At 35.7% G+C, this 261671-nt stretch overlaps 13 protein-coding genes and 3 long non-coding RNA genes across 50 annotated transcripts in view; 8 read left to right on the forward strand and 8 right to left on the reverse strand.

The window, feature by feature from the left end:
- Positions 1-5780: 5780 nt before the first annotated feature.
- Positions 5781-8258, reverse strand: Eth (ecdysis triggering hormone). The gene is made up of 6 exons (XM_077415349.1): positions 8248-8258; positions 7218-7293; positions 6885-7072; positions 6665-6746; positions 6489-6582; positions 5781-6211 (listed from the first exon to the last, which is right to left on the reverse strand). The coding sequence occupies exons 2-6, from the start codon at positions 7267-7269 to the stop codon at positions 6142-6144; spliced, it is 486 nt and encodes a 161-aa protein (XP_077271475.1). The 5' UTR covers positions 7270-7293; positions 8248-8258; the 3' UTR covers positions 5781-6141.
- Positions 8259-9093: 835 nt separating this feature from the next.
- Sifa (neuropeptide SIFamide) lies at positions 9094-10774 on the reverse strand. 2 transcript variants are annotated; one of them, XM_077415202.1, is made up of 3 exons: positions 10719-10774; positions 9904-10057; positions 9094-9465 (listed from the first exon to the last, which is right to left on the reverse strand). In XM_077415202.1, exons 2-3 carry the CDS (start codon positions 10031-10033, stop codon positions 9374-9376), a joined length of 222 nt encoding a protein of 73 aa, XP_077271328.1. In that variant the 5' UTR covers positions 10034-10057; positions 10719-10774; the 3' UTR covers positions 9094-9373. The 2 variants fall into 2 exon arrangements, with proteins under 2 accessions (XP_077271328.1, XP_077271329.1); XM_077415203.1 differs by lacking the exon at positions 10719-10774 and adding an exon at positions 10257-10350.
- Positions 10775-12449: 1675 nt separating this feature from the next.
- On the reverse strand, positions 12450-15902 carry LOC143902270 (uncharacterized). Its single transcript, XM_077415012.1, has 3 exons — positions 15696-15902; positions 14305-15282; positions 12450-13684 (listed from the first exon to the last, which is right to left on the reverse strand). The coding sequence occupies exon 2, from the start codon at positions 15280-15282 to the stop codon at positions 14320-14322; it is 963 nt and encodes a 320-aa protein (XP_077271138.1). The 5' UTR covers positions 15696-15902; the 3' UTR covers positions 12450-13684; positions 14305-14319.
- A 2944-nt stretch (positions 15903-18846) lies between these two features.
- Positions 18847-21362, reverse strand: LOC143902272 (uncharacterized). Its single transcript, XR_013258318.1, has 3 exons — positions 21018-21362; positions 19871-20471; positions 18847-19428 (listed from the first exon to the last, which is right to left on the reverse strand). It is a non-coding gene; the product is annotated as an uncharacterized LOC143902272 (long non-coding RNA).
- A 136-nt stretch (positions 21363-21498) lies between these two features.
- Gad1 (glutamate decarboxylase) lies at positions 21499-46579 on the forward strand. Of its 3 annotated transcripts, XM_077415006.1 has the most exons (11): positions 21499-21715; positions 24136-24224; positions 24857-24947; positions 27903-28139; positions 34373-34689; positions 34990-35241; positions 35918-35985; positions 39721-39799; positions 41071-41220; positions 41373-41567; positions 41710-46579. In XM_077415006.1, exons 2-11 carry the CDS (start codon positions 24168-24170, stop codon positions 41881-41883), a joined length of 1620 nt encoding a protein of 539 aa, XP_077271132.1. In that variant the 5' UTR covers positions 21499-21715; positions 24136-24167; the 3' UTR covers positions 41884-46579. The 3 variants fall into 3 exon arrangements, with proteins under 3 accessions (XP_077271132.1, XP_077271136.1, XP_077271135.1); XM_077415010.1 differs by lacking the exon at positions 24136-24224; XM_077415009.1 differs by lacking the exons at positions 21499-21715; positions 24136-24224 and adding an exon at positions 24672-24690.
- Positions 46580-46863: 284 nt separating this feature from the next.
- Positions 46864-49664, forward strand: Faa (fumarylacetoacetate hydrolase). The gene is made up of 8 exons (XM_077415011.1): positions 46864-47169; positions 47786-48015; positions 48101-48241; positions 48316-48569; positions 48661-48867; positions 48969-49114; positions 49279-49396; positions 49477-49664. The coding sequence occupies exons 1-8, from the start codon at positions 47086-47088 to the stop codon at positions 49551-49553; spliced, it is 1257 nt and encodes a 418-aa protein (XP_077271137.1). The 5' UTR covers positions 46864-47085; the 3' UTR covers positions 49554-49664.
- Positions 49665-49989: 325 nt separating this feature from the next.
- On the forward strand, positions 49990-51740 carry LOC143902271 (fas apoptotic inhibitory molecule 1). The gene is made up of 5 exons (XM_077415013.1): positions 49990-50141; positions 50672-50904; positions 50973-51098; positions 51162-51211; positions 51332-51740. Exons 1-5 carry the CDS (start codon positions 50122-50124, stop codon positions 51491-51493), a joined length of 591 nt encoding a protein of 196 aa, XP_077271139.1. The 5' UTR covers positions 49990-50121; the 3' UTR covers positions 51494-51740.
- A 3163-nt stretch (positions 51741-54903) lies between these two features.
- On the forward strand, positions 54904-59860 carry LOC143902267 (angiotensin-converting enzyme). Of its 2 annotated transcripts, none has more exons than XM_077415004.1 (13): positions 54904-55607; positions 56067-56204; positions 56309-56467; positions 56650-56749; positions 56867-57010; positions 57132-57435; positions 57518-57670; positions 57818-57942; positions 58025-58200; positions 58490-58650; positions 58730-58852; positions 58944-59128; positions 59208-59860. In XM_077415004.1, the coding sequence occupies exons 1-13, from the start codon at positions 55467-55469 to the stop codon at positions 59324-59326; spliced, it is 2028 nt and encodes a 675-aa protein (XP_077271130.1). In that variant the 5' UTR covers positions 54904-55466; the 3' UTR covers positions 59327-59860. The 2 variants fall into 2 exon arrangements, with proteins under 2 accessions (XP_077271130.1, XP_077271131.1); XM_077415005.1 differs by having other exon boundaries at positions 59229-59860.
- Positions 59861-76548: 16688 nt separating this feature from the next.
- Rau (RA domain-containing protein rau) lies at positions 76549-139258 on the forward strand. Of its 2 annotated transcripts, none has more exons than XM_077415641.1 (6): positions 76549-76701; positions 111427-111646; positions 136679-136935; positions 137650-137713; positions 138132-138380; positions 138754-139258. In XM_077415641.1, the coding sequence occupies exons 2-6, from the start codon at positions 111443-111445 to the stop codon at positions 139144-139146; spliced, it is 1167 nt and encodes a 388-aa protein (XP_077271767.1). In that variant the 5' UTR covers positions 76549-76701; positions 111427-111442; the 3' UTR covers positions 139147-139258. The 2 variants fall into 2 exon arrangements, with proteins under 2 accessions (XP_077271767.1, XP_077271766.1); XM_077415640.1 differs by lacking the exon at positions 76549-76701 and adding an exon at positions 109050-109785.
- On the forward strand, positions 78847-80742 carry LOC143902373 (protein FAM210A-like). 7 transcript variants are annotated; one of them, XM_077415215.1, is made up of 7 exons: positions 78847-78988; positions 79162-79324; positions 79398-79692; positions 79897-80042; positions 80116-80204; positions 80330-80348; positions 80521-80742. In XM_077415215.1, the coding sequence occupies exons 2-7, from the start codon at positions 79186-79188 to the stop codon at positions 80577-80579; spliced, it is 747 nt and encodes a 248-aa protein (XP_077271341.1). In that variant the 5' UTR covers positions 78847-78988; positions 79162-79185; the 3' UTR covers positions 80580-80742. The 7 variants fall into 7 exon arrangements, with proteins under 7 accessions (XP_077271341.1, XP_077271342.1, XP_077271335.1 ...); XM_077415216.1 differs by having other exon boundaries at positions 80116-80195; XM_077415209.1 differs by having other exon boundaries at positions 80330-80742.
- Jub (LIM domain-containing protein jub) lies at positions 80806-89351 on the reverse strand. The gene is made up of 6 exons (XM_077415208.1): positions 86937-89351; positions 85809-85899; positions 83579-83748; positions 83429-83491; positions 83168-83350; positions 80806-83060 (listed from the first exon to the last, which is right to left on the reverse strand). Exons 1-6 carry the CDS (start codon positions 88848-88850, stop codon positions 82839-82841), a joined length of 2643 nt encoding a protein of 880 aa, XP_077271334.1. The 5' UTR covers positions 88851-89351; the 3' UTR covers positions 80806-82838.
- On the reverse strand, positions 121318-124896 carry LOC143902595 (uncharacterized). Of its 2 annotated transcripts, XM_077415642.1 has the most exons (3): positions 124602-124896; positions 123940-124218; positions 121318-123566 (listed from the first exon to the last, which is right to left on the reverse strand). In XM_077415642.1, exons 1-3 carry the CDS (start codon positions 124628-124630, stop codon positions 123518-123520), a joined length of 357 nt encoding a protein of 118 aa, XP_077271768.1. In that variant the 5' UTR covers positions 124631-124896; the 3' UTR covers positions 121318-123517. The 2 variants fall into 2 exon arrangements, 1 of the variants encoding a protein (XP_077271768.1); XR_013258422.1 differs by having other exon boundaries at positions 121318-124218; positions 124556-124896.
- A 1997-nt stretch (positions 139259-141255) lies between the features above and the next one.
- On the reverse strand, positions 141256-238144 carry Ca-beta (Calcium channel protein beta subunit). Of its 13 annotated transcripts, none has more exons than XM_077415630.1 (12): positions 237844-238144; positions 228598-229325; positions 194113-194202; positions 160635-160751; positions 158917-159036; positions 158648-158822; positions 157715-157812; positions 155942-156078; positions 155439-155604; positions 154905-155274; positions 154082-154114; positions 141256-150457 (listed from the first exon to the last, which is right to left on the reverse strand). In XM_077415630.1, the coding sequence occupies exons 2-12, from the start codon at positions 228847-228849 to the stop codon at positions 150294-150296; spliced, it is 1722 nt and encodes a 573-aa protein (XP_077271756.1). In that variant the 5' UTR covers positions 228850-229325; positions 237844-238144; the 3' UTR covers positions 141256-150293. The 13 variants fall into 13 exon arrangements, 12 of the variants coding, with proteins under 12 accessions (XP_077271756.1, XP_077271754.1, XP_077271761.1 ...); XM_077415628.1 differs by having other exon boundaries at positions 158612-158822; XM_077415635.1 differs by lacking the exon at positions 237844-238144 and adding an exon at positions 213051-213171 and having other exon boundaries at positions 158612-158822; positions 228598-228738.
- Positions 172890-173892, reverse strand: LOC143902597 (uncharacterized). The gene is made up of 2 exons (XR_013258427.1): positions 173137-173892; positions 172890-173060 (listed from the first exon to the last, which is right to left on the reverse strand). It is a non-coding gene; the product is annotated as an uncharacterized LOC143902597 (long non-coding RNA).
- A 171-nt stretch (positions 238145-238315) lies between the features above and the next one.
- On the forward strand, positions 238316-243497 carry LOC143902596 (uncharacterized). Of its 4 annotated transcripts, none has more exons than XR_013258424.1 (5): positions 238316-239540; positions 240074-240282; positions 240369-240668; positions 241977-242982; positions 243069-243494. It is a non-coding gene; the product is annotated as an uncharacterized LOC143902596 (long non-coding RNA). The 4 variants fall into 4 exon arrangements; XR_013258426.1 differs by having other exon boundaries at positions 238347-238515; positions 239525-239540; positions 241977-243497; XR_013258423.1 differs by having other exon boundaries at positions 238349-239540; positions 241977-243495.
- A 601-nt stretch (positions 243498-244098) lies between these two features.
- Positions 244099-261671, forward strand: part of LOC143902619 (protein abrupt) — a 90916-nt gene continuing 73343 nt past the window's right edge. For 3 of the 8 annotated variants that reach the window (XM_077415689.1, XM_077415688.1, XM_077415690.1), the window contains exon 1: positions 244099-244766. The gene's annotated coding sequence lies outside the window, so the exon portion shown is untranslated. The remainder of the gene's footprint in view (positions 244767-261671) is intronic. The other 5 variants (XM_077415694.1, XM_077415695.1, XM_077415691.1 and 2 more) reach the window with 4 other exon arrangements.

Genomic DNA, 261671 nt, shown 5'->3' on the forward strand with positions numbered 1-261671 from the left:
AAGTCTATATCCGAGAGGAAGTCGGCACGGCAGGTCCTGCACAGGTTTACTAGGTCCACACTTGTGCACTAATTGATCCGCGGCTGCCCGTCTGTTCTACCTGCGTGGATGAGAGGGCGGCACGCGGACGAAGGGACGGACAAACGGATACACGCAGGAGTGGAAGCCCGAGTCTACGGCCGAAGCCAAGTACCAGGAACTGGGTCCTGGCTGGCTGGCTGGCTGGCTGGCAACATACGACCACGTAGAGCGATTATGTGCTTTAGAAGAGGCGCCAGTTTCTCTCCCATCCTTTTCCCCCCCTCCCCTTTTTTTGTAGTTTTCTCGTATTCTCCAGGATTTCTGCGGAAATAAAATCGCTTTCATTCAAAGACGATCGAGACTGATTAAGTTTCAAATTGACGTTTGGTACTTGATCTAACAATCAATAGATCTGGAAATCTTTCTGTCCGTTCGTGTACGTTAGGTATATTAAAAATTGCAAAAAACTTAGTATCTTTTTATAATTAGATCTTTCATCACTTTGTCAAATTAGATTACATAATAATAAATCGACATCCAGTCTTTTAGTAGATACAGCAAATGGTTGCTGAAAGTGCTACGATCAAAAGTTACTGCAAGCAGAACGTTTCCGCCGCGTCGACGTCGCCGCGGTTTCTACGCGTGGCAGCCAGCTTTCTTCTTTGTTTTTCCATCGGCACCCGGAGGAACAGGTGAGATGGAAGAAACGGGAAGGAAATAGAGAATAAGGGAAAATACTGAGACAAAGAGAAAGAGAGACGGAAACCCGCGAGTCGGCAAACGCCAACAAGTTGGCTGTAATGTGGTCTCTCTCTCTCTCTCTCTCTCTCTCTCTCTCTCTCTCTCTCTCTCTCTCTCTCTCTCTCTCTCTCTCTCTCTCTCTCTCTTCTCTCTCTCTTCTCTCCTCTTTTTCTCTTTCTCGTGAAGCCACGGGTCGAGGAGAGCGAATCCGTTGCATGCCACAAATTGGCTCAAATATTTACGCAATTGGCATGATAACCGCATTACGTGATTATGTACGGTTGTTGCGCGCGATCCCGATGCTCACCCTCTCGTCCCATCATCAGCACCCTCCGCCACCTCTCTCCTCTTCTCCGTGTCTCTCGCGGCCCACCTCCACCTCCTCCATGACCTCCCGTATAAACGGCAAATCAGGGTTATTAAACGACCGCTCGCGGGATACGCATTGTTCGCGCTGGCCATGCAACTTCCGCCTCGAAGACCTTCCTGCTAGCTTCGCCCCTTGCTCCGCACCGTTTTTCCGCCAGCGCGGCAGCGCTCGGCTTCTGGCAAACACTATTTTTTTCTGCACACGTAGACCGCCCGTGCTGCAATGTTCTTTTCGAAGACGCAGTCGATTGTCGGGGTCATGTTTGGAATTTACGTCATTACAACAACGCAGACAGGGAGAGGATATAATTCTTTGAGTATCAAGTTAAAGCGTAAATTTGAAAGTTTATATTAAAGTACTGATGATCTATAGTCGTTTATTTAAAAAAAAAATAATATTCTAATTATTGATAAAAGTTAATTTACTGCTTACTATGAACAATTAATAAATAATTCTTAGTAAATACATTTTATTATAATACGTAAATTAACTTCTTATTGATTAATAATATACTGTTTTTTGCTAAAAATTAACATTTTACACTTTGCAACAATAGATTGTCTCTACAAATGCGATTATGTGACGGGATGAAAGAGTAGCTGCAACATTCGCTCGCCACCTATAACGATTGTGCTTTTAACGTGTCATTTTCATTCCCGAACGGTGCAAAACATCAAGGCCGAAATGTAATAATCGTTCATTTGAATAGATTACTAAATACGACTGGGAAAATACCTAATACTCACGCAAACATTGTACAGACTGCTGATCGGGCTCAACGATGACTTGTATTAAAATTATGACGTGGCATTTTTTATTTCGCAAAAAAGTACGATCAAATAGTGCACATATTAACGATGCGTTCACATTATATTATAATTATGAAAATATACGTAAATACCGGTTGTAAAACCAGATCTAAAGTATATTCAATGGTACTGAAAAAAATATAGCTAAAATTATGGTATTAATAACCAAGACAAAAAATACAAATTTGTAATTTAACGAAATACAATTATTAATAGGAATAAATTGCTTGATTGCAATTTGTCGAAAACATTTATTTGCAGCGAGGTCCAAGTTGTAACCGGCAGATTTTTACGAAAACCTTTGCGAGAGAACTCCACGAAAGATACCGATACCTCACATCCCTATCATCCCCGCCAAGCATGGCGGCTGCCCCTAGGCTAAGTTTTGCTCGGCGATTTCGCTTCGGCGGTCGCTTCTTCGAAAATACAGTTACTTCGGCCGTCGATCTAGCGTCGATCCGTTACGTAACACTCCGTGGAAACGTTCGCTCGTGTTGGCTCGGGTCGGCACGGAGCGCGCGTTACGTGCGGTTTCCGTAAATTGCTATGTGCGAACCCGGGCTGATTCGCGCCGCGCACGATGTACATACTCGTGTCGACGTGACGGCGTTGATATCTTCGAGATGCGATTCCGCGAAAAAAAGCATCCCTCGCGCTCATCAAGTCAGCACGCCGCGCCGCGTCGCGCCGCGGGGGAAAGCGATTGCGGAAAATCGGCGTACGGAAACCGCACGTGGCCGAGGAAAGCGGCGGCAGAGAAAACGACGTTTCGTTCACGTGCGACATATGCATCGCGCACGATTATTATATGCAAAAAGTGCCGGGGAAAAATTGGGAACGCGTGAGGATGTTCCGTCGAAGGGATCGTGCTCGCGGTCTCGCGAACAGGTATACACTCGCTGCGCAGTAAGTAATTAAATAATGCGCATAATAATTATTTGGAAAGTTCGCGTCGATATGTGGTAGCAGTTTTAAGAGATATCGATGCGCACAGCTTTTAATTGCAATCTGGCCGAGAGGGATTATTTTGAGAATTATATATCCATTATATATAATAAGCTAATTATTGCTATATTGAGTAATGCTTCATCGTGTTGCGAGAAATATCAATGCAAAGGTCATCGCGTTCAGGAATTTATTTTTCCATCTTTTATTAATTTTTGTTGTCTTCGTGGAAAATGAAATAATTCTGATATGTGCAAGTTGTATAAATTGATAAAATTTTCTTCAGAAAGAAGCTATATACGCTAAAGATAAACTGCATCTTTTTACAACTATAAGTAACTACTACTTGTAGATAATCGAACCTGTACTTGTATCAAATCACAAAACTACTGACTAAGAGCTATACTTATCTTAAAAAGTAAATAACAGAGCTATATATATTCAGTATATATTTAACTAAAAAAGCGAAGCTATAAGATATACTTATATCTCTTACATTCGAAACTTTTTTTAGTTCATTGATCTATATATATAGAAGTTGATTTATATAACACAAAGAAAAATCTATGAATGTTAATACACATTTTAATAATTGAGAAAATGTACAGAAAAAATAAGTTATAAAAAATATGTGGCGGATTAAGAAGAAAGATTCTTTCTTCTCGATAATCATGTTGAGATTTAGGTCACCATGGTAAGAGAGTAACACTTCGCGGTTACCGCATAATGAATTAAAATTACTGGTTGCGGCGGCGGGACTTAAACACAAAGCATCGTTTTAAAGGTAAGAATTATTGTAATTACAACAATTTATTGTTACGGGGTATAGTCAATGGCGCAGAATTCATGCGTCCAATGGATCGATGGCGCTACCTAGCGATGTCTTCCTCAGATGTCAAAGTCGAATGGTCTAACTGGCGACATCTTGGGCTTCAACGTGGGACACTCTACGTTTGCATCTCTACATCGATATTTTATTTTAAAGAAAAATATATATTTTATTTCATAAATTATAAACAAATAATTGCAATAATTAATACATTTACGTTTTACGCGAAATTATTATCTAGTTCATTTTAAATAAAACAAAAATGTCAAAATAAAAAGACTAATTTAGTCTTGACTAATTTAAATTAAAAATTGAAAATAGAAATATATAGATATAAAAATTTTACAAATGTGCGATAAATTTAAATAACCCCTTCCAAAGTAAAATAACTTTTTTTTAAACAAATTAAATTAAAAAATGTATTTCAATATCAAATTATAAACAAATAATTGCATTTACATTTACGTCTTATGTGATATAGGCTACGGTCAACGTGACGCTACAGATGCTTCGGAGCGTTCTTCTTCTCTTTTTTTCTTCATTGAAAGAAAAGAGAAGAGGAATGCTTCGAAGCATTTGTAGCGTCACGTTGACCGTAGCCATTATCATCTAGTTTATTTTAAATAAAACAAAAAAATGTCGAAATGTGAAAGACTAATTGCCAAGATTTAAATGTAAAAGTTAAAAAGATATAGACATTAAATTTTATAAATTATTTGCAATAAATTTAAACAACTTCTTCTAAAGCAAAATAACTTTGTTTTTAATAAATAGAATGCGTTAAAAATGATGAACGTTTTTAAAAGAGTTTTTCTGGTCTGAGGCTGAAGCTATTACTCTTCACATGATACAAGAATCGTAAGAATAAGTTTTATCGACGGCGGAACGTTTATCTAGTGCGAGCTGATACACAAGACAATCCTTATCGTAATCCAGTCCACCCACGCTCGAATATCTTATGTACAAGAAATAATTTTACATGTCCATAAGATTTTGTTCTCTTATTATGATAAGTGCTTTTACCTCATACAAGGCCTGAGCTGTCTTTAATAAGAAACGATCGTGATGACCGGAGGCGACCACGTGTTCATTACGTACTAACTATATATTTTGTCTATAGATCGCCTACCACTTTCCTATTCATCTGTATCTGTCGTTGCGTATCGCTCGTCAGCATCTCATATACATTAAATAATGCCTCGCGGCGTTACGTGCTGTGTCTCAAAGCTGTTTATCGGGAAATACGGAATTGGGCATTTACTTACGTCTTGCACATACAGCTGTCGATCTCCGTGCTTTCCTTTACCAAACGTTACTACATCGATCTTCAGTTGCTACATACGCATTTTCGCTAATGTTATCTGGTATTGTTATTTGTCGCCTAACGACTGACGTAAAGGTGAGAGATTGCGGCGTATGTAATTTTATAGCGAACAACTGTCGCACGAGTCACACGAGAATCGAAAAAGCTGGTTTCTATAAGTATCGGTTTGATTATACCGGCAATTTTCCACAAGTCGTCAAAATTACAGATGCCCGTTTAAACACAGTGTATTGGATTAAGCGAAATATACAGAAGAAGGGAACGGCGAAAAGTTATTTTCTCTGCAATTTTGGAACCTGTTTCTATTGTTAGTCTTTAATTTTGAAGTAAGTATATATCATTGTATTAGCGCGCATTATGGAAGGATTTTATTTCTTTTTAGAATTAATTTATTTTACTTAATTTTTTAATTAATAATCCTTCATTTATAATTAATTATAATAAATAAAAAGTGCATGTAGAAGCAATAGTTGCAATTTTATAAAAGTCTCAATCTTAACGCGGTGTAAAAATTTTATTGTTTAAGCAATTAATAAAAATATTAATTATGTACGAAAATGTTTCTTTGCATGCAATAGGTTAATAATATGCATAAATAAATAGTGCATAAGATACTACATAAAACATGATTTACATATGCTAGAAATTAATCATAGTAAAAAATTATTAAAAAGTCTCATATGAGACTTTTTAACTCAGGAATAGTAGGAATAAGAGTAGAAAAATTTTTTTTTTTCAGATTTTATTGTCTTCGGATAAATATTTGAACATTGATGAACAGTCAGTAAAATTGTTTGATTATGTACATTATTAAGAATCTGCATTCTAACAATGACTGTATTTCCTACGAATTGTCAAATTTTGCTAATACATTGTACATTGTACACTGTTAAGAAATATATAATAACTTAGTTTAAAAAATTTTGATTAATTATTTATTGGGATCTCCAAATTTGACGCGAAAAAATTGAAGAAAGATGAAAGCGAAACCACTTTATATTTGTATATTTATTATTTTTAATTACTTCTCCCGTCACCATATATAACAGCAAAAGCCGTATAACATTTAGTGTTTCCAAAGAGGTAAAGAACTTCTAAGTTCTTATTTTGCTTGCTTGGTTGCTGGTTCAGCTTCGGTTCTTTTCTTTCTCTGCCACACTTCATTCTCGATACTTAAATTAATTGAGTAATTATTAATTGTTTACATATAAACAGATGTTATTAAAAACATGTTAAAATAATTATATAAAACAATAATTTGTAAGACTGGTGTTTCTAATAATTATCTCAATCTCATATAAATAAAAGTGTATAAATATGTTTTAATATATATATATGAAGAAATATTTTATACATTTTAATAAATTGTAGTATTTTTTTAAGTGTTTTTTAAGTTATATTAATTAAAAAAATTAAACTTTTTTTACAATACGGCTTCGTAAAACTTACTCATCACCATCCCTCGAATATCCAGCTAATGTCCGCCACAATTCTTTTGGACCTTCAATCGCTAGAGGAAAGTTCTGCCAGGTAAATTCCTCAACTGACAATAAAAACAAGACTAGGTTAATCGTAGGATTGTTTGATTACACATATATGAAAAAAAATATTAACGAATTTCTAACCTTTCGGAGAATAATCTATACGCCTTTTAGTTAAACCGGAGTAAGTTTCCTGTTCGTCTTGTAGCGATAGAGGATTAATTGACTTGAAAAATGCAATTCAGAAATTATTTAAAATAATTATTACAAAATTAATTATAAACAAAATCTCCAAAATATATATCTACAATAATACAAGAGAAGGCTTGTAATAATTATGTTAATTCAAATAATTAGATTATACCTGTTGATTGCTTCTACCAATTCGAGGTATATGCTTCTCAGCTTTGTAAAAGAAATCTTCGAATCGTCCGCTTCTGCCGACTCTAGGCAGAGTTGGTATCTTTGCGATTTTTAAGAAGAATGCTGGTACTTCCTCCGCCATTGTGATATTTTGACAGATCAACAATGTGGCAGCTCCAACAAGAAAAGCTGAGCAAGCGTTGCATAAAAAATAATGTTGAACATTTAAATAGACAATAAGGCATTACTCCTATGATACATTAAATATAAGCATTAAACATACATCGTCATTGTAAATTTATACAACAATACGCAATGATGGTAATTAGCTTACCATTACAGAAAACACCTCGGATACGTCGAGCACAAGCCCTCTGCGGCATCATTTCGAGAGTGTCGCGGTTAAGTACCTGTAACGAGTTAAGCGCAATTCAGTCTTCGAGAGCAACTTCACTCTTTGAGCAGCACATCACACCGGCTATACGTCGTCAGAATCAATCGCGACAATTATTTCCGTGAGTGAATATGCGCCAATCGACGTGGCATTCTCGATCGCGGCCGACGCGCAAGTGACTGTCATAGAAACCTCTGCCGATTCCCGCGGGAAGGATGCGAGTCTCGCGGGTGTTCGGCGAGCACTGAGCGAATTTTCGCGTACATACGGCTTCTTCCATTATCGCGAAGAGTGGACCGGAGTGCTCGAGGATTGTGGGCGAAGGAGAATCGACGGAAAAGTTTGCACGTCGTGAAACCACATCGCATTTGAATCACGCCGACTGTTTGTCCTCGTCCGCGTAACGCGCGCAAGAATATTCAGCCGCGCATCCGCGCGAATAAAATGCATTTCGTAGAATTGATGTGTCGTAGGACGTTACGGGAAATGTTTGACGTACCGTTACGCTATTGCATGGGTAAAAGTAAATAAAGAATCTCCGAAATCACAAGTGCGTGATCGATAACGCCTTCGGTGCGGAATTGAGAGTTTTATATACGTGGATATAAATTAAATCTTTTCGAAGCAACTGAAAATTGAACTATGAAACAATCCCGATCTAGAATATAATTCCTTAAAAATAATTTTAATTAATATGTAATAATAGTTGTTTTAGTTACGAATTACAAATAAGAATGTTTATTTTAACCGCAGCTGCCGAACTATTTGCTTCAAAATTCCATAAAGAACACATATTATATTATATTCAAAGATTTGGCATTTGCTCTTCTATCTCAAAACCACAAGAAAGATATTGGTTATTCTGATTTAATGTCACGGAGATTAGTTGAAAACTGCGGATTTATTGTAAAAGCCAGAATTCAATAAAAGATAGACTCTGATAAAAAAATAACGAGTAATATATTCTTACCTGAAGGTAAACTGAAGGCAATGAGGTTAATTCGATCAGGCTTAGCGTATTTATACTCGATTAAAGAGCAATTAAATATTTAGTTCATGTACACCATGTTAACTAACACCAATCTTTGTCTTTAACTGTATCGAGAATAAATTTCTCGGTTGGCCTTTGTCGACGGAAGATTTATCGTCCTCAATAAAGTGCTTTACTTAATCTGACATAAATTCTTGATACATTTTCTACACTGCGTTTTTAATATACAATGTATATCGATTTACCGATGCAGAGAATATGATTATTTATTACTTTTATATTACCACAAAATAAAATATAATATTGTAAGAGCAAAATTATTATATTAACACGATTTTATTACTATACAGTGGAATGTTTGCAAATAAAATATTTATGTTTAAATATAAAGTATCTTACATGCATATAAAATGATAAAATTAAATATATATGACAATACTTTTGCGGTTGCTCCGTATTGCACGTTTTTTCGGCCGTAGACAATAGACTGTAACCCTTATCCCGGCAGGTGAATGGCACGTGCTTTCCATATCAAATTGCTTCTAATCTACATGTACTGAGTTTCAATGAACTTTCATAATTATTTAAATTATTTAAATTATTTAAATTAAACGTTCTGTCTCAAATACACGCTTTAATATTTTAAACATTCTAGTCGGTAATTTCTTTATTACATAATAATTGTTTAAAAAATTGTCTTATACTAGTATTATTATGTAATAATTAAAGTAAAAATTAAAACGGATAATATTAGTCAACACTCTTATGTAATAAACGTGTGAGATGTATATATATAGAAGGAGAGAATAATTAAAATAATATAAATTAGCTCCTGAAATCATAATACTTTATTTGAGATATTTCTGTTAAACAAAGCTTAGATCGCGGAAGCTTAAATCATTTTAATTACAATATTGATTAGATATAAATTACGATTAGATATGACACATAATATAATAATTATTGATAGGGAACAATGTGTGACGAATTTTCAAGCGCATGATTGCGAGTTTACTTTACAGGAGTTCAGTTATTTAATTACATTGTTTCATGGATCGCGATCAGTCGGCGAGAATCGTAGTTTATCTCGGTCGGTTTTTCATCTTCAGTTGGATTCTTGATGATTCAGCCAAGCGGTGCAGGTTTCGCTGGCGACCTCGCAAATAGCCGACAGAGCGCGGCTGGTAACTTCGTAGTCTGAAAAGAAATACAATTTATTGATTACTTTGAGAAATAATGAAAAATGAATCTGACAAGAATTGATTATGGCGCAAAGAAGTTTTATAAATTGCAGTCATTTCTAAACAAAAGATATTCTAAGAATTGCAAAATTCTTCAAATAAATTTTAGCGTCAAAGATTATACAGTATATCAAATAAAAGTTTGAGAAACGAGAACTGCAGATACGATGGGTTTCAGATAATTTTTACAAAATAATATATTATATAATAAAATTATATTTAGTTAATTTTTTTTTTTTTATTCTGATATAAGATAATAATCCATATCTAACATGGAGTTAATTTTATCTATTTGTATAAATATACATAAGCTTTAAAATTAATTTTTACTCTTTATAAAATTAAATCTTTTTTGATAAGTATTCCACAAAGATAACGTAAAACTTGTACTTACCAGTCACAGTGTTAGATCGTTTGCCGAATATACTACCGTTGAAGGGTGGTTTTTTGTAGGCGGCATTTGCGCTGATGACAAAAGCTACCATGATAACAGCGAGAGCCAAGATAAGGCGAATAGAAACCATGTCGGCGCGTTGATCTATTTTCGTCTAAAACAGAAAGTACAGAATTTGTTGATTATTTGATTATAACGCGCGATATAAACTTTTATAATTATTGTCTCATTTTGTTTACTGTCATAAAATAAATTATTATCAATCTTGTAATAATTGTAGATATGCGATAATAAATTTTAAAAAAGTTTGCAGCAAATAAATTTTAATATAAAACGATGAATTTAAAGCTTACTCTCTTTTGCGCGAACGAAAAGAACGTGCTTGATTCTTAGAAGATTGTTGGTCACCGAATGTTACGAGCGGCGCAAAAGCTGCGAGCTTTTATACTCGGGGAAACGATTCGAAGACAAATGTCTCTATCAAACGCAGTCGACCTACATTATTTGCAAGTAACGTCACGGGTTCGTCCAAGGGTATTGATTTGTCGTGAAATATCAAAATTCGTAATAACTGGCGATGACCAGCTTTGTGTTTAAGAATATATCACATAAAGCCGCTGTATAAAATTGAGATGTTATTGGAATTAGAAATATTTTGGTATGTGACAGGCTAAATGATTCATGCAAAAGTTTACGAAATTTTATATACAGAAAAAAGTACATAATGTGGGCATAAGGAACACATATTATATATATATACATGTACATACATATTTTTTTAAATTATTGCAATTAAAAGTATGTGATGTTTTTACCTGAATAAACGGGGTGCGTCCGAGAGATAGATGGTACTCGACTGATGCTTCTTCGGTGGTTGAATCGGCTTTTATATAAGAGTAGCCTATGCTATAGGGATGTAGTGTGTAAAGAAGATAATAAGCTATCAGAAAGTGTGTAATGTAATTGAAGACCATCCTGATTGACATTTACTTCAGGGAAATAAAGATTGCTTCGATCGCATTACGTAGAGATATAGACCGTGTATCGAAAATCGTAATAAAATTACAGTTTAATAGATATAATCTATTATTAATCTAGTATTTTAATCTTAATCGCAGTTTAAAATTAATATCTATTTAATTTTTATTTAATTTTTTATCAAAACGCTTGACTATAAAGTACACATTACTAAACAGATCCAAATTTTATTATTTTATTGTAAAGCATTAAAAATGTAAAAAATATGTTAAGCTAAAGGAATAAGGAAGTATAAAGAGTATTTTTTATTGTGTACTGTTTAAACAATTATTTGAAAATTATCTATTATGTATATAATTTTGATACAAACATTTAAAAAAAATTATTGATAAGTAGAGTAGACAGGTAGTTAGATAAATACCTGTTTTTCCTTTAAATTTTTTATTTTTTTTAAATATTACTATTGAGGAAAATTAAAATAGTTATATCAACAACAGAGAGAGGTCTATCTATTGTTGATATATCTTTTCTCAGGGTTTAATCCGAAATTTCTAAAATCCGACTTACCCTTATTCGTCACCGACAAAGACCCTTGACCCTTCGTTATCGACTATTACTTTCCCTGAGTACTTCCATCACTGTAGTCGATAAAAGACTTCGCTATACTTTCAGCCTATGATACATCAATCAATGCTTTCAAAACATTTCTCAAATGTTAATAACATTGCAAATTGTTACGTTATCATTATTTACAAATCACTTAAATTTTTATTTAAAAAGTAATAATACTAAAATAATAACAACATTTTTAGAATTTTTGTTGCTATATAAATATTGTTTTATTATATTAATTTATTATTATGTGACTGAGCATATAATACACATCAAACTTTTGCAATATTTTTATACATAATTTTATACACAATTTTGGCACAAGTAGTATAAATATAATTGAAAAAGATTAGAATTTAAAAGGAGCATATTTGGATACATGATAAGGCTCTTTAAGTAATCAATTTATTTAGTTTGCACAAATCTTTTAAGATAATAGCGTTTTGCTTGTATATTGTTATATTACATGTTATATATATATATATATATATAGAGTTACAATGAGCGATTGGTGTATATAGACTATATATAATTAATAAATAGATAAATACACATGAAATTCGATTAATGTTATATCTCTTATGTTATTATCATGCATATGTAATAGAATAATATGAATATTTATATTAATATAATTAATGTACATACAACCAAGGAATTATATAAATAATTACATATACATTAATGTAAAAGGTAATAAATTATTAGAGCCAATTAATCACGCTCTCGACGATCGATCGATTTCCAAGTACATTTACACATATTACATGTATGTACATAATTAAATTACAATTCTTTCTCTAGGCACTCAACAAGTAACTCACTGTTTCATCATTATTCTTGCTCTCTTATGAATGCAGATGTAATATATTAAAAAATTTACAGAGTATCGCGAAGAACGTGCGTATGTTTAATCGATTGATAACCGAGAGCGTGATACGATTGAAAATACATCGTACAGGCATACTAGAGTCTACGTTTTATTGTCGCGCGTCACAACTTTTTCTTCTTAATTCGGCATGGTAAACAAACACGCCACCGATTGCTCGCTGTACGATCGATACAACAGTTATTTCACAAGATTACTGAGTTTTTCGATCGGAAGCGATCGATGACGTATTGATGCCGGACAAGACTTATCGCACTAAACGAGTAAACTATTTGCGTTTTATCATTATACATTTATCACTTATCGTAATATCATATAAAGCGGTCGCTATATATCGCCGAAGAATAATAATTCGAGTACAAAGTGGAAGACATGGATTTTGTTTCGTTATATAGCTTATTTACTTATTTAACATACTATGTCGTATAAAAATTATTAGTTCGCTTTAGGTAAACTATAATTAGCGCGAGAATGCACGTGCATATATCGTGCGCGCATATAAATAGAATTTATTGCATAATACACATATCACACATCGATGTCCTGTTCACACGTCGCAAGTTTTTTGATTTTCGAATATTTATTATGTCTCAAGATACATAATATAATTAATTTACCTTAATAAAAAATATCAATTTTACAATAAAGTTTTACCGAATATTTATTTCTTACTATTTAGCAAAGATTATCTATTGGTGAACAATTATCTATTTTTTATTTATGATTATTGATTAGTGAAAGATTACCAGTTAGGATACTTTTAAAACAAAAGTATGTGCGAGACATAAAATATATACCGAAACATATTTTTGTTTAAGTTATATATATTAAACTCAATAAAAGGTCAATGTCTCGATCATAGGATGTAATATTGTGAAAGAGTAATAATATTTCTTTTAAATGTATTATTATTTTCATTTTTAATTAATGTTTCTTAACATGTTATAAAAGCAAATAAATCGAATAAAACGTTTAATTATACATATATTCATTATGATCATGTTTTGTCGCATAACCAGATTCCTTTCTTTTTTCGGAAAATTACATATTATCTGAAATACTATTGAAGAATTGTGTAAAATTCCGTCGTTGTGCTATCTCAACCGAAAAAGAACATATAACGCAACCGTGTGAACTGGACTTGTGTAGAACTCTCTTAAGCCTAAAGCGATTACAATGTTAAACGTTAAGTGGAAAAGCTTATCATTATATTATAATCATTAACTTAATATTTTGTAATTATATTACTGTAATTATATTAATATACATCAAGTTTTGCCATTGATTTTCCCAGAATGTTTCCTGTAATAATTTATTTTGTTTTTATATATTCCTTTAAACGTTTTATTCCAATTTTATCTACTATAACTGATTATACGGAAATGAGAATAAAAATAGATAAATATACATAAATACATATAAAAATATAAATACACATAAAAAAAAGAAGAATACAAATCGGATTTATAAAATGTACAAGTATATATTAAAAATAGGAAAATACAAATCTGTTTATAAATCTGTTTATAAATGGCACAATGTGTGGAATAGCAAACTGATATTTTTCTAACAATTTTCTAACATTTTTCTAATTCAATCTAACAATAATATTATGTAATTAAAATTGTCGCGTATCATAAAGTATTACAATAGATAACAATTTGTTATACAGTTACCAAATAATAATTTGTTAATTTCTCTTACGTATTAGAATTATTATTATACATTGAATTGCCGAGACAAAAATCAATTTGAACAACAAAAGTAGAAAAGAGAATCATACATGCTTCAGATTATTTTTCTTTTACGGTCTCTTTGATTACGGTGAGAAATGCTTTTAGCACAACGGATCGATCATGTATTATCGATTAATCCATGAGATATATAAATTCATGCTCTTCCCTTCGCGAATTCTTTCCTACCTGTTATTATTTTATTCACGCATCTGTTTCATGTAACTCTGGATATAACTTTGGATCATTACACATTGGATTCCAAGCACATCTTTTGTCTTCTTTGTTTATTTTGCATATGCTTTTGCAAAGACTGTCCAAGGCTTGGTAGACCCCCGGGTCTACTTCTTTATCCACAGTAGGGAGCTTTTCTTCTTTCTCTGGGGGGCGTAATTTCTCTTCTTCAGCCTTTTTCGAGGAATCATCTTCTAAGTCGTTTATTTCCAATGGTTTTTCTTGTTCTTCTGTATCTGGGAGAATAGAATCGTCCTTTTTCAGTTCTCGTGTCAGTTCTGACCACGACTGTGGCATATTCGAAGAGGTGTCCTCCTCAGTTATGTCAGCTTGATCATCTGGCTTAATAATCTTTTTAACTTCTCGTTTATCTCGTTCTGATTCCGCTGTGGTAGCGTTTGCTTCATCTTTCTTACACTTATTGTACAGCAATCCTGCCGTCACATGAACATCTTTGAACAGCTCGTTATGGATTTCGCATAGGACGAGGGTATCGAGAGGTGAAGAGAGAATTACACTCAAGATATCGCTCGCCAGCTCCTTCACCAAAAAGTTGAGCCTCCAACTTTCGTGAAGCCGCATAGTGTTCGGACTCAAAGGTGATAAAGCTTCACAATAACATCCTAAATTCGCTTGAAGAGACCCTCTCAGAGCAAAGCAGTTGACTTCCGACTGAATTGACACGTCTGGATTGCACAGTTTCAAGCAGTGACTGGCAATAATCCACGCCTGGTGATCGTCGGCTTGGGACTGGAGCTTGCAGTTTACCTTGGGATATCGGGGAAATAGCACCGGATCCCGCTCTCGCTCGGATTCAGTCTCTGCCCCGGGATTGCAGAGCAGGGCGCAAGCGTCAACCACGAGAGGCCTTGGCACGCTCGTGGCGCGGCCCACCAACGCCAACAGGAACACCCAACAGAGCGTAGGCGTCATCTGAAAATGATGGCTAATCAATATTCTGAAGGGGATGCGGAGCCCCGCGTTCCGATGCCGGCTTATTGGGAGGGATGTATGGCTAAGGAGGAATTCCTGGAGTCTGACCGCGCTCCCGCACAGTATGTATCCGAGAGAGTCAGAATGGGATTCGGTAGCCGCTGTATGTATAGGATAAACGAGACTGGACATGGTCGGAACTATTGTGCAGAGATCTTAAATGATGTAATAAATGTTTGCGGAATATTGAACGCGTGCGATTTCAGTATCGCATTAATTTAAGAATTGCTTATCTCGATCTCGAAAATCCGACAAATCGTGACGAAAGATTTATTTTATTTGTTGAAAATCTCAAATTGTTATATAAAAATATCTTTGAAACGGAATAAAATTTAATAGCGCCTTCTACTCACTTTTAATTGTGAAAAAAAAAAACGATCGATCCAATTTACGCACTCTTTCTCACAGTAGAATTTTATTAGAAAGTTTAGAAACAAATATCTGGTGTTAAGATGAATATCGATATCCTTTTCGGCTTGAGAAATTCGTTGAAAGTGACTTCGGTCCACCAGGAGAGACACACGTACATCGACGTCCAAAATACAAATATCTATTTTGGTACAGAACTGATGGCTTTTATAGCTTTAGTGCGAAGCAGGGCCGATCTTAGCATTGGTAGTGCCTAGCGCACATTGATATCCCCCGCTCTTTCCTCATATCAAATGATGCTAATATTCTTTAATTAGCAAGAATTTCAAGTATGATGTTAGAAAAGAATAATCTTGACATTTATAAAGTAATAAAGGTATCATTACTTCGAGATATATTTTATATCACACTAAGAGCTTTTTTCATTTTTATGTACATCTTTATATAAGTAATAAAGTTGAGTTCGTATATTTAAAATGGCATTATTTTGAACGATTTTGTTTGAGATTTTAATAATGAACGAAGTACATTCTTCCGAAACTATGTCGTAAATATTTTCAATAATAAAATTTATTGAAAACTGAAAGAATCTTCATGAAAATTTGGATTATGAACAGTTCTTAGATTATGCGATAAAGCTTTGTGTAACTATAGGCTTAATAATATTTTCTGAAGTAATACAATAACTAGTTTCTTTTCTTTCAGTTGGGAAAAATTTCAATTTGGCATTCCGAGCTTGGCGCCCCGAATTCGACTCCCAGTACAGAAGTATTATTCGCACAGACCTAAAACCGTTGCCATAAGTCACCTTACTTAATCATAACAAGCTGTTCATAGCTCGCCAAACGAAAGAAACGTCGATAGGTTGTGCCGAGCCAAATAGAGCCAGAGAATCGTTAGTACATGAATATTTCAACGACAATTTAAATTATAATCGTAAGAACAACGAAATTATTTGTGACATTAATGATTTTTGAGATAATAATTGCAAGAGTACCGAATATTTTAATCCATTTTATATATTCTTTTCAGTAATTAAATTATAAAATTGCAGAAATATGTTTTAAAGAAAATTTTATTATACTCGTATTATTATTTTTAGAAAATATAATTCTAAATGAGTCTTTTGAAGAAGAAAATTATCATACAAAGAAATATTTAGTCAATAACAGTTGGTTCAGGCTGTAAATAGGTTCTTCTGTAATTACAGAGATTTGATAACGGTTCGAAGAAGTCGTTGTAAATCCTCTATATAAAGGAAATAATAATAATCTTTCAAATGGTGCTAAAAACAGAACTCTTCGATGTAGACAAAAGTATTTATAACTTTATAAGAAACTCACTCAAAAAGAAAGTTAAATTAGTAAATTAATTAAATTAATCAGTAAATAATAAAAATTATCAACAACTATTTGAACTAAATAAGTTGTTGCTAATCACTGCTTATAATACATTCATAACTTTGCCGCCGTATATCTCATTCTATTATAAATTGAGTATAAATCAAATAATGTCTAAATCAATAAATTAAATTATTTGAAATATATTTTACACCAAAATACACATACATCTGCGAGACTTCAAATAATCTTAAAGGCAATTTTATATCTTATCTCGTTAATTGTATTGTTATATTATATAATAAATTCTCAAACGTACAATAAATTGCGAAACTAACTTATTTTAATTTAAATACGTTATTCACAAAAAGAGAACACGTTCGCTTTGATTTAATCATTTAAAAATTAAACAAGAAACTTATGCTGATTTGAGACACCGGGGTTTGTCGGTTAAATTACTTGGAGATCGCACACAAAGACTATACATATTATAATAATGATATGTATAGTCTGATGCGATCAAATAATACAGTTTATCAAATAATACAATTAACTTATATAAAGTTTTATCACTTGCATTTAATTATTTTGAATTAGTATAAATTGGTTTAAAACCCAACCGAAATTATAATAAATAATAATTATAATAAAAAAAATTTTTTATATTAATATATACAGATCTCTATATAAGAAATTAAAGATCTGTAATTTTGTAAGAAATTTGATTTATTAATTTCTGTATATTCTCTTATATTTAACTTTATCTCAAATTTATATATATATATATATATATATATATATATATATATACTTTTTAAATACAATGAAGAGACCCAGAAGAGACATTCATAACATGCGAAATTCTAAATATTTACAAGTTGCTCGGCATTGTGCCTTAGAGGAAACGTTAGAGAAACGTTTGAATTCAATGAGATTTAATTTTCATTACTTTCTATAAATTAATATAATTCTCATTATTTTTTAAATTTTAAATTGTGTAACTGTTTGATTAAGTTTTCAAAATGTAATAGAGAAAATATTTTATAAGTTTAGTATCAATTTTCGAGAAAGTTGTTAAAGAGAGATTGGATAACTTAACAGATAATACGCACGAATTAATTAAAACTGCAGATTTAAAAGCAAAGACACAAGCGATCTAAATATTTTACTAGAAATAAAAGTATTTTGATAAAATTTAAAAAAATTATGTTTCTTTAATCGCGCGCATAGGTGCGTATTTTATATTATATAAAATTTTCTACGATACATCAGAGAGTAACACCGTATTGTAGAAAATTTGTTTTTTACAGGAGAAATAGATAAAAAATTCATTAGAATAAATTACCAATAAACAAACAATCTTTGTATTTAAATCACGTAAATTAAATAAAGTAAATTTCACGTAAATTTTTTAATAAGAATTAAGAGAAGAATATTTAATTTTATTGCACAATTCAAAAATCTTAATTTATTATGTTGCCAGTTATTCTTTGTTTTATTTCTTGTTTCTCATATTTAATATGTTTATATAAATTCTTATCTTTTAATAATAAAATAATTAGTTTGCAAATTTATAAGGAAATAATTATAAAATTAAATGCGTGACATGCAATTGTGTTATACATCCTAAAATTTATATATAAAAAATGCAAAAAGTTATGTAAGCGGTAATTAATCATAAAATAACAATTTAATTTTTGACAGAAAATAAATCCTGGTACTTGTATAAAACACCGATAATTAATTATCAAGTAAATACTGGAAAATATTTTCTAAAATCTAATAAAAATACCTACCAAAATTTATTTACTCTGAAATATCAAAAATATATTAATAATAAAAATATATTATTACAATTAATATCGCTTTACAGAAGAAATAAAAAGAAAATAACGTATAGAAATACCATAGTAAAATAATGTCGACAAGTTTTTAATGGTATAATAGGTATGTGTTTAGACAAATCCTTTTCCGAACGCTACACGGAATGTCAATATTCAATTTAAAGTTTTCCAAAAGATGAAGAACGGAAAGGAAGATCGTCTGTATCTTCGTGGCTTGAGTTGCTCGTGGCTGCTCTTTTCTAAGAGCGGATGGTGGATGCTGGGATCGATGCTGTCCGACTGCGTGGTTCCATTAAATCGGCGACCTACTCCTCTCCCTGCCAACCATGGTAAAATAACTTGGATCCTCTCTTAAAACAGTCACCTTGAGTTGATAGTTGCTGCTCGTAGAAACTTTGTGCTAAAGCTTTTCACGCAACGATAATGCCCGTTCTTGCTGATACGTAATGACAACCGAGTCGATGAGCAACAGCCTTGTTTCAGGACATAAGCACTGTCTTCCATCAACGGCTGATGAGAATTCATATACACGGCTATTTAATTGAAATCCGATTTAATAACGATAATGTCACAGTTCAGTAGGATTAATTTTATAAGTATTACAATCGGACGCGGTAATGCAATCTGTTAAATTGGACATATTGGACTTTAGTTGAATTATTTATTTTTTAAAGAGTTTAGAAGATTAAAAAATTTCGCATTTTAATAAACGTAAATTATAAAGACTAATGGAGTAAATTCATTATTATAATTATTATTAGAATTAATTTAGGAGAAGCCATCATTTAATTACGTTACTTAATTCAAATTTATAGTAATTACATTTAATGGTAATACGTGTTTTATCGTTATTCCTACATTCATAGCGTATTATTTCAAAGGAAAAGAATTATCAGCACAGTGCAATTATTACAAAACGATCAAAATAAAATATTAATATAAAATTTTACATGTAACAATGGATTTTTCGCATACATTTTACATATTCTCCAATAGAAAAATGTTACACGAACAATTTGTTTCGATACTCGTACAAGTCTCGATTTCAATTTTGTCCGTCGTTCAGAACTCGAAACATTGACACGGCATAGCAGGAATAGTAAGTTCTCGTGGGTCGTGTTACATCAGTTGCGCACATTGAGGATTTTATACACGCCTACACGCAAAATATACCGACGTCAATGAGAGAGGTACGCGAGGTGTACTAGCTACGATTCTGGCTCTTTCTGGGTCTCGTCCTGTCCTCCACCTACAACGAAGGACGGAGGACGGTATTGATTAAATTCACCGACGGCCATTTTGTCCCGGCGTTCTATTGGTTGACGTCCATTTTGTCCTTTCCACCCCCAGCCCCTTCGGTGTAACCATAATCGTTTCTTCCTCTTCTAGTATAGTTGTCTCTGTTTACCTACCTGTTCACGTTCTTCAGCCCCGATCCACCCTCGTTGTCGATGGAAGACGACGCAGGCGTCGCGACATTTTCCACGGAAGAAATCGGACCATCAGCAATTAGATTCTTCTATAGTAACTCGTTTCGCATTCTCTAATGAGCGTTCCGTTTCTGTTCTAGATGTACCTTGCAGATATAAACTTAACATTTCAACATTGTCTTCTGATTGGTGAATCGATGACACGCGTTGATCACTATTTTAGTTTAGAAGAAAACTATAAAGTGACCCATTTATTGTCTGATTTTACTTGTAGTTAATCCCTAGTTGATATAAAAAAAATTTTAAAAGACTGAAAGAAAAGAGACAACTGCTTCTCTGATAAAACTATTTTATATTGTTTGGTAATATTATTATTTTTCTTTAGTTTTATCTTTTTTTGATTTTCCTGATGATTATCTTTTTTTTGCTTTTTCTCATAAAAGCTGCAAGTAGTACTATTATTTTATGCAATAGATTGTTTAATGAGTTTAATTATTTGTGTATATAATTTTATTTTTAAGATCATAAATGAGCTAAAGTTTAAACACTATTTGAACACTGGAAACTATATGTTTTCTACATTTAATATTTTATCGAGCATCTCTCTCTCTCTCTCTCTCTCTCTCTCTCTCTCTCTCTCTCTCTCTCTTCAAGAGCAAATATGTAAAAGGCATATGACATAATTGACTTACATCTGTTGGAGGCCTTGGAAATTTATGAACGTACTATCATCTTTCAGAACCGTCTTGAACTTCAATCTACCTCCTCTATCACCGGAGGTCTCGAGAAATTGAGATTCTTGTTTTCTGAGCGCCACTTCGTCTCAACGGCCTAAGGTAACGAATTGAATAATATATAAAAGTGTTGGTAGCGGATAGTTCCGCGACGGAAACCGCACGCGGCAAGGATAAACAAAAAGGAGTCTGGAAATATAAAAAAAAAGCGAGCAAGAAGAGAAATTGGCATACTTGCTTTCCTTTACTCTCTTCTTTCCCGCTGACGTCAAAAGTGACGTTCGCTTCGGGATTGGTGGGATGGCGACACGCCCTGGCACCCACCACTATGTTTCACCCTTCAACTCCCACCAGTCGCGACTGGACACGGCCACGCCTACGCAAAAGCACCCCCGATCGGGGAGGGTGGCTGCGTAGGTTGCGCGAGACGAAACTGGGTCAGGCAGACTCGAGGCAGGCCGAGTCAGGCCGAAGCTCGAGAGTCGTCCAGGCGTTTTCGGTACGAAGCAGTCCCTTGGAAACCACCCTGAAGCCCGTCGCTTCGCCACTCCGTCGGCATTCCACCCTTAAAACCTACGCTCGTTCTGAGGCAAAATCTAGTCCCCGTTGAGACTAACAAGCCATCCGGCCACATCCGACGAAGAAAAAGGGATTAGGTGAGTACGAGATAAAGATTGTATCAGAAGGTAGATAATTTCTTCTTGCTAGATGAAAATTAATTTTTGGTACAATGTATGTTATAAAATAATCGAGGAATGTTTGAAAATTTGACAATGTATATTGTTCTATGTGTGTGTTTTTTAATAAAAATATAACAATAAGTTGAAATTTAAAGGTATAAAAAGTGTTTAAACAGTACATGTTTTAAAGATCAGTACATTTCTTAAAGAAATGATTGAAATAGCAACAAGTTAGTCAGTTGTCAATAAAATTTAAATATAATTTTAATAAGTTTATCATTAATAAAAGAAATTTTTTAATAATAAACAATCTAATAAAAAAGTAGAAGAAAAAATAGAATTTTTTATTTTAAAATAAAAACATTTTTATGTTTAGATATGAAGCTAAATTATTAGTACAGTTTTAAAATTATGTTAAATTACTGTGTTATAAGTTTATAATGCAATTTTTATAGATATGATATTATCAAAGTTGAATCTCTCAATATTTAATACAGACATGATTTTTATTTTTCTTAATTTTCAATTAGCTTATTTTTAATACATAGTTTAAAATGTTTAACAGTACAGTTCTATTTAATTTTTTTAATAACAACTCACGGCTTTTTATAATTTATAATCTCTCAAATACTTAGTATGGTGCGATGACCTTTTTTCTGTGTAAGAACATATTTTTCGCTACTGGATTTATAAAAAATCTTACAAATTTCAAAAAATGAAAACCAAATTAAATTTAGAAATGCCATAAAAAGGATTGCAAAAAAAAATTAAAATGCGAAATAGCATAATATTGATAAAATAATAATATAACCTTTTAAAAATTGATCTTGACAAGAAAACTGAAGGAGAAGTTAAAATTCGAAATAAAGTACCGTCAACTACAATATGATAATTTTAAAATTATTAACTTAAAACTCTGCTTTATAACAAAAGAGATTTATCTATTTCTTAAATTTTTCGAAAATTTAATATAAATTATGCACGCGTGTTCCTTTATTTTAATGTAAAAAAGATTCAACATATTGATGCAAAAAAATAAATAATTACAACATATCTTAATATTTTACATGACATGTTCTTTCTTATAATACATTCATTAATCATGCATGTTTCATAGACATTCTAATCTTTTCTTTACATTTTTTTCTATTGCACGTTTTAATGTTTTATAAAGGAATCGGTGAATGTTTTTCGGATCTTTTTCAGCTTATTTCTCACGCTTCCAGGACCGCTCTATTGATTCAGAGAGCAAAGCGATCTGATTGCTTGAGAAATTCAAGAAGGTTGTCTTATAAGTAAACTTAGAACACAAAGTGCGATTGATGATCCGAGTTCGTCCATTCTACGATTATATATATTTTTATAATAGTTAATAATAATAAACTCAATAAACTCTGTTTGCAATTCTACACATTTCGCGAGTTTATCTTACTTACTTTAACTCTATCTGCGATAGCACATGATTGAGCATGATGATCCTGTGCCCTCTCAGTATCGCGTATCTTTACTTATTAAAATTTCTTTTTTTAGACAATTATTTTCCTCTAAAATTTATTTTCGTAGACGATACGTCAAAGCACGACTCTTAGCGTGTTCAAAGATAGTTTTTTTATAGCTATTTTCTACACATGCTTTAATGAAACTGCTTATTCTATATTATAATGTGTGTAAGTTATTCTTATGCCTTATTATTTTATTTTATTATTTGTTATTTCTTTTTTTCTATATATTATATTAATTTTATTCTTTATTTTAACAATAAATTTCTAACCAAAAGTACATTCGTAATTCGCCAACAATATAATAAACAATTACTTGACGATTAATCGGACCAAAACCAATGGTCGAATCGTCACGATGATTATTTGCCAATTGTAGTCGATGAAATAAAAGTCTAATTGTTTAATAAATTTATAACTTTTATTTTTTTATAATTTTTTATATATTACTTTTTTCTTAATTGTCTTTTTTTTCTATTAGCTTTTTTGCATCAATTATTTAAATTTTCTAATATTGGTTTCTATATGTGTTACTTATATACAGCTTCAGAGACCCAATCTTAAGCTATCAATAAATGTTACTATTACTTTCGCTTTGCAAACATATATGTTCCATTGAGAAAAAAATAAATAAATAAATTGTGGATTGGTTAGCTTGGAACTTGCAATATGTTCTTCGCCATGGTCATGAAAGTGCTAAAGCTTTGTGTTCTAGGAAATAATTTAAAAAAAAAGACCACAAATTGCTCTCTGTCCATGTTTCTTCGGTCGCTCAGCCTAATCGCGGTTACCACGGCGATTCTCGCTTAACGAGTTCGCAATCACGCTGAGACTCGCCGATGACTCGACGCCGCAGTACGTCGTGACTGAAGCGAAACCTATTGTTGATTGTTGTAGGAACTGTTGAGGCGAGGGACACAAGCAGAGACATGGACAATGTGCAAATGATCGGCACTAAAATCACAGCGATCAAGGAATACTTATATGTAAGGCATCCACATTGCACATCATTCATTTTACGTCTACTCATTTAGTGAGATCGACGTCGACAGTGTCTCTTTAAATATTTCTATTTAATTAATATAATAATATAAGTATATAATGCTTCTCTCGGTAACATACTGACTGTGTTCCTGTTTTATATTTAATTGGTCAAGTCGATTTGAGTTTACAAAGAAATAATTCCTCATCTTATTGCGAATACGTTACATTCAAATCGCAAACCGAAACTTTCCATAATAGTACGCGGAAGTCGTATACCTAATGTTTACATCGATGAACGGCTGTATAAAAAACCGGTCACCGATCGACGAGCATAGTATTGGTGGACATTGTCGACACGATCTGTCTCGCTGATTTCAATCGTAACTACAACTGGGGATTCTTAGGCTAACGCGTGTTAATTTCTTGGTTTCCAGCAAGCGATTGCCGATACTTGTAATAATTAATATGGTTAGTTTATATAAGCAGATTAAATTTAAGTTGGTTTGATTAATAAAAATTCTAACTAAAAAATTCACTTTTAATATTTTCTGAAAATTAATCCAATTAAATGAACATCACGTAAGTGCAAAGTGTATTTTAAGAAGAGAGATCTTCGTTGTGCTTTGAATTTCAGAATTTCGCACGAACGCATTCGCCTACCAGACTAATGAACTCCGAAAACACTTATTCGCTCTCTAAAGAGCATTGCAACCTGAAGTACTCCGGTAAGTGGCAATTGCCAGAAAGCGTTTTCAGTTAATATTTATTAGAACATTGCATGCGATGAGTTTGGTATAAAGATGAATATCGCGAACAACTAACAAACGTATATGGTGCATGATCGCCGCTTTACTCATTCATGCTCTCGATTAAACTATACGATTCTAATAACGATAGTAATTCTAATTCAGCATTATTCGGACACTTAAAAAATTGGCGTGAAAAAATTGGTTTAGAGAGAATAAATCACATCGATATATATTTTATATTACACAAGCGCAGACTTGGCTTTTTGAAAGCAAAATCCGAGAGTCACAATATTGTCCTGATTTCGTGAGGCACGTCGGTCGGAAGGGTGCATAATAATAGAGGATTTAGAATTATTCCAAAGAGGTTGGTAGGTGCCGAGTGGCTGAGGACAGATTACACGCCGCAGGGAGACGGAAGGGTTTGTCATCCTCGTCGTTCGGGAAGTGTTAGCGGGCGATAACGACACGCGCGTGCCGCTCGTAGAATTGTGAATATTTGAATGGGTTCTTGCTTCAGAGAAGGATTTTTATTTTGAACGACTAGTAAATCTCGCGCAAAAACGAGAATTCCCCCTAGAGGACGTAAGTGAATTACGTCGTAACGCGAAATCTGTAGTATTGCTATAAATTAAAGCCGTAATCCGGCTTATAAATCGGCGTGACTAATTGCCACGTGTAACAACCCTCAGAAGGCGTTTTGATTAAAGTCGAAACGCGAGGGTCTAAACACATCTGGTACCAAATGACTATGCACACGATGGATATATCGACTACCGAACTTAATGATACACTTGAGGAAATCAACGAGATATCACGTATAAGAATTAGAATACGAATGAAATAATCTCGCAAAAATAATATCGCATTTATTTAAATGGAAATATTTATGCGCGTAGTATCTACTCTATTATTACGAAAAATACTAATTAATAAGTAGAACAGACGCCAATTAGATGGTACTTATAATGTAACGAAATCTTGAGAGACTGCTACTGGCTTATTTGTATCTCGAAAAGTGCTATAAACCTCGAGAAAAAGGCGGAGGTCTTTGGACATTAGATTGATGGAGCTGGATTAGCTGGATCCGACCGCTGGAAGCCGGGGATTTCCCTTGTCTAACCATAGGCTCAAGGCAATTCACCATAAGTTTTCGTTGCGCCCTCCTTTCTTTAGTCGGCTTCTATTCAACATTCTTGATTATTGAAAAAAATATTCTTATCGATCGAAGAGCGAAGCATTTCAAAAAAATTATTATCGGTCAAGGAGCTAAAATTTTCATCTCCAGTAAATATTTTTGTTCAAATATTAGCCCGAGCTCAGATTAATTTTTATTATTGTAAAGATTTAATAAAATTATTATTTATATTTATGTTAAACTAATGAAGCACAGTAGCGTGTTATAAAACTTGTAAAATTCTGACAATTCTTCTGTATGGTGTTATCAATATGTAGTTAAAAATAATAAAATATATTATATTTTTACAATATTAAGAGAATTGAAAATAAGGATAATGTTATATCTTCTTAAGAAATTTCATTCGTACACATCACTGTCTTAAAATGCTAAATAATAATTTGAAAGCAAAGTCCCATAGTAGCTTGGCTGTTTATCCATGGGATCACCTTAATGCAATGGAAAACGAGGGGATGGTTTACTTCATGGGATATTTTATGGTTGCGCCACGATAGAAGGACAGTTCAATTTACTCAGGATTTACCACGAGCGCATTGAAATGTTCCACTGCAACGACTTCGTTCTGTCTTCATTGAATCTGTACGATTCAATGATCTAACTAGCATATATGTATATGTATATTAATAGGGTACATTGTAATATGTCTTATCGTGCTTTGCTCGCAATTGCGAAAACAGTTCTGATATTTTATATAAATAGCGCATGTAAAATTTTATGCGAAAACTACAATTTTGATATTAATATAACTTTTATTATTTACTCATAAACTTAGTAGTAAATTCAGTATAAAGACAATTTTTAGAGTTTTATCGTTTATTTTATTATTTATTTTTAATATTAATTATGTAAAGCTCAAGTTGAAAATTATGTTCATTGCTTATGGAATAATTGCATTTTGCATGGTTCTTATAGCGTAATGATAATTGCACGCTATTGTAAAGACGGACATAGTGTTAAGATATCAGAAAGGATTCGCTATGAACAGAAAGGAAGAGAAAGAAGAATGTGCATAAGATGGTGTCATCCCACCAAACAAGTGAGAGTGTGTCAATATAGGTTTATACTTTCAATTGTTTGATGAGGTGAAATCATTCTAATCGCGCGTTATCTGCGAGGATGCTATCAAAGTCATGATGGTAGGTCGAACAATGAAGTGACAGCCGAGAAGAATCTTGTCAGTGCGGTATTAATCGCTATGGTAGAAGAGATTTCACTTGATCCCAACAATTAGAGAGTTATCGTAGTCATTGCATTGTACTGCACACAAATTATTATTATTATCCGATTTTATTTTTATAAATTTATGACAAAGATGCAAGTTTAATAAAAAAAATATGGTACTTATTCATTATACAGGCGCTACTTAAAAAAAAATATATATATAACAGTAAATTTAATTATTTTTCAATAAATAGTGTAAATGTGGGTTAAGTCGCTGTATTTTCAAGCAAAAAGAAATTAGAAGTGATTACTCGTATAATGAATAAATACTAAAATTAGTATTGTATATAATATAATATTATATGATAATATATATATAATTTGTTTCGAAAACATTGGGAAAATTATTTATGATGCCTTTTAAATAAAACCTATGCATGATCGTGTTGTATTAATGCTCATTACATTGATGTTTCTACATTGATGGTCGTCGTAAATCACTTAACTGTTATTTAACATAATAAACGAGAACAAAGAATCCGCGCTTGCATTGCAATCTTTTATTTTGTTCACAGATATTCTGCCGCAAAATGCGGAAGGCTATCCGGCAACTAGAGAGTTCTTGATGAAGGTGGTGGACATGCTGCTGGACTTCGTCAAATCAACGAATGATAGAAATGCGAAGATCCTTGATTTTCATCATCCTGACGATATGATGCGTTTGCTCGATCTAGAAATTCCTGATACCGGATTAACTCTTCAACAGCTTTTACTGGATTGCTCCACAACCTTGAAGTATCAAGTAAAGACCGGTAAGAATACTCAAACTTTTTCCATTTTCTCAATATATTAGAACAACTGATAAAGTTTTAATCAAACAACTTTTAATCAGTCAATCATATCTCTGTAAACGTGGCTGTTAGTAAAATTTGTATGATTTTGTAAATAATTGCAAATGTATAATATATAATCTTAAAAGTTACATAATAACACAAATATATAATTAACAATTAAGTTAAATATATAATTTTTTTAATAATAGAAAATGAGCTAATAAAAATCAGATTATGGATAAATATATGAATTACTTCTATTCCAATTTGTGTTAGATTCTTAATAGAAAATCAAGTAAATTATCAGCGGGATGTATACATACTCCAAAGAGAACACCCGTTACAATTATTGTGGAAAATCTAATTATTAATTTTTGGAAAAGACAACAGAAAAACAGAAAGTTTAAATTTTTGAGAATTGAGAAATATCGTTATCGAAAAATAAGCATTCTCGTATTCCTTTGCAAACTCAAGTTATACTTTTGTCATATAATACATAATATTTTGCACACGGTTTGTCAAATGTTTGTATCGGAAAGGTTCTTCATCTAATCGAAACGTCTCAAAATGTTTCGAAACCAAAACATTTAGCGATTGTTACAGAAAAACAGATATGTACCGGACAGACATTCGTTACAGAAAAACAGACATAAATATATGTCTGTTCTGGTAAGGATAAATATTTATGTATCAAATAGCCGTTCGTTTCTTCGTGACTCTTATTACCGAAAAGCCTTTTCATTTTTTTTTACTTTTATAACTTTCAAAATAATTTCATTATTATTTCATTTATACTCCAAGAAGCTTATATATTCTGATTATTTAATTCCGCATAATTTTAAACGTTTTAGAAATAATAGAAAATTGAATTAAAGTAACTCTGCTTTTTTGATTGCCTTTACAATAAAATTCGTGTTTCAAAATTATTAAAGCTCGTGTCAACGCAAAATCCACAACGTTGCTGAGATAGTAGACAAAAAATACCGCAAAAGTGCAAGCACCTCTATCAAGATGAGCATTTTAACACCGTTGCTATCGCACGTCCCTATCCCCTAGAGCGATAAGCCACATAATTTCATATTCAATTTAGCATACGCTCGCAGGGGCGAAGATAAGGTAGCGACAGACACCGGCAATGAAACCCGACGGCTATCGGCCAACCCTCGAAATAGACACATTGACGTCGTGTTTGTAATAAATAGACACAGAGACACACGTGATAACTATAGATAATTCCGTACACTTTTTGTGCCACATTTTATATTATCGCAAATGATAAGATATTTTTTAGAAAAAGCTGCTTTTCTTACACTTCTGTATAAATTATTTTCAAAAAATATATCAGTACGTGAAGTAAGATCTTTTCTTTTACATTTGATTATTAGTTATCAACTAGATTTTGTCACACAAAAATGCTTTAATAAAATTTTAATAAATATATAAAACAGCAAATCTCGTTAACAAAAAAAAAGTATACATATATAATTATGAATTTTTGTATATATTATTTTTCTGTATGAGAACACATCAAATTCTCTTTAGTTCTTCCGGTTTAAATTTTCTTGTTAATTTCGCTAATTCTTTATATATATATATATATATAAATTCTTCAAGATATAAGTAAATTATCCTTCGAGTTCTTTAAGAGTATCAGTTTGCAGAAATTTTGTATTAATAATGTCGACTTATCGAAGTGACTGGTTATCAATATAGAGGCTCGGTTAAATACCAAAAGTCAACCGCAAATCTCCCACGGCGTGCGAAAGTTCGCTATCTCGGTAGGATTCGATTACCAGCTTGAATGGATGGTAATGCACAATGGAGCAGACCTAACTAAACTTAGGCCAGGAATCCCGTTTGTCTGTAGTCCATGTAAAAGGAAGCGAGGGCCGCGTGATCATCCCTTCGATATCGAAGGGCGCGTGCACGATATGTGCTGACAAAAACTCGTTATTAGATTATATGCCGCAAGATTCGGGTACCCTTCGCATATCGGGTTAGGGAAGGGAGAGGATATCTACACTTGGCTACAGGAAAACGTCCTATCGACTGATGTGTATCGATGCAAAAGTCGTTTTTTTTTTAGAAGATCAAATATATCAAAAATATGTTGAAGGGTGACGATAACAGCAACGGAAACGATGATCGCGAAAAAAAGTTAATAAAATTCCACAATAGAAGTATGACTGATAAAACAATGCGATCTAGATATTCAAATAAACATATATTAAGAATAAAAATGCTTTGCAGCGACAATAATAGTTCTGAAATATTCTGAAATAAAAGAAATATGATATATATATATATATATATATATATATATATATATATATATATATATAGAAGTAGAGACTTTAAATATATAAATTGATTTAAACAATACAAATGTTATATATTTAATTTTTTATTAAGGATATTTTTTATTAGTCATAAAGTTGCACATATATACCGATAATGACAGGATATAATTAATCGATTCGTATTTGTTAGCAATAGGTTAAATGACAAATTTCTATGATAATCGCATCTGTACAAATATATTCAAATCACATATCCGATATTGAAACATTGCAATAACTCAATTCTGTTCGAAAACTTATAACTCCATTTACTACGACTCACAAAACTTGTACAAGCACGAAGAATCTGTGACAAATCGAAATTCCAGATGTTTGAAAAGAAACTGAAGAGCTATGCGCTTGAATGTAACTCTTTCTAGGTCACATAGCCATATACGTGCCGAATATTGTCCGCAGGATTTCGCGTAATCTGTTTCTGTCCTCTGGTATTTTTATCGTTACGTAACTGGATATTAGATTGGATGATTTTCTCTTTGTTCATAGATTACAATTGTTTATAGTTTATACAGCAAAATTCATTATATGAAATAACAAATGATACAATAATTCTGGAAATAACTTATGCAATAGGTATAATTTTCTACATAACTGTAATTAAAAAGGAATCTTCCAAATTCGTATTATTGGCTATTAGTATAAAAAGACTGCGACGTTAGACGTTATTGCTCGCATAAGTTTGCACGTGGCACTCGAGGTGGCGAATTTCAATGGGATTGGTGTAATTAAGAGCCATTTCTACACGATTTTTCCTTAGTAGGGTAGAGGGGAAACAGTAAATAGGGAGCGGAACCCAGCTGCGGAGGGTGGGTATACACTGTGCGATATAGGGGTGGCGATATTTCGCGAAGCTTTGGCGCGGCAGCATCGGGCTGCAGCATCACGCGGAGGAATTTAAATTGATATCGATAGTTCGTCGTGGAATGCGTAAATCGGTTCGTCACGGAATGCGAAAAACGCCGTATCATGGGAAGTATTCGAGCGATGATAGTTTCCGACGAAAAAGATCAAACATACCATCAGACATTTAAAATACGTGTAACGCATTTGTTCGCTTGGCAAGGCAAAAGAGCATTAAACTCGATTCTATTTTCTGTAAATTATCCAATTAAAAAGTAATAGTTTTATAAAATTTGCCGTTATAAGATACATTTCTGAAAACGTAAAATAACAGATTTTTATAGTTTTTTTCTAGCATTAATATTTATATGCTCCAATAGTGAAATGAGAATCATAATTTTTCATAATACAATGAACAAAGTGATGTAAAGAAGCGTATTATGACTAAATATATTGCAAAATGCTTTATAGACGTAATATAACAGCAATGCCAAGCACAATGTTACCTGCCTTATGAGCGGTATGATTGATCGCGCAGCATTAATGTTAAGCCCGAGTTACACACTTCGCTCCATACAAATCCCGAGTCCTGTAATATATCACCGTAGTCTGCTCGAAGCAGGTTCTCCTTGCGTACTATCTTTTTTCCGACTATGCGAGGGCAGGAGCAAATTAGTCGGAAAATGATTCCCTGGGATAGCATAATCGCTATACAAAGAATCGGCCGCGTTTGAGACAAATCGTTCATTGTATTGCAAATCGAAATCTTAGATACGCAGCTAATTATAATTAAATGCAAACATATATATGCAAAAAGAAAAAATAATCAAAAATAGTCTCTTTGAATCTGTAATCGTTGATCAGCTTATTTCAGATAATATTATATTGATCTTTGCTTGATATTTGTTCGTATTTATCTGTAGTAAAAAATTACATACGATATAAAAATTACAAATAGAAAACGGAAACACATCGGCTAATAACATGAGGTTAGAGTCGTTAATTTAACGTAGCCGCTGCGAGAAGATGCCAAGATGACTGTTCGCGCGATCCTGAATTCGCGGCAGAAATCTGCATAACGCAAAGCGGCTTATCTTGCACCAGTTGGTCGCACGTGTTTGTTTTTCGTGGGCGGTATACGCGTTTGAGAGCCTCTGCAAACAATCTAGTCGAGCAGCGACGCGTGTGACGCGCAAAATGCGGGCGCTTCGGACCATCGAACCCTGCTCCACCCTTGGCCAGGACGCGATTCTGTCGCTCCTGCTAGACGGAAAGAGGAGAGAAGGTCGGTCGTCTTCTCGCAGACCCCCTCGACCGGACGCGTGCCACGAGCCACGGACCGAGATAATTGCGAATAACAGTACGACAAACGGCTCAAATACCACTATCTGATATCGTGTCTGAAGCGATTTTCGTGTCGGATCGTTGATATTTGCTTCCATCGATCGGTCTATGTCTAGCTATTTACAAAGATTATTGAAATAGTGGAGATTTCTTTCAAGATTAGATGAGAAAGTAAAATCCGTCAGGTGTTTGCAATCAATATAAATTTTCAGAGCAGATGGAATATATAAACTGCGTATTACTGATAGTATAAAGAATATATAGCAGATTATAAGTCATATTTGATAAGTAGAAGAATATCGTTTGTTCCGATTTATAGCCGTAATTATCGTGATAATAAAATTTCTTTTTCAAGAATATATCGACTATCATTTTATGCATAATCGTTTTCCACTAATAGAATTCCTTTAATGGAAATACGTGGTCCGCGTTCGTGAGGAGAATCCTCCGACAAGAATCGGAGATTATCCTTCTAGACCTTTAACGTCGGTTCGACTTTACCACGCGTCGAATCCCAGGCTGTTGCCGTCGGTGAAGGGGAATGTCCGTAGTTCGTATGATGCCGTGTGTCAATCATTCCGTAAAACCAGAAGATTAAAGTGTATATGTATGTACTACCGAATAGATCAATAGCGTGTACTTAATACAATTTGCCGTAAACTCGAATTAATATCGTTAGTGTAAAAAATTCCGTTAGGTCGTATGAACATACGTTCTGTCTAAATAAATTTTAGATGTTAGACTTTTGATATAAATTTGAGATATTTAAGCCTCTCTTTATTTTTATGCGATGCATACCTTTGATATATCAGCATCCGCGCGTCGTGCGGTAAAGCATAAGATAATCGATCACACAAAGGTCAAAGTCTTTTCGATACCGCGGATATTCAACGAAGTAAATCCATCATATTTCAAGGATCAAGGGATTTATGCTATCCCAAAAAGGTGATAGTGCTCGCAGGGTTCTTTTATAGGGTCCTATGATGTTTGTACGTTCCATTGATTGTTTCCGGATGAAACATGGGAGAAAACACGAGAAAAAACGTTTTTAAAAATTTTGATCAGTCATCTTTTTCTTCTTTATACAATAATTTATAGCTTCTTCGCACTTTCTTTCTTTTTACAAATGTCTTTTTCTAATATTGATTTAAACTAAGTGGGCTGAACGCGGAACGCAAATAGCGGATTAGAAGGCTGAAATGCTTAGGCATTTATGAAAGAGAAGAGAAATTTAGAAAGAGAGAGAAAATTAAGTACTCGCTCCCCTAGTTGCATCAGAAGGCTGCGCTCCCATCGAACAGAAGCATTAGGCCTGATCCTCGCGCGATGTTCAGCCGAGCGGATGACAACGTACTCGGGAAGAGCTTAAATCTCTCTCTTGCCGCGCCTTTTCTCTTGCGTGCCTTTAACTTTACGCGACATTACAAGGCCGCGTGTAAATGTAATAGTACTCGGACACGTGCCACGTCAACGTTATTAATTACTTTCCTGTTAAGAGCCACTTGTCAACAATCACTGCAGTGTGATTTATCGCCAACGTGCGGTAATTAATTTTTCCACCACCTTTGCATAATTTTCGACAAGGATACGCACTTTAGCGAAATTTTAGTCGAATTATATGGGATTAGATTGCGATTTTTCTCTGAGAAAATTCCTTCCTCTTGTTTTTAGGACACCCACGTTTCTTCAATCAACTATCATGCGGTCTCGATTTAGTGTCTATGGCCGGCGAGTGGCTAACTGCGACGGCAAACACGAACATGTTTACCTACGAGATCGCGCCCGTATTCATTCTAATGGAGCATGTTGTTCTACAAAAAATGCGCGAGCTTATAGGCTGGAACTGCGGCGATTCCATTCTCGCACCAGGAGGATCTATTAGCAATCTTTACGCCTTTCTCGCGGCCAGGCACAAGATGTTCCCGTACTACAAAGAAAAAGGACTCGCTGCCTGCGGAGGACAGCTGGTTATGTTTACGTCCGATCAGGTTCGCGTTTGAATTTAATTAAACTCTACTCACTATTTCTATATTTTTAAAACTTTTCTTCTATTTGACAAAATTTAACTTTTAAAAACCGTTAGCGGAAAATTCCAGAAAAATTGAATAGTTATAACGAAATTATAATATATCATGTAAAAAAATATTAAGCAATAAAATTATAAATATTTTAACATAATTAAAGTAAATTACATAAGTTTCAAATAGATTGATTAAAGTTTCATACGCATTCATGAGAGGAAATTGATTAGGTTGTTTATCATTAGCGTGGATTATTAATGCCCGCAGTGCCATTATTCTGTGAAATCATGCGCGTCCGTTTGCGGCCTCGGTACGGATAATTGCGTGATGGTGCCTAGCGACGAGCGCGGTCGCATTATTCCCTCGAAACTGGAGGAATTGATCCTGGAGCGCAAGGCCAAAGGTCACATACCGTTCTTCGTGAATGCCACTGCGGGAACAACGGTTATTGGTGCATTCGATCCGATCCCGGAAGTCGCTGATATCTGTAAAAAGTACAATCTGTGGCTGCATGTCGACGTAAGTAATACACACACACTTCTCGAGAAAAAATTAAATATATACATTATAAATAATATATTGTATTTATAAACGTCTGTGTTCAAGTGTATATCAAATACATAAATTTAAATAACATTTGTTGGAACATTTTAATATTTATACTACGTAAAATAAAATAATAATTATTCTCAATCAAATAAATTTTTCTCGATATTGATAAAAAAAAAGATATATATTAATTATCGATTAATTTTGCATATTATACATATTATATCCACTTAATAATAACTATATGTAAAGTAAAAAATATATAGTATATAATAAAAGAGAGAAGATATTAATTTAATCGAATAGCTTCAAAGGCCTATTTAAGCAGTATATACCGTTTCAAACTAGATGCGCTTATGCAATCAAGCCCATCCAAATACGATTTAAGCTGTAAATGCCAAACACGTAAGAACCTTAACGTAAATAATAAATGTGGGAAGCGGCAGAGGTTCCACCAGTACTACATTCGCGAGCGAATAGTAGGGCGAATTCAGAAAATACCGGATCTATAAGTCAGATTAAGAAGTGCTTAAAGAAATTCCACATTTTGATCGCATGTCTCTCATGTTAATTTTTTGCATTCCATCATCGTGTATATATTCGAAAGAGAGATCCATCATCGAATAATCATTTATTTCTGTTATAGGCGGCTTGGGGTGGTGGACTGCTTCTGTCGAAAAAGTACAGGCATCCGAGACTGACCGGCATCGAACGGTAAGTGCTAAATAAAATATTAAAAATGTATACCTATACACAAAAGTTGAACCGTGCATGGTAAAAAAGAACATATAAAATCAATAAGTTTTTAATTAAACTATTTTATAATTTGTCGCCATATTTTGAGATCAAATACTGTTATCTTTTTCTATGTCTCTTTATTTTTATAATGTTTTATTTGTTTATTGCATTATTTAAAATTCTATTTACTTCCGCAACTATAAAGCTGAATATAGCGCGTATACCGTTGAATGTGTAGGGGAGATCCAATCCACACATTTTATAGTTTATTGAGGCTTAGTTGGGCTTAGTTATAATGGACTTCTTTGAAAAAACGCCTCGAACCCGATGCACATCGCATATGTGGGGTAAAATCGATACACGTTCCTTTTGACGTAGTTGTGATTCGAACGTCGGGCGCTGCAAATAATTTTACATGAGAATGGTCGAAGGCAGTCAGCCCGTAATGTATCGCTCGCATAAACCGCGATTAGGATGCTACGAGGGGCTGGCGTCAGATTGCCCTAAAATTTCTTGCATTAGAAATACATATATAAAATCATATCAAAAATTATAATATATATTTTTACATTATAAATGGATGAAAATATTTTTCACTAAAATTTAAATTTAGATTTATTGTTAACTATAATATTAAAAATAGTGGAAAAGAAAGAATACGACGCCCAATTGGATTTTTCAATATACAATATCAAATGCAAATTATATCTACAAAAAGCGCAGAGAATATGCGCAATTTCTGATTGTATATTTGTGGACACGAACTCAACGGAACCCTTCGAGCTGTGTGATAGGGGTCAGGGGTACGGACGAGACATGCATGGGGTTGGCGAGATTAATCCACGATTTGCATCCAGACGCATCTGCTCCCTAGATTCAGACAATCCCTGACCTGAAAATCGGTGCGAGAAGTCTCTCGGGGATGATTTATGTACAAAAAAAAATAGCAATCCGTCTATCAGAGTATACCATCAATATTTTTCAATAATGTTGATAAAATAATGTATCTTATATGTGTTAAGGTATAATAACATTATAATGAAAATGATATTTTTTAATTAACATTTACGTAATCAAAACGATTTTTTATATTTACAAAACTTTTCACCGTGTATATTTTACTACAAATATCTACGATTTAGAGACAAATCACAATTACGAATTACCTTTTCTTCGCCATGTCGAATCCGAGCTGTTTCGCAAATGCACGAATCCGCGATTTTTCTGTGTGGACTGTACCGCGACGGGAACTTCCTTCCTGGAAGTCTTGATTAAAATGGCAAACGAAAGGCGCGCATAGAAAGATCCGACGCATGAGCAACAGCTGGATCAGTTCCCTGGAGCACATTTGCAGAACAGAATTCTCCTCTTATATCGACGCGCCGCGGCGCCGTGCCACCACCGTGTCTTCCTCCGCGAGCCTGAAATAAAAGCCCGTGCCTTGACAATGCCGGATTAAACTCGTACAAAGAGAACTGCCTCCCTCGTTCTCCGGTCGGTTCTCATTCCTCCCCCACTGTCCCCTTCGCACCCGCGTCCTAGATTACGTAGAATTGAGAAAGAACCATGATTTCACCTTCACGATAAAGTTGATATGATCGGACTTAAAGAGGCAGGTCGGAGAGAGAGAAAGTTGTGGGTGTACGTAAAGCTCAAAGTTCGAGATTTACGTTTCAAGCCATTGGTTAAGAATATAAATCGGACCACCTGCTCAACTTCCTTCAAGTCAGCTCCAAGTTCTTAATTATACAAGTTCCTATAGTTTCTCATTAATCTCTCGAGGAAGTTTAATTATTATTTAATCCTCGTCATTACAGAAATATCTTATGATCTTTACTTTTTGAAATTGTTACTTTCTGAAGAAAATGTCTGACTTGTATTTTCATAAAACTTGTATTTTCGTCTTCGTTCTCGCGTTACATGAATATACTGTGGTGCCGATAGAAATTAACTTCTGTTGACATCTTCCTTTGATCATTACCGAGTCGGAAGCGTAATTCTCGCGCTATCGAACATAGAACTTCCTCACATATAGTGCACGCACATTACGCTAAGGGTGCGGGTAATTAACATCCCTTGTAATATATATCGAGCGGCTTTTGGGGTTGGCACCTTGGATGAATTTAAAAGCGAATAGAAGGGTGGGCCGTGTGCGCCAGCTTCAGCTGCGAATCGCATTAATCACTCGAGCTTTATACACACTTCTCAAGTGATCTGTGTGTCTTATGCGAAGAAAAAATTTTTTATCTGACATTTCTCTTCCACTAAATTGATACTCGTAAATTTATTGTAAAAAGTTTATAGTGATTTTCATGTAAAAAAGTGCAACGCCAGTTGCTGTTCTAATTTTAATTTATTACTAGTATATTATATAATTATAAGTAATAATTAATTACAAAATAATTCAAACCAATACGTGCAATTATTTTTTAAAATTAATGTTTTACTTGTAGAAAAATCTTAAAAATTTAAACGTTAACGTTTATTCAAGTTTAAAATAAATAAAATTTTATAATATTCATTTTGCTTACCAAATTTGATATAATAATAAAAATATAAATAATTATAAATTTGCTTTAGAGAGTAACGAAAGATAAAGACAAGTAATTAAGAAACGAACGTTAACGTAAATTATTGTGTAAGAAAAAATATTACACACGAGATCGAATATTTGTTAGAATTAAACAAATAGATATGTCGATCTGTAACATGAAGAAGGATGCATACGAGTGAATAATGGACAGTGTCTGCTAACGACACGAATCGCGCTTCGAGGGTGCTTCAAGAGTACCCTCGTATCATCCGCAGGATGTTCAGCCAACACGCGGGACCGGCGGCGTCGTGATAAACATGTCACTTGCCAAGTATCAAATATTTATCATAAAGCACGCAACTTACGCGCTTAAAGCTGTTTTATAAAAAGTTTTATAAAAAATGACGCGTACTATTTTTCATTTGTTCTAAATCCTATAATTTTATCTATGCCGAATATTTGTAACAAATACTATTTGTTGCAACACTTTGTTTTATTATTTACTGTATTTTATCAGATTTACTTCTTTTTGCTCCAATAATTTTGTGCACCATTAACCGCTAAAATACCCTAAAACAAATTTGGGTCGAGGAATGTGAATGTAGATTCTCACGTATCACAATGCTTTTTCAAGGATTAAGAAGGGTTAGAGGTTTTTACCGCCGGAGTGGGTCTCCGAGGACCAGGGGGTTAAATCCGGTCCCGTGGCTGTATTAATAGCTCTCCTCTCGATATGATAGACCCCCTTCCGTGGGCACGGCGGGAAGATAACTCATATTTTATCCCCTATTGGTTCCCGTGGGAGTGGATAAGAGTTTGACGACCAGCTGAGGTCGGCTGGCTTTTTCAACCAGCTCGGCGAAGACTCGCTTCGACAGGTTGCTGATAAGGCGAAAAAAGAATAATTGTCTATACTATTCGTAAAATGTACGGCTTATTTGATATACTTTGTTATCACAGAGACCTTTCCTATTAATGAGATAAAATTGAAGTAAGTTCTTCTTACAATTAGCATAGAATTAAACTTGCTATATTTACAACAAATCTGATAGTACTTCTAATTCTGGAGTAAATTTCATTATCTCAACAAATCGCGCAAATTTCATTATCTCTCAGAATAATAAAAAATTATCTATCGAAGAAAAGTTTTTATGAAATTCCAATGTATGATTTTTCAGAGCTGATTCAGTAACATGGAACCCGCATAAACTTATGGGAGCCCTGCTTCAATGTTCCAGTATTCACTTTAAGGAAGACGTAAGTTATGAAATTAGACGTTATTAATTAGATAGTATTTCCACTAATATGTGAAAAAATCTTTTAAATTACAAAAATAATTATTATCAGCCATATAATTTAACAGGAAATATTATATCAAAAAATATTATCACTATATTTTATCTTCTTGTTCAAAGCGTTTATATTTTCGATTTCTATTATCTTATACCTTTCTCCTTTAATTTTTTATTCTGACACGATCCACAAAACGTTGAAAAATAAAATAATAACTCCCCACGAATAACTATCGACGTTGCATCCACGACGCGTTCAAGACGTTGCACTCTTAGAAATCCTCCCTGTTTCCGAGCGTACTGAAATTCCTGCATCGCGCAAGGGCAACGAGACAACACTAGTCGCATTCCGAGGGGTAGACCTACGTGCCGGGGTGCTCGGCACTACAGGAATTTAATTAAACTAAGAGATAACATATGTTGCCGTCCGTCTACAGCGCGCCGCCGGGGAGGGTCTATCCCCCCACGCGCGACTCAGTTATTGCTAACTCCGAACTTCCCCTTCGGATATTAAAATTCCGTGCACCGGCTGCCGCGAGATATCCGGGGGAGAACGCGCCGCGCGCCGCGCGCCGCGCCATGCTTTTGTCGGATGCCGTTGACGTTGAAGCGCGGTGTCCACAAGGGATGCTTCGTTGACATTGACAATCATGTTGCTTTATCTAATAATACAGATCTACAAGTCGCGGACATGTGAAAGTATTAATTTTTTAAATGTATCTATGTGTGGTTACAACAATTTAATACTCATTTTCCACTGATTGTCAGTATTATCAACGTTGAAAGACAGTGATAATAACAAAAATGCATAAACGTGGAACTACAGAATCCCTTCTCTAGCTTGAAAATACAAAAGTATTCGCTAGTTATGTAAATCAACGTTACGTAAAGTTCTCTACACGATGTAGAACATTGTTTAAATATATAGTAAACTTCGGAAAAGCGACTAAGAGAAATAATAATCAGGTCTAAAACAATGGTGGCCAATAATGGAGTAACACATCGGTGCGGCATATCCGCCATTTTGTAAATTCAATATCCTGAGTATTCCTCCTCTCACGCGCATGTGTTGGAGCGTCGTATCGATCCAGACGGATTCGCCCTCTTCCTCCTCCGGCGGCCTGTCAATCGTAAACCATGCGAAACAATTCCAGAAACGCTCCGTTATCGGAAAAATGTTGCAGGCACCCTCGTCTCTCGTCTGTTTTGAAAGCGAGAGCTGTTTCCATTTTGCAGGGGCTACTGATCAGCTGCAACCAAATGTCCGCGGAATACCTGTTTATGACGGACAAGCTGTACGACGTGAGGTACGACACTGGCGATAAGGTCATTCAATGCGGCCGTCACAACGACATTTTTAAGCTTTGGCTGCAATGGCGCGCCAAGGTACAAAATCCATTGGCATTGTTACAGAAAGCCGATTTTACGCTTTCTCATTACACGCGTCCGCGTCGACTCGGCATTCTCTTCAGCCACGCATATAGGCTGCGCTACCACAGTGATTTAAACTGAAAAGATGAATTTCATTTTATTATTAGGGAACGGAAGGTTTTGAGAAGCACATGGATCGGCTGATGGAGCTGGCGGAGTACATGGTTAGGAGGATTAAACAAATGCCCGACAAGTATTACTTGATTCTCGAACCTGAATTGGTCAACGTCTGTTTTTGGTATCTGCCTACGCGCGTGCGGAACATGCCACATACCGCGGAGAGAATAAAAATCTTAGCCGAGGTGCGTTTGATGAATTTAAGGACATATACGAAATACACAAACAACTAATTTAGTCAATTTCATTAACATTATGGAAAAGCTTTAGAAATCTCTTTCGAAGAAGAAGTTTTAGAATAAGAGAAAACACTGTTCATGCTTCTAGATATGTCCAATTCTGAAAGGTCGCATGATGCAATCCGGCACGCTGATGGTTGGTTACCAGCCGGACGATCGACGGCCCAACTTCTTCAGGAATATCATTTCCAGTGCCGCTGTAACGGAGGCCGACGTCGATTTTCTCCTGGCTGAGATGGATCGACTCGGCCATGACTTGTAAGAAATCTGTCCACACACATAGGCATTAATTGATACGATGTGCAGCGATTAGCTGACTGGCACAATCATCATTGACAAAACCGCGTGATTCGTGATATTATCTCAGTGCATTTTTCGCGACACGTTTTAGAAAAAATTATAAATTTGAGACTCAGGTCACAAAATTCAGAACCACCAATACGAACGTAAGACAATACGATAAAATAGGCGGTTTTAATGTTACGATTGAAGATACAACACAAATATCGATTTTATCTCCGGTTATATATTCTCTAATTTTCCGCCAAAAAATGACGTCACACTTTAATAACGTAAATTTATTTATTTTACTTGAGTAAGATTTTACTTACTGAGATTACAGTACAATACAATATCGTATAATTTTACAAACATTATTTTACACGTAGTGTAAAGCTATATCACAATTTCTAATTAATTTTTAATTAATTTAGTATTTAAATTTTTATTAGACTGAGCAAAGGAAACATTTCCCATGGTATACTTTAGACTATTACGCATTTGTGCCCGTAACCATTCATTCGTCGTTCCATAACATGTTTTATAAAATCTGGATGAATCGATATACTATATAATTTATTGGTACACCAGAAAAATAATTTGAACTTACTTCTCATTATCGAACGGAAATGATATTAGTGAAGGGTCGATGTGTAGTTAAATGCTTCTTTATCTCGCGACCAGTTTGCAGCAGCGACCTGCACGTCGAAAAATATATGTAGTATATAAGTTTTCTAGATTTAACGAAATACACGGCATATCCAAGAAACGAAGTTATGAAATCAAGTTACAAAGTTAATGATGCTTCCGGCCGTAAGCTGTGCAGATTTGTTATTTTTTGCTGCTTGATGCACGCACGATAATATTTATGCAAGTGATAAAATGATCAATCATTAATCGAAGCAATAATAGTGTACATCCGCTTTTCAAATAAAACATCTAAAAATTTTTTTTCATTCTCGAAACGCGGATTAGGTTGTCGTTGTTCAAAATTTATATTGAAAACTTGTTTTTAATGTATATACTACTTTTGCGAGTAATATATCAAATTGGTTTTGAAAGATTTAAGTATATGAAGTTACAAATGGTTCTTTGAATTTATAAAAGAATGTTTTTTTCTTGCAAATATTTTATATTTATAAACACGTTAAATTAAATATATTTAATTTGTTAACAATTTTTGTACAATTTATTTAAAGATTCTATGCACCATTTACTGCGTCTTACGCTCTTAATTAGCCTTCCTTTTTGTCCACTGATTATCAGACATTTCAAATATTTCTGAGATTCTTTTAATAGTTTTAATTATTTAATTATATAATTAATTAAATAGTTACATATATATATATATAGTTAAAATTATTTGACAAATTTGTTAAAAATTATGCAAAATTAATTAAAGTCATGCAAAAATTAATTCCCAGCACGCATTCAAATAAAAATCGTAATTTATCGTAATTTAATCAGATTTTATCAGAATCTGCAATTTGTCCATAATACGCTGGAACGAAAGCAACTCTGTTTTCGGGCAGTGTAAAAATCCATTTAGAATGTAAATTGTAAGCGCTACGGCTAATCTGTCGGAGCTAAAGTGGTGCTCTGTCCCCATTGTACGATTTGCAACGAATCGTCAGCCATTAGCTACGGGAATAGAAAATTTCTATCGCCGTAGCTTTAGGGATATATATATATAGATAGCACAAATGCGACATCACTTTTCATAGAAAATAGATTTAACACCGAGCGTTATTCTGTTGGAATATTAACAAAGTTTATAATTTATCGATTGTTTGCGAAGATAATGTTACGAGATGGACTTCATCTATTATATACAAAATTATATTATAATTTACTGTTAAACAGTTCTAATCGAAAGGAGAGTACTAATATATATTTAATATAGATATATAAAAAAAAGTATAAATATATAAATATATCAAAGCATATATTATATATATTTAGTGTTGAAATTTTAAAAATACAAAACACAAACCCATGAAAGTACATGCTTTTTCGAATATTCATGCGAACGGTTGCCACTTATAATAATTAGTTCGTCAATTCTGTTAGAAATCTATTGATCGTTTTATTCAAACGCCATAACGCACTATTGAAAGTAATGATTGCACGCCACAAAGAATTGTGTGATGCAATAATCATTTTCAATATTCTAGATTTTATATTAATTCTTGAGAAAGTATACTTCTGTAATTTCCTGATATTCATATTACGTATTAATTTATTAACTCATTTTCTCTAATTCCTCTTATATGTTTTTGTGATCATTATTTCACATTATATAAATAATTGCATAATATTCATTACAAACACAGTAAACTTATTATTACGAATGACGACAAGTGTTTCGATTTGTTCGACACTTGCAATAGAACAATTCTATAGATTTCAATTCACTCGCCAATATGGAGTAACAGAAAAAGGTATTTAAAGTAAGTAATATGGAATATCTAGATATAATTATACAAGAATTATAAGTGTATTTATGTACACAACACACATACATCTTTGGATTATCCCGTGATTATATACCGCGTTTCTTTTTCTGCCGACGACGATTGCTGTGCCGTGACAATTAGCTTAAGTTTAAACGAATATATTTAGATGGGGAACCGCAATTAGTGCCGGGATTAAATTAATACAGGATTAATCGAAGCAGAAAGCAATCGATATGTCCTGATACCTGTAATTTAATGCCAAAGATGTTAATTCTACATACTTAAATGGAAACTCTTGGCTGATGGATTATAGCGGGTGGTGTCAATTCAATTTGAAACGTTTGTAATGTGTAAAATATGAAGCGCATTATATATATGCTGAACTCTGCTTCAATGAGACAAATAAAGGCAAAATTCATTAAGAAAAATAATTCATTAAAGTATGTTCACAGTTTTAAGGTAAGAGGAAAAATAAAAAAATCTATTTTTCTCTTTAGAATATATTTTCCTTTATCTGCATTTTTACATAAGAGACCATTTTATTAAGAATTCTCATAGTAATTAATTTAAAATAAAGATATAAACATTATAAACATTTTTTTAAGACAATAAATTTATTATTGCATATAAAAATATCAAAGTTTTTATAAAACAGTTTTTAAAGCAGTTACAGTTAATATTGCCACACAATTTGAGATACCGTTTACGAGATTAGATTGTATTTGTATTTTGATTCAGAGTTCAGGCAATTCATTTGCAATCATTGTGCGCCAAAGAAAAGGGACAAAATGTATTTTTTGAGAAGAAAATGAATTAAACTATTCATCTGACCAGCAAACCGATACCTGTAAAGAAGAACTCTATCGAATCACTGTTAACTATTATTCATAATTCTATCAGCGTTGCGAGTTTTTTTAGACATAGTCGTTGGCACTGCCGACATAGTAATCAATGCTACTCATAAACGAATCTCTCTCTTTCTCTCTCTCTCTCGTGATTACACACGTCTCTTAATTCCCGTGTAAATGATCGTTTTTTAAGCAAAAGAGTGATATATTTGTACGGAAAGTATACTCGTCCCTGTAGACTGCCCGATTATTTTATTAGCTTATATATAATTAGCAGATATATTAATGTGTTTGGTGCTGTACATTTTTCTTCAAGATGTGTAAAAAACATCTTAGCACATTTATGCGGCCAATATGTAATGAATATTAGTAAATAGTATTAATATAGTAAAGTATTAAAGTACCGATTTATTAGATAAATTATACAACTTGTACAATCACAATTTAGAATTGCAAGTATTATATTGATTTTTTTGTAGCTAATTAGAGCGAATGTTATAAAGTTTGTATATAAAGCCATTTTAATGCGTGCGAATATTTTGCATATTGTTGGCGCGATATAAAATTTTAAATCTAAATTTTTCTTTTAAACTAAACTTTTTTTAAAATAAACTATACTTAATTTTCTTGTATAATGTTATGCACAATTTGCACTGCACAATTTTGTATAATGCACACTCTTATCATATATGCCATTTTTTGCACTCTGCTCTTATAATATATGTTGTATTGCATATGTTAGATTTTAATCGTTATATTACGTTTATAAAATATTGGACTAATAGTATTTATTAGTCCGTTTGTCTATCTTCGACAGTCTACATCGACGAGAAATACGTATATATGTAATCGAATAAATCTTTTACGATTACACGATTTTGTGTTAACGAGGTAGAATATCATGTCATTCTGATAATCATTATTAAATGTAACTAAGTTCCTTTGCTGGCGATTTATCGCGCCGACTTTAGAAGTCGTTGATCTCATTAATTATTAGTCTAATTATTAGTCTAAGTTGGTAACGAAGTAAAGCAACAACAAAGTCCCACGTCTTCCAAACGATGAGAGTATTGATTAGTGTTTAGCGAGGAAACCTCGAAGTACTTTCGAGGAGAAAGCTGTCCTTGTATACTGTAATGAGAAATACATTTATATATACAAATATATATATCTATATATAGAAAAAATATCTATGTACATGCGTGTGTAAGATGTGTCGTTGATATGTGAACGAGAAGCGAAAGTCAAGAGTATGTGCGACGATGTAGAGATGTTTGCTGGCACATAACTATGTTGTTCGAATACCGCCTACACCTAATTGCCCTTATTATCCACTGTATATCAATGTCTAATAAACTGCTGTTATCCCAAATTATCAACACGTAACTCGTATAAATTTCTCTCTCGTTTCTATTTTCTTCTTTTTTAAAAAACGATTTTTTTTTACGTAAAGATTAAATGCAAAATATATTGGCACTATGTAAATTTTGTGTAAAAACTCTTTATAATTTAAAAAATAATTAGACGTTAAACAGTTTACTCCAATTTGATATCGAAGATTTTATCAATCAAAGAAAATGAGAGTGAGGCTGGGGCATACATGTTACGTAACAATAACTGTTTTGCCTCTATATGTACATAACAAGTTCAACTGATCAACATTCAAGGCAAAATAAAACAGCCGATAGAATGATTTTCGTTGCATTAATGTACGGAACCAGTTAAACCAGAGGCTCGCCGGCGTCGAGCGTCGTAAACAGGTGTATAAATTACTTCCCAGTCGAGTTCGGTGGGATCTCGAACGCTAGTTATCAGATCGTCGTTACTAGCACACGCGACAGAAACCGACCGGGCAGGCAGTCGTTCGTAGCAACTGTAACCATGAAATCTTTCATCAATTACTCGGCATCTAGTGAATTCCCGATCGAAAATTTGCCGTATGGAATCTTCTCTACCAAAGATAAGGTAAGGAAAATCAAATTACATTTGTAGATCGTGTACAAATCATATGCCACGTCATGTGCCATGATTTCAAGGCAATTAAATACAGATATATAACTACGCATTTTCAACTCCATTGGCATTTAGGAAATCGTATGATTTATCTGGTGATAAAATATAATAATCTTTTGTGGATTTTTGTAATATTTTTGAAAGTATTGGAAAAATTGCGTAATATTAAGCATAAATTGTATATTTCTTCGTAACATGATATGTGTAAAGAATGGAATGTTATCATTCCATTCTTGCTCACATTCAACGCCGTCTAGTAGCGATTTTATTTCAGTATCATCGGTTGGTACATTACTGTCGTTCGATAATATAATTTTCACTTTGTCTTCTTAAATTCTAATAAAAGAGTTACAGCAATGTTTTATTAATTTGTTTATATAATAGCTATAGTATTTATATAAAATAGACATAATATAGATATAATATTTTTTAAAAATATAATTTATTAGATCTGCCTAAAAAATACAAGAGTTCTAGCAATATTTTACTAATTTAAATTGTTTATATATAATAGCTCTATACTATATTATATATAATATATAGATAATATTTATTTAAAATGTTTTAGCCAGAGAAAAGAATAGGAGTGGCAATTGGTGATGAAATTTTAAATTTAAATGCTATTGCAAATTATTTCGATGGTCCACTGTTGCAAAGTGAACAGGATGTATTTCGTCGTGCGTGCCTGAACGATTTTATGTCACTCGGAAGACCAGCATGGCTAGAAGCAAGATCGAAACTTCAAGAGCTACTTTCTGCCAGTAATCATACTTTGCAAGATCCGGAAGTCCGCTCTAAGTGAGAAATCAATAAACAAAAATTAGTATTATAAATTCATAAATCTTTAAAAATCTTATTATAATTTTTGTAACATCTTTCATAGAACTTTCGTCGCCCAGAAAGATGCTATAATGCATTTACCAGCAAAGATTGGTGATTACACAGATTTTTATTCATCTATCAATCATGCTACAAACGTCGGCATCATGTTTCGTGGGAAAGAAAATCCGCTGATGCCGAATTGGTAAAGTTCCTAATAAATTATTATATCCGTGTACTTTAGAAACAGTAGAAATAAAATGTTTCTATATAAAATAGGAAATATTTGCCGGTCGGCTATCACGGAAGAGCAAGTTCCGTTGTTGTGTCAGGCACACCCATAAGACGACCGTGTGGTCAAACACTTCCGGTTGAAGGTGCAGCACCTGTTTTTGGGCCATGCAGATTAATGGATTTCGAGCTTGAAGTTGCTTTCTTCGTCGGTGGACCATCCACAAATCTTGGTGATACTGTTCCAGCCTCGAAGGCACATGATCATATCTTTGGGATGGTCTTGATGAATGATTGGAGCGGTACGATATAATTGAAAAAATTTACGCTTTAATTAATTTAAATGTGTATTATTATGGTTCTGACTTTTTTAATTTTTTTTTTATTTTGTAGCACGAGATATCCAAAAGTGGGAATACGTCCCATTAGGGCCATTCGGCTCAAAGAATTTGGGAACAACAATTTCTCCATGGATCGTTACGATGGAAGCTTTAGAGCCCTTCAAAATACCAAATATGACTCAAGATCCAGAACCATTCCCGTATTTGCAACATGATGAGTCTTGTAACTTTGATATTAAATTGGAAGTTGATCTTAAACGTGAGTTGACATTTTTTAATACTTTTTTCATAATAGTCATTTATATACTTGTACATATTGTTTTTACAGTTTTTTAATCGTATATGATTATCTTTTTACAGCTCCAAGTGGTGTAGTCACAACGATATGCCGGAGTAATTTCAAATACATGTATTGGACGCCACGACAGCAATTGGCACATCATACTGTCACTGGATGCAACATTAATCCTGGTGATTTAATGGGTTCCGGCACTATAAGTGGCACCGTGCGTTTGAAATTTGATCATTATTATTTTAATTAACATTGTTAGCACAGTTGATATATTAAATTAATTTTTGTCATATCTCATCCTTTTTGTGACATTTATTTCTTTCAAATTACGTAAATTATGATTTTACCATGCAACTTTGATATAAAATATTTATTTAGACTTCGGATTCTTATGGGTCTATGTTGGAATTATGTTGGAAAGGCACACATACCATTCCGTTAAAAGATGGTACTACAAGAAAATTCCTTCAAGATGGTGATGAAGTGATCATTCGCGGTAAATAAATAAATTTAACACATAGCTCAAATTATATAACAATTTACTAACGCAATTACATACGATTAATTTATTTCCAGGTCATTGTGTTGGCGATGGCTATAAGGTCGGTTTTGGATCATGTACGGGTAAATTGTTGCCGGCTAACACAAAGTGAAACTGGTGGTAAAATAAAAATAAGGCAAACATTATTTAGCCATATTTTACTATCTTTTACATGTTTTATATTTGATTTTTAGTACATAATAAACTTTTTGTTATGCACTTATTTTTAATCGTTTAAATTTATTTTTAAAGATCCATCATTAAAAACAGATTTGAAAAAAAACAATGACATTTTTTTAGTTTTAACTTAAAATTAAATAAAATTTAATTACATATGCTTTTACATATTAATTAGACGACAAGTTATTTTATCAAGATGCTATATAAAGATTTGCTAACTATAGTTTTCATTTTCATTATTAATTATAAAGCAATTAGTTATTTACTGTAAAATAATTAATTATCTATAATATTTCGCGTGTGTTTTGTATTTATTGTCAATAAATACAATTTATATAATCAAAACAATAAAATTAAACGGCTTACTACAATGTGCTTAAAGGAGTAATATATATTATGTGGTATGACGTATAAAATGAGACTCGATTATCGATTGCGAGAATAGTGGTAGTAAGGCCGATCAATAAAGAGACTAGTAACCAGGTGCAGCCAGGAGAAACATGGCAGGCGTCCTACTTCGGTAAGTAAATTACACGAATCTTAACTATAAAGGTGTTGTGAGAGATTCTTCAAAGTTTATTTAATATATAAATCATTTTAATATATTGCAATAGTTACCAATATTTTTATTTCTATAAATATGAGCTGTATAATGTCAAGGTCTAACATTGCACTTGTATCTATGATGGCACTATTGATTGTCATTATAGCAATGAAGAATATGCAATTACTTTTTTAACCTAAGAAATGTACATTCCATTTGTTTTTAACACATACACATGCACCCACAGACTTTTTATTACTTATATAAATATATCTATATATTTTAATCACATATTACCCGCGCGAATATTATTAAACAGTCTCTAAAGTTGTACTCTGTAATTATTGTCAAAAGTTTCAAAAGTAATATATTGATCGCTATAAACACTATTTGTTTGATGATACTTTATGTTTAACATCAATTTATATTAACTTTCAACATTTACGTAGTGCCCTTTGATACATTAATTAATACTATACACAGCGTTTATTTTAATATCTATTTAGAAGTCTTCACAATTTGGAAACTTTAGCTAACGAACCTACTGCCAAATGGACTGTTCCTTTAAGCGACGGGAATCACGTGGTGGAGTTTGAACATGGAACGGCAACAGGCCGACGCGTGGTAAAAGTCGATGGCAATAATATAGCTCACAGAGAATGGATGTTTCGTCTGGTCGGTGATGAAGTATTTATGTTCAATAACACCAAGTTCGTGATCAGAGTCGATCCAATGCCAGGTAGAACCCCATTATCTCATTCATGAAATATAATAAATACTCTATTATTTTGTTATAAAATTAAATAGGTCTGAAATATTCTTACTCGTTGTGGGTGAACGGAAAGAGCTACAAGCAATTTGTCCAATCGCAATCAAAAATACTGGAGACTTGGTTGGCCAAAGTTGGGAACGAAGAATATAGAGTCGTGTTAGGTAATTAATTAAAGTAGTATTATATAGCTGAAATACTTGACTTCTATTTCATGACATTTGCAGATAAACACGCTCACAGCGTTTGGGTGAATGGACAAGAAGTGGAAGTTGAGGTAATTACACAAGAGTAGAAATTTTTTTACTATTACTTTACTACCGAAGTTTAACTAGTAAAAGATCTATCCTCTTATAATTATTTTATACTAAATATACAAATTAAATAATTTATATAGAGCGAATTTATGGACGGTGGTGCGGAAATTCTCTTCTCCGTTGGCGGCTTACCGGCCGCTATCAGATCTTATAGTTCGGAACAAAAAGAGATTGGTATAGCGTATGCTTTATATATCAATGACGTTGAAATACAGCAAGAAGGTTTGTTGGAAGAATCTTAAACATCTTAACTTGTCTATTTAGATTTTTCGTGTTTGATACTAATTGATATATAAGTATATGCACATCATCGATAAAATCATAAATTATATGCATCAATAAATGACTACACAAGTGTAAAACACAATATTTTTAAAATGTTATTATTGTTTAAAATTATATTTAATCACGCACTACTATCAAATGTGCCATGTAACTTTGTGTACATTTTTTAAACTATGAGTGTAAAATAAAAATCCCTGAATTCAATGTATTGTAAATTTAATTACTTTAATTTGCACAAAAATGTATTCTACTATTAAAGAACATCACCTGAAGATAGCTGGAGTTTATATCCCTATATTTGGGTGACATAAAAGCTATGGTCCGATTCACGGTCACAGCGCTGTAAGCATCTTTTGTCTTCGTTGCATATCGAATATCAAACGAAGATAGAACGATGCTTTTAGCGCTGTGAGCGTGAAACTAACCGCAGGCATAGTTGAATCGTTTAAATACATGTATTATGTAACGTTAGATACTTTTAATAAAATGTCAAATTTTAAATAATCTAAAGAGATTACTATATCTAAAGATTAAATTTGAAGACCAAATATGTCACGGCAACAAAGCAGTGCCTTCAGCATCGGATCTCTAGTTTTAACTCCTAAACAAGATGATTTCTGTTATTATGAAGGTAAAAAAGGCAATCTATGTAATTTAATTATATCTTAAAAATCACACAAAAGCTTTCCATTAATCTCTAGATATGACAGAAACGGAATTACGACAAGCACTTGAAGATATTGTTTATTCGAATCTATTCCTGAGGTTAGAAAATGACATTTTTGAACGATATCTCGCGCGTCGAGATCCTGAAAGTCTTCAAAGTATTCTTTTTATTTAATTTATATTCAAAGTTTTTCTGAAATTCTCATATTCCCATTTTAGATTGCTCTTCTCGCAGATTAACATTATATATAACTTTTAATATATCTTATCTAGCAATAGCACAAATCTTAGAAACCGCTAAGCGCGTGCAAAAAATCGCGCCTCAACACTCTCGCACATCACCCGTTATAAGTGTAACCGGAAGTCTTGTGAATGTTCGCGACAGAGATTCACTGAGCGTCGCCAGCGTGCGATCCGGAAGTCGACACGTCACGCCAAGTCTTTTAACAGCCAGAGCACCAACAGGAGGAACAAAGTCCGTCCGCTAAAAGCTATAACTTCTTTTACAGTTTCTTTAGTTACAATTACAATATTTCTTGCTAAATAGTAGAATCACGTATGTGCAGCGTATCGAAATGGCAAATACCGAAATTCGGGAATTACAGAAGGGATTAGAAAAATTCGAACAGACATCGGCGAAGAAAAAGATATTTCTGCGAGCGCGAATGGAGGAAAATCAAATTAGCACTTGCGAAACTTGTAGAACTAGGGAAGAATTTGAAGAAAACGTTGTACAAAAAGGCATAGATAGCATTACAGGGAAAATACCGGCTGAAAAGTTTGTCAGGTGTTGTGTAATAATCATTCACAATTAGATCTGATATAGACACGAAAGACTCATTTTTATCGTGTAGATTTGTAGAAGAACGGTTAAAAGTAGTTGACATCATGGTGGAACAAATCAGATTGAAGATGACTACCATAAAGTGTCAGATAAGAAAAGTCAAGTTGCAGTTGAAGCAGAGAAAAGAACTGGGCGAGGCTTTACGCGCCATAGATTTCGAACAATTGAACATAGAAAATGAGGTTTGCATACGAAAAATTGACGAGAAAACTCAGTATCTCCTCGAAATGAAGAGAATCGTGGGTAAGGAATAGATACTCGATTATATATTTTTTCAGTATATATATATAAATTGAATTGAATGTTGAAAATTTGATACAGGCCACTATAGCATTGCATTGAGCAAACATAAGGAAAAAGTGGAAGGCTTGATGTTGATTATGAATGAAATAAAAAACAAAATTGTTTCCAAAAGACAGGAGATCATAAACTTGCAATCAGAACAAATTGCTACAAAGATTGAAATACAGAAAGCGGAAAAACAGCTTAAGTCAATGATGGAGTTAATAGAGAACTTTGAAGTATAATATTTTTTCATATTTTTTATTTGCAACTTAATGTATTGAGTTTGAATACGTTACTTAGGAAAACTTTCTTTTCCTAGAACAATATTTAATTTTTTACACAAAAAGATTAAAGGTATAAGATTTAAAAAAAATTTGTAATCTCGTTATTTACGCAAAATGTCATAAATGCAGGTCCCGAGTGTCATAGATTCTATTAAAATGCGTATGAAACTACAGAAATTACAAAGAATCCACAAGCAATTAAGCAGGCAAAGAGAGATTCAGCGAATAATGCTCAAGTCTCGAAAACAATTACAAGATATATCTTAAGCATAATAGTAATATATTTATGTAATTAATTAAGTAAATGTTTAATAAATTAAGATAATATTCTAGCTTATTTGACAAATGTAGTTTTGCTAATCTTTGTGTTCTTAGAATCTTTTCTGTTTTCAGGAAAGAGTCAAATTATTATCTATACGCTATTGTATTGAGACAATCCAAATTGCATAGAATAGTGGACACAATTATATAAAATGAAGAAGATACAATGTGTCTTTTTACTCTTTTCTACCGTAGAAAATAGATTTATACCGTTATAGGAAATACTCCGAGCAGTTGCTTGCGAGCAGTATATAAGTCAAACTCTTTTCAACGAACTTACACTTAAAAGATCGCAGTATATCTTCCAATTTTATTTAATAGATTTAAATTTATAATAAATATAAAATATTAGAAATATATTTAACAGCTAAAGTTAACATTTATCCACCTGCATTTGAATTTTATAAGAATTTAAAATTGAAGACATTTGTCTGCATCGATTTTCATTTAGAAAAAAAAATTTTATTCAACAATATAATATTTAAGATTTATATAGATCCAGTTATTCGTAATATATTTATTGAAAATATTTTATCTAATTTTTTGTTAAAATTTGTGTCATTAAAAAAATCATAAATATACACAATATGCAACAAAAAGTTTTTACATAAGAATCTTCTGCAATGTCATGTTGCGTCATTAAAATGTCATCTTATAAAAACATAGAAGTACATATGGTTATACGTACATAGAAAGTGATTAATTTCATTAATTAATTAACTTTATCGTGTTGTGTACTTCTATCGTTTGTATCGTTTTAATGAACATTTTAATGAATTTTAATGAATTCTTTGTAAAGATAAAGGTATAGTGATATTAAAACTAGCAATATTTTTATGCGGCAGATATATAGCTAGATATATATACAAAAACATTGAAGATATTTATTAATTATTGTGACACACATTTAACCGAGCAATTACGAAGTTAAAGCGATGTAGAAAGATTTTGGCGTGTGCTACGATGCGTTAGGTAGTTACGCTTCACGCACCGATAGTGCCTGTCCCTTCCTCTTTTTACCTGTAGAATATTATCCAACCCGGAAAGACCCATCTCTCTTTCTGCCACGATTCAGTTTTACCGCGACAACAGCACCGAACCTTGGTTCTTTAATTCAGTTGTCGAACGACTGATCGATTGTCGTACTAAAGTCTATAAATTTAAAAAAACATTGCATTGCACAGTAAAATGTCGCTTATAACAGTTCAACTTTTTTCGAATTTTTGAAACGTGATATTAACTGACAATGAATTTGACTAAGGACAGCGTAAACTTTTGTATTATGTAACTTATATTACGAGAATTTTATTGTTCTTTTGTTATGTAACTTAAATGTGAAGCGATTAGTGTCAGAATATTGATGCAATTAAAAACTTCAAATAATAATATAAATAATATATCTATAAATAATACATCTAATAAGTATGTAATTGTTCACGCATACTTTTTTAAATCGTTATTGTGCTTATTTGTTTGAATTGTGACAAATTATATAAGACTTTTCTTATTGAGTATGAAAAACATCTTAAAATGTGCACAACGAGGATTGTTACGTCAATTATTGGTGCATTGATGAATTTACCACGAAGAATGACGATAGTAGGAATTCGTAATCTCATTGCTTTCTTCATCATTCTTTTGCATGGAGAGACATATGGAAAATATTTGGAGGTAAGGCTGTAAATCAATTCACAATTTCTTCGTCGTTAGATTTTCGATCATGCTCGGAAAATCAGAGTTCTCATTCCGAGACATATTAGTTAACATTATACATACATTGGTGTATTTGATATTATTATTGGCACTGCATATTACACTATAGGCCGGTTGTTCCAACCTATTGGTAAGCTAACAAATAGTTAAATCATATGTCTATTTTTGTCTAATTAAAAAAAAAAACAAAGACATATAGATAATTTAACTATTGGTTAATTTACCAACAGGTTAAAAAAAAATTGGCCTTATATATTTAATACATAGATTAATAGGCTTTATTTATTTAACTGTTCTTAATTTTTGTATATTAAATAAAATACATGCTTTGTGTTCGATTATCTGATATTACTAATAATTCTAGCAAATCTCCAGGCAATGATTTTTAAATATTCTTTATTCATGTATTGTTTAAAGGGCCTCAACATGAATTTAGGAGATGCTCTTTTATTCCTCCGAGAATATGATAGCGCAGCTTCATTAATGTGCACAAGGGTGACGATAGCCCAGTGGAACTTTGCAACCAACGTTACTGATGCAAACCACCAGAAAATGGTGTAACAAACTTTTTTAATTAATAGAAAATAAAATGCAATATAAATAGCTTAAATATATAATACTTAAGAAATCTTTTATATAATCTTTGATGTGATTACCAGATAGACGAACAAACATTAAAATTAAAATTTGAAAGATCTTCTTGGCGGAAAGCAATCACATTTGCTTGGAGTCGGATACCAGATCCTTTAGCAAGAAGAGAACTTAAAATGATTGCTACGAAAGGTCGAAGTTCTTTGACTGATGATAAGTTTAATGAGGTAGATAAATGTCTCATAACACAAACTTAATATTAATTTGTAATCCTTTAATCATTACATAAACATAATTGAAATTGTTTAAGTATTATTAAATATTTAAAAGATAAATGTTATTAAATAAATGCAATTAGTGATCCAATTATTACATTCATTTACGTACGATAGTTATATCTAAATTTCAGATACACCGTTTAATAGCGGAAATGAAAGAGACTTATGTTAAAGCCAGAGTATGTTCGTACAAACAAATTGATGGCGAATGTAATTTTAGTCTGGATCACGGTTAGTCAATTAATTTAATTTATTAAATACAAAAATAAATGCATACAAAAAAATTGTGTATATACGTGTCTTCATATATATGTGTGTGTGTGTGTGTGTATAAATTATTATTTTTAGATATAAATAAAATAATGGCACAGTCAAAAGACTACGACGAATTATTGCATTATTGGCATGCTTGGCACGAAGCCATTGGTCCACAACTTCAAAATAAATATTTGAGATATGTTCAATTGGCAAATCGAGCAGCTAAATTAAACGGTACGAAAAGCTTTGATTCTCTCTCTCTAATGTGGCATTCTATTTTGCTACATAAAAATATTTAAAACATAATATTTTTTTCAATATAATTGAAGCTAATAAAACGGATTTCTTGTAAAAGGTTTCGCCGATGCTGGCGACCAGATGAGAGAACTGTTTGAAGACGAATATTTCCAGCAAAATATAGCGGAGATAATGTCAGCCATAACTCCGCTCTACAAGAATCTTTTTACTTACGTGCGATTAAAACTGATTGAAAGATACGGTGACAGAATACGGGAGGATGGACCTTTACCGGCGCATGTTTTAGGGGACATGTGGGCTCAAAATTGGGAAAATCTCTATGAATTAGTGCAACCATTTCCCGCAAGCAGAAAGCTCGATGTAACTTTGGATATGATGATTCAGGGTATAACTCCAATGAGGTATATTCCTGATTGTACAATATAGTTATGTGTAAATTTATAAAATAATTTTTTAAAAAGATGTTTTTGTTAATGTAAAAAGGATGTTTCAAATAGCGGAAGAATTTTTCACTTCGCTTGGAATGAAACCGATGCCACCGGAATTCTGGAAATTCTCCATATTTGAAAAACCCATTGATAGAGAAATTAAGTGCACTCCTAGTGCATGGGATTTTTGTAATAAAATTGATTACAGGTGACTTTATTTATTATTGTCTCATGGCCAAAAAATCAATTTTTAATTTTTATTCAATTTTCTACACAATATATTCTTTTCTATATTATATCTAATGGCAGAGTTCTCCCCCCGCCAAATTGTATTTTTTAAATAATGTAATTGCAGAATAAAACAATGTACCAGAGTTACGATGGAAGATCTACTATCTACGCATTATGAAATTGCGCATTTGCAATATTATTTACAATACAAAGATCATCCATTGCTATTCCGAAACGAGGCGATTCCAGGTATATCTTGTTTATATATATTCAAGTGTTCACGCATGTTTTACGGAATTGTATATTCTATTAATAATAATTTTTTAATTAGGATTCCATGAAGCTGTTAGCGATGCAATTGGTTTATCCATTTTTACTCATCAACACTTACATAAAATTGGACTGCATAATAATTTAACGAACAATTACGATAGTAGTATAAATTTTCTTATGCTAATGGCTCTTCGCAAAGTGGCTTATATGCCGTTTGCTTATATAGTCGATCAGGTAAATAATGACAAACAATAAAATAATTAATAAATAAATAATATAAGTGATAAGTGTCTATTATACGCGGAAATTACCTATTATAATAAATAATTTCAACGTATAATGGACATATTATACGCGGAAATTACCTATTATAATAAATAATTTCAACGTATAATAGAAACTTTACTTATATTATATTCATTAATAAAATATCTTTTTAAGATATAAAAATATTATCGTTATATATATAAAACTAAATAATTAAATAGTCATAAATTACGCACATATTTATTTTTTCAAAAAGTGGAGGTGGCGCGTCTTCAGCGATGGCGTAGAAGATATGACAGCACGTTGGTGGGAATTAAGGTTGCAATATCAAGGCATTATTCCACCCGTACTCAGATCAGAAAGAAATTTCGATCCAGCAGCAAAATATCATATTCCAGCAGATAGTCCCTATGCCAAGTAGAAACATATTAATATATGTTATTATAGAGACAGTACTTATATAAAAGTATATTACTTTTATGTATCTTTTTTTTAGGTATTTTGTAAGCACTGTATTACAGTTTCAATTGTTCCAGTCCCTGTGTGAAATTTCTGGTCACACTGGCGAATTGCACACTTGTGATCTTTACAGATCACGAGAAGCAGGCCGACTATTATCGTATGTAAAGCTTACAAAAACACCAATAAAGTATCAATTACTAATAATACCTCAATGTCTCATTAGTAAAATGAGATTTCCATATTTACAGAGATGTTCTGTCGACGGGAGCTTCTAGACCGTGGCAAGATGTTGTCAGACAAATGACAAGAGGTAGAACGAATAGAATAGACGCTGGTGCCATGCTCAAATATTTTGAGCCTTTGAATGCATGGCTGAAACGACAAAATGAGATGCAGCCTGTAATTGGCTGGATCACGAGTCGCAACGACAGAGGTTAGTTTAAAATAAATATTTATTAAATAATTTCAAATATTATTCAATAAAAAGTGCAAAGTGTATCTTGTGAGAATAGGAATTTTTTGTTTTGTTTCAGCATTATTCGCTCAATGGTATCAAAACAATGCACGAAGAATTGAACTGTGGAATTTATTCCTTCTACTGATGATTTTGATTTGTAAAATTTTCACTTAATAATGACTACATATTACATCTGACAACTTAACTTCAAGTATTTACATATACAATTCTTCTTACATATCATATAAAGAAAAACCAAGATTACGTTAATTTAACTTATATATATATTATATGTATTGTGTGTATAAAAGATAGTTTGTTTGTAAAAAAAATTCTTGTGTTATAGCTAAATTACTAAATTTACGGCGATAGAAACGGCTTATTAATTACTTAACAGGTATATCCTTTCGCGTCGCAGACTTATCACCGTATTAAATGGATGCGTTTCATCCCTACTGAAAAAAATCATGTGAGAACACACATGAGACCTCATATGTGCTCCCATATGAGGTCTTATACACTAACACATATAAATTCTCTTATGAGATCTCATAGGATGTATCGTGCTAAAATCACAAATGAGATCTGAAATGTGATCTCATATGAGATCTCATATGTGATCTCATATATCATATAGGTTCTACGTTTTATAATTTCATAATTTGTGTGTGTGCGTGCGTGCATGCGTGTGTACGATCTTTACAGAAACTATCAGATATAATAGTTAACAAAATAGTATTGTAGAATTTTTATCCTGAAATATTTGGTGAAAAGGTGCAAAAATAATAAAAGTTGTTGATATTAAAAATTAAATATTTTTAATATTATTAAAAAAGGATATAATTTTATTTAATACAATTAATATAAATGATATAATGGATAACTGAGGGCGGCAGTGTGGTCTAGTGGTAGAGCGCCAGACTCGTAATCTGAGGAACCAGGTTCGAGTCCACTAGAGCCATGTAAACATGGAATGTTTTTCCGAAAGCTGCGCCCCTCCGTGCAAGATAGGCTCTTGTGCGGAGCAAACTGGGCTCCGTCTTTCAGAAAGAGACGTTAGCGAGTCAGAATATGCCTCTCCTATTGTGTTGGTACGAAAAAAAAAACAGGCGATTTGCGATTATGTATAGACTTTCGTGAGTTAAACAAACTGTTAATGGGAGATAATTATCCAATGGCAAATATAGAGGACTTAAGAGGTAACTTAAGTGTAACTTAAGGGGTAGACGTAATGCCACTCTAGCGCCCGAAAAAATAGCCTAATTTTGACAATGTTTTATGGGAATATAGTGAATGGAATACAAAATCTGTTTAAAGGTCTTTATTGTACATACTTTAAAGTGTGTTCACAATTTTTTTTTACAAAATGGCGGCGCCAGAGCTTAGCAAAAAAAGCCGAAACAATAAAACGTTTTGTTCAAACATGCACCATTTTTACAAAAAATGATATTTTTTAATGTCCGTACGTACTTTTCGAGCTAATCTTATATAAAACTCAAAAATTTTTGGTTCTTTATTCCAGGTAAAAAATTGGAGAAGGAATCTTTCCGGCGCAGAACACTCTCCGTGAAAAGAGGCTTCCTTTGCTGAGGTCTGGCGCCGCCTTTGTAAAAAAAAATTGTGAACACACTTTAAAGTATGTACAATAAAGACCTTTAAACAGATTTTGTATTCCATTCACTATATTCCCATAAAAAATTGTCAAAATTAGGCTGTTTTTCCGGGCGCTATAAAGTGGCATTACCCCTTAATTAATTTGTTGCGTGGAAAAAAATATTTTACACAGCTAGATCTAAAGAATGGATTTTATCATATAAAATTGTCCGAAGAGTCGATTAAGTATACGGCCTTTACAACGCCGTTTGGTCAATTCGAATTTATTGTCATGCCGTTTAGTTTAAAGATAGGACCGATTAAATTTCAGCGATATATTAGGAGCGTGCTAGGCTTGAACACTAAAACACAAAGAATAAATACACTTAAAGCAAGCCAGTCTTATGTATGTCCTAAATCTTACAGAATAGGGGTTGCAGAAAAAATGATAAAAGTTGGAGAAAATGCAATTTTAACACCAGTAGAGTTGACAGGTCAATACATTCCAATAAAATAAGTTTTAAAAAATGTTCTCGAGTTGCCTGGTGTCTTTGATGCTATTTTAGCTAATATAACAAATCTTAATAATACAGACAAGTTAACTAATATAATTCAAACCCCCCTATAGAAAAATATTAAAGAATCTTATTTCAAAGACCGTCTTGTATTGCCTGTATTCTTATATTTTGATGACGTGGAGCCTGATAATTGCACAGGCTCACATGCAGGTGATCATATAGCCTTAGAGTATTATTATCAAATTTCCTGCATTCCTCAACACCTTATCTACTGACTAGTCTTGAGAATATTTTTGTATCGATCCTGTATATTTTTATCAGATGACAGACATCTTAACAATGGAAATACCTTCCGTCCTATCATAAATGAACTCAAAGAACTTGAAGCCAATGGCATATTGGTGCATACAACAACTGGAAATAAGCAAATGTATTTTTTTTTGTGCTTGCTTCTTGGTGATAACTTAGAATTTTATTCTATTACTGGATTTACTGATTTCTTTAATGCAAATTTTTATTGTCGTTTTTGCAAAGAACATAAACAAGTAATGAAGAGACAAGTTAAGGAAAACCTGTTATCTTTACGTAATACAGAAAATTATGAAGCTGATATTTTCATCAATAATTTATCATTGACAGGTATTAAGGAACGATGTATTTGGAATGAGCTTCAAAGCTATCATGTGATTACTAATCTTATTGCAGACTTAATGCACGATGTTCTGGAAGGTGTTTGTCATTATAATTTATGTGCTATTTTGGAAGAACTAATTTCTGCCAAAAGTCATTTTACTATTCAAAATCTTAGTGATCGGATACAAAATTTTGATTATGATTTTGATATACATAATAACCCTTTTATTATCACATTTGATCACATTCGCAGAGAAAAACTGAAAATGTCTGCATCAAAAATGTTATTTTTTGTACGACATTTTGGTCTTATCATTGGAGATTTGGTGCCTGAGACAGAGGAAGTATGGCAGCTATACATCCGTCTTATTCATATATTAGATACCCGAAAAAAAATTATATATAACTATATAGAATTTTTCTGAATAAATACATCCTAAAAAAATATATAGATTTATTTTATATAATTATATATAATTATATATAATTTTATCGGTCAAAAATATAGAAATAATCAGTTTTATCGTTTAAACTTATTCGTGTAGATTATATTTAATTATATATAATCAAATAATCATATATAAACTTTAAATTTGGATTATCCAATAGATGGCATTCGATAGGATTCGTTTCTCGTATTTAAAATTTGACGAACAGTGGTATGAAAACGATATCAAGAGACACGGCACTGTCTCACGTCAAGCAGTGCCAAGTTATAGTATATACCTATATATATAAAATAATTTATTTCACTTTTTATTTATTTATTATATATTATTATATATAATTATATATAATTTTATATAATAATATATAATCCTTTAAAAGTAAACCTTAATATAAAGTTATATATAATTATATGAAATTATATAAAAATTTGTAAAATTATATATTATTATATATAATTAGATAAAATTATATCGTGCCAATTTTGAGATATAATTATACATAATTATATATGATTATTTATATATAATTAATATATATGATTATATATAATTTTTTTCTCGGGTATTATTATCGTTCCACTTGTAAATACAAATTTAACCATTTATCTCGCAACTTTGATTGCTGAACACTGAATTATATTGTCAACTGTTGTTCAAAACATTAAAATCAAAACATCATTTTATGGTCTATTATCTTAGAATTTTAAATTTAATTGGTCCTCTTATTCTCTCATGTGTGGTCAATGCAAATGGAAGGCAAACATCGGCCAGTAGTAAAGCAAGTAGCTAAGGTTACAAACTCTCGAAAAAATCTACCTTTAACAATTGCTAAGAAATATTCACTCATCATTGTGAAAATTGGTTAGAGAATTATATTTATTATATTTGCCCGAATATATATAGAATTAAATGACAAGTCTCAGCAAACTACAGAGATGAACAGATATCAAACGAACATTAAATCATAACCATCGGCTAATGTTTCGCAGAATCAATTGGTATAGTAATTGCAAGATCCATTGATCAAGATGCATCGTTGAGCTCTTCAAATGGATACATAATGCGTAGCTGTCGACTGCCAATGGTAGCAGGTCGTAAACTCATCGTATGAAAACGCGTCGAAGTAACGGAGCACTGAGGCGTTTAAAGTGCGCTGAAAGTTATGAAACGAAACGTAAAAGGAACGCACCGTGTTTACAGCGATGTAATCATCAGTACTGATGCGTGAACGTTATCGCGAATTAAATTCGGTCTTTTGTACTGTTACGTTACGGAAATTTTATCCTAAAATTTCGGACGATGCACGTTAGAATTTTTGAACGGTTTAGACGACGCACACACTATCTCAGAATTCCGAGCAAAAGCTCAGGTCAATACAAATGTTTGGTTTATCCTACGGTTATCAGACGGCTGTGTTGATAGGCTGAGGCCCAGATGGGGCCCAAAACTACGTTTCTAGAAACTTCTAGAAAACCTCCCCCTTTAAGACGCGTATAGGAAGCGGTAAGAATCTCGCGCGGGAGGTTCTGGCTTCGGGTGTAAAAAGGGCGAAAAACGTCGCGGAGCGACACATAGTTTTCGGCTTCGGGTCTGTTACTTCATTCTCGATTTTAATCGTTTTTCTAACTTTTATTCAACTCCAGATAGTTAGTGACACTGAAGAATCGCGTTAGTCTCATCAAGTGAAACTGTAAGAGCAACACGATGTTTTCGCATCAAAGATTAGTGAGTAAACTTTTCTGATATATATATTTTACATTTTATTTATTTAATACTAGACACCACAGAGAGAGAGAGAGAGAGAGAGAGAGAGAGAGAGAGAGAGAGAGAAAGAGAAAGAGAGAGAGAGAGAGACGCGCGCTTCGCGCGCGCTATTTAGCTTTAACATTATGCTATTACTATTACACTATTAACTCCTTGATACACACAACTGTCAAAATATACAATGACAGCTGCAAATGAAGTAAGCGCAGCGAGAGAACCAATCGGCATCGCGGAAAAGCGACAGCAATAAACTTCGATAGATTCGAGAGTATCGACTTTACATCTCTTTTTTAGATATGGATGGATAGTGGATGGATGGACTAAACATCACAGACGCGCACTTCGCGCGCGCTATTTAGCTCTAACATTCACTATAAGTAAGAACAATAGGTTCACTCCCCTAAGAAGTTGGTAAATGAATAAGGCGATTCGCGCAATCAATAACATGCATGGCGGCTGTCATCTGACAGTTCATTTGGTTAGATACATCCGGCGCATCAGTTGTATTGTATTTGTATTTATTTAAAAAAAATTTTTAAATAAAATTATAATGAGTAATAAAAGTGATTATCTCGATGTGTATATTTAAAGATTGTGGTATCAAAGAAAACTTTATTCTGATTTCCGAAAGATTCAGAAAGGTATATATGTATTCATTATGACAAATACATGAATACATAAATACGTTAACTACACATAAATACATAACGATATTAACACATTAATACATAAATAAATATGCTATTCGTATATTATGTAATAAGATACATAATCAATAAATACATTTAAAAAAATTAATACATAAAATATATTAATGTATTTATATGTATTTAACGTATTTATGTATTTGTTATAATGAATATACCTTTCTGAATCTTTCGGAAATTAGAATAGTTTCCTTTAATCCCACAATCTTTAAATACATATCGATAACCACTTTTATTACTCATTATGATTTTATTTTAAAAAAATTTTTAAATAAATACAAATACAATACGTGCCGATACATAAAATACTGTAATAAAAATATGCTATTTGAATATTATGTAATAAGACAATAAATAAATAAATACATAAAAAAATTAATACATTAATACATAAATAAAATGAATAAAATATACATGAATAAAATGTGTCGTGACATTTTTGCTTCAAATATTTAATTAATATGTATAATATATTTTTTTCTTATATTTTTTTCACTTCTTATATAATTATATCACAAGCAGTTTCTATTATTCAAATAAAATGCGCATGTATTTTTATTTATGTGCATGTGTTGTGACATTTTTGCTTCGAATATTTAATTAATATATATTTTTTATATTTTTTTACATCTTATACAATTATCAAGCGGTTTTCTAGTAAGCGGTTGAAATAACACACGCTCGCGCAATCAACATCATGGCGGACGTTTGCTACGAAGAATAAAGGCTTCGACACGGAGTGAATCTACTGTTCTTACTTATACTGCGATTATACCATACTATTACACTATTAACTCTTTGATACACACAACAGTCAAAATATACGTTGACAGCTGCTCGTGAATTGTAGCAAGCGTAGAGAGAATCAATCGACATATCGCGCGGAAAAGCGACAACGATAAACTTCGATAGATTCGAGTATCAATTTTACATGCCTTTTTTAGATATGGATTTTTATGAGTCTTTAACTTCTGGAATTAGAACTGCTCAATAATTAAGCTATGTGTCATTAGGTAGCAATTTTGTAGAAATTAATACAATAAAACATTAATTTTTCTTTTGTATTTTACTTTCCCTCTAAATCGATTTTTATATTAACAAAATAATATTCCCCGTAGTGTGTGTAAATCCATAAATATATAATTTTTTTCTCTCTCTCTCACACACACACACACACACACACACACACACACACACACACACACACACACACACACACACACACACAATAATTTTAAACTGTTAAATAAATAATACAATTAAATTTCTGCCATATCGAACATCTGTTCGAGAACAATCTACTAAAAAGTTTCCTTAATTATTTCAGTTCTTAGCAGTGACAATCTCGTTAGCAAGTATCGCACTTACCGGTGTTCTCGCTCAACCCGCCCATGAACATCAATACGATAGCAATCCACGCCATTTGCAACATCAGTCTGTTTCGCAGCAACAGTTACCGGACCAGGAATCGACGCGATATCTACCGGGAGTTGAAACAAAAAAAAATGAAGATCCAAAAGAGGCTAGGCGTAAAAGAATGGAAGAATATGCGCGTAAAATGGATTTTATCCGACATATGGACGGAGGCCGTTCTCTTCAACCTTTGGTAAATGCTCATTATCCTATTACTTGATCTGATGAAATGATATATGTTTCATTAACTTAGCATTCACAATATTTTATTTATATTACTATCATTTCATTAAAAATTCAAATTTTATTTAATTTGATATTTTTAAATGTAATATTTAATTCGAAACACCTATATAGATATGTAACACCTAGCAATTTGTCTTATGCGACAAATATGTACATCACTGTATTATTGACAAACAGCTTTTCTTGGAGTTAATTATATAACACAAACGCTGATATTTGTCGTGTTTTTTGTACACAAATTGATCGTGTGAGTTGCTGAATATTTCATAAGAATGATATTTCTCCAGATGGTACACAACCGAAGAAAAAGATCGGATCCTGCAAAGATATCTAATCCTGAGCTAGAGTATTTCTTAAGCTCCGTTATCGATAGGTTTCTGATAGCAATAAATCTGCCATCAAATATAACAAACGCAATGCGACACTCTTATGAATACCTGATTGCACGAGTGGGAAACATTACAGTGTTTCAAGCAATTGTTAACATATTGTTAAATTATATGTACTTTTATACAGTCGGAAGTTTTTATTAAAGTACACAAACTGGAATCGTCATTTACTCTTTATTGCACACAATATAACCCTAGGGAACACATGAAGGGTAATACGTTACCCCACGCGAAATTCAAATTACGCCCCTGACTTAGGAAGCTTAGTTTTCATTCCGAGACCCGAGACCCTAACTATAATTCAGTTTAGTCATCCGGCAGTCGACCTCCGTCATTCAGCGAGTGCGTTAGATCCGTGCAGCAGCTGTGACCGAAAAAGAAAATCGTTTGGGCTAACGTATTACCCCTACTTGGTCGTTTACGCTCGACTTTTACCACAGTAAAGTATATTTCAGATTTTTTGTGAAAATCGGTAACGAAAAATTATACATTTTATAGCACTCCCCGGAAAATTCTACCCCTGTTTCATATATAATTCTTTAAGATTCGGTCAATTATTTCATTTTTGCTGTTCTTGCACAGCAACTGATTAAAACTTTGTAAAGTTTTTGTGGAGTTAATTTTACTGTTTCCATATACTTTTATAACTTTTGACTACTTTTCAAATAAATAATAATCGACAGAATCTGTTTTACTTTTTATTTCTTGCGATTTTTCCCATCCGACAGTTTTTCGTCATTTCCTCTACTTCAGACGTTCAAAGAAATATGTTTTTTTTAAGAAACGAAAAAGTCGCTTACATGCCCTTGAAGGTTGTCTATTCGTCTTTCGAAATTCGTTGGATATTTTAAAATCGGTGAATTTCATGAAAAACTACAGCATTTTTTATAAAAAAAGTCAATTTAGCCAAATTTTTGGTCTTTTGTTTTGTTTTTCAAAATTTTTTTACTGTTTTTTTTTACTACCAGAAACTGATAATACTATCATCTTCCCTATTAAAGAGCAAATAAAATTATCTATTACAAACTTTTTTAACAACAAATAGAAACATTATACACACGATACAAGTTTGGGGTAATTTATTACCCCGCTTGGGCTTTCACGTATGAGAAAATTCATATGTGTTCTCTAGGGTTAAAAAAACTCTTTTCTTCATACCTCGGTCGAAAGTACGTACTTTCGTCCCTAATAGCAAGGACGAAAGTTTAACATTTACTCCCTGTGAAAAGTACACGCGCGCTCTCTATAACTTTAAACCTTAACGCCCTTTAACCTTAAAAATAGTCATCAATATTGTTCTGTCAATATGTCATCTGATGAATCCGTAGACGAGGAAGAAGTTATACGAAATTTCGATGCAGAAGCGCGATTGATAATAAATACAGATACGTTGCCAAAGAAGTCTGTTGATCGATACAATCTTGTTTACGACACGTATAAAAAGTGGCAGATAGAACACAAAACTTCACTGTCAAACTGTGAAGAAAATAATTTGGTTGTGTATTTTAAGGACCTATCTAAAAAATTAAAGCCGTCAACTTTATGGAGTGTTTGGTCAATTTTGAAAAGCACATTAAATTCAAGAGACAATGTTAACATAGGTAATTTTCTTAACTTGAAAGCTAATAGAATTAATTTATTTTTACAAAATATGACAAGACGACTCTTGGAATGTATTTGATGCCTGCCCCCCCGACCAGCAGCACTCGCTTCGCTCGTGCCGCAAATGTCGGGGGCAGGCATCAAAAACATGCTTATTAACATTTAAAGTTAAAAAAAGTAAAATTAATAACGTACTTTCGACCGGCTATGAAGAAAAATCGTATACACTACGCGGGCCAAAAGTTGAAATCTCGGTCCGGCTCGCCTTCGGTCTCGGTCTCGGTCTCGGCTTCGCCTCGGGGCATCATGACGCGCAGAGCCGAAAATTCAACTTTCGGCCCTTGTAGTGTAATATACTATACTTTGAGAATACATGACCCTTCCATATTAGCGAAGAAGGTGGACGCGCAGAAACAATAACGGAAACGAACATGGGAACGGAAACATTACACTAGCGCCTCGATTATTGCGACATCTTTACGTTTATATGTATATACGTGCGCATCATATAGGCTAACTGTAGCTCGGACAGTTGGTGCCAAACTCAAATTATAAAGTTGAATAACTATTTTCTACACCTTCCTTTAATTGTGAAACAATTTCTAATAAACTTAGCTTACATTTAACCTGAACTTGCTAACTCATATAACTAAAATTAAAATACTTATAATTAAAATTATAGTCTTATATTCTTAACTTAGCTTACTAATTTGCTTTTGTGAATCTCGAACTAATTATGCCCTAGTGCTTTAATAAATATATCCGCTAGTTGTTTATCAGTCGTATAATACTTTATGTTTATCAATCCTTCCGTGAACTTTTCATTTATGAACCGATATCTAACATCAATATGTTTACTTCTTTTATTGCCTATGTCGTTTTTAATCAATTGAATGATGTATGATTGTCAATATTTAATTGCTACAACTGATTTGCCTGTTAATTCTTCAATTAAAGATTTCAAATATAAGATTTCCTTGCAACATTCGGTTGCTGCAATGTACTCGGTTTCAGTACTAGATAATGCCTAGACTGCTTTTAATTCCAACTTATAAACCCGCCGCAGTACATAATAACAAAACCAGATGTACTTTTTTGAGTTTCTATATCGCCTGCATAATCTGAATCTGTATAACCTAGGGTAATATTGCACGCTAATTGTAATCCGATTAATTGAAAATTCAACTAGCAGAAATTACTGAATAGCGAAATTTCAAACTGTATAATTCGTCCTTAATCTCTAATCTCCTTTCCCACGTATGATATAACGAGATTAATATTTCTATCCATTAACAAAATAGTACAATGTATTGATATATTAATTTCCGATTAAAGATGTATGTCACTTTATGTCAGAATAACAGGATAAAGCTGAAATTTACAGAGATTGTGCACTTATATATCCCAAACACCTGTGTTAAATTTGCGATCGATTGTCCGACCCGTTTCTGAGATATTTACTTTAAAAGTTACAGAAATTGTACATATATAGATGTACATACTTCCCATGTAAATATCATAATATGTATCTCTGCTCATGTACGGTAAAAATGAATGAAATGTTTATGGTACACTTCTATGACATCGAGAATTGCAATTACGGTTTTTTAAGATTTTCTGGTTATATTTTTTTTTCAATTTTTTAATGATTTATTTAAGCAATATCAAGTACAAAAAGGAGACAAAATTGCGATTTTTACGCTTTTTCCGTCCCAATAATACCATGTTGTTCATGAATAATTTCTGAGATTAGCTCTACACTTTAATCAAGAAAACAAAATTATACTACATATAGCTATCTGACATACATCTTTAAGTCAATGTTTGATCGAATATAACATAGAGAAATGCAATATAATATTATATATAATAATCACAAAACTTCAATTCAACCGACAGAAATTGCTTATAGCGATATTTCTACATAACTCATCGCAAGCTCTCATTTCTCTCTTCACATATGTCAACTAATAAAAGAAAATATATCTATCTGTTTACAAAATATTATTATTTAATAATTCAATTGCCGAATTTATCGTGAAAATGCAGTACGATAGTGCGATTGATTTTGCAAGGCTAAAGCTAGGACATTTCAGCTTCAATCTTTTTTGTCTCTACTACATTCCTAGTCAACGCAGAATATTCTAATAATATTATAGCAATAGTATAACATCTAGTTATATTGCAAGAATTTTATACACTATTGCTGTTCTGTGTTGTCAGAATTTCAAGTATACTGTAATCTCGTCTAACACTAATTCTAATTTTATTGTAGTCAACGATAGTGGAAGTCTCGCGATGCGAAATAAAACGATCCGTTTGATTCTTCGCTATTTAATGTTTTCTTATACATTTTTAGAACGTAAATAACAACAACTGATGCGCGTAACATGCATGTATCACGTCGGTTCGTTTGAGAGGGGATTATTGGTGAAACGCAAAATAGCGAGGTTTCTAAGTTCTGTGTACGATAATAATAAATAAATAGTATAAATCTCGGAACGTATCGGTAAAATGACACTCGCAATTGTCATTTGATTCTTACAAGCTTAAAGCTTGAAATATTATTTGAAATATAGGAATAATATTAAATGTGTGTACATATACATACACACGCGACTGTTGAAAAAATACAAAAACAAATTAAAATCGCAAAATGCAATTATTAGAGTAATTTCAGTTGACTTGTCAGCTGCTTTATCGAGATGGATCCAGACATAAAGAATTTTATAGTAAATATGCAGTATAGCGCCAACCTCTCCAATTTTGTTGAAACTTTTTTATTTTGTGTCCAAAAAAAGATTCTGAGAAGAAAAATCGTCGCTCATGTTCCGTTTGTTTATAATTAATATTTATAATATTTCAATGTCGGTAAGTAAGGAATTGACAATTTATGTATATATTTTTACTTTTTTATTAATATATTTTGTTGCATCGTGTGCGCGAATGGTCGAAGAAGTTACGAGCAAAAAAAACGTCGAATGAATGATAATGTTTATTTGAATGTATTCAACAGTCTATAATTAAAATGATAATTATGTACAATATTTACACGTCTTTCTTATTTTTCCGCGGAGCTACGGAATGAGAATCTCCGCGAACGCCGGATATTACTGCGTTGTCAAGGTATTTATGATATATGTGTAACAATGTATAGCATGTACAATTTATTTATTATTACTACTAGACTAGAGTCTTATTATTACTATTAAACTAGACTACTAGACTAGCGCTTCGCGCGCGCCTTATGTTTTTCATTTGTTATTATTATCTATGCAAAAAAAATTTGTACACTCGATCAATCAACTGAATCGAGACGACCAATCACGTTCGCAATAACACAGCAACAAATGCAAACGCAATTCGGCTAACTTTGGGGTTTTATACCGCTTTTATAAAGCTTTTATAAATCAACTTGCAGCTCTTACAGAAAAGTAGCAGTTTCATTGGCTTAAACCGAAACTTGGACACAGTTCTTGCATCGTGGACACCGGGCTTTTTGAGGATGTAACTTTAATCCCTCCAACCATTCCCTTTCGTATCTCACGCGTTTCTAACGGTCGACGGTGGTTCGTTCCGGGAAACCAACGGCCGTGGGATAATCCCCCCCTTCCCTAAAAAAAGTTGTTATAGTAGGGAACTAAGGGAACATCAGGTAGAGGAGAAACTTCATCAGAGCCCTAGCTTATTTACTCTCGAAACGACATACAGTCAAAATCGCGTTGGGATACGAAAGTGATGCATGGTTGGAGAATTACGTCAGTGTTGTGTGTAGGTAGGTAAGTGAGAATTTTTTTTTCGATAAAAGTGTATTGTGTACAATTTAAGGTAAATCTGAATCTTCTTCAGCTCTCCGCTCACTCCTCTCCGATTTCGACGAAATTAAGCGGCCACGGAGCATGCGCATGTGGTTGCGGGACATGTTCAGTGTTGCTATACATCTTGTCGGCATGACAGGAATCATAAACCTGATTCCTGTCAACTTTAACGTTTAATATTTCGCGTCGCGGGGTAGAGCGACACTTTTTTCTGCCAGATTCGGTCGTTTTGAGCAAAAACGCGTCGATTGAGCCTAATTTCATCAAAATCGGAGAGGAGTGAGCTCTCCTTCAGATTTATCCAATTTAAGCGTATTTAAAATATTTTTGTTGTTAAAAAAAATTTCACATTCCACAGAGGACTATTATGGCTCAGAGGCAAGCGGAAGAGGTGAGAAGGAGCTTGTGTCTCCGCGAGCCGGTTTCGTATTTCGGCGATAGGGACAGCGACGAGGAACTCGATTCTTTAGAAGAACAAGAAGACTCGAATACTGAAGAGGAAGCTGACAAGTTCGAATTCGAAGAAAGAGAAGACTCGGAACAGGACTCGGAGGAGGAGACAACGGAGCCTGAAGGATCAACTTCCACGACGAGAAAGTGTCGAATTGTTTACGGTAAAGATAAATATCCATGGTTTTTATCTCTACCTGAAACGCGCAATCGGTCAAGACAGGTGTATCTACCTGGTGCGATAAATCATGCAAAAGTTGCCAATTCTCCATTAGAATGTTGGTCAACGTTGTTTAGCGACAACCTTTTAGAGGTAATACTGAAGTATACAAATATCGAGATTGAGAAGTATCATACAGAACACGATACCGCTAACGAACCATATCAAAAACATTTGGGTATGGTGGAATTAAAAGCATTTTTCGGTCTGTTATATTTCGCCGGTTTGAAGAATGATAATCGCATCAACATTGCTGAGTTGTGGTCATACGAGTTTGGTAGCTCTATTTATAGAGCAACAATGAATGTAAGAAGATTCGAATTTATAGCGGATCGTATACGCTTTGACGATAAGACTACTCGTGCGGAAAGAAAACAAACCGATGGTTTAGCAGCTGTTCGAGAAATTTGGGATATATTCATCAATAATTGCCAAACGAATTATACTCCTTCAGAATTTTTGACCGTTGACGAACAATTATTGGGATATCGTGGTAGATTTTCTTCTAAAGTCTACATAAAGAGTAAACCAGATCGCTACGGTATCAAAATTATAACCCTAAATGATGCAAAAACTCACTATTTATATAATGCGATTCCATATGCAGGGAGAGTAAATCTTCCTGCCAATGAAAAAATTCCGAGTTATTATATTCGAAAGATATGTGAGCCTATTTATCACAGTAATAGAAATATAACATGCGACAACTGGTTCAGTTCCGTCGAAATTTTCAATCAAATGTATAAAGATTATAATCTTACAATGGTTGGAACCATCAGAAAAAATAAGAGGCAAATCCCAAAAAGCTTTAAACGCACAGCATCGGTTGGAACCGTCCGTTGCGGTTACGATGGTACTAATGTTCTCATGTCTTGGTGTCCAAAGAAGAATAAAGTTGTGTTAATATTATCATCATTGCACAAATCATGCAAAATCAATAAAGATTCCGGAAAACCTGAATTAGTTGATTTTTATAACAGTACGAAAGCAGGTACGAATGTCTTCAACCAATGTTGTGCGTTGCATACTTGTGCAAGAAAAACAAATAGATGGACAATGAGATTCTTTCTGGGTATGCTGGACCAAGCATCTGTCAATAGTCATATTCTTTATAACTTTAATGTACTCCATAAAATCGAAAACAGAAGACCTTTTCTGAAAAAACTATCATTGTCATTGATAACTCCACACTTACACAATCGAAAAAACACAAATGGGTTGCATATCACAGTTATCAGAGATATTAACAATATTTTATCAGAAACAGACATTCCCGTTGATAAAAATGATAAACTACAGATACGTAAAAGATGTTCTGTCTGCGAATATAATAGAAATAAAAAAACTTTGTACTGCTGCTCAAAATGTAAAAAACCATTATGCGAAGACCACAGGGTTCGATATTGCTACGATTGCGCGATGTAAATCACGCGATATAAAAACATAAAAATAAACGGTTATAAAAAATATATAATTTTTTTACACAAAAAATATCTTTTACACTCCAAATTCGTCTTTTCTTATTCAGACATTCTCTTTCTGGCATCCTAAAAGTCCTTCCGTACCATTTAAAAATTACCAAATTTGGGGCGACAAAATTAAGTATTCCTATTTAATTAATAATTATTTCATATTTTTTTCTTATTCGCACTACTTTTAGCTTTAATTTGCGCGTTGAAACATTAAATTTCGTCAATTTATTCGTAAGTTATGATTTTTTAAATAAAACAAGTCGTAACGAGCGTTTTTCAACATATATAATTGTAAAAAAATATTTAAATAAATAATTTCCAAATTTTCTTTACATTGATTAGTCAAAGGTATAAAGATATAATAATTTTTGGGGAATTTTTCAAAGCTGTTAACATACTGAAAAACGCGTAGGACACGAAAGTGCATAGTTGGAGAAATTAAGTGGCGGAACAAACGTTGGAAGGATTAGGGTTAAAATTCACAATTTGTTTTACATCGAGAAAAGTAGGAAAGCATTCAGAATTGTAAAATATATTACAAAGGATATTAGAGTTGAAATATTTACGTATATATATCTATATATTTATATTATAAATACATATATTTGAGAGAGTTTACTGATGCCAGATTACACGAAAGCGCTCAAAATAAGTATATTAATATTAAAATTTACTATTTTTTTCAAATCATAGATTTGACTATTACAGATATTTCAAAAAATAATGATCAATTTTTTATTATTAATCTTTCTTATTATAGAAAAAAATATGAGAAATTTCGTTTCGAGATGCAAGGTCAACGATCAAATAATCGCTGTGAATTAATCAATCAATATTTCGCGTAATTTCTCGCATGATGTAACGCATGGTGTAACGCGAATTGTTCATAATTATTTTTACACAATGAAAAATTAAGCTTATATTTTAAGTCTTAAAAAATCACCTTAATTTAGGGAAGAGATAACTATATATATATATATATATATATATATATATATATATATATATATATATAGTTAGCTATTAACGATTCAATCAGAACAAAATCCCTCCCGCTAAGTTGGTTTATAAAGGTGCCTTTTCATGCTGACGCTCGACGCTCATTTTCAGCGGCAAGAAGGTCGCATGACCACACGTGACGTCGGCGTCAATTGAAATTCATGAAAAGGAAAACAGCGTCAAAATTTCGGCGTCTTCGCGCTGCTTTGGCTTTGACGCTAAAGCTGAGAAAATCCAGCTTTCTTTGCTTGACGCTAGCGTCAGCGCGAAATCACGTGATTTCGCGATACGCTGAAACGAGCGTCCCATGAATTCGCACCTTAATAGCCGTAACCGTTGATTTAAGCCGTAATCTTTAAATTGACCAATCACAGTCGATTATTCTTCTCACATTCGACTGTGATTGGTCAATTTCTTAAAGATTACGGCTTAAATCAACGGTTACGGCTATTATAAACCAACCCTAATAACACGCCCGTCAGTTGCCGACGTAGAAAAGAACGATTCTCAAATTCTCATTTCTCAGGATGGAAAGTGAGCTCTATATATACCCTAGAGTGAACTCACCCAAAAACCGTAATAGGCCCCCTGGAGCAGGAATGCCAACTGCAAGAACGAGCGCGTTCCGAATAAACACAGCACGGAGCACGGCGACGAGGCGCGCGGAGCACGAAGCACGAACACTTCACACTCGTGCGAGATTCATCGAGAGAACGAAAGCTGAATGACTTTCGCAGGCAACGGTATACGCCCCGAGCGTCGACGAAAATAAGTGGCGGCCGTTCGCCGACAAAAACGATCGTCCACGCGCCGACTTCGAACGTTATTTCGTCGAAATTGCGAGAATTTATTCTACGGTCGCACTCTCTCAGTAGGACGTCCGTCCGGTTTGGTGGTATATAAGATATATAAGTGTATGTACATATGTACATACGGCCGCGGTCGCTCGCCGCGCCGGCTCGAACGTGATTGGCCGGACTCGGGGGCTCGACTCGCGAGCCAATCGCGTTCGACGGCGCACCTGACTGATGTGCGGCCGGCGGCGCGACGGCCGCGACGCGCGCACGGCGCGCAAGTGCAAGTACTACGCCGTCACTACGCGACGCGTTTACGTCGGTGCGGCGCGAGACGTTGTCGCGATCGCGTGTAGTGTATAATTCCTCTTTCTCGTGAACGAAAAGAGATCCGGGTGCGGAGTGTTGCGAGCAGAATGTACGCCGAGAATACTACGTTCCTTCTCGTGTCGACTGCAGCGAGTGGGATGCCGGTGATGTCGGTGAGTAAGTCGTGCATGAGAACCGAATGATTCGAAGCGAGATATATCCGAATCTAAATAGAATCGTCGTCCCGCGTGCGTCGCGGTGGAGACCACAACCCTCTGAATTCGCGTCTCCTGCCTTCCGTTTCGATTTCTACTCCGAATTGGTGAATCGCGCGGGAAGACGCGATCAATAAATAATATAGGAACCTCTCATTAAACGCGAGAATTAATAATCAGCTGTTTAATTGAAGAGAACGATCGCGTTTGGCGTTCTCACTTTGCTTCGATAAACTTATGCGTATATATTGATGAGAGAGTGCGAACAAGCTCGAATATGCGTCAACGAATAAATATCATATTTCGTTAAAGAACGGGCACGTTTCAGATAGCAAAACGTGAGTGTGCAAAATCATGCAAATGTAACGCAGCTTTACATGTTAAGTTGCGATCGTGACGTGCGATGTGCGCCAGGCTTTAAGCCCGTGTCACACTACGTATCGCGGACATGGATCGGATTGGGATTACAGATCGCGGATCGGATGTCAGCCATCACAGATGAGCTGCTCGTCTATGATTGGCTAGATTACGATCCGCAATCTCAATCCGATCCGTGTCCGCGATACGTAGTGTGACACGGGCTTTAGTGAGCCGAAGATCCGAGTTTCAAATCCGGCCGAGAATCGTCAAATTTTTATTCGATCGCCACCTCTCGGAAGGCAAACCATTGAAGAGTATCTTGTTATACAGCGCTAAAAAATTGGCGAAATTTGATACGGTCATCAATATGATATGATCATACCTTAAAGACTTCTGGTTTTGTCTACTCATCATTAGTCAAATAATATTTGCAAGCTTTACCTACACCTTTGAGAGCAAGCGTGGCGTAGCAAACAGCGCACTGCAGGTCTGCTGAATCAAAGATCTCAGGTTCGAATCCAGTCCAACCAAAATAAATAAAATTATATCGCTTGTCTCTCCTCCTCGACGGAGTGGCAGCCCGTCAGGAGTATCCCTTGCCTAGAGAAACCCTCTTCTCTACCTTGCCGTTCGGATTCGGCGTTAAAAACTGTAGATCCCCATGTGCTCTTGCGTACAACCGTTGCGCCATTGGATTGGAGTACCTATACCAAATTTAACGTTAATTTTCTGCAAAGTGGAAATTATGAGAAATAAAGAAGAATTTACGACGAATTACGTGAATGAGCGAATTTATCCCAGCAAAATACCTCTGTTTACGAAATATATATGTAAACTCATGACGAGCGTTTGTCCGTTATGAGTTTACAGTTTACATATAAATTTCGTAAATAGAGATATTTTGCTGGGGTAAATTCGCTCATTCACGTAATTCGTCGTAAATTCAGTTTCAAATTTATTCGTAGGTGTGCTTCTTTATTTCTCATAATTTCTACTTCGCAAAAAATTAACGTTAAATTATATTTATAAAAATTTCTTCGCGATTATATATACTTTCGCAACGCGATGATCGCGCATACCATGAAAAACGATAAACCGTCGATGCCCAGTATACTTAAAAATTATAAAACTTTTTCCATTACTTGTTCTCCAAATATTATTCATTTTGCTTACAAATTTTTTTATAAACGAGCTTATTGCCGTGCGTTTCGCGCTCTTGTCAGATTTATTGAAGCAAAGAAAAAGAAAGAACGTTATTGTCAATTCGATCGAGGGCAATTTAAAAATGGTATTAGTACTACGGAATTTTTATCTGATAACTAATACACTTAATTGACAGTACGTTATAAGATCATAGCTCTGATAATACAATTTAATTTTCTGTAAAGTAGAGATTAATGAGGAATAAAGAAGCGTACGTGGATTTATTAGCAAAAAAAGAAAGAACGACATTAATTCAACCGAGGGTGTTTTGAAATAAAAATAGTGCTACGAAAACTTTTTTTTTTTTTTAGAGAAAATATAAAATACAGCCAGCAGGAACAAACCTGTTTGGCACATTTTTACATATAGTTGAGCTTTTTTGTCCCGCGACTTTTGTCCCACGATTCGGCGATTATTTAGTTCTCTTCCAAAATACGTGAACGTAGCACGGAAGAGAACCACAAAATCGTGAATATTACCTACGGTATTCATGGACGTTGATTACGTAGTTTAATGTTTACATTTTACGGACATAAGAGGCGCTTCAAAATAAAGTAAATTGTAAAGCGCCATATGGGCCCATGGCCGCTCTCTCAGGTTTCTCTCTGCGTCTCTGCTCCTAGTTTCGTTGCAAGTTGCAATTTTTAATGCTAAAGCGGAATATAAAGTGTGATACGTCAAGGTATGTAAGTTTTGTGATGAGTATAATTATTTGAGTGTTACGTGATTGAAATCGTGAATGAGGAGTGACGATTGAAAAACTTCTTCGTAAATTCTCGATATATACAAATTTTTCGAATTTCTGTTACACGACAATTCACGAGAGCAATAAGGGATATCGTAATTCTTGGTTAGGAAAAGAAGCGGCGTTTTTCGAACATGGATGTAATCTTCGCCCGTGGACTGAGATTTAGCGTCGAATTAGGCAACGCCTCTATATTGTTAACAAGGTATCTTCCGTTGTCGGCATGCTACACATGTCGTGTCAACGCGACACGCTGGAAGTCAGCATTCCCTGGTAAGCTCTGACATAAACATGGTGAGAATGTCAATGGGTTCAGTATGTATTATCAGGCTCATTTCATTTGCAGAAAGATATCGCCGTTGTAAGGCTGCGTCATGTAATTCTTTAGGTCTCGCAAATAATATACTCGTGTATCAAAAGCCACTGAAACAGGACATTAGCAAAAATGGTATTATCCTGGCCTACTATTCGGACCTTAAGCCAAGTTCCGAGGGTGATTGCCAGAAACCTCAGACAGATCAGAAACTGTCAGTATTTCAAAAAATGAAACAAATGACTAAAGATTATTGGCATGTATTGCTACCTGTGCACGTGATTACTTCGATAGGATGGGTAGCTATATTCTATACTGCTGTTAGGAAGTACGTACAAGAGCAATTGGCATGGGGTTCTTTCCGTTTACCGACGCAAGTCGACACAAGTGTTGTTTTGTCTTTTTTTACTCATTGAACGCAACGAACGGTAGAACGACGTTTGTGTCGACTTGCGTTAATAAATGGAAAGCACCCATATATTGATGTCGTTTGAACTCGACAATTGATTAACGTAAAATTATGTACTTTTAGTGGTGTGGATATAGTCCAGCTATTGGAATATATGAATTTTAGTGAGAAATATATAGATTTAATACGTAACTCGAGTGCCGGTAATTGGGCCATTACTTATGCACTTTATAAGATATTTACCCCACTCAGATACACCGTTACCGTTGGTTTGTAATTTTAATACTTTATGTAATAGATAATTTGCGCTGTGTGTCAAATATTAATACTGAAACGTAACAGGAGGAACGACAATGGCCATTAGGTATTTGAGCAAACTAGGGTACGTGAAGGCATTGTCATTCAAGCGTCAATCAACGCAGGTGAGTAATGTACGTTAAATGCAATGTCACCTGGTGAAATTGAAAAAATAAAATATTGAACACATAACTATATCTGTGTTTGCATTTGAAACATCTGTCTTGTCTGTTTTCTTACACGCACACACGTGGTGCAGCCTGCGGGCAAAGCTATGAGTAGGTTACCGATTACGTTTCGTCTCAAATATATCGTGCTCATCTCTCTTGTTTTTGTTTTTGGCGAAATATTCTTGTCGCGTGAATAATATAATTGTAATAATATATCGTAAATTTTGTTCTTCGACGGCAGCATGTGTACTCCTCGTAATCGTCTTTAATCGTGTTGTAGCCAGCACAGTCAAACAAATCTACAGTAGAACACGAGACAAAATCCAAGACAGAGTGTGAAACAGACCGACATACGAAGCCGCCAAAACCATAAATATCTCTCCCGCTATGTCGGACCTGCGAACTAGGCTCGGCGTAGCTCGGGGACTTATTGTAACGCGATGTCGATGTATATTTCTCTTTATGAATGTATATTATATTATGATAAATATCTTGCATTAAATATTTCTTGACTTATTTATCCCCATTCGTCGTTCTCCACGTGCAGTCCAAGTACACCAATGTGAAAACTTAATTGCAGTTTGTCTTTATTAAAGAGTAGTCATTTATACATACTGCATATTACGATTTAAATAAGATCGTACTATTTATCTACAATATGCGCGCGAACTTAAAATTATTTATATGTAACGTAGAAACAATTTACGCTTATTAATCTTGAAGAATAACAATAGTTATTTGGCAGCTCGAGTTGTGCGTCTTTCAATGCTACAATATTGTCGTATATTTATCGTTATATAGCACGCCTGCATACTTTCCCAGTCTCCACACTTTGTGCGAAAACACTAAAGGCGTTATTATAGTTTTCGAAGTATACCGATAACCTTCAATATTACGTGAGTACTCGCAGCGAGACGATACATCTGTCTTAATAAATATTATTAATGAATGCTATATGAAGTACAATGAAACTTGACCGACGGAGGAAATTCGCAGAAATATTCCCGGGATTCATATTTTCACCATAAAATTGCGTTATAATAAACATACCTGATAAAAATATATATACACACGATAAAAAGTATGAAGTTTTTGCTTAAAAACGCATAATTATTATGCTACTATATCACAGTTGCCTGCGCAACTCATTTATCCTTATGAACCACTGCATTTGCAGAGTTGCTAAATAAATAAGAATCGCATATATTAAATGTACCACTTATCTAGATAATTGATTATCTTCGATTTAAAAAAAAGACCTTGTACTCACATAATCATGCAACGTGCACTGATACATCAAATTGATCCCAGAAGACAATATAATAATATTTCAATTTCCTAATATCAGTTTTGTAATCATTTTGTTTTGTTTAAGTTTAAAAAATTCGTATTTCGCTTAAAGACCAGAATAAATAAAATCGCATTTTTTGCGGTAAAACCTGCCTAAAATGTAGCTAATACGCGATAGATAATTGATTATTATTTTTACATTGATTAACAGCCGTTTGTCATGTATTGATTCGATAATTGTTCTTCATAAGATATATTTTAATAATTATATTAGCGTATATATCGCGATAGATTAACAGTGACAATTATTACAACAAGAATCCTGTGTAATAGGTAAAACTTATGCATTGCAAATCTAAGTGTGTTATTTTAGCCGAAGATTTTTTTTACACATTTCTTGCTTTTTTAAATCACGTTATTTAACACGATTGAATGTATTAACTTTTAATTTAATAAGATTTAACGTGCTAAGAAACGTAATTTAACACATAAAGAAACACGTAAGAAGAGCTTCTGTCTAATTGTATTATTTTTGCACGTTTTACGCGTGTAAAAATAACGCACTTGAATTTGCAGTATGGCCGGAGCGACGATCAATTTTTAAATGCGAAGGAATAATTTGCAAAGATTGATTCGTACACATGCATAATACATATTTGTCACGAATTCTTATTATTTTTTGAAACATTATCCTATTTCTGTGACGCCGATCTTGCACTATGTAGCAAACATAGTGTCATTCTGCTTGATTTCTGTCATTATTCTAGCATTATATTTTAACGAATTTTGAAATCTTTGCGAGCATTTTTCCAACAGCATACAACCAGATTCTATATGAAATTTGTAATTTTTTTGTCGAAAAAATTTAGTGGCAGACATTTTACAGAATCTCGATAAATTCTCGATAAATATGGTTGCTGGGAGTATTCGAGTTTACTGTGATAGCAGATCGCACAACATATCGGTCTCGCAAAGCTCAAACTTTTAGCTCATTCTGGTGCATTGTCGTAAGATTAAAGCTGAAAAATTCTTATCTTGATCAAATTAAAAGACATTAAAAAATATCACATCGTCGCCCCTTTCCATTTCCTAATTCAATTTTTCCGAGAAAGTCTATCTTGAAGACTAGGACTTAGTGTGTATTATGACATATGTGTGCACGTACACACGTCCTGAATCTATAAAATTCGGGAATGTTAACGTCGATTTCTTTCACTTTACTCAATTGATTTTCGTAATACTCATTATTGGATGATCGTTACGTGCGCAGTTTCAAAAGTTCCGGCAGAAGCTTAAATATCAATACACTTAGCCCATAAACTGATAGCTAGCGGACACCGGTTGCGGTGCTCTCGGTTGCGTATGCGATATGCGTTGGATGTGACACGCACGACACATAAGTCTGCCGTCAAGTGGGTAGCACCGCTTATCCGGCTCGTCGGTCAATTGCATGCCGCAATCCTCACAAACGTAGCAATCCACATGAAAGTCTTTGTCCATCGAGACTACCCTGACCGTTTCCTCAGTTCCCTAAAATAGAAAGGGAACACGGCTCGTGTAAAAAGAAGTTTCATCGGGAACGCTAGAATTGTCGCGCGCCTCGATGACGTAAGCGAGTTAATTTCTAGTGCGCATACCTCAACTGGCGTGATTCCCTTTCCACAAGACGCGCACTTAGGCGCAAACATTCTGTGGTAATCGTTTACACAATAGATCTTATTGTCGACGTCGACCGTGAAGGGTACACCATCGAGGCACTCGTTGCACACGCAACATCTGAAGCAGCCCGGGTGATACGACTTGCCCATGGCTTGCAATATCTGTGGAAAGCAAAGGGTGACGTTATACTTGAATTACAATGGCGACTTAACGGATGATAATCGTGTCTCGTCGTTTACCATTTCCATGATAAGGTGGCCGCAAATCGCGCATTTCTCGGCCGTCTGTTGGAAACCAGAATACTACGAACACAACGATTTCTATGAGTTACGCGAACAATTCACTGTTATTTCAATCATCATTTAAATTATAATAAATGGCTCACATACCAAGTAGTCCTCCTCGCAATAAACTCTCCCATGAACATTGTAGAAAGCTTTGCCGCGGAGAGCCCTTCCGCAGGAACAGCATATGAAGCAATTGGTATGATAGAGATTGCCCATTGCTTGACAAGCCTGTCCGGCGCCGGTTACTTTCTCACCGCATGTATGGCAAATACCTATCACCAAGAAAAATAAATGTAAAACTTTACGTTCCATTTACACGAAATCATGAAAAAGAGACAATTCTTTGCCGCGACATACATAATATATTTCAACATTTTTCGTGGAATTATAAATATGTTTTACGTGAATTACAAACGTATTACAAATATTTCTAAATATTTACATATTTATAAACAAATTAAAAATTGCTTACACCCGATAATTTATATTGAAATTACTATAACAAAAACTAGCGTTTCGAAATATAAGTTTTAATTCAGTAGAGTAGAGAATTGGATTACATCGTGAAGTGAGAAGTTTTGAAAATCACTCGTCGTCAGAACACATTCGCGCGGAGTTGAAGAACACGAGAAACGAGCTTTACCATCGGGGAGTTAAAAATACACCCATCGACGAACGTGACAATGTGGCACATTCATCAGGGTCGCACGTTCATCGCGTTTAAAAATCGCCCGGTTTGTCGCGGATGAACGGAGATGAAAAACGCGAACTCACAGCTCTCGATGGGCAATAGCGATCCTGCCATCCCTTAGCGCAAAAATTTTCAAAACTCACATGTACACTGGCTGTCTCAGTATTGCAACTTGGTTTCGCTAGACCAGGTCGCATTAGAATCTAACAAACGAGTCGGACTGGTCTATCTATAATGAGATTTGTTACCGACCACGGCGATGCGGCCACGCGTATAGAACGTTACACGAAGACTATTGGTCGTCTAAGTATGAAAGCGGCTAGGGAGACATTACGTTCGCCTAAACGCTTGCCACTTCGCGGACTGACATTGCTTCGCTCGACCGAGGTTCCTGTCTGCTCGTACTCCATTCCTTATTGCGCGAGTTAGGCGGCGTTCACATTTATTTTCTAAATTGTCGTTATATTACAGCATATCTTCTTCGCCTTCCTTTTTGTATTGCTTGTTTAATATCTTCAGGAAAGCAAAGCTTATTTTCATCATTTTCAACACAATAAATTATACAGCATCGATAATTTTATTTTACTGTGATAGAAATTTTATCCTATTAATAATATTTGTCTGATAAGATTTGATATTATCATTTGATACGCATTTAAAATGCATCATTTAATTCTTCGGATTTAATTTTGAATCCTCGCTTATTCATTCGTAATTTATAAAAATTGAAGAGCTTTGTTAGATTTTTAGAAAAAAATGTGTGATAATTGCTATATAACGTGATTTATTACGAACAAAAAGTAGAGAGAAATACAGAACAGAATATTTATTATTTCTTATATGACATAATTAGCATAGATAACAGAGAAAGAGAGAAACAACAATTAAGGAAAGTAAACAAATTTAATTTTCTGATTTCTGCATTAGACGTAATCTTGTAAACTACTTCGCTGAATATATGCTGAATATATGCTATTATCGTATTTGACACGAAGAAGCCATATCAATCGCACATTGTTGCATCGGTTCAATACGCACTTATTGTTATTAGTATGAGCGGTACAACAGAGAGCGACTTTAAAGAGTCGTAAGATTCAAGTGAGCTATCTCTTTATGTATTCACCTATGTGTCGTACTCGCCCTCGGCCCTTTACGCAAGAGAGATACGCGAGAGAGATACGTGGGTGGAAACTAACGCGGCGCGCGAGAGAGTGAATGTCAACGAAGTGTCGCGCTTAAAAAGTATCCGCGACGCACCGAAACTCGACTCCGTTTTCCGAAACCGGTCTACCGCGAACTCACGCCGTGGGAATTGGCACAGCCTTGGTATCGTGCCTTTTAGCGTTTCAGAGAAATATCTAAAATTATGGATTTACTCGGGGCGATAGTACCGTGTGAACCTGCGATCGTCGTTTCCTTAATCTTCCTCCCTTTTATTACAAGTGTGAAAGAAAAGTATAAAAGTAAAACGAAACTGTGCATGGATAACGTCAAAAAATGTCAAAAGAAACAATTCAGGCCGAATGACGTGCGTCTAGGATAGCTCGTTACCGTGTAGAAATATGAAATACAAAGCGTATAATGATAAACTTGGTTTTCCGGAATGAGTGAATAAACATTACGTAAGCAAATTTTTCTTACCGAAGTACTCTCCCTCTTCCTCCTGCTTTTCCATTTCCTCCTCAAGTTGTCTCGTCAACTCCTCTATTTTTCTTTCCGCTTCCGTTGGTCCCTGAGAGAAGTAATTTGCATGGAGAACGATCTCAATTATTAACGATTGAATATCAAACAGTATGTACAATGATAATTAATATGTACGATAGAAATTAATTACATAACTTGATTGTCAAAAAATTAGTATTGTGAAAAGCGGTTATTTTAGCTTAAATTAATTATGTGTATAGATTCTTTATGCTTAAACGTTTAATAGAGTACTCCATGCAAGTATTATAAAACGCTATTGTTTTCATTTATATTCTTGATTTTTGTGTGTCAAATGAGTAGAGACCTATGAGAAAAGATAAAGACAGAAAATGTTAAAATAACATACAAAAATACGGATGCCTCATGAATAAAATATTATCTGGTGAATACACGTCGCTTGTCAGAGGCGAACAATTTACCAGTTATGACTCATTGAACGCGCGAAGAAAGAATTTTTCGGAGATGAAATCATAAGCGGTTTTTTTTCCAAATTTTACGTGTTAAAAATTGCATAGTATAGTTAAGAGTGTAAAATGCTAACGAAAAATATGTAGTATCTGCAAGTTATATTTTTTATTTCAAATGCGAATTAATCTTATCGTTATAGGTCTCTCTCTCTCTCAGGCACAGATTACATAAAATAAATAAAATTGTCGGTATTAGTGAGATCATCACTGGCAATATAGGAAGTTTTATATTTTTAAAGTTATTCATGATTTTTTTGAAAAATTATTTTGAATGAATTACATTTGTGAGTATGGATAATCCATCTAAATCAATTGCATTGTGCGATGAGAATGTAATTTAAGCAGAGTATGATTACGCTTTGATATGTTAGGAACACATCAGCATTGTTTATCCCTGTTGTAGAGTGTATCTTATACATTATTTTCGTTACATTTTTAGTAAAATATGCAATAATGGTAACAGATAAGTATGCGATAAAAGTGCCAGAGGAAAATATATACATGCATAGAATGTTCGAAATGAGATTTGTCATGCAGATTCAAGATTTAAAAAGAGACACCATTTTTAAATAGACGTTGCAAATAGTAATAAATTTACCGAAGGTCTAGAAATGACGTTGTAGGGCAACAATCCCTTCCCAGGTGCAGGCTTGATCGGCGGACTAACAGATTTTCTCTCTTCTGCCTCTGGATCAGAAGATCTTTGCAATACAGGTACACCAGCATTTAGGAGTACGGGCCCTGCAACTCCACTGGTGACACCGGGAGGAAGGCTAGTGATCCTGGGACCGGCGTTCGTATCAATTTCACTGGTTGAAGCACTATTGACAGGAGCTTGTACCTGTCCACGTATAGGACTTCCCATAGAATTGGTCGACGACAGAGACAGTCCACGTCTGGGTGAATTAATTATATTTTGCGAAGCAATATCTAATGGCATCGGGCCGTGCGTTGGGCTTGTTTTCGGAGATTCTCTTACTGCATTGTTGTTGGCAATAATGGCCCTAGCGGGATCGCTTCGACTTGGAGAGTATAGAGATGAATTCCTTGTAGATGGGAGATCTGATACGTCTGACATGTAGTTCCTATCACTTTGTTGCAATGTGCCTAATCTCAAATGTTCCGTAGAACGATTGGAGGAGTAAACGGGAGAATTTCTCGCAGGGAAATTTTCCTGATGGTGATAGTTTCTGTCATTCTGAGGCATTGCACGATTTGGAGAATAACATGGAGGATTACGGCATGCTGTCTGTTCTCCTGAACGAATTCCGTATACCGGAGAATTTCTGGCTTGCGAGTCCCCTGTGAAATTTGTATTTGTAGTCCTCGAAGAAGTCTCATATTGTTTGTAATTCTGCGAATTGTCCTGTCGAAACTGAGGCGGTTGGCTATTATCAATCTGATTTGTACCACGAAATCCTTGTTGGCTACTCATAGCATTTTCCAGTGAACCGCGATAATGATGAGGCTCTGGTGGTAAGCGTATCGGAGGAGACTCACTGTGGTATGGCAAACCAGGTCTCGTAGATTGTTGCTGCTGCTGATCAGCGTTATAATTAAAGTTTCTATTTGGTGGTTGCAATTCAGAGGGGGGTACGTAAGCGCTTCTTCCAGACTGATGGTCGGAGGAAGCAGAGGATGAGCTTTGTAAGTACTTAGCAGTAGACGAATCGATTGATCGTTGTAAACTTGAACCGTCGTAACTTTGACCACGTATACTTCCACTTCTTTGTTGGGTGTACGATAAACTTTGAGTCATTCCACGTTGATTCTGAGATTGTCCCACTTTTCCAGTCATAACAACATAATCACCGCCATTGATATTTGCTGGATGATAATAATTCGGCGGAACCTGTGGTCCCGGCTTATTCTGCATGCTCTCAGAAAAGTGCACTTCTTGTATGTTTTCGTATACCGGTGGTGCTTCATACGGCGGTAGTTCTTTCGCTGGCGATGCACTTTGATAACGATTGCCAGTTGGCACTTGCGGTTGAGCTTTCCTGTAATTTCCTTCGTAGGAATCGCCAACTAGAGAACCTCTAGGACTGCTTTTCGGACTCTTTCTAGATTCTATTGGATGGTAATAAGGAGGATGTGGCTGACTCTGCTGCGGATAGTAATCTATATTCTCATAAACAGGTGCCTGTTGATGACTCGCGCGAGTTTGATTCTGTTGTTGTTGCTGTTGCTGCGCATTGATTTGCTCCACTGGCTTCGGCGTAGCAAATCGTGAAGCAGCTATTATGTTTTCACGTTCATATAATTTGTAATCAGTGGCGGCTGCCTGTCTGGAAATATCCGTCGAATTGCCATCAATAAAACTTTCGATAGCGCCAACCGGTCTGCCAGACGCTCTAGCGTCATTTCTGTTAATCGCATTTCTCGATACAGGTACCTGAGCCTCAGGTCTCGAACCTGAGATTCTGGTCGCACCACCAGCATCCGCAGCATCATCTCCAAGGTGTAAATAGCCTAATTTTTGTACGTAGGAAGTATCTGTGGAATTGCACATTGGCAGTGATTCTCGTTGGCACGATGATAAGTCAGAATGTCGTCTAATCCTTCGCGTGCACTTTAATCAAATTTTTAAAATCAAGACGCTGTTAACGAACTCGATTCAAAGTGACTCGACATCATATATGTGGTGTTACGGTAATTAGGTGGTCCGCTTGTCAAAACGATCTTGCTTTCCTTCTCTTTCTCCTTCTTCTCTCTTCCTCTTTCAGCTCTTCTTACGTGTGCGCTCTTGTAATCTTCTCACGGAATAGCACGAAATCCGACGCGCGGTATATGTTGCACGGGGCCACTACGAGGACCTTTTTTCTCCTTCGATTTCGGGCTACGCCCCACGACCAGGGCGCCTCGGACCTGTGTTGTTGCTCCTCGAGTGCGACCGGCGCACACCTCGGGCTTCTCTCGTTTCAGCACCGAAAAATCACCACCTGCGAAAATTCATGCGACAGCGCATACGCACGCAGAAACGCAAGAACAGGTCAGCATCGTCTCTTGTCAAGACAGGAACCTGCGACAGATGTCGTGGCATTACACTGCTGTGCTGTTCTGGTCTTGCTATTTCTTATCATGCTGTGGCGCTAAATGTAAGTTCCATGCAATATGGGTTGATCAGCAATGTGGGAATCATAGGAACTATTACGGTAAACCGTTTCTTTGCATAGTTCCGTATAGAACCGTTCTGCAGTTAGTCGCTGGTGCCATCAACGGTGTGAATGAAAACTAGGGATGTAACTCGGATTCCATATTTAACCATTTGTGGTATGACTAAATTTTTTGCATCCACATTTAATTTGGAAAGAGAAATATTGATTCTAATCTTTTTTCTAATTTTTTTTTATACAGATTAATTATTTTGAAAGCAGCTTTACAAAATTTTAATATAAGATGTTGTACATTTTTGCTTCCTCATAGACAGTTTTGTTTTCGTAAAAAAAAAATTGTTTTTGTTTTTCTGAATGTGTTCAGAATGTTCTAAAACGTCGAAAAATTGCAATTTTAAAAAATGTCTCTGTGTGTGTGTGTGTGTGTGTGTGTGTGTGTGTGTGTGTGTGTGTGTGTGTGTGTGTGTGTGTGTGCGTGCGTGCGTGCGTGCGTGCGTGCGTGCGTGCGTGCGTGCGTGCGTGCGTGCGTGTGTGCGTGTGTGTGTGTGTGTGTGTGTGTGTGTGTGTGTGTGTGTGTGTGTGTGTGTGTGTGTGTGTGTGTGTGTGTGTGTGTGTGTGTGTGTGTGTGTGTGTGTGTGTGTGCGCCAAATTTACCGAAATTTCTATAACTTCAGAAGTAATCAACCAAATCTTAACGAATTATATATGAAATAGGGGTAGAATTTTTCGGGGAGTACTATAGAGTGTATAGTTTTTCGTTATCTATTTTCTGGAAATCAATTATTTTAATTTTTTTACTCATAGGAATTAGAAAAATAAAAAAAAACGGTTTCCAGAAAATTGGTAACGAAAAACTATACACTCTATAGTATACTACTCCCCGAAAAATTCTACCCCTATTTCATATACAATTCGTTAAGATTTGGTTAATTAGTTCTGGAGTTATAGAAATTTCGGTAAATTTGGCACATACACACATCAGAGTTGAGAGACCTGTATGTAAGACCGTGATCTTAAGACATCACTTCCTCTATAAGGAAGCCAAGTGCAAATTTCCAATTTGCACCATTTTTTAGCTTTGTGTAAATTTCTAAATTCTGAAATAAAATAGCTATAATTCATACAATTTACATATATTTTTTTATTTGTTCACTTTTATTTTTCTACGTAAAAGTTCAGGTTTTTTAAATGTCTAATAATGTTTGATCAATTTTTAGCATTTTGTGAATCATGAATTTTATTATTCTTTAGATAAATAAATTGAATTGTTTGTATCCCAAAATCTTCAATTGGGATACGGAAAGATTTTTTTCGATGCAGCGATATCAGTCTGAGCGAAATGCAAATGACGAGATGTTGGAAACAGGTTCTTTTTAAGATCAGAATGTGTTAGCAAAGATACGATATACCGACCTCGTGCGTCTTCGTACAGTTGAGACTGCTGTGCATGGAATGATAATGCGATGTAATTCCATTATGTCTTTTTTATTTTACACTGGCTTTGACTCGCTATGTTTTGCTTGGTGAGGAAAGAAAATGCGCGTATTTAAAAATGGACCGTCAAATAAATTACAATAATATTTTAATAAATATTAACTTAATTAATATTTATTAAAATAATTTTAGAGTTAATATATAAATATTAATGAAATATATTATCTTTAATTAATTTGATACGTCTTTTTATCAATTTTGCAAATGGTTTATGTCTAATGTATTTTAATCCGATGGTGACACTAATCTTTGTTGTCCTTCTTGCTAGCTCTACTTTCATTCTAATTAAACTTAATTAGCTTTCGCGCATGACCTGTAAAGATAGTAATTTTCAGCGCAATTGCACTGGGATTCAAGATTCAGGATAATCAGGGGTTTGTGCGCAATCGCACGGCTCATCTCATAATCGATGAATTCTGAGAAATGGGTCGGTACTAATTGCGCTAAATTCTTATTCTTTACTTTTTTATTCTCTTCACATTAAATTGTAACATTTTCTGATGTAAGATGAATGGGTTAATTATCGCGTACAGTTTATATCAATCAAATGCGGTCCCCATTTAGATTACAGTTTCTGAGATCTAATTGCATAGGATCAATGCTACTCTCAGTTAATGATGAGTAGATAATTTTAGATTTAGGTAGCTTACGTTTAAATGAGTATATAATTTGTAGGTTTATTTATTTTAGTCTTTTATTAATTGGAAAATACAAGACCGTAGATTTATAAATTACAGTTCTATATCAAAACAAGTCTAACTGACAAGTGAAATTGATAACTAAGGAATTAACAATCTCATGGTTACCGATCAAAAAGTCTAGATACACTTAATCTGATCGTTATAACGACGTCGCGCGCGGTACTAGTAATCGCTGTCGTCCTACGCAGGAAAGTAACCAAGTTTTCACCCGTCGCATTTCACAGCTGTTCGCTGCACGGCGCGATAGCGTGGGTGTCGTGACCTCGCTTAACGAAAACCTTATATTTCCGAAAGGTGAGTAAAAAACACAGACTTCAAGCCCTCTCGTACCACCCACGAGACAGTCGGCACCCACGTTTCGCCAGGCACCTGTGCCGACTAGCCGGCCGCGTTTGCCAATACCGGTTGATCGATCGATCAATTGGTCCAGCTCATGACGCAATCTCGTGTATCTAAGATTCGGTTTCTGATTAATTCGCGAATCTCATAGAGGAATCTACCGCTATCCATATGTTCTTTTCCTTGTGTCTATTAACAATAAAGTTTCTACGAACTGTGCAAAGCACATAAAGATAAGATATATTTACTTTTATTTTTGTATAATTTCTCGATGGCTCGTTATCTTCCAATAACAAAGTTCTTTTAGAATTATAATTCTATTATTTGTGTGCGTATGAGACTTTTTAAGAACGATGGAAATGACAAGTTGCAAAGTTATGTATACTATCCGCTATGTATATTAATTTCTTATCGTTGTGGACACCGCCAGGCAGTATCGCGTGTGCGTATGCAAAGTGCGTACTGTACACCGCAAGACGCATTGCGTCTCAAGCGGAAGTGCAGTGACCAACACGCACGGCACGGCAGCGCATTCCCGTCGCACGGATCTTATTTATGACATATAAAGTCTGATACACGTGTCACATCGATACGACAATAAACGAGCCAACCGTGTTTATATGCGCACGTATATACGCGTAATGCACATACGCAGAACCGCACGTAACATGATGATTTAGACAGGAAACGCATTTTCACTCATTTTCCGAATGCGCGGAATAGTCGATTAAGATGTAGATGAGTGACTTTTGAAATAAGTCGCAATGCAGTCGCAAATACGTACGCATATATATAATTGCAAAAATATTTACTTGTATATATTGTATTAAAAAATTCGTATGAATACGTTGTGCGTATACGTGCACATTTTAAAGTATTGGATGATAATTAACTGCCTATATATACGCCTCCAGATAAGCAAATGACACTTATGAAGTGCTATGATTTCTTTCTCGAGGCAAAGAAGGATTTTATTGCGGAAATGTATAAAGCTGATATTGCGGCGAAATCGTTTAAGTAGCTGGCTAATTACACAGAAAGTATTAATTGTATATTGCTCGATACTAACAATTGGAGAAAGTACGGTTGACTGATCGATTTTGATTCCCTTGCACACGGAATTATAAGATATATATATAAAGAAAAAGGCGTTACTAACCATGATACGGAATAACTATAGTTGTTAATAACGCATTTTTTTATGTCTTATAATCTACAGTATTCTACACTACACCTAGGAGAGACTGGGGCTGATTGTTACAGAGGTAAAATGATACAGTTATAAAAATAGGTTCATAAAACCGTCTGAGAAAGCTGGATAGCGATAAACACATTTTAAAGCTAAATAATCATATACATTTCACAATTGTGAGCGTTTCTTAGACGGTTTCATGAACCTACTTTTTACGCTGTAACATTTTACTCGTGTAACAACCAACCCCAGTCTCCCCTATTACTCTAAATTTCAAGTCTAAAAAAAAATACTATTTATAGAGCGCTTTGGACGGAAACGCTCGAATATGTGCGTCGACTTATTTTTTATGTAGATTCATACCTTGTAAGGCGATTAGTCAACTGTGTCCTCTCCTTGTAAGCTGATTAGTATTATCTCTTGTAAAATTATAAGATCTCAAAAGATGATACTAATCAGCTTGTAAAATTACAAGATATGTAAAAGATACTTTTATGTAAGATTTTTAATTTTTTTTATAAAGTAAATCTCTCAAAAGTCGTACTATTTTTTTAGTACTTTGAAACCAAAACATTGAAGCCAAATTAAGAAAATGTTGTTTATTTCTTAAAAGACTAGTTAAAATTCAAGAATTTGTATAAATGCTTGATGAAAAATTTTTAATGCTGACAGTATTAAAATGTAGTTTCTTTTTTTTACATTAAATTTTAATTTCCATAATATCCTCGCCGTTTGTTGTCGAGTCCTTATAACCATTGCAATAAAGGTCGCGAGCATGCAAATTATGCAAAGCAACATCGCAGCGAAGTCGTTCAGACAAGGAAACAGAGTGTAACGAAAAATGAAAACGTATGCAAGATGCATGCGTTCGTAAAACATGGATTATGAAATAAATGCTCGTCGGCTGTGTAAAGTGCGCAAATTTTATCAGTACGGCACACGCACTCGGCAATTTACATTTCTTCACTCGTAACAACGTTGCATTCCGCCGTCGTCGCTTTTTGTGCCGTCGAATCGAATTCTTCGTATCTTCCAAGTTGCCTCGAGCAGCGGAAACCTTCTGCGTTCCGATAGCGAGTATACGCGAGTGCACGCGCTTCCGTTCCACGCTCACAAGCGTCCACATGCGGTGTCATTGTGACACGCACGCGTATGTCGATACATACTTCGCTTCTTGGTTACTATCTTGACAAAAATTTTGCCCGAAACCGGTTGATGCCCGTGAAGCACTTCTATCATCGCGCCGCGATCTCTTATTTTCTTATGCGCTTCGGCTCTAGAATTGATCTCTCTCTTTCTTATAACGCGCAAAATCAAATCCTTGTTAAATGCTTTCATTATTTTGACATTTGAATAATCAAACGATATTGAACGTTTTCTCTGATCGACAATGACAAAAAACCCATTATCCTCGCGAAGATATATGAGAGGAAGGAAATGTCAAAATTGAGTTTAATGGACGTAATGATTCGTAAAGTGGTGAAATCCGTATTTCCTCTGGCTAAGAAATACTTGTCATGATTTACGGTCATATCCACAGAATAATTTTTTGCGAGTCAAATTGAGAGAAGGAAGAAGATTGGAATGGAACATTGTTGCAGATACAGAAATAAGATGTTAAAGTGATATCAGTTCAAATCCATTAAATTGAAATGAAAAGATTTAATTTGTTATTTATGCGCGTCGTTAAGCAGGAATTATGATGTAATCTTCTTAGGGAGAATTTTCCACTTATTAAGAGTAATGTAAGCGGAAGGATATGCACTTAAACTTTTTATGGACTTAATCAACTAGCTTTAAATGGCGCGTAAAAAGTGTGAATTAACATATCTAGACGTAAGTGAAGACGTTTACAAGATGATATACGCATATTTATCCTTTAATTAAAATAGATTTACACATCTATTTCATGAAAAAAATGTACGAAATTAATTGCTTGACTTGAAATATATGTTGTAGTAATATAGAAAACCGCGGCGCGCGCGAGTTCATGTATCCCGACTATATATCTTTATTGATGAACTTTTCACTGTGCCCGAAGAAATAATCTCGAGATACATCCAGTATCCGCGACCGTTTGTTCCCATCATCCATCCTCAGGAGGACAATAGGTTCTCCTGACAAAGAGAGGAGACTGTTTTCCTTTCTCATCAGAGTTCCGTACGAGTTAGAACCGCGACCGACTCGCTGGCTTTCGATCGTCGTTGTCTTGAAACCAAGAGCAGCTCGCGATGAGATAAATGAAGAACAAGAAAAGTATAGCGAATACCATTATATTGCAGATTTGTAGAAATTAAACTTATATACTTTTAGATTAGAGAACAACTTAAGATATTATTGTTAGATATTTTGAATAATTTTAACGAAAATTTATAGTTTGGTTTGACGATTAATATTATTGAAGACAGGAATCTTTAATTCGATATATCTGGATAAAATGCTTCACACAGTTAATAAATTATTATCGAGATTATTATTTAAAACTAACGGGCAATTTGGTGGAGGGGGTATAGGAAACAATAGAATGGAGAATTGTTTGGGAACGCGGAAAATAAGGAGAGCATAACTTCGCACTTCGCAGCAGAAAGACGATGCATACGTGTTATGAAGAACTTTAATTTGGCTCTCTCACGCGACTCAGGAAGGCCGTTATACGCGAAGGACGTTTCTCACGTTATATCGTGACAGATGTGCGGTACCGTCTGCCTATTTCGTACGGGCGTCCGTCGTGCATCGTGAATACGGTCAAAATAGCGCCGAACACATGCGGGCAAAAATCTTGATTTTATCAGCGAATTCTTTCGTTTATGTGCTAAAGATATTCTACGAGGTCGTTAAAATTAGCTTTATATTAAGGAATTCTTTATGATAACGTTCTTCGAATACCGGAAACTACTGAACTACTTGCAGTGATGTACGATAATTATTAATTATATTAGTTGCTAATTTTGATTTTACTTCCTTTTGACTACCGCATTGAAAGCTCAGTCTGCTAAGTTAAAAGTCAGAATATGTCAATGAGCGACGTCAAGTCAATGAATGGCGACGAGTATTACTTAACCGTCGTTAATGGAGTTACAGCAAGAAAATTCTGGAAACGGGATCACGCGATTTGTATATTAGGTATATATAAGATTGAAAGAATGTCGTAGATCGAGAATCGATGAGACCAGTCTCGGTTCGTCGAGGTCACACGAGATCGGTCACGCGCCACCAGCTTCACGGTATGAGTGTCGCAACACTCTGGAAAGTCTGGTATCTGTCGTCGACAGATTCGGGTTTCAGGATGCAATGTTTACATTTGTGTGAGATATAAAGAAGGAAATTTAAACGCACAAAGCGTCATGAGATGTTAAAGTGGAAACTATGACTTATTATAGATGCAGATGTAAAAGTGACAATTATTGTGTGCATGTGATCAATAAATTAAAGAAGTTAAAGAAATCGTGTCTGAGAACTTTTTAACAAGACGTAGAGAGTAAGAACCATTTTAATAGTGCGCATTTCCTATATCTATGTGCACACGTGCATCAGAAAGAATCGAACACTGTCTCGCAGAACTCTGCTTTCTCTCTTATCATTTATATATCACTGTCAGTCAGGCTGCAGTAGGAGCGTTCAATTTTCTCCGGTCGTTTTGTCGGGACATAAATCATAGATCGCGCGTACAAACGAAAGCGCGCGCGGAAAGACCCTTGTGCGCGCCTTTTGCCCACCGGAAATATTAAACTCATACGAAACGCAGGTGCAATTCAGAATGCCGGGCGAAAGCCTTCACCGGAACTGCGTAATCGTGCCGCGGTGAAAACTTGATCGTAATTTCGCGATATCCTGAAATTAAATCGCAGTAATTAATATGTTTTCTCGAAGAATGCGAAAAAGAATGTTGTTTTATATATAGAACCGCTTTAATACGGTCGGGGAATATTGAGGCTCGGTACATGCTCGATATCAACCGCTTATTACGCTTTTCATTAGTTATGTCACACAACTATGCATTTCTTCGTGTGAAATCAGCGATTACTTACCGTTCCCAGATGACGTAACGAGTTAAAAATATGTGGATGATATTTTTAGAATCAAGAATATGTTCTCAATATTTCCATGCAGGCATTAATCAATTGTTGATCAGCTTTTTTCCACGAAAATGATATTGTGCTGTAAACCCAGCTGATAAATATATCAAAGATCGACGAAAGTGCTAAATTAGAAAGTAACACGAAGTATAGTTCTGAGATGCATTAAGAAATAGCCAGATTGTGACGTTAATTTAGCAGTTTCACGACATCTAATTCTGAAAAATGTTGCAAAAATATTTTTAAGTAATATTATTAAAGACGCATAATGTAGCAGCAAAAAAGTAAACCTTACATACTAAAAACAAAACGATAATTTAATTAAATATTTATATAAAAATGTTCTTTATATATAATATATTTATACATTACACAAAAAATCTTTTACATAATATATTTATACCGATTTATACATTATAAAACAATATATATAATATATATTTTTTAACGATAGAATTTTTAAAAATAATATAATGTTCATGAAAATATTTTATTTGTCGGATTTCTTTATTATTTCTGTCTCATCGGAAGAAAAGACTTTGTGATATCGAACGGAACAATTGTCTTACGGAATCGAACGAATCATTCAAGTAACTTTACACGCGATCGGTTTGATTGAGGCTAACCTGAGAAATGTTCGATTCATCGAACGAGAGAGAACAAGAATTTCCTGTGGTTTTTAAACTTGCTGCACGGAAGAGTTCAGTTGCAAGGAGTGTCAATTACTGTTGATTAAAGTTTTCCGGAGAGTCATGGCAGCTGACAACATTTTCAGCAGAGTTCTTCCGCTGTACGATACATACATGTTGAGAGATTTAATATTCTTTTACTGGATGTATAATATATTAGCTAATCTGTTGCTTGTTATGCGAGATTTTCTGTTTTTTTTTTTTTATTATAATATTTTCTTATATTTATCGCGATTATTAAGTATATATGGAACAATAGCAGAAAAATTAGCTGATAGTACAATGAACTGATTTCCGTACTAAATGCTCATTTTATTTCATATATTTGCTAATAACGTGCAACACTGTTAACTTGCAACTTCAAGTTACACTCAGAGATTAGTCCTTAAATTACTATTTTATAATCGACATTTATAGTGATGCAATCTTTTTTATTGCTATGTAGATGTATATGTATGAAAGCAATCGTCGCAGGAAATTTACGTAACACTGTGAGAAAATGAAATCTCAGCGTTCTAAATCTCTGAAAACCGCAAAATACGTCAAGTTGGAAACATTATTCATACATATATATATATATATAATTTACGAATAATTCGAATAAATTATATTAACGCGGAATAAACCGATGACGCACGTGGTAAATACCAACAATTGATGTAATATTTCATTTATATAATGTATTGCTTATTTATGCCGCCATATACATATATGTATGTACTTAATATTGAAAATACATAGTTAAAAATTATAATAGTTCAATTAGAGTTGACATGATAGAAACGTGCCATGCATTGTTTTGAAAGATAATAATGTTTTGTAATTTTATCGTCATTTAATATGTCATCGAATTAATCTATGTTCTTTATTCACATACTTTGCTCGTATAGACTTTAATCATTCGCAAAACAATAATGGTTCAAAGGGATCTTGAGGCAGTAATTAAGACAAGAGATTAGCGATTGCTCTCTGTGATTTATCGCCTACCAGTGCGTGCCTATTGTCCATGGAGACACGATTAGAACGTTTACAACCAACAGTAAATTGTCCCTGAACGTGACAAAATGAACGGCTGCAACTTGACACGCAAACTCCGAATGTCGTCATATAAATGCGCTCGTAAATCCAGCTTTGCAGCGTATTGTCGATATTTGCTTTTCGTTAGTTTTCATGAGTCGCCTAATTGCTCAGCAATAAATCGCAACTGTGAAGTACTCTTTTTGATGCTTACAACGTGAAAACTCTCATTAGTTCTCACTATTTTCCCAAAATGAAAGAAACGATAAATGCGGAGCGTTAAGTCGTTTTAATTAGCATACCGGTCCTTCATTCCTGCAACTTTCTCTTCGCAATTATCGCGGCGAGGATTTTCCCACACCGTCGATATTAGATTAAATTAGGTTGGGATCATGGATTCCGGGTCGACGACGAAAAATGCATTGTTCCGACGCGCTTCTCCCGTCATTAGACACATCCTGTGTTAAGAGCGGATCATTAAAAGTGAACGATGCATCGCAACAAATGGCTGTCAGCATCGTCTCAGTATTATTTATTGCCGCAATTATTATTGCATTTATTATTCAATATTATGCAACGTGTTTCAAGACAACATTGGTCTATACTTTATTTGAACAAATATAATAATTGCTAAGTGAACATTTCTTACGTAGAACGATGAAAACGATTACATGAGAGATTTACGTATGATTCGAACAGCTAGGTGGAGAGTGAGAAAAGCGAAAAAGTTTCTTGAAAATGATTACCTTGCTCGTAAAACTGGCTGGATCGCAAAACTCACCGACTAAACGATATATCGCTTGCAAGTTGGTCGCGGATGTTAATGCAAATTTCTAAGATGTGTTCACGTAAGAAACGTGTCACGGTAGCGCGCGTTAATCCGTTCTCTGCTCTCATGCCGCTTGGCGTACCTTTTTCCATCGTATCGTACCGTTATCGGCGAAAACGCTGCAGCGCGTTATATTCATTTTTTAGTCGTCTTAGTGAGTAATGCTATAGCTATACCAATTGCTAAAATCGTCTCTCCTCGTTCGGCGGAAATCATGCTCCCGTTCGTCGGTTTACACGCGAGCCTCGCCTCGCCTCGCCTCGCCTCGCGCGTTGCACAACATTTCGTATCCCGCTGCAGCCGTGTCGTTTGACGCGGGCTTCTACAATCGTGCGTGGGTACGCGAATACAATCCAGTAACGCAAGTGCCATGCGTAGACGCAACTCAGGCCGACGATCGCTGGCGCGGTTCTCAGTACGGCATGAAACGCTAGTAGGAAGTTGCGGCAACTTCGACGCGGTTCTGAGATTTACGTTTTTATGCACTGGCTGCAAGTGAGAATTATTTATAGTGAAAGGTAAAAAAAAACGGTTAACTTTGCACGCTTGAATTAAGTATTATTGGTGGAAAATGTTATTATAATAGTTACTTTAATTATACTTAAACAACATTTAAAAACGTAACGAGTAGTCTGTAATTGCATGTCATGAAACTAGATCGCAGTCGTCTGAGAAAATAGTGAAATTCCATTCGTTTCGTCACGGTTTGATAGGTGTGGTTCCGCCGGAAGTGGAAGCGAATTAAGCGACGTCGTGCCGGAAATGCACGGCAAGACCACGTGAAACAGATCAGGTCGTCATTGTTCGCCACGAAATCGCTGTCCCGGAAGCACCGAGTCGTTTCCGGAAACAGATGAATATGTTTGACAAGGAGGATTCGATCTTAATGAAGATAGAAAGTAACTCCGCAGCACAATTAATTAAAGATGAGATGCTTTCGCTAATTATATTTCTATTCTAGATCGATTCTCCTGTTCTTCGAAGAAAAAAGATTAGAAATTACACATCTCTGGATAATAGTAATTTTTAAAAAGTATTATATTACGTATGTGGATAAATTAAATTAATAACTTTACACTAATGGCAAATAGATAAGATTAAATAATACATCGGATTTCTATAGAGATAAAAAATTTCTTTAGAGAAGATATGGCGATTGAGGCTATTGAAAAGCATGACGATCTTATAGCATTAGCAGTCGAGACATCTAATGTGATAAGAGCATGCGCACGAGTTTTAAATCTAACTGGATTCCTATCTCATTCTTCGTAACGTGCGTAAAAAAAGGAAAAGAATATAAGTGCGATATGTAATTAGCTTTATGGTCGATTATGCCATAGAAGTACGATACCGCACGTATATGACTTTGCATGTTTTTCATAATACCATGCATACCGCGATTCCGCTATTATTTCTCCTGTATCACGAAGCTCCAACTTTTTCCACGAACATGACTATCTATCCGTCGCTTCGTCTTTCATCGCAGCCGTTCCATATAATCATATCGAAGTGCTTTATCACGTTAAAACATAAACTAATGGCCCATGTTTACACGCGTCGTCTGTAAGGGTGGAAAGTGCAATGTCCGACCGCGCCTGAATAAGGGCGCGGCTTTTGAGGGTGCGGTGTTTGCTGCACGCACGTGTAGGCACCCTTATTCTTCATCTCCATGACAGCAGGTTGGGGCTATTTAATTTAACGTCATTTTCTTAATAAGCACCAAAATTCCGCGAGCTTCTATAATGGGATATCTAATTATAAAAATAATTGTACTATAGTTTTCATATATCTATTAGCTTTTAAAATTATACTAAATTCTAAAAGTAAAATTATTGACTGTATTAATAATAATAATAAGAAAATAGGAATTTATTTTGTTGATTTATTTATCGAGAAAATAGTATTTATTTAATTTTACAAATCTTTTTTATTTATTGTATTTTTATTTTTACAATATCGTGTAGAGTTTTGACTTAATTGTTATATGATAAAACATGTGAACGTCAAAATAAACAACACCATGAATCAATGATATGACTTTTAATTATGATAGACTTCTATATATGAAGACATGTGTTTGCATTCTGTGGCATTTATCGTTTGAAAGTATTTCTTATTGTTAATGGACTGTCTGGACTGTTTATAATATGAGTTCGCGCGTACTGTCCCCAGTCATAACAGCATACCTCATCACACGATATATATTCCGTATTCGATAGCCTGCCTTATCACTTCACACATTTTTGTAATTTATGTAGATTTGGAAATGCATTGTAACATATCTTATTTGTAATTATATAATTTGCAATAAGAAGAAATAGACCGTAAAAAATTAGCGTAACAAGGATATTAAAATTAATCAGGAAAACTATTAAAAACTTTTATTTCGGAAATACGAAGTAATCTTTGAAGTTCAATTAACACGTACCGGCATTTCTTTTCGAGATATAATTTTTCCGGTCTTTTAAGGGTGAACTCTTGTGCTCGTTTCTTGCCCTTCGTTGCCCTCAGTCAATCGTCTTAAAAAATCCGAAAGTTCACGAAGCGTGTAATGTAAGTCAATCATCTTGGAGATTATAGAAGCTGACCTACATGTGCGCAACCACTCCCAAATCACAGATTCGTTGCCAGTATGCACTGCTAGATAGGAAATAATTAATCAATTGTATAACCAAGAGAAAAAGAGAGAAAAAGGAGAGAGAGAGAGAGAGAGAGAGAGAGAGAGAGAGAAGTAAAACATGATATTATTATAAATTTGACTTTAATTTTAACAATTTATGCATAAAATTAGATTCCTCCATTATTAGTTTTTACAGTTTATGTAGATAACATTGATTGTTCACTATTCAACTATTTTGTTTTTATGCGTAGATAATGCAATTAGTTATAAATCTTTATACGTTAAAATGTTTGTTTTAAATATAAAAAGATGTACACGTTTTAATTTGTAAAACATGTATTAAACGTTGTAAAGTAAATGATTTTTGCGATTATTTTAATTAGGTATTCAACAGAATTTAGAAATAACTGTAACTTGACGTGAATTATTACCGAAAGAATGTTGAAGATGATTATTTTTTACGGACTATTTTTTGTGCTTTATATTTTTCTCTAAAAAAAATCTATCTGGAGCTGTCGGAAGTCGGAACACTATGATTAATACAGAACCTTATGGGATGACGGGCAATTTTCATCAGATGCGAAGTTTTCGTACCTTAAATCGTTTAAGATGTAATACAAAAATAATAATTAGTTAATAACGTACACCTAGCTCACGATATACAAATTTGTTTAGTCTTTCTTTTTGTAAAAAAATTAGTGAGCAGAGAGATTTTAAATCAAAGTCAATATTCTATTATTGCATTTACAAAAATATTTTTAATTTTTATATAAACAAATTATTAAACAAATATATAACGTATCATCTTTAATTTTATCTTGAAAATGTGATATTATGCCTGACATGCTGATTTCGATTTGATAAAGAGATAGTGAGATATGTGCAGGATAAAAATGTTTCATACAAAAAGGGCCCTGTATTCTACCAAAGGCACTAGATAAATATATATTCACAGGGTGTGTATGCATGGAGTTTCATATATGAGGCTGTCTACAAATTTGATTCTCAGATCCCTTAACACTTCTGATGTTTGCCATCAGCTTTCGCGTTATCGCATACGCAACGTGAGGAAACTTTACAAGAGTAGTTTTTATATTTATTTTTCTTCTCGCTCCCGACGGCAAAAGGACTACTTTGAACTTTTTTTTGTCCGCTCCAACTCTTTCCTTGCCTAATTATAACGTTCGACATTTACATAGCATTGTACCAGCACAAAATACAACTTTTATCTTTATCGAGATTATTATGCAATTATTTTGCAAATAAAAAATACTTTTATTAATTAACAAAATTTTATAATCATTGTTCAAAATATATATCTGTTTTATATATTTTATTAATAATGCTAATGATTAAAAATTATATATACAAGTATTTTAAAAGGATATAAGAAATATACAGAAGAAAAGAACAATATCCAGATGCACTATTTGTAAAAGTTTAGCTATTTTTCTTTCCTTTAAAAATCGAGGACATTCTGACCGCGATCGATGTACTTTAATAGCAATTCCACGATGCGGCAAGGTCCAGCTTCCGCTCTGCGTGACGAAGCTCATTTCCGGGACAATTCCATGCCCTATTAGAGGGGAGCCCCTAACGAATATTTTTTCTCCCCTCATCGACTACTTCAACCACTATTTCTTATAGATTGTTTATGTAGTATTTCGAGAAAAAGAAAATTTAAATATCTGCAAATATTTATTTTAAAATCTAAATTTTCCAATATTACTGGCACTTTTAACAATTTTAATCCTAATTATGCTATTTAAATTCATATTATTTTATTATTAAAATTTTATATGCTTCTGTAAAATTAATTATTTTTTACAATTTTTTTACAAAACATAATATAGCTTGTCGATGTAGCAAACATGATACACATTTGCCGATCAATTCCATTGTTGCTGCACATCCCATCAAAATTTACAGTTACAATAATTTCATACTATCCTCTTCCGGATTATTCATTTTTCTCCGTGAGACACCCTCCGGGAGTGTCTCCCAGCTTCCTATATCATCAAAATTGGTTCCAGAAGGTGACAATTATTTTTCAAGCGATAACACACGGTTACGTCCATCTTCTCTGTTTCTTCTTTGGTTTCGGCAAACTGGCGAATAACAGGTTCGCCTTGCAAGGTGAGATACATATCCCTTCTCGTTGTCCCTCTCGCCTCGTGCACGCATACACGCAAGTCGGCGATGTGCAGGTGCACGATGGATGCATGTCTGGTAAGAATCGCACACGTATACACACAACACGAGGGAAGAGTCTCGCCTGTGGGAAAGTAATGCTACACCATGGGATCCACCGGGCTGGACCGCTGCTCTACCAAAGTCCCATAGTACGCATACTACGGTCCGTCATGCTCGTCGTGTACGCGGCTAAAGTAACTGACCACCATGGTTCCGATTTCTCCTCTCGCATTCCCCCCCCCCCTCCCGGTCGTCGGTTCCGAGCGGTTCTCGAGTGGTCAATCGACTTCGTGGAATTTGCATACGAGCGAACGATATTGATGTCTTTATCGTCGGTCAGTTAATTCCATAAATTAAAATTCGTTGAATATTTATATGTTATACGATAAAGTCAGGCAAACTAAATCATGAAAACTCTGCTATAAGAATTATAATTATGAATGTTATAAGTGTTTTAATGCAGTTTTATACGTTTGATCATCTTGATGAACAAGTGATGTAACGCAGTGAAACTGTATAGTATTATCGGCGAGTATCTAAACAGGTTCCATAGACTAAACTGATGAACTGCTATGCACTTGGCGATAATGATATGTAATCCATGTAACATCGTTATACGTCATTTAAGTTAGAAAATGATGAAAAATGTGATTGCAATGTCCCACCGAAGCATCGTCACGGTGGTTGCATTTTCACATAACAATCCATCCTGTTTCAGTGTGAAATGCGATAATCATACTCAACTATCCAATTTACCTGAAGGAATTATTAAACGTTGGAATTAAATCCAAAAAGAATTAAATGCTAAAAAAAAGAATGGTTGACCAACGTTTCAAAAATATTTAGATATTGAATAATATTCAAATGCCTTTTATACTTGCCTCAAGACATTTTACTGTCTCAAATATTTTTATACCATATCTATTACTCGAAATTTTTATATTACGACTGATTGATAATTCCGTTATCTTGCGCATACAGAATCTCTTATATCTTCTATTATAATAATTAAAAAAAAAAAAAAAACGCTTGCAGACGACATGGTACAAAAATATTCGTCACGACAGCGACCTGATGCGACAGGTCGACGCTCGTACCTTTTGCGTGTCAGCGATAAGCCAGTGCCGCTTTATGAGACTCAACGCACGTATACGTGCACACACGTTTCGCATTGTCGGTAGTCGCCGCCGCACGCGCATGCACTAGCGCGGCTTATCTGCCGATTGCAGCTGCACCGGCGCGGCAATCTAGCCTGGCGCAGCTAATTGAATTTTCTTCCCGAGATCGTCGTGAGCGAGGCCGGAGTTCGCTGGTGGAAGGATCTTTCACAGAGAAGCTCCTTGTACCCGCGCGACAAAAGGCACGCGTGTTGCACAACCGAATCACGATAATACGCATGGCTGCTGCTGCTGCTGCTGCTGCCGCCGCCGTAGAACTCTCGCGTTGCAACGCGTCGCGATCTCGCGCCGAGACTCAAGACCAAAGTCACTCGTAGTTCTTACAGACATGCCGCTGTTAGACTTATAGTGACGTTTTTCCATGATCGGCAACCATGAGTTTCTCGACCCCGGCGAACTGACCTCAACGGATATAGAATTCGAGAAACTGAGCATCAATACGCGTTCCTGGGAAAAGTATATAGTCATTTACGAATAGTTGACTGATGCGCAAAACCGCAAAAGGAAATATTAAAGCTGAATCCACGGGCTTCAATTAGATCCGCTCTTTCTTCGATATAATTTATAACTGTTAAATCCGTAATTATAGTTAAAAGACAATTGGAGAAAATTAATTTTCACCAAGTATTTTACAATCTGCTCGATTCCAACCCAGAAATTATTATAGTGCGCCGAAGTATTTCAAAGACATCCCTTATTTTCGACACGCCTACACGTGCAAGATTGGCCTCGAATTACACGTGTCGACCACCCCACGTAGTATCGGCTGCATCGATAAATGCCACCCAGGTGCCCTAATCGCGCGCTCCTTTCCTTTCGAAGCCTACACCTTCCCGAATACCTGCCTGCGGACTGCTCGGCAAGTGCTTCATTCAAACGGCTTTATTAAAGATCGTCATAAGAAATCACCGTCGGGAAATCTAACGCGGTTGCAATATTGGTTGGAAAAATCGTGGGACGTAACGCACCGGAAGACGAGGATTTATTTCTTCTCCCGTCACGATAATATGCGCGATTACACACACATCTACGCTGACGCAAATTCAAATATACACTCCAATTTAGATCGCGGAGTAGAATGGCGGCTAGATCGCTATAAATACGTTACGCGCATTTCCTCCGAATCGATGAATATCTCAGCCACGAGTCATTGTTTTTCCTGGCGCGGGCGCGTGTAACTAGTTTATTAAATCAAAAGGAGAAGCGTATACAACGCTATTCAGCGAATCGAGCCGACTCCCACGTATACGTCTCTCACTTTTCTCTCGCAGAGACGTAAGCCCTTCTTTCTTCGACACGAGCTCTACGCCCATGCAGTCGCTCGTCGGACGATCACGTAGGATGCGACTCTCGCGTTTTACTTTTTTTTTTCCTCTTCTTTCGAATGTGACAGGTACAGGCATGTATGTAAAATATCGCCGTGAGGAGACGGGAACGAAGATTTGTTGGCCGAGCACGAGTCAAATAAGCAACCTTTTAACTCCATGAATGGTCTGATCTCTCGTCAGCTAATCGACCTTGTCACAAAGTTTCGATTATATTTTACGCTATCAGCTTGAAACAAGCAAAAAAATTGTGCAAATTAGAAATTTGCACTTGGCTTCCTCATAGAGAAAGTGATGTTTAATACACATTGGCATCGAAAACTCAAAAAACAACGGTTGATAGTTTTATATGCGAGCTTTATATGCTCTAGCTTTATATGCGAGTAAAATTATGGACCTTTGATCGCGTATAAAGCTGAATCTAATCAACTAAATCTTAAAAAATTATATATGAGATAGGGGTAGAAAAGACTGAAGAATATAATAGAATTATTAAAAATTGTTAATAATAAAGGGGTTACCGATTTTTCAATACCAACCCTCCTTGAACGATACTCTATCAATTAAAAAAAAATTAAGCCCGATATCTCAATATTTGCGCAAGTTAGACCAACCACAGACATTTTTAAAAAAAGTAAAAATTTTTTTTTAAAAGAACCCCTTTACCGATCATCGCCAAATTCAATACCAACCTTCCTTGAATGATACTCTATCGATTAAAAAAAAAAAAACAGCCCAATATCTCAATATTTGCGGAAGTTAGAGCAACCACGGACATTAAATCTGACATACACACACACACAGACATTTTTTTTAGGCGATATTTCAACGTTTTACAACGATCTGAACATATTGGCAAAAAGAACTCAAAAACCAATCTCTTCGTTGGTTTCTTCTACCCCTATTTCATATATAAATCATTTAAATTTGGTTGATTAGACCCAACTTTATACGCAATCAAAGGTTCATATACGAAATTCACGAAAACAAAGCTTCCTCTATGAGGAAGCAAAAATGATTAGTCAATGAAATATGTTGGAAAGTATTTTGTTCGTAAAAATAAATATTATAATGGCGAATTGTATTAACAATAAGTTTCGCGTTAGATTCTATATTCGCTTTCACAAAATTTCTCTCTTTACGATTACAATTGCGCGACAGGATGGGTGAAAGACAAAAGAGAGGGAAATTTACAGGAATTTTTTACTTCGGACGATAAGTCGCTATCGCGACCCCCTGGTCTTATGAAGGTGATTACCTTAACGAGCACGCGCTACCGCCATTGCATAATGGCTTCTTGTACACATCTCTTACCTCAGAATCAAATCCGCGGAGCTGAATCTTATACGCGGAACAACTAATAGAAGATAAAATTGCCGGACGTGCTTATCTGTAACGACCTAGGAACCTATCGACGACCTCTTTCCCCACGGTGCGAAACTTAGCTGCCATATATGTGTAGTTCACTTCCCTTTCAACAATGCAACGCGGAACTTGTTGCGCGCCACATCTTAATTTATTTACGCAATAAAACAATCTAAAATTGCTTTTTCGAATAGTCATCTCTATACGAATTCGTGTGATAGCTGCCACTGATAACAATTTTTATGTATAAATAGCAGATATATATAAATACAAAAATATCACAAAACGTAAAAGAGAAGTTATTATACAAAAATATCTAATCGTAATCTAGCTTATAATTTATAAAATGTAATTTGAGATAAATATAATTTAGAATTTTGAAGAAAATTAGTAATTATCAGTGATTTAGTTACGCTTTATAATTTTTTCTATTCTAAAGTGAATATATAAACAAACGCATCAATAATAAATAGATGATATTTATAAATTATATTTTCTGTATTCTCCGCGCGGAGTACTCAATTTACAGCCTCATTCATCTCTTTCTTCGTATCCTAGGTGAGCATTTCATGTTCTCATCGCCGCACGACACAAGGAAGAGTCCTGAAGCGAGAGTAGGGCCTGTCTCTTCGAGCGAACGGCTGGTTCCGTGGATATACGCCCTTCTTCTTGCAAGCGCGGGTACCGTCATCGCCCCCGCAGTTCCCCAACGGACGCACACGACGGCACGCATCTACACGGATACGTGAACGTGTAGCCGCGTATACTATACACAAGAAGGTCGTTCTCTTTCCTCTGCCTCGTCCGTTCGCTGGCGCGCGGCTTACGGCTTACTATGTCGGTTTACTCGCTCGTTCGCCAGTCGCGACAGAACGCTCGCGGAGCGCGCACCGTGGTGCAGCCATCGCCGTGCGTTTCGAATTGATATCTCAAGTTTTACCTCGGACTCTGCTAAATTCTCATCGAGGAAAACGGACTCTCGTTACATCTTGACGTTCATTACGTGACGTCTCTTTAAATAATCTCGAGAACGCTTCGTGTGAAATGTGCGAAGCGATTCGTTTACGCGAAATTATATGCCGAAATGCGTGCCGGAAGTCCCTCCTCGTACATTCTGTCGACGCAACGCGATTGTGACTGGTAGTGAATCCGTTCGTTGTGTTGTGACCGTCGCGTGTAAATTACCTTCTGGTTTAAGACAGTGAACTTGGATGATTTCGATGCTGCACATTCGTCAATTTTGAATGTTTGGCGCGTATTAACGCGCGGGCTATCGCGAGTGCGCAGGCCGCTCAGCTCCGAATTTAATTAAAGTGAGTATAGAACACAGAAAATAATATAAAATATGTATTTGATATTCACCGTACATCTCTTTATTTTTTTCCCCTCTTTAAAAATCAGAAATGTGCATATGAGCTTCCTTCCCGTCTCTCCCGGCGCCTGTAATGATATGCCGGTGTGTCCTTCGGATGCACGTGACCGCAACACATCGGTCCGTTGATGATACATCGCAGGAAGCACTAATGTTTCCTATTACAATTCTAAACGGAAAATTTCGCAGTGCATAATTAATATGCACTTTGCTCCAAAACTGTGCAGAAAAATTCCTATTTTGAATTTATATTTAAAAAACGTGCAGAATTCTTTATTGCTTGTTAATTTAGATGTCTAAAAAATACAAAGAATAATTTGTTACTTTTTACTTGTGATTTTTATATGTAAGAATCTTTGAAGAAATATATCTGTAAAATTACATATAATGCAATAATACGAATAACAATTATACACTGAGAAAAAAATTATTAATTTGACTAAATGCGTCCAACTGATTACCATTTTTTAAATTAAAATGTTTAAGTATTTAAGTAAATTACGTCATGTTAGATTTAATGTGTCGTATTTAATTTAAATACTTAAATATTTAAATTTAAAAAATAGTAATCAGTTGAACACATTTAGTCAAGTTGACAACTTTTTCCTCAGTGTACATTTATAAATGATGTAATGCAATAATATACGAATAACAAAGGCGGTAACGAAGGCAAAGGAAGAAACTATTCTTATTATTAAATTTCCTTACCGCAACATCCCGCAGTTGGTGGAAAAGCATCCGTTTACTTTGCACATGCATATCTTTGAGCTTCTGGCTTCTGTACCTGCGGCTGACTTTAATGTTTATTCGAGCGCGTAGGCTTTTCCTTGCTTTCCACGAGATAGTCGTGCGTGGACGTTTGTTTCGGACATTGCAACCGCCTGGTTTCACTCCGACGTCAAATTATACGAACGCTCTTAAAGTGTACCGTTGGGAACGTCCGGTTTTTCCATAAGCGAGCTTCCCGCCACTTTCCACGTTTGTTCAGCCCAGCAATCACAGTAGTTGGACGCTACTTATCAAAAGGCCGCCGCACCAATTATATGGTTTTTCTGCGACCTTGCGAAAGGAAACGCACAAAGAGATTAATTGAAATGTAGGCTGCGACTTCCAGTAAATGTTCTTAAGAGTACATTACACATCGGCGGAAGCCCACGCCGAGTGAAACTCGCAGCGACAGTTTCACTTGTATTGCTTGCTTGTAATGTCCCCCAAAAAGTAATCTTGTATTTAAATTTGCAATTCATGAGATTGTTACTTATATCGCAACGTTATATATATTATGAATTATATTCTCTATATATCGCTCTAATGTATCGATTTAAAGCTTCTATTACTTTGCCGATCTATGCGGATCTTTTAACGCAAATCGACTCTTTGAACATAATTATAGATAAAGAGGTGAAAGGAACATCTGATAAAATGAGAGAATTGAGAACTGTTATCGCCATTGTGCCGTTCCATCAGAACGGGCAATCGGATCGAACTTATAGCCGGTTATAGTCGCACTACTGGTCGTGCTGTTCCCCCCAGTTCAACGTTCGCGTTTTAATGGCAAACGATTCGTGGATCCTGATTCTAGATAAGAACAAGAAGGAATGTTGAAGCACGTGTCGATCTCGCCGTGGAGAGGGCGGGCGGACAGCGTGAGCCTGTCTTCCAGCGGCGGCGCGAGTAGCTGCGGAAGCGGAAGTCCTACCCCCGGTCACACACCGCCACCCTCGAGGGCGTCCTCATGCGCATCCCTAGCACCCTTAACTGCCCTGTCGAGCTTCTCCCCGGCCGATACCGCGCCCCAACAGGTGAGTGTCCCGTGATTATTTTCTCACATATTTGCAGGACTCGCTGTTTATATGGCAGGTGCTTCCGTAAAATCGTTAATCCAGAAACGAAAACTGAGGATTCCACTAGACCCCCAGCATTCTGTATTGTTTACAGGTATATTAAGCTATCTAAGCCAAATTATCAGAACACAAAAATTTTATATGCAATTAATTTGCTAATTATTTGCTATTTTTTGGTTTTAAAAGTAATTTTTTTGCTCCAGCTATTAAAAAGTTATTAAAAAGTTACTTTTAAAAGCAAATAATTAGCAAATTAATTCCATATAGAATTTTTTGTGTTCTGATAATTTGGCTTAATATATATTTATAGTTTATACGAACAAGACCGCTTTTTAATTAACATTCTTGATAAATTCTTTTATTTATTTTATATCGTAACAAAAAGTGAGAGAGAGAGAGAGAGAGAGAGAGAGAGAGAGAGAGAGAGAGAGAGAGAGAGAGAGAGAGAGAAACTTATAGAGTAGATACGTGAAAATTATGGAATATTTGTTATGTTTGATAGTAAACACAATAATTTTCAACTGATATTTAATGTGAATGAAAGCATTATAGTATAAAGCGCGACGGTTTCGTGTCGCCTGTAGGAGACGGTTAAGAACAACGCGGGAGAGTGTAAAAACCAGTCATGTTGCATCCAATAAAGCAAACGAGGAGAACAAAACGGCATTCGCGGGCGGTCTGCTAAGTGACGTAAAGCGGTTTAGCGCAAATGAGAGCAGTGTGTGTTTTCTGAGTACTTATTAACAGCTGGACCACGTGTGTATCTGCATGACGGCGCCTGATGGATTCGTCATTCGTGTTTAATCCATGATTATTCCTGCCCTGTAATTCACAAAGCGTCGTACGCTTCGTTTTGAACGTAATTAAGTGATGGATTACGCATAAATTAGATCAATATAACGCCCAGCAATAAAGTGTTTCTAATATCACTGAATATTAAATATTAACGGATTAATAGTTTTATAGTATATTTATACGATATAAGAGAGAGTGTAACGATAATAGCAGCCCTGTAAGGTTGAATATTTGGAATACTTGTCACTTTTATGGCTGGGATCAGTTTCAATGACAGTCGCATAATTTCTCACGGCTTCTGAAGTCCAGGCTATAGTGTAACTGCGCGACGCGTCGTGCGGTTTCGCGTCCCTTTTTGCGCGAACAGAAACATGACTCTCTCGAGAGACTTCATCCCGGGTAGGGGCATTTAGGCAGGGTATATTTTTCTTTACCATCTGCACAGACCGCTGATGAACACATGCTGTCATCCGAAATCTCGCCTTCTTTCCCATTCGACAAATATCGAGCACTCTTAAAAATAATTATGTTTCTTTAAATCTATTTTTTTACAAAATAATTTCGTAGTGACTTGAGGAAACAGAATTATCTGAAAGAAAAAAATAGTCTCTCGTGGATATTTTCCACGAGAATAAAATAATGCAGTCGATTGTAAGCGGCAAAAAGTGCAGAAATTTTCTAAGGCGATTAAACATTTCTGCAATTTTACACGGCTGATTACGATCAAGGTCGACATATATTTAAAATTGTTTATTGTACTCGCATAAACGTCACTATCCTCGTTTCCACTCGAGCTCCAGATATTACACGCGCGATTCTTTTCGATGCCTATGCGCCGAAGACTTTTCATTGTATTTACGCTTGTCTGACCCGTTTCGCACGCGGGTTGCAAAGGTCGTCGCAGAATGTACAGCCGCTTCCGTTAGTCCGTCCGAGATACCGGTCGTGTGCGCACCTCTACATATGATTATACATCATAAATATTTTTTTAATGGAGTACGAAATGTAGATATTAGCAAACTTAATTAGCATTCCAATTATAATTGCAACGACTTTACTTAATCCAGCGAGTATCACAGGCAATGTTGAGCATAATACCTTATGCGATCACGATTGCTTGAAATTAAAATTTTAATTATGAGATATTCGTGGCGCTATAAATTCTGGAAGTATCTTTATCACGGCAAGAAGCATCTTTTTATTGTGAGAAATAATAAGAAGCAGAGACAGAGGAGCCCCCGTTTTCAAAGCGCGAGATACGTACATAACGCAGTTTTTGTTAATGGAACCGAGGATTCTCTGTGAGAACCCCGCATACCGTGATGTCACACATATTGCAAGCATGTTCACAATGCACAGTGAAAAAACTAAACGAGCCGCGGTAGCCATTGTGGATCCACTTAATCGAGCTCGCTGCCGGTCTACGCAGTTTTTTTTTTTTTATTGTTCGTTCGCGATTAAGCGGTATGTTTGCAGAGAGCCTTGGATCAATTACCGACACTTGAATTCCATATTTTTCGCAATTAACACTGCAATACTAGACACGTGAGAGAGAGTCGCCATCGCTTGGTAGATCTTTTAATTTTCGAAACATATAAAATTAACGATACACAAAATTCGATCTCATTAAATTGACTGAATATTATATTAGGATAATGAGCTAGGTGTTATATACATGAGATCGAATTTTATGTTTCGTTACGCTTTTAGTCCCACTTTTAGACCTGTTCTGGCCCTTGCAATATCCGGCGCAGTAGGCCGTGTTTCCGGTTTCTTTTATAATTCTACAGTGCGTTGTTGGACGAATCCGATAAGCTAAATTTCATTAATTTGGCTGAATACCAAGTTTTGATAAAATATGTATTAATCGATGCAGTGCCGCGTTGAAATTTATATTGTCAATTATTTCTAATCTTCGTCGCAAACGTTGGACCTTTAGTAGTAATATCTGAACAATTATTTCGTATTTTTCAACTGATTATTGATTATATATTTAACTTTTTTAGAGAGAGAATAAATTGCTCGTATCGTGAAGATGACAATCGGAAGTGACGAAATCATCTTTGGTACGACATGTAGGACTATGTAGGACTGTGTGATTTCGAAAACGTTCATTGTCCCGTAATTCCCTCGAAGTAGGAGCGTTTTCGCATCGGTGACTCGAGGAAGGTCGAATTTACAAGCGGACCTCTCTTATTCGCGTCGAGGTGCTCGTTATCCAAGGCCGCTTTGCTGCATGTCATCGTGCTTTCAATATTTCATACCCAGATATCCAACAACAATTTAACTCTAAAATATTTTCGAAATACGTTATACTGCAGCGGAAAGTAGCTAAAACGAAAATTTGTTTGTAAAAACAATCATCAAAAGCTTTTTGTAATCCAGTCATCCATTATGCGACAGCAATAATACGAAATATTCAGCAGAGATGTCTTTCTCTTACGGTTGTATATCCTGATTAACTCCATAAGTGGTCGCGCCGCCTCAGACTCGCAATTACACGGGCATTTACTCGAGAATCATTGGTCATTACTTCGCCACTCGCGTAATCAACTTAATCTCGGGTTCCTCGAGACATCCAGGTTCCAGGTACGCGCGATTATACACTTACGTGTGAGAATAAGAATGTTCATCTGGCGTCGTTTCCATACCAATGCAGATTCACGAGGCAACATTGCCTTTTTCTCTTCCTGCTCCGATTTTCCCGCTCACGCGGAAGGCGGGATGAAGAGCGTACAATAAAAATTGTGCGTTTGCGTTAATTATTACTTTATTACATGCCGCCTCACCCGCATGACGAGACACGCCGCGCAGGAAGAGATATAGAAAAAAAGCGGGCAACGTCTTCGTCAAAACTTTTCATCTTGGAAGAAGCCCCGTACGATGACGAATGGCGGTTCATATAATAGCCTGTAATCAGGATACGGCTCATTCAAGGGTCCTTGCCCATATCCAAAGATAATTTCTTTATAACGCGAAACGCGCACGGATACAAGGCCCGAGGAAAAGGCCTCGCTTTTCCGTATGAAAATAATATTGAAAATAATATTCTCTTCTAATATACTTCTGTCCAATTGACGGGCCTACCGATTGCATATTGAAAATCTCTCGTGTCGATTGACTCTCCGATCCGGTTCTGTCTCCATCTTTAACAACTATTTAGAGAACTTTAAACGCGCGGCGCGTCATTCCTCCTGTAACGCCGAAGATAATTATAGATTATTATCCGCCTGCATTTTCTGAGGGGAACGAGAGATGAACTCTTCTGTTCGGACGGATCGGCGGCCTGGGAGTCTTTACCGAACGGACGATCTTAAGCAAACACACTACCGCCATACGAAAACACTTCGGTCACAAGTAAAAAGTAGGAACCGCAGCCACCCCTTTTTTCGTCATTTCGTGATGAGGAATTCCTTATTGTTGATGTAACCGGGGTGACGTGGTCCATAATCTTTCTGGAGATCGAGAACGAGATTTGATTTCGTTTACACGTGGAAATCCACACCGATCGTATACGTGAAAGATAAATATTTTTATCAGAAAGATATCTCAGACGCGTAATTCTTAAGAGATATAGGTCGCAATTGCTTCTCTTCTTCGTAAACGTGGAAATATTATCGCGAAGTCCGCTGTATCGCTGTAATGCTTTTATCACATGTTAGGGGAAGAAACGAATGACTATATGCTAAGTTCAAGATTACGACCGGAAGTGTAGTATGTTAACTGCTAACAACAAGTAGCCGATCTTCGTGCGCGTGATAAGAACAATCGAATCCGGAAACATCACAGATATCGACTTAAATTTTTAAAAAGACTCACGAAGAACAGTTATTGAAAAGGATTTCTATGGAGAGATTTTATTTGATAAATATATATTTAAATAATGATAGAGAAAATTATGTATTAACAATAACTATAACAAAACAATATACATATATCAAGGTTTTCTCTCTTTCTTATTATGCGCGGCACACGTAGAAACATTCGAATGATTATGGGTTTCTTAAACTAAAATGACGTATTTTCTGATATATTTTCTCAAGTGATAGCGATTTTATGTTCTGCAGACGAAACCTCCGCGAGAATCCATCAATCGTTTCATTCATATTTCGTGACGAATGTCTGTGAGCAGAAAAAAAAAGGTTACGCCGCGCTCGCGCCGTTATCTCGTTCGACTTGAATCTCGTTCTATTCTTACGAACAACGTACGCTAATCACCAGTTTTATTTCTTTACGGATATGAAAGCAGTTCGTGGAAAAACGGGTAAACGGCACCGATAAGACAGACAGTGGAAAAGCGCCGATTGAGCCGAGACGCTAGCGGGACAGATAAACGAAAAGGAGATGCTGTTCTACCATCTTATTTATAGAGAGAACGAAGTGTCCAGTGTACCGTGAAAAAAGCAGAAACTGGAACTACAAATTTCACTAATTGATCACCACCGGAAATCTCACTAGATCTCTAAAAATAATTTCCAATCCGGTAATCGGACATGAGAGCTTTGAAAATAAAGGTTTTAAAGGGATTAAAGCAGCTGTCTGAGAAGCAATGGTTCCTCGAAAAAAAAAATCTACAAAAGAAAATAATTAAATAGAATACTTGTCGTTTCTATACACACAGCAAAACGCTGTGAAAAAATTTAATCAAATTTAATATACATATATAGCTAAAAATATAAAATAATGCAAGATTTAATAAACGGATTGATGGTTAGAAACTAGATCGTTCTTCAGCGGAACACTTCTCACTTGGCAAAACTCATCCGGCTCGCCCGATCGAGCGTTCTCGTCCTGTTCAATGCCACTGTATGATAATTCCTAATTGAAATGCTTGACCATTTATCACCCGGGAATAGCATAGCTCTACATCCGCGATTTAACACTCGAGTCGGCAGTGAACCGGAATTCGTTGCTTAACGCTGAGTTAATCGGCATATTATGCAATATATATGACGCTTGTTCACTTCTCAAGTACGTTTCGACGATCGCTCAGCGTTTTGCACAATCGGATTATACGCGATATGACGCAGAGACGCAATGAAACCGTAGAGATGTACGAAAATATCAATATGTCTCACGAACAGAGTTACGTGATTCACCACGCGATCTGTCGCGGATAATTTCATCATGTTGCAGGAAATTTCTCAATATAGTATGAGAAAAATATCGATGAATTATATCTGTAGAATGTGTAAAAAAAAGTCTTTTCATTATCTTTAAATTACTTTAATGGATGATATTGACAAAGAAAAGCTTCATATCTATATATTTATTGATGCGTATATGAAATACACGGCATTAGAAAGCATTCACGAATTTCGTATGCTGCAGCGAATCGAGAACGAGTGAATTTCATTCATGAAGATTATCGTAAAAATTCCCGAGCCGTGAATGTCGTCAGGGATTGGTCACGGGCTACTGGTGAAAGCACTCGCGATAGCCGGCCGCTCGCGCGCGCGAAAGTGTTCATCCCGCGAGTAACGCTCATTCACGCTACCGCGAATTATTGCCTGGTTAAACTTGGGCGATCCGAAAGCGCGATGTACGCGCCGTTAAATTAGATGTTTTACACGCTCGTAAAACGAAAGGAGCATTCGATAATGTGCAAGACCGAGAAACGGTAGAAACGGCGTGGATCATAAATTTCATACAAGAGGGATATAAAACATTGTAAAAATTTCCCAATTTGCGGCTGAAAATCATAATCTTGTAAGACTGAACGATAACATTCTAGTTATATAATTTCGTAGTGTTTATAACAATCTGTATGTTTTTTATTTGTATCAGACTCCAAAGTGAAGTAATGCTTTATCCTCAGTGACATTCTGCTTATTAATAAAGATGTAACAATTTTATTTTAACGTTCGTTCTCTTATCTTTATATAATTTCAGTGATAACTCTGAAAGAGATATCATGGATACATCGTCTTTTTAAAGGAATACTACCATTGGCATTGATTAATATTGATGACCCTATTTAGATTACTGACATATAGAAGGAGCTTCTATGGATTTATTAGTTTCAGGAATCAGTTGTTATAATAAAACGATAACCGCAATCGAAGACGGATACGAGTGGTTCGCGGAGAGAATTCTTCGAAGAATTTGAAGCTATAACGTTGGCGTCTCCAGTCTTTACGCATACTATTACGTGCAAACGCGTGCCAATGCATTTGCAATATACTATACCGGCTACTTGCCAACCAAAGCGTCAAAAGGTCTTGTGTCACCACGAGACTACGAAATATCCAATCGTGTCACCGCGTAGGACGAGAAATTGCATTCTGATGGGAAATCTATTTGAACGTCTTTGATTGCTCATACTGGGAAAGTATTGAAACCTGTCATATCTCGAAAGATCATTATATGTCTGGCAGTATTGTGTAACAACTGTGAAAAAATATGTATCGCATTGTTAAATATGCGGCTGAACGTTCTTGGGTGTTCTTTGAACACTCACCGTCAGAAGGCATTCAATAAATTTTGTACAAAACTGAGAAAATGTGAAATGTGTAAATTAAAAATTGTAATTTTGTCGAGAGATGTCAAATTTTAAGAACAAAGATACATTTCGAAATGAGATTATAATCATTTCTTAAGCAGGTGGTCGCTTGCAAAAGTCGCATTATGCAAGAATTCATGAGTCACTCGTGCCCCCGTGTCTTTGTTTCTACAATTAAAAAAGATCCTTTCCTTAACCGTTTTCCCCGTTCAATGTACAATTCAACATCTGGCCGCACGACAATTGCGGTTTCAGCCTCCAGTGCAGATGGTCAAGCTTCTCGTTCGCGCGATGCCGAACAATGCTGATTGTTACACTTAAAATTCTTACAGCTCCGTGTCAGCCTTTATAGATCTCGCATAACAATGGCCCGACATCGCGGCACAATGCAGTATAGGCGCGAAGGGGTGGTACATAGCGATCGAAAGAGTTAAAAGACATTTAAGCTCTGTTATTCATATCTTACGCACACAAGTCAATTTCTCTTTTAAATGACGCTGCGTGCAAAATGCTAGAGAATATTTCGGGTTATTTTTTTCGATTTTACTATTATAATTACCGTAATAAATACATGCATAATAGTTCGAATAAGAAATTGAATTTACCTAATTTTTTAAATTATAATTGGTTTTTTTTTATTACTAATGTTTAAACAACTCATTTGTCATCCGTAAGTATTTCAGGCGTTAAAATATCAAACGTGTGTATTTATCCCATCTTTTAACAACCGGAAAGTGGGTTTTTTTAAAGTCCACTTTCGTAACGGTACGTCTTTTATCGCGGTAAGGAAGGAAACAACTGCGGACAGGCCTGACGAAAGAAAAATTACACAGTGCGACGGGATACAGGATGAAATGATTAATTCATGCGGTCGCGAGGAAGCGTAATGTGAGAGCCCGGGATCGGGATCTTCTCTCGCTTCGGCCAAAAGCATTAATGATGTGCGAACAGGTTCCCTTCGTTGTAACTCTGGGAAGTTTGACGCCCGAGACGGGAGCGGACGCGTGCGTGTATCTTGACCGCGGTGCGAAACCGCAGATCATCCTTTCTGTGGACGAATACACGACGTATAATGTCGCGTCGTGGTGAAAGCGAATCATATCGTGACTGCCGAATCGCGTGAAGGAACAGCATTGATCGGCATCGATGACAATCGACAAGGACGCGAAATTTGGAGATAGAGGGATCTCAGTGTCGCCTCTCAAAGTTTCGTGCGACCATTTATTTTGTTCCCGATCATTCGTTTGATTGTTGAGTTACACATAGTGAAAGAATGTGTCCGCAGTGTATACATTCTGGACGTAGTTCTTTGTCGTACGCTTCGGTCAATTCTTGCACGTGCATTTTAAAGAGAAACCAGGTGGCTCAGAGAATTCTGTTATATATTTATATAATATACCTTCAACCCATTTATATTTATAGCAGTAGGGGTACCAAACGATACGGGTCTTTTCACACGTTTTCGGTACAAGTTTCGAGCAAACAGAAGTAGTCGCAGCGTTATCGCGTATACCGATCGCCACTACACGCCACTATGAAGGCCACCGGGACGTAACGTTTGTGCGTTCTGGTCGCAATAATTCCACGCGCAGCGAGCTAACGCAAACACGGTTATCGCGGCGACTCCGCAAGCGTTGATATCTCGTCGCTGTGATATACCGCGGTCGGCGCGTCGGCAAAACGAGAAAGGGGAAGCCGAATGAAGAAACTTACTACAACGGCGGACGAAGGGTTGGGAGAGGGTGGTCGGAACGTCGGAAGAAAGAGTGAATGGGAGCACTGTGCGCCAGATGGCTTGGTGGCGTCGCCGCATCTCGACGCCGCGCACTGCCTACGTCCGATTCGGTTCCGTTGCTATTTCATAATAACCGGGAGAGGCTCTTGGAGAGAGCGGCTCTCGGCCGCATAACACGAGAGGCACCACTGACGATAACTGTCATGCGACTGACCCCTGACAATCCGTAGCGTTTTATGGACTCGGCGGAGTTTATCACCGCGTGATTCTTTTTCGTTGAAGTCTGAGAAAATCGGAAGGAGCGTGGGCTCCGTTTATTCCTCGGCGATGTAGAAAATCCCGAGGTTATATAGCGACGTCCTGGCGGTGAACAATGAAATAAAGAAGGGAACGGCACGAATAACTGTAAAATTGACTGTTATTTTTCAAGCATTTGAACAGCACCTACGAGCAATAAAATAGACGGATTAAAAATAAACAATTTATATAATTTATTGTAATAAAATATGTTATAGCTCGGAGATAAATAGAGAGCTGCTTGCAATTAAAGACATAAATAAATAAAATCTGATGATATTTTTATGAATTTAGATACGGATTTTTTTAAGTATCTGAATTTAAATATGAATTTAAATGTCTGAATATAATATAGGAGTGAATTGCATCCTGCAGAAGTCAACCAACGAGATGCACAGGACTGCATGTCAATGATCATGTTGAATAGGATGCAGTTGATCCGGAGAACGGACCGTCTGTCCGATATTCAAAAGCTGACCGGATGAGACCTATACAAGGACTCAAAACAACCGGAAATTCTCGCGTCTCATACAAATATATGATAGTACGCGGGTCCAAACGGACCGGCCGGAAGAGATGAGAGTCGATAACCGTAGAAACGATTCAATATCGAAGCGTACGTTTCCGTATCAGATACTTGTAAATTTCCAATTTAAAATAAAAAAGAATCCGATAGTTTGAAGACAATGATTAGGATTAGGGAAAAGAAAACTACTGAGACGCATCAAAATGCGGATATCTTGATATCAATATCGCTAACTAATCAATCTATCAATCTCTATTTTTTATTTATGCCATAAATTATATTTTTAATTAATTTGTGTAATCTAGCTTGCTATAATTTATATTTATGTAGAAAAAAAATTTTTTTAGAACGTTTTACGTTAGTTTTTTTTTTTCTTTTCTTGTAATGAACAAAACATTACATCAGCATTATAGAAAAAAAATATATAGATATTTGATTAAAAGTAATTAAACTAGTGTCTTTTTTAAAGTATACGTTTTATCCCGAACAATCGGATCGAACGCGCATTACGCGTAATGCACATGGTGCATCGACGTGACGCGACGACGGTCAGCGTACCGTGTCTCGCGCACATGTGAGCGCCGACTTCGTACACGCACACGTGTGAACCGGATCGTTGAAACGCGTAAACGATTGTAATACACGGTGCAGTAGCGTACGTGTTACGGCGTATTATATGAGTTAAACAACGTAATAATAGCCACGGCGCCAGTACCATGGCATATCTGCGTCTGTGGACTTACGTATCGGGTGTCAGGAAGAATAATGCAGTCATAATCCATTCGATTGTATTTTTAAAAAGTATTATTATTCATTAATTTAAGTATAAGTGTATATATCCTATCTTGTTCAAGTTAAATCTTCATTAAGATTTATTTTTACCTATTTGTACATACATTTTCTTAATCATATCTTAATGATTCCAACGACACTCGTGTTGTTGAACGTAAATAGGGTTGATATGAGTGGTGACAATAAGTGATATTCTTATTATAGGTATGGCGCCAGTATCATTCGTTTTTTTCAATGGCTATGAATATATGACATTCAAAATTAATTAGTGTTATCTCACAGAATTATATGAGTGAATGAAAAAAGCGTTTGTTAAGCCATCATGATTAATTGTAACTTGAATAACATAATGACTAATGTGGCGCCATAGCGATACGATATATCTTTTCCCTACGATGTAACGGGTGATGCAGAAAAAAATTATATTCATATAATAACCAACGAATTGTTATATTTTAATATTTCTAATGATTTTCAACACGTCATGAAACGTGTTTTCGTCGCCCACAACATGTAGTGCTGCATTGCAGAAAATTATTTTCCGGAGAAAGTAATCTTATCATTCATGACTAGATATGCAATAGTGATAAACATCGTGTAAAAAAGAAAAAGCGATTTCCCCGAGTACCTTTTTTATCGTTGACGGACAAACTGTCTCAATTCCGTAGTTTCCTACGCCCCCGATGAAAGAGTTAAAGCACGAACACGACACTTCCGGTGCAACGAACCCGTCGAACTCACTCACAGCTTATTACGACACCAATATTAGTTTTACGGCGAACCACTGGAAATAGTTCGGTAAGATATACGTCATCGAAGTCTCGCGTTCGACAGCCTATATATAGGTGTGATTGTGACTGCACAAAAAAGAATTTATTGACTGCAGGTGCACGTTGCACCTGCGTTTTCCCGGCGTAACCCCCAGCGATGTTATCGCGGGAAGCGTTTTCTTATCCATTTTTTTGATGCTAATATGTGCCTCGAATAATCGCCCGTCAGCTATTGAGGAAAATTCTAATTTACCATAAAAATCGAAGACAATATGATGTTTCAACTTATTTGAAATTTACCGATTCGAAAAAAAAACATTGTGAGCCAAGGTTAAATTTCTTGTGGTGAATTTTGTTCTCGTCATGGCGTACGACTTATTGACACTTGGTCAAGTGAAGTCAAGAGGATGGGTTAAATGAGACGGAACGTCATCGTATTTCGCCGCTTGCTGATTTTCGATCTGTAAACGATAATTTGAAATATCAACGATGTTTCGCGGAAGGAAAAGCAATTTTGATATGTCAAAATTCTAGCCGATTGAAAAACGGATTTATCCTTAAGAAATATATGTCGTAACAATTTTCATATAGTTTCAATACCCAGATAACCTCGCCAGTTAATTATATGAATTATTAACCATATTAATATTAATCATTAAATAAAATTCAGGTAAATTTTGTTTTATTGCGATTATTTTTGTAGACCACGTAAAACTAGAAGTGTGATTTAAATTAATGCTGACAAAAAAGATTGGAGAGCGGTCCCTTTTCGTATAAATTTCATGGCGTGCGGCTCCTGGCGCGACGTTGCATTATTCATGGTAACTCCCGTACCTTAAGTCACGATAATCCGCCCTTGTCGGTGTTATCGTCGCGGTTACGCTGGCCGCAGTCAGGTGTGCGTCCAGCGGAAGACTTCGTCGGTGCATTGACTGGGAACAAGGGCGAGTTGGCCGGTCGAGATACGAAGCGTGGCGACGTGATTGGACGAAAGACGAAGGAGACCGGCACAAAGGAAAAACAGCGGCCGTGATCGTGTGCACGGATGCACGACCGTGCTCTCCCTTTGAGCCCTTTCGTGACTCCCGCGAATTATCCCGTGCGCCCGTATCACTGCGAAAAATGATATATCCCAGGTAAATTATGGAGTGGCGTCGAATATCGCTTCGATATTGTATCGTGAAAAAAATGGAATAAATTTCTTTTTCTTTGTCTTTTTTCATGACTGGTTGTACACCGCTTCGTAATGGTTTAACGGTATACATTTCTTTGTGACTTTAGTGTTTATTTTTTCTTAGCAAAAATTTCATAAAAAACAAATAATTTTAAAGATATTTAAGCATCGAGAAGTTCTTGAAAACATATCTTTGCTAATGTAAGTAAAGAGAAATGTTGTGTTTTTGTCAATTTCAACTATATTTGTTATATTACAAAACATAATAATACTTACTTTTAATATATCAAGCGCAATATTTATGCAATGAGATATATGTTACCCAGTAATAAATTGTAAGAGATCGTTCATGTTGGCTGTGCAAACCTCTACTGTTCTACCAAATTATATCTTCAACACTTGAGAGCAGACGAAAAGCTTTAATGGATGTTTCGGCACGCGTGTTACGTACATGAAGAACGCACTATCCAACGATGAGTGCCAGCTTATATTACTGTACTCTGCATTATATACACTTTGGAAGATAAATTATCACTCCCGCACAGTTGTGTCGACGCTAAATAGATCAGAAAAAAATAGAGTATCTGGACTAGATTTATAAACAATGATACCACATAGATAAATCAGTGTTATGATGTACAAATAATTTAGACGTAATATTAGTTTACGACAACTTTTTTGCAATAAAATAAATTTGAAAAAAAACATGGGTTTATATATATATATATATGAGAAAATATTAACAACGCAATATTTGCAAAATAAAGTTGAATAAGAACAAAAATTGTTTTAATGCAATTGTGCATCTAAATATTTCTGCTCGCTTTCCAATCAACACTTCAAGTAGATGCATTTAATTGAACTTAAATAGTACGTTAACTTCCGTTCATAAACTATGACTAATCGTAAAGCTAAATTTAAGCCATTGAATTGAGTTATGTAATCGAGTGAGCTTAATTCAATTTAAATAAAACTTATTAAGTAGGAAATTCTGAATTATTTGCAATACTTATTCTAATAAAAACATTATTAATTATTAATAATAATTTTAAGCCAAATTTGGTTTTTTAAAATAAAAGTCTAGAATGTGTATAAGAAAAATACGATTATATGAAGTGTACAACATATTATCTCAACATAAAATTCTGTAAAATAACAAATATATCTGATGAAACGTAATACGATCGGTCGAAGGCTAACCATGACGTAAATCAATACATACGCCAATGCAAGATGTGTTTCGCGGTCGCAATTACGCGTTAATTTGTCTTCCGTTGGAAGAGCATTTGACAAGTCGCAAGTATGATAACTAAGCTTGTTTCCCTATTCCAACCGTATCTACGTCGGGCCAGGATAGAAGAGGACGCTTTGTCGCTCTTCCACAGTTTACAAACCGGATGCGAGCATTCCACGCCCTGCGGCTATGTGTCGCTAATAATCGCGCGCGTGTTGGTAGTAACGGGGGACTTAAAGTTAGTCGAGTTGTTCTCGTTTAAAACAATCAGCAGAAGAGGAAGGACCAATTATTGCTGCGACCGTCTATCACCGACCTTCTGCTTCCCTTAGTGTGCCGGATCATGCTACAAGTATATAGGTAATCAAAACAACATGCTTAAATGTATGTAAATAATTCATCAATCTTGTTTCTTCAGAAAAAAAGAAATGGAAACTATAAAAGATTGTCGACTAAATTGAAGCGGTTACGAGCAATTTAGTAATAGAGCGAATAACAATAAATGTCGAACGAGGAATGCAAAATTCGAGAAAATAAGTTACATTTTATAATCGATTTAATAAAAGGAGTTTCAAGTTTTTTATAATGAATTTTATTAATTCTAAATTGAGAATTAGTTCTAGAAAATCCAAAATTGCGATTTATTTTTTATGATACTGGAAATGTTGAATCTTTTCGCAGTTAACGAGTTAATAACAATCTACATATTTTCAAATTCGCTCAATATTAGATACAATTGCTTTAAAGGGCATGTGCATCATAAATGATCCTTTATCTAGTTTGCTATAATTGTATGAACAATTCAACTGAACAAATGTGCCGAGTTGGCTTTGAACGTCCATTTTACGAAAGTTGCTAGATTGTTAGATTGTTACATTAAGTGTGTACAAAGCAGCATTATATTATGTCTGTATAATTGTTTGCCGTTGATAACATAGCGTTTCTCCAGCGAAACGCCACTTTCACGCACATCTCGTGAAAAGAAACTATTCTGGCATGCATATGTAATTGTTTTTTATTGCACGGTAGTGAATTGAAGATCGAAAATGCGATGGTGCTAATGTTTGCGCATAATAAGATACGCAGCAGATGAAATAACAGAATTTCCTGATGGGCGTTTCTGTTTCCATTTCCTTGTGCTTCGCGTTTCGTACTATAGTGTTTCTCTATTTTTTTTTACACAATATTTGCTCATTATGACAAAATATAGAATTGCTACATTCTTGCGAAAGCTTTCTTTGTAATAAAATACTTTTGGAATATTTCTCGGGAAGAATACTTCACCGTAAAAGTTGAAAGGGGCGGCACTTTCTTCGCGAAAGGGAGACTCTCCCCGTCGCAGCTGTCTTATTCTTTTAAAAACGCGAAGCCGGCACGCGACACCATGTCCGTTCCGCCTTTCGAGAGGCGACAGGATGTAAACTCGAAAACGATCCATATCCCGTCGGTCCACTACACACAGCTTGTCCCATTCATATTAAAAAAAAATAATAGAAGTGAACCAACTGTCTCTGGTATTTCCATTGGTCACGAATTACTCTTGGCGGTGTGTTGCATAAACAGCTGCATTCTCTTTGTCGATCGATGACTTATTAATTTCCAGAAAAAATATCAACGAAACTTTCTCTCGGATTTTATGAAAAATTTTGCAAGAATTTACCAAGAATAAAGAAGGGAATTAAAATCGCTTGAGCGAGAGAAATCTTTGAGGAAATTTTTCGTATACGTCAAGAAATTTCATGTAGCAATTTTTGCAATTAATCCGTCCGCTTCCGTATAGTTCATTGCTGCAATGTATATTATTCGATTCATTCATAATACGTACAGCGCACGTACATCATTATCATTAATTCGCTATAGAGTAGATGATGACTTTGTTATTATTGAAATGAATACGTACGATATATGTATATATCTGTATGTGTATACTATATCTAAGTAGCTTTTAGGTTTTAATTTACCAATTTATGGCTGCGGTCCACTTGACGCTACAAATGCTTTGAAGCGTTCTTCTTCACTTTCTTTCTTCATTGAAAGAAAGGAGAAGAGGAATGCTTCGAAGCATTTGTGCGGTGTCAAGTGGACCGCAGCCCGGACAGACCGATGCCTGTCAATGCTTAGCAGAACGTTTATTTTGCAACTGTTGGAAGTTTTCTGAACTCAGATCATTCTTCTAAATCTAAAAGAATAATCTAATCTGAGCTCAGAAAACTTCCAACAATTGCAAAATAAATGATCTGCTGAACGCATAGCCATTGACACATAAAACTAAAGCAATCCATATATTAGATGTGCCAGAAGCATCCAATAAATTTTCATATTAACTTGGATGCCAGATATGTGTCTAACAAATCAACATATTAATTAAGTCTACTTCTTCGAAACATATTGATATAACAGGAAAGAGCAATTAAAGTATTTACAGAACTTGAGGGTATTTCTCTTTCTAAGGGTTGATTACATAATCAATTGGCGAGAAATGTTTTAAGTTAAGTCATGCATCCGGCTTAAAGAATGGCACGTTCGTGGCACGTCTATCACTCGAATTGCATCCTCGTGACGGCACGCGCATTCACTCGCCCGTGCAACGAGTATAGTAACAACATGCGGTTTCGCTTTCATCTCGGGCGAGGAGGAAGAAGCCCCCGATACCATATGGCTCCAGAAGAAGCTTACGCACGTCGGCGCGGCGCGGGTTCGAAGGAAGGAAGCTTTCCAGCATGACCGTATTATGTTCCACGTACCGAGAACACATTGCGAAGAACACGGGCCATAGCGTAAAAGCGGGGGCACGCGATGAGGGCACGTGCCCCCTTTTCTTCTTTAGGACATCGCTGCTCCCTTTGTATCGTCGCTTGAAGGACCGGAAACGGGGTGTCAATTGTCAGCTACTCGTAGACGTTCGCGGCCGGACACGGCCGATCCTCCCGGCGAGCGAATTTGAGAAGGCGCGCTTCTGTGTGGTCCTTCGCGGAGTGACTTCTTATCGGGATGCGATGTGCAGCGTGCAGTGATACAACGTACATATAAATATGGTATCGATTGACGATTCCGTCCGCGCACGTGGCTTATCGTCTTTTAGCTTCTTAGCGGTAATTCGAGATTTTTATCAGATTGTCAATCTATTATACTTAGAACGTATATCTCTTTGTTTTTTGTCAGTGTGATTCAAAGTTATTACGTTAGATTTGTTAAATAGACAAATAAATCATTTTTTAAAGAAGACTGGCATAGATAATAGTAACGTCTGTATTAGATTGCTATTTAATATCAAGATTATTAGACGTATCATCGGACATCTGTCGATTAATACGGACATGACACTCAATTTAGAATAATTTGCACGTCACTTGTGTGCCTTCTTTAAGTGGCTGTTATTGATAATTTTGTTTCTTTTATTTTGAATTCATAAAACGCTGAAAGCGTCGTCGATAAAATAGAAGTGGATAAATCTGCCGTTACAACGGTAATCCATAAAAGGAGATCGCGATATAATCTTGACCCACACTACATGGCATTGCCTCGTCATCATTATTACCGCCATCAACTTCATGCGATGTAGCATCCTCAATTTTATAACCCAAATGCAGCAGTTTACTGTTCCGTGGAAATAGAACATAAACTACGTGGCAATGTTGCAGTAATATTAGAGTTTTACTTCCGTCTCGTGCGAATGGAGAAGATAAACTGGACCATAAACAAAGGCAATAAAGTTCCTGTTTTTAATAAGGTTTCTTCATTTTTATAGAATCGAGTGTATCGCACTGCGTTTGCTGCGATTAACCAAATTTAACGATATTTTTAAGAAATCTCGATCAGCAAGTGACAATGCAAGTGACAGTGATTGACCCTCGCGTAGAATTCCTGACCCCGGGGCGACGGGTTCAGAGACTCTGCAGTTGAACTCGGCACGCTCGATTTAGCGTCGTTTTCTTTCCGGCGAGAAGAACCGTGAAAACCGACGCCTTTATGCTAACAGCAGATATAGGGGTTCTCAGAGCACGAAAATAAAATATAAGAACAATTAAAGGAATTTAAATCGACCCTAACTGGCAATATATAACGTCTTTACCGATATGAACATCGTTATATATTGCCAGTTACGGTCGATTTAAATTCCTTTAATTGTTATTCTATTATTGCACTGGCGAAATAAAATTTATTCTGTTTAAAATATAAGAGTTCGTTATGCAAAGCTTAAATTACATGTGCTAATTAAGATAGATTGGATAGAAAGAAGGAAGATACCGTTTTTAATTAACCAACCCGCCAATAAAGTAAACTATGAATTTCAGCTTCTTTCTCAAGAGAAAATTAATTATATTTGGCTATGTAATATAATATATATAAAGTGCATTATTATCTAAATGAATTCTGGGAACACACATTGTACCCTGCAACATGAGACAACTTTTTTATTTTAATTTCATCGCTAAAACTTGTCGCGAAATTTCTTTTTCACGCGCAATTATTTAACAATTTCTTATTCCGACAAACTGATCATTTCGAAATCTCCCATCTAACAACGATAAACCAGCCGTGACAGACATGATTTTCCGCGATTTCTGCGTGTCTTCCAGCGAAACGCGGATCCGCGTGCTCGCAGAAACGAGCTCATTACCCAATCCGCGACAGTTATTCCTGTTATATAGATCGAAATTATGTAAACCGTGCCGTGCGACAAAATTCGCGGTACATAAGAGAAGGAGAAGTCGCACGGGCGACGTTCTGCCATCACAGCTGCACCGTCAAATCCTCACCTCGCGGTTTCCAGTCACATGATTTTCCACCGAGCGTGCGAAGTGTGCGCCGTTCGGCAACAATTATGCTTCCCATGGCTTTCGTGGCGAGCATTGTCTCGCGTCGGGAAAGTGGCGCGAAAGTAAGAACCCGCAATAGGAGATATCCGCGGAGAGGTTTCTCAACGGATCCGCGATACGCAATCTCGCGGATCGCTGGATCGGCGAATGATCCTGAAAGGACGATTTATGTACGTGAGATCCGGGAAAATGGAGAGAGTGACGATTATTGTTGCTCGGGGAATCAATCGCAACGCTCTGAATTTAATGACTGCGACAGAGAGATCGCGTGGGATTAATTAACATAACGAGCAGTTTGTCGAGATCGCGTGGATTGTAAGAAATTATATGGGGACTGGCTGAATTTAATTGTAGTCGGTCGTCTAATTGAATGTGCGACTGCAACTATACGCACTGGGTAGCAATTTCAATTACAGTTAACAGACACTCTCAGAACAGTGTTATCGATATTGTCCGCGTGCAACAACAGCGCGAGAGGTTACGCCTTATCGACGATGAGAGTGTCGTATGATTTGAATTAATTAAAGCCGATGACACTTGAAATCCTATATTATCTGCTGACAATGTTCAAGGTGGCAGTTCCGCGCGGCATGCTGGTCAAATTATGTGCGATCAGCAAAAGCTTTTGTTGGAGCGTGTTGCAGGTGTTCATAGATATCATTTTCATTACTGATCGCAGACAAACAAAAATGGATATTCTAATTATATATATAGATAAAAATTATCACCTGTAATCTATCCTTCTTTAAAGCGTTAAAGCATCTGCGGTTTTCTAAGAAATTAATTAAATTATGCTACATATCTTTTTGTACCGATGTAAAGACAAGGATAATAAGAGAAGTAATAATTAAAAATAATTATGAGAAAGAGACTACACACAATATAAAGTAAACCTTCTGAATTTAGAAATATCGGTTTTACGCTTCTAAACCGCAACGTGATGCTCACTGAACCACCTGGATAATTATTCTCGTAACACCCCAGAATCTTTAAGCGGGGCACACAGCGCAAAGCGTTTTTCTCTCCGTTTAGAAGTGAGTTTTTGTTTTACGCCCGTTCTCCGAGCCCTTTCCCCGACCGGAAGCCGAGAGGAGGATAATCGAGAGGGGACACGTGCTCGAATAACGACGGTACCTGAAGACTTCACGAGGAAAAATGGCAGCTGAGGGCCGAAAAGCACGTGCCACGCATGAAAGAGGAGACGCAGGATTCAATGGAGCGCCGGGATAAGAAATTTATTATGCACCGGCCTCCTACCTGGGACACTAGCGGTAGCCATTGAATCCGCGCTGTTTGTGGGTTACGTGGAGTTGCATATGGAAATGAACGAAACGAACGCCGTCCATCTCAAATACGCCGAATCTACAGGGTACCCGCGATATCGCTTAATATTTTAACTTTAACTTTTAATTTAAGATAAATTATGACTCACACATTAATGAATATCCGTTGGAGTGCATGGACTGTCTTTTGAGACTTTGTTGAAAGATATTAACGCACAAGTCACTTAATTATTTAAGTTTACTTATAAATATTTAGAAAATATATACGTAAATAAATATTTCTGATGTACAATTGCAATTTACAAATTTTTATCTCGCCAAAAAGAATAAAAAAATAATGATAATACTTTCAATAAAGTTTCATAATTAAAGCGTAGAAATGCTGAGAGATTATACGGATTTCTACAGCATATATAGTTCCACGTGGAGCAAGCAGGCGCATAATTTGCGACACTATCGCGATTCGAGCAATTGAACGTGACCTCACATTACACACAATATCACGGAGAGTCTGGCGTGTGATGACACGCGGACCGCTGTCCATAATTTATCGATTGATTTTGCAATTTTCAAGTAAAACACGGCGGGACTTATCATTAAATACAATTCTTTTTTACTATTTAACTCGATTGCCGCTCGAGCGGGACACCGCGTCGGCGTCGCTTATCTCTTATCTCAAAACTGAAGAACAAATATTATAAATAGACGGCGCCATGCGAGAGACAACACGCATTAAGGACAATATGACTTAGTGAGTCGATCCAGACGTCACTCTCTCCCCTATTTATATTTAATATAAGGGGTCTCAGAATAGATGGATTAATATTTTAAAGTTAATGCTTGAACATATTAATTTTTATCAGATAATTTAATTATATCACACAGTTATTATATATATATATATATATATATATATATATATATATATACAATTATACCGTTATAAGTGAATTGTAACATTTACATCAATTAAAAGTGATAAGTAATTATTAGGATATACGTATATAAAGTGATACTTATGAAAACATCGAAATGAACTTGAATGAATATCTTAAACTCATTACGCATAGAAGTGAAATAATCTATTAATTAGAAAAAAAGGCAAACTTAAGAGCGTTTCCGCGTTGAAAGGTGTCGCTTACCTTGCTCCAAAATGGAGATACCTATAACGGGTGACGTTTCGAAGCGCACGTTGAGAACTGAGCCGATAACGATAAACTTACGATAAAGGCGACTATATTTAGAGCGCCAATGAGCTGCTGGCAGAACAGGACGAATCAGAACGGGAAGGCGGCAGAAGTCCAAGAAGGCAATGGCTGATTTACCGCGGTTTTGACTGTACAATTAACGACACAAAAGTTCTAAACTGTATATCCACCGACGTTCTTCCTACGCGAAGGGCAAGTTCGAGATTTTTATGGATTCCGGCTAAATTGGCCCCCCTCATTACGACGGCATCCCGTGACATATGGCGCCCGCGCTATTCCGTTCTATATACGCTTTATTTTTTTGTCGCATCGCGTGCTCGATATGGCGTATTACCGGCTAAATTTCGAGGCTTCCTCCAGTTCCTCCGCTTCTTCGAATTCCTCAAGCTGGCTTTCCTATTAGAGCTTCGATTTACAGAACGAGTTTTTAGGGCGATGTAAAAATATAGCTGTTTTCCTCGTGTATAGAATCCGTCGTTAACCAATTAATGAGTAGAAAAAAAAGCGAAGTCGTCGGACAACCTACCTCCGATGTATAATTATGATTCCTTTTAAAAGGCAATCGATTAAACCGATCTGTAGATTCATAGAACTTGAATAACGAGAAACTTAGAATACCGTAACGCATGCAGAAAAAGAGTTTTTATTACTTTCAAGAAATTTCAAATTTTATGGTGAATATAATGATTTTACGTTAATAAGAATTATTCGCGTATCATAATCGTATGATATGGTAGCGTATGGTATTTGAATAATAATCATGCAGATTGATTATAAGAGACTGTTGACAAATTTAATATCTTTTATTGTCTTTTAATATCTCTCGTCACATATATATTCTAAGTTAATGTGATGCACGCTGGTAGCTGCCATTATCTCAATGGCAAAGATACCCGCTGCATCCTATTACCGGCTGTAACGTAAGATCAAGGGCACGAAAAGTCAGTCTACGTGTTATCAAAATCCCCCTCGTGCGCGGTTTTATAAATAGCGGACGATGATATCATCACGCACGTTATGCAAGGTGAATTGCACGTTGAGCGAACCCCAACCGAGGTATGAATATATATTTCGGAGAACAAATAAGTGTTTTTTAAGTTCGGTTACGTAAGTTGAGATACAATAAAATAAGTTGCAAAATAAGAAAGTATGTTTGATTATATTTTTTAATTTCTTCTTGGTGTGTCAAGTACCGATGTTATAACTCGGTAGTTACGGCTAGATAGAAATTGAGGCGGCAGTTTTGACGGACGGTGTCAATCTACATACGCAAGCAATACTCTTCAACTCGAAGAAACATCGAACCGAAATATCTCGAGACGTATTTCCGTCCGCCCTGTATAAGCGGGTGCGAGATATTGGAGTCTACCGCTCGTAACGAAGTGTCGTATGTCCTTCTCGATCCTGACGAGGCACAGGCCTCGCTTTCACACTCACATGCCTCCTCCTAGCTCCCGCGTTATTTTCCCTTTCATTAGCCGCCAGTCAGATGAAAACATGCTCGATCGACTGTCTTCATCAGACGATCCTCGATGCGGTTTTCAGTAAAGTGACTTCTGTCGTGATTAATTTTTAATGGGTAATATTTAAAATTTGCGTTTACGATATTTTCATTTCGTTTTTAGTAGATTAATTAAAAAGCTGTTTCTTGAGATTAAATTATAAACCAGATATTGATTTTGTATGTAATATATTTGGACTCTGTTCTAATTTAATTTATTTTACGATATTAATAAGTATCTCCTTTATAAATTAAATTTTATATATTATTTGCTTAAGAATTTTAAAAGGAAAAAAACTGTCATTGGCATACTTAGAATGTATGATTCAGAACGATCTTTGTACCTCGCCCGGATGCGGTGTAGGAAAAAAGAACTCTGCAAAGATAGGTACATGCGCACTGAAACAATTCGCATAAACAGTATTAACGTCAGAGTATTGGAATTCTAACAAAATTAGCTGAATCAGAAATCTTGTTACATCTACGCATGCGAAAATATTTCTGCGAAAACGTGCAAAGTTTACTGGCGAGATGGAAATCTTTCTGCAGGATACCAGGCGTTGTATATTTACACCAACGCTGTGTATCTTCAGCTTCGTTAGGGTGCCACTTGTTAGGCCCGGCTCGATGTTTCCCTATCGATTCGTGGTTATCGTAAAACTCCACCGAGAATTTCGAAGCCAATTTATACCGATTTGTATATTTTTCTTTTTACAAGCGCGCTAACAAATAATAAAAATGTATAGAAAAGAACATTTTTTACATTTGTATTCTTTGTTAATCAAGATTCTTTCGATATAGTTTTTGTCTTAAAATCCAGATTATAAATGTTGCGAATAATTTTCCTTTTAGTCATGAAATTGTAAATCTGTCCTCGGCGGTGTCGAATCTTCCCTCAAGGATCCGCCATGACATTACACAATAAGACGAAATGTAATATAATAACGGATTCAACTTACAATACGCGATTGCGCCAGTACGCAATGAAACGCCATTGTTGTAATAAGCGCGTTGGAAGTGTAATCCCACGATTGTCATTGAAACGTGCTTATTTCGCACGATAGAGAGACTCAGCCGGATCCGGACTGGATTTTGTAACACAGGTTCCGGTTTCCTGCGACGATTTTAATTTATACGAGCTTTGACGAAATCACCTTTCTCAGATGAACGTGCAAGATCGTTCGAACATATATATATGTATGTTCGTAAGGCGTGTTTCGGGTCAAAGGACTTTCGACAGAGTGATAAAAGCGCACAACCGACTCGTAAAATCTCGACGAAAACTCGTGTTTCGAGGGAAGATCCCTTTACGTGTGAACACGTGTTCGCGACACCCAACCTGACGCCGCTGGATTTGTGACACTGGTACCTGAACGCTCTTAATGCTGGAGGTGTGAAAGTTAGATTCAGTTATCACTCATTTTGAAGATGAGTATACTATTATTTATGAGGATACTAACATTTTTAACTGAAGTGTTTGTTTAAAAAAATGATTTAAATATGGAAAATTTTTTAAACAAAAAAAATTGTATATAAATACAGTGATTAGTAATAGGGTATAATAAGTTTTGCACTATTTAATGTAACGAAATTATTTATTTAAAAAAAAATGAATAATTTTATGGATCCTGCCTTTCTATATATGTACGTCTTTTTAGTCTCAATATAAATTCTGTTTTACACGAAGATACATCTGTTATTCTAAATCCGCATAAATCCGGCTAGCGGATGTATTATATGTGTGAATGTTAGCGTATGCGTGCGCGCGGTGGCATCTGCGAACGGGGTGATCTGGTGTCTGGTTTATTTTCGGTGCGCGCATCCCTGCATAACCAGTCATATCGGAGGGGTTGATAGCGTTTTATGCCGCGCGCGTGGCAAAGTCTGTCCCCGAGTTAATTATGGACTAATTGTCAAGGCCTGCGTCTCTTTGGAGCTTTTTTATTGTACCGGTCGCCAAAACGCCAGAACGTCTCGCCTTCCTGAGCTACTGAATTTAACTTAAAACGAAAAGGACTTCTTCCTACCCCTTTATAACGTATTTTCCGACAAGAGCGAGTCATTAATGTTTTTTTCTAAGGTAGCTCTATAAAAGGATTAAATTATTGATATAAATATTTATAAAGGGGACGGTTTTATTCGACCCAACTGGCCATTTATTAATATATTATTAAAGTTCTAACATGATTTGTGTGTGTGTGGTTCTTATGAACTGTAAACTAAGTTATAAGTTATAAGTTTACAATATGGCTGTTCTGCGATCATCTTAATTAGAAAGACTGATGATAAAACAAAAATAATTCAAATTACATAAATATTCATATTAATGGGAAATCAAAAATTTTCTTTACAGACCACCATCAAGGTCTACGCCAACTGCCTGCGACCGGACATCGAATACAAGACCCTAAGCATCACCTATGAGACGACTTGTCGCGAGGTTGTGCAAAACCTTCTGAACAAGTATCGCATGCGACACCGCGACCCCCGGTTGTTTTATCTGACCATGGAGGTGACCGTGAGGAGGGCCAATGTGCGTACCACCCTGCCGCTCGACGAGGACGCGAGGCCAGCCGTCCTGCAGTCCTGCCATCCTCGCGGCGATTCCAAGTACGTTCCTCGCCTTGCCTGTGTACTTGACCACCGGCCCTTTCGGTTTCGGTCGGCTTCGTGACGTAATTTCAGGGCTCGCGACCATAAACGCATCCCGCGGACCGCCAAGCACGAGCTTAACAATGGTCGACGTCCTCCGCGTCGCTCAACGATATAATTCTTGGACGCAAGTGGTCGCGTGGGTCGCTGTAAATCCTTGATATACGGTTCGCGGGGAATGTAAATATGAATATTCGATTGCGAAACAAAACGGAATTTATGGAATTTTGACAGCGCCAGCGGTCTCGGCTGTAAATGTCACAGATCACAGATCGTTGGCAAGAGCACGAGGACATTTTTAAGATTCCACGCGCGCCGAAGGCGCAGAAGTTGCAACATGACACGGCATTATAGTGCGTGAAAAATATTATTACAATTCAGCTTGTAAAGAAGAAATAGTCGCTGTAGCTCTTTGACAATTGGAACGGTTTATTTGCGAAGGAATCTCGACGCGACTGATGTTTTCTTGGTAGTTTGAAACTTCCGGCGCGACTGTACGCGTATAATAGGACAGGACGAGAGCGTTTGTCTCCCCGGCGCAAACCCGTGCTTTTACATAAAAATAACGCTCATTGGTGCCCTTTGAACTCACCGACTCCTCCGTCGATGTCGTGGAATCTCGGATGCGTAAACGTGTTTGCTTACGTAGGTATGTTTCCTTCTTGTTTGCAGGTTTTCGTTGCAGACACACCGTGGCGGACTCGTCAAAATATACGACAGCGCACTCATGTCCGGGGTAAATATATATTTATTCTTGTATAATAGAGACGTAACAGACTACAATATTAATAAACTGAACTTTAATATGAAATGTAGTTCATGTAAAAAGAATTTTCATAAAAGAAACTTGTAACTTATAATAAATTGTAAATTGCTCTGCATAATATATTCCCTATTTTAGACTTAAGTAATGGTTCAACAAAAATAAGAAATATATTTAACATTTGTAAATTATAGATATAACCGGGATATAACATAATGTATATTTTCTATTTTAGAAACTAACATTTCTACTTTTAGAGATAAAAAATGTATTTAAATCTAAAATTGAAATTCTTTCGGAGCACTTACACGATAATAAAACTGTTATATTCGAAGAAATTTCAGTCTGCACTGCAGTAATTGAGAGCAAACTCAATGCTTATTGTTCGCAGTCTAAGTACAAGAGTCTTTTGGTCTCGGAGCAGACCACCGTAGACGAGTTGATCCAGATGTTGCTGAGTTGCTATAATTCCAAGGAACCGGTGGAGCAATTCTCTCTCTACGAGGTCTGCGAAGGTGAAGAGTACCAAAGGAAATTACACCCCGACGACTCCCCACTCAAGGTCACACAACGGTGGACCAGCGCGGATCGACATCTTCGCATTAGGCGCAATCCAGATTATAACCAGCATAGGCGGAAGGTATCATGACAGATAAATTTCTTTATTTAGTAACTAATGCAATTTTTCAAAATTGTTCTTGGCCAAAATGACATAATTTTTTATATTACGCTTCGTATACTTGAAGAACATATTCGCGAAAGAAAATGCATAGTTCATTGTTTATGATGCTATGTCTATAAAGAGCTAATGCTAATGTCTCATGCAGTGAATCAGCTTCAGCGTCGTCTGTACCATCAATCTTTAAGAAGCAAATAGTGTGAGACATTGCGCACTCAAACAAAGAAATCGTAGTCGTAAAATCCAATCCGTGTAATTACGCTGTCATCAGAATTATTCATAAGAGCTTAATAGAAAGTCAAATCTGTTACACAATCCGGCGTCGTCGTTTCAGAGTATGTGGGCGTCGGACTCAAGCATAACTATGGCGATGTCGAGGCTGAATCTCCACGATAGTCTTCCTATCCACTACAATCCGAGAATCGAAAACAACAATCATTTGAGCCTGCATCATCTCGCTGGAAAAGCTAGCGTCACCGCTAACAACAACAACAACAACAACAACAACAACAACAATATCATCCATCGGGATCAGCAACACTCATCGTCATTAGGCTCCATCAGTCAGACGTCGCGAATCGTCGTGTCCCACGGAACGGATCTTCCGCAAGTGCAGCTGCCGCGGTTACAGCAATTCCCGCAGAGCGTCCCGTCGACGCCGCTCTCGTCGAAACACGTCGTGACTGCCTCCTCCTACGCCGATTACGAAAATTATCTTTTTATATAAAGACCGAATCGTTAACGAACTCACGTAAGCACGATCGAAGTTAGAATAGGAGCTACATTGATCACAAAGGTTCACCCCGCGAAACGGTCAGAGTTACCAGAGACTCGTTGGAGATACGAGAAAACATACGTTGCGACTGTTCGATAGAATTTGTCTTCGTATGTAATATTTAGACATCAAATATTATGAGCACTATGAGGCGCGAGCAAACGTGTACCATCAATTTTTATTAAAGAAGATAACTTGCCTTTCTTGTCACAGATTAGATTTAATCTACCATTGTTCTTCCTTTTGATTAATTTTGTTGTAATAGCTCGACGAAGCTCATTAAAGAAACTTGTATAAAGAAATACATGATAATTTTTAGTGGCTTTGCGATGTTCAATATAATAGAAGTTTCCTGAACAAAATTCAAAAAAAATTAAATTGCAAAGTTAAATGCTCGTTTGCCGTTTTGTATTTCAGCTGATCAAAGGCTGATAACACTGAACAAAGAGAATTTACGATATTAGTTAGTAGTGAGGGAAATTGTACCAAAGGTAGTTGTATAAAATTTTAGATATATAGATACATCTATACATATAAAAATAATATGTCCTGTATTCATAAAAACGTATACATAGTGTTTACCAAGCCTGACATTAGATTATGATAATTTTTATAAACATTTCTTTTTACGTTCGAAAAAGAAATATCCAGTCGATACCTTGATAATAAATTGTTTTATATTTTCTATAAAATTAGTCGATAGATAAATTCAATAAGAACGTGATTGCATATACAGTTCGAAAATAAGATTCGCTTGCGTAGAGCAATTTTAAATGCGCAAGAAACGATTAATTAGAACAGAAATATTATTATTTATTTATGTAATGTAAAAAAAATATGTAAAAGGCATTTAGTTAAGCTCACTTAAAAAAGGTTTTAAATTATTAACATTTTAATCTATCCAAAATTTCGTGCAATCCGGCTAGAGGCAGGATGCCGGACGTATATCTCTTACATGTAAGCGCTACAGGCGGAAAATATTTAAGTAACACTCGCCGTTATCGCGTTGATTAGAATTACCGCGAGAAATGGTAATAACCGCTTTCAATAACGTACGTAATATACTTATCGTTCCTCTTGCAATTGCTTGTGATTACAGAAATGTAATTTACAGTACGTCAAGCGAGTTGGTGTCGATGGTTACGATTGTAAACGTATTTCTTTCGCTATCGCAAAGGCAAACAATCTTATCGCATTGAATCGACATATGAAACTGCTCGAAATATTTCAGAAGTTACTTCGCGATAATGGTGATTCACACGACTTCCTTGTTCCCATACGGAGGAAATGAAAATCAAGCTATATTTTTTCACTGCAGTGCGTTTAATATATTTTATTACCAAAGAGCTTCTCGATATGATACGTATATAAAAGTATAGACTAACACGCGCGTGTGTCGAATACGGCAGCCGAATGTGCATTTATCTACAGGAGTCTTTGATGTGTATATCGTCAGCGTAACGATGTGCGTCGATGGAACATGATTTCGCGTCATACTTATGTGTCGAATTAATGTACCTACGTAGAGTGTAAATATCTTTTTGTATTGTCCGTTTATATTTTATAGGAGAGAATATCGAATAATGATTCATGTGTCCTAAGTCAGTCTCTATGTTTTTATTTCGCCTAAGTATACGATTGTAACTAGAGTATATAGGTTTATGAAATTTCACAATGAGCCATTTTACTGATCTGAAATGTGTTATTTCTATAATAATATAAAATAATATATATATATATATATATATATATATATATATAAAATATTATAATAATATAAAATAAAATAAAAACTAGATTAACAACTGCGCACAGCAATTTTACGTAAATAACAATTAGAAAGGCTCACAATGAAATCTCACAAGCTTTAGCACTCTAATTATAATACATGATACAATTATTCTATTTTCCTTCTCTATGATGAAAGTTTTTATCTGTTGTTACAGTAAATATATTCTTTCCATTATTTTTCACGCGTATTCGACTACATTGTTTCATCAAAATACTTTTCGATTGATGGGGGATGATATAGTTTAGGGGAGAATACAACGCGTTTCGGTGTCATGTGATGATAAAAATTTTTATTTACAAATGCGACAAATGACGTATTCGGGTACCAGTGACATGCGGGAGAGAATCGATCGGCCGTCCGCTATGACGACATTATAAAATGTACTTCCTCGCGTGTTCCTCGTTCTTATATTTTCGCTTTTCGTCTCTCCGAGACATCACTGGCGAAGGAAAGAATCACTGAGATATAACAATAATAATCTTTACATTAATTACGATTAAAATCTAACTATTTTAAGGGCTATGCGGAATTACAATAATAGAAATATTTGGTATCTCAAGGTCTTTGCAGTCCTGTTGCAGGATCTTTTTGGAAATAAAGGGCAAGGGGGACAGGGATCGGTAAGTAGGTGGGGCGTGTCAGGGGGCTGGAAATATACTCCTTTCTTGTTTAATTTCAAAGGATAACATCACAGCATTGACATATCAACATCGAAACGATCAGAGCAGCTCGTCCCTCGAAAGTCACCGAAACAGGCTCACACGGGATCTTAATAGTTCGATATTTCAGTGGGAAGAAAGATGTCGTCCGCATTTACTCGTGGACTCTCGAAGAGCGCGTTGCAACGGCCGTAGCGCATTTTTTCATTTGCTATAGAACAATTTACAATATCTCGTTAATTAGACGTCTCAATTTCGTCTTCGAACAACTGCACGCATTATACGCAAGCCATAATTCTCTCATTTGCTCGTTCGCTCGCTCACGCACGCATGCCTATATTCTCTCGCTTTCTCTCTCTTCTTTTCTTGATCCACTTTGCATCCATCTTGCGATCATTACAATTAGATGTACAATCGAATAATATTAATGTGATTGACACAATCCAACGCAGCTTACAAATATTTTATCTCTCTTTTTTTTCTCTCTCTCTCATTCTCTCTCTCTTTCTCTCTCTCGCTTTCTTCATTATCGGTGCAACAATATAGTGAAATAAAGTTCTCTTCTCAAGGAAAACGGATGGATCGCGGGGTGGATCACGTGGAGCATTCTGCCACGTGCTGAAACAACTGCGTGTTTATCAGTGGGCGGCACTGATCGCGCATTTGTGTGACAATAATATAGATAATATACACAGAGAAAAATCTTTGATCCGACGAACCAGCCACGAAAGGGAATTATCGAGGACGCTCGCGCGTGCACGAAGTTTATCATTCCTTTGACACGATTCCTACACACGCGACAGAATTGCATCTAATCCTCGTACAAGCGCTAGTCGGCCCGAATTGACGCTCGTCTCTCGCGATACATGCATGCGCGATAAGTTTCAACTCTTCAACAATACACTACTAGTATCTCTGAGGAAGCTATGATAATACAAGCTACTAATATTTATTTAGAAACCACTTTCTGTTTTAAACGACTACTAATTAAAGACGCAGATTTATGAAAAAAGCTATAAAAACTGCATATTTAAGTATTCATAGAAGGTTACAAATTAATGATATCTAAACGTAGAATATACTTTTCGCAATATGTTAATTAGACGATTTTAAATTATCATTGATTTTAATAAAATTTATCTTAATTTATACTTATTTAAGAGTCAAAATTTAAGAGTCACGTCGATTCGGGCCGATACGTAACGCCGTAGCAGTCTTACACCGCATTTCCTCTTTTCGCTATATAGATATACTTTCGAAACCACATTATACCGTCAACAATATTACGCCGTAAGCCTCGATACAAGGACAGGCATTTTTCGCAGTATTTTAAGCATACTGAGGGGATTTGCATCGGCCGAATGTCACCCTCGCGTTGTCTTCAACCGCGAGAGCACCTAAGGCCTGTGCTCAATCCTCATTTGGACCTTCCAACCATATGGGATTACATTCAGTGAACACGTCGATGGGACGAACGAGGGAAATCGTCGTCGACGACTCGGCGCATTAACAGCATTACAAGCTACAAAGTGACTAATAAAAATCCACAATGTTTACCGCAACAATTACAAGTCGTCCTATCTTAAAACATATTTAAAAAATCTGCAGTCGCGTATAATGAAATTCTTATTTTACTCACCGCTAATTGCGATTGCGACTAGAATTACTCTACAAATATACGCGCCATAGATATTAATCAAATAATTAGCGTTCAAGAGCTATCCTAGCGCGTAATCTATATCAACGGAAATTACTCGTCGTCCCGAAGAGGTCTCTCGATCGTTCCCGCAATCCATCGTTACGACAATCCAATAGTGACCGTCGTCGACGACTCCGCCACGATGAATCCGTTTAAAATTTTACATCCCTGCGCACGTTGTATAAAGTCAAACGTAGATCCGCGAATAGCTTCGAGATTACCGATCTGATCGTATTCGAAGCTTAGAAGTGATCTCTTCCTCCCCCATCGTCTTACAAATCCGCGTGCACACGGTGCGACAAAATACTTAGTCGTTTACAAGCAATCGTCGTTTTAATTATCGATACAATCAAACAGCATCAATCAACCGTTAAACTCTCTTTTTCCTTTTCAACAAATAAATATCTGGATCCATATAACTTTGCGAGCGGACGCGCATCGATCGCGTGAGAGCGACTAGGGAGCACCTGTCGATGATACGAATGCCGTAATTAGCTAACTAAGCGAATAATTATTCCTACGCATGCACACAGTGCGAGCCAACGAACCAAATCCCACGCAATTATCAGGTCAGTTCGCGCCCTACACGCGCACAATTCGTACAACAAGTACAACATCGAAGATTCATCCGATTCATCGTATTTCCAGCCTTCGTCTCTTTCACCTAACGTCGATACTCGTAGAATCATTTTAGTCTTCAGAAAAAATTCGTATGTTCCCAATTCGACTTTCAGTGTTTCGCCTCGCCTATATGATCATCCCTCGATTAGTCAAAGCTTCTTATCTAACATAATGCCTAGACGACGGGGCTCTCTCTATGCGTTAATGCATTCTGTACAAGTCATTCGATCGAGTCGCCGAATCTCGAAAAAGAATTAGTTAAAAAAATAGTAAGATTACATTCTCATTGGATAATTTGTGCGCACGATGCTTTCGTGACACAAATTAATCTAAAATGTTACTATTTGATTCCAAATATCGCAAAATAAAAGATATTCAAAATTTATTTTACATATAAATATAATTTCACAGAGACAATGATTTAAAAATTTTATTAAAATTAGTCTACGAAGAATTCTGTTCGTTTCAAAATTCGACGACGCGACTTACTTTTCGTTCCAACGAGGTCTTGAGTCAATCGCGTAGTTACACGCGGAAACTATGAGGCGTCGATCTAAGCACTTGTGATCGAAGGATGTATTTTTAGGATCGCTTCCATCAAGCTACATACTGAATTCTCGGCGCTACTTGAGCGCTACACAGATGAAATATTATTAACGATGCGGAAAGTAACGGATGTGAATCGAAGCCGCTAAGTCTTAAACTCAAATGAAATATTTTCGCCGCAGATGCACTTTCCTCTAGAGGAACGTTTCCGTATATGTAGATGCGTATGTGTGTACGTATATGAGTCAATATATTCATGGTGTGTAATTTTCATCGCTGCTTATATCCTGAGGAGTTACAAAATATTATAAAAATTTCCATCTTGACAATTAAAAAATATCTATAAGATATTACAACTTGCACAACTATATAACTATAGTTCACGGCTTTGCTCGGACCCGTGGTCCACAAACAAGCAGAACCGATCAACCAATCGAGCGATATTCTCGATCTGCAGAAAACCGCTTTACAAAATTTTACTATAATATACAAATTAGCTCTACGCACACAATATTAAGTTTTTATAAAGAATGTCAAAAATATTCTAGCCAATATTCTTTAAATTTGTCCCTTACAAAATCATACCTTATAACAATTTACAAATCCATGTAACAATGAAAGAAGAGAAAATAAAAATATGCTAAAGTAGATTATTAAAATTACATTCGCCAATTTTTTTAATAATAAATATATTGTATATTAATATCATATTAATAACACATGTTTCATTCGGGAGCAAATGCAAATATTTGAAAATTTCCTTGCTCGTTAAACCACTCCTACTTATAAGCACTCCCGCACATTTGTCAATCAAGCGGATTTCTTTACACCGAGAATACTCGTATATATTCGCATTTCCTCGGGATGGTCTCATTCGACATGGGAAATGAACTTGTCGTACGGAAGCAAAAAACAGCGTGAATTTTTCATATAGATTCACCAGCGATCATGACGAAATGTATTTTTACCTAATATGTACAAATCTGGACTACGAAAGGATCTTCGTGGTTAATCGTCTCGAAATGTATTGCGTTCGAATTCGTTTCAAAATATAGCGTCGAAATGCGTTACGAAAATTTCACATCGAGAAGATTCAGCGATTATTTTTTTATTTCAATTTCAATTAAAGAATCGGTACTTCCGCTGCTCTCGACTTTCTTATTCAAACGCGCGACGTTAGATATTTATATCTATAACTCTTTTTTACAAAATTGTTCTTCCTAAGATAAAATTTACATCCTCAACACTGATAAGCAATATTGGCGCGATAATTCGCGTCGGCACCAAATCTCATGCGAAGCTTCGAGATGCTTCAGAGAGACGGATATCCGTATAAATACATACTTATCTAAGAATTAAGTATTAAAAAAGACAAACAAACATAGCACATGATCGTAGCGTACGCAAATCAATCATGTGTTTCGCGATGCGTTTCCTCCAACAGACGTGTTCTTAATTGGTACCAATCATCGACTGCAACAAGATGTTATGTAATACAATATCTCGACAAAATTAAATTTTGTGTATTAATAATTTGCAAAATAATCTCCTAAATATTTCAATATCACGGGTTACTCTTTCACTCTTCTTCTCTCTTTAACAAGAATAAGTTTTTATCAAATTTATATGAAAGATTTAAAAACGTTTTTATTATACTTTTTTTTTTAAATTTTATTTGTAAGGTAAAAAAAATATGTAGGAAATTGATACCAATTAAGGGTATGTTATATATTACCATTAAACCATAAAAACCAATTTTCAAACATTCTTTGCCGATTATATACGTATCTATCTAACTTTTAAATAGCAAACAACCAACCAAACAAAAAATCTATGTGATATTCAAACCACAATTTTACGATTTTCATTAATATATCAATCGCAAAAAATGTGTCAAATATACTTTCGCTCTTTGAATTGAGTGGCGACTAGAATAAAACAAGCGTACATAAGTAATCTTTTAACATTAGACGACTGATCGCATGCTTCCGCTAAGTTTCTCCTCGCCCAAGGAAAAAACAGCTAATATATCGTTACTCGATTCTCTTTGAAAAACCAATATAAAAACCAATTCAAGATTACCCGTGCTTAGTTTATGCTAATTTATACAGCAACGTACACAATGTAGGATAACGCTAATCAAAAGTGCGGTATTTGCACGCACCACCGCGTATAATATATAGGAAAAGTTTCCGATTAATTATCCTAAATTAATAATGTCTCATGCCGATGACCGTGATCTATTCCGAGCTATTTTGGCTGCGAGAACGCTTTAAGATGTTCGTACGTTTCATTTGCGTCAAGTTATTTTTATTTTATCTTCAAAAATACAGGATAATCGTATCATCCTAAACTGGGAAATGTTTCGCGTGTGTGCTTGCAACATGTATCGATACGATTGGATCTTTTTCTATTTTTCACCACAGTCTGTCACAGATCGCTCCACGCATTGAAATCGACAAGATATCCGTGATGAGCAATGTCATGACTCATAATTAATAATTTAATTACCAGCATTTTTTTTTAGCTAAATGCCGATTCACAGCGTATCGATGCTGTATGAGTGAAAACTTGAACGGCACTCATTAAAGGCTTCTTACAGTATTTACATAACGTCGTTGGTGCGAAATGTGAATAAAAATATGTAATATTTATTGACATAAAAAATAATTTAGATTTTTAGAATTGCCTCAACTAAATGTTTAAAAAGCAAACATTTCGCAAATTAATAAACAGTGTATATCAAACCGATAATAAGTGAGCGAGATACAACGTATGTATTAAAAAGAATATAATTATACTATATTATAAATTATATTTATAATTTCAGTCTATAATTATCCATAGAAAAGCCAAGTGTTTTTATTCACATCTCCGCCGAAATCTTATTTAATCTTCTCTTTATCTCAATTAAAATTTGTCGAGTGATATAGACCATATAGATGGAATAGTCACTTGTGTGTACAATTTATATGTATATATGTATATTATGTACACAAAACGTTTTCTTTCACGTGCAATATACGTGTGTATCACGTTATACTTTTGCATAAGAGCTTCAACAAAACGTATAAACGCATCATAGAACGGCGTGTTAGGTCGTTGACGCGCTTGACCAAAATCGAAAACTTTCATAGGATTCAGCGTATCAATATCTTCTAATCTCGAGCCACATTGTCGTCTCGTAAATCAAAAACGTCTCGTTTCTACGTTAGTTTGTCTAATTTAATTACGTGATTGGTGGCAAGTATCACTAACGTCGATCGCTTAAAATCGCTTCAGCTACGTCCGACGTCGCGATCGGACGACGAACTTCAATTTCTACAATCAAATTCGAGATTGCCGAGCTGTGTTCATTGCGAATCGCATCTCAGCGACTGTAAAATTACGACGACTACATTGGCTATCACGGTCGACGATCGAATTAAAATATCTATGATCAGCTGCGAAATTTTATTAATGGTCTCTTTTGTCTTGATTATCAGCTAATTTAGCTATTAATAAAATTAGTTGGCCAACCGATCATAGGTCATTCCTCTAGACAATTAATTTTTTTTAATTGGAGTTATATAATGGTCATTATCATTTCCTATAATTAAATTCTATGAGAGAAATCAAATCTCCGTTTCATAGAGATATCAGTTATTCTTGATCATAAGAAATACTAGATACCGCGTCGATCGCCGATCGCCGATTCGACATAAAGACATGGGTTTTGGGGCCCGGGAGGAGTCGGTGCAGGGATTTAAGGCCCCAGGGCTCTCTTAACTCTGTTTCGAGTGCACTTTCTATCTTGGTCTCCTCGTCCCACGCGATTGTCTCGCGCGTCTACTAGTGTCGTTGAGCTGATTCCGCGAATGGAGAATTTGTCCTGCGTTATACTGCGATGGACAAGGACACCGGAAGATTATTTCGAATCGGCTTAGAACTCCTGTTGGAATAATCGTTTGTTCAAACGATCGTTTAACTACGCTCGAACCCTTATAATTATCGCATTCGCGATAAAAATTCGCTAATTGGAAAATCGCACGTAAATATTAAAATAACTCCATTGTTATCGCAATATAATTTTAGTTTGGCAAATAATTCGCATTCATAAACAGAGTCCGTCGAAGATATAAATGTGTAGAATGTGTGTATATACATGAGTACGAAGATTTCTGATTAATAATAATTGATTAGAATTTATTTCAAACTTCCAAAATTATTCGGTTAAGAATTTTAGATTATGAAAATGAGATTGAAATTGTTCAGATAATATGTTTCAAGTTATTTCTTCTTAATTATATGTGAGACTTTCGAAAAAAGTTCGAGAGTAAGTTTTGCAATACTTCGCGTGAAAAATGCATAGCGTCTATTTGATTGAATACATGAACGACTTTGAGTAGCGTATTTAACGAGGAGTACCGAATGCAGTCAAGTGTGTATATTTTCAATTACAGAATGATATCACAACATTATATTCTTTTCGTATAAAGTAGCATAAAAGATGTCATGTAACGTGCATCTCGTAACGATGCGTGCATTTTGTCGTGGCCAGCAATTATGGTGAGCATTCGATACGTTTGGCATAGATTACGCTCAATCGTTGTAATGAGCGGGGATGGGGGGTTGACATGTTCCCTCTACATAACACAGCAGAGCTCTTAAGCATATACGTCATCAGATAGTACATCTCGATGGTATTTGTGCGTGAGAATAGTTTGGTAGTTGGTATATGATCAATAACTAGCATAATTCTGCAATTGTGGATGACACCGCCAGAGTGGTACGCGTTCGTGATATTAATCGGGGCATTAATTGTCGAAGACGTAATGTACGAAGATGAAGATGTTTTTATATATAGATAATGTATGCAAAAATTGCGGAATTTGTAATGTGCTAATGAAATTCATTCAGCAATACTCAGGAACAGCGCTCCTGTTTTCGATTCTTTGCAGTCCGACGATAAAGCGATTTAGATTTGGCGAATTAAAGATATCTTGACAACCATATGTGTACGCTACTGGTGATCAGTAGCATATCAGGAGAAGAAGAAGAGAAGAAGTAAAAAAGAGATTTTTAAATGTTTTATGATCAAAACGTCTTTGTTGATTCATTATTAATAAAGTATAAGTATACAATTAAGTTGACCGCGAATGTTATTGAAGTATATCCAGTAGAGTAAAAAGAAATAATAGCAGCGTTATAATATAGTAGTGTATTATTACAGATGCAAGAGCTTTCGGAAGATAGGATGCATGTTTAGAGCATGCCGAAGAATTTTCCAGCAGTTATGTTGCAACTGAATCCTGTTCTCTAATTAAACAGCAATAAAATCTCGCGTATTAATTTGTACTTTTCCTCGCGGGTAGCGCGATAAAAAAAATGCAAGCACAAAACGTTTTGCGGGACTAACGTGCACGCTGCTGGCAACAGGTAGCGTATTCGATAGCGAGGTTCCTTGGTGGAATAGGTAAGCGGAGATGAATCGTCGACGGTTTCGAGATCGTCGAGTGCGTCGGATAGAATCGATATATATATGGTAGCATCTTTTTTTTCAGATTCGTTGGTGGCGTGTGCTGTCCAGCCGATCTGGATTTCTGTATTCTTCTTGTCTTTCTTAGCATATAGAGTAGCGCGACAGGAAACAGCCCCACTAACAGAGCGCAGCGATCTTATCGCGAGGTAGCGTTGCGCACTTCCTAGCGTTCGGTAGCGTTACCGGGAGGCGAGCCCGCTAAAGGGCGGTGGTGCGCAGGTGGGGACAGCGCTGAAGCGACAGGCCCCGGGGCCCCAGCTCCTAAATAGCATTAAGAGCACGCGAGTCCTGCTGCTGGCGACGTCTCGAGGCACTACCGTAATCGACGCCATGTTCCTCCTCGCCGTAGTCGTGATCCATGCGATCGCTTCGATCGCGATCCATCCGTTCCAGTCGCGATCTTCTCGTTCCTTCATCTCTGGCACCTGGATTAAAGACAGACAGAGATTAGATTTCAATTGACAAAGGGGATATATCCACACGTCTTGCTGACGCGAGTTTGTAATTTTCGCAAACTTTAAATTATATCTTTATTGTTTTCTTAAAGAAAATAAATCCAATAATTATATCTCTCAATAATAATGATTGAGAAGTGATGTAACCCATCGCTGATGTGGATCTTAAGTTAAAAAGACAAATCAAATCCACCATAAATATTTATATGCGTTACTGAAATACTATAGTAATATAGAACTGAATTGTGTATTTATGTATAATTACGAATTTTTTATTTTTATTCTAATCTTTTTTTTACTAAAGTAGCATTTTTTGTATTAAGAAATTATCGATTGTAAAATGACAAGTACAAATTCCACCGCAAAGAAACTATATCTATATGTAACATCACTCAAACTCTACCCTACGAAAAAACGAACGTCACTTGGGTCCTGGATGATTATTGTTGTGAGCAATAGGGAGATGAATTAGATCATTCCAGCCACATCATTCCAACATCTCATGCTATTTAATCCATACACAAGCTCTAAGCAAAAAAAATACTAAATAAAAAAAAGAGGTACGGCGCAAAGACTCCGACGTTCGAACTATCGTTGCGCAGGTGCGCAGAAATCGAGAAGTAGAAGAATGTACTCGTGTAGTCATCGACACATTGATGCAATCTCGGACATAAATTACGCGAAACGATATAGATCGTCTACGATCCACGACGAAGCTAAAGAAACCCTTTATAACTTCTGTCCTCTCGACTTACGCTGCTACGTCGTTAATCTCTCTCGCTAACGTTAGATCATCTCTATTCTATAGTCCTATTCTATGTGAGAGGGGTTGGTGAAGGGCTTGCGAAACATATGGAATAAAACAAATATAAAGGCTAAACTTCTAATCGTGACAAATAAAAAATTTCGACGTAAATAAAGAAATATTAATGGAGATATCAGTTATTTATATAAAAAAACTTAGATACGTTGGAATCAGATTTTCTATAATCTAAAGAGTAAAATAGACTTAAAATTAAATAATATTAATAAAATATAAGAAGCAGTTTATAAACTTTGTTCATTAATTGTTTGTAACAAACTTGTGCCTGCTATAAATAATAATATTAATTTCCTACATTAATTTTCTATATTAATAAAATATAGGAAATTTGTAGTTTTTTAAATTAAAAATTTATTAATGGTTTGTAACAAACTTCTATTTGTTATAAATAATAATATAGAATATTAATTTAAAAAAAGAAACATTAAATTTGCAACTAATTGTAAGAGAAAAACATGTCGTGGCCAGAAGTTTAGCTAAAATAAAATTCCATTGGAATAGGAGCAAAAAAAATGAAGTGAATAAAAGTGGCGTAATTGCGCTAATTCAATAGCAATCAAATAACTTTTATGACAATAATAATGTTTAAGATTAATAATTGAAATATTTTAGAAGGTTTTATATCGTAAATGTAAATCAAATTATTCGTAATTATAATATGCAAAAGCATGTAATTATAATTTATAACTAAATATATAGTAAAATTGAAAAAAAAGTTAAAATTTGTCACAGTTTCGAATTTAGGTCATGATGCGTTTGACAATAAACTTTAAGTAAAACTGATACAAAATAAAACTTGAATTATAATTCACGTTAAAGTCTAACATTTTAAAAAGTCTTTGATTGCTCTCTATGGCGAGCCTGTAGTTACTTTACCGCATAAAGAAGAGTATAGTATAATAGGGAAACATAAAAATCAATTTCTCTGGTCGAGAGAAATAAAATCGGGTCGGTTCCGTGTTTCCGGGCCCATGCACCAAACCCATCTGTACTTACTACGCGCCCTTACAAAGGTATCCCTATTACACAGTTTCTCTCTAATTCTTTCAATCGCATCCACACCCGGAGTTAAATATTCACGGTGCGTGGATTACGAAGTGTACAATTTGTGGCCGGTTTATGCCGCATAAAATCGCATCCGCGATGAAGCAGGAAGTAGAAACGGCCGCACAATGACAGGCATGTCCCGCGCTCGGGTCTTCTTAACACAATTGTTTCGTCTTGGTCTCTTGGTCACCGCGACCAAGTCGTTAGTCGTCGTGTTTTCGGATGACTCCCGTGGCAGCCACCGCCTCCACTTTTACACGTAAACAAAGAGAACATCGGAGTCAGAGCTCGTTGCTGATGAGAACAAAGCCGACAATAATGTGTGTGCCCTCGCGCGGCACTTTCGTGGCTAAAACTTTTTTTGCCCGTCGAATCGGACCGCATTGCGGCCTAATGAGTTTAGAGATTGATGACGATAGGTGTTTGTGAAGAAAATAAATAAAAAAGAAATAATCAGGTATTGCTCCCAATGGCTTTTTGTCTCGCGCGATCACATAATAGCTTTGGCATTAATTTGGCAGAATTTGAAAACACACGTGGATTTTCAAAACTACTTTCGACACTTGATTTGCGTAAAATCCAATAAAAAATAAACAACTGTAAATATTTGATACTCGAAAAAGTCAGTAGATTCCATCATATCTATTTCAGAACAAACATTACAACTTTTTCTTAAAACATTAAAAAATCTACGCTTACAGACTTATCTATTTATATAAAATTTAAGAAATAAAATATTTTCAAATATTGAGTAATTATCTAAAAATTCGTATTTTTTCTCTTTCTCTTTAAATATTTTAATTAAAATTAATTTTAATAAAAGAAATCCACACTCGTGATCGATGATAGCGCAGTGTGCACGAGGTAAGTTGCAATTAAATAATGTAAGCGTGTTTAATAATTAAATATACCAAGTATGAGAAAGGAAAGTTTTTGCTGACTGTACGAAAAGAGTTGGGGAAGCGATTACACAAATAAAAACGAAACCTAGAATTTTATCCGCACTAACGGAAGAGATAAACGCGCCTCGGTCTTACTGCATTGGGTATAAGTTCATATCGACCCGTACGTTCGATCCGTACATTGCCGCTGAAAAGAAATATAACGTCAGGATAAGGTGATATTGATTTGATGATAAACGATTATGCGAAAAATGCAGAGACAATTTTAGTCAATAGCATTGTCTTTTCGGCGGATAAGTGGAATAGAATGCGAAGTTAAAAGACTGCTACATCATATCCTAATTGATAGACATACCATAGATCTTTATAAAGATCATCTAATTATAGTATAATTATATAATAAAATTATAAGTAACATCAAAAAGTATGTATGTAATGCACGTGTATAAAAAAATTATACATAATTATAATTATCTATGCAGAGAATGTGCAAGTGACTGACATTTAAATTACATTATAATGAATATAAATTTCATGTAATTAATAATAAATAATATAAATAATGTGCAATTCGTACGTTAAAGTTCAATACCATGCTATAATAAAATAGAAATTCTTAAATGTGCATAATATCAATAATACGACAACATATAAATCTCATAATAGTCTATTTGTTTCTAACGAATCTTCAAAGGAAATTCTATTTTCTAAAACGATTTCATGCGACGTCGACGTGCAGTTAGCAAACTATATATGCTGAATGAAGGTAAAAATAAGGAATACGAGAGTGCAAAAATATGCTCAAGGAAAATATTGGGTTACCTCTTCGATGATAGTAAGGCTCATGAGGGGCACCTGAGAGGACAAGAAGAAAGTTAGTGGCAAAACTGGGTCTCGTTAGATCTTTGAGGGGGCTAGAAAGCGCGAGCGAGGATCATCAGGATATTGAAAAGGGGCATCTCGAGGTACGTGAAACATATGGACGGGTTATGTCATATTAAATATTACGAGATATTCAAATGCGTGTTAATAACGTCTCTCAAAATCATTTTCCCGAGATACCCTGAACGATACGACAATGGTCTCAAAGCCAATATTTCGATCTCTGTAGTTAGCTTTAAGCATTGCCAAATATGTTCGCGGATGAGTTTGATTTTTAGTTCGACAACGCTGAAGACGTCAATCGTTGTATTACGCATCGATTTGCGTCATATACAGCGATGCCATTGCTAAAAGCGATAAATCGTCGTAAATCATCATCAGATTTACATCGCCTCCTGCATCTCTCAACGATTTTGGACGCTTTCCACAAAACCGTTACCGAATGGTCGAAATATTGGCTCCCGATATTCTATCCGTGCTCTATTTAAAATCTTTCTATTGTCCCGAATTCCATTATTGTTCGTGCGAGACGAAAACGTCCTTGACCGATTTGGAATTCTCTGCATTTGACTATTTGACATAATTTCCTCGACATGAAAATATAATACTTCTGGTACTTGCGACGCAGATCTACCCGTAAATTAATTTAAAGCTTATTGCCTTATATTCAGAATTGGGAATATAAAGATCTGTAAATCTAGGAATCTTTAAACATTTATAAATGTGATTAATGATCTTTGATTTATCAAAATAATCGTGATACCTGATGGCACACGTTGCGGGTACGTGTCCGCCGGTGCATCGGGTGCAGGCACGGCGCGTGGCACCGTAGAAAAGTCGGGCGGATGCGTCGCCCTCCAGTAAGCTTCCAGGTACTCGGCCACGTGTTCGCATGCCTCCTCTAATTGATTCTCGTCCAGGATGACATCGAACATTTCTGGCGGACACTGCGCCAACTTTTCCGCGGCCACCATTTGTACGTTAAGGTGACGTATCTGCGACTTTCCTCGGGTTTTGATCAGCCTCTGCAGAACCTTCGGCGAAGAAATCTTCAAGTAAACGATAGTGGGCGCCAAGCTGGTCTTCGCCAGTTGCGACGGATGGTTTATGGTGTCGCAATCCAAAACAACTAGCTGGAATTGCGTATTAGACGTGCGGTTAATTTATTCGATACAAATTAATCTGTTGTGTTTAAATTATTCATCATGAAAAATCTATTTTCAGTAATAAAATTGATATTTAATTGAGAAAATTCAAAAAATGCTAGAAATTTTAAATTGGAATACTTTTCACAAACCTGAAGAGTTCTAGCAAGTTCGAAAATCCTCTCGATCTCTTGCTGAACTTCCGCTAAACAACTGCTCCTACTGGTCGACCGTTCCATGATCGCTCTTTTAGTTGGATTGTTCAGCAAGGATCTCTTCGCTAACGATATATCCGCCATTACCCTTGTGATAATAATTCTGTAATGATAAATAATTCTTGATGAAATTAGTAATATATAAACACAAAACTTTCAAATATTAATTTTTCAGTATTTAAAACCTTGTAATGGCATATTTAGTGCGCGTAGCGTATAGCATATTGTAACCAGTAATACACTGTAGGTTAAACTGGATCTAGCTTACGTGAACGCGCAAACGTAAAGAGAATTAATGGCAACGTCCGTTTTTCCTTGTTAGTACAAGAAAGAAAGTCGGCTTATTTAGGACTAATAGCTGTCCGTTTTTCTTCGTTAGTAATAGAAAGAGGTCAGACCACGAGTAAAAATAACACGTTATCTAAACAATCCCGACAGACCTGCCTTCGAAGCGATGTTTGAGAAAATCGAAGAGCGCCTTCTGCATCATATCCGTCACTTGGTAACCCTTGAGCGACGGCCCGACCAGCACTACGGGCCTCATGGAAGGTACCACGTCGTAGGGAGTCGTCGTCTCCTGAAAATCCAAGCAAACGATCAGTTCAACCAATCGAGATGAGGCCCCGTTCGCCAATATCGGCCCCAGGATAGTCTCACTTACGTAGGACTGCGTGAGCACGGTATGCAACATTGAAACATTGAAATCAGTTAATGGCCACGTCGACTTGACACATGCGACCTCCTGCACGGCCAAAGTCCTTCCCTGAACGTGCGAACGCCCACGGGACATCCTCTTCGAGCACCGAAGGTACTTTGGCCAAGCAGCACGTTAGTAACTACGATATCTAAGGTGTTAACGGCCTCCTACGGACTAATCGTTTCAGCCTATATTCTACCTTTATGATGGTGAATGATTTTCGCCGCGACACGCGGCCCCGGGTAGGAATAATCGCTGGTCTAACACTGTACGCGTCGTGAGGGTGACAAAAAGTGATCAACAGTGTGTTAAAATAGTGAAAGTATTTACCAGTCGTTTTCGACTAAAACTATGGATATATTCAGCAGTATAATATGATACTTTTATTGTAGAAAATTTCGTACCAAGTAAAATACGATGATTCCACAAACTGTTTATGGAATTATGGAAATTTTAATAAAAAATTATTTAATCCACTAATAATTTGATAATAATCATTATTTATTATTAATTTGATGAAGAAATAATTTAGATATAATAAATCATTAAAGTAAGCAATAGAAGAAAAATTCTCTTTAAAAGTAAAGAAAGTGATAATTTTTTATGTATTTTTCTCCAAAAAATATATATTTGCCTAATAAAATACTATAAATGTAGACTATCTGCGTCAATTCCTAATTGTGAACCATGATTTGTAAACCATGAATTATCAATTATAATTTCTATAATATAACCTTTGACATGCCACATAATTTATCTAAAATATCATTAAAAAATTAATCACATTTAAAATCTTTATTTTATAATAATATTTTTAGGACTAATTGTAAGTGCATGTTATAAAAAAAAAAACAAATATTATATATTATAGAATTGCACATTTAGAGACATAAATTCTATTTATATCCGTGCGGGAAAGATAATCGTTAGTCTAAGAACCTTAAATTTATTTAGAATCGACTAGTAAATTTTAGCATCTTAGACAATGTCCATATAAATTTACTTACTCACCAACAAAATCCTTGATATATTATCTCTCTCTCTACGATAGCAAAATTTTATATTTCTTATTCAGTTTAAAAGTTTTCGTTAATAAAATTTTCATTTGAAAATATTATAAAATAATACTATTAGAAAAATTGCTTCGACATGGACAGAGCCTAAAGTCGCAAGGTCGTACATTAGATAGAAACATTTAATAGGATTGTCTGTACGTCTAACTAGCGTGAGAAAAATGCATCATGCTATTGAACGCAGCTATTGTCTGAATTGTAATGAAGAGTATTAAATAAACCGTGGGCAATAATCAATATCGGAGCAAACAATTCTAAAGTTGTCAGACGGTTTTTTATCTCATCTCAGTGTGTGACATCTATTATTATGCATGACATCATTGAGCATCACGCCAGTTCAGTGGGCGTACGGCGCCTACCAATCCAAGTGTAAAAGCTCAAAGAGTGATAAGCTGTGCGTGACGCGTTAGGATATTCGCAAGCGTGGCTCGCTGAGCGTTTACCGGCTTCTTGAAGAAGTTCTTCCGCTTCTCCTTAGCGGGTGGGGTCGTCAGGGTCGCCTTGCCGGGTCGCACGTTCCCGACACTATCGCTGTCGTCACCTGTCGAAAGAATACGTTCGGGATTACTCGGAATCTCATCTATATGTCAAACAATCGACGAGTCCCTCTTTCTCTCAAAGAAGCTATTAAGAAGCACTCAACTGATGTGATGCAGCCTAGATATAATTTGCTAATTTATGCTTTGTGTCTCTGCTTATAGCAGCGGCTATCAAATATCAGCAGCTAGCTACAGCAGTACTAAGAATCGGCATGTGTGTTGATGAGATTGCACGAATACGGTGACTTACCCGATGGACTTTAGCAATGAAATGAAAACTAATAGGGCGTGTGAAGCAAGAGCACAGTAGTGAGCAATTTCTTTTCGCGAAAGAGCAAGGATGGAGAAGCTCGTATCTCTGTGTAAACCGCAAGGAATAAAAAAAAGTCTGATATATTAGTATTAATTTTATGTCAAACTGACAGAGTACAATAACGTTGAATTCTATATGTTCTATTAAATGTTTTATAATCATAAACGTTGTTATTTGTGCGCATGCAGTTTTATTCACTTGCAAATTTACACAAGAGTTGCTTCAATCTAATTTTCGGGGCGATAGAAGCATTTCAAATTTCAAAGCTGGTGTTTTACGTGTCTCTCAAATAGTGGGATACTTAGGATCTCAAGCGAGTGTTATTCGTCATATTTTTTTGTTTCGACCGGCCTGTAGCAACGGATCCGTCCGCCTGTAATTCACTGTCGAGGATCAAGCTGAGAAAGTTTCCCGATTTCAGGGTACACCGAGTTGGGTACACCGTGAATTTGGGGGGGGGGGGAAGAAAGAAGGACGTGCTAGGATACCTGGCGTAGGTGGTGTGGAACCACGTGAGGGCATACCACTCTCGCCAAGGTTCCCTGAAGACCCTCCTCGCGTCGAGTAGAGACCCTTCGTGCCACGCGCGGCGCTCGCCTGTAACCTTAAGGCCTCCAGCTTCACAGGTGACGGGATGAAACCCACGTCGCAATTCTCTTTCACGAGCCTGCCGATCCACCAGTTGTTGTCATACTTCTCCTGAAACGAAACGATTAGTTAACAAAGAAAATTTTACAATTATACGACAAGAAAGAAATCTACTACGAGATAGAGGACGCGTGCTCGCGCATACCTTGATGTGAAGAAAGTCACGGACGTCGAAGCTGACGGCCGAACCGTGGACAGGTGAGTCATCGTCGACGGATCCGTCATAGCTCACGTTAGTCCGCACTGCAAATGCTACCGGCTTCGACTAAAATGTAAATTAAAAAATTATGAGCACAAGCGCATACCTATTTCCTCAATCAGTTATTGATTTATACGGACTACCGTTTAAATTTTTATCTCTTCTATCTATTCTATCCAGACATGCAATATATAGCGTTATAAAGAAATACCTAACGTTTAAGGACATTAAAAATAGTAAATTATAAATATAAATTAATAATAAGTTATAATATAATAAGCAAAAAATATCTAACGTCTAAAGTAAATCAATTTTATCAAAACTTTAGCGTTATTTTAAAAATATTTGCTTTCTATAACTTAGCCTGACAATGATTATTTAGGGTCAATAATTTAAGGACAATGATTTAGGGACAATGATATGTCAGGGAAAGTAAATCGGACTATGATCATCAACCTCGACGACAAACGCGGTGTCGTCTCGTACCACCGCGCTTAGTTACATATCATCGTTCCCTTGCCCGTGTTATCGACTTTTCTATCAGGTCACGGTGCAGCTCCTATATCGCAACGTGTACATAAACACGTATAACTATATCGCGTGTATAGAATGGAAAATAAAAGCCGGCCACACACCGCCGACGTGCTTCACAGCCGATCGACACGTTGTCAGCTTATGCGAGGACGCATTTTGCTAGTGACAACATCGTCGCTTTAATAAAGAAATAAAAGAGTATTGCGGAGCTTTTCATTTTTATTGCGACGAGCTCTATCCTTCGAAGGTCGTCTCTCGCCAATCAATATCCGTTAAGCCGAAGAAGACTGGAGTCGATCAGATCCTCGCGTTTGACGCGTTCGTGCTATTTTATAATTTTACCCCCGCGTTTACTATATTCAATCCTATAACACTCTATCGTTATATAATCCACTATGAACAAAGATTTTCGCGGATTGAGTCCTTTATTCGAATTTTTTCAAATAAAGCAATCTTGCAACACAAGAAAAAGAGAGAGGCGGAGAGAAAGAGAAAGAAAGAGAGAAGAGAGAGGTATATTATATTATAAATATCTTATCATACTTTTTTTGTAATTAAATTTTAGCTGAAAGAATACTTTTTTAGCAAGTTTATGAATAGTGAATACTGCTTGCATATAGTTTGCGAAAAATTTATATGAACAAAGTCTATTTCTAATGAAGTAAAATACAATCCACGAAATGTATCGATACTTTGCAAAATGCCTCATGCATGTTCTTCGGCGTAAAACACTCTCTCGATACGTGAACGTCGACATTATTGTCGCATTTAAGCATTATTGCCGCGTTAGAGCCGCGTACGAATCATAGATCGTATTTTTCCATGGATTTATTTTCATGGCTTATGGACTACGAGCGCGAGAAGAAGCGTTCCGCGAAGTGTCGGATTGGCACCTCGCCGAGTCCGGTTTCTTTTTCTTTCGCTTCCTATCTTGAAATTGCAGACGCGTCCAGCTATATGTCGCGTTTCTCGTACAAATTTGTGATGTGTATAACGTGCCGGAAAAATATGACGGCGATAATGAGACAACCACTCGATCGATAAACGGTGATCCAGCACGCGCGGAATAATAAGAATGGACCCCTGTGAAAGCAAAGCAAACTGGAGCGCACGAAGGATCAATGACTTACTCTGGCTTTTTCGAGTTGATTGAGGGCCTGCCTCTCCTTCTCGCGTCGCAGGCTCTCCTTCTCCTCGTCCAAAGAAAGATCCGAGCTCGGCTGCGAATAGTTTGAGTCCGCCGAGCCCTGAAAAAAAGCATACAAGGAATCCATTAGATCGGAACTCCCGTACATGGCAAAGAAGTTTTTGAAAGTTTAAACAAATTTTTCCTTACACACAATTAAGTATTGATTAAATTTTTCCTATTTGATATTTTTAGGCACGATTTACGATAACTTTGGCCCCTTGAAATGTTAGTGATTTTTGGAGGCATTTTTGGCGAGAAACACGGGAAAAATATTAAAAAAATTTTCCGACCAATAGATAATAATAATATCACTTTTAAGATAAAAAATATCTTTCAACTTTCCACACGAACGTTCAATTTTCTTTTACTTGAAAGTACACATGTAGACGAGAGAGAAGTCTTCCCCCGCATAAAAAAATTAACTCCAAGCTTATTTCTAAAAACTTGAAATTAAAATTTATTCGAAATAGGAAACAAATATAAGATTATAAAATTTTCTTACTATTTTTTCCATGTGAAAAATGCCTCCGAAAACTACTTATATTTCAAAGTTATCGTAATCGTCCCGAAATTTGTGGTAAATTAATAAACTTTTGCAATAATTTTTAATCTTAGGTGTTGCTTTAAACTCTTTAGTAACTTTCGATAAACCCTCTTCTAACTTTTGATATAAAATCTCGGAAGTTTTTCATTTAAACTTCCGATAATTTTAAATTGTTTTTAAGTAGAAGTGTCAATTTTAAATATCAATTTGTCTCTCTATTGTAGAATATATAATATTTTGAAGCAAATGACATAATCTTTCAGTTAATCATTCCATATAAATATTGTTCAATAACTGTAACAGTTCGTAATTAAAATCTTAGTTTAATAACATCGCACACAGTAAAGTTTTGTAAAATTCTTTAAAACAGTTTTGATATTAACATATTAAAAGGCATCATCTACAAGTATACCTTTCGTGTTAGTCTTTCAAACCAAATATTTCTTATCCCTTGAAAATTCATTATTGCTGGTAGCTGACTGTGGCCAGATTAATCGAACGATTAAGCAAAAATTAATATAATTCTATAGAATTAAGAGATTTGTTTGGATATGACATATGGACATAGATGTGTAATAAATCATAGCAATCTTAAATATGATTAAATTGGGAAATAAAAGAACAAAATAATCTCTGAGAGTAAAATCTTCCTTTTCCAGTCCTTGAAAATAGCATATTTAAACAGCATTTATTTACTCTGCGTATGACGTTAACTGTGACTTTGTCCGCGAGACCGTGAATGATAAAATGCCCTACGACGCAGTTCATTACGTCTATCACGCCCTACAAGTATCGACGTGAGATTACCTTGTAACAAAGGAAATCAATCTAGCAAGTTAATTAGTTCCTGTTAAAATTAAATGAATCGATCGAGGATAGGAAGGAAAACTTACGCATACTCAATGTTCGTGGTCATAAGCAAGAAATTGAGACTAGCATACTCTTCAGCATATTAATGAAGAAAGTTAGCGGTGTTGTTAATTTATTTTGATTCATTTAATATTACAAATGTTGCTCGATTGTCAAATGCTTATGTTTACAAATGATTATGTATTCAATGTAGTAAATTCTTAAAAATGTTCATTTTAAAGATCTTTTTATTATAATTTTTTTTCATTTAATATGAAGTATGATTCCACATGAATTCCTTCTATGTGAAATTATTTTTATATTAACAATAATTATTATTTTATAGCAATGAGCTAAAACAGCAACAAGTGTGTGTAATAAATTAATACTTTTGTTTAATGTTAATGACTGTCTTTCGTTTAAAACATATCGCTTTTCAAGTAGAAGAAAATATAAGATTAGAAAAGGAAGATTTTACTCACATATTATTTTGTTCTTTTTCTACTTCCCAATTTAATCATATTTAAGATTGCAATGAAAAATTTATTACACATCCATGTCCATAGGGTAAACTCGGGTAAGATGGCCATAGAAGAAAGATGGCCAACCCATGTTCATTCGATACCAGAGATGATGAGTTAGATTGATAGAACATGGATTGGCCATCTCTCCTCTATGGCCATCTTATCCGAGTTTATCCTATACATATGCAAAAAATCTCTCAACCCTATAGAATTATATTGATTTTTGTTTAATCGTTCGATTAATCTGGTCAAAGTCAGCTCTACCAGCAATAATGAATTGCTTCCATAAGATTCTTCTTTCCTCCAAAAAGCTTCTCGACAAATAAATAAAAAAAACTTGATTCTTCTGATATTTATGGAAGAATAAGAAGAGACCTTCGATAAGATAGATTAAAATAAAGAAAATATATATAAATTTTAAAAGCATAATAGTTAAAACATTATATTTAATAAAAAATGCCTTTCTATAAAACATTATGTGTGTATTTAAATTTAGCTTATCTTTCTCAAATGTCTATTTTTATTCTGCAGATTGTATAAAGCTCGAAATAGTTATGTATAGGCATGTCTGTATTTATATATTTACAAAGGTTTTACAGACGAAGGAACGTTTATGCATATACTTTTGATTTTCTTAACATTCGAATGACCACATCGATAATTACGCCTGCCCAATGGTTTACATTGATCATTTTATTTTTAATACTGTTACATTCTCTAATTGAAAAACTCATGCAGTTCTCACTAAAAAACGTTCGCAATTATTCCACCGTCATTAAAGAAGAAAACGGGAAGATAGCGTCAGTGTTTGTAGTCGCTCATATAATCTAATTGTAAGAACTACAATTGAATAAACATCGATTCAATAAGGAGTTAAAACAATCATGCCGAGTTTGTGCATTACACAAATCAATTAAATCACCTGCTCGAAAGAAAAACATTTGAGAAAGTAATTACTGATAGTATTATATATAACTCACGTAAAATTAAGAACTGTTTCAAATATCAATTAACATCTTAATGGTAATGAAAACAAAACTGACGCAAATAAAATATAGTAACAATTATATAATAGAAACGGACTTCTTCTCAACTGTCATAATAAAACAAATTAATGTCGATGTCTGAAAAGGATGCCTCTCTGCAGAATCCCGCTGGTAATACTAGAAAGACACTTCTGAAAGATGTGTCGCATGTGAGAAAGATGCACAAAAGATAAAGACTGTATCTTCAAGGCCAGTAGAGCATATATCAACTCCGTAAAAAAAAGCTCGATTTCATGTTAAAAAAAGAAAATGAACCTCGATCGAGAGTGCACGATCGACGTAAATCGCTGCGCCGCAACGATAGCACGGATGATCGCTTCTGCTTTACGCCACGTTGCCTAATACGAGCCTTAAACGATATACTGCGAAATATCCTATATATCTAGGAAGCAGCGCGTCTTTGACGTGATCGAACACACTCCTCCTTGCGCCTCTTTGCTCAAAGTACAATCGTGATAATCGGTTATTTTTACACGGAGACCTTCCTCACTACATGAAGTCCCTTGATAGGTTTAAGTTTAATTACAGTTATCCCTTCGATGGGGGAGGGGAAATAAAAAAATAAGCACTATTATTCCATGAACATATTTCTATTTATTACAGCCTTGCGAAAAGTGATAGATGAGAGAGATCGAAAGAAAAAGAAATAATAAACCAGCGAAAAGAGAATAGCATTAAGAAAAATATAAAATCAAGATAATGCAGATAAAAAAAAAGTAAATAACGCAGTGCCAAACCTTGCTTGTTGATCCAGATATTTCAATTACTGTAGCAAATAGAAACTCGCCTGCATCGCTGACACGTTTTATTAACTTATGGAAAAATAACGGAATACTCTTAATATTGCTCCTTGTTTGTTGCACAACAAAAATTATATAAAACCGCATTTATCGGTGTACCTGAGTGAATAGCTTGTTGTAGCCGGAATTGTGTTGATTGTACCCGATCATCGCCGGGATTCACCACCATGGATGCCAAGGCTGTTCTTCTGATGGTGTTTAATCTACCTTCGCTCCGATTCGGAGCCGAAATTTATCGGACTAATGCTCTAAGCTCTCGCTTAGGCCACGCTACCGCATGGCTGTCTACTATCGTTCAAAATGCTCGTCTATAGCGCATTGATATTTGAATTCACGCCGCTACGCCATGTTGAATGGCGCAGTGGCACAGACTTTCGAATACGTTCCCTCAGGTACGTCGTATCTCAAGCTTTTTCCGCTTTCGTTTGCAAGCCATCCAAATACTTAATCTTGAATCTTGATCTATTTCTGAGAGATCGTCGTTATCACCCCATAATGATAAGCCACGATGCGTTTCGCGTTCATGGCGAATGATAAGAGATCCGATTCGAAATATTCACTTTTCTAAATGCCCTCTGCAAGATACAGTGTAAATTGGATTTAGATTTGAGTGGACTACCGTGAGAAATGTACAACGAGAAGAGATAATAAACAAGAAATATAAACGTAGATAAATCGTTATAGACGAACGCAGGCGTAATTTATCGAGGCACTCGCGTATATAAAAATCCACAGCATATGTACTATACCAGTATATACTTGACAGTATCCATAAGTTATGCGAGCGATGCAAAGAGAAGAAGCTGAGGATATTTTTCGAATATTCTACCACTTCTTGATGAAAAATTTTTTTGAGGTAATAAAACTAATTTTTGAATATGTACTTTCGACGATTTAATGTGTAAATGTTTAAGAAAACATTTACACAAACAACGAAAAGAATGTTTTAATTGGTTTTTTTCTTCAAATTATACTTTGTGAATTTTAAACAGTTGAGATTGCTTCCCTTTTTCCATTGTTTGTATATATAGTAAAGGATTATATTGTCTTGAAAATTCTACCTGTAATGGAAATTTTTCTGCCCAAAGTCCAAACGTTAGTTAATTAGAAACGACTATTATAGACAGAGTGCAGCAAATATCTAATGTGTTCGAAAAAGGCTAAGATTTTCAACTGAACAATTTGTTCAGTAACAGATAAAAAGAGAAATGCTTCTTTTTTGTAGTCTTATTTTAGCAGACTAAAAATAAATACTATAAATTTGTCTTTGTTTATTTTTATAATTTTAATTTACATTTTTCTCAAAATTACATTTTTTTAAATGATATATTTTAAAAATAATTAAATACACGAACGCGAATTTTATTATGTGTGCATGTTAGAAAAATGTCAGCCTTTAAATAAAAGTTTGCAAAGCTTTTCTTTCTTCAAAAACAGAAACAAACAAGTTTTTCGAAAAATTCAAACTTCTTTTAAGATGCTATTTTCTTTATATTAAAATAAAAATTTTTTTATATAATTGGTGCATCTCTTTAGGTAAAGAATTTCTTTTAATTCGATTGCTTTTAATTAATTGGTCTTTTAATCAATTTAATATTAAAAACGTTTTTTAAAACAGAATGTACATAGCAATTTATAACTTTAAAAGTATTTAATGTAGACGCACTTGCAGAAATTTTTAAATATAATTTACGTGTGAATAAATAGATACGTATACGAAATCTCAATTTCCTATATTCAATAACTGTTTTTAAAAATATCTTCAAATTTGCTCTAGAAATCGCTTTTTAGATATAGAGAAGTCTACTTTTAAATTTAGCACAGTATTGACTTTCAGATATATCTAAATATCTATATTGCGGCACATATACCGTCATATAAAAATGTATCGTACAATATTCTAAAATTAGACAAGAAATATGGAACCAAATCGGATCATTCCCTAAATTCACCCATTCTATCAGTTGACCTAGCCAAATTTGTTCGCAAAGACAGCTTGACAGAACTACGAAAAAGTTAATATAACCACTCCCTAAAATTGTCTGTCCCATATTGCCCCCCCCCCCTCAAAGTGTTATACACGTATATAAGCACGAAGCATCAATAAATTATACCGCAACGAGATATGAGATAGATTAAGATAAAAATACATCAACGTTGACGATAATGAATAATAGATTGAATTACTAGGTTCTATCTGTACTTGTAACAGGATATTCTAGTATAGAATAGTTTTACACTGTTAATTATTTCCTGATAAACTGTATAATTATTATCAAAGAAATTTATGGATAATTGTTATGGATAATTAAAATGTAATGATATGGATAAATTGTACCGTTTTGTACCAAAAAGAGAAAGGCTATCAAAATTCACGGAAGCGTTATTTTTTTACTGACTTTCTGTGATTTTCACGCAAAAATTGATAAAATTACAGTAAAGCCTCATTAAAGTAATGTCACGTCGATATGTCCGGTTTCTGTTTGAGTAATCATGCAAAATTCGTGAGTTAACGTGAGTTCAATCTACCATTTCTGTATAACTCAACTGATATAAAATGTTATTGCTTCAAGCACGCGATCAGTGTCTGTTTCATTAAAATACTCATAGCAATCGTAATCAATTGGAAACACTGGTTATGCAATTCGATAATTTTATTAAGTTTACGTTTTATGAAACATTATGTGTCGCAACAAGATTCTGTATGTCGATCCCGCCAAAGCGAATTATTTAACCTAATCGCTTTCATTATGAAAAATATATCAAAAACACTAACATATTACGCTACAAAAAAAAAGAAAGTAATGTATAAATCTCCAAGTATCTAGAATTTTTTAAACAAAACAATCTTGTATGTCCTACATTGCCTTCTCATATTTAAATATTATATATATGATAAAAAATGGTTCCAAAAAGATATAATGCAAATTTTAATTCCAATGTAATGTAGTGAACGAAACTTAAGATCATTTTATTCGTCACAAATAAAAGTCATTAGTAATTAAAGAGAATCAGTCTTATTCTTGAGAACTTATAGTTCTACAAATTTAATTTTGATGATTGTGAATCGCTGTGAGTTTGAGACTAATCGTCAAGTGAATAGAAAGATAAATTTTTAGCGCAACGCAAAGTTCTTCAAATTGGTTGAGATTCACAAATGGTGTTGTTCTATTTGTGAGTCAATCGTCCGTAGTTTTGACGACAAACTTTTCAATTAGTCTCCGTAATAGCTAAAAAGTTCTCAAGATAGACGAGCTCGGATGTCGTTTTCGATGATGCTTATTATACTTACGTAAATTGACTTTTTACATACTTTGCAAATTTCAATTTTTTAAAAGATCGATTATTGGAAAATTTTAATTAGACAGACAAGAAAATTGTGCGCAATTGGGGGTGCACGTGTATAATTCCGTTATTAAACAAAAAGGTCTTTGGGGCAAATCATTTTAAAATCCAGTATTTCAATAGCTATTTGACTTAATTTCTTTGTTGCAATGAAAATCATTGCATAAACTACAATATATTGTAACGTACTTCTATAAATATTTAGATTTGAAAAAGAACTATTTTTTTTTATTATACAAAATAAATGTTGCTTTGTTATAAATAGAATGTATTTTCTTCAAATGGATCAAAGCGACCAAGCGACTAACTTTATAGTGCAAAGTTCTCTAATAAAATTTTGTTTTACATTATGAAATTCTATTAAAATAAATATACAGTTAGAATAAACCGTGCTACTTTTTAGCCGATATATGAACGAGATATGCATTAAGGAATTGAGAATTTAATTTACAGTAATTTTTCTATAATATTCCAAAGGAGAAGGCTTTCACGTTTTTCATTACTGAACATGCCGCGCCTTTGAGAAAAAGAGACAATACTAACATACAATTAGTGTGAAAAAATAAAAATTGGATTAGCTGTGAAGTAACCTTAGAAGAGGATTACACCGTGCGTTGTTGCACGCAATTCCCCGATCACCTCATCTATCTGGATAATTAATTAGTCTACAAAAAAAAACTTCGCAAATATTCTCGTTATTAGCTTCGTCAGTCAATCGAAAGTGGAACTCGAGGAAACGCGAAATCGACTCTTGAATTATCAACTTCACTCCTAGATAATCGATACTGATGACCCTCTTAGAAATCCGTGTCTTTGAATTCGTCCAATTGAAATGTCGACGTACACTCGATATAATAATACAAAATTACAAATGATATAAACTAAAATGAGAGAGAGAGATATATATATGTGTATATATATAATATGTATAAATTTGCTCAAAATTCCATAAAATCACAAAAGAAAGGTCACTCGACGAAAAACCAGAGAAAAATAAAAGAAAAATATATATGCTGTCTGAAAATATATCAAAGAATCTACAATATTTCTATCAGTACAAAAGGTTTTATAATTTTTACACGATGCTTGCTCCATTTACAAGCTGTACCCCTTTTTTACAAACTTAATCTTCGGTTAAACAAATAGAACGAGCAATAACAGTCATAACTTAATTTCTAGCATTCTTCTAAATCGTTCGAAGCTTTTTTTCTTTTCTTTTCGATAACCCGATGCGAAATATCAGACCAAAACCAATTACCTCGCAGATCGATAAGACATCTTTCTCTAAGCCATTACACCTTCATTAATCTCTAAAAATAATTCCCACGTGAAACGTCAGCAAAGTGGTAAGTTAGCAATATTACATGATGGATAAAATCCATTTTGCAAATCGAAATTTTTCATCGTGACCCACGCTAAAGTCGCTAAACCGATGATACACCACAGCACCGTGGCGCTTGAAAGCAGGTCAACGACATCGTGCAACCTCGAGTGCAGTTACCACATTCCAATTCGCTGGTCGATCGACAAAATAGCACCGATCGGCCTTATCAATTTTCAGTATTTTCACCTGCGGTTGCCTGCGTTCGTCCTTATTCTCAATCCTATATATCAGTTCACACTGCACCCTTTACGAACCTTCTCCTACAACTAGAAAATCCTATCCAAGCACCAAATATATCACGTTTTCTCATCTTGACAACCCTTTCTTTTCCTCGACATGAAGGGGCTTGTTTCAAAAACTACTAAACTTGCGCACCACGCGTGTCCGCGCTCTTTTTAATATACGATCACTCCGGTATCACTAAGTGTACTCAGACATTTAAAATAAATTCGACCGTGAAGAATTTCAAGAATTTTCTTCGATCGCGATTGAAAACGAAAAATCACCCCCCCCCCTAAACGCGACCGCTTTGGATCACGCTTGTTCGCGGCACGCTATCTTTCACCCCCGCGAGCTTTCACTGGCTGACGAGCCGTCACGTAACGGTAGACCGCGCGAGGGCGATAGTCGGAGGGTGCTGCACGGACTGATTCTACATGGTCCTTGCGACCGTGTGCGCCTTCTGGCCGGGTCGCAGTTTCTCTGGCAATAGTGGCAATGCCATTTTGTGACTCGTCCGTGCGCGGGCGCCACTGGAGAACGGTCGGACGACACCCCCGTTACTATATCGATCCGGGGGGTGCTTCGTTCTCAGCACCGCTCCGCCGCGCCGCGCCGCGCCGCGCCGCGTCCTCCTCCACGCAAACCACCCGGAGTGCGACCCGCACGACAACGGCCAGGCCACTGCACCCTGACGGCAACGTGTCCTACCCGGTGTACGTGCATACAGCGTCGCTCAAGAATAACCGACTGACCGTAGGGGGTCGAATTGCCGAACGTGTACACATGACACAATCGCGTGAGCGAGCGCAAATTTATTTGAGCGAAAAAATTCCGATCTTTTTCTTCTTACATTTATATCTATCTCTAATTAATATCATGTGACATTTCTAATATAGCCAAGTCAACGAAATTACTCTATAGATATAGCAAGTCAATAAAAATATGATTGACACAGCTATATTCGGTATAATAAGTTAATATTTTCTATTTCTATTTCTACAGGGAAAATTTTAAGTTTCTTTTTTTGCACAGTTATGAAGAATTATGTTCAATATGGTGTGGAAATGAATCTTGCATGCTGATAACACGTGATGAATAACACGTAGCATTCTCTTATCGAGCTTGATTCTAATATGTCGCCCAGCTGATCGCTTTTATTATCGTTAGCGTTATATTGAAGCGAAGCAATGCTGATTTCTTTTTAAAACCAATCATTTTTATTCACGCCATGATCGCGTATATAAGTGTCCCATATGTTATATAAATAAGGGGATTTGCAGATAAAGAAGATTATTGCTCTTATCTCGATCAGTGTCGATTCACGTGCATCCTTTGTTCTATGTATATCGTCTATTATGCTACTGTTCGATCGCGAATCATCAATCAGTTCTTCCAATTGCAACCAACAATAAACTTTGTATAAACATTGTTGCTCCAATATTTCAAACTACGCCATAAAGAATTATGCGAATAATAACATTTTTAATTAGTAATTAATTATTCCCACATCCTGTGAGAAAATATTTTACGCATAATTGTCATTCATGTATACAATAAATAACTCTGCTAAATAACTTTGCCATGTCTTTCGAATAGTATATCAATTAAAAATATTATAATATTAAAAATAGCTTGTAAAGAATTACAAATTACTTTCTGCAGTCGGTTTCATCCGACTGCAAATCTAGGTCATCTATATAGGTCACGCAGGGTGCGTGTGCGCGTGCCGCCCCTTTTAGTCTGCTTGTCCTTCGGTTCTGCAGTCTAAATTGCAGTCAACTCTAAAGGTTACTGCAGATATCACTTTATTCTTATTCTTTTTCCCTGTTTCACTATATTTCCGTTGTTTAAAGTTGCCGCTTCTAGATCTATTATAGAGAGCCGCTTACTACTCTCTTTCATTTGTGTAATTTATAGATAAGTTTAGATTTTAAATTTTGTATAGATTTGTTTTATTAAGAAAACGTAAATTTAAAATTATTTGATTGTTTCGCAGATAAAAAAAGTACGAGAAGTCCAGGACACCCTGTAGACACATGCGGGGTAACGGCTTCGATCTCGAAATCGCAGTTCATAAATAAATGATCGGCGAACTATACGAGCGTGACGGCAGCTCCTTTCATCGCGGTCACGTGGCACAAAAATAAAATTTAAGTGCATTGTGCTTGCAAAGATAGAACGCGCATGTGCGCGATACGAATTGGTACTCGCTATTACAAACATTTATATCCATAATAGCATTTTCCAATAGAAATATCGGACTATTAAATAAAGTATCTCTTAGATATTATCGATCCGTTTCACGCATGCGGTTTCTGTTTCATTTTATAATAGAATGTCTTCAAACTGATATTTTTATACCAATATAAGTCTTTATTCATATTAAAATTTTAAATCCTACTGATATTCTCTCAAAATATAAGAAATCTATCGCAAGATACATTGTTATAATTACGAGAATTTTAAGTCGATCGAAGGTAGTTGCTGTTTCAGAGATTTTCGGCTCTATTTTAATATCCAGTCGCTTTGCCTTGAAAATAGATATGTTGCCCGTGATATTGCATGCCCAAATCGCCTCGTTAACTCCGACATAACAATTAGAAACATATTATAAACATGTTTTACCCTTCTTCTTCCAAAAGGCTTGTAATGCTCCCGCCTCATTGGGCGCCGTAGATGTGCCATCTTGAAAGACAAGAAAGTTGATATATGGTGGATCGGGGTGCACCAAAGATATTGCGATGCTCGTTGTCACCAAAGAGAAGAAGGTATCGATCACGCGCGTCTCCAGTCGACTGGAGCAGTTTTCGTCAGTTTCGCGAGTCCGGCAACTTCCGACACGAGATTCGTCGAGTTCTGGTTCGTTGCCGCATTTATCACGACCTATCGTTTGTCTTCGTTTAATTTACTCGACACAAATACACGACACACATACGTTCCATGTGGAATAGAAATAGGACCGTCCGTCGTTTCAGACACTCAATTAGAGATTTAAGAAACAAAGTTATCGCTTTTCGCAATAATTGGTGGATGGCAGTTTTTTACGATTATTTAAAAATTTGTGGTTGTTGGAATTGTTGACTGGATTCCACAAAGCCTTACATTGTATACATATATACTATATGCATTTGACATTATGATAATATTTGCATTCATTATGGAATATACGATGGAGTAATTCTTTTTTTATCTGTAATCAAATTTATGATGTAGTTTAATTATTTAAAATTTATGAAATGCTGCTTAATATGATATAACTGGATTCTGAATTTATCAGGTTTTTCTTATTTTGCACTAAATACCAAATTAAATTTTCAAAAACGTCCTTATTTTAAGCTTTTTGTTTTAATACAAACTAGCCAATAATATAAAATTACCTAGTGATATAAATGTAACTATGTATGTATATATTCGATATTCGAATTTTACTGATGAGTGACGTTATACTTTTGAGAAAATAGATAATATCTAGTGCTATGCTATACCTTCTGAAAATTGGAAACTGCTGCTTTAGAATCGTCCGATCTTTGGATCGATGCCGACAAGTTAGTGTAACAGTCTGTGACATCTTCAAGAGTATATCAAACACATAAATCTCTAGCCCTGACCTTGACTCATCAGCACCAATTTTTAGCATCAAAGATAAAAGTAAACTTGTGAGACAGTGATAAATTTTGCAATTATTAAAGAATTGCATTTTGAGTTATATAAACCGATTAAAACTCTTACCTCTAATTTTATGGAGCAAAACAGCAGATTAAATCAAATTAAAGATATTGATAGTTATGTGTTTCAAATTAACTATATTTGACTCTACATAGACATTTTTATCGAAGACTATTTTGCTAAATATAATGACCTGTTAAAAATAATTATAATTTTATAATAAATGATGTATATCGGTTTCTAATTATTTTTAGAAATTCAGAAATCTGGCCGTAAAATCATTATTGCAATCCACAAGTACTTCTGAGAAAAGTTAAGCTTAATAAACGCGGTGATTAATCACTGCACGCTGCACCGACACACGAGGTCCTCGATCAATATACCTATCAATAAACTAGTTTTTAATCATGCGCGACACGTGAAACTTCAACTCCACTATATTAACACCAAATCGATCACTTTGTTACCCAACTGCAACGTTACAAAAGTCACATGCTCATTTCCCAGAGGGCTCTAGAACCCTGATCAAAAGCGACGTACTCGAAGTTATCGGATCGACGAAAAACCGGTTTGCGATTTTCAAAAAGCGTTTTCTCTTTCGAGTTGCAGATCCGATCTATCGCATGGATGATTTTTAAGTTCCGGTGCGAGACGAGCTCGGTGTGAATGTGCTGGTGATACTGGTGAGTCGAGGAGCTTTTAGAACGCACCGCGACCTCCTCCGCTATAAATAAAACGGCCGCCACACCGAAAACTCTGCCAGCGAGACGAGTAACGTCGATTCGCCGTAATTTTCCTTGTAGAACTTCGCTAAAATTTTCCGGGAGTTAGCCGGAATAAATCGTGTCACTTCTTCGGATACTGAACGGTATTGATTTGCATGCCAAAAGATATCCTTGATGCCTTCTCTGTGCGTGTGTTCCGAATTATTTCGCCACATCATCTGTGCGTCTTGTCTACGTCAAATAATATAATTACTAGCATTTTTATAAATTTTTATGATTTATTTCTTCATTCCGTTCCTATAAATGGTCCTTCTGTAAATCTTGCTGAAAATCCTCAGCTAATCTATTTTTAACAGCTAACTTATTTTAGGGATTCATAATTATTTTTGTGCCATTAAAGTTGTGCTTCCTAGAACTGTTTTGAGTACTCTATTGCCAGTTGGCTCATCAATGGTGAATTTATTTGGATCAGTATGGATCTTGGTAGAAATAATATAATTTTTTTTGTATATTAAGATACTTATTTTAAAAAATTAAGCTTTATAGCTTCGAGATAAATCTTCTTTTCTCCAATGTTTTAAAATTGCAACTTCTTTTTATTAAAGCACATCAAAACCTACAAGTATCATAGAGCAATTAAAAGAGATAAAACTAAAAGAACAATGTTGAGATGATATAAAAGATTTTTAAATATATTTCATGATTAATTAGAAGTATCACATAAAAGTATATTATGAAATCGATCAACAATAAATTTCTTCTTCATAGATAAACATTTTATACTTTTTATCTTTCTTCTTTTCCTTTCAAACGTACGTTTATGCATGATGAAGCTAACAGAAGAAAACTAAAGAAGAAAACAATAGATAATGAACTTGTCTGTTTCAAGGATCTGTTGAAATATTATCTTAGTTAGGTAACCAAATAATATTTGAGATAACTGTAGAAGTGTGTCGTGCCAGCAGCTACAATGGTAGTAACCAGACCTTCTGTACTAACGAAGAGACGTGCTCTTACCCTCTGTTTTATCGACAGACGTTTGTACAGTTCTCGTCTGAAAACAAAATTTTGCTCAATCTTGTCAGATGTCTGCACCATAAATTTACATCTGCGCACAAGGTCACTGTTGACTCTAATTATTACTATTATAAAAAAAAAGAAGAGAGTTATAAGTTATAAAGCTATATGTATTAGTAGTATAAAATATGAAATTATGCATTATTGCGTCAAATAGGCTTGTGCCTACTAGCTATACACTTCGTATTTTTCTAAAAAAAATAATTTAATTTACATCAGCAATAAAAACAATATCCCATTGTTTAAGTGAATATTTTATCAACGTTTAAGTAAATATCTTCTTCCAAGTTAAATTATTAATTAATCAAACCATTTATTTATAAACAATTCTTTAACACAAGTAATTCTTTTAATTTATTCTCAAAATGTAAAATCTCTGTGAATAACAAGACAGATGATAGGTTAACACTTTTTGGAAGTAGTCAAGAAAGATCGGAACCGGTTGTCTTTTGTTTATGCATGCAGTTTTATGAGGTCAGATCTCTCTCAAGTGCAGCGACAGAAAGTTAGTTCATCAATATTATAAACTCGATTCTCGAGAATGCAATTAAAAACTCTTCCGCTCATTAAAACCGTCAAGACTCATGAATAATAAGACATTATCTCTTCATTTAAGGCGCAAACGAATCATTAAAAAGCTTTTTTTCCTAAAAGCTTCTTTTTCCTCTTTAGATTTTGTTTCAGAGAGACAGTTTCTGCAATGTGCTGTTTGAATAATGGACGCTGTCGTCGAGGAAAACGTCTCTTTTCAGGGAGAATCGATGTCGCGCTAAATATACGGAGCCGAAAGTCTTCGCTTAACAGCCGGATGAACAGGCGCGCGCCTCTCTTAGGCGCTGATATGTTTCCCGCTTTAATTATTCAGCGTCCCGGCATTTCCGTTGGTATTTTCGTTGCCGTACACCAGCCGCGTGCGCGCACATTAAACGAGACGCCGGCGGGTATTATAGTACGATAAGATTTACTGGTAACCCGGCTCTCGTACTACACGAGCACAATGAGAGATGTTCATAGCGAGAAGATATTGTCGTGACAAGTGTTAAAATAAAATTACGTTCTTCTTTATTATCAAATGATAAATTTTTTTTCTATTTGCGTAGCAAATTACAGAAAAATTAGTGAAGATTTTAAAAGAGAGACAATCTCGTTTCTAACATAAAATACATATGATAAACATAAAAATATAATAAATATGTAAAGAAAAAACCCTTCCGCGAAAAAAATTGAGATTTTCTTTCATTATCGATTAATTTTATATCATATAGCACATTCACGAGTCCAAGAGAAAAGATTAGGACTAACGATGAGCTCGTTCATCTTCACTGCATATGCTATTCGGTCGCGTTGTTAGCGCGCACCTGCACCTGCTTTGCTGCTTCTCCTTCACGGAGGTGTTACATCATCGCCGCCGTCGCTTCCGGAAATGTAGGCCGCTTTGACACGTTGCTCGAGGCAGATTTAGAATTCCGTTTGGCCCTACGACGCGCGTTTCGCGCGTGTTGCGAGCGGACTCTCTTTCGAGTTTTTCCAGGGCGGCACACGAGATCAGGCACCTCGCGCGCTTTCGTGACACTCGCAGCTGCAGCAGCACGCGCGCTCGCGCGCGAGAAAAAGGTCGAGCCGCAAATTGTTCTCTATTGCGGCAAATTAACGGACGATCGCTATCGAAAACCTGAAATTATTCTTTACCCGGTTGCGTGCTTCTGCGACCGATAATATGCGGGTGGCTCTAAAGTTTTCTAGATCAAGAAAAATGCCTAACACATATCATATTTGTCTACTATTTTAACCCCTTATTAGCCTAATTTGTAGGAATATAAGGACACGTAAGAAATAACATTTATAATGTTATATTTTACATATCTACCAATGACTATATGCCTATTTTTCAGTCTCGTCATACTGTTCAGTGTTGTAATGATCTATATGTACAATTGTAGTTGAAGAATTAAATCACAAAGACTTGTTAAAAGATTACATATCTCTCCGCAATTAAAATCTCACCCGCAATTTTGACTTTACACCGCAACAGCTAAAATACGTATGTGTACATTGTGATATTTATATATAGCTTCATCTTTTCCGGTTACTATAAACGGAAACGATGCAGGCCGAGAAGCGACGAGCAAACTTGTCCTGATGAACACGAGTGCATAAGGTGCTAAATTCGCCGTAGGGCGGCAGATGGCAGACACCTGAGTACCCTTCGCCGAAAGTTTCGGCGCAGGCAGCCGATAAAATCGGAAGGATCCTCATAATATGTCGTGGTTGCGAGCCCAAGTGCGCACGATTGTTACTTCACTTGTGGTCCAGCCAAAGGATGCGCCACGTTGCAAAGAGGCGAATAAGACGCGCCTCAATGTGCGACGGCCTTGAACCGACGAACGAAGACGGCGACACAGATATAGTCATGAAGACGAATTAGATCCAATCGAACGATTAAGGACGACCGACAACTGCTCGAGGACTCGGTTACCGCACGAAGATAGCGTAACTCGAGTCGGCAATACTCGACGAAATTGTAATCGGAGATGTGATCAGAACTCGATTATCGTTTCGAGCACGATGGTGAAATTAAAGGAGATCGCTGATCCCCGTCGCATCTGCGAGAAGATCAGGGAATGCATTCGGATGCAAATGAAAACGGGTACAAGAACGCAAATGAACGCGTCGAATTGTGCATTGTGATTTCCATCATGGGGAATACTTCACACCTATTCCATATTCAAGTATACAAAGCTGTAGGGAAGATATATGTTTGGGAGAGCTAGAAAAATATTTTTTATATATTCTGAAAGTATTTAGAAGCAGCACACACAAAAGATTTGCAAGTATAAACATTCCATAAGCTGATGCATATGTATTAAAATAAAAAGAGAAAGGTATATAATATGTGCCGTGTGTGCATGTGTGATGTGATTATCTGATTCTCCTTAAATAAAACTCACGGTTGCCTCAAATAAATTTCTAGCTCAAAATAAATTTGTAGATCAAAAGATAGTATTCCCATTTTCTCTTCTCTGCTCGATCTCTGCTCACAGTTCCCACAAGACCCTTATAGATTCCTCGTGGCTTCAAATCTTGCTACAATGGATCTACAAATAATCGTTCTCCCAATATCCGTAACGTATTATCACGCATAGGGAAACGATAGGAGTCATTTATTCATGATCACAGATCTGACGCCGAGGAATAGCCGCGCCGCGAGAGAAGCTATACGGGATAATTTTCCTTCCTCGATAAAGGCCCAATTTGTGGGTCACCGTTATGCCGCGTCGGGAGCGTATATGGAGCCGGTGCTTTCGGCGTGGCATTGCCGTGGATAATGTGACTTGTGGACTCGTACCGAGAGGTGGGAGTCGACCCGATAATTACGCTGGTCGTTGCTCTAGGCGCACGGCATACCGGCCTGTTAAAAGCTACGTGTGCACGCTCTTAGAAATAAACGTGTCGTGCATTTTACAGCCGTGCTCTCTCTCTCTCTCTCTCTCTCTCTCTCTCTCTCTCTCTCTCTCTCTCTCTCTCTCTCTCTCTCTCTCACCTACTCTCGTAATACGATTCGTGCACTAAGCACACGTCTCTAATGACGCAACAATTTCTTAGATTCGAGAAAATACACTTGACGTGCACGAGTTGCTGAAAATCGCCGGGTTTTCACGCGATCTCTCACATAATCACGATCTCCGTGAAAAAGTAGAAATAAAATGCATCACTCAAGCGAATTTTCCCATTTGGGGAAAATAAAACTGGAATGATAAAATCGAATTAATTTGTTCCTTAGTTTCTTTTCTTCTTTTTTTGCTGGAAAATGATATCTATATTCGACTGCAGTAATATCGTGTATTTCGCGGATTTAACAGATATGGCTAATTGTAAGACATGGCTAAAGAATAAGAATCAAGAGGCGGGTTCGGATTGAGGTGCGTCATGCGTTTTACGTGCCGCATTTACGTCTCAGCCGGCACACCCGCTACACCAATACGCAGATTTCGTTGGTGCGCGCACACGAGAGGTACCTACATACGAGTGTATACGAATAGTAGGATACAGTCCAGCTTTCTCTTTTTATAGCCCTCTAAGCAACGACTCCGCCTCCGTGGCGAGCTTCACACAAAAGCCGTCGTGAAGTCGTGAACTGTTGTTGCACGAACATATCGCCCACGCGCTATAGTGGGTGCACACGCACTAATGCGACGCACACACATAAATGCTTAGAAGGTACAACCTCTGCTAGGATATTCGGAGAGGTATGAGTTTCTAAAAGATCTACCTGAACGTATACCATATATATCGAGACTGGATGTATAAAAACACCGTCAAGCGAAAAAATTATTCCTTAAGACTCTTATCCTCATTATTTTCTTGCAAGTATCAAAGATAATAAAACAATAGAGTTATGATTACTATTTTTGCGCTAATTATAGTATGATTCTAAATGCAAATCAAAATAACATTGTTAAATTACAACATTTGTAAAAATTAATAATTATCTAAGTTATTTCAAATTCATAATCATAACTTGATATTTTTAAAATTTTTTGTTTCTTCTGCTTTGTATACCTCTTAGCGAGAGAATCTCTTTCACATCTCATTAACTCGTGTTTAAACTCTAATCGCTGTGTCGAAGTTCTCCTTATGAAATACAAACCCGCGCCTAAGTTATAGTACTTCGTCCAAATGGAACCGGCTGATAAGCATCAACTACTTGAAACTGGTCCTGACAGCGTGATGAAGAAACATTCCGTCGGAGTTTAAATACTTATATATACTTAATCAAATTTCGTTACTGTGTCGAACGTAATTCTTTAGCTTGAAACTTGATACAAAATAATAATTTTGGGTATTGTATGCATCGAAGAAAAACGTATTGAAAATCACACACGTTTATCCCTATATAAATACATCGGAGTAAAAAATATCGTTATATAGCGTATTGCGTTAAAAAGCGAAATATGGTTGGTAATGGCGCGACGTTCACGCCCGCGTTTTCTATCAATTTCTTGGCACCCGCAAAGTGACGCGCCAATGTAGCGGATAATAACATTATTATCGACACGGTGAAGCTAAACAGCGACGTATGCAAGAAATCGCTTCAGAAAATCTTGTGGGTACTCGAAATTCGTTCGATATCCATTACTGTAAGTGGCGCGAGTACTCGGACACGCGCGCAGTACAATTTACTTCAGCAATCGCTCCGGGTGTTTATAGTCATTGGCACGTAAGTGCCATACACGTGCCCGATCCGTTACGCGTGCGTGTAAGCACGGTGTACGTACACGACAAATACGTATAATACATGTAGGTACGTGCGGCAGTTGCCGTTAGTACTCGCGAGTCGCGTTGCGTTGCGTAAGCGAAAACTTCGACTGTAATGCCTTCTAGTTTTCCTCTCTACCTCCTGGACGTTTCACCTCGCGATATTCTTTATCAGAATTAGAAATTGCCTTCACCCGTTAGAAAGTCCGACAAAACGTTACGTATTTGTTGTTCCAGATTGCGCCATTCGTAAGCTTTCCATTTACGTTACATAAAAACGTTTATCGGTAAAAAAAAAGAAAATTATATTGATCGTGTGCGTATTTAAATTTTTAATGGATGCATTAGTGCGCCACTTTGTGAATGTCAATAATCTGCAAAAAAATAGAAGACAAGTAGCTAGATTAAATATTAATGCTGATAACATTGCTCGCGCGATTACAACGAGTATTACGATAACGACGCATGTATTATCTATTCTTTGCTACTGACGTACCTACGTGCTTTGTGCGAGTAAAGATTATTTCATATTTTTTCTGAATGTATGCAACGCAAGTTCAAGTGTACTTATGATAAAAGATATTTACCGAGAAATAAATGTCCGCGTTTATATTTTTATCGCGAATATAATTATTTGAATGTTATTTTTTCTACATTTTTAAAATAATGTAATGCATTATATATATATATGAAATATTTTATCTTTTTTGGTCATTAACTATATGCTAAGTGTATTTGTGTATTAAATAATTATTCAAAATTTTTTTGGCTTGTATTAAAATCTTTTCCTTAAAGATCAATTTATTTTTAAAAATTTTAATCGCTATGCCACATTAATTATGCGACAGTATCATTTCTTTCGTTCATCTCACCGACCGATCGTAAATATCGCATGTAAATGCCTGCAGCGTGTGCAAATATACGAATCAACCTTTAATAATAATTTAATCGAACGTCGCGTCCGCCTTTTGCGCACAAACGAACCTTGTTTGTCTGGTGGCCGTCATTATGCGCAACCTAATTACCGGCCAATGATTTCATGGAACGCCATTCGAAATCCAATTGACGAGATGTCCGCGCGATTGGCGATTCACCGACGAATTAAACGCTCGCGTTGCTGATCGTCGGGGCATTTACATATTTAATGCCAAGGACTTGCCGTGAATTATATGCCCGATACGTGGGCAATGCCTACGGGTATACGCGTTTTACATATTTTCTTGTAAAATTTCAATTCAATTCGCCAAGTATACAACTAGACGGATGAACTTAACAGTATCTTTCTCTCTGAAAGTTCCGTTAAAATTTTCTACTCTGCGACTTAAGATTGAGAGTGCCCAAACATATTCGATGTAATACATATGTATTAAAGATAATTTAACATTAAAAATAATATTGAAATTTCAATATTGAGGTATGATCTCTTATTACAGGAATATAAACGTTTGTTGCGCTACAAACGGCAGAATCGCAGATTACTGTAATGAAATCACTAGAGTTGAATGGGAAACATGTCTCAATGACCTGAGACTCCTCGAGTGTATCATCGCAGAAATATGTACATGTAACACGATGGCACTGGTAATGACGATGGACCAAGTCATCCCATCGTCAGGAATGACGAGGCAATTTTATCAATTCTATTTACAGATTGACGAGCGCGTCAATCGATCCGTCTGACAATGCGGCTCGCGTTCTGTCGTTTGTCAACAGAATTGTCTCGCTGCCACGAAACTCGACAGCTTCATCGGGCGGCGTGCGAAATCCGGTTACATTTATTTTCGGCGGCTACTTCATTGCCGCTCGTTGCACGAAACATCTGCCCGAATAATCAGAGGCAGACGTTTTAACGGCAATTTTGCTTCTGATGTATGCTCCTCTTGCAAATTTCAAAGCATAAGATTTCTTTGTCATTAGTTTTTTCCTCGAAATTTTCGCTAAGGAAAAAAGCAATTCTAAAATTGTGAAACAATATAATACTACGGGATAATGGTCAAATGCTCTACATTTTCGTAGGTACGAAATACGTCGAGTACCCGGTTTTCATGTGATGAACTGCGAATATATAGGTCAGTACATCATAATATATACAAAGTAAAGCCATTAATTCTCCATTTCTTCCCGCTGAATCAGTCTTTAGTTCTATATAATAAATAATGTAATTAAAGAGCCCTTAGCAATTAAACGATATTATAAGCTTGTGTTTCTTCAAAGGAAAAATTTTAATGCCGCCGCGGAGAAACCGCAGAAGCCATTTAAAAAGACTGTGTAACGTACTGAGGTTGCTGCAAACATTTTTATTGCAGACTAAAAAATACGTTCTAAATATGTTCTAAATGTATAGATTTTAAAATAATAAAATTTACCATAACATTTGAAATAATTAAAAAGTATGTTACTATCTCATATAAAAAAAATTAAAGTATTTAACTTTCTGAAGAAAAAACCCAGATTAAGATATATTATACTTTTGATACGCTCCGTAAATTGTAATATTATATTAATGACGCGAAAGTATTATATTCTACTAGTTATACATGTTGAGCAAGCTTACTGAATCACTTGGAAGTATAAAGCTGTATTAGGCTGCATCACGAAGGTAACGTCGACGATGGGTACGCCCACGCGCGATATAACATCGAGGTAGATAATAAATCCATTGAATCGTGCGCGGATGATGCGGAGCATGTGTAAACTGTAAGTGCGTCGGAGGATTAGGTACGCGACAGCCAGTACAGGTACTTAATAGTCGCTTTGGAGAAAGCTTTAAACGAGAACTCAGCGTCGTTGCTGTCGCGGTAGCGCGATGCTTCGCCTCATTGAAATTACCGTAAATTACCCGTTACGTGCATTTAGATTTGTAAGCGAGCGTTACTCTCTCATGCCTGAACATATGAGAAAGCACCACGATGAGGAGAAACTGCGTGTCATTCGCTCGTTTGCCTGAAATTAACGCAGCACAGTGAATAAATGACTGTGTCAAAGAAGGATTCTTTTGCAAGAGAGTCTTTGATAAAGAGATGTAATTTCCAAAAAAAAAGAGACCTATCCTTAGCTTAATTACAAATCGTTATTTCAATTTTAATTAGTATCTCTTAATCATTTTTCCTGATATCAATGAATATATTGAGCAACAACTAGTTGAATCACAACTAGATTAATATTTTCACAATAATTAAAATTTTCGCAATTACAAGACTTTTATAATAATGCCTTCCGTTATACCAATTACGATTTTTATATTATTATCTTGTTCGCAAAGTTGCGTGCTAAAGCTCGCGTTATGCGCGTCGTTTCTCGCGCGCGAGTGTTTCCGTATAAAATACTTTTATAGTAAGCCTTGGCATGTGTGCGCGTTGTGTACGTTGTGTGTATGAGTCGAAGTGAGAAACGTAGCGGATAACGAAGAAAAGGTACGTCGCTTAAAGAGTCCAGTCATCTCCCGAGAGCTGACCTTGATCTTGAGAGAGTGAGTGGTGAGGTGCACCGTGAGGGTCAGAAGTAAAGACGGTAGTTAAGGCGCGTTTCGCCACTTCAAGATTTTCAACGCCCATGAATCAAAGCCTGACTGCAAATTAATAACACTTGTATAACATATTTTAGCTTATTTATATTCTGATATTGTCTCTTTCGTTTTCTCATTTCAAGTAAAAGTTATATTTGATTAAAAACAATGAAAACATATAGTTTTATTATAATAGGAAACTTTTTTATGTTTCAGAATGAAATTACTCGTTCGCTATTCTTACCGAGACTTTTCCTCCTTCATTCATTGCGAATGAATCATAGCTTCCAATTTTATTAATGTGTTTGGTACAGTCACTGGCTATATCTAACTACTCATAATTTTATCCTTCCAGTTTTTATATTAATAACACAACGTTATAATTATTAATAAATTATTTCATAATTCAAACATAATATAACATAATAAATAAAATAAATAATGCTAATGATTTAATGATACATCAAACTTAATTGTATTTTATATAATCTTCTAATATATTAATGTCATATTTTTTAAATTTATCATGTATAAGAATTCAGAATGATAAAGAAGATACCGCACTCGTTATTAGGATTGATTTCCTTTCTTGTCAATTATTATCGAAATAATCGGTCGAAGTCACAAGCGCGACTTAATTCGGGCGTAGCCGTAGAGAGACAGGGGAGATGTCCGTGGGCCTTTTTGGCGGTGTTGCGGGGGCCCGAATGGCGGGCCGTTGGGCCTGCAGTGTCGGTGCACACCGGTCTTAGCGCAGACGTAGCGTTTTCGCTCTTCTCTCTCTCGCGGTACGCCGCGGTATAATGGCAACGTGTTTTCGTCTAATGTACTTTTTGTGATGTCCTTGATGGAGGAGTCTGCGAATGCAGAACTACAGGGCAGGCCCGGTGGGGCCCGTCGGTGCGCGCGGAGTGCCGCGGGGCACCGGAGAGGGAACCTCGGGAGGGCGAGAAGTAGGGAGGGAAACGCGACAAGAGGGCCCGGCAGCACCTCAACCCACCTCAACTTCGGGCCTAGTCAAGGTCAGTGTGGCAGGACCATCCGTCCCTCTCTTCCTCCTCCTTCTCCGTCACCTCGTCCGGTTTCTTTTCTTCTTGTTCGCGCGTCCAATTCTCTCTGTCTCTCTTTTTCTCGCCCGCTCACAGTTTCTCTCCGCCATCCCTGCCCGCTCCGTCCCCCTCCCCCCCTTCGACGGGGTCCGTACCGCATTATCGCGTCATACCGTGCTAGGACCCACGCCCTCTCCCGTGCCGTCGCGAGTGTACTTTTTTTCTTCTTTTCTTTTCTTGCACGGACCAACTTACGATCCTGCGAAATCCCAATTAGTGGAGATACCCGTGTGATAGAACGACGGCGAATAGCGTGGCGGGTTATCGTCAGACACGTGATAATTCGCACGGCAGATTGAATCGCAGAGAAATGCGATTGACGTATATAATAATTGCAAAAGTTTCGAGCGGTCGCGTGAAAATCCATGGCACATAATTTGTCGCGATGTCGCCCCTCGACATCGAACTCGACGAACTGTCGTGCGCGCAAGGTATTATCGTTTACCTCTGTACACGACATTGCGTATGCGTACGTTTTGCAGCTATAAGAAAGATTGCATTTTTCTCGAATATTTTTCATCCACTAAAATTGACATAATTACGGATGTATAGAAAATGTCACCATCAATCATATAACATTAATGATATTACGAGTTTTTAACAAAGTAAACTTTAGCGCATTATTATAGGAGATCCTTTTAATGAATTTAAAAAACGTTCTTTTGAACTAAACGAAAATTATCTAACAAAATTCTAAGAAGATGTTTAGATGAAGCCGAGGTTGGATATCATGTGCAAACTCAATTCCTTTGGAGGGATCTCGCAACCTGGGCGTTCGATCCGGCATATACCTACCGGGGAATAGCCGCCCCGAGTATATCAGGTGAAATAAAAAGGAGGACCTATTTATCTTGACGCCCGCGATCGTAAAGAAAGGCCTTTCGAGGATACTCACAGAGGATATCTGATTCATCAGCTTCATTCATCAACGTCGGCCGCTTCTGTTTCTTTCATTTCTTTGAAACTGTACACGGCTTATTCTCTAGCGCATGAGCAACGCGCGGAAGCATCAACGTTGTTAAGCGGGCGGATAGAGCACTTCGCGTCGGCGATGATGAGCCCAGTCGAGAGTTCATTTTCAGTCGATTTCGTTATCGCGGCCTTTAGCGTGAAGAACCGTCACGATCGAGACCGACGAACAATCAACAATGAGAAATCACAAAGTATTATTCCATATTCTTTTATATGGGTATGTGTATATATATTTAACAACCATGTGTGTCAAAAAATGCAGAAAAAAACAATGTTCTTCGTTAAAATTTCCTAGAAAAAAAGGAAAAATAAAGTCTAATTAATAATTTGTACGTAAAATATCGTCAATTTTTATGTAAATTTGTTGCCATCTCTTTTGTACAATAAGTAAAGTTATTAGAGCGATAATTATTGCAGATGCTACTGTATCTGAACAAGAGAGATTTTCTCGAGAAAATTGCAACCCTTTAATTGTAATTACCATTTGAGGACACTTGCTCATATTGTTCTATTCTCATTCAATTTACAAACACCGAGACTATATTGCATCTGGTAATGCCGCATTTGTACCGTGGACGCATCTCGGAATGTCTGACGATAATGATCAACGTTGAAGTGGGGTGAGTGCTGACGGAGAGACGGCTCTACGAAGCAAGGATGCGGCGGGAACGAAAAGATAGATAGACAAACAAAGAGAGAGCAAGGAGAGAGAGAAAGAGAGAAGAAACGAAAGCGGTAATTCGAGGCCCAGAGGTGAGTGAGCAAGGTATGCTAGTACCAAATGAGATTGGTTCGTTCTGACCATGCAGGACAACTTTCGGGTCCTACTCGACCCGCCTAAGTCCTTTTCTCATCCTCGATGAGGCCTACTCCACAACACCACCCCCCTTCCCCCTACCATCGCAACACCGACCTCGGCGCGATGTTAAAGTTCCATTACCGGCGACGCCCGATCCCGGCTTCCCGCCATTTTAAGAAATTCAACGATTTACATTTATTCCACCCGGGTGGAGATTTTTATGCTCGCTGCGCGCTGCGAGAGATCGTTACCGTTACGAGAGGTGATCGTAAAGATCCGTTGATGATTCGCGTGCTTTTAGGCGAGCATAATGCGCGACGCGACGCGACAAACGCATGAAAATGCTCGAGACAATTCACCGATTGGATTATTGTCGCGAGTTTAGCTGGATTAAACACACGAAGATGAAGGCTCGCGCGCTGAATGATTAATTGTCCAATTTATTATTATTTGAAAATTCTTTTCTTTTCTGAGAGATTATAATAAACTTGATAAACTCGCTTAAAGAAATTCGCTTAATCATGGCCTTCCTAGACATGTATTTTCTACTTGGAGGATTGTAGTTGGCTGGCCCACCTTGCAAAGTGTATGACACACAGACATGATCTTCCCCACCCCTGGGCTTCGAATGTTGGTGCCTAACTTGCTGCACCGCTGCCAATGGCATCGGGTTACCAAGTTCTCCTTCCTTTCCTTAAGAAGTCGTGCTTCTAAATGCGCCAAATGCATTCTTTGTTCGGCTGGAACGTAGAAGTCGTGTAAGTGACCAATCACATTTTGCCCCTCTCGAACGCTGAATAAAAATACTGAAACTTCACGCTAGAACTTGATCTTCACGAAGATATTTTATATTTCACGCGCTTTTATTGGAAGCAAAAAAATTCTGGCAACATAAAATAATTAAAAAAAATAATAATAGAAATAAATGTTCCGAAAAAAAGTACGTGACTATCCCATATCACAATCAGCTATTTAACCATTAAAAACAAATTTATTATACGCTACTAGTACTCGAACAATAATAGATTATCATTTTATTAATGTATCGTTTTGAAAATTAAGAAAAGTAAATCTTGACACATTATATTCATTATTATTCAGAAATTATATGGAAGGAGTTCTTGCGCTCTGATCGCAAGATCAGCGATGCGATGCCCGCTCCTTCGGGACATATCTAATTGCCCGCAATTCCTGTCTTCCGGGTACGATGTACGTGAGCCCGCATTAATTGCCCTCGGGCGACGCGCATCTGCGTTCGTAGTTACGACGTGCGTGATACACCACTCCGGAGTTGTCACGGCTATATGTACCGAGGAGAACGCGCGCGGTGCAACGGTTTCAATTGTCCGCAATATGGCCGCCGGCTTAGCTTCTCGGCTAGGTCTCATAGTCGTTATCCTTGAGAGCGCGCCGTGCATCTCTCCTCCTTCGTTTTGTTTCAGCGTACGCGGACGGAGCGGGCGGAAAGGCGGCGAGCGAGTGAGCGCGGAAGGAGAGACGGACCGGTAGTAGGAAAAGAGGGACGGAGGTGGTCGAAGAACCACGCCACAATGAGGACCCGCGACGCGGTACCGGCCGGCATCTTACAAGAAATGATAATTGCTGCTCATCCCCATCCCACGTGCCCCGCACAGTTCGTCCTGGTCTATCTACTCCCCCTTTCGTCCTATCAGATCCCCCACCCGCCCGTACGATTGGCACATTGCGAGATGCTACCCCTTTTCGCGGGAGCCACCGGTTATTAGAGCAAGGGGAGTTCCGAGAGTATCTTTGAGGAGACTCCCTCTGTTCTATTCAACGAGCGTCGATAGACGATAGTTTTTTTTTTAACGCAATTCAAAAAACTCAATTCTTACTTCTGTTTTATTTCTTTTTCTGTTAAACGGAATAACGGATTAATTTCATTTCTCTGAAAAAATATATATTTGCTGCATTATTATTGATTAAAGTAGAATTTGCTGCAGACACCCCCGAACAACGAAAAGCCCAGATCATTGCAGTCATCGGTTGCAGCGATTCGACTTTGAATTAGTGTTCACTCTAAATTGAGCGGCGTTTTTATATAAGACCGGGACCTAATTGCGGAACGGCGGTAAATTTTTTGACGGACCGCGCTCCCATGAAAAATCACTCGTCGGATATACAATACTAGCCTCTGTAGGGCCAGTCATCGTGAATCAACGGCTAAGAACCATATGTTCCTCTGACCGACTGCGCTATGGAGTCATTGAGAAAACGGTTGTAATGAGAGACCACCCAATGAGCACTTCGTGCTGATCGGCAAATCAACGGAAATTCGAGTCAAAAACCCCCTCATTATGCGCTTCATTATTTCGCAGGTGCAATCCACTCGCGCATAATCAATCCTGTCGTATTCTTCCTCCTTTGATATTCAGACACGGCATGTTTGCGTATACCATCCCTAAAATTACTACGACGTGCAGTGAACATTATATGTGTGAATACATAATGCTTATAATTAACGAACAAAAATACCTATTAAGTTATTTGCGCATTAATAAATAATTGAATATTTATTATTATTTTTCTCAGACATTTTTTATACCAAAAATTTGAATAGGAAGAATACCCTTTTTTTTCGAGATCACATTCTTTATCTTCAAACTTACCCCTCGGATCTACCCTTAAGTTTATTAATCGAATCCGCAAAAATATATTGTAAAAGCGAATTATAATAAGATATCTCATAAATGCCTTTACATGCAAATATGAAGCAATATAATTTTTGGCAAGCGCGACAACCTATTGTAGGTCGCAAGATAGAATTGTGGTATTTGGGCCTGAAATTTCTCTACCTGACTTGGACTAAGAAGGGAGGTATTATGGCCGCAGTAAAGCACTAAAACAGCCGAATAGTTCTAGAGGCCTCACGGCCTCTGCGCGGTAAGTGGACATTAGCGCCCGCATTGTGAAACGGACCGCATCGTCCTTAACTGATGGGAGCCTCGAACAAAGGAAGTATAGTTTACGTTGCGCGATCCTGAATATTACATACACGATAAACGAAAATAATTCATTTAATTAAGATAGAGAGAGGATATATTTATGTATTGTATATAATTATTATTAATATTTAGACACATTTAGCGTTATGAACAATAATAACATTTTTTATATAATTAAATTAAAACTATATATGAGGTCTTGTTTCGGATAATGACACTGACATTATATAATAAATAAAATTGAAAGTTTAATTGGCAAAAGTCGCGATTATTATACAAAATATCTTGACAAACTATCACGGATTACTATCCAGCATATCTTGCACACTTCGGCGCCTATGCCTCTCTGATGCGTATATACGTATATAGAAGCTGCGTTTTACGCTTCGTGGATATTTTCGGGTCTTCTTAGCTCCTTGCTCGGCCCACAGTGGGGGGGGGGGGAATTACCCACCGACAACGCTATTGGTTACCGAGATTGCGTTACCGCGTCTCCTGGGTAAAGCAGGCATGAGAGGAATTCATCGTAGGTTCATCGAAGAAACGGTGATCCTCGAGGAACGTTAGGACCTCGCAAGATTGGCTTGCGCTAAAGTGCAACATTCCACTGCAGTATAAGGTACAATGAAACGTGTCGGTGGCAACTTACTCGAATGAATTTCAATTTATTCGAATGTTATTCGTGCTATTCTCGACACATACAATCAGCTGACAGCGCAAGTCTCAAATAAAAGGAAGTATAGTAATCTCTGTTCGTTTACTCTCAAGCATTCTTCAAAATTAAAGCGCGACTTTCTAAATCAAAGCTCCATCTAAAATTTTTATTCACATCTAAAGTAATCAAATTTTGTTTGAAATATTTGCGCATTACTTCAAAAATTTCGAAGACTGACACTTCTTGTAATGGGGTATTTATCTTGAAAACATATAAATTAGAAGAGTCAGTGTTAAGTATATAATTGTCATATTTAAATTTGTTGACAAACCAAAATAGATATTTGTACTTTTTACAAATATTTGTAAAATACTTGTTTTTCTAAAAGTCAATTAGATGCGAATGGCTTCTATTCTATGATTCCTATTTCAAATGCTTTGCAAAAGGTCAGTTCACTTCCGTTTTCTTTCTCTTTCTTTCTCTCTCTCTCTCTCTCTCTCTCTCTCTCTCTCTCTCTCTCTCTCTCTCTCTCTCTCTCTTTCAGAAGATAATTCTCCTAACTGAATAATTTCCGGGCGTCCTCAGGCTTTCTCACGCTGGTCCTGCGCGAGGGAGGTATGTTGTCGAGCGCGAGACTTGCACGTTCACAGATCAAACAAGTGTAAAGAGGCAGCAGGAGAAAGATTCGCTGCAACATTCACACCGCCGCGCGTCCTGTCGCCCCTCGTCAAACACCATCGGGTTCGACGCGCGCGGATGGGAGATCCTTATCTCGAATCAAAGATGCAAAATCTTGGCTCAAGAGGTGAGGAAGGCCTTTTCTCAGGTAAGATGCGTTATTTTAAAAGAATTTCAAGATTTATGAGAGTACGATCATTTGGATCCTTAAATTGTCGGATTTTAACTTTACCAAAGATCGTTGATCGACTTCTCGATCAACGATCTTTGGTAATAGTCGTGCATTTGCATAAAAAGAAAAATTACTCTTTTTGAAGAAGATTATGTGCCCGAGCAACAGAAAGAAAGAAAATTAAGAGAGATACATCATGTTAAAAAAGAGTAGGTAATTCTAGCAAAGAATTTGAAGTCATTTGCGTCTTGTTAAGAATTAAGTCAAGTCTAGTTACGAGCTAGGTGTCTCAACTTTATTCATTTCTGGAGTATAAATGCGCCTTTCAATCTACGAACGTAATCTATGAAATAAAACGACGTCTTCTACAGGATAAAACTATTTAAGCAAAGATGTTTTACTCGAGTCTCTTCAATCACGCACTGATCTCTTTTAATTTAAGACTTATTTATTTAAAACTTATAAAACAGACTTTTCAACTTTGACGTTGATTATTTTGAAGAATCGAAAACACAAGAAAGCATCGGAACAAAATAACATAAAGATTAAAAAAACAGAAAGACTAAGTCCAGAAAATGATAAATTTAATCATTCGTATGATGTGCGATGTACGCTAAATGTACCTAGTAAAAAAACTAATATTAGTAAAAAATAAAAAATGTTATAAAAAATATGATAAATTACAACTTTGCGTTTTGCTAGAAGCAAAGATAACACTCTGTTTTTTTTTGTCCAGAAAATAAGACAGATGGTAAATAAAAATCTACTGCCGTCTATTACAACATATTCAAATACAATCCATATTTCGCGTATCGTTTATCATGTGCTAAATCCGACAGAGGAAGTCATTACAAAGGAGAAGAAAAAAATTTTTGATTAATAATTCGGCAACAAATAGATTTTGTGCGTGTATAGATACACCGAGCAGTCGCACGTGCGTTACCTAAGGTTCCACTGAAAAAACAGGTTCCGAAAGAACCTGACCGAAAGTAAGTGACTATTAACGGTGGAATAGCTTTATAAAAATTTATCATCCCTGGGCTTAATAGTCCGTTCGAAGGACGGAGTATCTCGGTCGACGATGCCGATAATAAAATACCAATGAACGGAGTGAAAGAGGTTTCCCCCCCGCCTTCCGCCGCTCCTAGCCCGAGCTCCCTCCGCGCTCGCGGGCCCGTGAAGAAGCGGCACACAACGATTTTACACGCTAATCCCTCCTACGTACGCATTGGTACCTGTCAAAAAATGGCGTTGGGGTGTAGGAATATCTCCTGAGAGACGGAGGAGATGGGCGATCTCTAACAGAAGTTAACCACAACGCAGCAGGGCTGCGAGTGGCCAGTTTCAATGCGGACAAAGGTGTAGACCCTCTGTCAAACTTTCAAAACAATGTTCTACTAATAGTCTCAGTTGCCATTCAAAAAATATTCTAGTGTTATATAATAAAATTTACGATAATTATATATCACAAATGAAAGAATGTTACATATATCTCGACTATCAAAATATTTGTAATTTTATAAAACTAACGTTGCACTTCACACAAAAATATTCTTGTATACTTTTTCATTTCACTTTAATTTAAATTTAATTACATTATAATATATATATATATATTTTTTTCTTTTGGTAAATATCATTATTTGCAATTTTTTGACTAGCATAAATTTCCAATTGTTATAAGTATGAATTGAACTATTATCATTTCCAAAACGTCCGTATCATATTCTTTTACATAATTATTCAACCTTCTCAATTATTATCTTTACTTTATCTAACAAGAGTTCCCTAGAACAATTTTTTAAATAAATAATGCTATAATTATCGGTAAGAGAAAAATATTTCAAAGATTGTATGGCATTCAAGAAGGCACTCGATTCAAGATATGATGGTCTACGCCAGTGAGAAGCAGGTCAGTATTGCTGTAAGGATTTCGACGAGGACAAAGAGATCCTTTCCCTTCCCCATCCTTTTTCTTACTTCAAGAACCTCCCTCTTCTGCCATGCCTTGGCAGGCCCGTCATTGCATTAATGTAAGCGCGGCCGCGTCGCGCCACCAAACAACGCAATGGCGAGCTGCAGCTGTCGGATGCTCGCCCTTCACGTAGCTAATGCTTCTCCAAATACTGCGCACCTCGAGGTACCGCCGAAAAGATAGAATACGCAGGTACAATGTAGAAAATAGAAATTTTAAAGTTAAATTTGAACTAAGTTTCTTCTTTTATCACTTAAGCTATTTATTTTTTTCTTCAAATAGATAAAATAAATAAAATATTTTATAAATAAAAGAAATTTATGTGTAATTAATATTTGATATTTATCATAAAAATTTAATTTTGTATTGCAGTATTAAATTTATATAAATTTGTACTATATAATTCATAAAATTTGAATTGCCATAAAAAATTGTATTATATATCTTATATTACATTTTTAAACTGTAAATTATATAATAAATATTTGTATAAAATATAATTTTATACAAATATTTCATTAATCTATTTGTTCATTCTTATATCAAATCAGAACAGCAAACTCTTTTGATGCATTTAGACTCAATCTAAATAAAATATTCAGTACTGCAATAAACTTGCAATATCTGGTATTAACGCTTTCTTCTTCGGACGTTTTAGAGGTTCGTTAACGCCATTGTCGCGACTCACGTTTGCGGCGATCCTTCCCTCCCACGAATTAAGGCGATGCCATCGCGGCAGACCGATCGTTTGTGTACTTTTTGTTTAGTGTGCATCGTTCTCGGCCTCGAGATGCATTCCATCGGCAAAGAATTTCGCCATTAAGTGCACTAAAAGCGAATTAAAACAGTCAATTGTTGACTGTGTATGATATGATATGCATTTTTTCATTTAATCAAGTGTAAGATCGATACAGTGAATAGTGAAAAAATAATCTATGACTGCAAAAGTCGTGCTACGGTGATTCAGTTTTGTTTTTTCTTATTAGAAAGGTGTGTGACGATTTACAGAAGTGCGAATAAAACGGAAGCAAATTCGGCTATTGACCAACGCAGTGCTGTGCATTGCAGTTGCACGTGATAGATATGTGAATTTTTGTTATTTTAAAGCTTTCAAGTTGCGTCGAGCAGCAATTACGATTAATTTACTTACAACGATTGCCGATCTTGTAGGTACGCACAGATTCACTAACTGCAGATCATTGCGACTCTCATGCAGCGTGACTCTTCCGTTCAATTTTCCCTGAAAGTCCATTAAACTTTTAATACGGAAAAAAATTAAGTTAGCCGTTGTGCTAACATTTTCAGTTTGCTCATAAAAAATTATATTATTTTTTATAAGTATGTTAAATAATACTTTTCAATTTAGTAATTATTATTTCTTCGAGCACAAATACGAGTTAATAACACGTTAGTTCAGCTACGAGTTTTGTTCCCGCGCTTTATAAATACTCTTTTAGTTATTTCACCGTTATTTCACGGGTATATTTTGCCATTTTTATACTTTATTCAGGCCCACTTATTTCTTACGCGTCGCGGAGCCTGAAGAAACCGGAGGCGGACAGGTTCTTTATAGATATGAGTGTATCGTCCGCCGATCTGTTTAACCTTAGACAAATTTTTGTCGACAGGAAAACAGCATGTCGAAAATCACAGTTAATTGGAGATTCGACAATTACTTGCCCTAAGCCGACCGAGGACAAAACAACATATACTTTTATCGAAAAAAATCATGAATAAAAATAGCCGCAAAAAATTAATCCGTTATTCTCTTGTACACAACAGTATCTCATCAAAATAAATATCTTGTAGCGTAGCGTGATTGTTATCAATCTTAAAAATATAAGTGCGCGTAATTATCGTCGATAGTGTATCAAAACGGGTAAAATAAAATCTAACAATAAGAAATCAAATAAATTAATTACGTATCATTCGTTTATAATTTCTAAAAATTAAATAATTTGTTTATTGCTATAATAAATTACTATAATATTATATGTATAATAAGACATATAATAAACATGTATTACAATTTAGGACTCATAATCTTAAACATGGCTCACATGACTGAACAATGCCATTTTCAGGATTAACTTAAAATTTAAATATTTTAAATTTTAATTTGCATTGCAAACTCATTATTGCCTCAAAAAATTATTAATTAATATTTAATTATTGTTAACAAGCATTATATCGTAAAAATAAAAATTCCTCTAATTTGTATAAGCAATGATTTTTGAAGATCAAAATTCGAACAGCGAAACAAGATCTGAGGCAGGTACCATCATCGTAGAAGATAAGAAAAAAAAACTGAAGATAAAAGCAACAAGATTGAAGGGCAGGGGCAGGTACTTGCAGACTGTCGAATAGTCGGTACTAATGATCTAACCACGTGGGGTGCATCAACGCCGGTCGGATCGTGTAGCTTGGCTAAGTGAAAATGCGCGTAGATCCTTCAAAGATACAAGCCTCGCCGCCGAACCCCTCTTCGCGCAGTCTATAGCTCTCTCTATGGGTAAAACAATAAAAACACTAGCTCGCAGGACATAATCCCGCAGGATCATCTGCCCATCCATGTACGCACCATCTTTCACATATGCGTGCACATATATACCAACACACTGTCCAGTGTCCACCCGTCATACAGGATGTCTCAAAATACGCGGATTTAATTAAGTATTATAATACAAAGTAAATAATTAAAATCTTTGCAATTTCGTCACTTCGAATACCTATTCAAATATCAGGAAAGCTGGCTAATCGTAAAGTAGTTTCACGAACCAAATTTTGCTAAACTGATGCCATCATGAATATTTTTACGATCCGCATTTAACCTAAACCAACTTACAACCTAAACTGAATTACAACTGCTTAATGTCTGTTCACGTTTTCTTTTGGCTCAAAAAACAACTTGTGGCACCATCTAACGTGAAGTCTTATATCTTTGAAGTTTTTCTTTTTTCCTATTGGGTATTCGTCCTTATAATATGGCATACGATATCTTAACATTTATATATTTACTATACCATTTTTTAAATATAACGACTTCCGGATTGAAATCGCTGCAAGCCCAATTGTGTACAATCAACTCTCTTCTTCTTGTCTTTTTCCATGAATTTTTAATTTCTCGTAAAAATTTAAGAAAATTATTTAATTTTGTTAATTCCTTTTTCTTTTTTAAATAAATATTTGTGAAATAACTATTAAAATTCTTTACTAAATTCTTTTCAATTTATGTTTTTCTTCCATATTAATGATAGATTAAAGAATTGGTATTTTCTAACATTTCTATTTTGCGCATGTGCTAGAATGAGAGTGGGGAAACCTTAAAAAGAATACTTCTCTACGATGACACACCAGAATTGAGAAACTTCTAGATCAGAACGCTTACAATTGAAATGTGAATAGTCAATTCATTTATCCGATGTCAAATGTTCTTTTAATAAAAGTGGAATTAATTGTTTACAACAAAAATCGCCGCTAGTATTTATTGAAATAAATTGTTTTTCTGTGTTTGTTCGTGTTTAGTTGTTTTTGATCAAAATTCTATTTTTTTTTATTGTGACACGTACTTAATCCTAATGCTGAAATGTTGCACGATGCTGCTCGAATAAACATTGGTAAGCAAAAACACGCTATTTGCCGTTTATTTATTTAAACTGCCTAGAGCGAGATGTCGGACCATCATTTATTTATTTAAGATCTTTACAAGCCCGCGCGTCTCTTGCGTAATGGGTTGAAATGCACAAGGATGCTTCTTGAAATTATTTTATGGAGGGTAATTTGGGAAAAGACTTTAGGGCGGATGTATCGTCTTCTTTATCTTTTTCCATACTTGGTAATTACGTGAAAAACTCGATTCTTGTAACGGCAGATGCAAAATGTTTCATTACGAGTAAAAAAATCCATAAAAATATTGAGTAAATATATATTCAATCCTTTAGTCTTAAACTGAGAAAATAAATGTTTATATAAATTATATTCTCGAGAAATATCAAGCTTATTATAATATATAAAAAATATAAAAAAACATGACGGTAAATACAACTTTGTAAAAAATTTTAAGCAATATTCATAAAACAAAGGGTAGTTGTAACATTAAGTTATCAAAAGAGAACATCTGTTTTTCAATGTTTAAAACTTTTGTATATATATACTTGAACTTTTATACTCGTTAGTCGAATTAGTACGACACCCTTCACGGAATGAGGAAGGTTCCAGGTTCGAATCCTGGCTGAAGTAATATTTTTCGCGATAAATTCTTTACAGTTTTTAGATAATTAAATCGAGTCGATTTAATTCCGGGGAGGGAAGGGTTTTAATTCCAACAATAACTGTGTTTCAAGTCCGACAAATAATCGGCGCGTAGTTAAATAAGTTAGAAATATATATATAAGCTTAAACTGTATGGCATTTGATTCTAATTTGATTGTATATCGTAACCGTCCTTATTTCTCTTATTATCTTTTATACTTGTTTTAAGAATTTATATCTGATCTATATAAGTACCTATATATTGTTTTTATAGTTTCATGGTAAACTTCAATTTCTTTTCAAGAAATACTTATACAAACAATTCGATATTTTCTCGTTTGTTTTAACATGGTAGTCTAAGTTTTTTTTTTATATCAACGCAATTATTTCGCAAAAACAAGGACGTTGTAAGAAAAAAGTTTCCCGTTTTGGTCATACGACGATAAACATACATCAAAATCATAAGTATATCTGATAAAGAAATATATCAAATATTCTCTGCAAATTCTAAATTGCGAATTCCGAGGATCTACTGCTTCTTTTACCCACAAGTTGGACAATTTTACAAGTCATTTCTTATTTGCACTTATGTATGAAAGCTGTTTCTTCAAAAGTTGTTTTCCTTCGTAACTTTACAATTATTGAAAGATCCCCATTAAATTTATCTCTTTTTTTTCCATTCCTCTCTCTTTCTCTACGTGCGGTTGCATTCTTGCATGCTTATACAATTCAGTAAAAATAAATATCTCAAAAAATCAAGAAGCGGTAACAAAAGACTCACCAGAGAAAAAGTGCATACCTAAAAGAATACACCGAGAAAATACGATAGAAACTAGGCTTACAATTGTGACAAGCGTGTTCTTAATGCCATCGTTTTCACGTATATGCTTTTTCCCTCTACCTGTTTTTCATTCTGCCTATATTCAAAAACCTTTACTATTGAAGGACATTGACCTCCTATGACCTTGACTCTGACAATATACCTACTGTCAAAATCGTCCCCTCCGATAGGAAAAGATTTATAAAATTATATGACAAAATCTGGATGAAATTTGGAATGCTGCAATTACGTCTCAATATTTATAACAATATTTGTAGAAATTTAGAGCTTTTATAAAATATTGATAATAAATATTTGTACAATTTATTTCTGAACAGTATTTCAGCAAAGCAACAGCGTTATGGCGAATCATCTTAGCAAAATATTTGCAAAATTTTTGATCAGAATTTGAATAACCTCCAAAAGTTTTAACCATTGGTCAATTTTTATTAAAAAGTTATTAACAAAAAAGTTTAAAATATAACATTTGTCCTAAGTACTGAAAGACATGAAAGACTAATATATGTATGGGGAAATAACACCTACATGAGTGGAGAAGAAACTCCACCCCTCCCCCAGCACCCACATCCCAAAAAATCTAACCCAAATTTAACCTATATTATTGTAACAATAACTTCTTAGCAAACTCTTATGAGAGTCATTTCTTAACATAGAATTGTTCCACATGGGTTCCAACTTTCCGGAGTGAGTTGCGCGTGTCGCGCGCGCAGCGTTTAATTTGAGGTTTAATCGCTAATAACGTCAAGGTACAAAGACAATAGAACGGTGAAAAGGGAACAAGTGGATATGTGGCAAAGAAGTAGGGCGCGGAAAAAGGAAGGCGGAAGAAGAACTCGGCACGAGTATCGCGTCAAAGCCGAGCAGTAATAATGGACTATTCTCTCCCTCCCGTTTTCCCTTAAACTCCCCTTTCTGGAAAGTTGCAACATGTGGTTACCGGCGCGCGAGGCACCCTTCTGCATCCGTCGGATTGCTTTTCCAAGGGCGCTTCTTTAAGCTGATTTATTTTTGTTATACTGATATTGTGACGCGATGTAACACGGATATTTGCTTAGCAAAAATTTGTTAATATTATGATATTAATTAATGCTAATTATCTGCTTTTAAGACGTTATAGCTCGTAGTCTGACATGACGCCGGGTGCGTGATGTAACGTACGTGTATGCTCCTTTTTTCCAGTGTCTTCGCCAGATGCGCACGTGCACATGCACGTTGTATTTTACGTCATACAAATAAACGCGATACAATGATGAGTCTAAGGGATGATTGGCAGAATAAAAAGAGAAAACGGAGGGAGAGAAGTCACGCAACGAGCACAAATGTGTCTACGTGATGCACAACCCCTGTCCATGGATTATCGTGATCAGATCGTACACTCTTTCGTGGAAAACAGGATCATGCAAGCCGCAAAGTAAAATTTCAGTTGTGACAGTTGCTGTACAAAAGCAAAACGTGACCATGAAAAGGGAGTGGTGTATCGAAACGAGACAGTAATGCATGACGTGATGCATCATTCGTATGAAATTTCTTCTCTTAGAATCTTCCACGTTCATTCCATTTATAAAACGTGCATTTATATATAATACAAAGTTTTATAAAAATTGTGTTTATGATACCTATATATATGATGTTATGAAAGATCATCTAAAATGAAAAAGCAAGTTCGGCACATAAACATTGAGAAAAGAGAGATATTGTAGTGCACTCTAAAGGGATGATTTCACTGTAACAATTATTTGTGTAACAAGTGCGGGAAGTTGAGAATTGGACGCAAGTGCGGAGTGGACGCATGAGCCGAAGGCGAGCGCGATCACCCGCACGAGTGTAATTCTCAACCCGCACGTGTTACACATCCTATTTTATATTACAAAGTGCGTGGATAGTGGCCTATTGCGTGCGCGCCATCTGTGCGACGGATGGCCAATTCTGCACGCGCGAGAGATTTCTCACTCGAAGCCGTGCAGGAATATTTCATTCCCGCACGGGTTCGAGTGGGGAATTTCTCGCATGGAAAATTGGCTATTTGTCGCACAGATGGCGCGCGCGGAATGGGCCACTTTCCACGCACGTGTGATATAAGAATACTTTTTATACCTTTAATATTTTACGAAATAAAAATTTTAAATTTAATATCTATATAAATATATGCAATTTATAAATATTTTATAAAGTTTTGAGTATAGTTATGCAATTGTATTATTACAGCAAAATTATTAAATATTAAATTATATACCTTCGATGGGATACAAGATAAAAAGTACGGAACTAAAACATTCTGTTCAATGTAAAGGAGATGGTAGAGAGGGTTATTTGTCTATATTAATAACTAGCATGCCTAGCCGGGCTTCGCCCCGGAGAACATGTGTATTAAGACACGCAAATAGTCTCTCCTTCTTTCCCTCCCTCCCCCTCCCCCTTATTATTTCCCAAAAAATTGAAAAAAATAAAAAAACTGGTTTTTAAAAGATCGGTGACGAAAAATTATATACTTTATGGCACTCCCCGGGAAATTCAACCCCTACTTTATGTACAATTCTTTGAGATTTGGTTATTCCAAAATTCCGAACCGGTTTCCAAAAAGATCGGTAACAAATAATAGTACACTTTATAGCACTCCCCGGGAAATTATACTCCTTTTTCATGTATAATTTTTTGATATTCAATCAATTATTTCCCTAAAAATTGGAAAAATTAAAAAAACCGGTTTCCAAAAAGATCGGTAACAAAAACTGTACACATCATGGCACTCCCCGTAAAATTCTACCCCTATTTTATATACGTTTGGTAAAAATTCGGTCCATTGGTTTCCGAGATCATAGCGGATAAAAAAAATGCAAACCCTGTTGCTTTATAATAATAGTATAGATTTTCTAAGCTAGTTAATCATAAAGTATAAACCTGTATTTTACGGTACTTAGTAAGAAAGTGAAACAAGTTTCACCCGGTAAATACCAACGGTAACATTTGCAGGAGGCAAATGTATATAGATACCAACGTCAGCGATAACGTTCGGTGCCGATATGTCAGCAACGACGAAAGTCGTTTCTCCACGCTCTCGGACACGTGTATTTAATTTAATTGATCCATAATTACACCTACCGATAAGACTCGCCCTAGATGCCTCGGGCGTTTTTCCGTGAATTTCGTGCAACTTGATTAAACGAAGCTACGTACAGCAGCCGATAAGTTATATGCTTAGTGGGGATTAGAACTTCGGAAGTTTCGAGAGAACACATTAATGCCGTTATTAGAATTTCTAACTCAAGAGAATTCTAAAGTGTACATATATATACATATATATAATATTACTATATATATTGTATATATATTTTGTCTCACTCCTTTTCTCCTAATTGAATTTACAAAACAGCAAACTTTGGCATTATTCCATTTAATATTGTCATTATACAAAAGTAAGCTTATAAAGGTGCAAAATTGAGATGCGCAAAATAATCTTCTGACAATCGTGTCAGGTGTATATACGCGGCAATTTTACAACATTGCGGTCGCAAAGTAGCCGAGAAAAATTGCGAACAACGGTGATTTGTCGCGAGATGAGAAAAAAAACAGAAATCTCTCTCTCATTAAACCAACGACGCGATGAACCGATGTGAGAGAGGCATTTAGTCACATTAGCGCCGCTGTGAAATCGCCACTCGCGCCATGCCATGGACCGGCGTCACAATCAGTTGCGATCGACGCAACGGTCCAATGCGTTCGCGCCCGCGCCGTCCTTAATTACAATCGCAAATGAGACGGGGAACGGATAATTGCCGGGCATGTCCGCAAGTCGCCACAATGTTGTCCAGCAGGTATGTCCCCCGCACCCCCCCCCCCCCGGCTAAAACGATCCTACACGTAAGGAATATTATGTATGTGCAACTGGAAAGTGCATTCCGACAGGGACTTCGGTGTTTTATTGGACTATGGTGGTGATAATTTAATTGAATCCGATGACACAATTAATTAATGTATCAGTCTTTATACGCGTACAAATGTGTTTCGCTGAATATAAACGTTATACCTATACGAATTTTATTCATCGCGATGTGAGAATGTAAGAATGTTAGTTATGTTAAATTTAACTAAAGTTTATACATAAAGAAAAATTTATATTATTATATATTTTTATAATGTTTTTTACGAGTAATATATTAACAACTTACGTATAAAGTTTATTATGAGTAATATAACTTCCAAACTATAAAACTGTATTCTTGTACTTATATAATTAACTGTTTATATGTATATGTATAATTAAATTTATTTAATTATAATATAAATTATGTATAATAAAATTAACCCTGGCATATGACGTCGTTTTTTAATTGACTACATGCGCGGCATGACATTTTTGTTGATACGAATAACGCGAGAATATTTTCTCGCTGTTTTTATTATTTTTGTATGAAACAAGATCCGTTGACATTTACCGCGATATTCCGGTAAACTTCCAACTTAAGAAATCATCTGTACGTTTTATATTAAGAAACTCAGACTCTTCTTTTAGTAATATGTTATTATAATAACTTGCCTCTGCGCGCACGCGCGTGTGTGTTCTCCCCCCCCCCGATAAGATACATGGGATTATATTTTACAAATAATATAATAATGTATTTTTCTCTCGCGCGACATTATTGAAAAATAAAAATAATATTGCCGGCCTACATATGGCGCAAATACCCAAGGTCGATTGAATCTGACCGTTAATTTCCGCCTTTAATGGCTACAAAATGCGTCACATGGAAAGGGTATTAAAATCGACAAACGTAGATTCTTTTATTATCGCGCTTTATTATCATTTATGCGTGCTGCGATCGCTTACACGGAAAGTACATTCCCACGACTACAGCCCATCGATCAATGCGTCTACAACGGACACTTTGCGGTGCTGACTTCCGCGTTTAACTAGCATCTATATTTAGACATTTACCACGACGGTGAGATTTCACTCGTAAACCGCCATAAAATAATACACTGTAATTAGACACGCAGCATTCGCGCAGAGGTTTCACTCGTAACATTACGTCTCGATATTTTTGCACTATTGCCCTCGATATATATACTCGAGCTCTGCAACTCATTCCACTAAACCTTCGGTCCCGTTATACCTTCTTTATTATTATCGTTATTACTTATATTTGGATACGACCAGATTGGATAAAATTTCCGATATTTCCACGTCGTCGCGCGTACAATTTCTAATTAATCTCGGCTGCTTTGTGCTTTAGAACGCCGATGTTCGATCGATTGCGTTGTAATGGATTTCTGTTAGCGCTTTCCGTCGCCATACAATTGCACTTGCATTTAGCATCTGTCGACGTTTCTATGGGATGAATGCATGCTATCGTGTCTATGAAACATATTTGCAAAATTCTTAAAATATATATCTGCTCGACCACACAGCTATTGCAAAATTAGATTATGATGACAATTGTAACAAAATAACTTACCTAAAATAAATTGCAAAATATGTTACCATTTAATTTATTATTATAATTTTGTTTGCAGTGTGATTGCTATTATATATACCAATACACACTATTATTTAAGTGAATGTACATCATGTTTTATTTTCATTTTTCTCCACCAATAAAGAGACTAAATAATAGAAATAATAAACCGATTGTTTTATTTCCCGCTTTGCTATAAGAGAAATAGGACTAGCTATTATTTAGAAAGACAATTCAATTATATATTACCCTTTATATATTATAAATTAAATAATTATTTGTTCGTTAATAAAAATATATCGTGCGCATCATATTTTATATAATTACTTTCTGTAGTAACTGTTTAAAAGACTCTATTATTTCAATCTTACATAATAAGAACGTAGACACTAAAATCAGTTTCAAGATTATTCTGTAATTACAAATATTATTACGATAAATAAGAAAGAAATTAGTTGCGCTTGAAATAAATTTCAACGTGCAATGCGATTAGTCGTCAACACTTAATTGAAACGTGTGAACGACTAATTGTTCGTCTATGTATTTCTGTTGACACCTTTCTTTAGAATGGAGTCGCTTCTACAGACAATATGTGGTATTTGTACTTTCGCCAATTCGCAAAAGTTTCACTTGTTTGACTGGTATAAATAATTTCTGTATTTTTTCTTGCGCATTATTGGTTTTGCATAAAAAAACAACTGAACATTGATTTACTCTTACGCATCAGGGAATACCAAGTAATACTTTCTAACAAATCTTTGTAATTAGTCCATAAAATTAAATTTAATTAACGTATATTCAGTATAAAAGTATATATAATGAAATGTCGGGATTCATCGTGAAATTTATATGATGATAATGTATCACGAAATTTTTGCATAATGGCCATAATGCTGTGACAAGCTTACGACTTTTTATGCAAGACATAATTCACATATATTTAAATAATACATACATACATGCACCTCGTGTAAAAAATAGAATATCGTAATTTCAACCAGAAATTATTTTATACAATGAGATTTATTCATCTTTATATTCTGATATAAATATACTTATTATTTATACGAGAGATTGCTTCCAAGATATCGAAGAAATATTATTTTAATTCTGAATTTAAAAAATTACTCAGCCTTATACCGCGCATAACATTATACGCTTCCTTAGCTACGCGTGACATCTAAACTTCAATAGCAAAGTGTGACGAGACTTTATATATTTATGTTTTTTGCCCAGTGTTTGCAAAATCGCGCTATCATATTTATTACGTAATGCCGTATATCGTAAGTCGACACCTTCCGGTGAGCTGAAACTAGAAAAAACCGTGCTGTCAGCATCAAGATGCGCAGAAATAATCCAACGGATATCACAGCACGCTCAGTATCTACCATCGTGTATCGTAAAGAGTTACACGCACATATATGGTCTAAGAACATCCGAGAGTCACGATTTCCGGGAATAACAGAGGACTAAGGTCTATATATCCTCGGTCACTTTGAAACAAGGTTTCTGGAGAGAGGAGCCGAAACTAGAGCAAAGAGAAACGAAGATAGAGAAAAAGAGGGCGAGAGATAGAGCAAGAAGGAAGGAACGAGGTTGGGCAGGGCCCGCGTAATGAGTATAATCAAAATGGTTTAGTCGAGAAAGAGAGAAAGAGAGAGAAAGAGAGAGAGAGAGAGAGAGAGAGAGAGAGGAGAGGAGAGGAGAAGAGAGAAGAGGAGAGGAGAGGAGAGCCAGCCCGCGAGCTATACCTTACCAGTGTACACGACCATGCATTTGAATTTGAATTTCAAGCCAACTTTGCCATAATGTTCATTGGTCACGAAGGAGCCATCTGGTGGACGACCAAATTACGGGTTACTATATCCATTCTTTTCCTACTCGTCTCTAGCTGCATTATTGTTCCAATAGAATCACGCTTTCGTCTAGTCCTCTTTATGTGTGTACGCCGGTCGATGGGTAAGATATCGCGAGTCCGTGAACGTCCTCATCGCAGATGTTTTGCCAACGTCTGTTTTGATCATCTTTTTGCTCCAGGTATCGGCAGACTTCCTCCTCGGCGTGTGCAGACTGATGCTGGCGGCGCGGCGTTCTGCTTGACCTTCCGTCAACCCTTCAGGACCCGAGGCCACCAATTCAAGGATACCAAATTTACTTTAGACTTAAATAGATAGATAGAAGATATATTTTTGATATAAATTTTACTTTCGGTAGGTATACATCTTTGTGGTACTGCATCGGTCACACGTCGATAGATGCTGTTATTAAATTTGATGCACACTATATATATTTTTATGCATACCCCTATTCTTATCACCTTACGCATAACTCACATATCTCCATATTCTTATATTTAGCGTATTTAATCTCTATGTTAAAGAGAACGAAAGAAACAAATTGCCCTTTTACGTTGATAAGTTGGCAACAGTAAAATATTAGCAGCCTGAATTACCTGGGACAAATTTTTTAACGTTTAAATGTCAAGTCAGTTTGAATAATGTGTTTTGAATAATACTTGTAGAAATGGTTTTGGATATTTTATAAAGTTCCCCAAAGTGTGAAACGACGCAGGACGCAGGTAGGTAAATTTCTTAGCATATTAAGAAAACCATTTCGAAGTAATCTGGGAATTCAATACATCACTTTTACGATATTTTCTTGAAAGTTCCCGACTGTACCGATCCTTTGAAATATTTTCTAACCTACGGTTATATAAACTCACTTTTCATCTCTTTCTAACTGTCCTCTTAGAACAGTTAAGGCGAAGCTGTTCGGAAACACGTTAATAAAAATACAAGACAGAAGCTAGAATTACCTGATACATTGATACCTCAATGGAGATTTAATACTTACATAACTTTGCTAAACTTTTGCCCTGATAAAACCGCGATCTCTATATTGTAATATATACATATATAGATTGTTAGTGTTGCGTAAATTTTAAATTATTCATCTATATCGATTTACTTTAAGCAACACTAATTGTAAGCTCCTCTTTTATATTTTTTTCTTTGTGTGTGTGTGTGTGTGTGTGTGTGTGTGTGTGTGTGTGTGTGTGTGTGTGTGTGTGTGTGTGTGTGTGTGTGTGTGTGTGTGTGTGTGTGTGTGTGTGTGTGTGTGTGTGTGTGTGTGTGTGTGTGTGTGTGTGTGTGTGTGTGTGTGTGTGTGTGTGTGTGTGTGTGTGTGTGTGTGTGTGTGTGTGTGTGTGTGTGTGTGTGTGTGTGTGTGTGTGTGTGTGTGTGTAAACGCATTTCCATATTATTAATTTTTATTTTACAATATGCCTAAAAATGGTCCAAAATAAAATGTCTAATACACTATTAAATTCGTAATGTAAAATTATATTCCTATGCTCTTTAGTCCCAGGCTTTAGTCCCACAAAACTTATAAAATATCCGAAACTATTTTTAAAAATACTAGCCACTGCTCTTACTCATGTTGTTAATTTACTTAAACTAATGGAGTTAAAATAATACTATGCTTTGTGTTAAAATAATAAATTTTGACACACATAGTAGTTAAAAATAACAAAATGTTATTTAACTCAAGATATTGGTTTAAATTTTATCCCTTAATATTTAATAGTCCATAAGATATGCCTCAAAGACGTCATAAATCAGGTCATAAGATCTTATATATATATATATATATATATATATATATATATATATAAAGACGTTATAATATATAATATATAATGATAGTTTTATAAAACGTCTTTTAGACTTCATAATATTTTCTCTGGGGATATTATTAAATAAAGTTAATTATCAAATTTATGACAATGCAGAGAGAATATTTACACAATTACAGTTATAAATATTGAATTTGTGATATTAATTACTTTATTTTAATTAAAGTTGAAAAGTTCATTTATTGATGAGAATATCAAACGCATAGTGACACAGCATTGAATGATTTAATTACGTCTCGTACTATTTCATATAATATGACACATATAATCAAAATATCCATATTAATTAACAACAGATATTAAAATTTTATTATATTGCTGTGCTTGTTTATTATTTGTTTCAATATGATGCCAGTCAGTAAATAATATAACAATAGTAATATTAAATTTTGGCTACACACATATGATATTTAATATCCTTTAAATAAAACATCATATAAAGGCGTAAAATTAAGACTCATCAGATGTTGCAGCATGACGTACATTAAGATCCATAACTTAAAAAATAGCCCAAACAGGAAGACAGGCAAAAAAGTATCGGCAAGAACGTTGCAACGTTCCTTTATTAATAAGCACTAATCCATAGCACGATGTCGGAAGAATACATTTCTTTGGGGGTCGACGTTATAGTTTACGCTTCGTAAATTTAAGAGTAAAGTCTTTAAGCTTTTCCAAATCAGTGGTGCATGTTTCATGTTGATCACCCTTTCTGTACCCTTATTGTATGCACGTAATCCCTTAAGTCGCATTTGCAGTTTTCAGCTGTTACTACAACAACTATGTATCGTATCTCAAACATTGCAGACCCAATGCTTTAGAAAATCACCCCTGATTAGGATCGTTTCTTTCTGATTACATCACGTCGCTATGTACGTGGCGATCCTTTATTGTCCGCTTGAACCGTACATGTGTATAACACGAAATTTCTTTCATGTCGCGATTTAACGACAGAACGACGTGATCTGTGTTTCCGCCTATTAATTTTTCTAAGACGATGGTCTTTCGCAGGTACTACGATATTTTCTCTTCGTATATATAAGAAGGGAAACGAAGCAATGTAATTCGAGCGAGCGGCTCTGCAGAGCCCTCATGCTCTCTAAATACTTAATAACGCCCGACAAACCCTTATAACATCGTGTTTCCTGTTACGGATTAAGACGTTAGGCATGTCGGGAAAAAAAGAGAAAGTATAAGTATTCGTTTTGTCGAACGTCTCTTCACGCTTTTACAGTGTGTTCAGTAAGTACGCAGTGGATGATGCAACAGTAAACGATTTAACGTATGGCACTGCCAAATATATCTAGCATTTAATCTAAAGGCATTCGTTCTAGACAATACAATAAATGTAAGAGCAAATTTTATTGATATATTTATGTAATTACAAAATAAAAGAACAAATTCGAACTAAAACTGTATTAAGTAGATAAAATTGCAAATAATCTATAATAATCTAAATTATTGTAAATCTGTTAAATAAAATTTAATATATGATGAGATCTATATACATATAAATGCAATTTTTTTTAGATATATCGACTGTAAACTGTAATGCAAGAATTTTTAGGTCCCATTAATCAATAACTTATTTCGCTTTCGCTAAACGTCGCGATACCTTATTTTTAGCTTTTTACTGGCTTATCCTCATCAAATCGGATCATATAAATGATCAACCGATCACATATGCAAAGAGCACAAGTCAACAAAAAAAAAACGTATATGTATGATGTTTATATGATAATTATTTTTTTTTTTTTTTCAAGTTTTTATACATCGTATTAAATTCTTATAATCTACAGGTAACGAGCAAAGAGCACAATCTCGAGGAACGACCGTCGTTTACGGCGAATATTTTAATCGCATTGCCTGTTGGTCCGATACTCCTAGGACTATCATGTATCCCATCCGGACTGACCGCATTCTCATCCGCGTGACGTCAGCATCGAAAAGAATCTTTTTACCGCGCGTAGAGGAAGCTCATGAATTTGCGCCTGGCTACATGTCGGCGCGACGGCCTTAAAAATTCCCGATGTTCGTTTATGGCCGGCTAATTAGATTTTTATCTACATTAACGGCCCATCCGGCAAATCCAGTCCCGTGAATCGCCGCGATTCACGCGTCGCTCGCGCCTATGTGTACCGCGGCGATCTCTGGCGATCGACCCGCGTTTAACGCGTGACGAGTATACGTGTCCGCCGAAACCGTTCGGCCTTGAAACGCGAGCACCAAGTGTAATATCACACGCTGGGTTTCCATTTTAGAGAAAAGATTACGATTACGTCGCGGTCTCTGTCTCCGTTTCTTTTTATTGTCCATCGTGCGCTCGGCTTCGCTCGCCGTAACATCAGCATTTAAAAGAAGGATACGCATGAAATGCCGCATTCCACGTATTTCAGCGCAGAATATTTCGTATATATTTCGCGATTAATATCCCTCAGGACTATAAACACAAACGGACGGCAAATGAGAACCAGTTGTCCCCCTCTCGTTTCGCCGCGGTCACTTCGTTTCGAATCTTGGATAATGCGATCGAAGCGAGCAAGAAGAGCGAGAGAGAAAAATAAGTAGGCAGCACGCGAAATATTTTATGACTATTTTTAAAAAATCCAATTTTCGACCGTTTGGTTTATATCGATCATGTAATTTATGTCGCGCGGCGGCGATGTGTTAAAATTTTATGCGTATAGCATACTTCGCAACTTAATTCGCATCAAGAACGTAGATCGTATTTTACCATTAAAAGTTACAAGCAAATTATATATTTTGTAAGAGGACAGGATATATTGCAGACATGTTAATTCACTTCGACATATTTTATGCCCAGTTGACACAATTCTCTGTGTTTAGCTATTTTCGACAAAAGACCAAATATCAGACAATTATCCACTTAATTTGCAAACTTTTATAAAACTTTTATAAACTTTTATAATGAATTTATCTGTAAACAAAATTGTAATTATATATATTAATCGATAAAAACTCTCATGTGCTCTTCATATTTTATTTATTTTTGTTGACAAATTTTAGCAAGCGGGATTATAACATCAGTGATAACATGATTGTATATCGATAATTCGACAATAATTTTAAAGATTTAGTTACATAATTCTAATGCAATAGTGTGATAATAATAATTTATTGAAAATATATGTACACAGTTGAAGTTAATATATTGCATCAACCTTAAAACATTGTTCAATATTGTAAAAAAAAAAATCAAAAAGATCAGACGTAAAGTTTCTTGTCGTATAATCGTATAATACAATATCTCGCGGGCATTCTCGCGGACCAGTCGATATCGCGTAAATCACCCGCGAAAACATCCATAAAACGTTGAATCTCTCTTCCGTACGCCACGTTGCGTGTATATACGAGCGTCTAAACGGGATGGAACTTGCGAGACGATTCTGCGGTCATACGAAGGTGCGGCCGCCTGGTTTTACGACTTTCGTTTAATTTCTGCACGCGTTTTACTAGCAAGGGATCCAATACGACGTCGTGGCCGTCGCCGAAGGGAGCCTAAAGACAAAGTCAAGGAGTTTTTCAAAATTTTGAAATCCGATTCTAGCATACCTTGTAACTTTTATTACGGTTCATGGAAAGCTAAAAACAGGAGTATTTTATTATCGGCTAAAAATAAATTCTTATAAATAAGAATATGTAAAATCCAACGTAGGTAACTGAAAGAAATACGCAATGTATGAACTCTCAATTCAGATAACTGAAGATTCTTTGTACATATACATACACAAAATGTATTTATATAGAGTATATATACCAACTGGGTATTTGTATAATTTATTAAGATATGTTGAAACGTGAAAAATTAATGAAAAATTAATTTCAAAAGAGATATATGTGCCACAATTTAAACTTATAACAATAATTTTATTTAAAAAAATTTGTTCTTCTATTTGTCTTCATCTAATTCTGTAATTAATATAGTTTCTCTTGGTCTTTAATCTCTAAGTTAAAGAATGACATGTACTTCAACTTAGGAATGAAAATCTAGTTTTGCTTTTTATCCTGTTTCCCATTCAAATATTACCGTAGTGTAGTGTAAGCCTTTTTTTTTTACAAGACTATAACGATATTTGAGATAGAGGCACCCTCATCACACGCTTCCATCGTTCCATCTGACTTTCTTTCAACGTCAACGTTGTCAGCTCTGTCCAAACGAGTACATTACGAGATCGGCGCAAACGACTCCAAAACTGTCACGTAGCCTGAGTAAGGGGATTAAGAAGAGGAGGGAAGGGACGGAGGGGGCAGGTGTGTCGTGAAACGTTCTTAAGTTATTCATGAATTCGTTTAATCGGTTTCTGCGCATACTGGGCTATCTCGTTTTCTAAGTTTTTATCGCGCGGTCAGGCCGGTAATCAATGTTAATTCGTAGAAAACCATGCCGGTAACAAGGACCATAAATTCTTTATTAGCCGGGAGCACTGGAGATCTTCTTTTTTCATTACTGTCTCTTCCTTACTCTCGCTACGATTCCTATACGTTCCCTAGCTGCCTCGTGAGTGCTCGCGATGCTGGAGAACGAAGACACGGTGTCTCCGAGTAACTTGAGATTTATACGATGGATTCCGCAATGTATCGTACGGGTTTATCTGTATTACGGATTTTCGAGGCGTGGATATACAAGCTGTATATCTTCCGAGGTAAAATTGATTCGCACCGTGAAATTATGACCGCCTAAATTTTACATAAATATTGCAACGATGTTGGCGTTTTGCTTATCCCAATATCCAATATTAGGTATAAAATATAATTTTTGATAATCTTTCGTAATATTTTTTTTTAGCAAATCTATAGCGGATGTGAATACAACTGATTTACAGCGATTATTAGAATTATCTGATTATAAATTTTCTTAAGCAATTTAGATTTTTTTAAACTCCAACTCACATTTATATTACCTAGAAATTATAATGTATATTCCTTGCGATTCAGCGACTTTCTGCTTCTTCGAGAAAAGATTTGAAACAGCCTGCGGTTTCTTTATTACAGATATATATGCGTCTCCTCGAGATCACGAGAATTGTGATGACAGTAAAAGAAAGCCAGGTCACTCGTGGAAAAATCAGTTTATTCTCCGTTATCGCGAATTAATAAATTTAAGTTAATCGCTGTATTAGGACAGGGTAAATATCTTCCATAAATTCCAAAATATTTTATCTAATTGTTCATTAATTCTAATTATTCAATAATAAATTCCTGATAATAAAAAACATTTTCTTGGAAAAGAAGATAGAACCTAATCGAATGTCCGACTTGGACGCGATTACTAATACAATGCTATTTGTAAGATATAGATGGCGGAGAAAAGGACAATGAGGCGTGGACCGCCTCATTGTCTTTTCCTCCTGATCGTTAGACTAGTGATCAGGAAAGCAACTGCACCGCGGGAGGAAACCGGACGATAATCGAGACCGAAAGAGCCAAATTCGATTCGTCGGCATTTGGCCGAATTCCATTAATTCCGGCGAGAACTTGGTACCGGTTTTCGAAGCAAGCCTGCTCTGTGTGGATCGGACGCGACGGGGCGAGCTTGCGAGTGCAATCTGCCATCTGAAACGGCTCGAAGGGGCGAGTCCGCCCGCTCTTGTCCTGACGGTCCTGACCTACGCCAATATCCCGCTAAGATGCGATACGGGGGTTATACATGATGGGAATACTCGACCCGCAATGGATGGGAGGGCGTCATCAGGTCGGTGTTTTTATTCTGATATGTGCGCGCGTTATTGTACGCGTCTTCTTCTTTTTGAACCACCATGTGAATGTGTTCTTTTTTTACAGGTACACGCACTTGCGTATGTTAAAATACATTTATTCGTGTAAGTACGAACCTCGCGTCGTATTTTTCTCTCGGGAAAAGTCCACGAATCTTGACAAGCAGCCATTCGGCCTCAATTGCAATCGAGATTGGGATGCCTCGCTGCAGTGGCTTCAATCTCTGGGCACCGATATCTGAAACGCGCGCGACAGAGTACCTGTTGTTATCGATAACGATCACTGATTGAGAATATTCAGGAGAACTCGATTATGATCTATGCGACAAATTACATATGCATATTTATTATGTACACACTAGTATATATGCAATGAAAAACAAAGACCCATAAACTAATTCATATGTTTTTATTATTATATTAAAACATATAACAACGTGACAATACATTGAGCGGATCTACCATATTTCTACATTAACGATTAATGTTCAGTAGTGCTTTTATTAATACATACTTTTCTTGGCTATATTTAAAAAAATTAAATTTTTGCAAATCTATCAAAATTAGAATTCAAATATAATGAATGTCGCAAAATTATGTAAAAACAAAAAAGACCATGGAACAATCCTTCCCTTTATCCAAAAACTCAGCAAGTTGGCAGTTATAGTAAAAAAGAAGCGAAAATGGAAGGCCATATCAACAATTAATCACAGAACCTTCATGCCCTAATTTACCAACGCAGCTTGATGTTTCCTGGAAAGGAATATCTATCCACTTGACAGCCTTCTGCGTGCAAAGTGCAGCTGCGACGCAGGGCTTAGTATGCTCCACCCATAATTGTTAATTATTCGCCGGGTTCCTGTATGCACGTGGAAGGTAAAGGATCGCGATAGTGCATGCAAGGAAGATAGGGCGCTGTCTGTGCCCGAAATTGGTTGGTGACTAGCCGACGATACGAATAGCTTGCGAGCAATTTGGCGGCCTATAACGAAGGGCCTGCGAAAACAAAGGCTCGTCGTCGTTCCAATTGTTGCATTATTCATGCGTTTCTAGCAAGAAGCGGTCGTAAGCCAGCCCTCGAGACTTTTACTCTCTTCCATTGCCTTTCGGGGAGCCACCGCCTCGCGCCTTCCTCCTTGATTCCACACACCGCCCTTCGAAATCCATTTTGTTCCCCTTGAGCGTCTTAGACGCAACATTAGTGTGCCGCCGGGAGTGTGTAATGCGGCCCGAGCAACCTCGATTACTGAGAAATCAGAGGATTCTCGCTAATGCAACTCTGTTTAAGAACCTGAGAGATCAGCAGGATCTCAGAATGTTAACGATGATCTCTATTCTTCAAATAAATATTCGACTAAGTTTGTTGTGAAATAACATAAATTTTTGAAAACGGTATACAACATTGTATAGGCATACAAAGCTAAATAGTCAGCTATATCGTCACGTCAGCTGTGTAGGAAAATCTATACGAGAAAATCAATACTATACTAAAGAAGTTGTCAATTGGACAAGTCCAAACGAGGTCAGTGGTAATCAATGGACGTATTGCGAATAGTTCGAACAATTTATCGTGTTGATAACATAGACAGACGCAACTTTTGAGCTTATTGTATGTTATTAAAAAATTATTAAAGTATACTGTGTTGAAATATTCTTTTTTGTTTCATGCTTCATAAATAAGTGTCACGAACGTAACATAGATATGATAGATACAATGATATAAAAAAAGACACACAGACAACGTAAGAAAAAAACCGCGTCTCCTTCAGAACGAATTGTATAATAGCATAAATATGCTTCCTGGGATATCCTTTCTTTTTTTCTTAACACGGAACATTAAACAGTTGGAAACATTTTTCATAGAATTCAAAGAAATTCTGTATCTTTCTTACAAATTATCTTAAAGGGGTACCGAAGAAAGCCTGGGTGGGGAGGGTACCGAATCAGAAAGTAGAGTTTTCTTTAGCATGTGTTGTACAGTTAATAAATTAATTTAAAATTTTAACTTGGTATAAAATAAAAATACACATTTTGAACAATAAATTAAAAAAAGTTAATCAAAATTTTATTTTTTCGCCAAAATATTATATAATATAAAAAACTTTGATTCAGTAGTTTTGAGAAATCGTGTCAACTAGGTCAAAGAAGGTGGTTTTTTTCGACAAAAATGTATTTAAAGTTTTAAGTTTAACTAACGAAATATTAGACTAAAAGTATAGATGTACTAAATACTTATAGTCATAATATATATAGTAATAACTCAGTATTGAAAAACATGTGCCGAAATCAGTTAAACACAAACATAAGATTTTAGTATTAGTTAGTACTTAGTTAGTACAGACCGACGCAGGTCAAAAAACTCCATCTTAATAATTCATTCCTTTCGTCCACCAAGTGGCACGTTCAAATAATCTGACGCACTTTCGACGTACGTTCAATAATTTCGTTTTCTCAAATTGAACTAAAACTCTAAAAATATATTCTTAAATAGTTGAATTTTCAGATAAAATATTTAAAAAATCAATTTTTTCGGGACTCGTACCCTATACATATCCCTAGTGCGTTACCTTAATAAAGTATAATAATGTTCGATTCGACTTAGGTTACCCTATTATCCTTCCTAAATGACTTCGAAGATCTTTCATCCTTAATGTTACTCGTATTCTTGGTCGGCGAGTAAATCAGACAGGGGGGGGGGCGATCAATCGAGATATATTCTATGATAAAATATTCATTTAAAATATGATAGGAAGGGTTTATTTTATCGTCGTAATTGACGCAATTTTTGGACTGGTCATCCGAATACCGGATACTTGCCGCGTAAGGAATATCAATACTGCGAATACTGCGAAAACGCGCGGTGAAGTGTAAGCACCAGCGAGAAGGTCGTTGCCGCTACTTAGCGTTCATACGTAAATACCTATAAATTATTGAGAAAACGACCGCACTACAGCGCAATGACCTACCAACGCGGCTACGTATGTTCATTGCTCCGCGTATTGCCCGCCAGAAAGATCGCAGTAAACTTGTCAACGTTGATACAATCGGTTTCCTCAACAAATCATAAACGCCAACATCGCTGCACGCCAAATACTAATCTATTTTCGCGCGGAAACGAAATATACATTAACAGATCATTATTTGCGTATATTCTTAGGTATCTGAGCACTTTCTTTCTTCTTATCATTTATTAATAAAGAATCTTATTTTTGTGTGTATTATCAAATAACGTATTATAATTGAATTAGCTATAGTATTTTCATATATTTAGTTTTATTACAGTCACAGTGCATACAAGTTAAATTTAGAATTTTATTATCACACAATTATCTCTGTTAATTAATTAAAATTAAGAACTTTCCAGTCAAACAACCGATTGAAGTACCTAATCTCTATTTATTTATTATTTTTGTTTCTATGTTCTATAACTTTTATATAATATATATAAAACATTAATAATAAAATGTATGTTTTATAAAGGGTAATAGAAAATATCCTAGGATTTCTCGTAAAAGATTTTAACTAACAGATTCCGCATATTTTTAGGATATTCGTTGCAAGAGTGGTAGGGTAAACTCGGGTAACATGGTCATACAGGAAAGATGACCAACCTAAGTTCTTTCAATCTAGCTCGCCATGAAACATCGAATGAATATGGGTTGACCATCTTTCCTGTACAGGCCATTTTACCTGAGTTTACTTAAACAAGGAATCAAAGAATTCAAATATCTAAACGAATAAAACCAAAAAATTCTCATTGATTCATTCCATATTCCTTACTTCCATATTTGTTAGTTTCAAAATAACAAGAAACATGTTCATGCCAATGTCGTGTGTCAGGTACCTATCTGAATTTAAAATTTCTGAAGGTTTCGAAGTACAGATATAACTATTCAAACCAAATGAAAAAGTGGTAGAAAAAAGGTTCAGAGCAAATGTCAGTTTTCCTACATCCCTTTGTCATTAGTTAAATCCTGAATACCTGAGGATATATAGAGTGTAACATAAATGTGAACCGTAACTTTAAGAGCATATTCTCATCAAAATAAGCAAAAAAAATTCATATAATATACAAATATATGTCCAAAATATATGTCGTTTTCACGGTACGTTGTTTTTAGTAAAAGACAAATTTTAGTAGATATTTTAGACAATTTTAGACAAGTTTTAGTAGACAAATTGTCTACTTCCGCCTTGTTAACAACATTAATGTTCTTCGTTAGTGCATTGAAAACAGGTTCAATGAAATACGTGATACACCGAGTGTTTGTGAAAGGGTGAGAAGACAGATGAAGTAGTGTATTTCGGCTGAGGGCAACATTGGCAATATTTGTTTTAAGATTTATTTTATTTCAATTTTATTTTGTTTTGTATTGTAAAATAATACATTTCGATGAGTAGAATACACCTCTAAACTAGGCCCACATTTATGTTACACCCTATACATATAGAGTACATAGGTAGGATACAAACTGGTACTACAACATAGTATGTCTTTCGCCTTTCATCTCATCCCTTCTCATCTACCATTCTTCTCACACTCTATCCTACTTATTTTTATACCTGCTCAGCATCGGGCAAAGTCGGAGATATACATTAAATAATCCCGAACGGGCGTTCTCATCAGAATCTCTACGACGCGAAATAATATTCAACCATCTGGCAGGATATACTGCGATATTTTACATTAAGAATCCCGGGCTAGCTTTATCTTTATGGTCTTTAGTCGCGACTGCCGTGCTAACCGCAAGACTTGGGAGATCTTGAAATTGTATAGGTTTATGATTCGTTAAATTCTCCGGGTTTTCTTAAAAATTTTAACATTTGCGAGAAAAACTTTAAAAATGTTTTAAACATTTTTAAGAAAATTCTATGATTTTCTAAAATGCTAAAAGTAAGGATTTCTTAAATTCTCTCGTTGAGAATTTGCAAACAAGTCTAAATTTTGAAAATAATATAATAAAAGTATAGATATTGTTCTTAAGAAGTAAGTAGGTAAGTCACATACTAAATTCACAAGTTGTTTTGCAATATATGTTTTACAAGTTTTTACAATTTGTCAAAAAGGTTCTAAGATCTTATAGAAAGTAGAAAATCCAAAAATTTCTTATTTCTTTGAATAAATAATTCACTAAAATCTCTATAAATATTGTATACATATAATTATATAAAAATTATATTTAACAAAATATTATTTTAGAATCTTATTCACGCTGGATATGATTATGCAATATAGTAATATATTTAATTATATAACTACGGAATCTTAGCATGCAATATAAAAAAATATTATGCAAACAATACGGCAAAAAATCGACAGTTTTTTGATTTATAATCTAGTAACTATAGTAAACAGAAATCTTCCCAATAAAACGTGACGCTGTTATTTACAACTAGTACCTTATCTTCGGCGTACGGGTCACGCATCTGGACAGGAAATTATTATGATCACTTAAAGGACGTAGAGATGCAGTAAAAAGTTTCTTCGTTAAAATTAGTATGCATATATGTATAACCGGCTTGTAATACGCACAAGCGTTCATTGAATTGCAAAGTGGTATCCAAATTATAACCCCAAAAATCATTGCTTACATTTTTATCCATAATTGCTATTGGGCATAATAAAGGCATAAATTTAAAAATTCATATATTAATTTAGTCAGCAATTAAATAATACGTTGATAATACATTTTGTCATCAGTTTGATAACAGTTTATTTAAACAAGAATTTTATTAAATAAATATAAATAGATATTATTATATTTATTATATTTATTATATTTATTGTGTACACACTTTTATCGTACTCCTTACATAAATTTTTTTTATAAATTTATATTTATGACACAATAATTAAATTTTAGATTAAATAACTAATGAGAAAGAAAAAGGAGAAGGAAGAAAGAAACTAAAATATTTTACGTTGCTGCATGCAGAAAATTCTCCTGCATGGTTTTAATTTTTTACATGTAATTTCGAGATAAATGCATCATCAAAAGAGACTTGGCATATTAATTTCCCGAGTAATGCGATTCATACGGGAAGAGAAATATATATATAGGTATATTATACGAGTCGTTACTATCAGAGACTCTTAATCGACCTGTAATGCCACGTGCCTCAGAGATAACAAGAACAGCAGTTCAGCCAACGTGCGCGAGGTGCGTTTAATCCTCTTAGAGGTCGGGTAAAGATGCAAGAGCGTCTGATCGCCTGCGGAAGTGGAGAAAGAAGAACGTTATACGAACTTCCGTGGTATTAACTCCATTACGTAACACGCTTTGCCCGCGAACAAGACAACTCCGAGCAGTTAACGACCGAGCTAACGACCCCGACGCACCTTGCACCCCTGTCTGCTTATCGCGCCACGAAACCGCCTCATCTCGCTGTCGAGGTAAAGCGCTTCCATCAAAAGCTAAGCCACGATCGCGTCACCTCCTCCTCGCGTGCTTCACGCGACTCTTGTCCGCGAATACAATACTCGATCCTCATCGTAAATCTTTCCAATTAAGCGGCAGGAGCCGATCAGGTGCATGGAATAAGGCATATGAGGGTGCACGCTTCGCTCGTGCTCGTGCTCGTGCGCGTGTTTCCATCTACCTGGCCGAAAGACATGACGCGATTATGTGCAAAGAGAGGTCCTAAAGCCCTAAGATATATTCTCGTGCTTCTCTCCTCTCTTCCGCCCTTTGCTCCACTTTATTCCTTTTTGGCTCGTATCGTTCAATGTGTTTTCTCTCTCATCGTTCACCTTGCGCGTCCTCTCTAATGCAATCCAGCGAAACTCGCGTCACGGTATTCCAAGAAGAATAATAATTCTGCAATTTCGGAGGCACGCGGCCCACCAAAAGCTTTTTCTCGCAGAGCTAATTCCGCAGGTGTACCGGACGAGACTGCAGAAGCCGCCGCCACCGTCGTTATCCTCGACGGCAGAGCGACGACGTTTTAACGCGAGGCTTAAAACGGCCTCTCGTCAGTTTTTTGTTCGAGGTAGCGTTGGCTACAAATTGCTCAACACGATATTCAAGTAATACAATGTCGACGGACAGTTTTGGGAAACTATTTTACATTAGAATTGAGAAGAAGTTGAATTTGGAAAGTAAAATAAAAATGGCAATAATGGAATTACATATGCTCGCATTACATCGCATTACTTGTTGAATGTTCCTATCAAAGTATAATAGTGCATCCATTTAATAAGATGATAATAATAACTTAAAGACATATATGTACTTGAAGACAAATTTCAATGTAATATACTAATTAATTATAAATAAAAAAAACTACAATTTTCTATATTATTATACATTACTTAATCCCATCACTAACCGGCCAGAATAACGAATAGTGCAGCGCGTGCACAATGCACGTATTTGAATTTTGGATAGTAAAAAGGAAAAGGACGCTCTAAAACGTATACAAATAAAGAATGGAAAAGAATGCATTGTAACAATATATTTAAGTGCGACTTCCTTTTTTGTCCCCATGTGAACTCGGTTCTAAAGATTTCAAAAGCTCTGAGTATAAAAATCCTAAATAACGTATCGCGTTTTTACTCCGCAAATAATGCTTCTTTTCAGCCATTTTAATTTTTCGTTTCCTTTTATTGCGTTTGCATTTTTTGCGACTCATACTTCTTTATCATCAACCGATGTAATCAGTGTGCAAAATACCGCTGTATAATGTAGTTTCACTCGATCTATTCGATTACTTTTAACTCTTTACATTTTAACTATATTTAATACAAAAAATAGTCATTTCTCTACGTTTTTAAATAACTATATCTTACCTGTACAACGGCAAGAGAAAAGAAATACCTAGTTGAAATACAATTCGAGAATATTGGGTAATTCATGTCTATTGGCTGGCAATTAGACAATAAGGAATGCTTCTCTTATAAACTACCCGGGATTGCTCATTTTAAGGTGATAAATTCTATGCATGGTAAATCGGTTCCGCGTTATGCTTTTACGCTGACTTGTGATCGGTTCTGCTTATTGAAAACATGTTATCGGCCAAAGTGCTCCGCTATATCGAAATGAAGGGATAAATTAGAAATATTTCTCAGTGGAATTTATACAAGTCGACTTGTAAAGCGATACGCACTTTCTCATCATTTACACACCAGCAATCCTGGAATCTATGTATAAGCGCAAACAAGCCGTCAATTAAATCATGCGTAAAAGTAGGTAGTACGAGTTATACTAGGAGAGAATTCGAGATCTGAAATAAAAAATTCTTATATCTCGCTTTAATTGATCCCGTTTTTCTATCTAACTAGCGTGTGTCCTTAAGTTTAATGATTCATTACGTATTCCTGCGCAAGTATTTCGAGAAATATTGAAACTGCTTGGTCAAACGTTTCAACCAGTATTGAATGTGCATGATAAATAATAAACAACTGTACTGATTCTATAATTTACAGCAATTATTTTTTATTTCTCTTTGTAAGCCGTTTATAATGGAAGACGTTCCGCTTTAGCAGGTGCATCACGCACTCGAGATATCGGATCAGAATGCAACTGCGAATTCCAAATCGGAACTCATGGTCACAGAAGAATGGCTATGACACGATCGAAGACCGATATATACCCTGCAGCATGCATGAGTCTTGGCTTGGTCCTTATTGGCTATATGCGCCAACGAGTACTCAGATACCACGTCGCACCTTATAATAGTGCAGATTGTCTCACGTCATTTAATGAAATACGAGATACTCGTGCCTTAAATATTATACATTAAAACTAAACTCCTTGCAAGATAAAAACCTGTTTTTAATGTGTGTGTGTGTGTGTGTGTGTCCTCTTATATTTCATACTAGATACTGAAGATTATAGATCTATATAGATATACCATTGCGAACATTTATAATTAAAAATATTTTTGGCAACACACACAAATGCAATGTAGAAAGCATTTTGAAGGAAAATGGCAAGGACACCGTAAAACTTGTACCAGTAAGTCAATCTTTTCGATTCGCCTCGATCTCTGTCGCTCGTCAATCTTCTGCTCGTAAAACGGTTCTACCGCTTAAAATAAAACACAATACGCGGTCTAGAACAATAAGTATTTAATTACTAAAGTCATTAAGATACCATACATTAGACGATATCCTCGGGGCTCGCGGATAGCCATTTTATCCTTGCAATACACTAGCAGCGGCCTATTAACAATAATTTCGAGTCGGCCTAAGAGACATGGCTGGTGAAATCCTTTCTCGGTAAAAGAAAACGAGGAAAGAAGAGAGGCAGAAAGAAGGAAGGAAGGGAACGCACCCGTGCAAACCCGTTTGGCCGTTTAGCAATCCTCGACGCTGAAGTAGACTCGGTCCAGAAGGATCGAGACGCGCTCACAGGCAAAAATTCAAGCTCTTTTGCTCCTGCCGGTTTGTACACTGACCTATATTCGTTGGAACCGGGTCCGCAGACCTGAAACGGCTATAGAGACCTACTACCCTGAAGAACTCTTCGCGAGACGATGAGAGACCACCTCTACTCACGATCTTTCATCTGCCTCTCCATCGATTCGGCGCACTCGTCGACGGTATTTTTCAGACAGACGTATATATATGTTTATCACCAGTTTCTTTTAAAGTGATTACTTTTTTATAAATACAAAATAATTTTCAGTTATTAAACTTGCGCAAATAAATAATTATAAAATCATTACTGCGGCAAAATCATACAGCATGTAATTATCTTCTCGACAAATGACTCCAGTTTATAACAGACTCTTTATATTTTTCTTTTACAGAGAATATATTTGTTTTTCATTTTTATTTTGATAACGTATCCGAAGAAAATATTATCTAATGTATTCAAAATTCAGACGTTATGTTACTTTTGCTCTTATTCATTTTTCCATTGCGATAAGCAAGAAAAATGAGTATATACGGTACTATAACTAAATACACACATCATGTATTATCATCTTAATATAAATTCAAAAAAGTAAATAATCGATTAAATTGTTGGATTTCCGCCAGACAAACAAACGTGTGGGTAGTCTGATTCTTTAAAATCTCTAGCGCGCGGTTACCGACATGTTTCGAGGCAGTGAAGCTATTACAGGAATAATAACTTGCCTTTTCGCATGCAGATCGAGAGATATTAATTGCGTGCGGTAGCAGTAACGACGCTCTACTTTCAAGTTACACGCGCGCGCATTGCGGCAATTAGATGTTAATGCTAACGCAACCTTACGTCAATCAAAATTTTCCATTGCAGATTTCCTCGTCGTCCGCCACCCAATCCAGTTTATACGACTTACGGTCAAATTATATAATCTAGCATAGATTAAATATGCATCTTTAATTAATGCAACTTGTGTGGTTAAGCTTGTGAAGTTTTATTTCTAAAATACTTTGCTGAAGCTAGTGTGCATATACTTCATACCGCTAATTTCAACGTATAACAAACTTTTAATTATATTATCTCTTATTTTTATGTTTATCTTAATTTTCGCACAATAATGATGATTGATGAGATGTGTGCGATATCTTTTGCAGCAAAAATATATAAAATATATATTATATTTTTAAATAGGCTCTTCTTTTTTATTCTTTTATATTAACTTAAATGACTTCTGATGTTAAATACCTTATTCAATACTAAAAATATTTCAGTTTATTATATCTATATAAATATATATAAGCTCAGAAATATGTCCAACGTAATATACCAGCTTTATAACATTTTAGGAAGGGGACAGGGTATCAGGTAGAAGGGTCATCGATTCGATTTCCATTCGCTGCAGTGCAGCACATGTGACGCATAGATACACACTGGCATCTACACACATACATACTGGCGACGCTCGTAGATGTATCGAGAATTTTAGAAGCATATACAAGCGGCACGATTATTCCCAGCGATATGATTTTCCGATAGTATTACGAGCCCTCGTTCTTTTTCCAGGCTAGGCAATTTTCATTCCCGAATAATGTGCTTATCAATTCTGGCGTATTAAATGAGATAATCACATAATTCGGAAAAGAGACCGCCGATCGGTCCGATTGCAAGCAATGACGACTAGTCGTTCATTACGCGCTCGCGATCTCGTTTGAGTCCGTGTATGATTATCGTATCATACACAGTAACTACATAATCGCGAATGTAATGCGTGTATAACCAATATTTGCATAATTACAGACGATTAGGAACTGTGTAAGATTCCTGAATGCGGAATCGGTGTGAGTGAACAGTGTAATGATAAATGTGTATATGATGAATGCAAACACGCCTGTTATTTAACAATATCGATTAAAGGAACGACTCTGAATCCAACGCGGATGGTCGCGAGAGGCGTTACTGCAATTCGATAAGCTTGATGCAGCGTAACGTCTCAATAAAGTGATCAAGGCGAGTGGATATTAACTCCGCGTTGATAAGATTTTCTGTACGTTCGTGAGACATTATTTATAAATGCATGAAGGATATCTTATGTCGACTTCGCACGATATTATTTTCTGAATAAAAAACATCAAACTGTTTTAATCAGACGTCACAATGTGATTTATTATATATGAAAAATCGACCCGCACACGAAAAGATTTTTCTCTTAAAATTTACCCTGAATTCATGGTATAGTTGTGGGACAACATGTACCACCAAGAATTTTATGCGAGCTATTCTGATTAATATCCACCATAATAAAAAATATTAATATCTATTACATTAAAATATAAAATATGTTTGATTAATTTTACTAAAATATATCTAAAAAATTTCAATAATTTTTCAAAATTTACCAATCTGCTTGGTAATTTTTATCACGTTGTTTGTATAAAATGTCTTGTATATTTTAAAAATTCCTTGGTTGCCAAGTTGTCCCAAGTTTATAGTAAATTTAAGAGTAAAATATAACAAAAAATTCTCTCTGTGCATAGAAAAAAAAACATAAAATAATAAACAAAAGTACCAATTTGTTCAATAATTAAAATATTGAGAGCTTTAATTAATCAGCCTTAAAAAACATATCAATTTTGTAATGCCTTACGCAATTTCGATCATTAAAAATAACGCACATTCGGAATAGATTGAAGATCTGTCAGTGAAAACGCACTAACATTAGAGAGCCTGAGAGAAATCAAATCGTTCTGTAATATTCACGATATGACTCCAACAAATCGGACGACGTGAGATAAATTCTCGCGATAGTCGAATTATCCGCGTGAACGGGCAATAGTACGATTATACGAAGATATATATCAGTGTAATTGCGAACATTAGATTCAATGTGATGACTCGTCTCGCGAGCCACGAAGAAATTAGTCAACCTTGCAACGAGGTACCGTTGCTCAAGAACAGTTTTGATGTTCATGCAAGAGATGTTGGTATAGTGTGGTACCGCGAGTCTGTGGTAAATATATAGCAACATCTGTTAATAACAAGAAGTAAAACCATAATATATAATCATTACAATATAGTTATCTATAAGACATTAAATCTATTGATAATAAAAGAAGATTTATCACACTCGTATATCAGCAAAAATTCAACGAATAGCGCTTAAGAGTTATATTGCATTATACTCGAGCAAACTAATATATCGGAATCGTTGTCGTAAGGGACAGAGTGGCCCAGTTTTGCGAGTCGTGCGTCATACTCGCTCGGTGAAAAAGCGTCCTCCGAGAGGGCAGATTCCATTTTCCACCTTGTCATCCCCGCCATCTCACCCTCCGGCTATGCAAGGCTTCCCATCCCTCTCATTAGCGAGTCTGACCCTCGAGAAGCGAACAACAGGGAAGAACGCCGCAATGAATACGGCTACAAATGAGAGGACTCCGCGGATGTGACACCGCAAGGCGCGCCCCGCCATGAAAGATGCAAGAGCGCTAAATGAAGAGCACCAGTACCGATTACCGTGGATGTCAAAGAGAGCCTAAAGAGACCACTGTCATCAAAGAGGTCGATCTCCCTCATCCTCGATATCGCACCCTCGCCTCGTGTTGTACAGTTTCGTCCTGTAACACGCTTGACCTCCTTTCGAGTTTAAAGGAAACTTCGTACAGAAACTGATGGCTCCGCGCAAACAAGATTGTTTACGACCAAGTGGCCCACCAAACTATCGAATAGAGGAATGGCAGCTATAAGGAATAGCGTATCCTTCGAGATATATTACGTTTTACTTATTTAAGTCGTAGTTAGATTTAATCCGCGATCTTTTGTAAACTAATATACATTAATATAACTTATTCGATGCAACTAGTAATTCTTTATAAATAATGCTCTTGTCTTGCGATTTAAAAACAATATTTTTCCATATAGGCAAAATTTTATTGACAATTTCTGTGTGTTTGTGTTGGAGGATATTATAATTTATAATAAAATCCTTTCCTATATGTATTATAGTATAATAACTTAAGATCATCGAAGATAACTAACCTAATTATAATTTGTTAAAATATATGTGTAAGCACAAATACATATACCTTCTAATTTAAAGAATAAAGGTGAAACCAGTTTACGGAGCGCTACTAGGGAATAGAGCAGTTCCGATTTTATTGTCCGGTTACATAAAGCAATCTCGATCGAGACACGGGCATAAAAGTTTGCGATAGTAATATCAACGAGCATGTGTTTCTTTGCGATGAAGCGAGTCATGGCACGATTATATGGAATTCCAGAATTAATATGCACGCGCACGTGGTAGCAGTATCGCGTAGTCTGCAATAAATAGTTACTGTAGATCGTAACGATGATATTAATCAATGGTTACGTTAATTTGAATTTATTGCTCGATAAGAAAGCACGGAGTATACAGAGTTGCAGTAAAATCTCCGTATATATATAGCGAGATATAGAGTTTTAATATAACATACGAGTGCCGAGAGCATATCCGAGCGAAGAGTAATGTTGTGCAAAACGACAATATACACACATTATAAGATGACTATGGCGGTTTGTCTATTAATAAAAAGTCTATTAACCGGAGAATCCCAACCTAATGATCAACTGCTAAATTTCCTTCTAATTTATTATCAACTATTTGTAATGTAATATCATAACTCTATCAAATAAATATTTCCGTTCAACTAAATAATCACTGTTCAAAATCGAAGTAAACATGTCCTATAATATGTATATAAATACATATATATATGCGCAACATTGCAGCATTAATTTTGATATTAAATGCAATTTTAATTTTAATTTCGAGTCTTTTGCAAGTTCGAAGATATTTTAAAGTATGTAAATAATAACATGGGAATAACTCAACGTTGTACTTGCAAACTCAATTCTACTTACTTGTAATCATATAAATTATAATATTTTGCTTGTTATTTATAGAGGGATAAAAGTCATAATGAGAGAGATGTAAGTCAATATTTTAAAAAATTTGACTTACACCTTTATGGCTTTTACCTCTCCATATATGTACATTTAAGAGATAATATAGAAGCACATATTTTGCAAAAGTTAATCTCGTACAAATATTCTGATTGTGCCAAATTTTTTACATTGCACCCCTAAATAGATGTTAACGGAACAAGAAAAAGAGACAGTGCAAGTTAAGTATATTATCGGGCAGAGAAACCAATATGCAGGGCAGAAACTGTCTACAATATAAATTTCGATTGGATTTGAAACTCTTGCTGATAGTCCAAGTTCGCAACTATTCCTCGTTCGTAGTAACGCGAGCGAAAGGGGAAGGTAACGCTATACAAATAGCTGTTCGAGTTTTAAGCAGGCTCGCGGGAGCAAGTTTTTAATAGAAACAACCGCGCTTTCCTTACAGAACGGTGCAGTTGCAAGATATAATGCCGCCGAGAAAGAGTGGAGACAGCCGTTATCACGCTGCGCAACGCAACGCTCTACTTTGCGAGTGACAAGGCGCGTTTTGAAGTTATAATTACCTTGAACTTACGTTGCTTACTTTCTGTAACGTCTTATTCTTTCTAATATATATATATATATAATATTAAATACAAGATTTTATTTATGCTTCAATTTTGCAACTATAATATCATATAAGTACAAGTACAAGTACATCTAAACAGTAACTTAAATGCGTTAAGAAAGAACATTATATATTATTTTTTCTTTATCCAAAAGTTATAATTGTTTAAACATATATACAAAAAACATTTCAATAATTGTTATTAAAATATAACAGTCTAATATATATATTAATATCTTCTTTTTGTTTAATAATAAATTTCAACGTGTAATTTCGCTATTAATATAGCAACTTTCTTTAAAAGTTGTGTAAATACATATTAAGCATCTGATACGTATATGCACACATATAAACGTCTTATAGACAAAATCAAGCAGCTTAAAAAAACGTCTATTATTTGATATGCTGTATATTGATATACTTTATTTGCTGAGTAACTAAACTAATCCATTGCCTCATAGAAAGATGTGGGGTGGGATGTCGCGTGTATTCCTACCAAAACGGTAGCCCGGCACCAAACTAACCAGACGCGCGGGCAAACGCGCTTTCTCGCGTGTGCCTGGCCGCGTCGCGCGCCGATTAGGTTTATAAATTCAGCAAAAGTATTCATCGGTCAATCGACCGTCTCACCAAGAATTAAATTGGGCACATAATAGTGGAGTCATTATCAGACTCACAGAGAATCGCAAATGGTATTTTTGGTTAGACATTACACCACACCACTACAACAATAAACAAACCCCAAAAAGAAATTGGGACTCACCGGGTTGTTGGTGAGATTTGCCGAGGTGGATGCAGCGGTAGGACGATGATCGTATTCTTCCGGATAGTCGTCCCGATAACTCCTGCCAGTAGCGAGTCCCTCCCTGAGTCTCTGACCGTCCCTTTCGTCGAAGGTATCTCGATGGAAGTCCCTAATATAATCCCGGTCGTGCAAGTCCGGAAAATCACTGAGGTAGCCCTCTTGGTAGTCGCGGCTCACGTGGTCTCGTTCGCCTCGAAGCTGCCTCGACATCGCCGTCGGCTCCTCCTCCTCTGAGTCGGGCAGCAGCTGCTCGACTCCACCGCCACCTCCGCCACCTCCAGCACCACCTCCGCGTCGGGCGGGATGACGCTGGAGGTCACACCATCGTACCTCCTCCTCCGCCCTACCGGCGATTTCGCCACGGGACAGCCGAGCCGTGCTTGTTGCCCTCACGACCGATCTGCCTCTGACCTCCTGCCCCCGCGGCCCTCCGGGGGGCTCCACCACATCACAATCAAAGGCTATCCCTTACGGAACTCTCACGACACGACTCTTCCGTATCCACCACTCGTTTCTGGTTCTTCCTTGTTTTTGGTCCGCTTGTGATTTGCGTTTTGCAAGTTATACGTATCCCAACTTTTAGTACGGTAAATATCACATAAAATGCCTCTGGAAATGTCTCCTGTGTTAGCTGATTTTGGGGAGGCAGGATGTGCGGTAAAGTTGATAAAATTGCTACCTGCAAACTAACAAAAAAAAAGATTTTGATTAGATTGTATGGCACATATCCCTTCGGATATACATTTTAATTCTTTACATCCAAATCGTTGTATGTTTTATTACAGTGTGTCTAACAAGAGCCTATTGGGATAAACTTTTATTTGGAAACCGTCATATTGGAAATTATCGATTGATCAGCGACTTTTCTCCTACGCCAAGTATAGGAAATCTCGTAGAAAATTTTGAAAATTACGGAATTTTTGAAACAGTACCTACCCCCAATAAACGTCTTTAATAAGTCTTGTAAATATCGTAATAAATAAATCCGCATTAGTATTTCGTTTGTAATCACTCTAGTTCTGATGTCAGATCTAATCCCACTGAAGGTCTTTTCCGTGCCGGTAGTAACGATGAGTAGAGATAGCCGGAATGGTCGGGAAACAAAAAGATACACACACTGAGATATATATAAAAGTATATTAGTACTTGAGCTTCAGAGAAGCTCTATCGCAGAACAAAATTCCGCACTCTTCACAACTCGCATTGGTATCATTCGTTATCTGAATAACGAGGCTCGTAATCGTAACCGTAAATATCTTTCGTTCGCGCCGAGCTCACCGCGGCGCTCCGCGTACGTGCTTTCTATACGGGATCTGCCACACAATTCCCCTTAGAGATCCTCTAGTGAGAGATAGGACAAAGCCGTCATTAATGGGAACGGAAGTGACGGCAGGCATTACGCGTCATTTTTGAATAAAACAAAATAACTATCGAAAATGTGTCTCCATAAATTAAATTCTAATTGAGGAATTATTTCAATTAAATTGAAGTAAATAATTGCTCTTCGATTTGGAGAAGTGGGGAAATGGCACATTTTGAAGTCTTTTTTACTTGAATTGCGACAATTAACAGCTTCGCAATATCGCATTTTCGAAATAATTTATATTTATCAATATTAGTTAATTTGATGATTTATAGTTGAGGTTATGTATTCTCTATATATATTCTCATTTCAGTGTTAAATGATAATATAAAATCACATTCAATTGTAATAAACTTGGATTTATTAAGTACAATACTTACACTTTTATTTGTTCTCACTTTATCAGTTATAATACTTCTTATATTTCTTCCTGCCTCTTTTTTTAGAGGACAATACGGCCTGTTTTGATCATTTCCCCCTACGGCCATCAGTGACATATACTATACACATACACTTATCTTTATTAAAATATACTTAAAACGGAAATATCCCATTAATGGCGGACGACCAATCCGCATCCTACAGCCTCGGTGTCCCATAATTAACAATTTTTTTGTTATTTCCTGTTCCTATTGCCTGTTGCCTTGCATTGTGCAAGAGGCTTTAAAGCGATATGCCCGTTCTAGACTGGAGGATGATCCTACTCGCGGCTCATCTTAGTGAGTAGTGTAGGCGGATAAAAATCATTGATTATCCATGATCTTTACCCATCTACACTACTCACTAGGATGAGCCGCGAGTAGGATCATCCTCCAGTCTAGAACGGGCAATAGCGATAGCGATAGCGACAGCGACAAGATTGCCGACAAAGCTATACTTTTGTCAGCAGCTTTGTCGCTGTCGCTGTCGCTATCGTAGAATCCCTATATAAGAGTCTGGCCACTGAGTAGACTCACACGTATTGGCTCCATCAATCTTTTGTAACAAAATAGCGAAACCAATTAGAATGCGACTACAGCCCCCTTCTTCTTCTTCTTTAGGTTAAAGCTGGCGACTATACTCTGAGAGTCCTTGACTCTAGATGCTAGAGTCTCTGTATAAGATGCAAGACGCCATTTTGTTACAAAATAGCCTCAATGGCCAGACTCTTAAGGTGCGAATTCATGAGACGCTCGTTTCAGCGTATCGCGAAATCACGTGATTTCGCGCTGACGCTAGCGTCAAGCAAAGAAAGCTGAATTTTCTCAGCTTTAGCGTCAAAGCCAAAGCAGCGCGAAGACGCCGAAATTTTGACGCTGTTTTCCTTTTCATGAATTTCAATTGACGCCGACGTCACGTGTGGTCATGCGACCTTCTTGCCGCTGAAAATGAGCGTCGAGCGTCAGCATGAAAAGGCACCTTTAAGGTGCGAATTCATGGGACGCTCGTTTCAGCGTATCGCGAAATCACGTGATTTCGCGCTGACGCTAGCGTCAAGCAAAGAAAGCTGGATTTTCTCAGCTTTAGCGTCAAAGCCAAAGCAGCGCGAAGACGCCGAAATTTTGACGCTGTTTTCCTCTTCATGAATTTCAATTGACGCCGCCGTCACGTGTGGTCATGCGACCTTCTTGCCGCTGAAAATCAGCGTCGAGCGTCAGCATGAAAAGGCACCTTTATATAGGGACTCTACGCTATCGCTATCGCCTATTGTGCAAAAAACTTAAAACATTACTTAAGACAATCTTGAAATAATAGGCCTGTACGTTTTAGCTGAACTTCTTGCACGGTTTATCTTTTTTCATTTTCTCTCCAACGTGAAAAGAAAAAGAGGAAAGATGAACCGTGCAAAAAGTTCAACTAAAACGAACAAACCTAAGATCCGACTATGAATACCGACCATAGTTCGGCCTCCTTATCTCTGTTCTTCATGGTCTTAGGTATTAGAAGTTTAATAAAAAATTGTGCACAAACTTTTCCACTCATCGGATATTTATCTATTGTATTATTTATATTAAGCTATTTAAAATTATTTTTTCTTTGGATGTATCCGAAAAGACTACAAATATTGCGAGAAGCAGCTGTGAAGTAAAAAAATCGAAGATTATTTCTAAATAAGGCAGCTTGAAGAAACAAAAATCATTGACAACTTACTGACACGTGATGCGAAAAAACGACAGAAAATAAATGGATTGTGGAGGTGTTTTCTATTAATTCTCGTTGCGACAGTGGATTAAAAAAAAAGATAAAAAAAGTTAAAAAAAGGTAAAGGTAAAAAAACAAAATATATATAAATATAAACCTAGTCTAATCTAGTCTAACAATATATCCTGTAAAAGACTTTCGAATTATCTACATGTTTACAACTTTATATTCCGTAATGCAATTTAAAAATTTTTTCTATATAAAGAAAAAAACACATTAAAAAAACAATTGTTTGAACGCATATTGATTATGATGGACAATATTTTTTTTTTAGATAAAGTTTTTTGGGGACAAACTACTATCGGTTAATCTTGGTCTACTCCCTGGTCTACCAATAGACCAATATTCTCCAGTGGACTGTTAAAACATGCGGCAAAGGTGCATGTTTGAGGTTGTCTCTCAAAACAAAGGTTTAATATCCATATTCACAGGTCAATTTGATCAGATTAAAATTTAAGTTTAATGTAATAGAAGAAATGATAAAAAGGAGGGGTTGCAATAAGGGCCATTTTGGACCCCCTCCTTGAATTCAAAGGAAACTATAGAGGAAATATACTTTTTACATGGATTTCATAATTCTCCCAAAAAATATGATCTGAAACCTCATCGTTTCTTAATTATTACACTTCAAATAGGAGCGATTTACATGAAATTCGACACTTTTCGATGATGGGGGATTTTTTAACAATGTTCTTGAAATATGGTTACATCGTCAAATTTTGTCAAAAACTAGTCAAAAGTATTACCTAGAATATATCAAGAGATAAACGCGATGCAAGCTTGTCCACCCTGTCATGAATGAGCCTAAACTACTATTAAAGTGTGTGAACATAGGATATTCATGAATTCGAAGCTCTGAATGACAGTGTGCACTAGCATCGCTTTCATTTCTTGATATATTCTAGGTGATACTCTTGACAAGTTTTGTGATGTGGCCATTACAGAAACATTATCAAAAAATAACACAATCATCGAAAAGTGTCAAATTTTATGTAAATTGCTTTCATTCTAAGTGTAATAATTAATAAACAATGAGATTTGAGATTATATTTTTGGGGGAAAATGAGGCTTATATGGATAAACTTTTCCTTCTAGTTTTATTTAAATTCAGAAGGGAGGCAAAAATCTTCCTTTATTACAACTTTTCCTTTATAAAAAGATTTTACTAATATTTGCTCTTCAAAATTATTATAAAGAAAAAATTGAGACTGGGTTTTTCTTTATAAGATAACAATCCAAAATATCAAAATCGTCTTGTATCCAGAAGGAAGAAAATGGCATCAGATTGGTATAAAAAATATCAGATTGGTCATTACAATTGATCGATGTGATGTAAATCTGATTGAGAACGTCAGGATATGTATTGAATTAAAGTTTAAAAAAAAGTATGGGCTGTGAAACAAATATTTCAATAGATAATATTAGCCCAGTAAAATGACAAAATTTGGAGGAAATAATACTGACTAGGCTGAAACTTTGTAAACAGGTTTGTTTTAAGGTACTATTCAACATATTAAAAGTCCCCACGTATAGACGCTACGTTGCGGGCAGGGGAGAGTCCAAAAAGTCCAAAAAACCAGTTTTTCGCGAATAACTCGGAAAATATCAACTTTACAGAAATATGTGAATAAAAAACAAAATTGTGCGGAATTTTGTAAGCTACAATTTTTATATCTACATAAATTTCCGTAAAGTTAATATTTTCCAAGTTATTTGCGAAAAACTGAATTTTTGGACCTTTTGGACCCTCCCCTGCCTGCCCACAACGTAGCGTCTACACGTGGGGACTTTTAATATGTTGAATAGTACCCTAAAACAAGCCTGTTTACAAAGTTTCAGCCCAATCAGTATTCTTTCCTCCAAATCGACAAATTTCGAGTCATTTTACTGGGCTATATGGAGATCATTTTTATCTCAAGAATACGATATAATTTAGTAGAAAATATGTCTAACAATAAGAGATGATGATTATCGATAACAACTGGATAATTTATTAATATGAAAGCGTCGCAAAAAACATCAATATAGGGAATTTGCATGAAAAAAATATTACATTTTTTTTTGTTTGTAATTTAAATATACATTATTATAAATTTATTTACAACAAAATTTTAAATTTTAATCAATAAATAGATATTCAAAAATGAAATTAAATTTTAATAATATTTGAAATTTTCTGTGCTGTGAGAAAACGATTTTGATTGGCTGACAAGTGCATGACGTCACATTGCAATAGTCTCAACTCTCCGTCTGCTAGGCTGCGCTTGGAAACGTCACCCGAGTGCACACGAGTATACTCCCTTCTCTTTCTATCTCAGCGAGTTATAGGTTATGTCAGCGTCAAACGGGAAGATTCTATTTGTATTCTCACGTTTTTATCTTGAGGTACATAAAAAAACAGTTTACCTGGTGTTTTAATAACAGTACTTTTACATAAAAGTACCAAACACGTTTTATGTGTCTTTGCTTTACTTATTTTTTAAAATAAATGATTGTTTCAATGGTTAAAAATATTACTTTACTGCGGTGTGACGTCACACGGCGTTCGGGAAGACTCGGTCGTTTCCGGACCGTTTCCGGCATTTCAAATAATGCAATATTTTATTATTTATTTTCTCGGTTATTTTGCGTTAAAAAATTACAAAAAAAAAGACAATTAAAAGAACAACAAATTATTTACAAATAATTTAATGCAATTTTTTAAAAAAATCACGCAAATCCCCTATTATGTACAAATCCCCTATTATGTATTAATTAATTTAATTTACTCTGTTCTCTCTTCAATCAGTCTTCTATAAATCGAGCTATGCATCATCCTATCAATTAAATAATACATATACGTATAACTTTTTATTTTATTTCAAAAACAGTTTCAAATTTATATCAATCACACTCTTGTTAGACGGAATATAGATAGCGTATGTTTATGAAATGTAAAACATTAAATTGGAGGTCGATTAAGCAATCACAAGCGTGAGTAAACATGAATAAATTGATACTGTTAGCATTCATTAAAGCAAATCGTTTATTCGCATTTGTTCGCGCTCGTTTGCTTAGTCCGGATCTGACTTTAAATGGCAAAAAACTTCAAAATATTGTATCAGATAAACTTGTTTGACAAACTGAGAGAAATTCTTTAAATTCGAAGAACTTCTTTCATTTAAAGTAAATATATTAATAAATAAATCTATATTCCGAATATACTAATTTAATAATTTTCAATAATATATCACTGCAAGTCATTTGTAATATCATAATTCAGTCAATCCTCAATTTCTCTACAACGTACTGTAATTTTACTTGGTATTTTATAATATTTTACAATTGTTGCAATCACTACACATTTAAATAATGTTCTATTTTGGCTATTTCTAATTATATAGTTTGGCCAAAATTATTCATTACTTGCGGCTTTAATTGACAAAAATTATTCAATTTCATTTCGTCATTGTTGTTGTCATTGTAACAAGCAGAAAATTGATGGTATTCCATTAATTTAACTACGAATTATTCAATTATTTAAATAGGACCGCAACATATATATATAAATAATACTTAAACGCACATGATGGGGTGTTCCCTCGATTGTTCGCGATTAGTGGCACGTGTATCGAATGTATTATAACAATAATATATTGGTGGATTCTATATATCGCAATAATTTGTCGTTCTCTCTATAATATTATTTTAGATAGGTACACACGAAAAAATCGCACGATGCTGTCGCTCTCTTGGTAATTCTTGTTTATAGCAAATTCAATTTTGTTTTATTATACAGTACATGACGCAGATAATTCAATTTTATCGAATCGAATGATATTTCGCGAACGCGACACATGCTCTCTTCGTCCTCTCACGCCAGCTGCTTCGCTGCTGGCTATTATTTGCGCGATCGTCTCCGACAGTTTACTTCCTTTTCTCTCGCCCTGCAGTCTGTTTACTCGCGAAACTCTATTTACTTCGCGATTCTATTCCCGTGGTATCTCGACAATATTAAGAACGGAAATATCACTCACGACGCTTTGAATTTATTCGAGCGAAATGATCGTTCGTAATAAGAGAGTATCTATGTTTATTACCTCGTTAATTATCTTATTGTCCAGTTGAACGAAATTTAACTCGTTTCTTTACGGAGCTGTATATTTCATTCGGAATATTGATGCGTATTCGATATCGTTTGTATCTGAGGCACATAAAACAACATTCGTGTAAATGTAATTTCGCGATAGACTTTAAAAGTCGAGAAAAATTGCACGTACCAATGAAAGAAATGACGCTTATTTACTGAGCTGCTAATGCGGAAGTTGCATTAGAATAGCGATGGTTTTCTCGGGCGAATATTAAAGTAGACGTTCTCATAAAGTTCTCGTATTCGCGGCGCGGCGCGGCATTATCATCATGACGATCGTTACAACGATAACGAGGTCGACCTAGTGCCGTCAAATCATTTGTTCGTTAATTAATGGCACCATCATCGGAAGGCGTTGTCCCTATAGACTGTCGTAATACGTGAATGATCGATTTTTCTCTTTGTCAAGGTCAGATACGTGTGTGTGATTCACCAAATATATGATATTAATAATTTTTTTCCTCATCGTTGCATTGCTAACAATTTAAATTGGACGCGTTTCTCCCTTATAAATACTTACAATTGTAAACGAAGGAAAAACAAATATGATCTCTCTAAATTTCTTGAAGTGGGAATACTGCCACTCCAGTGAGATTTCACTCTTTTTGGAGTGAGATCTCACTCCAAAAGAGTGAAATCTCACTGGAGTAACAGTATTCCCACTCCAAGAAATTTAGAGAGATAATAATATAATACACATCCGTATTATCTCTTAAATTTTTCAAAGTAAATCTCATTTCTGAAAAAAATTTAATATTAAAAAAAAATTTAGAAACAAACAAAACAAAAATAACATTATAGAAACTTTAATACTCCGATAATAAGGCTACGCTTAAGATACAAAACTAATCGGAGGAAAAATAAGATAAAGTACTAAAGTAGGCCATTGCTACGCTGTTAATCAATTTGCATAAGAGTATACGTGGCTAAGAGGAGAATCCGATGCGTAAGATCCTGTCACGTACGGTTCACGGAACAGAGAGGGTGGCGACGAAGGCTCGTCTAAGGTGGGGTGAGGTTAGGTCACGCCGCAGACCGCGAATGTAGGGCTGTAGGTCGCGCCCGGTCGAGCTCAGCTGCGCCGCGACCCGAAGAAGGGGTTGCAGCTCGCCTGTGATCACACGAGAGCGAGAGCGAGAAAGAGAGAGAGAGAGAGAGAGAGAGAGAGAGAGCGCACGAGCGCACGGCGCGCTACTTCCGTCCACTCTCCACTGCGTGCACCTGCACCGGGGAAATCATCGCGCTGCGTTCCAGTGGAAAGCGCCGGCAAATGGTCAGACGAGCGATATATCGCGGGCAGGACGGGGCCATGCACACAATCGCGCTAGCGTCAACATCGGGTGGTCGCCACTCCACCCAACTCCACCAGGAGCGGGGTAGACCTCTGGACCAATTGCGCGATGACGATCGCTCTCGATTTTCGAAGATCGTGGACGACCTTGCGCGCCTCTTCTCCTCATTGACACTCTCTCCCACGGATTGCCGTCGATTACTCTATATAGCTTCCCCATGCGTTCTTCCCGAAACTTACGGGACTCTCTTCCGCGTAACGTTCCCTCGACGTTCTCCGGGGAGACTGGTGGAGCACACCACTCGGAGCTGTCACTTTTCGCGCGCGCGGATGTCGCCTCGATGTTTTGCACCGATCGAAAACTTAAAACGAGAAACTTTCGGACGGGGAGGGGAGGGGCAGAGGGGGGTACGGGTGGCCGGAGGACTTTGGACTTTCTCACCGATCGCGGACGCGACTCGCGGAGCAGCCGGGAAATGTGCTTCGCGCGGAACGTTCGAGGGTCGACGTAGTCGGTCACTACGTCGAAACGACGGACGCGGGACGACACGACGGCTCGCTCTTAAACGCGGTGTACGCTTCGCACCACCTCGATCACCCTCGGTAGACTACGGCCCCTATCGTCTTGGCTCGGCTCGCACACCATGACGTCACGCGGACAGACGAGACGAAAACCCCGGCCCGGCGGTCTGGGGTATCGATCGCGTGCGCTGGCGCAGCCGAGGGCTTCGCGCTTCGCGCCGCGACGCTGGATAATCAGGAGCGCAGACACGGGACACGTGGCTGTGGCCTGTGGCTGAGAGTCCGAAAGATGACAGTTTGAGATTTCAAGCTCGCAGTCTCGCACAGGTGATTTCACCGGGCTGTAAAAAAACTATACTCGCGGACCCCTAACCTCATTTTCTAATGAAGGTATTCTTTTGTATGTTTTTGTTTTGATTTATGTTTGTATGGATATAATTGTGTCAAGTGCTTAATTTAAAGCCTTTTACATTAGCGATATATGCATGTATGTTAAATCTTTTATCTCATAACGATGAGTCAGTCACTCAATGGCTCACCATTGAGTAACTCCACTGAATATTAAAACGCGAGGAGCTTTCATTCGTTGAATGCTTCACTGGAGTTGCACAATCATTTGTTCTTTAAGAATAATTGCTGTAATAACTTGACAAAAATATATATTGGAATTAAATCATAATTCTCGAATATTTAAAGATGCGGAATAATGAATAATATAATGCCATTGTTCGTACGCGCAATTGACGGTGGACAGTTAAAGCTTTTCATTCTTAAAATATCCACATATTGTCATCAGTCATGTATACCTGTCGATATTCCGATGCTTGATTATTCAAATATGAAATTCGATTTATCGCAATGTCGGCTAAACGCTATTACGGCGACAGGATGATTCTTCATTAATCTATTGATTCTTTATTCTCGTTAGGTTAGGTTAGGTTGAATTCAAATGATTTTAGAAAAAATCACAATAAGTAATAAACATATTTGGGCGATGACATAGTGACGTCAAGCTGAAGCAATAATATTACGTCTAAATAATATTTTGCTAAACAGCGGAATAATTCCTGAGAAAGTTCCAACTAAAAAGATAATTAATTAATTTTCAATTAGATCGATGTATATACTCGTTATCGTTGTTCGCGTTAATTCTATTCAGAAAGCAGGATTGGATACGTGGCTTCGTTTTCCTGAAGTTATCGCGCTACCTGTCAATTCGACATTTCTTCATTCTGAAGCTCTCATTCTGAAACTTATGTCATCATGTCTCTCTCTCTCTCTCTCTCTCTCTCTCTCTCTCTCTCTCTCTCTCTCTCTCTCTCTCTCTCTCTCTCTCTCTCTCTCTCTCTCACGGTGCTTTATAAACTGCCATTCTGATTATTGCAAAAACCAAACAAAGGAGAGGCAAATTATAGGTAATATAAATTTAATATTTCTCTATTGTATATTACTTTTAGAACTAAATATACGTCCAGTTTCAGTTTTATATTAAAATCGTATAAATATGGGACATTGTTATTTGATATTTTACAATTATTACGATTCTTAAGCAAATATGATTTTTTCAAATGAGATTGTGATGATTTTCAAATTAAACTAATTTTAGAGTTACTTTCATTTATAATTAAAGTCGCAGATTGCTAAAATACCAATAAAATTGTCAAGGAAGTTTTAAAGCGATATTATCAACGCAATTACGTTAATTTCATTGTTTACTAGAAAACCAATTGTTACAAATATTATCTTTATTTGGATACTGGTGACAAGCAAACCGTTTGTAAAATTCCTTCAAATATATCTCTGCTAATTTGCAAGAAGTCAACAGATAAATATCACATGAATATTGCATAAATATCATTAATTAAAATGTTGTGCACTTGTCACGAGCATCGTTGTGTGTTACCATTGCAACATAATAATAGAAGAATTGTAACATTTTATTATACAGATACAGTCAACTGTACAGCAAACTCTGAAACGCAATCTATGTGATAGAAATGGAAGGAGGAAGACAAAATTATATAAATTACAAAAATATATGGTTCATTTAACTCTTCTGTTAAAGCATAATTTTCCAACTTTGTATTAATATTATACATATATATGAGTACCCGGGTATATCCGGTTATTGACAGAAGGGTTAAAATGAGAAAGAAGGTAAGGAAGCAATAATATAAACTAAAAATATTTTAACATTTTTAATATTTTTATTGTATAAATAATAAAATGATTATTCCCACTAGGAAGATTCTACCTGATGCTAATTGATGTGTGCAATTGAAGGGAGCCAATCTTGCTCGAAAAAGGATCGCAACGTCCGTTACAGCAAACCTTCAGTTTTCGCAACCCCGCGATTGTGCAAAATTGCAAATACCGACATCTATCAGGGGGAAAGGGAAGTAAAATGGAAGGAGTTGAAAATGAAATAAGTGCGACACTTTTCCGTACATTGGCGCGCACACTTTCCCCCTGCAATATCTTACCGTTACCTTCAGCGATAACGCCGATATCTGAGAATGTCTCGGGTCAGTCACCACCTCTTGGTAAGCTCGAGAATTATATTCGGGGTGTGTGTCTCTTCAACGCGGGATATCGATCGCATATCGTTAAGGGTGGCATGAGGATTACAACGAGGACTACAGCTTAATATGCCGTTGAGATTACATGCTATAGCAACTGCATCGAGAACATACATGTGGCATTATTTAAGAGACACAAAAAAATTATTCCTATGATTGATTGTAATCCGCAGATACCTTTTGCAAATCAGAAATATTTTACATAATTAATAAAAAAGCTTTTAGATATTATAAAGAGAAAGTTGCGGGTGGAAAATATTGGATATGAATTAGCTTCAATTAAAAATACATAATAATATAAAAGATAAGTACACATAGCGCTGCGCCATTAAAATACACACACACACACACACACACACACACACATACATATATATATATACACTGAGAAACCCATTTAGTTGAATTTTTGGTTGGATATGAGTTTGGCTGGATAAACAAATTCTTTGGTTAATATAACAAAAAATTTGGTTAACATAACAAATTTAGTTATGTTAAACAATGTTAAACAATGTTAACAATTTTTATTATGTTAATCAAATTTTTTGTTACATTAACTAAAGAATTTGTTTATCCAACTAAAGATTTTAGTTGATTCAACTGAATGGGTTCCTCAGTATAATAAGACTAAAAGCAGTTTTCTAAAGAATTTCAGGACCTGACCCTGTTGGTTAAGATCCTAAATCTAAAGTGCGTTTTTCACGTTTGATCCCTGCCGATAGAATTTGCTAACTGACAATGAGTCTAGTGACACTAACATATTAACTGCTAAAAAAATAACCAGTGGACAATGCTTTTTAGTAATGCAGCAGGAGATCACTGATTGCATCATCAAACTTATTTGAAATATTTGCTGCGCATAAATTCTACTTCTTGTAAAATTCTAAACAACATAAATAATATGATGTCAGAATAAAATAAACAATGCTCTATTAATTACAATTAGTAATCTTGATATTTCTATATATACTTTAATAACGTAAATACCATGATAGCAGAAAACAATTTGCTGAGCAATTAACATGTTGAAGAACGTTTAATATCATATTTATTAAATATTGAATGAGAAGAACTTGTTGGATAAAAATTCAATTCAATATGAGTTTAAAGCATGGATATTCATGCCATAATGCAATTACTTTTTTTCCTTTATGCACTTTCAATAATAAATTTAACTCTTTATGCACACACAAAATTTCTCAATTGATATTTGATATTAACCATTTCAATTTTCTCTGTCCTTTTTTCTTACTGTCCTTTTTTTTTCTCCAGAAAATTGAAATTATTTGAGTACCGCTGGCCAGTTGTATAGAATACTTGAACTCACATTAGGACAAGAAAGGTATCACGAGCTACGATTGTAAGTATTGTAAGTCTTCTCTTCAGGGACTTGAGTGTCTGAGCGGGCATAAATTTAAGAAATTTCATTTTCAATATGTATATAACACTTGTCAGAAAATATGAAAAACTAGCAAAGGTAAGGGTAATGAGTTGCAGAAAAACGTAAAATATAAGAGAGAGAAATGTACCAACCACAGAGACATATATTCGTGGACATTAGATTTTTCTTTAGCATTCTCGATGTGATTGGTCGAGTCCCGTAATGCTCTTAAAGTCTTAATACATTTTCCTGTTTACTATGGATTATTCTACACTGCACAAAAATTTTCTACAAATTTCTACAATGTTTTATTTTTTAAGTATATTCGTATCTTTGCCTTAATTTGTCGAAGTTTTGCAATTTTTCTTCTTCGATTTTTTTAGATCTTATATTCATAATTTGATAATATATGTATGAGATAGTTTATTCTTAGAATTGCATTACAATAGCAACAACAGTCAGAATAGCTGCTTACTTCTTAAAAACTAGTTCTGTTTAAAAAGTTTAAATAGTTATGTTTAAAAACTTGGTCGAAAAAAGCGTTATATCGTTGCTGTTATGAAAAATAAATAATGTATTCCTATTATAGAATTGTTTCAATTAATATTCCATGATTAAATATTTAAAATATATTTGGAAATAATATTAATCAGCATTATATGCAATGTCTGAAACGTGATTACATGCATGGTATCGTTATTCAGATTACTAACTTCTAAATTTCGATAGAAATTCTCAAAAGTTTCATTACTGACTATAAAATGAAAAAAAAAATGCTGAGAAGAAATCGTGACGAATGATGCCTGCAGAGTCTACCTTAAAAACATGATTGCTAATTCTGAGAGAATATTCTCGTGGATATCGATTACTTTCTATTCTGAAACTATGACATTAAAGGTGTATTTAAGAGTATTTTCGTCATCCCGAATCTAGCACAGAAATATTTAAATATGTTCTATAATATCCATATCTTCCTGATCCAGGCTTTACCCGCTTCGAGAATAGGGACAGATTTATACTGTCATTAAAAATTTACAAAAATAACAACGTTAAATCTGGTAACTGTGATCAATTTAGTTAGTCGTATATATACGGAGAGAATTATCGGAGTAATACTATAACTGTAATATAATATTTATTTCCATTACTTAATTTTTGTTTCATGAAATCTCGTTCTATTTCCTCTATCTACAATTTTCTTTTTGTGATTGAATAAAACCATTTTGCTTAGTCAAATTGTGTATCTGTGCGTTAAGATTCTATTTTCTCTAAGTATTTTTTGGTTACAGAAAATAATTCAATAGAAATTGTATGTCTCAGCATTGCTACAGTGAGAAATAATATTTATTAGGTGGCTCCTAACAGCTTATTTACTTAATATAATACACATTTTTTTTTTTTTTTTTTTTTATTTAGAATTAGATATCTTTACTTAATTTAAATAAAAACATATATATATATATATATATATATATATATAGATGTGTATTATATTAAGTAAATAAGCTATTAAGAGCCATCTAATAAATTTTTTTTTCTCAGTGTATGTATCAATATAAACGCATCAGTCCTTTAATTCTAATAGAAATTTTGATAAAGATTAGGATCGTGCAATTTTTTTACTCCGAAAACACGCGATCTCAGAGATGTGTCGAAAGATGAAATACATGGAAAGAATCCCCATAACAAAACAGAAACCATCCTACCTCATTAAAAGTGACGATTTCCGCGACGCATGATCGTCTGTTCCAAAAATCATTCTCGCGCTAAAATCTCGTAACCGGAAGACGTAAAGTATGATCGCGCGTCGCTTCAACGCAAGGTGCCAACGATTTTCTGGATCTCCTTCTCTCCTCTCTTTCATTCGCATCTGATGGTGGGGAAGCCGCGGACCTAATGGTAGGTATTCCGTGGTGGGGATATGGTACCGAGTGGGGATCATATGAGAGTACGGAAAGTGAGTGTACGGTGGGGGGGGGGTGACGAGGAGAGGAGGTGTGGGCATGAGCAGTAGAGGGAGCAGCAGCAGACGCCGAAAGCGTAAAGATAGCCATAATTCGCCGGGCCGTCCCGCAATCAGGTTCGTGCTTTATAAAATCCGCCTTACTCGTGACATCCTTCGTGACGAAAAAAAAAAAAAAAAAGGACGGTAGTGTGTATCTTTTTACTTATGTTACTCCGGTTGTACTGGTCTCGTACAATCATCGCTCTGCGTGCAACCGTATAGGCGAGAAAGAGCGACGTACGCGTGCGTTTTAATGCGATTCATTGATCCTTAACACGCGTAGCGTCGCGCGTGGCTTCGCGGTTCGTATATTGTCGCGCTTCTGGAAGAGACGATTCGAGTGTTGCCGCGCAAGGAAGAGAAAAGCTTCGGAACTAGTGGTGCTCTGAGCGAGGCGGGGAAGAAAATGAAAAGGAACTCTGTGCTTCGTTGACAGCTTCGCCCCGGAGGTCGTCCTACCCGTCACTCCTGGACTCCTGTCAGTTGACGCCGACTCTTCGTTTCGCAACACAGTTCGCTGGATTCCCATCTTTCGCTCCAATCATATTCCACACATGTCGCACCATATCGGGACGAAGGGACTCTTCGTTCATTATTATTTTCAACCACTGGTGCGAGACTAGCTACCGCAGAGAAAAATACAAACCGCACAGATACCAAAGATTCCAGAACGGAGGTAATCATCCACTACTGGTTACTATAATTTTACCTATACTCTAATTTTACAAACTCGGGCAAATCGAAGGGAAATATGTGCAATTGGTTTTTTTTTTTCCCCAATCCCTGATTTCTTCTGTTTGGTGTTCAATGTGTGCTTGTTAGTCGACGCTTCTTGATTTCGTGTGACAACTATTAGGGGTACTCCACTTTTCCTACGTTAAAATTGTGTAGCGTCGTCGTTCTCCTCTTTGTCATCATCGTCGTCGCGTAAATATGAGCTTCACCTACACGACCACTTCACGGACACTTGTAAACTCACAACCAACACGCATGAACACACCACTCACACATACGTGCACGCACACATGCCCACAAAAGACACTTGCGTGCGGCTTGGAGGAGCGATGATGTACACTCGTGCACGTGCACGTTAGTGCATACACAGAGTCACGATTCTGTACACGGTTCTGATTATTAACGAGTTATTATTGCGATACTAATTAAGTTTAATCGCAAGGCCGCCCGTTCGTTAAAGTTAATTGCACGATCGACCACGGCCCCCACGCCATTAATTGCGCCGTTGTTCGACGTGCGCGCTTTTAATACAGTTGAGCTTTACGTGTTTTGTGATACGTGAACGGTATAATACTCGTCGCGAAGTAATACGATTCCTCAAATAAAAATATATATCGCAACTCTCGCGCATTTAGCAACGTTCTCTTGGATGTGGAATGCATCACGCGGATAAAGCGTAATGATTTTGTCGAAATTCGCGGTGTTGATTATCACGCTCGGCCATGTTCAAGTAAACATTTATCCTTTTGGCAATCTGTCAGCGCGCGCGGTCAAGGGTTTCCGTAAGTTTATTTTTGCCAGGTATCACAAATTGGCGATTGCTCTCTGTGTTCATATCGAGTTATGTATATTACGCGACATATTATGTATTACGCTTCATGTAATCAGATCATTTATGTTATACATTTGCACAAGAAATTTATCGTCTCTTTGCAATCTTTTAATCTGAATTGTTCGTGGTTGCTAGTGCTATTGAAAATTCATTACACATATACCTACAATTTCTATTTAATTTAAATCAAAATCCTATACAGAAAAAATTTCGAAAACATCTCTTCCTTTTCCCTCGCATGTGCTTCTGCGATGAACTTACCAATATTACTGAATCGGATCGTAAAACATATCGCTTTGTTTACCTTATTTCTTAATATTTTCGGAGTGATTGATTATTAAGGAAAATTGCAACGTTATTTAATGCTGAAAAGTAATTGCCAATGGCTTTTGTTACGAAATTCTCACCTTACGCAAAGTTGTTCCCAAACGCACCAATGTCTAGATGGATTTTCCAATTTCGTCAGATTTCATTACTCCAATATGTGATCATGTTATTTTCGATAATCATTATTAAGAAGATTATTATCAAGATTTTATTTAAGACATTGTTTAATGTGTCAACAGCAATATATGTCCAACAATTAATTTACAAAGCTTTAAGAAAATTCTGTCATCCTATATCAGAAGATGCTGAAGAAATATCATTGATCAATCGATTAATTGATAGCGCGATTAATGAAAAATGTCGACTCATATGCAATTTCGGGTTTTTGCAGAAACAAGGACATTATTATTTTTTGTAATATATATCTATAATATATGTATATCGATGGCCAGTGATGATAAATCATGTGTTGAACAATGATAATATAGCTACACGTGCTGCAAACTTTTTCTCATTTTCGAGTTGTCATCATAATTTTACATTACTGTCACTCGTCTGATCGATTTTTACGTGCCAAATAATCATCTTGTTTACGAAATGTTGCAATTTCCTGTAGTGATTTCCTGGTCTTACGATTTTCATCCGCGGTTCTCTTTGACATTCAGTGTATCAGTCTTTTTATATCGATTAACTAACTTATTAACTACTTATCTCTACGACTATTAACATGTCTGCGATTGCATCACATCGGAGTTAAACTTTTCTTTTGTAAATAATTTTAAATATCTTTATAACAAAATATTAATGCAACAGATTTAAATTTAATCACTATTGAATTATTTTAAAATGTTCTGAGCGAATATCCAAAATGTTTAATGACTTTGACTGCACTGATATTAAATACCATAACTGCACAATAAAATGATTAATAATAATAAATTAGCAATGTTACCTTAATGTCGTAACTATTCTTTAAATTAATTGCTGCCGAAATATCTTAATCTCGAATTTATTACTTGCTAAAAGTTAAAAAAAAATTAACTGAAAATGTTTTCTTCCTTTAACGCAAATGTGAACGTGAACTAATAATAATAATATAAATTAATAATAAATAATAAAAGAAAGGCTAATATAAACCAAATAATTTTCTTAAAGAGTAATTTATTATTTTAACATTATTTATGCGAAGTTAGAATCGCGAATTATAACACAATAGGCATCAGAAATTGAAGTTTTGAATTTTAGTTTTCGTGCAGATACTTTACCTTAATTCAACCTTTGTCTATAATATTGCTTGCAACATCCGGTATATATTTTGAAGATAAATGTTTTATATAATTTATCACGTATTGTGCAATTTCTCATGCTGATATTGTAAAAAAATTAGTTGCTATACTGAAATGTTTTTTGAATAATTTGTTCTTTAAATATATTGGTTACGAATTTATTACGCAATATTGAAATTAAGAAAATAATGCAATTATTAATCGCGTGAACGCTTTGAAGTATTAATTTGCTATGTTATGTTTTTATGTTGTTATATAATACTATATAATTTATACAATAATAAATTGTACAAAAAAATTACATTCTATTTTGCAACATTAATACGAGTTGTTATTCTTATACAAGAGATAAAATATGAAATAATTTCATAACGACAACCGCTATGGCTATGCTACATTACTTTGCACAGTTTTTACTACCATCTAACGGAAAAACATCTAACGGAAACTAGAATGTTATTTATGTAATGTAGCTTATTCGACCTTTCAAAGCACCTAACCATTTCTTACTGCCATTCGTTGTATACCCAGTCTTTGAGAAATGCAAATCATGCAAGAGCATGTTAAATTTTAATAGAATCAGGTTTGAATCCCTAAAAATTTTTTATATATTTACTTCTTAATATATTTTGTGCAAAAAATGTACTATTGCTTCTACTGGATTATGAAATTTTTAATAATTTATTTTAAGAAAACACTTCTTTCTTGTGCAAACCCATTCCAGAAACACGCGATTAAAGAAATGACTTTAGTATTGTTCCTAAATTGCAATAGAGTGTATATATGAATGCATTTCCTATTATTATAAAATTTTATCTTTATTATACTTAAATTATGTATTATACTTTTATTTTTAGTATAAATATTTGCAATAAATTATTATTCAGTATTATTCGAGCATGAAAAACATAATACATAAAAAACAATATAAAAATCTTAAATTAAACGTGGCAGGTATGTTTATACATTATATATTTGTTATTCATTACAAATATATTCATATTTTATATATTTATTTATAAATAATAACGTACTGCAACGGTATTAATTATTAGAATATTTTTGTAGTGCAAAACGTCTTAAAATCATTGGAACATATATTATTACTAGGGTCATAAATAAATATATTATATAAATATATTTGCCATATTTTTATCTTATAATTTTTATGTTGTTTGTTTGTCCGTATATTGAATACTAGTTTGTGGCAAATATTGATCTCGAAATATTTTTTACATGAAATTAATTGGAATTAATTTTTATCTCGCAAGTTTGTTGAAGTTTCGACAAAAGTCTTTAGTAATTAATATCCACGTTTATTAATTGCTTCTTCGTTTCGTGATAATATTGACTGTTTTTACTTACTACAATTAGCGACGCAGCTTTCTTTGCCTTCGCATTCATATCAGAGATAACTACAGTGCATGAAATCATAGAAACTTTTCAGACGTCGTACACGGTTGCGATATGGTAGGCACGCATATTCGTCGTATTGCGTGCGACGCGTGTGATCAATAAATCGGCCTGTGCAGCACAGACAGAAAGACAGTCATATATGTGTACGCACGCACACGTATGCGAATACACGTAGAACACTCGTGTAGAAACCTAAACCGTAGTTCAACGGAGACTATTCGTACATTATCTTATGATGCGTCACGTACCGCATATTTCTGATATCATGATTTTTATTGCAAAAAACAGACTCAAACTCTTTTTAGTGGACGTTTTCAAAAATCAACTAATAATTTCTAATAATAATAATTAGCAATGGTAGTAAATTATTATTTAAGATTAATACAATTGTCACAATATATATATATATATATATATATATATATCAATACATATTTATCAAATAATGGTAATTATCTGGACTCCACTCAATTTATATTAAGCAAAAATAATTATAATTAATAACACGTGAATTTGTTGGACTAGATAAGAAAACTTAAAGACTTAAGCTTAAGACAGATTTGCATTAGAGAAAAATATAATAATTCGATATGAACGTTTCCTATCAGACAATCACAGGAGAATTAATAAAAGGGATGAAGCAATGTGCAAATTTTATTTAAAATCTTATTCAATTCTCCAATCTCATTCATCTACTGTCATTCTACGTAATTAATTACTTGCCTTTCTGTGTCGGCGTGTCAGTCAAAATATACTAGAATTTCGCATCAAAATGACAGTTGTTATCAATCACGAGTTTAACGGGTACGGATGATCGATTTGGCATTCGAAAATTTTGAGAATTTATGGATGACTATTTCGCGCATCCCCCAGACACACGTGGCATTTTAATTGATACATATAAGCAGCCTTTTATGGTAGGCGCGACGAATACGATTTCCACATTCAATTCACGAGAATTGCATTGCGACATTTACATTTCAGAATATGCGTTTCCGTACATCGACGAACAGCTGCAGTTCAGCTGTATCGCGCTATTATTACTCATGATAATAATAGTAGGCTATACTTGCTCCATACGCAAATTGCGTGCGCAAACAAAACGAGGTTTTCTAGAACTGGGCTGTTTTCCTTTTATAACTTATATATTACAGTATATACACCTCGTTTATCACACGCGCAGCTCGTCAAATTGTTCGTTTACTTGAGCTACATTATTTTCATCCGTGCTCGCACGCGAAATATGATAATTCTTCTGCCATTGCACATTGTATCCGATATCGCTAAAAAGAAATTCACATGCGATATTTAATAACTCCAATCGAGCCTGATATATTATTCAATCTTGGTAATTCGATGCAAATTGTAATGGCATTGTTGCTTTTTTAATTCTTTTGCGTAACAGTTACGCCAACATTATTTACACGCGTGCAGTTGGGTCAATTGCGAGGGTTAAAGCCTTATACATTCTTCTAGCTTATACCGATAGTTTGCGGTCATACTTCGTATACTCGTATATACCGAATTGCTGATCTACAATGCGGGAAACGGCTCTCCGATAATATACGAAACCGGTCGCGCGAGTTACGCGAATTTATAAATATGATACCTCGGACAAATGTGCGCGGTCCCTTCTCTCTCTTTCTCTCTTTCTCTTTCGCCCTATTACAACGCTTGTCGCCGTCGATTAATCTGTCGGGAATGAAATCCGTGGGAGTAAAGCACGATTTCTAAACGTAATAACGAGAAACGCAGCATCATTCGGCGTCATAGATACATGAGAGCTTCGCGTTGGTCGCGTTCACTTTCTCCTCGTCTCTATCATCCCACGGGCTTCCCGTCGTGTTTTTGATAAATTCGATACGCGGCTTCCTGGACGCGAGGAAGAAGGAAAGGGAAAAGGAAGGAAAGAGAAAGAAGCAGAGAGAGTGGCGGAGAGAGAAAGAGAGAGAGAGAGAGAGAGAGAATGGGAGAGAGAACTCACGGCTCATCCGACGCGTAATTAATGTACGCACGTGCATTATCCGGTAATGTATGCGCGTATATCGGGGGGAGGGTCAAACGGATCGACCCGAGTTTCATAGCGTGCTATATTCCCGCATTTATGCCCAAGCTCGTTTGTTAAAAAATAAAACATTTTTCTGAACGCGATTGAACATCGTATCTATACTATATCACGCGCGTATCACTTACTTTATTTATTCTATCGTCCTGCTTTTTTGCATGGGTAATACCTCTGTTGTTTTTTTTTGTTAACATGGCGCGTTTGTTGATCACCAGGTACGTTCATGTTATACGTACGTTTAAAGAGGATATCCCGTAGAGCGAGAATTACAATGTTATAACATGATGGGCACACGTTTTACAGAATACGGAATTCTCTCATTAAGTTGAAAGTTCGAATAACGACGTTGACTTTGTTGCTTTAATTTCAGTTCGTTCGTGCTGTCAGTTTTAATACCGTTTAACAGCATTCCGAGAATGCATCGCTGAACATTTATAAACTCACGCGTGACTATCGTGCGACAATATACTATAACGTTTATAATTCTTGTGCAACTCTCATTTAAGGTAGGCGTCTCGCTACGTGCTAGTCATGTGACTGTTTGTAGGTTTTCACGTTCAGAAATATATTTCAGGCAATTTTTGCTAAGGGAAAAATAATTTTATGAATTATGGTGTAAAATTTCATACGTGACTAAGGTATGTCACTTTTTCCAAATTATGTGATTTTTCTCATTTGACTCCGTTTTGATCAGCTGATCATGCGAGTCGTCGAGAAAGGTTACTAGTGAGGTTACATCTCCTTTTCGATTGAATTTTGACAATTACTGAGAAAGGGTTTCAAAACGCATGACAGGGGTGTCAATCACTATCCACGTCGGCTAAGAAAGACGAGCCTCATAACCTGCAATTACAGTGATTAGCCAGCGGCGTTGCCAAGTCTTCCTAACTTCACCTCGACCAAAAAATGTCTGCTCGATTACCGCATTTTTACTAAAATAAACTAAAAAATTAGCAGCGAAATCTCCGGTAAACTATATATTTTATGGTTGCATCGGATTCTTCGAAATCTAATGTACAAAAACAATGTTTTTTCTCACTTCATCTAATCGAAAAATGCGAAAATATGTGATTGAAACCGTGATAGAGCCTTCTTTTTCTTGCCGTCTGTATGAAGTAATGCAAAATTTGTGATTTTCGAGATCGATTTTCTAGAGTAAATAGTCGGTAAGGAGCCACAGAAAAAATCGACTGCAAAGCTGATCATATAATTTGATATAAAATCAAAAATCGAAAACTTTATCTAATACATGCCCTGACGAGACGACTACCTTAAACGAAACAAGGCGCTGCTTCATTATTTTATTTACAGACTTATTTACAGAACGTAAACTTATTTCGCGAGCTTATTATTACGTTCCAAAGAATTAGCGAAAATCACCACGGCGATGCTAGTTAAGGAGCGAGACCCCTCCGTTCCGCGTCTTCGCACATGGCGGCCGATGGTTATTTGATCGATACGAACCCTCGCCTCTAAGCTTTTCACGGTGTGCATAGCCACCCTTTTATTAATGACTGACTCACACGCGTCGCGATAAGCTGATAGTCACGACTGAACGTTCGTTATGTATGAGAGTCGGAATAATCGTTCTTTGAGATTACGCTCGCACGAGCGTGTATACCGCGGGGTTATACATAACGGAAGCGCCGGCACAATACAGGAGCAATTTTGGAAGGATAAAAAACATGATAGCATCTTTACTTGAAAAATAAATGCTGTTTAGCTGTTTATCTGCCGTGAAATATTTATCACATGGAAATTGAAAAATATTCGCACACATGATTAACGGCGATAACTGGATTATTATAATCAGGTACAGAAGAAATATTAATTACACAATAATAGGTTTATAGTAATTTTTTAATACATTGTATAAATTATAAAAAATATTTAAATGTACAAGATATTTGCTCTCAATGATGTCTTTTTTAAATCCAATGTTCCAGCAGAACATTTAGGGTAAACTCGGGTAAGATGGCCATACAGGAAAGATGGCCAACCCATGTTCATTCGATGTTTCATGGCGAGCTAGATTGAAAGAACATAGGTTTGCCATCTTTCCTGTATATGGCCATCTTACCCGAGTTTACCTTACATTTCAAGCAAAAAATGTAAACTGTAAATATACCATACCTCAGTGATTAGTTATGTGTAGCAAAGAAAGTATTTTCTACTGTACCTTGACACGTTATCAGTATCAAATTCACACAGCATAGAACAATATCGCGTGCAATTTCGTGCTTGCGTCGTGACATTCATGTAAATTTAAAAGTGAGTTCCAAAGACGCCTACATTGACGAGGGTTAACTCAACCAATTTGTAATCCAATCGCTACATTCGCCGGAGTATACGTCAATAAGAAACGAGAGCGGCCAACGATTTGAAGCGTGTGTATTCGTCGCGTCGCGCATTGCTTTATCTTCAGATTATCGACGCACGTACGTACGGAATTTAATCCCGCTGTTATCAAGAGTGTGTGGTCAGAAAATGAAGACAAACCATCCATAAACATGAGTGTTTATTCGGGTCTTTGACATGAGACTACATCTTCGAAACATCCTCGATTTATAAAAGCTTAATAATTAATTTTTGCATTTTTATATTTATCAAAATATATGCATCTCAAACTGGAACAAACTTATAATTTTGCCATTGTTGGAACGTCGCTTGACATTTTAATGACAGATTTTCCGATTATTTAATTTCCGTTAAGTATAAATAGCATTGGTTAACTTTAATTTAATTGTTCAAATGTAATTCTTTCGGACATCACATGACGGAAGCGGTGAATTTAGTTACTCTAAGCCCTACGTGCTTATATCACCTCTGATAAGATATCGATTTTATCATTCGCGCGATTCAATTAAGCCGCAAATGTAATTTAGCAACTTCCTTGTTTGAAATTTATTAAACAACAGCGAAAGATAATCGTGATATTTATTATACGTATATATTCATTTATTATTGGCACGGTATATATTGGAATCGAAAATTATTTTTATAAAATCGAACACCGAATTAACATAAATGTTGCATTGCGCTGATTACTCATTTTATATAATTATTAATTATTTCCGACGATAATCTTTCAGTTAGCTAATTAAATATTATTATTTCGCACAACAAATGATAAAAGTGACGAGTTACAGTACATCAATTTAGATAAAGTGCCATCAATGCATTTCATCGCTCTAATAATAATTTATTATTTCGAAATCTCACGAAACGTTATCGCTAACAAAGATTTTGATAAAATCACATCTATTTATTAATTCAACTTGTTTCCAACAATCATTCGCTATACATAAATTATTTAGGCGCCCAATTTAATTCATTCAGTTAATACCAGCGAACCATCTCACCGAAATGATGCATGACGCCAATCAATCGCGTCATTGTAACGCAAATTATGGCCGGTCTAAACAAGATAATTAAGATAAGAGAAAGCGCGCGTGGTGGGGAAACGTCGCGGCGCGTTACATGACACCTAGCGTCGGCAAAAACACTGCAAATTAACCGAATTATGGAAGCGACGCGTTTACTAATGATTTATGCGCGACAATGCGCCGGTAATTGCCACCGTGCGCGAACACGCGGTCTCTGTATATGTGTGTCCAGCGATTAATTAATGAATCGACGGGCACGAGATTGCGGCCGCGAGATGATGTACATACATTCGTCACGGTCCGATGGTGAGGATGAGGGAGAGGGAGGGGCGGAGATAGGGGGGGGGGGGGTTGGTGGAAGAGGAGAGCAATTGTCGGCGGGCAAACTTTGCCGATGATATATGCCGAGCCGTTGTTGAGGGACTGCCGGATATCGAACTATAATCTGGCGTAAGTGGTGGAAGGGACGTGATAGCGTTGCGTGATTTGCAGCGCGGCAGGCATTATTTGAATGATTTAATTTCAATCATTGAATTAGCAAATGCCAATATTGTTTATAGTCGCGAGATAAATCGATAGACCCATATTGGGATTGCGATGCGCGGACCATTGTTGGAATTCAGGATTTCATAATTAAGACTTCGTAACCGTTTTTCACATTTTCTTTGTGCAGCATTTATCACGAACAATATTAGTATAAAATATGAAAAAATTCAATGCGATAATTTCGACGAATTATGATTGGTATTATTACTGATTACTGATTGGTATTATTATCTGATTATTGATATTATTATCAAAAATTTAAAAGACAAATATGATTACCATTGGAGCTGCTATTTCTTTTGTAATCGACTAGATTGATTCTATCTGGTACTTTTCTCCTTAATACTTGTATTGATTTGCTTTATGCATCTTTCGAAGGTGCACATGGAAGTCCATATGGAATTTCGATTTCTCGTTTCTTATTGGATATCCTTCTTCTCGTGGGGCAGGTCCTTTCAAACTTATTCTTTTTCCTCATTGGACATCTATTTGTGATAGGTTGTACCTTCTCCGTTCCTACCCACCCTGTTGTCTAAACTAGCTACATGAAAATGTATTCTTACCTGATGAAAGAATTTCAGGTAAGGGGTCAAATATCGTCGACTTTGACTTGCTAGTCTACTTTGTATTAGACCTTAAGATGCCGAAATCATAGCATCAATTTTACCTGTCAAAAATTCTAACTTAAGCTTAATTAAAAACTTTTTCTAATTTAATTTTAAACTTTTTATAAATTTTGTTATTTTTCCTCAATCTCTTTAAATTTTGAACACAGCATTGCTTTTTAATTTTTATTTGCTATCACAGCGGATTTTTTTATATAGAAATGATTCCCTCAGCATAGAAGCAATAAAGTTATTCGTTAATAGAATATGTATTTTTTACACAAGAGGATCATCAAAAATATGAATACATTATACTTAATATATATACATATACATCTAAAAATACGACTTTTTTTAATTTCCAAATGTATCAATATTAACTCTTAATTTAACTCTTCGTTCATATTTGCAGAAAAAAGTTAATTAATAATTGTTTGTTGAATTAATAATTAATACAAGGTCTATCATTAATAATTAATAAAGTATACATAAAAGCTTTTTTTAAAATAAAATAAATTTATATTTTAAACAGTCGATAATGTTCGATTAGACAACACAGTAGCATACACTATATTCATCGTCATATTTTTTCCCCAAAATCAAAGATATCTGATTGCTACGTGGATCTCTAGACGCGTTAGTTTCGCTAGTCCGCCTCTCATCTTCTAGCTAGCTTTCTCCAACATTAGGGCGGGCAACCGCAATGAGACAAGAAGATATATATCTTTCAGGCTGAGTTCCAGAGGCCTAGAGTACGTAGTATCTGGTATACATATAGTACACACATGCACTCGTTGAGCAATAGGTTCTAACTTGGTTGGTACCTGCTTCGAACTAAAAGGGACCCTAAGGAAACGCGGCAGCTGGCCCGATAATTGCGCCGGCAATATTATTAATGGTTCCAAGATTTGCTTCATGGGTCCCAGGTATACGTGAGCATACTTTCATATGCTTTTAAGCCGGTGCGACGTAATGGCGAGCACAATGCCACTATTCTCGGTGCCGGATGCGTTCGCTGACTTAGCATTTATTCCGTGATGCTGCTGGGCGATGAAGTTGGATTTCTTTATATTTAGTTAATAATTTATAACGCGACACTATATCCTATGGACCTCCATTTTGTATTGTGCTCATCTAGCTATTGATATGTTATAGATTAGTTAGATAAATCGGCAATTTTTATTCCTAGGAGATACTCTCTCAAAGGGCCACTCCGACCAAGCCTCGATTAACTTAATCGTTGATTAGTCCATTGGAAATGACCAATCGGATTTATTCATGAAGCAAATTGACAAATGTGATTGGTTATTTCCAATGGACTAATCAACGATTAAGTTAATCGGAGCTTGGTCGAAATGGTCCTAAATTAATCAAGCAATTCGAATTTCAAGCCGGAACTCAAATAGTTTAAATGTATCTTTCAGAGTGCTCTTCGAATTTCAAGCCTTCTTCGCGTTTCTTGAAAAGATCCAACGCTACGTTCTGTATATTGTGAGAAAAGAAATATAATTGCTTATTTATTTGTAATTTTCTACAAAATAATCTAATTTATATACTGGCATAGTGAATAATTTAAACGATTTTACCATAAATTTCATCCGTTGGAATAGTTCCATTGGAACTTAACGTATTGGATCCAATGCAATTAATTCCGTTCAAACTACATAAGCTATTTAAATTTGAAACTCAAACGTTTCTATATGAAGCTATTCGAATAATTCGACCATACATTTCATTTTGATCTATGTCTGAATCATACTAAATTACTTTTTCTATTTATTATTGATAACAAACTTTTATATCAATAATAATTGTCAATGTTAAATTTTGAAATTATTCCAGGAGAAGGGTCATGAATTTCAATGATGATGCATACATAAGAATGCATATTTCACTTATTGTTAGAATTTTATTAATTTCACAAAGCAGAAAGTTGTTGCTAAATAAACGAGTAACCTCTTAGCAAATTCGACTGTCCAAGAGAGAGAGAGAGAAAGAGAGAGAGAGATTGCCATCTTATTTCGCAGTACAGCTTGTGCAAATTCTAACGTTCTGAGAATTTACCCCAAGAAAGCAAGATGAATTTCCTTGTCGGAGGGGTCGTGAAAAGAAGTGGCTGTGCCAGGATGTTTATTTTCGGCACAAACGAAATGCTTACCCTACGGCAGTGTATGCCTTCGTTACCGCGCTCCGAAACCATTACAACGCATTTCAAAAGTAACCGACGGCATAGCATGCTTCGCCGCAATTATATTCGCGGGATGACCAATTTAGTTTTGCCCAATATTTTGAGTAGATTGTTTACGATAAACTTATCATACGTACACACAAGCAATTTTTTTGGAAAACTCATGTTTATCAAATGTAATTTATATGCTTAAATAAATGCAAACATGTAAACAGCACATAAAGCAATGTCATGTTGTTTACTATGTTTTTTTTTAAAAAAGTATGTTTTTTGAAATATCCTCTCTCTAATCTATCTTTATAATTTTTTATATCACTATTTTCGCTTTCTTAAGTTGTATGACTTAATCATTCACATTATACACATACGGACAACTTTTTTAATATTTACATATTTGTGCTATAAAATGCTTTTTTCCTGATTAGGTGTCGCAGTATTATTGGAGATTTTTTTTGCGCCTTTTTATGTGAAGAGTGAATCTAGTTATTTATTCGGACGCAGTAAAAAGTTGTTATATTATTATATACTTCTTCATTATAATTGTTGTTATAAAGAAACATCTATCTAATAATATAGTATAAGTAAATTGTTATAAAATCAATATCTGAATAATGATTATCAGAATAATGTTCTTAATAAGAATTATGTGTGTGGCACAAAAAGGTGAAATACCAACTTAATTGGAATAACTTATGATAAAAGTTGAACTACCATGCATATATAATTAGATTTAAAAAGTCATTAAAACTATATGAAGAAATGTCAGGGATTAATATTGCACTTTATATACGTTCAGTTTTTTGCGATAAATTTTTTTGCGGTTTTAACATTCTTTGCATTATGCTAAAATACTTCCTATTCACATTTATTTAAAATAATACTTAACTCACAGTCTTCCCCAAAAAATAATAAATTCTCTACGACAGAGGGAGCAAATTAATCACAAAAATAATTTTAATTAATCCTTATTTAATATTTTCTTTAAATAAAATTTGCGAAAATAATTTGTTGAGCGTTATATCAATAGATAAATTAATTAATCAATTTTTTTTCTCTTTGCATTCTTTGTCTTAAAGACAAATGAGTATGAAATGTGATTTATTTGTAAAATTTAATCATACTTTTTAATCGCCAGTAAGAATTGTTTCTGGTGTCACGCGACGCTATAATGACTATTCGTGGAGAGTCCTGTAGGTCTCCCCTGTAATACGAGTACGTCCTGCTTTTCCTCTCTCGACGTTTCACATTTTTCGTTTGTATCTTTCCGTATACACACCCTCTCGAATGTATATACATGCATACTCATACTCATCGACGAATGCAGTACATGAAAGGGCGTCCGTAATACGAGCCTCGTTATAGGATTTCCCGGACGTGGACATGTGCGTTTCTGTGCACTCGCTCTGCGCACCCACTATATGAAAATACGTTTTCACTTTCGATCTACCACGAAACCGATAAATTCCACGTCATTGCGCGAACCGCATGGTTCTTTTTACTCGATTGCATAAAATCACAGATATATTGAGATGTTGTAATTGCTAGTAATGATATTGATATTATTGTTGTTGTTAATAATAAAGACAAATGTTTGTCAAGTAATTATATATATAAAAGATTTATCTATAAATGATAAAAAGGTGAATGAGAGAAAGATTAAAATAAAAGAACGCGCGCGCGGCTTTTTGAAGCTTTTATCATATAAACGGCTTTATTTTATTACATGCAATTTTAAAAAATTTACTTTATTCCTTCAGGTTGTAGCAACTTCGTCACAAATTATAAAATGTTTAAGGATACTTAAACTACACGCGGGGTATAAAGCTGATGATTCATCGCTGTTATATTATGCGAAATGTACATTTGCTTCATGATCGTGAGAGCGACATGTTCCTCAAGTCTTCTAACATCCCCTCGTGTCCCGGGTCTTCCTCTCCATGCTTGCCACATGCGTTTTCGGCTATTGTGCCGCGTTCTTTATTTCGCACCTGCACCGCCGAGGGTCGTACACGATATAATGGCGCAGTTTATGTAACGCGGGAACATTTTATATTATACCGAAGGAAAAACTGTTAACACGTCGAATCACGCCAATTAATATCCAGTACTACTCCATGTGTAACATATATATATACACGACTTTGTACTCTTTGCTGATAGTGCGCGCAAAGGCCACGTGCAAAAAGCATCGGCGCTTAAGTGAATGCAAATGACGATGTGCATATCACGATATACGTGCCGTCCTCGGAATGAGGTAATTCTGATTTCCTTCATTATGCAATTACTACTTCGCATTAGCTTCCGCTCGTTTTCTCGTCGTATAGGTATATAATTTGTCACGCGCGGTTTTTTTTTATTAAGAATAAGTTATGTAGTCCAGATCAAATTGTTGAATATAATGCATTCAGTCACATCTCGTACATTTTATATCGGTATTAATACAAATATTAGTTAAACAGACCGAATCTCAATTGCTTTTATCTTTAAAATAAGCTATACGTAATGCATGAGACATAGTTGGTGATAGTTACGTTAATTTGCAATTTAATAACAAGTTTTAATAAAAATAAACAAACTTAATATATAAATAACAAATTTCTACATATAAATAAACATTCTTTAAAAATCCTTATTTTTAACTCTTTTCTCAAGTGAGAAGAGTTTATCGTAACCAGAACTCGCATTATCGCGGGTGAGAATAAATTCCCGTTCGCTCGAGATTTCGTTCAAAGTCGTTCGATCGCGTCGCTTGGAGGAGATGAGAGCGACGAGAATGTCAGGAATGGAGACAGTGGCGTACGCCATCGATGAATCTGCATGCGAGTCTAATTGCCTCCTTACAATACTACTTTTCTCGAGTAGGTAGACGACGAAAGCCAAAGGAGGAGGAGTAAATTTTCTCTCGTGAGAGACGGAGGAAGATAGGCGACCATATATAGTGCCACACCTCGAATTCGCGGCATACCTGCCGCGATATGTACCCAATCTCCACTCGTCTTGATCTATTCCGGGTATATCATGCGGCCCGCTTATGCTCGAGAGTAATTGCGCGTGAGTGCATGTGCGTGCGTAAATGGACATTCGACTGGAATTCCAGAGCGTTACTTTTCTGCGATTGCTGCCGCAATTGGTTTGCAAGTGAGAAAAACGCAGCTTTGATTTGCATTTGACATTTTTCGAAATTGAAATAGGAACTATCGTTCTAATTTATTTATTAAAAAGAGAATTCAAAATCTCGATTACATATACGAATATGATCGATTTTTTGGACATTCAACAACATGGGATTAATAATTAATAAACATATTTCGTATCAACCGGTTCTTTTCATACGCACAATATATTTAACGAATTTATGAATTTAATGAAATTATTACCAAGTCACACTTTTTTTTCACTTCGATAAAATTGTGCATCGATCATATTACTTAACCGCCGAAATTAGCCGATCTCTTCTCACCTTGAGAATATCGTAGTAAGCGTAATAAATTCTACTCGACAAATAAACAAAAAACATTTTGAAGGCAAACACACTCACGATTGCCGCGTCGCGATCATCGATCTTATCAATTACCTTCTAGTAAAAGTTGAACTTTTGTGTATTCGACTACAACTTTCCTGATAAAAGTATTATTTCACAAGATAATATGTTTAAAGCTTTTATTATCTCTAATTTACAAGTCTTTATTTTATTTAATAAGGAATTTTCTATTATATCTATACCTATTCTGTTTCTATATCACGAATAATTTCACGGAAAAAAAACAGGAAAAACAGGACATGGTCCTATAATAATAAGAAGAAGAAAAAGAAGAAGAATAATTTCAATGCGAAACGGACACTAAAATGCAGATGAACTATTTTTGCGAGATGAATCGTTTTACAAAGCACTTGCGCAATTCATGCGATCGTAGCTCGTAGCTCGCGAGAACGTTTTTTTGTCAAATACGCGCCGAGATTCTCGCGGATGAAACGCACGCAGCGAGAATAACGGATGTCGAACACGGATTACCGGCAGGTGACGGCGGTGAATTAAAGCGCGCCAGCTACCGTCGGCTTACAATGTAGTAAATACGCGGCAAATACGATGACACGTATGGTAAATGCGAAATGCGCGCGTCGCAACGCGCCGTGTGTAAGATGCATCCGTTGATAAATTGCTCGTCTCGACGCGGTAACGCAGCAACGCAGCGCG

Source organism: Temnothorax americanus, unplaced genomic scaffold (assembly GCF_048541705.1).
Source record: "Temnothorax americanus isolate GAGA-0224 unplaced genomic scaffold, ASM4854170v1 Scaffold4, whole genome shotgun sequence".
In the NCBI taxonomy this organism is placed as follows: Eukaryota; Metazoa; Arthropoda; class Insecta; order Hymenoptera; family Formicidae; genus Temnothorax; species Temnothorax americanus.

Coding starts and splice junctions, on each gene's coding strand:
- Faa (XM_077415011.1), top strand. CDS start 47,086: ATGAAATCTTTCATCAATTACTCGGCATCTAGTGAATTCCCGATCGAA. Junction 47,170..47,785: donor TCTTCTCTACCAAAGATAAG/GTAAGGAAAATC, acceptor AAAATGTTTTAG/CCAGAGAAAAGAATAGGAGT. Junction 48,242..48,315: donor AATCCGCTGATGCCGAATTG/GTAAAGTTCCTA, acceptor TATATAAAATAG/GAAATATTTGCCGGTCGGCT.
- LOC143902271 (XM_077415013.1), top strand. CDS start 50,122: ATGGCAGGCGTCCTACTTCG. Junction 50,142..50,671: donor ATGGCAGGCGTCCTACTTCG/GTAAGTAAATTA, acceptor ATATCTATTTAG/AAGTCTTCACAATTTGGAAA. Junction 51,212..51,331: donor GACAAGAAGTGGAAGTTGAG/GTAATTACACAA, acceptor TAATTTATATAG/AGCGAATTTATGGACGGTGG.
- Jub (XM_077415208.1), bottom strand. CDS start 88,850: ATGTGCAATTCCACAGATACTTCCTACGTACAAAAATTAGGCTATTTA. Junction 83,492..83,578: donor ATTGCGAGGAGGACTACTTG/GTATGTGAGCCA, acceptor TTGTGTTCGTAG/TATTCTGGTTTCCAACAGAC. Junction 83,061..83,167: donor AGGGAATCACGCCAGTTGAG/GTATGCGCACTA, acceptor TTTCTATTTTAG/GGAACTGAGGAAACGGTCAG.
- Rau (XM_077415641.1), top strand. CDS start 111,443: ATGTTGAAGCACGTGTCGATCTCGCCGTGGAGAGGGCGGGCGGACAGC. Junction 136,936..137,649: donor CATCCTCGCGGCGATTCCAA/GTACGTTCCTCG, acceptor TCTTGTTTGCAG/GTTTTCGTTGCAGACACACC. Junction 137,714..138,131: donor ACAGCGCACTCATGTCCGGG/GTAAATATATAT, acceptor TATTGTTCGCAG/TCTAAGTACAAGAGTCTTTT.
- LOC143902373 (XM_077415209.1), top strand. CDS start 79,186: ATGGATGTAATCTTCGCCCGTGGACTGAGATTTAGCGTCGAATTAGGC. Junction 79,693..79,896: donor TTCTATACTGCTGTTAGGAA/GTACGTACAAGA, acceptor ATGTACTTTTAG/TGGTGTGGATATAGTCCAGC. Junction 80,205..80,329: donor AATCAACGCAGGTGAGTAAT/GTACGTTAAATG, acceptor CACGTGGTGCAG/CCTGCGGGCAAAGCTATGAG.
- Eth (XM_077415349.1), bottom strand. CDS start 7,269: ATGATGCCGCAGAGGGCTTGTGCTCGACGTATCCGAGGTGTTTTCTGT. Junction 6,747..6,884: donor TTGGTAGAAGCAATCAACAG/GTATAATCTAAT, acceptor GCATTTTTCAAG/TCAATTAATCCTCTATCGCT. Junction 6,583..6,664: donor TATAGATTATTCTCCGAAAG/GTTAGAAATTCG, acceptor TTTTATTGTCAG/TTGAGGAATTTACCTGGCAG.
- LOC143902267 (XM_077415004.1), top strand. CDS start 55,467: ATGTGCACAACGAGGATTGTTACGTCAATTATTGGTGCATTGATGAAT. Junction 57,943..58,024: donor CCGAAACGAGGCGATTCCAG/GTATATCTTGTT, acceptor TTTTTTAATTAG/GATTCCATGAAGCTGTTAGC. Junction 58,651..58,729: donor GCAGATAGTCCCTATGCCAA/GTAGAAACATAT, acceptor TCTTTTTTTTAG/GTATTTTGTAAGCACTGTAT.
- LOC143902595 (XM_077415642.1), bottom strand. CDS start 124,630: ATGAACGATCTCTTACAATTTATTACTGG. Junction 124,219..124,601: donor CTCTTACAATTTATTACTGG/GTAACATATATC, acceptor CATTTTTCGCAG/TGATACGGGCGCACGGGATA. Junction 123,567..123,939: donor GCGGATTATCGTGACTTAAG/GTACGGGAGTTA, acceptor TATCGTTTACAG/ATCGAAAATCAGCAAGCGGC.
- Ca-beta (XM_077415628.1), bottom strand. CDS start 228,849: ATGTCGAGGCAGCTTCGAGGCGAACGAGACCACGTGAGCCGCGACTAC. Junction 156,079..157,714: donor AGAACTTCTTCAAGAAGCCG/GTAAACGCTCAG, acceptor TTGGATTTTCAG/GAGACGACGACTCCCTACGA. Junction 155,275..155,438: donor AACTTGCTAGAACTCTTCAG/GTTTGTGAAAAG, acceptor ACGCAATTCCAG/CTAGTTGTTTTGGATTGCGA.
- Gad1 (XM_077415006.1), top strand. CDS start 24,168: ATGGACAATGTGCAAATGATCGGCACTAAAATCACAGCGATCAAGGAA. Junction 39,800..41,070: donor GTATTCACTTTAAGGAAGAC/GTAAGTTATGAA, acceptor TCCATTTTGCAG/GGGCTACTGATCAGCTGCAA. Junction 41,221..41,372: donor GGCTGCAATGGCGCGCCAAG/GTACAAAATCCA, acceptor TTTTATTATTAG/GGAACGGAAGGTTTTGAGAA.
- Sifa (XM_077415202.1), bottom strand. CDS start 10,033: ATGGTTTCTATTCGCCTTATCTTGGCTCTCGCTGTTATCATGGTAGCT. Junction 9,466..9,903: donor ACGATCTAACACTGTGACTG/GTAAGTACAAGT, acceptor ATTTCTTTTCAG/ACTACGAAGTTACCAGCCGC.
- LOC143902270 (XM_077415012.1), bottom strand. CDS start 15,282: ATGACGCCTACGCTCTGTTGGGTGTTCCTGTTGGCGTTGGTGGGCCGC.